The 288,358-nt window shown below is 32.3% G+C and overlaps 2 protein-coding genes and 2 long non-coding RNA genes across 7 annotated transcripts; 1 reads left to right on the forward strand and 3 right to left on the reverse strand.

Annotated features, from left to right (window-relative positions):
* Positions 1–19,699: 19,699 nt before the first annotated feature.
* LOC139490335 (uncharacterized) lies at positions 19,700–21,318 on the reverse strand. Its single transcript, XR_011656290.1, has 2 exons — positions 21,022–21,318; positions 19,700–20,048 (listed from the first exon to the last, which is right to left on the reverse strand). It is a non-coding gene; the product is annotated as an uncharacterized lncRNA (long non-coding RNA).
* Positions 21,319–95,858: 74,540 nt separating this feature from the next.
* On the reverse strand, positions 95,859–98,380 carry LOC139488485 (GTPase IMAP family member 4-like). Its single transcript, XM_071274160.1, has 2 exons — positions 98,246–98,380; positions 95,859–98,137 (listed from the first exon to the last, which is right to left on the reverse strand). The coding sequence occupies exons 1-2, from the start codon at positions 98,262–98,264 to the stop codon at positions 96,999–97,001; spliced, it is 1,158 nt and encodes a 385-aa protein (XP_071130261.1). The 5' UTR covers positions 98,265–98,380; the 3' UTR covers positions 95,859–96,998.
* Positions 98,381–121,491: 23,111 nt separating this feature from the next.
* Positions 121,492–124,395, forward strand: LOC139488486 (uncharacterized). Its single transcript, XR_011656013.1, has 3 exons — positions 121,492–121,722; positions 123,051–123,152; positions 123,864–124,395. It is a non-coding gene; the product is annotated as an uncharacterized lncRNA (long non-coding RNA).
* A 25,257-nt stretch (positions 124,396–149,652) lies between these two features.
* LOC139488487 (serine/threonine-protein kinase SBK1-like) lies at positions 149,653–226,195 on the reverse strand. 4 transcript variants are annotated; one of them, XM_071274163.1, is made up of 3 exons: positions 226,071–226,195; positions 166,103–166,230; positions 149,653–150,816 (listed from the first exon to the last, which is right to left on the reverse strand). In XM_071274163.1, exon 3 carries the CDS (start codon positions 150,786–150,788, stop codon positions 149,745–149,747), a length of 1,044 nt encoding a protein of 347 aa, XP_071130264.1. In that variant the 5' UTR covers positions 150,789–150,816; positions 166,103–166,230; positions 226,071–226,195; the 3' UTR covers positions 149,653–149,744. The 4 variants fall into 4 exon arrangements, with proteins under 4 accessions (XP_071130264.1, XP_071130263.1, XP_071130265.1 ...); XM_071274162.1 differs by lacking the exons at positions 166,103–166,230; positions 226,071–226,195 and adding an exon at positions 155,062–155,177; XM_071274164.1 differs by lacking the exons at positions 166,103–166,230; positions 226,071–226,195 and adding an exon at positions 154,901–155,171.
* Positions 226,196–288,358: the final 62,163 nt, after the last annotated feature.

Consider the following 288,358-nt stretch of genomic DNA (forward strand, 5'->3'; position numbering starts at 1 on the left):
CACTTGTAAACTCTATGTCATTTAAATGTTCCATTACGTAGAATCGAATGAAAAGTTTTCGGACAACTTTTCTAGCAGTAAGGGAACGACCATTTGACTCTGAATAGGGGGGATGGAAATATTCCAAACCCCAATTGGATAAAGAAAACAATTCTGGTTCTATAGATGATAAAAAAAATATTCTGAATCAAGAGTTTCCCCACACATTATAGTGTTAAATGTTGAAGAAAAAAACAATTTGATTACCAGCATCAAATTAAAAAAAAACAACAAACAAACAAACCCATAAAACGTTTGCGCGGAAATAATTCTGACTAAGATAAATAAAAAAATACCCCCCTTTTTTGAAGTTAAATGGTTGCTTCTTTATGAAAGCCATTTTGATGATTTGCAGTAGTTTAAGGATACTAAAGATGTCTCGATTAAGCATTAGAAAACGTAGGCTGCAACAGCGTGCTTACAGACGAAGAAGAAGGATTGATATATTAGGGATCACTATATTTCTATCTTTTCTGTTTGTTCAAATGGTACTCTTCTCCAAGAAGTATTTGGCAAAGGGGGTGGGGGGGGGGGGGTATGTTTTTTTTTTTTACTTTTTAAGTGTAATTTCACGGATCCGAGATACTGCACAAACAGTACATTTACCTCACACTTTTTAAGTAATGCATTTATGAGTGAATCGTTGTTTGAGTAAAGACCAGTGGCAAATATTTCTGTGTAAGTCAAGTTTATTCGGAAATACCTTAATTTTCAAATGAATTATGTGTTCGGCAATGATGCTGCTTTGAGTCTTGATAAGGGCTTAATAAAGCTACGTTAAGTTTTATTTCTAAACAAAACAAATAAATATATCAAGTTTAGACAAATATTTCTGTAAAGAACTTTTATTATAATAATTGCTATAAATATCAATTTTATTCAAAAGTCGTTTCTTCTTTAAATATGCACGGTGAAACTAATGTTTTAAATGCCTAGTTTTATGTACACTGAATCTACACAAGGCCTACATCGAGTATCGACTGCATGTAGATAAAACATGATTTACACTACATGTAAACATTGAGTTTTATCAATGGGAACGTAATTTTGTTTAGTTTACGTGTGAGTTACACTTACACAACACCGAGTTTAGGTCAATGGGAACACGGCCTAACAAAAGATACTTTTAAACCCGAAGTATCATGAAAACGTCAATCAACTTTACGTAAAAAAAAAACAGTACATGGAAAAGAAGTGTATAAAGGATTGGGATGGAAAGAAATATAGATAGGACCTGCTTTTTAAGGTCTTTGTGTCCATCACAGTTTAAGTGTGGTGACCTTTTGTTTATAAGTCTATACTACAAAATGTAAGTTAAACTTTACAAAGTTAAAGTAAACTTGTCTTACAACTTTAGGTCGACATCATTATATATAGAATTTTTATTGTCAAAAGGAAAGGGTGTTTTATATGTCAAATATTTTCCAAAATTCTGTGAATGTATCGCACAGTCTCTATTTCAATGCATCATTCTGTAGTTAAGAAGACATGTCGTCGTGAAGCACAACAATTTTACACTAACTGTTTCTGTAAAGTTCCTATGTGCAAAAATGACCAAAACTAGCCTTAGAGTTAAGTCCCTGCTAAACTGAAGTCTTCATGTTTCAGCTCTGGAGTTCCCAGTGAAGACATATTTTTTGGTTTCACACATTTTAGGTATACAGTTACTAAATGAAGAAAAAGTTGAAAATCTCTTGAGCATCTTGACATATACTCGACTGTTAACATATTTGAACTGCTTAGATATTTAAATGAAGTCAAAAGACACATTGGAAAAGTCGCATTTTTAACCTACGATTTTCTATTTCATTTGTTAAATGGACAGATTTGCCATCCATACAAATCTGACACTGTAATCCGTAATGACATCTGAAAAAAAAAATGTTTAAAACATGATGATTATCTTCCCTATAAAAAGATAGCATAACTAATCATTTTAAGCCATTGATGTCCCCCTAAAAGACACAGTAAACATAGTTTACATTCATAAAAATGACAGGAACTATATTTATAGACAATCGAAATACGAGCGACGAAACAGGTCATTTTTGTTTTTAATAATACCATTTCTTCTCTTTTCTATTAGGTCCTTTTATATTCTCTTTATCAATTATCAGATATGAAATAACACCTTAACTGCATGTTTGAAAATTTACAATGTCCATCAAAAACAAAGGTGGTGTAAACGCCAATGAGCCGCATTCTACCGACAAAAATAACCGAAAGACTTGTGCAAGTTTGACGTTAAAAGAGATGCGAGTTTCCTTCAATGAGACAGCATCCCAGCGACAAAATATATGTATGAAGGAACTATTCACTTGGCTCATGCTACCAATTATTTATTTTGTCTGGCGATTTTTTGGTATTTTCCGATAATAAAAACCACTGTTTGCATACTGATTAAAGTGGCATTAAACACTAAAAAACGATAAATCCGGTCCATCATTGTTCTATTTCAAACGTGTTCGTCACCGATCATTGGTTTGGTAAACAAGAATCTATCAACTGGAATTGTTATTTCACCGGAGCAATCTTTTACATCACAAACTTATTACTATATCTTTTGCATTATGACTGTAATATTTGCCGCTGGTCATGAAGCAGTTTCAGGGAAATTAATGGTTTCTTCAATACCTCTAAGGCCGTGTTCACACCAAACTCCATGTACAGTAAACTTGTTTACAATTAGTTTAACGTACTGGCCATTGGTTTCACATTAAATTTGTTCACATCTATACACCTTGTTTAATTACCTGTACATAAGATTCGTTCACACTTGTAAACTCTATGTCATTTAAATGTTCCATTACGTAGAATCGAATGAAAAGTTTTCGGACAACTTTTCTAGCAGTAAGGGAACGACCATTTGACTCTGAATAGGGGGGATGGAAATATTCCAAACCCCAATTGGATAAAGAAAACAATTCTGGTTCTATAGATGATAAAAAAAATATTCTGAATCAAGAGTTTCCCCACACATTATAGTGTTAAATGTTGAAGAAAAAAACAATTTGATTACCAGCATCAAATTAAAAAAAAACAACAAACAAACAAACCCATAAAACGTTTGCGCGGAAATAATTCTGACTAAGATAAATAAAAAAATACCCTCCTTTTTTGAAGTTAAATGGTTGCTTCTTTATGAAAGCCATTTTGATGATTTGCAGTAGTTTAAGGATACTAAAGATGTCTCGATTAAGCATTAGAAAACGTAGGCTGCAACAGCGTGCTTACAGACGAAGAAGAAGGATTGATATATTAGGGATCACTATATTTCTATCTTTTCTGTTTGTTCAAATGGTACTTTTCTCCAAGAAGTATTTGGCAAAGGGGGTGGGGGGGGGGGTATGTTTTTTTTTTTTACTTTTTAAGTGTAATTTCACGGATCCGAGATACTGCACAAACAGTACATTTACCTCACACTTTTTAAGTAATGCATTTATGAGTGAATCGTTGTTTGAGTAAAGACCAGTGGCAAATATTTCTGTGTAAGTCAAGTTTATTCGGAAATACCTTAATTTTCAAATGAATTATGTGTTCGGCAATGATGCTGCTTTGAGTCTTGATAAGGGCTTAATAAAGCTACGTTAAGTTTTATTTCTAAACAAAACAAATAAATATATCAAGTTTAGACAAATATTTCTGTAAAGAACTTTTATTATAATAATTGCTATAAATATCAATTTTATTCAAAAGTCGTTTCTTCTTTAAATATGCACGGTGAAACTAATGTTTTAAATGCCTAGTTTTATGTACACTGAATCTAAACAAGGCCTACATCGAGTATCGACTGCATGTAGATAAAACATGATTTACACTACATGTAAACATTGAGTTTTATCAATGGGAACGTAATTTTGTTTAGTTTACGTGTGAGTTACACTTACACAACACCGAGTTTAGGTCAATGGGAACACGGCCTAACAAAAGATACTTTTAAACCCGAAGTATCATGAAAACGTCAATCAACTTTACGTAAAAAAAAAACAGTACATGGAAAAGAAGTGTATAAAGGATTGGGATGGAAAGAAATATAGATAGGACCTGCTTTTTAAGGTCTTTGTGTCCATCACAGTTTAAGTGTGGTGACATTTGTTTATAAGTCTATACTACAAAATGTAAGTTAAACTTTACAAAGTTAAAGTAAACTTGTCTTACAACTTTAGGTCGACATCTTTATATATAGAATTTTTATTGTCAAAAGGAAAGGGTGTTTTATATGTCAAATATTTTCCAAAATTCTGTGAATGTATCGCACAGTCTCTATTTCAATGCATCATTCTGTAGTTAAGAAGACATGTCGTCGTGAAGCACAACAATTTTACACTAACTGTTTCTGTAAAGTTCCTATGTGCAAAAATGACCAAAACTAGCCTTAGAGTTAAGTCCCTGCTAAACTGAAGTCTTCATGTTTCAGCTCTGGAGTTCCCAGTGAAGACATATTTTTTGGTTTCACACATTTTAGGTATACAGTTACTAAATGAAGAAAAAGTTGAAAATCTCTTGAGCATCTTGACATATACTCGACTGTTAACATATTTGAACTGCTTAGATATTTAAATGAAGTCAAAAGACACATTGGAAAAGTCGCATTTTTAACCTACGATTTTCTATTTCATTTGTTAAATGGACAGATTTGCCATCCATACAAATCTGACACTGTAATCCGTAATGACATCTGAAAAAAAAAATGTTTAAAACATGATGATTATCTTCCCTATAAAAAGATAGCATAACTAATCATTTTAAGCCATTGATGTCCCCCTAAAAGACACAGTAAACATAGTTTACATTCATAAAAATGACAGGAACTATATTTATAGACAATCGAAATACGAGCGACGAAACAGGTCATTTTTGTTTTTAATAATACCATTTCTTCTCTTTTCTATTAGGTCCTTTTATATTCTCTTTATCAATTATCAGATATGAAATAACACCTTAACTGCATGTTTGAAAATTTACAATGTCCATCAAAAACAAAGGTGGTGTAAACGCCAATGAGCCGCATTCTACCGACAAAAATAACCGAAAGACTTGTGCAAGTTTGACGTTAAAAGAGATGCGAGTTTCCTTCAATGAGACAGCATCCCAGCGACAAAATATATGTATGAAGGAACTATTCACTTGGCTCATGCTACCAATTATTTATTTTGTCTGGCGATTTTTTGGTATTTTCCGATAATAAAAACCACTGTTTGCATACTGATTAAAGTGGCATTAAACACTAAAAAACGATAAATCCGGTCCATCATTGTTCTATTTCAAACGTGTTCGTCACCGATCATTGGTTTGGTAAACAAGAATCTATCAACTGGAATTGTTATTTCACCGGAGCAATCTTTTACATCACAAACTTATTACTATATCTTTTGCATTATGACTGTAATATTTGCCGCTGGTCATGAAGCAGTTTCAGGGAAATTAATGGTTTCTTCAATACCTCTAAGGCCGTGTTCACACCAAACTCCATGTACAGTAAACTTGTTTACAATTAGTTTAACGTACTGGCCATTGGTTTCACATTAAATTTGTTCACATCTATACACCTTGTTTAATTACCTGTACATAAGATTCGTTCACACTTGTAAACTCTATGTCATTTAAATGTTCCATTACGTAGAATCGAATGAAAAGTTTTCGGACAACTTTTCTAGCAGTAAGGGAACGACCATTTGACTCTGAATAGGGGGGATGGAAATATTCCAAACCCCAATTGGATAAAGAAAACAATTCTGGTTCTATAGATGATAAAAAAAATATTCTGAATCAAGAGTTTCCCCACACATTATAGTGTTAAATGTTGAAGAAAAAAACAATTTGATTACCAGCATCAAATTAAAAAAAAACAACAAACAAACAAACCCATAAAACGTTTGCGCGGAAATAATTCTGACTTAGATAAATAAAAAAATACCCTCCTTTTTTGAAGTTAAATGGTTGCTTCTTTATGAAAGCCATTTTGATGATTTGCAGTAGTTTAAGGATACTAAAGATGTCTCGATTAAGCATTAGAAAACGTAGGCTGCAACAGCGTGCTTACAGACGAAGAAGAAGGATTGATATATTAGGGATCACTATATTTCTATCTTTTCTGTTTGTTCAAATGGTACTCTTCTCCAAGAAGTATTTGGCAAAGGGGGTGGGGGGGGGGGGGTATGTTTTTTTTTTTTACTTTTTAAGTGTAATTTCACGGATCCGAGATACTGCACAAACAGTACATTTACCTCACACTTTTTAAGTAATGCATTTATGAGTGAATCGTTGTTTGAGTAAAGACCAGTGGCAAATATTTCTGTGTAAGTCAAGTTTATTCGGAAATACCTTAATTTTCAAATGAATTATGTGTTCGGCAATGATGCTGCTTTGAGTCTTGATAAGGGCTTAATAAAGCTACGTTAAGTTTTATTTCTAAACAAAACAAATAAATATATCAAGTTTAGACAAATATTTCTGTAAAGAACTTTTATTATAATAATTGCTATAAATATCAATTTTATTCAAAAGTCGTTTCTTCTTTAAATATGCACGGTGAAACTAATGTTTTAAATGCCTAGTTTTATGTACACTGAATCTACACAAGGCCTACATCGAGTATCGACTGCATGTAGATAAAACATGATTTACACTACATGTAAACATTGAGTTTTATCAATGGGAACGTAATTTTGTTTAGTTTACGTGTGAGTTACACTTACACAACACCGAGTTTAGGTCAATGGGAACACGGCCTAACAAAAGATACTTTTAAACCCGAAGTATCATGAAAACGTCAATCAACTTTACGTAAAAAAAAAACAGTACATGGAAAAGAAGTGTATAAAGGATTGGGATGGAAAGAAATATAGATAGGACCTGCTTTTTAAGGTCTTTGTGTCCATCACAGTTTAAGTGTGGTGACCTTTTGTTTATAAGTCTATACTACAAAATGTAAGTTAAACTTTACAAAGTTAAAGTAAACTTGTCTTACAACTTTAGGTCGACATCTACGGAAGCCGATAAGGGCCATTCAAAAAAAAATAATTATGTCGTAATTACGACATAGCATGTCGTAATTTCGACATAACATGTCGTTATTACGACATCGCTATGTCGTAATTTCGACATAACATGTCGTTATAACGACATCGCTATAATTTCGACATATCATGTCGTAATAACGACATCGCTATGTTGTAATTTCGACATAACATGTCGTTATAACGACATCGCTATGTCGTTAAAACGACATAGCTATGTCGTAATAACGACATCGCTATATATAAAAGAATATGTATTATGATTGCCAAGAGACTAAATGACACAGAAATTAACAACTATAGGTCATCATAATGCCCCCAATAATTAGAAAAGTCCCACATAGTCAGCTATAAAAGAGGGAGGAAAGATACCAGAGGGAGAGCACCCGAAATGCTGTGTGGCAGACAGTGTTATTAAATAATTATTAGCTCCCTTGGTAAAACTCCAAATTTCATATTTAATGTATTTCATTGTAAAATAATTTACATGAAGCTTAATAAGTATATATTTGTTAATTGCATAGCTTTTGCTATTTGAATTCATTGGTTAAAGATTTTTTATTTATATTGTAAAGTTTAATATTTGCATCGTCGCAAAATCTTTGGTTACCTTCTTTGAACCTTAAGTGAGAAACTTATATATTTTTTAAATCCCGTTTCAGTTCTTTGCCGTAAATGGGCTGTACAGCCAGACAAGTTTGAAATAAACAAATAAGACGTGGAAATATATGAGGACTGACATTGCATGCCAAGCATTGATTTTTCTTTACATAAGCCCAAACTACATGGCTTCTTGTAATAAGGGTGAATTGAAGTATTGATAGCTCTATTTCTACTTTCAAACGTTGGGCACGACATTCCTACAACACGACGTTACACTTTAACATGCGGCGTCGAAAAGGGTTTACATGAAGCTTAATAAGTACATATTTGTTAATTGCAAAGACTTTACTATTTGAATTCATTGGTTAAAGATATTTATTTATATTGTAAAGTTTAATATTTGCATCGTCGCAAAATCTTTGGTTACCTTCTTTGAATAGATTCAGTGAGAAACTTATATATTTTATAGATCCCCTGAAATTATACCGACTGTGTATGTTAGGTCTAACATTTATTTCTACCAAGGCAAGACAAGCTATCCATCTCCCTACAAATAAGTGCAAACTGCAAGGCTTTTTGTAATAAGGTTGGATTGAAGTATTGATTGCTCTATTTCTACTTTCAAACGTTGGGCACGATGTACAACGCCTAGGATTTAAAACAGAATCTTCGAAATTTCATCCGCAAAACAAAATAAAAATAAAAATGTTAGAAAACGCGAAACAATATTGTAACAAGTTCAGTATATGTTTTAAATTATGTTTTTACAGCTCTTGATCATATACTAAGTAATATGTAGTTTATTTGAGGATTAAAATAAGAAAGCTATGTGAAAAAAAACGGATGTCCAACGTTACATTTATGAAAAACTGTTTTAACTCTTATGTATAGTGATCCTATTTCTTATTCTCTGATCTTCTTGATTCTTGGAAGGTAAACGACATGTGTTGGTTCTCTGTGCCGTTAAAGCCGTTATTTTGCCAAATTTCATTTGACTCGGTGGCTGCATATTAAGCTGGAATAAGAAAAATGTCCAACGACGTTTTTCATAAACTCAACGACCGAAAGTGAATTTTATAAGTAGATATAGCAGAAAATGAATAAAAAGAGTAAGACAATAATAATATCTAACAAAAGTACAAATATTTGCCTCATGTGAGTTCAAATATTGCTGATTCAATAAAATCTTCTCTACACAGTCGTTTTTCAAACGGTAACCATTTTGCCCAAGTTGATATTTCATTTTTCAAAGCAGTTAACGCGTATTTTTTATAATTGATAAAAACAAAAGTTAGATACACGAAGAGTAAAAAATGCCAAGATTCTTTTCTTATTACCTACATATTTGGGTCTTAAAGGAATAAAATGGTTCCACACATTACAAAACGGTAGCCAGTTTGTCCAAACGTCTGAAAACGTCTAAAATCCTAAAGACGCTAATTTCCGACGTTACATGTGCTAAAGTTTCAATTAAATGTTCATGATAATTAAAACAAATCGTGTTATGAAATTTGGAAAAAGAGGTTGATGATTGCTGCCGAAAAAAAAGAATAGTGCATGTTGCTATAGACTCCGCCCGGGGACATAGGTTCGACACAGGTTAAATTTTGCAATTTTTATTAATCGTTTATAGCTTTTAACGATTTATTTAAAAGAATTGGGAAATGGGGAAAACATCCCATTACATGAACTTCGTCCAACTTTTGCAAAGACAAATTGGAGACACCAAGACAGTCCTCTAAATGTAAAATGCGAATTGAAATTTATGTTACGGAAGTACTCCGAAATAGATCATTTAAAGTCGTCACTTCAGTAAGGTGCAATCACCAATATTAAAAGACTTAATACCAGTTCACGGAATGTTTTACTTCGCGATTTGTCCTGCTATATAACGGTCGTGATGAAAATAATTCCTGTACTAGCGAAGCCGGAACTTTTCGTCAATATAAACTTGTGCATGAAATGAAGGTAATTAAAAGACGAATCCCAAACAGCAACGAAAACCGTTTCATCGAATTAATAAAAATCCGGGATTATATTTGCCGTTTTCGCGGACGATCCAGGAGTAGATTACTATATTTTAGAATGTATATCAGAAGTTAAACGTTTACGCTATAGATGACTTGGGAAATAATTCTCAAGCCAAGGTTCAAGTAATTGAAGGGGTGTATTTCGACAACTTATGTGCCAGGGAAAATACAATTCTATTCAAATTTAACCAAGGGTAAAAATGTTCGATTTACTTGCAGAGTGTCAGATATATTTGTATTGGTTGAATTAAGATATAGAAATTTTACAATGACAGATGATATGCACCTTGAAAGTTAAACATCCTATGATAAAACAAAAATATGGAAAACCGTATACATGTACTTCCGTCCCATCTTTCCTTCCTACATTACTTGCGACAGTACTGCATTTTTAGTTGAAATAACTTAAAGGGTAAACATTATTTAGCTTGAGGTAATTTTTGATAAAATGACATCACAAAACGAACAGAACCAGAATCAACCAACAATATAAAAAACCAAATAAAACTTGCAAAAATTATGAAGTCAAAAACCCTTTTCCACGCCGCATGTTAAAGTGTAACGTCGTGTTGTAGGAATGTCGTGCCCAACGTTTAAAAGTAGAAATAGAGCTATCAATTCTTCAATTCACCCTTATTACAAGAAGCCATGTAGTTTGCGCTTATATACAGAGAGATGGAATGCTTGACATGCAATGTCAGTCCTCATATATTTCCACGTCTTATTTGTTTATTTCAAGCTTGTCTGGCTGTACAGCCCATCTACGGCAGAGAACTTTAACGGGATTTAAAAAATATATAAGTTTCTCACTGAAGGTTCAAAGAAGGTAACCAAAGATTTTGCGACGATGCAAATATTAAACTTTACAATATAAATAAAAAATCTTTAACCAATGAATTCAAATAGCAAAAGCTATGTAATTAACAAATATATACTTATTAAGCTTCATGTAAATTATTTAACAATGAAATACATTAAATATGAAATTTGGAGTTTTACCAAGGGAGCTAATAATTAATTAATAACACTGTCTGCCACACAGCATTTCGGGGACTCTCCCTTTGGTATCTTTCCTCCCTCTTTTATAGCTGACTAATCGGGGGCTTTTCTAATTATTGGGGGCATTATGATGACCTATGGTTCTTAATTTCTGTGTCATTTAGTCTCTTGGCAATCATAATACATATTCTTTTATGTATAGCGATGTCGTTATTACGACATAGCTATGTCGTTTTAACGACATAGTGATGTCGTAATTACGACATGATATGTCGAAATTACGACATAGCGATGTCGTTATAACGACATGTTATGTCGAAATTACGATATAGCGATGTCGTAATAACGACATGTTATGTCGAAATTACGACATGCTATGTCGTAATTACGACATAATTTTTTTTTTTGAATGGCCCTTATCGGCTTCCGTAGACATCATTATATATAGAATTTTTATTGTCAAAAGGAAAGGGTGTTTTATATGTCAAATATTTTCCAAAATTCTGTGAATGTATCGCACAGTCTCTATTTCAATGCATCATTCTGTAGTTAAGAAGACATGTCGTCGTGAAGCACAACAGTTTTACACTAACTGTTTCTGTAAAGTTCCTATGTGCAAAAATGACCAAAACTAGCCTTAGAGTTAAGTCCCTGCTAAACTGAAGTCTTCATGTTTCAGCTCTGGAGTTCCCAGTGAAGACATATTTTTTGGTTTCACACATTTTAGGTATACAGTTACTAAATGAAGAAAAAGTTGAAAATCTCTTGAGCATCTTAACATATACTCGACTGTTAACATATTTGAACTGCTTAGATATTTAAATGAAGTCAAAAGACACATTGGAAAAGTCGCATTTTTAACCTACGATTTTCTATTTCATTTGTTAAATGGACAGATTTGCCATCCATACAAATCTGACACTGTAATCCGTAATGACATCTGAAAAAAAAAAAATGTTTAAAACATGATGATTATCTTCCCTATAAAAAGATAGCATAACTAATCATTTTAAGCCATTGATGTCCCCCTAAAAGACACAGTAAACATAGTTTACATTCATAAAAATGACAGGAACTATATTTATAGACAACCGAAATACGAGCGACGAAACAGGTCATTTTTGTTTTTAATAATACCATTTCTTCTCTTTTCTATTAGGTCCTTTTATATTCTCTTCATCAATTATCAGATATGAAATAACACCTTAACTGCATGTTTGAAAATTTACAATGTCCATCAAAAACAAATGTGGTGTAAACGCCAATGAGCCGCATCCTACCGACAAAAATAACCAAAAGACTTGTGCAAGTTTGACGTTAAAAGAGATGCGAGTTTCCTTCAATGAGACAGCATCCCAGCGACAAAATATATGTATGAAGGAACTATTCACTTGGCTCATGCTACCAATTATTTATTTTGTCTGTCGATTTTTTGGTATTTTCCGAAAATAAAAACCACTGTTTGCATACTGATTAATGTGGCATTAAACACTAAAAAACGATAAATCCGGTCCATCATTGTTCTATTTCAAACGTGTTCGTCACCGATCATTGGTTTGGTAAACAAGAATCTATCAACTGGAATTGTTATTTCACCGGAGCAATCTTTTACATCACAAACTTATTACTATATCTTTTGCATTATGACTGTAATATTTGCCGCTGGTCATGAAGCAGTTTCAGGGAAATTAATGATTTCTTCAATACCTCTAACAAAAGATACTTTTAAACCCGAAGTATCATGAAAACGTCAATCAACTTTACGTAAAAAAAAAACAGTACATGGAAAAGAAGTGTATAAAGGATTGGGATGGAAAGAAATATAGATAGGACCTGCTTTTTAAGGTCTTTGTGTCCATCACAGTTTAAGTGTGGTGACCTTTTGTTTATAAGTCTATACTACAAAATGTAAGTTAAACTTTACAAAGTTAAAGTAAACTTGTCTTACAACTTTAGGTCGACATCATTATATATAGAATTTTTATTGTCAAAAGGAAAGGGTGTTTTATATGTCAAATATTTTCCAAAATTCTGTGAATGTATCGCACAGTCTCTATTTCAATGCATCATTCTGTAGTTAAGAAGACATGTCGTCGTGAAGCACAACAGTTTTACACTAACTGTTTCTGTAAAGTTCCTATGTGCAAAAATGACCAAAACTAGCCTTAGAGTTAAGTCCCTGCTAAACTGAAGTCTTCATGTTTCAGCTCTGGAGTTCCCAGTGAAGACATATTTTTTGGTTTCACACATTTTAGGTATACAGTTACTAAATGAAGAAAAAGTTGAAAATCTCTTGAGCATCTTAACATATACTCGACTGTTAACATATTTGAACTGCTTAGATATTTAAATGAAGTCAAAAGACACATTGGAAAAGTCGCATTTTTAACCTACGATTTTCTATTTCATTTGTTAAATGGACAGATTTGCCATCCATACAAATCTGACACTGTAATCCGTAATGACATCTGAAAAAAAAAAATGTTTAAAACATGATGATTATCTTCCCTATAAAAAGATAGCATAACTAATCATTTTAAGCCATTGATGTCCCCCTAAAAGACACAGTAAACATAGTTTACATTCATAAAAATGACAGGAACTATATTTATAGACAACCGAAATACGAGCGACGAAACAGGTCATTTTTGTTTTTAATAATACCATTTCTTCTCTTTTCTATTAGGTCCTTTTATATTCTCTTCATCAATTATCAGATATGAAATAACACCTTAACTGCATGTTTGAAAATTTACAATGTCCATCAAAAACAAATGTGGTGTAAACGCCAATGAGCCGCATCCTACCGACAAAAATAACCAAAAGACTTGTGCAAGTTTGACGTTAAAAGAGATGCGAGTTTCCTTCAATGAGACAGCATCCCAGCGACAAAATATATGTATGAAGGAACTATTCACTTGGCTCATGCTACCAATTATTTATTTTGTCTGTCGATTTTTTGGTATTTTCCGAAAATAAAAACCACTGTTTGCATACTGATTAATGTGGCATTAAACACTAAAAAACGATAAATCCGGTCCATCATTGTTCTATTTCAAACGTGTTCGTCACCGATCATTGGTTTGGTAAACAAGAATCTATCAACTGGAATTGTTATTTCACCGGAGCAATCTTTTACATCACAAACTTATTACTATATCTTTTGCATTATGACTGTAATATTTGCCGCTGGTCATGAAGCAGTTTCAGGGAAATTAATGATTTCTTCAATACCTCTAACAAAAGATACTTTTAAACCCGAAGTATCATGAAAACGTCAATCAACTTTACGTAAAAAAAAAACAGTACATGGAAAAGAAGTGTATAAAGGATTGGGATGGAAAGAAATATAGATAGGACCTGCTTTTTAAGGTCTTTGTGTCCATCACAGTTTAAGTGTGGTGACCTTTTGTTTATAAGTCTATACTACAAAATGTAAGTTAAACTTTACAAAGTTAAAGTAAACTTGTCTTACAACTTTAGGTCGACATCATTATATATAGAATTTTTATTGTCAAAAGGAAAGGGTGTTTTATATGTCAAATATTTTCCAAAATTCTGTGAATGTATCGCACAGTCTCTATTTCAATGCATCATTCTGTAGTTAAGAAGACATGTCGTCGTGAAGCACAACAGTTTTACACTAACTGTTTCTGTAAAGTTCCTATGTGCAAAAATGACCAAAACTAGCCTTAGAGTTAAGTCCCTGCTAAACTGAAGTCTTCATGTTTCAGCTCTGGAGTTCCCAGTGAAGACATATTTTTTGGTTTCACACATTTTAGGTATACAGTTACTAAATGAAGAAAAAGTTGAAAATCTCTTGAGCATCTTAACATATACTCGACTGTTAACATATTTGAACTGCTTAGATATTTAAATGAAGTCAAAAGACACATTGGAAAAGTCGCATTTTTAACCTACGATTTTCTATTTCATTTGTTAAATGGACAGATTTGCCATCCATACAAATCTGACACTGTAATCCGTAATGACATCTGAAAAAAAAAAATGTTTAAAACATGATGATTATCTTCCCTATAAAAAGATAGCATAACTAATCATTTTAAGCCATTGATGTCCCCCTAAAAGACACAGTAAACATAGTTTACATTCATAAAAATGACAGGAACTATATTTATAGACAACCGAAATACGAGCGACGAAACAGGTCATTTTTGTTTTTAATAATACCATTTCTTCTCTTTTCTATTAGGTCCTTTTATATTCTCTTCATCAATTATCAGATATGAAATAACACCTTAACTGCATGTTTGAAAATTTACAATGTCCATCAAAAACAAATGTGGTGTAAACGCCAATGAGCCGCATCCTACCGACAAAAATAACCAAAAGACTTGTGCAAGTTTGACGTTAAAAGAGATGCGAGTTTCCTTCAATGAGACAGCATCCCAGCGACAAAATATATGTATGAAGGAACTATTCACTTGGCTCATGCTACCAATTATTTATTTTGTCTGTCGATTTTTTGGTATTTTCCGAAAATAAAAACCACTGTTTGCATACTGATTAATGTGGCATTAAACACTAAAAAACGATAAATCCGGTCCATCATTGTTCTATTTCAAACGTGTTCGTCACCGATCATTGGTTTGGTAAACAAGAATCTATCAACTGGAATTGTTATTTCACCGGAGCAATCTTTTACATCACAAACTTATTACTATATCTTTTGCATTATGACTGTAATATTTGCCGCTGGTCATGAAGCAGTTTCAGGGAAATTAATGATTTCTTCAATACCTCTAACAAAAGATACTTTTAAACCCGAAGTATCATGAAAACGTCAATAAACTTTATGTAAAAAAAAAACAGTACATGGAAAAGAAGTGTATAAAGGATTGGGAGGGAAAGAAATATAGATAGGACCTGCTTTTTAAGGTCTTTGTGTCCATCACAGTTTAAGTGTGGTGACCTTTTGTTTATAAGTCTATACTACAAAATGTAAGTTAAACTTTACAAAGTTAAAGTAAACTTGTCTTTCAACTTTAGGTCGACATCATTATATATAGAATTTTTATTTTCAAAAGGAAAGGGTGTTTTATATGTCAAAAATTTTCCAAAATTCTGTGAATGTATCGCGCAGTCTCTATTTCAATGCATCATTCTGTAGTTAAGAAGACATGTCGTCGTGAAGCACAACAGTTTTACACTAACTGTTTCTGTAAAGTTCCTATGTGCAAAAATGACCAAAACTAGCCTTAGAGTTAAGTCCCTGCTAAACTGAAGTCTTCATGTTTCAGCTCTGGAGTTCCCAGTGAAGACATATTTTTTTGGTTTCACACATTTTAGGTATACAGTTACTAAATGAAGAAAAAGTTGAAAATCTCTTGAGCATCTTGACATATACTCGACTGTTAACATATTTGAACTGCTTAGATATTTAAATGAAGTCAAAAGACACATTGGAAAAGTCGCATTTTTAACCTACGATTTTCTATTTCATTTGTTAAATGGACAGATTTGCCATCCATACAAATCTGACACTGTAATCCGTAATGACATCTGAAAAAAAAAATGTTTAAAACATGATGATTATCTTCCCTATAAAAAGATAGCATAACTAATCATTTTAAGCCATTGATGTCCCCCTAAAAGACACAGTAAACATAGTATACATTCATAAAAATGACAGGAACTATATTTATAGACAACAGAAATACGAGCGACGAAACAGGTCATTTTTGTTTTTAATAATACCATTTCTTCTCTTTTCTATTAGATCCTTTTATATTCTCTTCATCAATTATCAGATATGAAATAACACCTTAACTGCATGTTTGAAAATTTACAATGTCCATCAAAAACAAATGTGGTGTAAACGCCAATGAGCCGCATCCTACCGACAAAAATAACCAAAAGACTTGTGCAAGTTTGACGTTAAAAGAGATGCGAGTTTCCTTCAATGAGACAGCATCCCAGCGACAAAATATATGTATGAAGGAACTATTCACTTGGCTCATGCTACCAATTATTTATTTTGTCTGTCGATTTTTTGGTATTTTCCGATAATAAAAACCACTGTTTGCATACTGATTAAAGTGGCATTAAACACTAAAAAACGATAAATCCGGTCCATCATTGTTCTATTTCAAACGTGTTCGTCACCGATCATTGGTTTGGTAAACAAGAATCTATCAACTGGAATTGTTATTTCACCGGAGCAATCTTTTACATCACAAACTTATTACTATATCTTTTGCATTATGACTGTAATATTTGCCGCTGGTCATGAAGCAGTTTCAGGGAAATTAATGATTTCTTCAATACCTCTAACAAAAGATACTTTTAAACCCGAAGTATCATGAAAACGTCAATCAACTTTATGTAAAAAAAAAAACAGTACATGGAAAAGAAGTGTATAAAGGATTGGGAGGGAAAGAAATATAGATAGGAACTGCTTTTTAAGGTCTTTGTGTCCATCACAGTTTAAGAGTGGTGACCTTTTGTTTATAAGTCTATACTACAAAATGTAAGTTAAACTTTAGAAAGTTAAAGTAAACTTGTCTTACAACTTTAGGTCGACATCATTATATATAGAATTTTTATTTTCAAAAGGAAAGGGTGTTTTATATGTCAAAAATTTTCCAAAATTCTGTGAATGTATCGCGCAGTCTCTATTTCAATGCATCATTCTGTAGTTAAGAAGACATGTCGTCGTGAAGCACAACAGTTTTACACTAACTGTTTCTGTAAAGTTCCTATGTGCAAAAATGACCAAAACTAGCCTTAGAGTTAAGTCCCTGCTAAACTGAAGTCTTCATGTTTCAGCTCTGGAGTTCCCAGTGAAGACATATTTTTTGGTTTCACACATTTTAGGTATACAGTTACTAAATGAAGAAAAAGTTGAAAATCTCTTGAGCATCTTGACATATACTCGACTGTTAATATATTTGAACTGCTTAGATATTTAAATGAAGTCAATGGACACATTGGAAAAGTCGCATTTTTAACCTACGATTTTCTATTTCATTTGTTAAATAGACAGATTTGCCATCCATACAAATCTGACACTGTAATCCACATAGTCTCGATTACCCAGACGCATATTTAAATATAGCGTCTGGGGTGATTAACCGGACTGGTCAAAAATTTATAGGGGGCGTAACAAATAATTAAATATAGAACATATCTATAAATAGCACTTCCGTTATCCCCAATATAATTTAAAAAAAAAAACCAACAGTAAACAGTGTAGTAGTAAATGTACATGACATTCTTGTAGCGCACTCTATGTTGGCCAACTTGCTGATGGGAAATTTTAAAAAACAATTTCACACGTATTTCTGTTCTCAGAGTTCCGTTGTCTGAAACTGAGTGATGTATAAACTAGAGTCAAAAGTAAGCTTTAATTGGCCGTGTACTTTATATTCAGATTTCGGATATTTTTTTCGTTGATCAAAAGTACTTTATATAAGTTTTTCTCTTTTTTTTTGTCATGGTTTTTATCCAAGACTTGATCATTAACTACTTCTCTAGTTATCGGCCGGTTGTGTCACCCGTGATTCCCCCATTACCTGGGTACCGCAGACGGCGGTACCCAAACGCCTGCCTCGTTTTATTCTGAGGCCTAGTTACGGCCCTGTGTAAATATTATAGCACTCGTCATAGGCGGATCCACCATACACCCCATTTTTTTCGTAGGAAAAGTGTGGTTGATTATGTAGGGAAACTCTGTAGCATGAGTGACCGTAGTTCCCCTCCCTAATAACAGGTTCTGAACCAGCCACGTGTATAGAGGATACCACGCTCTCTGCACGCTTAAGTAGGTGTCCGTAGGTGGACCGTTATACGGCTTAAATCTATATTTCTGCTTCTATACAATATTTTTTAATGAGTCATAATTTCTCCAACCTGTATCCCAAACAGGCTATAAATTAGGACCTCCTTTTTATAATTATTGTTAATTTCTATTCGTCCTGAACATTACTATTATTTACCACAAGACGATGAAAAAGCAACCCAAGATCAAATTATTCTTATATTATTGCACACCTGTCCACTTTATTCTCTTATCTTCATACTATAAAATACCACTATTTCTATTCTTTGTATTGTATCACATCGTCCTAAACATGCATGAAATGTTTGTCACTGGACGTTAATCAACCAACCATCAGTATATTGTGTCACCGTTAGTCTCTATTCTTTAATTTTTTTATCCAATTTTCGTTGTTTTGTCTCATTATTCTCATTTCTATAAATTCCTGTAATAATTTATGCCGTCTTATTTTTTTTATATATCTGATGCACTTACCTTACAAAAAAGCACACATCAAATTACGTCTATGTAAAGAAAAACATCTCATACAAATACTAAGATTGCATATGTAGAAAAGTTCCTTAACAAGTATAACTGGCAGTTTAGCGAGATCACACAATGAGCCAACTCAATTTTCATTTACAAAATTAACTGATCTTAAAACTGCAAACGACAGAAGTCTGAATGTTTCTTAGCTGTTACACCAATAATCGCCTAATCCTTTTGGGAAGAAAATTTTTAGGAACCAACCTTTACACAAAACCACTTTGACAATGTAGCCCGTGTCCATGGAGAAAGATAGAAACTAACCGTCAGTCATGAAACTCATTACTCTTTGAATGCATGTTTGAATCATGCACTTGGAAAAGATGGAATGGGATTTATCCCATACTGCATAGTAACTTGTGAAAAACATAAAAACTCAAGAGTATTTTAATTCTCCAACTCTTATAAATTCCATCATGTATTAGCATGCAATAAAGGACAGCTTCGCAAGAACAATAACTTCTCCTGTGAACCTTTATTATGAAAGTAAGGAAATTGGTATGATTGCTACATGTTGTAACGAGGCAACAACACAGCAGAGTTCAAATGACATGGATATTATACGCAAATGTGATCACTGCATGGCCTTCAATATTAAGAAACTTCCTACCATATGCAATGTAGTCAACTATAAGATGGCCCGACATGAAAATGAGATGCAATTCAACAATAATAACTGACTGTTTAATTGTTCATACGTTTTTTAGTTTGTTAATACAAATCTAATTTCCCTAACATATCTGATAACAATGTGTTTCTTGATATTTGTTTCATTTAATCAATATACGTCTGTGTATTTTTTTCTCTCGCTTTGTGGCGGCTGTCAAAATAATCCCAACATTTTTGGTTCTGTGATCTATTTATACTGATTGATGCATCAGTAATTAAAAAAAAAATCTTTCAGTTTGAATCTTGTTCTAATAAAATTGAAGCATGTTTATGATACAATCAAAATCCTTAATATTACATTTTTGTTTTAATTCGTCACATTTTACACATAAAATCTGTGTCCATAAATCATTTTTGGTTTGTCTACAAAAGAAAGTAAATATTAAAATCATATCAATTTTTAGTCACCAGCATAGCATATATATGAAAAACAAATTGTTTAAAAAACCCATCATAGAAATATATTTTATAAATTATTGTCCTGGTGCAAGTTAAATCCCACTTCAGGGTGCAAGATTATCTTGCTTTGTTGAAGACCCGACCCATTGGTGGCATTGGGCTGTTTACTGTTGTTTGGTCGGGTTACCCAGTGTCTCTTTGACACATTCCCTGTATTCTCTATCCAAACCATGCATGGATGTTTCTCATTGTTGAAGGCCGCTCACATCCAATTCATTTGAACTTGGGTGGATAGTTCTCATTGGTATTCATACCACATCTCTTAATTTGTGAAATGTTGAGCTTTTGGCAATTTTATCTTCACTTTTTGTTTTAGTCTAGATGATAATCTCTTAATCATGATGATGTCTACATTTGGTAATTTATGTCATTCCGTTCACTGGTTGCTGTCGCAGTCATTGACACCTCTTTTCATTGATGCTGAAAATATTGTTCCACTGTCTTTTGTTTTGCAGAAAATCGAATGTATAAATCATTTTGACCTTTTAGTGTACTATGTAAAAAATGGCATCTTCTTTGAATGTGTACAACATTGTGTATCTCTCCACCTCCCCCCCCCCCTTTTTTTTACACATATCAAGATGCAGGCTCCCTTATTTAGATATATACAACAAACTTATCTTGGATGAAGGTGCTATGTCGGCGTAATAGAAGTTTTACATCAAGTATTTATAAAGTTAACGATACTACACATCAACCCAAAATGTATTTATAACGTATACGACTGTTCGAGTTGTCCCAGTCAACTTAATTGTATAATTATAAACTCGTTATCGTTGCACGGACATGCATGAAAGAATATAACTACTAGGTGTATCAGGTTGCATATGCAATTTATGTTACAGTGTGTGTTGTTATGACATCTTTATGATCTTACCAAGGTTGGATGTGCTGGTTTTTCCTTCGCGTCCATGCCCATGTAAGCCATGCTGTATGGTGTTTTCCATGAATTGTATGTCGTCACAAAAATATATAAATAGCTTTAAACAACAATCGGTTCACTCGGGCTTTTCAATAATATTATCGTAATGTCATTTCTTCCAAAGTCAATAACCAACTTCTTGGTTATTCGTCTTGGACATTATCTTTGACAACAGGCTAAAAAAGCCGATACTATTCCGAAGGTCATAAATTACCATTTTTATATCACTTGTCATCCAGACGCTCTACTTTGAAAAATAAAGCGGCTGGATGATCGAGACTATAATCCACAATGACATCTGAAAAAAAAAATAATGTTTAAAACATGATGATTATCTTCCCTATAAAAAGATAGCTAAAAGACACAGTAAACATAGTTTACATTCATAAAAATGACAGGAACTATATTTATAGACAACCGAAATACGAGCGACGAAACAGGTCATTTTTGTTTTTAATAATACCATTTCTTCTCTTTTCTATTAGGTCCTTTTATATTCTCTTCATCAATTATCAGATATGAAATAACACCTTAACTGCATGTTTGAAAATTTACAATGTCCATCAAAAACAAATGTGGTGTAAAAGCCAATGAGCCGCATCTTACCGACAAAAATAACCAAAAGACTTGTGTGCAAGTTTGACGTTAAAAGAGATGCGAGTTTCCTTCAATGAGACAGCATCCCAGCGACAAAATATATGTATGAAGGAACTATTCACTTGGCTCATGCTACCAATTATTTATTTTGTCTGTCGATTTTTTGGTATTTTCCGATAATAAAAACCACTGTTTGCATACTGATTAAAGTGGCATTAAACACTAAAAATCGATAAATCCGGTCCATCATTGTTCTATTTCAAACGTGTTGGTCACCGATCATTGGTTTGGTAAACAAGAATCTATCAACAGACATTCCTCTGTTTTTAGTATTTGAAAGAGATTGGACAGTAGAAGACTATTCAATAAAGCCAAAATCCATTGTATAGGATAATAAAAAGCACAACTAAGAAACTTTACCGGAACACAATTTGCTTGTTTTAGGATTATTCCAAAATATAACGTGTTGGGCCGAAACACTACCCTTTTGGTCGTTTTTCTCCACATATATTTGGTTCTTATACATTTTGGGAATGAGCTTTCCTGACGAAGGTAATCTATTAAAGCCCTCCGGGAAAAATAGATGTATCCTTTGTTTGATATTTGTGAGAATCTGAACGCTATGATAGAAAATTGGAACTGTCACGAACATGGTTTCTGCCATTGAACTATTTTTATGAAAATAGTTTTGCATAATGCTGCATTGAAGCAGTTTCTGGATTTAATAATTATATTGAATCTACTTTTTCTGCAGTAGCATTGTTTCCCCCCAAAGATGGTTTATCGTAACCTTCATTCATAATAGGCTTAAGAGCTGTCTTAAATATTGCAAAAGCTTATCCCATTCTGAATGCAATTTTGAAATAGAAAATGAACCCTTTATAAGTTAGGTACATCCAAAACACTTTTATTTGATTAACGTTCATCACAAAAGCCTAAACCTAAACTGAAAGAAGGTTCACACATATTCATCGACCAATATCCAGGCATGTCAAAACATTTGGCATATTCAAACATAAAAAAACGTATATTTGTTTTGCCACGTTTTGCTAGAAAAAATGTTGTAGATGGATCCAAATCAATTCTATTACATAATTTGGTAAGACCCACTGGTTCAATTGCAAGATAATGATAAATTTCCCATTTGTAATTTGGATGTTATTCTGCTATGACAGTTTTCAATCTTTCTATTGCATCTGTAAATTCGATGTTTTCAATGATATCAATTTCTCAAGAAGGGTAGGCTTTATAGTTATCAATTCAATGCATGTTTACTGTTTATTAACGTCTATTTTTTTCTTTTGTGCGGCATCATTGTATGAAATAAGAAAGTGTTCTGAAAATTCAGTGAATAGAAGATTTTTGAGTTTTGTCCAAGTTTCTCCTATAAATTCGAACAAATAAAAAAGTGTATCCTTATTGATTGAACCATTTTTAAAATTGCATATAACATCTACCTCTGCATGTGCTTGTTTTGTTTTGAAGACGATGTGTCACTTGCGAATCAACCAGAAATAGTTACTTCATATTTTACAAAATAACTGCGGCAAAAAAATCAAACAAATACATGTATCACAATGTATCGTATATCTTATATAGTGAGTCGTATACTATCCGACTATTTCAAAGAAATAAAAAACAACCTCTTCTGAGGTATTTTTTTTTTTATAAATATCACAAATATTAGTGCTCCTCGACATATGTGCTATCTGCAATTTGGAACGTGGACCCAGTTAGTTGTCCCATTGAAACGCATAGTAATAGTAGCATATGGGGTTTTGGACTTCTGTTTCATGTTGAAAATTGGATTCCCAGTTTCTAAGTACAATCGCAATGACTCATGACCGGCATTCCATTGAAAAATTATGTCTTGATTGACAACGGGGTCACCCAGTCTTCTTTCGGGGAAGAATAAAGGCTACAATTCAGGCAATTTACTCTCTGCACTGACGCCAGATTACATATAAATGAATCAAAATTTTTACAGAAAAACAAACCCTACCATTTCAAGTAAATCTACATTCAATTATATAAATTATGTAATAATAATACTACACTATTTTAGATAAAAGTTATATTTTTTTAAGAACTATATTCGTGATTACCGGACTGGTTGCCGGAACTGGGATCATATTTCATATAAAAAGATTCAATTTAGAACTATACATTCACTACTGCACTACTTGCACATTGATGAAGATTAAGTAGTTTTTCATCAAAGGTTAAACTCGAAGTAATGATCGTTTTTATTCACGTTATGTAATAAAATCTATTATAGCATCCTATATTAGTTACATGGATGTTAAATCAATTGAAAATAGTTATCGATAGAATGGCTGTTAGCTCAGGCAACCTTTAATATTTTTAAATTATGAACGCTTCAAAAAATGACATTTAATAAATCTCAATTAAAAAAAAAACAAATTATCATGTCTATGGAATATAGAGTTAAAGATTATGCAAGTTGCAGTAGAAAATAGAAAACTGAAGTTATTACATGTTTTATTTGTGATTGTAAATTCTTAGAATACTAACAAGTTATCTATCAAGATTAAAATAATTGTAAATGCTGGTTTTGAAACGAGTAAAACATCAAATATAGATCATATAAAAATAAAACAACGGAACAACAGACACAGAACAGGAGCTATGTACCGTATTGAACTTGCTGATGAATTAGCTTTTCCATGTATAACGCTTTTAGTGATTTAAAGGTGGTAATATCAATTAAGTACTTTTCCTTTGCTTAACGGCTTGTGTAAAAAATGGAGTGTTTCTGTATCCTGATTAACGTAATAAACTATATCATTTCTTTTCATTACAAAACAATACTCGTGGTAACGTTGCTCATTCTTGATCTATCAAAATAGTAAAAAAAAAAACGGGATTACAATTACATTTTGTAGTGTTGTGTTTTCTGGTTGTTTATCGTTTTTTCCAATGAACTTGTCTGTTCGATATCGATAAAAGAATTTGACTATCCCTTGGTATTTTCCGCCTTTCATTTAGTTACTCAGAGTCCCAAAATCTTACAGAGATTTGTCAATCACTTTGAATAATATTTTATGAAGCATGTGTTCGACTGCGCGAGACAACAGTTTATTCAGTTATGGTATCTAAAAGATTGTTTATTTTTCATTTCTCCCCACTCAAAAAATTATAACAAAAACCTACATTTTCCATAATTTTAATTGTTGAGTGTTTATTAGCTGCAAGTTGTTTGTTTTTCTAGTTATATGTTTGCATGTTCCTTCTGAGAGATTACCAATTACACCACGTTGAATATGATCATAAACATACACATTTTGATGAATTCTTTCATGGTTTTATAATCTGGAAATAGATTCGTATTCTTCTCTAAAAGGTGTAATGTCATTTATAATGAAGTGTAGGTTATTTAGACTATATTGGTTGAAAGACGTTTCAATACAGAACTAAGTTGATTTATTGATGTTGATGTTCAGTAAATCATTTTAGGGATTACGTCAGGAATGTCAATTTCCGTTGAGGAAAATTATTTACTTCTAATCATCCACGTTAAGGTTTACCTTCATACGTTATCATTTTAAAATATGTTGTTGTTTTTGCGGAAAAATCTTTTTTTCTTTAACAAATAATTTACGACCAACTTTTCCAATTGTTTACTTTAATTGTTTGGATGATGATGGTCATTTGGAATCTGTGACAAGTTCTTTTCATAATTGTCCTGCTTTCTTTGTCTGTAGTGACTTTTCTTTGCTTTCATTAAAAATAAACTCATCATAGATACCAGTATTAACATTTCATATTGACGCCAGACGCGCGTTTCGTCTTCAAAAGACTCGTCAGTGACGCTCGAATAAAAAAAATGTTAAAAGTGCCAAATTAAGTACGAAGTTAAAGAGCATTGAGGACCAAAAATTCCTAAGAGTTTTGCCAAATACAACTAAGGTAATCTATAAAAAATAAAGTAGTTTTAAAGAAGCTGACAAAGAAAAACTGTGTAAAAGAAAACAACACGTTTAATAATTCCTTGCGTCCGAAGCGCTTTTTTTGGATTTACCTTCATCAGGAACGCTCAAAGCCAAACATTTGAAATTCGAAGATGTATAAGTACCGAAAATCGTTGAAGAGCTATATGGATAAAATACCTAAAATAAATAGCCAAATTCATCTTAAGCCAACTTTGCCTGAGGGAGTTGGAACCTTAGTTTCATAATAATTTTCAAAATTTATAAACGGGAAATTTTAGTAAAGTTTGTTAAATCATGTCAGTACCGAAGCACTGACTATTGAGCTGATGATACCCTCAGGGACTGATATTCCACCAGCAGAGGTATCGACCCGGTGATGTAAAACATTGGAAACAACACGTTCAATAATTTCTTTGGTCCGAAGCGCTTTCCTGGATTTACCTTCATCAGGAACGCTCAAAGCCAAACATTTGAAATCCGAAGATGTATAAGTATGTAAAGTGCATAAACTACAAAAGGAGCGGGACCAGATTAGTCGCCAGGATAGCATATCTAAAATACCTGGATTTCAATTGTGTTTTGTAGTCTTCTGTCTGTTTTATGGTCGTTTTTCGTTTTTTGCAATGGAGTTGTCATTTTGGTTCCGACTTATGAGTTTGACTATTTCTTTAATATTTTCTCCCTTTCGTTAAGTTATTCAATGTCCCGATTTTGAATACTGACAGAAAGTTGTCACTAATTTTGGGTGTATTGTCTTAAAGCATTTGTTAGACTGAGCAATTGAACACAGATTTTTAGGGCATGATATATTAAAGATTGTATCTTCATTCCCCCTAAACATATATAACAGACCCTACATTATCCATAGTGTAATTGCTAAGTATGAATCGGCTGCAAATCGTTTTTTTTTTGTCATTTGTTTAATTGTTCTTACTGAGAGATGATCAATTATACCATGTTAAATATGAACATAAATATAAATATTCTGATTAATTCTATCATGGTTTTATATCATGCGCTTCATATCAAAATTTCAATTAGCATCTAAAATAACTATGCAACCCGGGATCGTTTACCTTAATCATGCAGTTTGTTTTCTTTCCTGCGTTGCAAAATATCTCCAAAAGAGGGGCGAAAGATACCAAAGGGACAGTAAAACTCATAGATTAGTTGAAAATAAACTGACAACGCCATTGCTAAAAAATTAAAAGTTGTTTTAATATTGTGTTTACCCTAGTAAATGTCATGACAATCGCTGTCACATAGTATATTTAGTAAGGTCTATATTCAACATTAAAAAAATGTTATCATTTAATACTTAGGTTTTAGTCGATATCATGATTTAGTCGTTTTTTATCAGGTGAGTGTTTCAATATTTTTGATATTGATTTTCATGTCAATCACTGTGCCAAGGCCTATTCAATAAGCTTTTTATTCAACAAAAATGTATTCATCAAACTTAGTTTCTCTTTCATCATCCATATTTTATCGATCGATACTTTATGCGTGTTTCATAAAAAGCAAGACATTTCCCTGAGTATATCACGCTCTTAAACTTATTCGAACTTAAATAAACGTTGAACACAAGGAAATACTACCAGCATCGCAATTTGCATCGACTATTATAACAGTTCAGACATGTTTTGATGATGTATAATACTAATCAAGTTAAGTATTTTCTGCACACATGTTTGATCTTGTTCGAATGTTCACCTGTCTTGTTTTCTTTAACACTTTTCATATGGCAATTTCATTCCAATGTTCAGATTTCTCGTAAACGCAGTTTGGTCTTCTTTTCATAATTAACTAAAGGGTAAACATAGATCCCTAAAACATTTCCCGAATTCCGCTAGAGTAGTACAGTTATGTATACTTCGCCTTCAAAATACCAGTTCACAAATAGTAGCCTGTCAATTCCAAACAAAAATCAATCTCAAACATAGAAAAGAAGTAAGGGATTTAAATCTTTGAAACAGTAATCAGTCACTAAGTGAGACATTACTCCTTATTACAGTCTCTGGATATGCTATCCATGCAGTAGTAAGTACTACGTTATTGGCAGGGTTTGAATAAAGAAAACTCTTTATAGTTTAATCTCATTGCTGTAATATTTCGGATCTTTACCTTGTGTGATGAGATAGCTCGATTAAGTAAGAACGTTTGATACGGGTTAACAACGGGGAATCAAGAATCAAATATTATGCCATAACTCGTCATTGAATCTTATTCATCATGTATTGATATTAGGATAGCATTGCGGTAATTGACCCAATGGAAAGTACAATGCTCTATTAACATATATATATTGTTTACTTGCTTTGTCGATTACGAGGTTTAATTAATGAACTATTTCGTCTGTAAAGACATCTGTCATTGTCTTAATTCTGACCGGTATTGCTATAATTTAGGGTTGTTTACAGGAATGTCAGTGTGATATCTAGATGTAGGACCTTGGCCTTTTTGTTATTATGGCTTCGACAGAACGAAATCATTTCTGTCTTGAGGCTACCACTAAGATATCGATAACAACTTATAAGTCCTTTTATAAATCTACCTGATCAGGACTTTATACACTTTGAAAGAATACATAGAATATCGTAATATACCAATTTATTCGTATCCAATATGTTATACCAAATGATTGTTTTTAAAAAGTCGATAATGTAAATTCAGAAATTATTGCGTGCATCAATTATTGCCAATTTGTCATTTAGAACTAAAATACGATTGTAATTTGTGCGACATTGAGAAAAATCCCTTTTAATTCGTATAAAAACTTTCAAAATGCGATAGTCCGGCGGCTACAAGCATATTTCAGATGAATTGTGCACATCCTGTTACAAGCATGAAATTTGGCATAGACCTTCCTCAACTATTGCTCTTTTATTTCAGATAGGGAGGCATATGAAAAAAATGTCTCACTTCCGGTAAAATCCAAAATGGCGGACGTCATACTTAAATCAGCCCAATTTTGAAGGCTAGCGTGTAAAAATGTGTTATTATCATGCTACTATCATAATATTTGGTACAGACCTTTGTTTTTTACTACTTTTGGATAAATTAAATAAATTAAATGTCTTCAGAAACCCAACTTCCGGTTAAAATCCAATATGGCTGACATTGTACTTAAATAAGCTTTTTTTTTAGGGAGGGTAGTTGAAATGTGTTTTAACGTATTGCTACTATCATTACATTGTGTATTAACCTTTCTTTGGTGTTTCTGGTGGATACAATGCATAAGACATATGTCTTATAAACCCTTACTTCCGGTTATATCAAAAATGGTAGACATAGAAATATCCACTTTTTATTCAAATTTTCATTTTTTTCAAAATGTAAAGAAAATGATTTTGTTTTGTGCTGGTCATTCAACTTGTGGCTTAAAGTTATCCTCAAAACCACTTATTCTAGCATGTTGTAAATATTTAGATATAAAGTTGACACTTCCGGTTAAAAATATGACGTAAATTTCAAAGATGAGCCCTCAATCTATTTCTTCGATGTAGAGTTTTGGATAGATTGATTAAAAAAAAATCACTATAGTACTAAAAATTATTTTAAATTATTACTATTTGGCCAAGAATACATGTTTATTCACAGTCACCATAACATGCACACTTCGCAGTGCACGGGATACCCGATTTTCCACATTAAAAATGACCGCGGTATCCTTTCTTCCATCCACAATGTATAAGCTTTTGACAAAATGATGAGGCCTCAAAAAAAGTTTTTCAAAAGTCATCCTCTTTGTCCCTGCCTGGAGTGGGTAGCATAAGAGCCAATCCCAAGCTCGTCTCCCTAAACACCTACCTAAGTATATTAAATGATTTACATGCTGGAAAAGACTAGACCAAGCTGAGGGAATAGCATCAAAAAGCCGTCCCTGTTGCCCAAATAGTTATTTTCTTGCTTCGTTAATCATGTTATACCCATTAGCCTGATTAATCATCATTCTTTTTGTTAAAGTCACATCTTCAAATGCAATCAATGTCTCCCACATAGTCTTTTCCCCCCTTTCAAGCAAAGAGAGAACCATATCACAACAGGTAAAGACATGGATAACAATAAGTGTTTCATAGCACTCATTGTCTAGTGCATTTGAAAGGCCAATGATAGATATTAATCCAAAGTCTTTTGCCCTCCGAAACACAATCCATAGTTCGTCTACCCCTATGTAACGGAATAGCGAAACAGTAGTGGCAGCATCATCATTAACGACTGTTCGAATCATGACTCGTTTACTTGCGTGTTTCACTGCATCAGACACATGCACCATGATTTTAGTGTCTGCCTCTAAATGTGAACTTGGTGCTGAATCTGAAATACATTACGTGGTGGATAAGACAGAATATCCTGACAATTTGTTGCTATAACTACCATACGCATCCAAGACTTCATCGACTAGTATTTCAGTTTCAAGGTATTTTATTTAGGTAAGGACATAATACCAAATCAGCAAACTCAGTGGGCCGCAATTCACAATCGGAGAGCTGATTTCCAACATTTACAAAGACTGTGGTATTGTTTCTCACATCCATAAATTCTGCAAAAACACATATTTTCTAGCCTTCTGCCCCCATGTCACGGAATAGCGAAACAGCAATGACATTAGTATCGACTGTTTGAGTCATGACTCAGTTAAGTCTATGTTTCACTGCATCAGGCACATCTATCTTGATTCTAGTGTCAGTCTCTTGGTGTAAACATGGTGCTAAACTTGAAACATCATCAAGTGGTGGATAACACTGAACATCCTGAGCATTTGTTGCTTCAACTACCTTGTACTCAAAATTGTATTGAGCAAGCTTCTGTGAATAAAAACTTAAAAGTTCTTTCTTACTGTCGTCATCTCTCAGAAAACTTTCCCAATTTTGAGGATGTTTTTAATCCTTGGTTCGTCTGTGTATTCCCTTTCCCCTAAATGTTGCCCTTGCTTCTTTTAGCAGCTTTCAAACTACCAGTATTGTCTATGTTCACATCCAACACTACATCCACTGTTGTTACAGTTTCAAGGTGTATCCTAACGAGTAAGATGATTGGGTATTATGTCATTACCTTAATAAAATACCTTGAGACTGTAACAAGAGTGGATGAAGTCTTTGATGAGTATGGTAGTTGTAGCAACAAATGCTCAGGATATTCTATCTTATTCACCACGTAATGTATTTTAAGTGTAGCACCATTTTTACATAAAGAGACTGACACTTAAATCATGGTGCATGTGTCTGATGCAGTGAAACACGCACTTAAACGAGTCATGATTAACAGTCACTGATGATGCTGTCAATATTTTTTCGCTATTCCGTGACATAGGGGCAGACGAACTATGGATTGTATTTGGGGAGGCAAAAATCTTTGGATTAATATCTATCAATGGCTTTTCAAATGCACTAAGCAATGAGTGATCACACACTTTTATTTCTGACCAATACATTATGACGGTTGTGATACTGTTCTCTCTTTGCTTGAAAAGGAAGAAAAGACTACCTGGGAGACATTGATGGTATTTGAAGATGTGACATTAACATAAAGAATGATGATTGATCAGCCTAAATCAACGGGGTTGTACTGTAAGATTGCACAAACTTATTAGATCTATTATGACCAGCACAAAACAAAATCATTTTCTTTACATTTTGAAAAAAGTTGAAAATTTGAATAAAAAATTGATATTTCGCTGTCCGCCATTTTGGATACTTCCAGAAGTAAGGTTTTTTTAAGACATATGTCTTATACATTGCCTTCATCAGAAGCACCAAAGAAAGGTTCCTGTTCAATGTAATGATAGTAGCAATATGGTAAAACACATTTCAATTACTCTCCCTTAATAATAAGCTTTTTTAAGTACAATGTCCGCCATATTGGATTTTAACCGGAAGTGGGGTTTCTGAAGACATATAATCTATTTAATTTATCCAAAAGTAGTAAAACACAAAGGTCTGTACCAAATATTATGATAGTAGCATGATAATAGGACATTTTTACACGCTAGCCTTCGATATTGGGCTGATTTAAGAATGACGTCTGCCATTTTAGATTTTACCGGAAGTGAGACATTTTTTTCAAATGCCTCCCTATCTGAAATAAGAGAGTAATAGTTGAGGAAGGTCTATGCCAAATTTCATGCTTGTAACAGGATGTGCACAATTTTTCACAAAGCCGCCGGACTACGAGTTTAAGTTATTGCGATGATATCCCTGTCGCATTTTTAAATGGTTTTGTCTATAAATTTATATTTTTAATTTCATTTTGGTCATATAATTCTTCAACTGTGTCGGTTCCTATGCATCCTTTTAAATATTCAGCTTTGAGTATTTCTGATGGAGATAAATCCAGAATAGCAAGACGGATGCATGACATTTATAACAAAGCGTTTCATTTTGTTTCATAATCTTGGCTGATAGCTCTGCTATTGGACAATAAACCTCGAGTGTAACAAAGCTCAGTATTCTGTACAATGGTACTGACATGATTTATATAAAAAAAAATAGATTTCTCCGTTTATTAATTTGTGTATTTAAATATATAAACTAAAGTTTAAACTCTTATCGGCAAGTTTGACCTAAGATGAATCAAGCTATGTTTTATGTCCGTTTTGGTCTTATATCTGTTCAACTGTTTCAAATATATGGCTTTGAGTGTTCCTGGTGAAGGTAAATACAGAAAACCTCTTCGGACGTAGAGATTTATAACGTGTTGTATTATTTATTTTAAAGAATTTCGGTCTAACCGTTTATTCATCAACGTCATATGAATTCTAGAAAAAAAATACACTTAAGTAGTCTCTAATAGTCTAAATAAAAATTTTGTAATAGTGTTTAAATTTTGGCCGACGATATATTTAATTCAAAAGAGTTCTAAAAAAAATCCTGCTTTAAAAAAAGGATTATCTTATCATATTTCTCACACCTCTCGATGTACAGCTTCATTTTAAAGAAGGCTCCTTCCAAAAAGACAAGCCATGTACTCTCCATAGAATTGCAGAAGAATTTCTGTAACTTTAAATAACAATCCTAGAAGTTAAACTCAAGTGGGAACTAAATTGCATCCTAATCTGTCAGTAATCCGCAGACTATTTTCACAAATTTCTTAACAGTGCATATTTCAACCAGTTATAACTATATTTGCTGTTTTAATATGTTTTGTCGGTTATTGCTCACTCTGTGTTGATAAATTTTCGATTATTATATATTTTAATATCCTGTCAGGAGTTTGATTAATGGCATTGTATTGAATTACTTTCTTTATGCCTTGATATTTAATAGGTATACAATAATTTTGATCAATTTTGGAATAATGTGTTATTGTCTATTTTTATTCCATTACTATATGTACTTCACCATTGTTTACATATCATCTAATCTTATCTTATCTATAGTATCATATGTTTTTCTATTGCTTTCGTCCTATCTCTTATGTGTCTAGGTTTTATAGCAGAAATAATTGGGGTTATGCTCTTTTTCCTGAAGGTGTTTGACAGTCCTCAATATTTTGATGTAATACGTTTTGTACATGAATATAAAAAAAGGAGATGTGGTATAATTGCCAATGAGACAACTCTCAATCAGAGACATATAAGCATAACATTTAACAGTTAAAGGGTCACCGTACTGTCTTCAATAATTAACAAAATCCATGACCCAAAGTGATGTATGTTTTATTATTTAAATGGATTGTATTTTTTTCGCTGCATCGCTTGCGGTGAGACTTTTTCCACTCGGGACTGTTGATTTTTCCAATTTTAACAGCTATGCTTTCTGAACATTCTCAGGATGTCAAATGTAATTGCCTACATTATAAAACACATCGAATCTCACGTGATACGGTTGGTGTCGGAATCTGATCCTCTTAAACCTTTTGAGACGATATGTACATTGTAGTCAAAATTATTTGAAGTAATTAGGCATAGTTGCTTTATATTATTGACGTCACAAGAGGTTTAAATAAAATTCGACGTGTTTAAGTTTTGACAGTTGATAGCACAATATCAATGAAGCCACATGATTACTATAGAAAGAAATTAACTCTTCAGGACTAGTTCAAATCTGCTAAACCTCTTTCACAAGACATCCGGAGAAAGCTAAAATGATAATGAGATATCATAAATCTTTCAACGTCAATAAAACTTTAAATCGAGGTAGACAAGTCTAAAAAAAAAAGTCACAATAACAATGTAAGTTCAAAACGGATAGTCCCTTACCAAATGTCAAAATTGACAGCTCAATTATATGAAACGAACTGTCATATTCTGTAAAAATGTAAAAAAAATAGGGACACAGCAGTCATCATTGTGTTATGTTACAATCTTAATCACCATAAAAACAAACAACTAAATCAACAAGGAAAACAAAATGGCTTGCAGGCACTCTACAGAGTGAAAATGAAAGACAAGAATAATAAAATATGACTATGGCACAATAACACAATGGCGGGTTGTATAAATAACGATCAAAGACAAAAGGATATTACCAAAAATATACCGAACAGCAAAGTATAAAAAAATATAAAGATGAAAAAAGGACACTGTAACACGTAATTAAGATCATAAATAACTAAAGTACCTAGATTCGATACTTCAAGACCATTATGTATTATTTGTGAAGATGATATAGAATATTGACCAATAAGGTCTTAGAATCTTCCAAATAAAAAAATTTTAGAAAAAAAGACGGGACGTTATTTGGCTTTACCGTGGTTCATCAATTTTCTGCTGAGATAATGGTTAAGTTTTCTAAAGCCAAAGTAGTTACTGCAGGCTCTTGTATATCGAATGATTTGGGAATGTATATCCCATATGCAGGTGAAGTTTGTATATTGTTGCTAAGGTGGGAGAATTCTTAAAAAATCGTCTCGTTTGTCATTGAGTATGGTACTGAGAGGACCGTTTATGTTAAATTCGAAGTGTAATCACGAAAAGACAGAGGTAGCGGTGTCTGTGTCCTGGAATTTGTATTTCTCAAATACAAATATTCTAATTTTGAAAAAGGGAACATTCATTAATTAAAAAAGTATTTGAACTGTTTTTAGTTTTGATTGGAAGTGTTTTGTTGCTTTTATTTTGTGCTTCGTGTCGATCATATAAATCAAAACCTATCCAATTCACCTTTGATATTTTGTTGGGCTGTTACTCTACTCTTCAAGTTTATGGTAAGTTTGTGCACTGAAATTCCTGCATATACCTGCCTTAGTTTTTATATGTGTATAAATAGAAACCAGGATTAAAAATTTGTGAACAGTTAATAGTATAAAATTAATTGCAATTTCGAAATAAAACGATTCTCTTACCTGCCATTGGTTTTTTACATATTCCTATCGCATTTTCTGGATTTAAACACGGGTTTACTATATATATATTGTTGCCGTTTATGATTTTGTAACTGGTTTTATTCTAAAAGTATTTTTGTTTTTGCTGCATATATACTGATATTGTGTAATGAACGGATACCCATATCTTTTTGTTTTATTATATTCTTATTCTCATTCCATACAGTAACATCCTGCTATGTATTTGACTCTTCAATATTTTACATTAGAGAACAGATTGGTATAAGCCGATTTGTCATGTGCAAAATAGGGAAGTATAAAATCTTGTAAAGATCTGAACGTTTGTGTTCAAGAAAAGCTTTTGGGAAGCATCACTTTCATTAGGTGTTTTCTTTTTTTACTTTCTATTAGTGTGTCGATTCTAATACTGATGGATTGTCCCTTCTGTTTATCATCAGTTCAGAAGTCAGTGCTTTGGTGGAAGGTTGGGCTTGCCATAAAACCAAGTTAAACCCACCAAATTTTCTAAGAACGTCCTGAAATAAGGCAGGAATATGGCAGTTGTTATCTAACAGTCCTTTTCTATGTTTGTTGGCGTTTGTTTTTGCTGCAGTTGAGTATTTTGTTCCGTTGTTTTACTCTTATTGTTGATGTTCTGTGTTTCCCTCAGTTTACGTTTCCAACCCGGATTTTTTTCCCTCCTAATCGATTGTTGAATTTAGGACGGCGGTATACTACGGTTGCCCTTATTTGGTCCTTACATACTTTATTATATATGATTCTGAAATTTTCGTTGATAAATAATTGATTTATTAGGGATCATGGTTTCAACTTACGCAAGCGACGTTTACAAATTGAATTTGCCGTTCACCTATGGTCCCGTTTGAGTGTGTTGATGTATTTGCTATATATATTCTATTTTCAGAATTTGGAGTTTGGTCGTTTCAAATGGAGATAAATCTAAAAAAAGTGCTTTGTAATCATCAATTGTATGTGTAATTTTCATTTTGTAAATATAAACATGTAGCTTTGTTTCTATCAAGTAAAGCACGTATATCTTATTTATAATACGTTTGTAAATAAAGAAATTTCAAATTTTGCTACGGGAGATAAACAATGATTCAGCTTAGACGAATATATGAACAAAAGCATTTTCCTAAAAACGATAAAGCTATATCTACAGATGAATACCACAGATACGTTATCTTCCGAACTGCAGACACAATGATTTATGATAAAGTGACATGTTACAATATTAGTGCACTGTAATTCAGAGACGTGTCTGCGTCCAAACAAAGTCATTTGTTTAAGTTTGCTTATAAATCTGATTTTAAAGGAAATACATACATATAATAATATTTCCTCAAAGACGCGGAGAACGAATATGAGTTATGTAATACCTTTAAATTAATGTTGTGTACCTAATGACGATATGAGATGCGTGTGCGCCATATTCATATTATCAAATCCAAAATACTAATATAGAATGGAAATGTTATTAATAGGTGTCGTAAACTAAGTTATTATCTAATTTATTTCTACAAAAAACATATGTAATGATTTGAATCAAAATGACAAATAAATTACAACCAAACTGCATTTTTTAAAATGAAAAACGAGGTCTTCGTTAATGTTCTGTATTTATCATGTAAGAAGATATTCTGACAAAACACAATTGCGCACTTTTGATTAATTATTGATCATATTAATTGTAATTTTCTGGAAATATGTTAATATTTGGTACATTTTCTTTTTAACATCTTAAATCTAATGTAATTGTTCAGAAGTAATTGTGTTTGTATCTACATTTAGTTAAGAAATATGGCCTTCAGAAAACATTGTATTAAATTTTATATATTTACTTGTTAAACCTGTGTGGCACAAATGTATATATATCATACACACGAGCACTGTTTCTGTTATCTACGGACGCTTCACATATGATTCATTATTTATCACTTATATTATGCGAAGGTGCAACGTAAAATTTAAGAAATGTTATTTTATATGAGTGAAAATGCATATGTTTTATTATTATTACTATATAAAAGTTCTTAAAAATCATAGTTTTGTGAGATGTTTCTAAATGTAGGAATGCCAAAAAGATACATAATAAAATATTGTTAAATTCAAAATTCCTCTATAAACTGCGTTACCATTCGGTTAGGCGACTTCCTGTTAGACAGCAAACCTTTCAAATAGTTTATACAGAAACAGATGATAAAAAAGTAATATGATTAGATAAATATACTAAGTAATATAAAATATGATATCTCTTCAAATGACCTCACCAATTGAAGTTGATGAATACACACGTACCATAACTATTAAGTCAGTAACAACGGTCATTTTGCCATATTGAAATTGGGGCAAACATACTTATATACTTTATATAGCTATATAGGGATTATTATTTTTTTTCTTGTTTTGCTTATACACGTAGCTTTTACCAGCTGATTTCCATCAGACAAAAACGAATCCCATTGCCGTCTTAAATATTTCCAATTAACTTACTATTTATTTGTATATGAGTATTTATGGGACAATATACTTTATTTATTGATACTTCTTCGTCATCATGGTGGTATTTTTTTTGGACACCAATTAGGAATATCGCCTCTTTGTAGAATATTTGTCATCTTGAAATATGTGTGTTGATAAAATAAACTAGAATTGGAAAACCACGAAACCCTATTTATGTACCAATATATACCCATGATACCAGATATGAAACGTATTCATTACTTGTTTTAAAAACAAAATGGCATCGATATTATTTGTATTATATTTGGTCCTTAAACAGTAACATGAGTAATATAAAAGTGTATACTAGACGAGGTACATTTATCCATTAATCCACGGACCGATTTTAAGAAACGGGTAGGTTGAGATCTAAAATAATATAGTTCTCACCATCACATATTTACGTTTGGGTTCAAGCTTAAAGTTGTTCTTTTCGGATAACTTCATTTGATTAGTATCACACTTCTTATAATCTCTGAAAGCTATATTCACATCTCTTTTTTTTTTAACAATGGGCAAGTTATAACTTGCCACATTGTATATGCACCCGTCTGTTTGTGAAAATAGTTTGATGTATTTTGCTTATTTCTGTGTTGTTTCGTATTTGTCTCATTACTACTCAAAGATAACTATAGTGAGAAAATGAATTTCTACGAAGATTTTGTGTTCTGAATTAATTCCCCTTTTAATATGAATTATGACTCTACTGCTATTTCCAACTCTCATTGATGTTATGCAATACACGACATTACTAACATCCTCGCCTTTTGGTCTCCTTTACATAATTGTCTCATTGGCAATATTCCTATATATCTCATAAATGTTACATTTTGAATTAAAAGTTAATACTAAAAACACATTATTTGCTCAAATAACGCAACTCAAAACTGTAATACAAGTCCACAAGAAGGTGTAATATATGCTGGATGTGTTTTAGAAAAAGATCACCATAACCTGGATGCATATCAAAAAGGCCTGAAGTAACCCGTTTCACATTATATAATAATTTCATCAAAATGATCATGCATAGTCGTTTAGCCTCCTGATATATCATACTGAATATGATTGTGGCTTAAGAATCAAAGAACTTTTTTTTAAGCTTTTGAAAAATGATATTTCGAGGTGGTCAGGATCACATCTTAAATAATTAATTCATATTAAAGTACAATGTGATTTTTCATGTTTATTTTATGATTCAGCAGTACTTATATGTACAAAAAGGAAAAAGTCTGAGCTTGTTTAGTATTTTCATCATAATTTAGATTAGGTTATTCAAATCTCAAACCAGGAAAAATAGCGAGGGAAATGTTTTTAGTCCCTCATAATTAAAAGCACGAATTTTTTCAAAATATTTATAACTTTTTCCTGATGTTCAAGATATCATTCCATCAGATCTCTATGACAATATATAAGAGGGGATATGTAATGGTTGTTTAATTCATACAAACATTGAGATATGTGTTTCGACTTAACATTAAGCATGAAAGGATAAAAAAAATAGGAAAAACTTCACTTCAACTCCATACACAAACAGTTCATATTGAGGAAAAGTAAAGAATACACATAGAACAAGAGAGGCAAACGATACCGAAATATTCTAACTTTCATTCTCATCTGTATAGCCACTTCTGTTTTAATTTTTTCCTGAAATATCCCGCTTTATTGTCATCCACGTCATTTGGTCTTCGACGCAAAGTTGTCGCATTGGCAATACTACCATATATCTCCTATCTTTTTGTATCATGAACTATAAGTTATTTTTCAAATATAATACCGAAAACTGATAACTCATCAAATAACGTCACTCAAAATGACAAAACGTGATAGACGTTCATACGAAAGTGCATAATATAATGGATGCGTATCAGAAAGAGACCTCAAATAATCTGGATGAGTATCCGAAAAGACAAGAATAACCCTGATGCATATCAGAAAGGTCCACAAATGAACCGTTCTTAATCATAAAATAACATATTAAAACAATTGTATACTGACGTTCAGCGTCCTAATATTTCACAACAGATTGGATTGCGCCTTTCAGATGAAATACCAACTCAGCTTCTGAAAATAACGATTCTATAGATTACGTTCAGAATAATAAACTCATACGACATATAGTGCGATTGTATTATGATGATATTATAGTAATTGCAGGTAGAAGAAACAGGTAATAGCATGTTCGATATTTCAATCCCTAGTTAAAAAAGGGTTTTACAAATCTTCACTTATTTCTACAAACGAGGGAAATGAAGCTAGTTTTTAGAAATAAGAAAATATTTCAAAACTGTTAAAAAAAGATGAACAGTAAAATCACAAAAATACGGAACTCCGAGAAATATTCAAACATGCTAAACATTCAAAACATTTTCCAAATGTTAAAGATAATTTTCAGCTAGATAAATTTTATAATATATTTCAATTTGTCTTATATATAAGCTTAAAAAATAGCTAGACAATAAAGCTGTACAACCAACTAAAATAGCCTTTTTCAGATCGTCTTACTTGTTACTAAATATGACATAATCATATATTTTCTCACAAGGTGTGTCTCACAAAGATGACGTTACTTGATATTCTTTTTTGGTATCATTGCTTCTCCCTTTATTGTTTAAAACAGCTATTTAGGTCAAATGTGTAAAGTATGACATGTCTTGTTAAAGTTAAAAAAAAACGTGTTCATGCGTCAGATGCGCCTTTTCTTTTATCCAAATGCATTAAAAACGCTCAAAACCGAATATTAAAAACCCAAAGTTGTATACGAACTTAAACATTTCCAGGGCTATATGACCAAACAGAACATAGGAAAATAGCATTAATTTGTAAACTTCGCCTAGATTAGTTGACACCTTGTCAGTGTCTAGATGAGTTGATACCTTAGTTTACTGAATATTTCAAAATTTACCTGCTGATTTAATTCCTAACATATAATCATATGTTTGTGTGTATATTATTTTTTATGCATTGCTTTAACATGTTTGTCTTCGTTGTCGTAGTTTTTGTTTACAGCAAATACAGAACAGTTTTTTTTTATCTACAGATAACCTTGAAAATGTGTTTGGAGAAACTGAAAAAAAAGTAACCAGAGTAAAACCATGAATCATTACAAATAAACAAGATAAATAATCTAAACGGTCAATTTCCTAATAACTCACTGATGCAACATCAATCCTTCATAACATGTTAAATGACAAATAGCACTGTAATCTGGAAGCCCAAGTTTGAAACTAGTAGAGTGAGGTGCTCATTTTCGCCACATCTTTTCATGTTTTCTACAGTTTCTGTTCAGGTGTGAATGTTTTTGAAGTATACTGATATTTCTATATGAAGATAACTTCAAATGCAAAATATTCTTAAGCTTGAAAACGTGTTTGTTTGAATATAATCATCAGAAAAGTTAGATTAAAGGGTGTTTGAAATTACCTGATTTTATGTCAATGGGGGACACATATTCGCCGTTTTTACACATCAATTTAAAATCAAATAACTGCAGCTTTTAATAACATTGATCAAATCGATTTCATAATAGATGAATAGCAGACATTTCAAAGGTGTTAAGAACTGAAATTTAGGGGCATTCAGTCAAAGAATTACTAAGAAATACTTCTTTGAATTCGTGTTTTTTCTTCAGGAAATTGGCCGGAAATGGTTGTCCGTTTTTCGGTCCTTTTCAGTAGGTTCCGCAGTTTTGTCTCAGTTACAAAAAATAATCATATTTGTTATATAATATCATTTACCGGTATATGTCTTCCATTTCAGCCATCCTTTGAAGTTTTTACACCTCAAAATCATAAAACGGCGAAATTGTGTCCCCGGCGAATATGGGCGCCCCACTCTAAATAGTATACGTTTTTTTGAAACGAAGGAGAATTGTTCACAACCATTATCAAATATGACAGACTTTAATAGTTGACTTATTTTTTAAATCATAACATTGTATATAATACATAATACAAAATATTAATCAAAAGGTATACCGATGGTAAAGACTTTCGGATAATTTTTATTTGGATAAAAATAACGATCTGTCCTCTACTGCTTGATAGATTATGTTCCAATAAATAATTGTTGCTGGCATTGTTAAACAACAGGGTTAAAAAAAATATATAAAGAATGCTAAAACTATTACTTTTAAATGTTTTACTGCATGACTAAAAAGTAAAGTGGATTAAACTTTTGATTCGAATCTACAGTGATTCTTAACAAGTCCAAGTGAGCAGTTACGACAATGCCATTCCATTCAAAGATATTGCTGAATAAAAGAAACCCACCTCACTACCTGTTTTAAAAACCAAATAGCATCGATATTATTTGTTTTAAATTTGGTCTTTAAACAGTAATACAAAAATGATAATTTATTTAGTATACTAGATGAGGTACATTTATTTGAGTGAAGATGGCATGATTTCGAATCATCGATATCAGTTCATTTTTTTTTCTTTGTTTAGTAACCCCGAGCTATACTTTATAATTGATTGTTATGTTCTAATTCGCCCAGCTTAACCGAACATAAATTATTTAGTCAATAAAACTCAACACATGGTATACTATAGGAATGAGCTCTCCTTGTGAGTAGCACACTTTAATACTTTATTTTTTCTTCAAACATCAAAACCATTTCATATATTCATATTTCAATATCTATTCAAACGTACATCTGCATCTAATAACTCATCCAAGAAAATCACACAAGTTTCCTCAATACAACAAAAGTGCGTATCGGGACTCCATCCCACTAAAAATCAAAATCAACAACAATCTACAAAACACAATAAATACATTATTATTACAATTTATCTTGTCACATCATTAACATGATTAAACTGTCTAACTCAAATCTATCAAATGGGTGGGGTGGGTGGGGATATGTGTATAACGAAACGGAAGGTATGCTACTCGGTAAAGGCAGAACGTCGAATAACTGGTTATAAAAATATCTTATATTTATAATAAGATTCTGCACGAGAATCACGATCCTACCCTCGTACAAACGGGTAGGATACCTGTATTGCGACATACAATAGCCAATCAAATCATACAATAACATTAAACCAGGTATGCAACCATGTGCTCATCAACACGTGTTGAACATAAACAAACACAGACATGTGCTTCCGATACTATTAATAAATATATGTATGCGCTTGTGATTCTGTTATCTATTATATTGTAAGAATAATAAATAGAAGTATATAGTTTTTTCTGTATTAATTTTATATTTCGTATGCCCTTTTGTACTTAACTGACCTAGTGATTTAAGAAGGTTATCTGCATTATCACTAGCATATCAACACTGAGGTTGTGAGTTCCAAACCAGCACATTTCAGGTGCGTACGACTCCAAACTTTGTTGACAGGGATTGATAGTTCTACTGATAGGAGTAAGTGGTTAAAACTGGTAACTCCAGCTTCCTCTACCAATACAAACTATCATCTTCAATATAGCCATGAATGATGACAGTAGCGTTATACACGTCTACAAAAAATCAAATTATGAATCCACGGATCGATTTTAAAGTCATATGAAACTTCAAATTAAAAAATAAATGCATATGTTTTTTATAACTAAATGGCTAGTTTTTATTACAAAACTAATGATCATATACGTTTTTCTCAAGAAAATTCTATATAAATTGTCAAAATTTAGAAGAAAATTACTGATTTTCTTGTCCTTGCTTCCAGTTAACAATTCGCCGATATGGTTTCCGTACGCAGTGAACTCAGCGTGACATATGTCGTTGAAATTCCGGTGATCACAACACGAATGGATCTGTCATTGAGATAAACTATTATCTTATTTTACATGCTAAAAACTTGCTCAATGTAGCTTCTTTGTTGATTGATAACTTTGAGTTGACAATCGGTAAACTACAGCTTTAAAACACAACAAAAATCAGCTGCCATATTTTCACATAATAAAAGACCAAGAGAAATTTGTTTTTGACGATTATACAATATGGATGCGAAATAAATCACAAAATCGTGCATAGGAGACTTTGTTTTTGATATATACATTTATCGGTAATTTGTACATTTTTCCTTTGATGTGTACTCGCTGATAATGTCAGTATCAGTGGACTGGCCGTGATATAAAAATTATTGGGTTAGTACGCAAATGACATGCGCGAATGCAACGCGTAAGGATCTATTTTCCCCTTTCATTCACAAAATTGCGCGTGATTTTTATCGCAGAAACGCACGAGATTTTTAGCGAATGAAACACTTGACATTGATTATAACTTTCACAAAGTTAGTTTAGCCTTTTTTGTTGTGAAAATGTGAACAGAAAATGCATGAAAAAGCCGACAGACTTAAAAAAAATGCGTTACTAGTATCTATAATTTATATATGAAGCACAACTAACACATGGTCCATGGTGTTCCAATCCGAGTTTATATTCATACAATACCAATATACATTCCCCTAGCCTGGTGCTGTTCCAAGTAGTTTTCTTTTTCTGTTTCTTGAGAAATATTTGTTTTACCTGTTCAGTCACTATAAAGTGTTACAATTCATATTTAAACGCAACACATAAATAGTGACCAAAAAGGTACCGCTATCGCATGAGTGAAGCTAGAAAAAAAATGAAATTTACGCATTTTCGACATTTTTGTGGGACCATCATATACAATTTAAAGACAGATATTCATAGAACAAAGAACAAAAAAAAGTGAACTTATTCTGCGGATCTAAAGTCGCCGTCACGTAAAATTGGCACCATGTTTTTTGTCAAATTTTTCTTAAATATCGACCGCGTTTACTAAAGATCATGTTTTTCAATTAGCGGAATCAAATATCATTCCAAAAATCAACTACTGTCCTACCTTTTATTGTGTTTGCACTGTATAATCCTGACCTTCACATAATCCAATATTATTTTGTATGGTGGAATCAGCCATTGTTATTACCGGAAGTGTTGCCGTGGAGTTTCACGTGCTGTCCATTTTCTTGTGTCTCTCGGAGCTTTTCATCATCTTTACGTAAAAAGCGCGGGAAATTGTATCATCAATGACAATGATATTACCGGAGAGTAACGAATGTTATGGAATAAGGGACCCTCATAGAAACCAAGATGGCGGTTATACAATGTAAATAATCTTGAAAAATGTGAAGGTCAGGATTATACAGTGCAAACACAATAAAAGGTAAGACAGTAGTGGATATTTGGACAGGATTTTACTTCCGCTAAATGAAAAACATCATCTCGAGTAAACGCGGCTGATATTTAATTTTTTTTTGACAAAAAACATGGTGCCAATTTTATGTGACGGCGACTATAGGATAAATTTTAAAAACGGGGTAACAGGGGCACCATCTATTAAAATGTTTGAAATAATTATGAAGTAGACAAGAAATGAGCTTGTTCAGATAATTTACAAATTACAGTCAGCTTTAAGTTAGCTGCGGAACCGTAGCTCTTACAGGTCCTTATGCTATTTTTTTTGACTATTTGCGGACCATAGAGGTTCCGCAGCTAGTCCAAATAATTATGACGTCTTGAAAGGCTATTATAATTTTTTTCTTTGACGCCTTACTTCAACTTTGACGTCTTGAAAGGCTATTATAATTTTTTTTCTTTGACGCCTTACTTCAACTAAGTAAGGCGTCAAAGAAAAAAATTATAATAGCCTTTCAAGACGTCATAATTATTTGGACTATTCCGCAGCTAGCTTTAAGTATAATTATATTACTTGACGTCGTTGAACTTAAAAAAGATGATCGGTGAAAATCTGCTGATTCATATCGCTACTCGTATCATTCTAATGTTCTGATTTACTATGCTCGAAAGGGGGGGGGGGGTAGCGGACCTTCATTGGGACTGCGGGATCGGGTGTCTTTAAGCTTTTTTTTTTATAGAAGAGTATGATTTCGTGTTTTTAAAACCCGGGATTTCGGGATCAGGACCCTCCTATCCCCCCTGTATGTTGATGCTTTGTGAAAAATAAAGAAATCTGACTTACCGGTATGCTACCATTATATTTGCCATGGTTAGAATCATGTCCAAAGCAGAATATTAATGAAACACATGCAATAATTCCTTTTCAATACTTTGTGCAAGAGAACGCCATGTTTACTGCACTGTGACAAAATTTCAAATGACGTAATGCAGCCTGTGACGTCAAGTGTGATTCGCCGTGATTCGACGCGAAAAAGAAGTTCGTTTGTTATTTTCTCTATTATTGTAGTAATTTTTATTTTTTTTAAATTACCGATAAACAGAATAAAGGACTTTTTGTTTTTGATACTGACTTTATCACAGAAAATATCAGGCTCGCCCTTCGGGCTCACCTGATATTTTACTGTGATAAAGTCAGTATCAAAAACAAAAAGTCCTTTATTCTATATGTACTGGTTCAAGAATTGGATAAGCATTATTGTGTACCAGTCACTCGTATCATATTACTATAAGATAAGGGTAGGTTGCGATTTACAAAATCTAATTCACACGATCACATGTTTACGGGCATGTTGTTAACTTATGTTCAAGCTTAATGTTTATTTTTGTTGTCTATAGTCTGTTTGTGAAAATCTCTTGGTGTCTTTTGCTTATTTCTGTGTCTATTTGATAGATGTCTCATCCAGATAACTGCAATGGGATAATTAATGCACAAGAAGATTTACGGTCTGATTTGATTCCCTTTTTATTATGAATCTTAAAATTGAGAATGGAAATGGGGAATGTGTCAAAGAGACAACAACCCGACCAAATAAAAAACAACAGCAGAGGGTCACCAACAGGTCTTCAATGTAGCGAGAAATTCCCGCACCCAGAGGCGTCCTTCAGCTGGCCCCTAAACAAATATATACTAGTCCAGTGATAATGAACGCCATACTAATTTCCAAATTGTACACAAGAAACTGAAACTAAAATAATACAAGACTAAAAAGACCAGAGGCTCCTGACTTGGGACAGGCGCAAAAATGCAGCGGGGTTAAACATGTTTATGAGATCTCAACCCTCCCCCTATACCTCTAACCAATGTAGAAAGGTAAACGCATAACAATACGCACATTAAAATTCAGTTCAAGAGAAGTCCGAGTCTGATGTCAGAAGATGTAACCAAAGAAAATAAACAAAATGACAATAATACATAAATAACAACAGACTACTAGCAGTTAACTGACATGCCAGCTCCAGACTTCAATTAAACTGACTGAAAGATTATGATTTCATCATATGAACATCAGGCACAATCCTTCCCGTTAGGGGTTTAGTATCTTGTCTATACTAACTACTATTTCGAACTCTCGTATGTATTAAGCAATTAACTACATAACTTACATCCTCGCCTTTTAGTCTCCCTTGCATTATTGTCTCATTTATAATACTCCCCTGTATCTCCTTCGTTTTATATTTTGAATTTTTAGTTCTGTGGACATATATGTTACTTAAAACCGATAATTTGAACAAATAACGTCATTCAAAAAGACAAACAGTCAGAGAGAATCATTAGACAGTGTAAAAGATACTGGATGTGCATAAAAAAACTCAAATAATCTGGGTGCATATCAGAAAGGTCTCAAGTAATCCGTATCAAGTTATATAATAATGTAACCTACATGATCAGGCATGGTCGTTTATTCTCCTGATTAATCAAACTAGATTGGATTGTGCCTTAACGATCAAAGACATGTTTAGCTTCTGAAAAATAACACTTCTTTATTAATTAGTTCGTGTTACATTACAGTGCGATTTTTTTCATTATTGTTTTGTGATTAAGAAGTACTGAAAAAAGTCTGAAATTGTTTTACTATTTTCATCATAGGTTAAAAAAGGTTAAACACATCTCAGGCTAGTAAAAATATTCTAACTTTGATCCTCATCTATATAACCACTTCAATTTTAAGTGTTTAAAACAGTAATAGAGATTCATAAGAAAGTGCATAATAAACTGGATGGATATCAGGAAAAGAACTCGAATAACCTGGATGAATATCACAAAAGACTCAAATAACACGGATGCGTATCAGAAAGGGTCTCAGACGACCCGGTCTTAATACTAATATAATAATGTAATATAACAGTCATTTGCTGTCATTTAGCGTGCAGATATTGCATAATAAATTGGATCGCCAAACAGATCAGAGACCAATTCGGCGTCTGAAAAATAAAGATTCTAAAGAGTACGTCTAGAATAATAAGATCAAACTACATATAGTGCGATTATATAATAGTACATTTTGTACCCGCATGTAGCACTTAAAGAATAGCATATCTTATTAGTCTTTCCTTCATAATTAAAAAAGTTCCTGCAAATCTTCATTCATTTTTTCATTCTAGGTAAATGGTATGAGGCTAGTTTTGGTCCCTAAAAACAACATTAAATATTACAAAATTATTTCAACATTCTCCAAATATTCAAGATAAATTTCTGCCAGATATCTTTAAAGATATATTTTAAGTGTGTCTTATCTATAAGCTTGATTAATTCTAGCATGAACATAAAGCTGTACAACCAACCAACATAGCCTCGTTTTCAGATCGTCTTATTTGTGACTATAGTTTCTCACAAAGATGATGCTACTTGATAATCATTTTGGCATTGTTGCTTCTCATTTTTTGTTCAACAAAAAGGCTTTAAAAAAAGCCATTTAGGTGAAATAGGTAAATTGTGACATGTCTTGTTAAACTAAAGAATATTGTTCATGCGTCAGAGGGATTTTTTAAGGCTAAATGCAGTAGAAACGCTCAAATCCATTTATTAAAAGAGAAAAACAAAATAGGTCAACATTACCTAGATGATTTTAATATTTTCAAAATTTTAATATTTTCAAAATTTTAAATCATCAATGTTAATAAGGTATGATATATCACGCCAGTCCCAAATTACAGACTACTGATAATACCCTTGGAGGATTTTCCTTCAATTTTGGCCTGTAAAATGCAAATCAACTTTCGTAGGATTGACTGTTTTTTTCTAACATTTGTATTTTCGGCTCAAATATAAAATGACAAAAGGTATAGAATAAAGGCAACAGTAGTATACCGCTGTCCAAAACTCGTAAATCTATGTGCAAAAAACAAAATCGGGGAAACCTCTAATTCAGGCTCGGTCACAAGGAACATACAAGAAAGTAGTACATATTTTTAACAAAATAGTTCCTACGCATAGCTGTATCTTTGTCAATAACTAGAATATGATTGTGAGTGATTTTAGTATCAAATGAATGCTTTAAGACTTGGAATCATTTTAGAACCCCTGTTGAAATTTTTTTTTTCAATAATAATAAAGAAGTATATGCAATTTTGATAAAAGGGCTCATTTAGCCTGTTGTTCAGATCAGACGTTCCTGTTTTTGTACTATTAAACTTCCGGGAACTAGTACGCTCTAATATGCAATTAAAGGTATGTTGATTTGTTCAGCACAAGTCAAGATAAGGTACAGTTTTGACATCAAATAACTGCCACCTTATTTGAACTTAAGACAAAGTAGCCCTTAATGCTTCAAATTGCAGAACTTAACTTAGAAAGCAATGGGGCTATGAATTAGTGATTTTATACCAAAACGGAGTTTAAATTAAGAAGATTGGAAGGTCAAAGTTCGATGTAATATAATTATATCAATTTACTTGTGTATAGGTAATGAGCATTTCTTTACCTATAGTCAAGTTACTTATGGTACTCATTCTGTCATGGTGAAATGTTAAGTGCAAATCTAGAAGATATATTGTATTATTATAACCGTATATGATTTGTGTTTACATTCCTTTGATAATTCTTAAATTTCAATTTCATTTTTTTTCTCTCTTTTAAAATATTTATATGATAAGTCTATACAAATATCGATTCTATATATTTGATATGGAGGGACAGGAAGATGGACATCAAATGTCAACTGGAATTCTAAATAAAAAAGATTATTCAGATGCTACTACATATTGTACATGTGCTTGTCCTGTGTTTATACATGAAAATATATTGTTAAACATAACAATTCATCAAGAAACACTGTTTAGTTTTGGCCAGGAATATCTTGTCAAACAGTAATGCGCACCTTTGGTATTCTATGCAGCAAACAAAGATGACCAATCACTAATAGTATCTGTAAAACTGACCTAAGCACTCAAAACTGACCTCATCACTCAAAACTGACCTCATCACTCAAAATTGACCTCATCACTCAAAATTGACCTCATCACTCAAAGTTGATCAAAATGCCATGGTAATGAGGTAATGGTCACAGACATTTTGCCAGACTAAAGTTTTGTTGTCTGGAATATTTCCCTTTTACATATTATCTATATGTATATAACAGTTTATTTTATTGTTATTACGTCGTCGTTGTTATGGTATTATGTTTTTATCAAATAAAGAAAATTTTCTTTTCTCTAAAAATTACATAACAAAAATGTTATCATGAAAAATATGTCTGGATAAAATGTAAAAGTAACCATTTTAAAACAATGCAACATTATTTATATACAAGAAAAATAATCTTAATAGTCAATTATACAATAAATCATTCATGCAGAAAAATCATTTATAACATGTTGTCGAAGGATTCAAAGCACTGTTACTAGTTAAATCCTTTACGCTATCTGTACAAACGAAAATTGTAATACCGTTGTTTTCAATATCTAAGTAATACTTTACTGAAAATAATGAATATGAGAAGGTATACAACTTGTTTAATCAAATAAAATTGAGAATGGAAATGGGGAATGTGTCAAAGAGACAACAACCCGACCATAGAAAAAACAACAGCAGAAGGTCACTAACAGGTCTTCAATGTAGCGAGACATTCAAGTTAACCTGGTAATAACAGATTACGATACAATTGCAAATATACTTCCATAGCCTTAAACTATACAAAATATATTTAAACTGATATTTATGTTTATATGAAGGGGAAAAGAAGAAATATGAGGTATATTATTATGACCCATCATCGTTTGAAGCGACATTTAACAAACTGGTAAAATAGTTTTTGTTTGTTGTTTTTTACCGCACAGTCAATGCTGAAATCCTCACACCAAGCATAACCTCACACCCTTACACCTTCCTGCATGACGATGACAGCAAAGAACACCAGTTGTTATAGCGCATAGTTATACGCACAAATAAGTTGCAATGATGAACAAGTAATCACAAGAACAAATGCACCACACATGTAAGTATTGGAGGTATTTATTTGCAAAACATTCAATTTATGTAGACAAATAATCATTAACGATATTTGCCCCAGTACAAAACCAATAAAGCTTCATTAAACAAAAGTATAACCAATTATCAACAAAAGTTGTTAAATAGTAAAATCAAAGAAAAAAGGTTCTTTTTATATGTATAGGTATTGTTGGCAATACAGGTTTTTTTTTGTAATAGTTGTAATAGTTGATTATTGAATGATCAAGTATTGATATACTCTGTACCTACTTCTTCTTAGTAACTTGTTTAAGTATTTATGGTTTCTTTGTGAATAAAATGCATTGGATCTGCTTGTCATCTAATCTTGGTCATTGACGTGACCATGGGCAGAGACGAAACACAATATATTCATTACTTGACATCGATATCTTTGCTTTATATTTGAACTATCAACAGTAAAACAGAAGTAAATCGTAAGCATACTTAAGTATATACATTTGTAAGAGTTAAGATGGCATTATTTCTAACATCAGGTTAAGTACTTTGATTCTTTGTTTATTAACTGCACAATTACTTGGTTAAACGTTCAAGTACATATATTGTTTGAAATCATGGTTTTGATATCTACTTCTAATTAATTACCATTATTGTACTTGAGAAGTAAAATGTCTTTTTATGGTCTGATTTTTCATGGAAAATATTTAAAATCAAAAGACTTCAAATGTGCATCAGAAAATACTTCAAAATACGTTTAAACTTATATAATAATGTATTTTGAAAGAAACAATATATGGTTGCTTAGCGTCCTGCTAAAAGTTATCATTGTGCTTCAAATATCAGAGACCTTTTCAGTTTGTACAATTACTGTTTTGATGTGAATTGAGTCTAAAATGCTAAATGCATACTATAGAGTGTACGATTATATTCTTCTTATATGATTTGAACGTACTTATAACAAAACAATTATCAATTTTAAACTGTTTCCATCCCAAGATAAATACGGTCGCTCACAATCTCATTTATTTATCCAATCCAATTGAAAGATTAGAATGAATTCAATACCTCAAATTGAAAACAAATGAATAGTCGTATGTCAAAATATGTCAGTTTTTATTTAGTCCTATTTTTTATTTTTTCCTCAGAGCTCTGTTAGTAGTATATTTTTAAAAGTTTTCTTTCTGTAGATATGTTATCAAGATATTATTCTAGAATGCAAGGAATGGCAGTAAAAGTAGACGAAACAAGCTTTTCCGATTTGAATCAGACATGACAGAAAAATATTTTCACAAAAATGATGCAAGTTAGGTATTTTCATCAGCAAAGTTATTTTTCGTTTTGTTTTTAACTGAAAAGCGTAATAAAACCAAACATCTAAATGCAGTATAATAGGTTAAGCAGGACATTTTCAATTATCTTATCAATATATTCTTTTTTTTTCCGGTTAACATTTGTGTTAGCTTTGATTTTGAAGCTGAAATAAAGACCATGGTGTAAAAGAGGGACGAAAGATACCAGAGGGACAATCAAACTCATAAATCGAAAATTATCTGACAACGCCATGGCTTAAAATGAAAAAGACAAACAGACAAACAAAAGTACACATGACACAACATAAAAAACTAAAAAATAAGCAACACGAACCCCACCAAAAACTAGGGGCGATCCCAGGTGCTCCGGAAGGATAAGAAGATCCCGCTCCATATGTGGCACCCGTCGTGTTGCTCATGTTATAACATGCGGTAAATAATCTAATTCGGTAGGTCACATTCATGAAAGGGGAGGGGATTGTAGTTATGAAAGGGGAGGGAATTGTAGTTGTAAACTTCTCCAAAATGTGTATGATGTAATGGTGTATGGTATAAAAGGTGTATTGTGATAAAGTGTATCGTGTAAGGGGAATGGTCTTATGGTGTAACGTGCGATCGAGAATGGTTTGAATAAATGGTGTACGTCATTTAAAACTATGCAGAACTGATTTTAAATTTTATACATGAATTTACAATTTTGTGATCAAAAGTAGTTTGTTTACACATTTTGCCCCAATTGTAAAGTTCATAGTTACGAGACAATAAATGCTTTAAGTTGCCTTAAAGACATGTGAGAAAGTTAAACAGAACTGTTTTTGTCAAAGTTTAATTATAACACTTTGATTTTAACATTCCAAGAAAGGTCAAGGTAAGGGATGTTGGTGAAATTTGACAAAATCAGCTGGATTTCAACTTAATTAAGGACCAGGAAACATAGAGCGCAGGCGTCGACAAACTTAATGTTCAAATAAGACATGTGAAATGTCTTCACAAACATTATTATAAACGATCTTTGTTGTCGACGTGTGCGCTCTATGTTTCCTGTCCAATAATGTACCCATTTACCCATTTTCATTGATTTTTCGTGAAAAAGCAATATGAGTACTACTTGTGACGTCATAATGAAACGCAGAACGTAAAGTTTTCAAAAAAATGGCTTATTTACTATCTAGTCACTGTATTAGCGTTAACTTATTGTGATATTGGTCAATAAATCCGAATTTGAAATTTACACTCAAAAGGGGGCCATTTTAGGACCTTACCGAACATACTCCTTTGTTTTCGCACGCTTTCTTTGAAATTAAATTGTATTATGGCATGTATTGTGTAATTTGTAAAGTTTATGGTGCAAAGGTGTAACGTGTATAGTGTTATGGCACAGGGTGCATGTTGTAAGAGTGTATGGTGAATGGTGAAATGGTGTATTGTGTTAGTGGGAAGTTAACACCATCCAAGGACTGTACTATTATCATGATTATAGAAACAAGTTGATTATATTTGTAGGACTCTAAAAACGCACGTTTCGTCTACAAAAAACTCATCAGTGACGCTCGAATCAAAAATTGTTAAAAAGGCAAAAAAAAATACGAAGTTGAAGAGCATTGAGGACCAAAATGTCATTAGGGTTTGCCAAATACAGCTAAGGTTATCTATAAAAAATAAAGTAGTTTGAAAAGAAGCTGACAAAGATAAACTGAGTACAGTGCATAAACTTCAATAGGAGGTGGGCCAGATGAGTCGCCAGGATAGCTTATCTAGCATATACCTGAATTACGGTTGTGTTTTGTAGTCTTCTGTCTGTTTTCGAGTCGTTTTTCGTTTTTTGCAATGTCATTTTGGTTCCGACTTAGGAGTTTGGCTATTCCTTTTAGTATTTTCTGCCTGTCGTTGAGTTATTCAATGACCCGATTTTCAATACTGACAGAAAGTTGTCACTTATTTTGAGTGAATTGTCTTAAAGCATTTGTTAGACATTTGTTAGCAATTCAACAAAGATTTTTAGGGCATGTTATCTTAAAGATTGTATCTTTATCCCCCTAAACATAAATAACAGACCGTATATTATTCATAGTTTAATTATTCAGTATGAATCGGCTGCATTTTTTTTTGGGTCATTAGTTTTCATGTTCCTACTGAGAGATGATCAATTATACCACGTTAAATATGAACATAAATATGAATATTGTGATTAATTATATCATGGTTTTATAATCCGAAATAGATTCGTTTTCTTCTCTAAAAGGTTTAATGTCATTTATAATGAAGTGTAGGCTATTTAGACTATATTGGTCGTAAGACGTTTCAATACCGAACTAAATTTGATGTATTGATGTTGATTATCAGTTAATTATTTCAGGGATTTCCGTTGAAGAAATTATTAATGTCTAATATTCTAAGTTAAACTTGTTAAAGTTTACACTTTAAGTTTACAGAAATGGAAAAATTCTAAATACCAAACTCGTTCAAATGGTATCTTCGCGTCTCAATCATCATCGTTTGTCTAAAAATACTACAATAGCTAACATGTATAGGAGGAGGGTTGAGATCTCGAAATATATGTTTTTATTATAGTTCATTGATATATTTCTGAGTTTTAAACTGACGTCCATTTTCACTGAACTTATACACATTTTTGTTTAGGAGTCAACTGTAGCACGTTTCTTGATCCTGGATTTTTTCATTGTAGTGAGAACCCATTGGCGGCCTTTGGTAGGTTTCTGCATTTTGGTTGAGTTGTTATCTCTTTGACACAATCCCTATTTCCAATCTTTTTTTTTCTTTTACATAAACCTGATTATTTTAGAATATGTTGTTGTTCTCACAAATAATTTAAGGAACGGTGTGTTGTTTTCTAAAATTGTTTGGCTCTGATGTGTCTGTAGGGATTTTATTTGAGTTGTTTTAATACAGAAGATTCAAATCAAGTTGATAAAGAAAAATTGTGGGAATTGTATGAACTACAAGCGGAGCGAGATCCGATGCCTCGATAGAAATGAGGATAGTTTCGTCCACTATGCATGCATCACCCTGTGTACTTTTTTGTAGCATCTAATATCACTCTGGTTCTAAGTTGGATTATTGTTGTCCGGTCTGGTTTCTATGTTGTGTATTGTTACTGTTGTTTGTAATGTGATGTCTTTTGATGTAGTTTTTTCTTCTTCATGGCATTGTCAGGTCGTGTTCGACTAATGAGTTTGAATGTCTTTGTAGTATCTTTTCCCTCTCATTCCGATTGTGTCTGTTTTGTTCACGCATCGTTGTAAAAATAACAGAATTTGATGCGACTGTCATAAAAGTGATAGGTTTAGCGCTATAAAACCAGGTTCAATCCACCATTTTCTGCATTTGAAAATGCCTGTACCAAGTCAGAAATATGACAGTTGTTGTCCATTCGTTTGATGTGTTTTATCCTTTGATTTTGCCATTTGATTATAGTTTTGAATTTTCCTCGGAGTTCAGTATTTTGTGATTTTACTTTTTGTTAGATTCTATAATTCATGTGGTCTTGTATGATCTACTTTTAATTTTTATTACTCCAGTTGTATTCTAAATTTCTGATGTCGTTTTAGTGGAAAAATAGAGGTACAGTTTGTAAGAGTCCTTTAGTAATATTATAATCGACATCTAAAAAACAATAACCACAAAAAAAAAGACAATTAAAAAAAGTATCTTTGCAAAATGTTGATTGCATCTCCGTTAATGGAAGAGGTAGCGACGCAAAAATATAATTATATAACTGTAGAGGAACATATTATGCAGATAATTAAAATATTCTTCAAATCTATCAAGCTATTAACTTAGTACGCGAATTTCGCGTTTTCTTAGTAAAAAAGAAAATGTGGTATGATTGCCAATGAGACAACTGTCCGTCCACAAGAGACCAAAATGATACAGAAATTAACAACTATAGGTCATCGTACGCCCTTCAATAATGAGCAAAGCCCATACCGCATAGTCAGCTATAAAAGAGCCCGAAATTACAATGTAAAACAATTCAAACGAGAAAACTAACAGCCTTATTTATATACAAAAATGAACGAAAAACAAATATGTAACACATAAACAAACGACAACCACTGAATTATAGGCTCCTGACTTGGGACAGGCACATACGTCCATAATGTGGATGGGTTAAACATGTTAGCGGGATCCCAACCCTCCCCTTACCTGGGTCAGTGGTATAACAGTACAATATAAGAACGAACTATAAAAATCAGTTAACAAGGGCTTAACTCATCAGATGGACAAAAATACAAGTGGACGTGGCCGGGTACTTGTACATCCTAACAACAAAAAGACACCAGGAACAGATCTGAGAGTACTCGCAGTTATCTGACAACTAGTCCAAAGCCACTAACAATTAATAAAAAGTGCATGCATCTAAGACTAAATTATCAATCCGTACACATCCAGCATCCAATGGATTTAGTTTAAAGACGTCATAAACAGTCAGAGAAAACATGACATTGTGCAATGCCAAGATACAGGTATCGACAGATTGTACATGTAGATCCGTGATTGTCACTGTGTATATGTATACTAGTAATATTTAGTTTGCTTTTAATTTCCTGATAACAAAATTAATATTTATACCAATAACAACAATATTCAATGATCTTATTACAGTGTTGAATTGGTAACCTTTTAGAATAAGTTTCTTTAAAGGAGCTATAAGTTTATAAGGATCATTTCTAAATTTCTAGGCACGGTTAACAACATTTCCGTAAAAATGAGGATGTGTTATTCCGTTTGAAATAAGTTTTCTACATGTACAACCAAACTTCAAAACCAAATCCTTATATCTAATTCAGTAAAGGTTTTAAGTTATTTAGGGTAACGACATCCTTGGTTTTAATCATTTTCCAGTTATGCATAGATTACGTTCGTTAAAATCAAAAACGTCACAACAGACACGGACATAGCGAACGAGCTGTAAACATAAACAACGACTCGTTAGTTCGTTGATCTTAGTCATTGATTTGGTGGAAAAATGACAAGTGACAGGGGACTGCAGAGGACGAATAAGGGAAACGAAATGGGGACATACAGAAAAGCTACTTTGATAGACTTTATGATTGGGTATACTCCTTGTGGCCGTTTTTGTCAAGCCTGCGACTTTTTTCACAGAAAGCTCGACATAGAGATAGTGATCCGGCGGTGGCGGCGGCGGCGGTGATGTTAGCTAACTTCTTAAAATTATTAATATTTTAGAAGGTGGAAGACCTGGATGCTTCATATTTTGTATAAAGATGCCTCATGTTACGAAAATGTCGAATGTCCTTGACCTCATTTGAATTGTTCAGTGACTATTTGGAAAAAGATTAAGACTTGTTTTAATGTTAGATTCTCTCTTATAATAAGTAATAGGACAACTATATTTGGTATGTGTGTACCTTGCAAGGTCCTCATGCCCGTCAGACAGTTTTCACTTTAGCTTGACCTCATTTCATGGATCAGTGAACAAGGTTAAGTTTTGGTGGTCAAGTCCATATCTGAGATACTATAAGCAATAGGTCTAGTATATTCGGTGTATGGAAGGACTGTAAGGTGTACATGTCCAACTGGCAAGTGTCATCTGACCTAGACCTAATTTTCATAATTCAGTGGTTATAGTTAAGTTTTTGTGTTTTGGGCTGTTTGTCTTATACTGTATGCAATATGTCTACTAATTTTGGTGTATGGAATGATTTTAAGATGAACATGTCTAGCTGGCAGGTGTCATCTGACCTTGACCTCATTTTTATGATTTCAGTGGTCAAAGTTAAAATTTTGAGTTTTGGTCTTTGTTTTCAAATAAAATATGCAATAGGTCAACTATATTCGGTGTTTAGAATCATGTATGATCTTTATGTCATTCGCGCAGGTTTTATTTGACATTGACCTCATTTTTACAGTTCATTGCTTAGTGTTAGGTTTTTGTGTTTTCGTCTATTTTTCTTATATATATAAGCAATAGGTCTACTATATTTGTTGTATGGAATACTGTTAGCTGTACATATCTGCCTGTCATTGTTCATCTGACCTTGACCTCATTTTCCTAGTTCATTCTCCAATAATAAGTTTTCTTGGCTACTGTGAAGTTTATGTGACAGTTGTAATAATGCTTTATATTTAAGACTATCAACATAATATCAATGATTAGTAAAAAAAAAAAAAGGCGAGACATTTCAGTGTGTGCACTCTCATGCCAAGAAATCCTAGCTAAAAATTCCGGTGGACCTCCTACGGCACCCATTAGTAGATACAGATTTAATTTCATTCAACAAATTAATTTACGACCTTTATGTACGTCTCGCTAAGAACACGACCATATACCAAATGGTCAATACTAATCATACATGTAATTTGCTCTATGGGATATTTGCGGAATCTCAACGGAGGCAATTGTTTTGGCATGGTTAAGTTTTATATTTAGTTAGGAAAGTTTTTCTTTTATTTGAGGTCCCGCGCGCGAGACAAAGTCGCGCTAGGTTGTGGCGTCACGTGACGAGGCTTTATAATAGCGAAAACTTAGTATATTTCTTTCTTTTAAGGTGGAGACGTTAGACAGACAACATGTTTATAACAAGGGAATACACACGATGTATATTTCTTTTGTCATTGTAGGAAATTGACGTTTCGATCACAGTTCACGAGCAGTGCATGCTTTGGATTTAATTTATCCTGCGTAACTTTAAAACACGATTATTGATTATTTTTTTACAATTTACATTTCTCAATAGCAGCTTGTAACACAGATTTTATCATAATATAGGAGCAGACATTTTTTGTAGGATTTCTTTGAGATTAACGGACCTAGAGAGCGATTTTTACGGCATTGCAATTTCTTTTCTCTACGTAAATTCTTGGGAGGTAGCTGTACCACATTGTTTTTTGAAGATTTAATACATGTATGCCCTGCTGACTGCATATTTTGAGGTCGATTGGACTTGTAGTTTCAGAGTATATCAGATAACAAGCATGTGGATTTTTTTTTTCATAAGAGATCTATGTCAATACAATATTAAAGAGAAAAAAAACCGGTGTTGTCGTTCTTCTCCGTTGAAAGGATAGATAGCACACAGCTTCATTCAACAGTTGTAAGTGGAGGGTAAAAACAAATAAAGGGGGGGGGGGGGGGGCAAACGGAGGTCACAGGGGGACATTTTTTTTTTAATAAAAACGGTACATACGAATGGTTAAAAACGCCGTTTTTACAATATGAATCAATTGCTTAAAAAAAAAGCAATTGTAAACGGTCTTCCCCCCTAAGAAACATGATTGATTGATTAATGTGTGTGTGTTTCTTTCTTTCTTTCTTTCTTTCTTTCTTTTTTTCTGCAAGGGGTTCATATAATTATGTTACGCATGCAAAGAAATTCTAGCCAAAAAATTTGGTTGACCTCCTACGGCACCCATTAGTAAATACAGATTTAATTGCATTCAACAAATTAATTTATGACCTTTATGTACGTCTCGCTAAGAACACGACCATATATATACCAAATGGTAAATACTAATCATAGATGTAATTTGCTCTATGGGATATTTGCAGAATTTCAACGGAGGTACATTCTTTAATTTCTTGGCATGGATTCGTGTTAAACAAAACTATAAGCTGTGTGGGAAACGTCTATGAAGATATAAAATGATTGATGTATTCATTGTTGGTCTTTAGCGCTACTTTTATCCTTTTTTGCTATTTCATGGCGCCAAGCTTATTTCATGTGTAGAAAACCAAGACGCTTATTTCTTTCTTTACGGGCGGGGACTCAAAGCAGACACCGTGCATGTAACGGCATTGTAGATTTTCTTATTAAATAAAGAAAGTCGCCGGTCCTGTACATGAATTTTATAGATCTGTTAGAAAGCAAGGTTTTAATTTTGATTAGATTCGGGTGAGCTTAATTTGAAGGTTGAGTATACACCAAGACGAGCATCAGATTTTCAACTTTTGTTTCATTTTGTAGATTGTCTACTCAAATGTTTTAACTGAAAAAAAATATGTCTTCACTGGGATCTCTCAAGCTGAAACATACACTGTTCAGTTTAGCAGGGACAATACTCTGTTTTGAATTTTTGTCATTTTTGCGCATGACATCGTTTAAGACACTGACAGTAAACTGTATTGCTTGTCAAAGACATGTCTACTAAGTTAGAGAATGCTGCATACAAATAGGGACTGCTCTATTAATTCTTAGAAATTTTGCAATCTTTTGACCTAGAAAACACCCTTTTCTATTTAAAATAGATATTCTACATTATAAGGTGTCGACGGTAAGTTTGTAATGGAACTTGAATAACTTTAAAAAGTTTAAAATGTTTTAATACTTAAACAAAAGGTTGCCACATATGTAATATGATGGACACACCAACCTTTAATGACAGGCCCCTTCTGTGTTGCCCTATCCTTGCAAATCTTAAATATTATCTCAATACCTTTTGCTTTCCGCTAAAATAGCAGTTTAAATATTGAATACAGTTCTGCTTTAAAATTCATCTATTCTTCTTGCTATTCAAATAAATTAAAAGTTAAGCTTTAGCATGTCCAGCGGCACATATATCACAGTCTTATCCAAATTCATCAGTATACGATGCGGGGAAAAGGCTATTGTAAAATTCAATTTCAAATAAATAGATTCATGTTTAACAAAACTATAAGCTGTGTGGGAAACGTCTATGAAGATATAAAATGATTGATGTATTCATTGTTGGTCTTTAGCGCTACTTTTATCCTTTTTTGCTATTTCATGGCGCCAAGCTTATTTCATGTGTAGAAAACCAAGACGCTTATTTCTTTCTTTACGGGCGGGGACTCAAAGCAGACACCGTGCATGTAACGGCATTGTAGATTTTCTTATTAAATAAAGAAAGTCGCCGGTCCTGTACATGAATTTTATAGATCTGTTAGAAAGCAAGGTTTTAATTTTGATTAGATTCGGGAGAGCTTAATTTGAAGGTTGAGTATACACCAAGACGAGCATCAGATTTTCAACTTTTGTTTCATTTTGTAGATTGTCTACTCAAATGTTTTAACTGAAAAAAAATATGTCTTCACTGGGATCTCTCAAGCTGAAACATACACTGTTCAGTTTAGCAGGGACAATACTCTGTTTTGAATTTTTGTCATTTTTGCCCATGACATCGTTTAAGACACTGACAGTAAACTGTATTGCTTGTCAAAGACATGTCTACTAAGTTAGAGAATGCTGCATACAAATAGGGACTGCTCTATTAATTCTTAGAAATTTTGCAATCTTTTGACCTAGAAAACACCCTTTTCTATTTAAAATAGATATTCTACATTATAAGGTGTCGACGGTAAGTTTGTAATGGAACTTGAATAACTTTAAAAAGTTTAATGTGTTTTAATACTTAAACAAAAGGTTGCCACATATGTAATATGATGGACACACCAACCTTTAATGACAGGCCCCTTCTGTGTTGCCCTATCCTTGCAAATCTTAAATATTATCTCAATACCTTTTGCTTTCCGCTAAAATAGCAGTTTAAATATTGAATACAGTTCTGCTTTAAAATTCATCTATTCTTCTTGCTATTCAAATAAATTAAAAGTTAAGCTTTAGCATGTCCAGCGGCACATATATCACAGTCTTATCCAAATTCATCAGTATACGATGCGGGGAAAAGGCTATTGTAAAATTCAATTTCAAATAAATAGATTCATGTTTAACAAAACTATAAGCTGTGTGGGAAACGTCTATGAAGATATAAAATGATTGATGTATTCATTGTTGGTCTTTAGCGCTACTTTTATCCTTTTTTGCTATTTCATGGCGCCAAGCTTATTTCATGTGTAGAAAACCAAGACGCTTATTTCTTTCTTTACGGGCGGGGACTCAAAGCAGACACCGTGCATGTAACGGCATTGTAGATTTTCTTATTAAATAAAGAAAGTCGCCGGTCCTGTACATGAATTTTATAGATCTGTTAGAAAGCAAGGTTTTAATTTTGATTAGATTCGGGTGAGCTTAATTTGAAGGTTGAGTATACACCAAGACGAGCATCAGATTTTCAACTTTTGTTTCATTTTGTAGATTGTCTACTCAAATGTTTTAACTGAAAAAAAATATGTCTTCACTGGGATCTCTCAAGCTGAAACATACACTGTTCAGTTTAGCAGGGACAATACTCTGTTTTGAATTTTTGTCATTTTTGCGCATGACATCGTTTAAGACACTGACAGTAAACTGTATTGCTTGTCAAAGACATGTCTACTAAGTTAGAGAATGCTGCATACAAATAGGGACTGCTCTATTAATTCTTAGAAATTTTGCAATCTTTTGACCTAGAAAACACCCTTTTCTATTTAAAATAGATATTCTACATTATAAGGTGTCGACGGTAAGTTTGTAATGGAACTTGAATAACTTTAAAAAGTTTAAAATGTTTTAATACTTAAACAAAAGGTTGCCACATATGTAATATGATGGACACACCAACCTTTAATGACAGGCCCCTTCTGTGTTGCCCTATCCTTGCAAATCTTAAATATTATCTCAATACCTTTTGCTTTCCGCTAAAATAGCAGTTTAAATATTGAATACAGTTCTGCTTTAAAATTCATCTATTCTTCTTGCTATTCAAATAAATTAAAAGTTAAGCTTTAGCATGTCCAGCGGCACATATATCACAGTCTTATCCAAATTCATCAGTATACGATGCGGGGAAAAGGCTATTGTAAAATTCAATTTCAAATAAATAGATTCATGTTTAACAAAACTATAAGCTGTGTGGGAAACGTCTATGAAGATATAAAATGATTGATGTATTCATTGTTGGTCTTTAGCGCTACTTTTATCCTTTTTTGCTATTTCATGGCGCCAAGCTTATTTCATGTGTAGAAAACCAAGACGCTTATTTCTTTCTTTACGGGCGGGGACTCAAAGCAGACACCGTGCATGTAACGGCATTGTAGATTTTCTTATTAAATAAAGAAAGTCGCCGGTCCTGTACATGAATTTTATAGATCTGTTAGAAAGCAAGGTTTTAATTTTGATTAGATTCGGGAGAGCTTAATTTGAAGGTTGAGTATACACCAAGACGAGCATCAGATTTTCAACTTTTGTTTCATTTTGTAGATTGTCTACTCAAATGTTTTAACTGAAAAAAAATATGTCTTCACTGGGATCTCTCAAGCTGAAACATACACTGTTCAGTTTAGCAGGGACAATACTCTGTTTTGAATTTTTGTCATTTTTGCCCATGACATCGTTTAAGACACTGACAGTAAACTGTATTGCTTGTCAAAGACATGTCTACTAAGTTAGAGAATGCTGCATACAAATAGGGACTGCTCTATTAATTCTTAGAAATTTTGCAATCTTTTGACCTAGAAAACACCCTTTTCTATTTAAAATAGATATTCTACATTATAAGGTGTCGACGGTAAGTTTGTAATGGAACTTGAATAACTTTAAAAAGTTTAATGTGTTTTAATACTTAAACAAAAGGTTGCCACATATGTAATATGATGGACACACCAACCTTTAATGACAGGCCCCTTCTGTGTTGCCCTATCCTTGCAAATCTTAAATATTATCTCAATACCTTTTGCTTTCCGCTAAAATAGCAGTTTAAATATTGAATACAGTTCTGCTTTAAAATTCATCTATTCTTCTTGCTATTCAAATAAATTAAAAGTTAAGCTTTAGCATGTCCAGCGGCACATATATCACAGTCTTATCCAAATTCATCAGTATACGATGCGGGGAAAAGGCTATTGTAAAATTCAATTTCAAATAAATAGATTCATGTTTAACAAAACTATAAGCTGTGTGGGAAACGTCTATGAAGATATAAAATGATTGATGTATTCATTGTTGGTCTTTAGCGCTACTTTTATCCTTTTTTGCTATTTCATGGCGCCAAGCTTATTTCATGTGTAGAAAACCAAGACGCTTATTTCTTTCTTTACGGGCGGGGACTCAAAGCAGACACCGTGCATGTAACGGCATTGTAGATTTTCTTATTAAATAAAGAAAGTCGCCGGTCTTGTACATGAATTTTATAGATCTGTTAGAAAGCAAGGTTTTAATTTTGATTAGATTCGGATGAGCTTAATTTGAAGGTTGAGTATACACCAAGACGAGCATCAGATTTTCAACTTTTGTTTCATTTTGTAGATTGTCTACTCAAATGTTTTAACTGAAAAAAATATGTCTTCACTGGGATCTCTCAAGCTGAAACATACACTGTTCAGTTTAGCAGGGACAATACTCTGTTTTGAATTTTTGTCATTTTTGCGCATGACATCGTTTAAGACACTGACAGTAAACTGTATTGCTTGTCAAAGACATGTCTACTAAGTTAGAGAATGCTGCATACAAATAGGGACTGCTCTATTAATTCTTAGAAATTTTGCAATCTTTTGACCTAGAAAACACCCTTTTCTATTTAAAATAGATATTCTACATTATAAGGTGTCGACGGTAAGTTTGTAATGGAACTTGAATAACTTTAAAAAGTTTAAAATGTTTTAATACTTAAACAAAAGGTTGCCACATATGTAATATGATGGACACACCAACCTTTAATGACAGGCCCCTTCTGTGTTGCCCTATCCTTGCAAATCTTAAATATTATCTCAATACCTTTTGCTTTCCGCTAAAATAGCAGTTTAAATATTGAATACAGTTCTGTTTTAAAATTCATCTATTCTTCTTGCTATTCAAATAAATTAAAAGTTAAGCTTTAGCATGTCCAGCGGCACATATATCACAGTCTTATCCAAATTCATCAGTATACGATGCGGGGAAAAGGCTATTGTAAAATTCAATTTCAAATAAATAGATTCATGTTTAACAAAACTATAAGCTGTGTGGGAAACGTCTATGAAGATATAAAATGATTGATGTATTCATTGTTGGTCTTTAGCGCTACTTTTATCCTTTTTTGCTATTTCATGGCGCCAAGCTTATTTCATGTGTAGAAAACCAAGACGCTTATTTCTTTCTTTACGGGCGGGGACTCAAAGCAGACACCGTGCATGTAACGGCATTGTAGATTTTCTTATTAAATAAAGAAAGTCGCCGGTCCTGTACATGAATTTTATAGATCTGTTAGAAAGCAAGGTTTTAATTTTGATTAGATTCGGGTGAGCTTAATTTGAAGGTTGAGTATACACCAAGACGAGCATCAGATTTTCAACTTTTGTTTCATTTTGTAGATTGTCTACTCAAATGTTTTAACTGAAAAAAAATATGTCTTCACTGGGATCTCTCAAGCTGAAACATACACTGTTCAGTTTAGCAGGGACAATACTCTGTTTTGAATTTTTGTCATTTTTGCGCATGACATCGTTTAAGACACTGACAGTAAACTGTATTGCTTGTCAAAGACATGTCTACTAAGTTAGAGAATGCTGCATACAAATAGGGACTGCTCTATTAATTCTTAGAAATTTTGCAATCTTTTGACCTAGAAAACACCCTTTTCTATTTAAAATAGATATTCTACATTATAAGGTGTCGACGGTAAGTTTGTAATGGAACTTGAATAACTTTAAAAAGTTTAAAATGTTTTAATACTTAAACAAAAGGTTGCCACATATGTAATATGATGGACACACCAACCTTTAATGACAGGCCCCTTCTGTGTTGCCCTATCCTTGCAAATCTTAAATATTATCTCAATACCTTTTGCTTTCCGCTAAAATAGCAGTTTAAATATTGAATACAGTTCTGCTTTAAAATTCATCTATTCTTCTTGCTATTCAAATAAATTAAAAGTTAAGCTTTAGCATGTCCAGCGGCACATATATCACAGTCTTATCCAAATTCATCAGTATACGATGCGGGGAAAAGGCTATTGTAAAATTCAATTTCAAATAAATAGATTCATGTTTAACAAAACTATAAGCTGTGTGGGAAACGTCTATGAAGATATAAAATGATTGATGTATTCATTGTTGGTCTTTAGCGCTACTTTTATCCTTTTTTGCTATTTCATGGCGCCAAGCTTATTTCATGTGTAGAAAACCAAGACGCTTATTTCTTTCTTTACGGGCGGGGACTCAAAGCAGACACCGTGCATGTAACGGCATTGTAGATTTTCTTATTAAATAAAGAAAGTCGCCGGTCCTGTACATAAATTTTATAGATCTGTTAGAAAGCAAGGTTTTAATTTTGATTAGATTCGGGAGAGCTTAATTTGAAGGTTGAGTATACACCAAGACGAGCATCAGATTTTCAACTTTTGTTTCATTTTGAAGATTGTCTACTCAAATGTTTTAACTGAAAAAAAATATGTCTTCACTGGGATCTCTCAAGCTGAAACATACACTGTTCAGTTTAGCAGGGACAATACTCTGTTTTGAATTTTTGTCATTTTTGCGCATGACATAGTTTAAGACACTGACAGTAAACTGTATTGCTTGTCAAAGACATGTCTACTAAGTTAGAGAATGCTGCATACAAATAGGGACTGCTCTATTAATTCTTAGAAATTTTGCAATCTTTTGACCTAGAAAACACCCTTTTCTATTTAAAATAGATATTCTACATTATAAGGTGTCGACGGTAAGTTTGTAATGGAACTTGAATAACTTTAAAAAGTTTAATATGTTTTAATACTTAAACAAAAGGTTGCCACATATGTAATATGATGGACACACCAACCTTTAATGACAGGCCCCTTCTGTGTTGCCCTATCCTTGCAAATCTTAAATATTATCTCAATACCTTTTGCTTTCCGCTAAAATAGCAGTTTAAATATTGAATACAGTTCTGCTTTAAAATTCATCTATTCTTCTTGCTATTCAAATAAATTAAAAGTTAAGCTTTAGCATGTCCAGCGGCACATATATCACAGTCTTATCCAAATTCATCAGTATACGATGCGGGGAAAAGGCTATTGTAAAATTCAATTTCAAATAAATAGATTCATGTTTAACAAAACTATAAGCTGTGTGGGAAACGTCTATGAAGATATAAAATGATTGATGTATTCATTGTTGGTCTTTAGCGCTACTTTTATCCTTTTTTGCTATTTCATGGCGCCAAGCTTATTTCATGTGTAGAAAACCAAGACGCTTATTTCTTTCTTTACGGGCGGGGACTCAAAGCAGACACCGTGCATGTAACGGCATTGTAGATTTTCTTATTAAATAAAGAAAGTCGCCGGTCCTGTACATGAATTTTATAGATCTGTTAGAAAGCAAGGTTTTAATTTTGATTAGATTCGGGAGAGCTTAATTTGAAGGTTGAGTATACACCAAGACGAGCATCAGATTTTCAACTTTTGTTTCATTTTGTAGATTGTCTACTCAAATGTTTTAACTGAAAAAAAATATGTCTTCACTGGGATCTCTCAAGCTGAAACATACACTGTTCAGTTTAGCAGGGACAATACTCTGTTTTGAATTTTTGTCATTTTTGCGCATGACATCGTTTAAGACACTGACAGTAAACTGTATTGCTTGTCAAAGACATGTCTACTAAGTTAGAGAATGCTGCATACAAATAGGGACTGCTCTATTAATTCTTAGAAATTTTGCAATCTTTTGACCTAGAAAACACCCTTTTCTATTTAAAATAGATATTCTACATTATAAGGTGTCGACGGTAAGTTTGTAATGGAACTTGAATAACTTTAAAAAGTTTAATATGTTTTAATACTTAAACAAAAGGTTGCCACATATGTAATATGATGGACACACCAACCTTTAATGACAGGCCCCTTCTGTGTTGCCCTATCCTTGCAAATCTTAAATATTATCTCAATACCTTTTGCTTTCCGCTAAAATAGCAGTTTAAATATTGAATACAGTTCTGCTTTAAAATTCATCTATTCTTCTTGCTATTCAAATAAATTAAAAGTTAAGCTTTAGCATGTCCAGCGGCACATATATCACAGTCTTATCCAAATTCATCAGTATACGATGCGGGGAAAAGGCTATTGTAAAATTCAATTTCAAATAAATAGATTCATGTTTAACAAAACTATAAGCTGTGTGGGAAACGTCTATGAAGATATAAAATGATTGATGTATTCATTGTTGGTCTTTAGCGCTACTTTTATCCTTTTTTGCTATTTCATGGCGCCAAGCTTATTTCATGTGTAGAAAACCAAGACGCTTATTTCTTTCTTTACGGGCGGGGACTCAAAGCAGACACCGTGCATGTAACGGCATTGTAGATTTTCTTATTAAATAAAGAAAGTCGCCGGTCCTGTACATGAATTTTATAGATCTGTTAGAAAGCAAGGTTTTAATTTTGATTAGATTCGGGAGAGCTTAATTTGAAGGTTGAGTATACACCAAGACGAGCATCAGATTTTCAACTTTTGTTTCATTTTGTAGATTGTCTACTCAAATGTTTTAACTGAAAAAAAATATGTCTTCACTGGGATCTCTCAAGCTGAAACATACACTGTTCAGTTTAGCAGGGACAATACTCTGTTTTGAATTTTTGTCATTTTTGCGCATGACATCGTTTAAGACACTGACAGTAAACTGTATTGCTTGTCAAAGACATGTCTACTAAGTTAGAGAATGCTGCATACAAATAGGGACTGCTCTATTAATTCTTAGAAATTTTGCAATCTTTTGACCTAGAAAACACCCTTTTCTATTTAAAATAGATATTCTACATTATAAGGTGTCGACGGTAAGTTTGTAATGGAACTTGAATAACTTTAAAAAGTTTAATATGTTTTAATACTTAAACAAAAGGTTGCCACATATGTAATATGATGGACACACCAACCTTTAATGACAGGCCCCTTCTGTGTTGCCCTATCCTTGCAAATCTTAAATATTATCTCAATACCTTTTGCTTTCCGCTAAAATAGCAGTTTAAATATTGAATACAGTTCTGCTTTAAAATTCATCTATTCTTCTTGCTATTCAAATAAATTAAAAGTTAAGCTTTAGCATGTCCAGCGGCACATATATCACAGTCTTATCCAAATTCATCAGTATACGATGCGGGGAAAAGGCTATTGTAAAATTCAATTTCAAATAAATAGATTCATGTTTAACAAAACTATAAGCTGTGTGGGAAACGTCTATGAAGATATAAAATGATTGATGTATTCATTGTTGGTCTTTAGCGCTACTTTTATCCTTTTTTGCTATTTCATGGCGCCAAGCTTATTTCATGTGTAGAAAACCAAGACGCTTATTTCTTTCTTTACGGGCGGGGACTCAAAGCAGACACCGTGCATGTAACGGCATTGTAGATTTTCTTATTAAATAAAGAAAGTCGCCGGTCCTGTACATGAATTTTATAGATCTGTTAGAAAGCAAGGTTTTAATTTTGATTAGATTCGGGAGAGCTTAATTTGAAGGTTGAGTATACACCAAGACGAGCATCAGATTTTCAACTTTTGTTTCATTTTGTAGATTGTCTACTCAAATGTTTTAACTGAAAAAAAATATGTCTTCACTGGGATCTCTCAAGCTGAAACATACACTGTTCAGTTTAGCAGGGACAATACTCTGTTTTGAATTTTTGTCATTTTTGCGCATGACATCGTTTAAGACACTGACAGTAAACTGTATTGCTTGTCAAAGACATGTCTACTAAGTTAGAGAATGCTGCATACAAATAGGGACTGCTCTATTAATTCTTAGAAATTTTGCAATCTTTTGACCTAGAAAACACCCTTTTCTATTTAAAATAGATATTCTACATTATAAGGTGTCGACGGTAAGTTTGTAATGGAACTTGAATAACTTTAAAAAGTTTAATATGTTTTAATACTTAAACAAAAGGTTGCCACATATGTAATATGATGGACACACCAACCTTTAATGACAGGCCCCTTCTGTGTTGCCCTATCCTTGCAAATCTTAAATATTATCTCAATACCTTTTGCTTTCCGCTAAAATAGCAGTTTAAATATTGAATACAGTTCTGCTTTAAAATTCATCTATTCTTCTTGCTATTCAAATAAATTAAAAGTTAAGCTTTAGCATGTCCAGCGGCACATATATCACAGTCTTATCCAAATTCATCAGTATACGATGCGGGGAAAAGGCTATTGTAAAATTCAATTTCAAATAAATAGATTCATGTTTAACAAAACTATAAGCTGTGTGGGAAACGTCTATGAAGATATAAAATGATTGATGTATTCATTGTTGGTCTTTAGCGCTACTTTTATCCTTTTTTGCTATTTCATGGCGCCAAGCTTATTTCATGTGTAGAAAACCAAGACGCTTATTTCTTTCTTTACGGGCGGGGACTCAAAGCAGACACCGTGCATGTAACGGCATTGTAGATTTTCTTATTAAATAAAGAAAGTCGCCGGTCCTGTACATGAATTTTATAGATCTGTTAGAAAGCAAGGTTTTAATTTTGATTAGATTCGGGAGAGCTTAATTTGAAGGTTGAGTATACACCAAGACGAGCATCAGATTTTCAACTTTTGTTTCATTTTGTAGATTGTCTACTCAAATGTTTTAACTGAAAAAAAATATGTCTTCACTGGGATCTCTCAAGCTGAAACATACACTGTTCAGTTTAGCAGGGACAATACTCTGTTTTGAATTTTTGTCATTTTTGCGCATGACATCGTTTAAGAGACTGACAGTAAACTGTATTGCTTGTCAAAGACATGTCTACTAAGTTAGAGAATGCTGCATACGAATAGGGACTGCTCTATTAATTCTTAGAAATTTTGCAATCTTTTGACCTAGAAAACACCCTTTTCTATTTAAAATAGATATTCTACATTATAAGGTGTCGACGGTAAGTTTGTAATGGAACTTGAATAACTTTAAAAAGTTTAATATGTTTTAATACTTAAACAAAAGGTTGCCACATATGTAATATGATGGACACACCAACCTTTAATGACAGGCCCCTTCTGTGTTGCCCTATCCTTGCAAATCTTAAATATTATCTCAATACCTTTTGCTTTCCGCTAAAATAGCAGTTTAAATATTGAATACAGTTCTGCTTTAAAATTCATCTATTCTTCTTGCTATTCAAATAAATTAAAAGTTAAGCTTTAGCATGTCCAGCGGCACATATATCACAGTCTTATCCAAATTCATCAGTATACGATGCGGGGAAAAGGCTATTGTAAAATTCAATTTCAAATAAATAGATTCATGTTTAACAAAACTATAAGCTGTGTGGGAAACGTCTATGAAGATATAAAATGATTGATGTATTCATTGTTGGTCTTTAGCGCTACTTTTATCCTTTTTTGCTATTTCATGGCGCCAAGCTTATTTCATGTGTAGAAAACCAAGACGCTTATTTCTTTCTTTACGGGCGGGGACTCAAAGCAGACACCGTGCATGTAACGGCATTGTAGATTTTCTTATTAAATAAAGAAAGTCGCCGGTCCTGTACATGAATTTTATAGATCTGTTAGAAAGCAAGGTTTTAATTTTGATTAGATTCGGGAGAGCTTAATTTGAAGGTTGAGTATACACCAAGACGAGCATCAGATTTTCAACTTTTGTTTCATTTTGTAGATTGTCTACTCAAATGTTTTAACTGAAAAAAAAATATGTCTTCACTGGGATCTCTCAAGCTGAAACATACACTGTTCAGTTTAGCAGGGACAATACTCTGTTTTGAATTTTTGTCATTTTTGCGCATGACATCGTTTAAGACACTGACAGTAAACTGTATTGCTTGTCAAAGACATGTCTACTAAGTTAGAGAATGCTGCATACGAATAGGGACTGCTCTATTAATTCTTAGAAATTTTGCAATCTTTTGACCTAGAAAACACCCTTTTCTATTTAAAATAGATATTCTACATTATAAGGTGTCGACGGTAAGTTTGTAATGGAACTTGAATAACTTTAAAAAGTTTAATATGTTTTAATACTTAAACAAAAGGTTGCCACATATGTAATATGATGGACACACCAACCTTTAATGACAGGCCCCTTCTGTGTTGCCCTATCCTTGCAAATCTTAAATATTATCTCAATACCTTTTGCTTTCCGCTAAAATAGCAGTTTAAATATTGAATACAGTTCTGCTTTAAAATTCATCTATTCTTCTTGCTATTCAAATAAATTAAAAGTTAAGCTTTAGCATGTCCAGCGGCACATATATCACAGTCTTATCCAAATTCATCAGTATACGATGCGGGGAAAAGGCTATTGTAAAATTCAATTTCAAATAAATAGATTCATGTTTAACAAAACTATAAGCTGTGTGGGAAACGTCTATGAAGATATAAAATGATTGATGTATTCATTGTTGGTCTTTAGCGCTACTTTTATCCTTTTTTGCTATTTCATGGCGCCAAGCTTATTTCATGTGTAGAAAACCAAGACGCTTATTTCTTTCTTTACGGGCGGGGACTCAAAGCAGACACCGTGCATGTAACGGCATTGTAGATTTTCTTATTAAATAAAGAAAGTCGCCGGTCCTGTACATGAATTTTATAGATCTGTTAGAAAGCAAGGTTTTAATTTTGATTAGATTCGGGAGAGCTTAATTTGAAGGTTGAGTATACACCAAGACGAGCATCAGATTTTCAACTTTTGTTTCATTTTGTAGATTGTCTACTCAAATGTTTTAACTGAAAAAAAATATGTCTTCACTGGGATCTCTCAAGCTGAAACATACACTGTTCAGTTTAGCAGGGACAATACTCTGTTTTGAATTTTTGTCATTTTTGCGCATGACATCGTTTAAGACACTGACAGTAAACTGTATTGCTTGTCAAAGACATGTCTACTAAGTTAGAGAATGCTGCATACGAATAGGGACTGCTCTATTAATTCTTAGAAATTTTGCAATCTTTTGACCTAGAAAACACTTTTTTCTATTTAAAATAGATATTCTACATTATAAGGTGTCGACGGTAAGTTTGTAATGGAACTTGAATAACTTTAAAAAGTTTAATATGTTTTAATACTTAAACAAAAGGTTGCCACATATGTAATATGATGGACACACCAACCTTTAATGACAGGCCCCTTCTGTGTTGCCCTATCCTTGCAAATCTTAAATATTATCTCAATACCTTTTGCTTTCCGCTAAAATAGCAGTTTAAATATTGAATACAGTTCTGCTTTAAAATTCATCTATTCTTCTTGCTATTCAAATAAATTAAAAGTTAAGCTTTAGCATGTCCAGCGGCACATATATCACAGTCTTATCCAAATTCATCAGTATACGATGCGGGGAAAAGGCTATTGTCAAATTCATTTTCAAATAAATAGATTCATGTTTAACAAAACTATAAGCTGTGTGGGAAACGTCTATGAAGATATAAAATGATTGATGTATTCATTGTTGGTCTTTAGCGCTACTTTTATCCTTTTTTGCTATTTCATGGCGCCAAGCTTATTTCATGTGTAGAAAACCAAGACGCTTATTTCTTTCTTTACGGGCGGGGACTCAAAGCAGACACCGTGCATGTAACGGCATTGTAGATTTTCTTATTAAATAAAGATCGTCGCCGGTCCTGTACATGAATTTTATAGATCTGTTAGAAAGCAAGGTTTTAATTTTGATTAGATTCGGGAGAGCTTAATTTGAAGGTTGAGTATACACCAAGACGAGCATCAGATTTTCAACTTTTGTTTCATTTTGTAGATTGTCTACTCAAATGTTTTAACTGAAAAAAAATATGTCTTCACTGGGATCTCTCAAGCTGAAACATACACTGTTCAGTTTAGCAGGGACAATACTCTGTTTTGAATTTTTGTCATTTTTGCGCATGACATCGTTTAAGACACTGACAGTAAACTGTATTGCTTGTCAAAGACATGTCTACTAAGTTAGAGAATGCTGCATACGAATAGGGACTGCTCTATTCATTCTTAGAAATTTTGCAATCTTTTGACCTAGAAAACACCCTTTTCTATTTAAAATAGATATTCTACATTATAAGGTGTCGACGGTAAGTTTGTAATGGAACTTGAATAACTTTAAAACGTTTAATATGTTTTAATACTTAAACAAAAGGTTGCCACATATGTAATATGATGGACACACCAACCTTTAATGACAGGCCCCTTCTGTGTTGCCCTATCCTTGCAAATCTTAAATATTATCTCAATACCTTTTGCTTTCCGCTAAAATAGCAGTTTAAATATTGAATACAGTTCTGCTTTAAAATTCATCTATTCTTCTTGCTATTCAAATAAATTAAAAGTTAAGCTTTAGCATGTCCAGCGGCACATATATCACAGTCTTATCCAAATTCATCAGTATACGATGCGGGGAAAAGGCTATTGTAAAATTCAATTTCAAATAAATAGATTCATGTTTAACAAAACTATAAGCTGTGTGGGAAACGTCTATGAAGATATAAAATGATTGATGTATTCATTGTTGGTCTTTAGCGCTACTTTTATCCTTTTTTGCTATTTCATGGCGCCAAGCTTATTTCATGTGTAGAAAACCAAGACGCTTATTTCTTTCTTTACGGGCGGGGACTCAAAGCAGACACCGTGCATGTAACGGCATTGTAGATTTTCTTATTAAATAAAGAAAGTCGCCGGTCCTGTACATGAATTTTATAGATCTGTTAGAAAGCAAGGTTTTAATTTTGATTAGATTCGGGAGAGCTTAATTTGAAGGTTGAGTATACACCAAGACGAGCATCAGATTTTCAACTTTTGTTTCATTTTGTAGATTGTCTACTCAAATGTTTTAACTGAAAAAAAATATGTCTTCACTGGGATCTCTCAAGCTGAAACATACACTGTTCAGTTTAGCAGGGACAATACTCTGTTTTGAATTTTTGTCATTTTTGCGCATGACATCGTTTAAGACACTGACAGTAAACTGTATTGCTTGTCAAAGACATGTCTACTAAGTTAGAGAATGCTGCATACGAATAGGGACTGCTCTATTAATTCTTAGAAATTTTGCAATCTTTTGACCTAGAAAACACCCTTTTCTATTTAAAATAGATATTCTACATTATAAGGTGTCGACGGTAAGTTTGTAATGGAACTTGAATAACTTTAAAAAGTTTAATATGTTTTAATACTTAAACAAAAGGTTGCCACATATGTAATATGATGGACACACCAACCTTTAATGACAGGCCCCTTCTGTGTTGCCCTACCCTTGCAAATCTTAAATATTATCTCAATACCTTTTGCTTTCCGCTAAAATAGCAGTTTAAATATTGAATACAGTTCTGCTTTAAAATTCATCTATTCTTCTTGCTATTCAAATAAATTAAAAGTTAAGCTTTAGCATGTCCAGCGGCACATATATCACAGTCTTATCCAAATTCATCAGTATACGATGCGGGGAAAAGGATATTGTAAAATTCAATTTCAAATAAATAGATTCATGTTTAACAAAACTATAAGCTGTGTGGGAAACGTCTATGGAGATATAAAATGATTGATGTATTCATTGTTGGTCTTTAGCGCTACTTTTATCCTTTTTTGCTATTTCATGGCGCCAAGCTTATTTCATGTGTAGAAAACCAAGACGCTTATTTCTTTCTTTACGGGCGGGGACTCAAAGCAGACACCGTGCATGTAACGGCATTGTAGATTTTCTTATTAAATAAAGAAAGTCGCCGGTCCTGTACATGAATTTTATAGATCTGTTAGAAAGCAAGGTTTTAATTTTGATTAGATTCGGGAGAGCTTAATTTGAAGGTTGAGTATACACCAAGACGAGCATCAGATTTTCAACTTTTGTTTCATTTTGTAGATTGTCTACTCAAATGTTTTAACTGAAAAAAAATATGTCTTCACTGGGATCTCTCAAGCTGAAACATACACTGTTCAGTTTAGCAGGGACAATACTCTGTTTTGAATTTTTGTCATTTTTGCCCATGACATCGTTTAAGACACTGACAGTAAACTGTATTGCTTGTCAAAGACATGTCTACTAAGTTAGAGAATGCTGCATACAAATAGGGACTGCTCTATTAATTCTTAGAAATTTTGCAATCTTTTGACCTAGAAAACACCCTTTTCTATTTAAAATAGATATTCTACATTATAAGGTGTCGACGGTAAGTTTGTAATGGAACTTGAATAATTTAAAAAGTTTAATATGTTTTAATACTTAAACAAAAGGTTGCCACATATGTAATATGATGGACACACCAACCTTTAATGACAGGCCCCTTCTGTGTTGCCCTATCCTTGCAAATCTTAAATATTATCTCAATACCTTTTGCTTTCCGCTAAAATAGCAGTTTAAATATTGAATACAGTTCTGCTTTAAAATTCATCTATTCTTCTTGCTATTCAAATAAATTAAAAGTTAAGCTTTAGCATGTCCAGCGGCACATATATCACAGTCTTATCCAAATTCATCAGTATACGATGCGGGGAAAAGGCTATTGTAAAATTCAATTTCAAATAAATAGATTCATGTTTAACAAAACTATAAGCTGTGTGGGAAACGTCTATGAAGATATAAAATGATTGATGTATTCATTGTTGGTCTTTAGCGCTACTTTTATCCTTTTTTGCTATTTCATGGCGCCAAGCTTATTTCATGTGTAGAAAACCAAGACGCTTATTTCTTTCTTTACGGGCGGGGACTCAAAGCAGACACCGTGCATGTAACGGCATTGTAGATTTTCTTATTAAATAAAGAAAGTCGCCGGTCCTGTACATGAATTTTATAGATCTGTTAGAAAGCAAGGTTTTAATTTTGATTAGATTCGGGAGAGCTTAATTTGAAGGTTGAGTATACACCAAGACGAGCATCAGATTTTCAACTTTTGTTTCATTTTGTAGATTGTCTACTCAAATGTTTTAACTGAAAAAAAATATGTCTTCACTGGGATCTCTCAAGCTGAAACATACACTGTTCAGTTTAGCAGGGACAATACTCTGTTTTGAATTTTTGTCATTTTTGCGCATGACATCGTTTAAGACACTGACAGTAAACTGTATTGCTTGTCAAAGACATGTCTACTAAGTTAGAGAATGCTGCATACAAATAGGGACTGCTCTATTAATTCTTAGAAATTTTGCAATCTTTTGACCTAGAAAACACCCTTTTCTATTTAAAATAGATATTCTACATTATAAGGTGTCGACGGTAAGTTTGTAATGGAACTTGAATAACTTTAAAAAGTTTAATATGTTTTAATACTTAAACAAAAGGTTGCCACATATGTAATATGATGGACACACCAACCTTTAATGACAGGCCCCTTCTGTGTTGCCCTATCCTTGCAAATCTTAAATATTATCTCAATACCTTTTGCTTTCCGCTAAAATAGCAGTTTAAATATTGAATACAGTTCTGCTTTAAAATTCATCTATTCTTCTTGCTATTCAAATAAATTAAAAGTTAAGCTTTGGCATGTCCAGCGGCACATATATCACAGTCTTATCCAAATTCATCAGTATACGATGCGGGGAAAAGGCTATTGTAAAATTCAATTTCAAATAAATAGATTCATGTTTAACAAAACTATAAGCTGTGTGGGAAACGTCTATGAAGATATAAAATGATTGATGTATTCATTGTTGGTCTTTAGCGCTACTTTTATCCTTTTTTGCTATTTCATGGCGCCAAGCTTATTTCATGTGTAGAAAACCAAGACGCTTATTTCTTTCTTTACGGGCGGGGACTCAAAGCAGACACCGTGCATGTAACGGCATTGTAGATTTTCTTATTAAATAAAGAAAGTCGCCGGTCCTGTACATGAATTTTATAGATCTGTTAGAAAGCAAGGTTTTAATTTTGATTAGATTCGGGAGAGCTTAATTTGAAGGTTGAGTATACACCAAGACGAGCATCAGATTTTCAACTTTTGTTTCATTTTGTAGATTGTCTACTCAAATGTTTTAACTGAAAAAAAATATGTCTTCACTGGGATCTCTCAAGCTGAAACATACACTGTTCAGTTTAGCAGGGACAATACTCTGTTTTGAATTTTTGTCATTTTTGCGCATGACATCGTTTAAGACACTGACAGTAAACTGTATTGCTTGTCAAAGACATGTCTACTAAGTTAGAGAATGCTGCATACGAATAGGGACTGCTCTATTAATTCTTAGAAATTTTGCAATCTTTTGACCTAGAAAACACCCTTTTCTATTTAAAATAGATATTCTACATTATAAGGTGTCGACGGTAAGTTTGTAATGGAACTTGAATAACTTTAAAAAGTTTAATATGTTTTAATACTTAAACAAAAGGTTGCCACATATGTAATATGATGGACACACCAACCTTTAATGACAGGCCCCTTCTGTATTGCCCTATCCTTGCAAATCTTAAATATTATCTCAATACCTTTTGCTTTCCGCTAAAATAGCAGTTTAAATATTGAATACAGTTCTGCTTTAAAATTCATCTATTCTTCTTGCTATTCAAATAAATTAAAAGTTAAGCTTTAGCATGTCCAGCGGCACATATATCACAGTCTTATCCAAATTCATCAGTATACGATGCGGGGAAAAGGCTATTGTAAAATTCAATTTCAAATAAATAGATTCATGTTTAACAAAACTATAAGCTGTGTGGGAAACGTCTATGAAGATATAAAATGATTGATGTATTCATTGTTGGTCTTTAGCGCTACTTTTATCCTTTTTTGCTATTTCATGGCGCCAAGCTTATTTCATGTGTAGAAAACCAAGACGCTTATTTCTTTTTTTACGGGCGGGGACTCAAAGCAGACACCGTGCATGTAACGGCATTGTAGATTTTCTTATTAAATAAAGAAAGTCGCCGGTCCTGTACATGAATTTTATAGATCTGTTAGAAAGCAAGGTTTTAATTTTGATTAGATTCGGGAGAGCTTAATTTGAAGGTTGAGTATACACCAAGACGAGCATCAGATTTTCAACTTTTGTTTCATTTTGTAGATTGTCTACTCAAATGTTTTAACTGAAAAAAAATATGTCTTCACTGGGATCTCTCAAGCTGAAACATACACTGTTCAGTTTAGCAGGGACAATACTCTGTTTTGAATTTTTGTCATTTTTGCGCATGACATCGTTTAAGACACTGACAGTAAACTGTATTGCTTGTCAAAGACATGTCTATTAAGTTAGAGAATGCTGCATACAAATAGGGACTGCTCTATTAATTCTTAGAAATTTTGCAATCTTTTGACCTAGAAAACACCCTTTTCTATTTAAAATAGATATTCTACATTATAAGGTGTCGACGGTAAGTTTGTAATGGAACTTGAATAACTTTAAAAAGTTTAATATGTTTTAATACTTAAACAAAAGGTTGCCACATATGTAATATGATGGACACACCAACCTTTAATGACAGGCCCCTTCTGTGTTGCCCTATCCTTGCAAATCTTAAATATTATCTCAATACCTTTTGCTTTCCGCTAAAATAGCAGTTTAGATATTGAATACAGTTCTGCTTTAAAATTCATCTATTCTTCTTGCTATTCAAATAAATTAAAAGTTAAGCTTTAGCATGTCCAGCGGCACATATATCACAGTCTTATCCAAATTCATCAGTATACGATGCGGGGAAAAGGCTATTGTAAAATTCAATTTCAAATAAATAGATTCATGTTTAACAAAACTATAAGCTGTGTGGGAAACGTCTATGAAGATATAAAATGATTGATGTATTCATTGTTGGTCTTTAGCGCTACTTTTATCCTTTTTTGCTATTTCATGGCGCCAAGCTTATTTCATGTGTAGAAAACCAAGACGCTTATTTCTTTCTTTACGGGCGGGGACTCAAAGCAGACACCGTGCATGTAACGGCATTGTAGATTTTCTTATTAAATAAAGAAAGTCGCCGGTCCTGTACATGAATTTTATAGATCTGTTAGAAAGCAAGGTTTTAATTTTGATTAGATTCGGGAGAGCTTAATTTGAAGGTTGAGTATACACCAAGACGAGCATCAGATTTTCAACTTTTGTTTCATTTTGTAGATTGTCTACTCAAATGTTTTAACTGAAAAAAAATATGTCTTCACTGGGATCTCTCAAGCTGAAACATACACTGTTCAGTTTAGCAGGGACAATACTCTGTTTTGAATTTTTGTCATTTTTGCGCATGACATCGTTTAAGACACTGACAGTAAACTGTATTGCTTGTCAAAGACATGTCTACTAAGTTAGAGAATGCTGCATACGAATAGGGACTGCTCTATTAATTCTTAGAAATTTTGCAATCTTTTGACCTAGAAAACACCCTTTTCTATTTAAAATAGATATTCTACATTATAAGGTGTCGACGGTAAGTTTGTAATGGAACTTGAATAACTTTAAAAAGTTTAATATGTTTTAATACTTAAACAAAAGGTTGCCACATATGTAATATGATGGACACACCAACCTTTAATGACAGGCCCCTTCTGTGTTGCCCTATCCTTGCAAATCTTAAATATTATCTCAATACCTTTTGCTTTCCGCTAAAATAGCAGTTTAAATATTGAATACAGTTCTGCTTTAAAATTCATCTATTCTTCTTGCTATTCAAATAAATTAAAAGTTAAGCTTTAGCATGTCCAGCGGCACATATATCACAGTCTTATCCAAATTCATCAGTATACGATGCGGGGAAAAGGCTATTGTAAAATTCAATTTCAAATAAATAGATTCATGTTTAACAAAACTATAAGCTGTGTGGGAAACGTCTATGAAGATATAAAATGATTGATGTATTCATTGTTGGTCTTTAGCGCTACTTTTATCCTTTTTTGCTATTTCATGGCGCCAAGCTTATTTCATGTGTAGAAAACCAAGACGCTTATTTCTTTCTTTACGGGCGGGGACTCAAAGCAGACACCGTGCATGTAACGGCATTGTAGATTTTCTTATTAAATAAAGAAAGTCGCCGGTCCTGTACATGAATTTTATAGATCTGTTAGAAAGCAAGGTTTTAATTTTGATTAGATTCGGGAGAGCTTAATTTGAAGGTTGAGTATACACCAAGACGAGCATCAGATTTTCAACTTTTGTTTCATTTTGTAGATTGTCTACTCAAATGTTTTAACTGAAAAAAAAATATGTCTTCACTGGGATCTCTCAAGCTGAAACATACACTGTTCAGTTTAGCAGGGACAATACTCTGTTTTGAATTTTTGTCATTTTTGCGCATGACATCGTTTAAGACACTGACAGTAAACTGTATTGCTTGTCAAAGACATGTCTACTAAGTTAGAGAATGCTGCATACGAATAGGGACTGCTCTATTAATTCTTAGAAATTTTGCAATCTTTTGACCTAGAAAACACCCTTTTCTATTTAAAATAGATATTCTACATTATAAGGTGTCGACGGTAAGTTTGTAATGGAACTTGAATAACTTTAAAAAGTTTAATATGTTTTAATACTTAAACAAAAGGTTGCCACATATGTAATATGATGGACACACCAACCTTTAATGACAGGCCCCTTCTGTGTTGCCCTATCCTTGCAAATCTTAAATATTATCTCAATACCTTTTGCTTTCCGCTAAAATAGCAGTTTAAATATTGAATACAGTTCTGCTTTAAAATTCATCTATTCTTCTTGCTATTCAAATAAATTAAAAGTTAAGCTTTAGCATGTCCAGCGGCACATATATCACAGTCTTATCCAAATTCATCAGTATACGATGCGGGGAAAAGGCTATTGTAAAATTCAATTTCAAATAAATAGATTCATGTTTAACAAAACTATAAGCTGTGTGGGAAACGTCTATGAAGATATAAAATGATTGATGTATTCATTGTTGGTCTTTAGCGCTACTTTTATCCTTTTTTGCTATTTCATGGCGCCAAGCTTATTTCATGTGTAGAAAACCAAGACGCTTATTTCTTTCTTTACGGGCGGGGACTCAAAGCAGACACCGTGCATGTAACGGCATTGTAGATTTTCTTATTAAATAAAGAAAGTCGCCGGTCCTGTACATGAATTTTATAGATCTGTTAGAAAGCAAGGTTTTAATTTTGATTAGATTCGGGAGAGCTTAATTTGAAGGTTGAGTATACACCAAGACGAGCATCAGATTTTCAACTTTTGTTTCATTTTGTAGATTGTCTACTCAAATGTTTTAACTGAAAAAAAATATGTCTTCACTGGGATCTCTCAAGCTGAAACATACACTGTTCAGTTTAGCAGGGACAATACTCTGTTTTGAATTTTTGTCATTTTTGCGCATGACATCGTTTAAGACACTGACAGTAAACTGTATTGCTTGTCAAAGACATGTCTACTAAGTTAGAGAATGCTGCATACGAATAGGGACTGCTCTATTAATTCTTAGAAATTTTGCAATCTTTTGACCTAGAAAACACTTTTTTCTATTTAAAATAGATATTCTACATTATAAGGTGTCGACGGTAAGTTTGTAATGGAACTTGAATAACTTTAAAAAGTTTAATATGTTTTAATACTTAAACAAAAGGTTGCCACATATGTAATATGATGGACACACCAACCTTTAATGACAGGCCCCTTCTGTGTTGCCCTATCCTTGCAAATCTTAAATATTATCTCAATACCTTTTGCTTTCCGCTAAAATAGCAGTTTAAATATTGAATACAGTTCTGCTTTAAAATTCATCTATTCTTCTTGCTATTCAAATAAATTAAAAGTTAAGCTTTAGCATGTCCAGCGGCACATATATCACAGTCTTATCCAAATTCATCAGTATACGATGCGGGGAAAAGGCTATTGTCAAATTCATTTTCAAATAAATAGATTCATGTTTAACAAAACTATAAGCTGTGTGGGAAACGTCTATGAAGATATAAAATGATTGATGTATTCATTGTTGGTCTTTAGCGCTACTTTTATCCTTTTTTGCTATTTCATGGCGCCAAGCTTATTTCATGTGTAGAAAACCAAGACGCTTATTTCTTTCTTTACGGGCGGGGACTCAAAGCAGACACCGTGCATGTAACGGCATTGTAGATTTTCTTATTAAATAAAGATCGTCGCCGGTCCTGTACATGAATTTTATAGATCTGTTAGAAAGCAAGGTTTTAATTTTGATTAGATTCGGGAGAGCTTAATTTGAAGGTTGAGTATACACCAAGACGAGCATCAGATTTTCAACTTTTGTTTCATTTTGTAGATTGTCTACTCAAATGTTTTAACTGAAAAAAAATATGTCTTCACTGGGATCTCTCAAGCTGAAACATACACTGTTCAGTTTAGCAGGGACAATACTCTGTTTTGAATTTTTGTCATTTTTGCGCATGACATCGTTTAAGACACTGACAGTAAACTGTATTGCTTGTCAAAGACATGTCTACTAAGTTAGAGAATGCTGCATACGAATAGGGACTGCTCTATTCATTCTTAGAAATTTTGCAATCTTTTGACCTAGAAAACACCCTTTTCTATTTAAAATAGATATTCTACATTATAAGGTGTCGACGGTAAGTTTGTAATGGAACTTGAATAACTTTAAAACGTTTAATATGTTTTAATACTTAAACAAAAGGTTGCCACATATGTAATATGATGGACACACCAACCTTTAATGACAGGCCCCTTCTGTGTTGCCCTATCCTTGCAAATCTTAAATATTATCTCAATACCTTTTGCTTTCCGCTAAAATAGCAGTTTAAATATTGAATACAGTTCTGCTTTAAAATTCATCTATTCTTCTTGCTATTCAAATAAATTAAAAGTTAAGCTTTAGCATGTCCAGCGGCACATATATCACAGTCTTATCCAAATTCATCAGTATACGATGCGGGGAAAAGGCTATTGTAAAATTCAATTTCAAATAAATAGATTCATGTTTAACAAAACTATAAGCTGTGTGGGAAACGTCTATGAAGATATAAAATGATTGATGTATTCATTGTTGGTCTTTAGCGCTACTTTTATCCTTTTTTGCTATTTCATGGCGCCAAGCTTATTTCATGTGTAGAAAACCAAGACGCTTATTTCTTTCTTTACGGGCGGGGACTCAAAGCAGACACCGTGCATGTAACGGCATTGTAGATTTTCTTATTAAATAAAGAAAGTCGCCGGTCCTGTACATGAATTTTATAGATCTGTTAGAAAGCAAGGTTTTAATTTTGATTAGATTCGGGAGAGCTTAATTTGAAGGTTGAGTATACACCAAGACGAGCATCAGATTTTCAACTTTTGTTTCATTTTGTAGATTGTATACTCAAATGTTTTAACTGAAAAAAAATATGTCTTCACTGGGATCTCTCAAGCTGAAACATACACTGTTCAGTTTAGCAGGGACAATACTCTGTTTTGAATTGTTGTCATTTTTGCGCATGACATCGTTTAAGACACTGACAGTAAACTGTATTGCTTGTCAAAGACATGTCTACTAAGTTAGAGAATGCTGCATACGAATAGGGACTGCTCTATTCATTCTTAGAAATTTTGCAATCTTTTGACCTAGAAAACACCCTTTTCTATTTAAAATAGATATTCTACATTATAAGGTGTCGACGGTAAGTTTGTAATGGAACTTGAATAACTTTAAAAAGTTAAATATGTTTTAATACTTAAACAAAAGGTTGCCACATATGTAATATGATGGACACACCAACCTTTAATGACAGGCCCCTTCTGTGTTGCCCTATCCTTGCAAATCTTAAATATTATCTCAATACCTTTTGCTTTCCGCTAAAATAGCAGTTTAAATATTGAATACAGTTCTGCTTTAAAATTCATCTATTCTTCTTGCTATTCAAATAAATTAAAAGTTAAGCTTTAGCATGTCCAGCGGCACATATATCACAGTCTTATCCAAATTCATCAGTATACGATGCGGGGAAAAGGCTATTGTAAAATTCAATTTCAAATAAATAGATTCATGTTTAACAAAACTATAAGCTGTGTGGGAAACGTCTATGAAGATATAAAATGATTGATGTATTCATTGTTGGTCTTTAGCGCTACTTTTATCCTTTTTTGCTATTTCATGGCGCCAAGCTTATTTCATGTGTAGAAAACCAAGACGCTTATTTCTTTCTTTACGGGCGGGGACTCAAAGCAGACACCGTACATGTAACGGCATTGTAGATTTTCTTATTAAATAAAGAAAGTCGCCGGTCCTGTACATGAATTTTATAGATCTGTTAGAAAGCAAGGTTTTAATTTTGATTAGATTCAGGAGAGCCTAATTTGAAGGTTGAGTATACACCAAGACGAGCATCAGATTTTCAACTTTTGTTTCATTTTGTAGATTGTCTACTCAAATGTTTTAACTGAAAAAAATATGTCTTCACTGGGATCTCTCAAGCTGAAACATACACTGTTCAGTTTAGCAGGGACAATACTCTGTTTTGAATTTTTGTCATTTTTGCGCATGACATCGTTTAAGACACTGACAGTAAACTGTATTGCTTGTCAAAGACATGTCTACTAAGTTAGAGAATGCTGCATACGAATAGGGACTGCTCTATTCATTCTTAGAAATTTTGCAATCTTTTGACCTAGAAAACACCCTTTTCTATTTAAAATAGATATTCTACATTATAAGGTGTCGACGGTAAGTTTGTAATGGAACTTGAATAACTTTAAAAAGTTTAATATGTTTTAATACTTAAACAAAAGGTTGCCACATATGTAATATGATGGACACACCAACCTTTAATGACAGGCCCCTTCTGTGTTGCCCTATCCTTGCAAATCTTAAATATTATCTCAATACCTTTTGCTTTCCGCTAAAATAGCAGTTTAAATATTGAATACAGTTCTGCTTTAAAATTCATCTATTCTTCTTGCTATTCAAATAAATTAAAAGTTAAGCTTTAGTATGTCCAGCGGCACATATATCACAGTCTTATCCAAATTCATCAGTATACGATGCGGGGAAAAGGCTATTGTAAAATTCAATTTCAAATAAATAGATTCATGTTTAACAAAACTATAAGCTGTGTGGGAAACGTCTATGAAGATATAAAATGATTGATGTATTCATTGTTGGTCTTTAGCGCTACTTTTATCCTTTTTTGCTATTTCATGGCGCCAAGCTTATTTCATGTGTAGAAAACCAAGACGCTTATTTCTTTCTTTACGGGCGGGGACTCAAAGCAGACACCGTGCATGTAACGGCATTGTAGATTTTCTTATTAAATAAAGAAAGTCGCCGGTCCTGTACATGAATTTTATAGATCTGTTAGAAAGCAAGGTTTTAATTTTGATTAGATTCGGGAGAGCTTAATTTGAAGGTTGAGTATACACCAAGACGAGCATCAGATTTTCAACTTTTGTTTCATTTTGTAGATTGTCTACTCAAATGTTTTAACTGAAAAAAAATATGTCTTCACTGGGATCTCTCAAGCTGAAACATACACTGTTCAGTTTAGCAGGGACAATACTCTGTTTTGAATTTTTGTCATTTTTGCGCATGACATCGTTTAAGACACTGACAGTAAACTGTATTGCTTGTCAAAGACATGTCTACTAAGTTAGAGAATGCTGCATACGAATAGGGACTGCTCTATTCATTCTTAGAAATTTTGCAATCTTTTGACCTAGAAAACACCCTTTTCTATTTAAAATAGATATTCTACATTATAAGGTGTCGACGGTAAGTTTGTAATGGAACTTGAATAACTTTAAAAAGTTTAATATGTTTTAATACTTAAACAAAAGGTTGCCACATATGTAATATGATGGACACACCAACCTTTAATGACAGGCCCCTTCTGTGTTGCCCTATCCTTGCAAATCTTAAATATTATCTCAATACCTTTTGCTTTCCGCTAAAATAGCAGTTTAAATATTGAATACAGTTCTGCTTTAAAATTCATCTATTCTTCTTGCTATTCAAATAAATTAAAAGTTAAGCTTTAGCATGTCCAGCGGCACATATATCACAGTCTTATCCAAATTCATCAGTATACGATGCGGGGAAAAGGCTATTGTAAAATTCAATTTCAAATAAATAGATTCATGTTTAACAAAACTATAAGCTGTGTGGGAAACGTCTATGAAGATATAAAATGATTGATGTATTCATTGTTGGTCTTTAGCGCTACTTTTATCCTTTTTTGCTATTTCATGGCGCCAAGCTTATTTCATGTGTAGAAAACCAAGACGCTTATTTCTTTCTTTACGGGCGGGGACTCAAAGCAGACACCGTGCATGTAACGGCATTGTAGATTTTCTTATTAAATAAAGAAAGTCGCCGGTCCTGTACATGAATTTTATAGATCTGTTAGAAAGCAAGGTTTTAATTTTGATTAGATTCGGGAGAGCTTAATTTGAAGGTTGAGTATACACCAAGACGAGCATCAGATTTTCAACTTTTGTTTCATTTTGTAGATTGTCTACTCAAATGTTTTAACTGAAAAAAAATATGTCTTTACTGGGATCTCTCAAGCTGAAACATACACTGTTCAGTTTAGCAGGGACAATACTCTGTTTTGAATTTTTGTCATTTTTGCGCATGACATCGTTTAAGACACTGACAGTAAACTGTATTGCTTGTCAAAGACATGTCTACTAAGTTAGAGAATGCTGCATACGAATAGGGACTACTCTATTCATTCTTAGAAATTTTTCAATCTTTTGACCTAGAAAACACCCTTTTCTATTTAAAATAGATATTTTACATTATAAGGTGTCGACGGTAAGTTTGTAATGGAACTTGTATAACTTTAAAAAGTTTAATATGTTTTAATATTTAAACAAAAGGTTGCCACATATGTAATATGATGGACACACCAACCTTTAATGACAGGCCCCTTCTGTGTTGCCCTATCCTTGCAAATCTTAAATATTATCTCAATACCTTTTGCTTTCCGCTAAAATAGCAGTTTAAATATTGAATACAGTTCTGCTTTAAAATTCATCTATTCTTCTTGCTATTCAAATAAATTAAAAGTTAAGCTTTAGCATGTCCAGCGGCACATATATCACAGTCTTATCCAAATTCATCAGTATACGATGCGGGGAAAAGGCTATTGTAAAATTCAATTTCAAATATTAAATAGATTCGTGTTTAACAAAACTATAAGCTGTGTGGGAAACGTCTATGAAGATATAAAATGATTGATGTATTCATTGTTGGTCTTTAGCGCTACTTTTATCCTTTTTTGCTATTTCATGGCGCCAAGCTTATTTCATGTGTAGAAAACCAAAACGCTTATTTCTTTCTTTACGGGCGGGGACTCAAAGCAGACACCGTGCATGTAACGGCATTGTAGATTTTCTTATTAAATAAAGAAAGTCGCCGGTCCTGTACATGAATTTTATAGATCTGTTAGAAAGCAAGGTTTTAATTTTGATTAGATTCGGGAGAGCTTAATTTGAGGGTTGAGTATACACCAAGACGAGCATCAGATTTACAACTTTTGTTTCATTTTGTAAATTGTCTACTCAAATTTTTTAACTAAAAAAAAATATGTCTTCACTGGGATCTCTCAAGCTAAAATCTACACTGTTCAGTTTAGCAGGGACAATACTCTGTTTTGAATTTTTGTCATTTTTGCGCATGACATAGTTTAAGACACTGACAATATTGCTTGTCAAAGACATGTTTACTACGTTAGAGAATGCTGCATACGAATAGGGACTGCTCTATTCATTCTCAGAAATTTTGCAATCTTTTGACCTAGAAAACACCCTTTTCTATTTAAAATAGATATTCTACATTATAAGGTGTCGACGGTAAGTTTGTAATGGAACTTGAATAAATTTAAAAAGTTTAATATGTTTTAAGACTTAAACAAAATGTTGCCACATATGTAGTATGATGGACACACCAACCTTTAATGACAGGCCCCTTCTGTGTTGCCCTATCCTTGCAAATCTTAAATATTACTTCAATACCTTTTGCTTTATGCTAAAATAGCTGTTTAAATTTTGAAAACAGTTCTGTTTTAAAATTTATCTATTCTTTTTGTTATTCAAATAGATTAGAAAGGTTAAGCTTGATCATGTCCAGCGGCACATATATCACAGTTTTGTCCGAGTTCATCAGTATACGATTCAGGAAAAAGCTATTGTCAAATTCAATTTCAAATAAATAAGTTGCTTCATCTGTCTTATTTATGCACTCATACTACACCTGTACCACTGTTTCAATAAAATAAAGCTGCCATGTGTCTGTCTTAATTCCAAGATAATTACGTCAAAGCTCAAGTTGACAAAGCCCTTAACAGAATAGTATTATGCAATAGCGCTTCCTATCTTAATGCTTTTATTACACAGTGTATGAAATGAGGTACTTAGGAATAATTTTCCACTTCCAAAATACATTGACTTTGATTATGATGACTTCCATTCCATTTTTTGGATATAAAAATAGCACACGTGTCCTTACAAATACTACTAGTTCTGAGAAGTAGTCCATTAAGTATTTTCAAAACCATTTTAGAATACTAGTTTTAGTAGTAGTATTACAGTTTAATGCATTTTCGAAGGAGTTTTGAACTACTGTGACAAAGTCTTGTATTCCACAGTTGTGTATGACATGGGTGACGCTTATATATCATAATTTCAAATAGCAATTGAAATAACTATGCAACCCGGGATAGTTTACCTTTCTCCAACAGTAAGTTTTCTTTCTTTCCTAATTTGCAAAATATCCTCAAAAGAGGGGCGAAAGATACCAGTGGAACAGTCCAACTAATAGATTGAAAATAAAATGACAACGTCATGGCTAAAAGAATAAAAGTTGTTTTAATATTTAGTTTACCCTTGTAATTTTCATGAAAATCGCTGTCACATAACATATTTAGTAAGGTCTATATGTAACATAAAAAATGTCATCATTACTTAGTTTTAGTCGATATCAGTATTTGGTCGTTTGTTATCAGGTGAGTGTTCCAATGTTTTTGATAGTGATTTTCATGTCAATCACTGTGTCAAGGGCTATTTAATAAGCTTTGTACTCAACAAAAATGTATTTCATCATGCTTAGTTTCTTTTTCATCATCAAGATTTTGTCGATCGTTACCATATGCGTGTTTCACAAAAAGGAGACATTTCCTTGAGTATTTCACGCTCTTTAACTTATTCGAACTTTAATAAACTTTGAACATAGGGAAATACCAACAGCATCGAATGTTGCTTCGGTTATTCTAACATTTCACACCTGTTTTGATAATGTATAATAATGTTAAAATTAAGTGTTCTCTGCACATGTGTTTGGTCTTGTTTGTATATTCACCTGTCACTTTTCATGTAGCAATGCTCATTACAATGTTCAAATTTCCCCCCTTAAACACAGCTTGGTCCATTTCATAATTATTTATGGGTAAACAAAGCACATTAGACCCAAAACATTTCCCGAATTCCGCTAGAGAAGTGCAATTACGTATACTTCGCCTTTAAAATACCAGTTCACAAATAGTAACCTGTCGTCCTAAACATAAAAGAATCTCAAATATGGAAATTAAATATGGTGTTTAATTCGTTGAGACAATAATCCCTCACATAGTAAGACATTAATCACTCACATAGTAAGACATTACTCTTTACTTCAGACTTCGGGTATGCTATCCATGCCATAGTACATGTAAGTACTGCATTATTGGTATGGTTCAAATAAAGAAAACACTTAATACACCTATCTCTGGACATTATGTTTTGAGACTTTTAGCTTGTGTGATAAGGTAGTTTAATTCAGTAGGATCATTTGACACGGGTTAACAAATGGGACGACTAATCAAGAATCAAACGTTATGCCATAACTCATCATTTAATCTGATGCATCATGTATTGATATTAGGTTATGCTTGCGGTAAGTGACCCTATAGAAAGTACAATGCCCTATTAACATATATATATATTGTTTACTTGCTTTGTCGATTACGAGGTTTAATTATTAGACAAGTTCGTCTGTAAAGACATCTGTCAGTGTCTTTATTCTGACCAGTATTGATATAATTAAGAGTTGTTTACAGGAATGTCAGTGTGATATCTAGATGTAGGACCTTGGCCTTTGCGTTATTGTTCTGTTTAGACATATGACACAGACAGAACACAGTCATTTCTGTCTTGAGGCTACCACTAAGATCTCAATAGAAAGTTCTTATTCCTATAAAATATACCCCACGATCAGGACCTTTGTACACTTTGAAAGTATTCATATATATCGTTATATACCAAATTATTCCGTTTCCAATATGTATTATCTAATGATTGTTTTAAACAGTTGAGACCGTATATTCAGATATTATTACGTGCATTAATTATTGCCATTTTGTCACTTTAGACGCGAATTTGAATTTTGTGATATTGAGAAAAATCCTATTAAATTCGTATCAAAACTTTCAAAATGCGAGTTTTAATTATTGCAATGCGATGATAACCCTGTCTTTTTCGCCAAAATAAAAACATCGTAATAATTTCTAAATGTATAGTACATTAAAGCCATTATATCATAGCATTTTAACCTGTGAAACAATGCATTGACAGGTTTGCCCACTGAAGTATTATTTTTGTCACAACATGAATTAAAATGTTTTAAAGAAAAAAATGGCTATTTTTCATAGTAATCACCATCTTAAAAAAAAAGTTGGGCCGTCGTCGTTGAGACAGGTACATTTGATTTTCATGCAACAAGAAGTTAATATGGTGGGAATGTTCTCGAAGGACATTCGTATTCTTATACATCAATTGGTTGATTACTTCATAGCACGTGCCATGTTTTTCATGTTGTAAATTGGATACCATGAAGAAAATAAGGCTTCCGCATCATTTGGTTTGTTGACCTTATATGGTTTTAGCTATATATGTATATTTACAATTTTATTTTGGTCATATAACTCTTCAACTGTGTCTGTTCTTTTACATCCTTGGCTTTTAAATATTGAGCTTTGATCATTCCCGATAGAGGTAAATCCAAAAGCGTTTCGGACGCACGAAATTAAAAACAAGTCGTTTAATATATTTTTACTAAACTTTGTTGATAGCTCTGCTGTTGGACTATCAAACCTTGAGGGTAACTAACTTCAGCATTCTGTACTTTGGTACTGACATGATTTATAAAAAAAATACTTTCCTGATTTGTCCTTTTATTAATTTTGGTATTTTAAAGAATCTAAGGTTCACACTCCCACCGGTAAATTCGACCTAAGATGAATCAAGCTAGATTTTATGTCCGTTTTCGGTTATATAGCAGCCCATCTGTTTCAAATATGTGGCTTTGAGTATTCTTGGTGAAGGTTAATCCAGAAAACCGCTTCGGACGTAGAAATTTAAAACGTGTTTTTTTAATATTTTTATAATTACGTTCTGACCGTTTATTCATCAACGTCATATGAATTCTAGAAAAAATACGCTTTAATAGTCTCTAGTTCTTGAACAAAATTCGGCAATAGTGTTTTAATTCTAGCCGATGATATATTTAAGTCAAACGAATTCTAAAAAAATCTGCTTCACAAAGAGAATTATCTTATCATATTTCGAAGACATCTCGATGTTCTGCTTCATTTCAAGGAAGACTCCTAAAAAAAAAGACAAGTCGTGGACTCTCCAAAGAATTGCAGAAGAATTTCTGTAACTTTAAATAACAATCTTGGATGTTAAACTCAAGTGGGAACTAAATTGCATCATAATCTGTCAGTAATCCGCAATCTATTTTCTCATGTTTCTGAAAAGTGCATATTAAAACCAGTTATAACTATATTTGCTGTTTTAATATGTTTTGTCGGTTATTGTGCACTCTGTGTTGATTAATTTTCGATTATTAGATATTTTAATATCCTGTCAGGAGTTTGATTAATGGCATCGTATTGAATTACTTTCTTTATGCCTTGATATTTAATAGGTATACAATCATATTGATCAATTTTGGAATAATGTGTTATTGTCTATTTTTATTCCATTACTACTAGTATATATACTTCACCATTGTTTACATATCATCTAATCTTATCTTATCTATAGTATCATATGTTAGTTTCTATTGCTTTCGTCCTATCTCTTATGCGTCTAGGTTTTATGGCAGAAATAATTGGGGTTATGCTCTTTTTTCTTATAGTTCTTGGACAGTGATCATCATTGTGGTGTAATACGTTTAGTATATGAATATACAATAAAGATGATGTATAATTGACATTGAGAAAATTCTCCACCAGAGACCTATACACATAGAAATTAACAATTAAAGGTGGCCGTGCGGTCTTCGGCAATTAACAAAACCCATGCCGCATAGTTGATGCATATCTTATTATATTATGTGGACAACAAAACAACCAGTAAGATATTTCTCCACTTTTGGACAGTTGGTATATGTAATTTAGAATTCTAGGCTTGCTGCGCATTCTATGGATATCAAATTGAAATGCCTACATTATAAAAAAAAAACACAGAATCTCACGAGATACAGTTGATGTCAATGTTTGAATCGGTTCCTCTAAAAGCTATTTGACGCTATCAGACAAATTGGCTTTATTTTGTTACCGTCACAAGAGACTTGAATAAAATTCGACCTGTTTAAGTTTTGACAATTGATAACACGATATCAATGAAGCCGCATGATTACTATAGAAAGATATTAACTCATCAGGACTAGTGTAAATCTGTTAAGATTAGAGCAATATATACCAGTACAAAGATCTTTATAAAGTATGTTGCGTAATTTTGCTGGTATGAAATCTAAACCAAATTTCCATTACACAGAGACTTGAAAACAGTATTCTGCACGGAGCTTTTACAGCTAAACAGTAAAACAATCAATGGCAGTAATTGATTTTTTTTAACTGAAATAATTATTAGTATTCATTCGAATTTATCATTAATTGAATATGAATAAGTATCGTTTATGTTATATTTGTGAAATATTTCCATAACCTCAATACAACTTTAATGTAAGAAGAAAAAAATACCATATTGTTTAATTGTCAACATAGAACAAAATTAGATTACACGTTTGTTCATTAATTAAAACTGAAAAAGACGAATTAAACAATAAACCCTTTGTAAAGAAAAACATTGTTACCTCAGTTTTAGTTTGTAACCCGGATTTGTTTTCTCTCAATCGAATGATGACTTTCGAACAGCAGTATACTACTATTGCCTTTATTTACCGTATGGAAGCGATATAGGAGTGTTTTGTTTGATTCTAAGAACAAAATGGTTTAACTACTTTGCAATTTTTAAGTACTAATATTCTCAACTATTTTTGAATATACAAACTAAGCGAATAAAACCTAAATGATTGCATAAACTCTCAACATAGATAATTTCGGTGTCTCGACGGTATAAACATCTCAAATACAATCATGCATGCGTGCCGTGCAAATCCAGAAATAGAGAAAACAAAAAGAACATACTTATTAAAACTTCAGATAATTTGGGACACAAACAAATGGTATCAGTAAACAAATTTGTAACGGTGACCGTAACAATGTGTAGTGTTGTTTAAATTCGTTCTTCCTCATATCGCTGCTGTCGGATTTCAAAGTAACACCAACTGGAATTAAGACGGTAGCTGATAGATTTTTCACCCATACTATTTCAAAAGTTAAGGCTTATCCTTACATTTCAATTTTGTGGTCAAAAGCTTGACCCGACAATGATTTCCAAATGCTAATTGATTACGAATAAACTATACTATCAAGAAAGATCTACAAACAATATTGATTTGGATTAATATAAAGAAAATAATTTAACAATTATTCTTTTGTTTCAATGTAATACCTTACTTGTTTTGATTTGTCCTTATAATGTTTTGCTCAAGTGCCCCTGCTCAGTTTTCTGTATACGAATTACAAGTATGCTGTTCATGGAATATAAGCCTGGTATCTTTCCTTCAATCAATCAAAGGCATTGTTAGCAACGGTAATAGTAACTTGTGTCAATCAAATTTACAGAAAAGCACTGTTTGACATCTGTATCATCTTTTATCCTATTGGAATAAAAGTTATGAAGAATGGTACACGTATCCTATAAATATTTGAATGTCAGTTGCCAATAAAGTTTAAATAATAAGTTTTTCTGGGGAACGTTTAGTTACCGAAAGTATTGTTCGTCCAGTTACGCATGTATCGGAATTAAGAATGACGTTAAACATAATTTTCAATGTCCCTCCTCCCTCAAACAAAAAAGCTCGGGGCAAAATTACAATCCTTGTATCTTTGATTATTTTATAACTGCTAGATCGATAACAGTGCTGGTAGAATGTGTTGTTTTTAAGGAAATAACCAACCCAGTAGTAAGCACCTTTACAGAGGTCTCAAACGTTCATTGGTCGCTGTTGTATGTCAATTTTTCACTTGGAAAATCAAAAGTCGCTTAATCGTGCACTCTAAATTATGATCTTTTCTGTTGTAGAATTAAGACCTACTTAATTGACTTGTACTAGCTTATACAGGTAAAGGCAAAAGTAGAATAACGCTGTGCAATAGCCATAAATCGAATTAGCGAAGAAACATCGGGGTTTCAAACCAAAACAGAGGGAAACACTTCAACTTTAAGAGGAAAACAACGGAACAGCAGAAACACTGAACTGCTACAAAAAACAAACACATACATAAATCGAAGCGGACTGCCATATTCCTGACTTGGTACAGAGGATTTTAAGAAAAAATGGTGAATTCAAGCTGCTTTTTTTACTAGCTAAACCTCCTGCTTATATGGCAATGTTAAAAGAACACCATTAAAATGTCAACATAATGTGACAGGACTACAGTACAAAAAACACAAGAACACTTAGGACAGAGAAATACATAAATATATAATATACATTTGTATATTAGTACATTACACCGTGTAAACCACATATAACATCGGACACCTTCCATTAAACTAGTTTACGACAGTACACGAGTATACCACAAAAGAATTATGAACTGTTCGTCACACGCATGTATCAACACAACATATGGTAACATGGTGTACGCAATTTACATACACACAAATAAACAATTACGGTTTATTATAAATTGCAGATAACAAATTAATCCTCGAAAATTTAAATAAAAAAAGAATGTGGTATGATTGTCAATGAGACAACTCTCCACAAGAGACCACAATGACAAAGAAATTAACAACTATAGGGTGTACGGCCTTCAACAATGAACAAAGTCAAATTTATAAAACAAAATACTAAAAACAATTGTAAGTCACATAGCCTTTTACTTGAAGTCATGCATATGTTTTATTTACTGTGTATGCACTGATTTTATCCCATATCCTGTGTTTTTTCTGGTATAAAGTGTCTAATTGTTCTTTTACTTTTCTTACTGAAGCATAACAAAAGAAGCAAAAAGTTATGCTGGACATCGAATTAAATTTTACTATAAACACTTTATTCCTTTATATAATAACAAAAAGAAAGCATCTGATATAAACAAGGTTTTATTTACGGACTAACCATAAGCACATGCAATACAATATACCTAATTGCAGTAAAAAATGAGCTTTATTGTTACAAAATCAATCATGTTTTAAGAAAGAGGTTGAAACATAAAAAAAAACTTGTTTGGTATGCTTCAGTTGTATCATTGACATTACTATATATAAACATACCTTTACATGCATATAATATCTCCATGGTATAGTATTTCATGGTATTACATAAATGCAAATCAATTTGCGTTTTAAATCGTGAGAATATATAAGATACCGAAGTACTTTCTGATGTAATGTATGTTGCAGTTTGTTTAAATGTTAACACTTTAAAAGGTTATTAGTCATGCCGAAATTTTGTCATTTCGGTATTATTTGATCTTTTTGGTGTACAGTTCTCATTTGTCAATATCGTTAATCATATCTGTATACTTAAATATGTCCCCAGTATGATCCGGATCGTCAATTCTAAGCTATCGATTTAATAATGTACCGTCTCTACCAAGTCATCACAATGGTAGATGTTTTTCACTTGTTCCGTTGATCATATTTATTGGTGGCGTTTGATTTTTTTTCAATTTTCTTGGACTTTACGCTTTTTTTAAATTTGCCTTGGAATTCAGTATTCATGTTATTCCTTTTACTATTTTCCCGCTTTTTAAACTCTAATTTAATTACGTAACTTTGAATTTCATTCATGAAAATCATCATGCCATCGCAATTTTTTTAATTCAATTCCAGAATGGCAATACTTTTCAGACTTTCAACATGTTAATCTACAACTATAAGTTATCTTGGCTATAGCTCGTATTGAAATTAACGTTTTACTTTAAACCAAAACAAAAATCTTGTATAATCATTTGACTTTGAAATGATTTAAATTCACATAACTAACCGGACCAACTAACTATTACCCCAATTTATCAATATTACGTGCAAATGTATTACTCTATCTTGAAATCTGACGTTACAAGGTAATCTTATAATTATCAAAAACTGTAAGAGAAAATAAAGTTTATTTGTTGCCAATTCAACACAATAGTATTTTGTTTTTCCTACATTTGTGCAACAGAACCCGGATAAATTCACTAGTTGTGTGTATAAATGATATCCGAATAATTACTAAATAATAATTATTTTGACCAAAACTTAATTGCTGGTGCTACAACTCCAGTTATAACACTTGACAGACCATACAAGAATTTTTCAGTCAAAGATTCATCTTCATCTTCTATTTTTTGTCTAATAGTAGTTCGAAGGTCGTATTGTTGTTGGCTGTCAACCATAAATTTCAGTTTCTCTTTTTCCATTTCAAGCTTTCTATGCTCTTCTTCTAACTTCTGTGTTATCTCGCTTTCTTTTGCATCAGCCATTTCCTGTCTAACTTTTTGTTCCTGTTTTATTGCGTTTTGTTCTAGCTGCCTTATTTTCTCTTCCATATCTTCATTTAATTTTGATCGTTCTTCTTCCAGTTTTAATTTGACTTCAATCTCTTTTTCGGTCGATATTTCCTGCCTAAGCTTCTGTTCTTCATCAATAGCATTCTGCTTTTGCTTTCGTATTTCTTCTTCTATTTCAATCTGAATTAACTTTTCAGCCTCTTCAAACATTTCACTTGTGTAGTAAAGACCGCCATTTTTTGTCACAGTTTCCCTTATAAGACGAAATAGTTCTTTAAACTGTTCTTTTCTTTTTTTTGAGGGTGCTGTATTGTCAAATGCAATAACTCTATTCTCACAACGCGTAAAGAGTGTCTCTAGTGCCTCAGGTATTTCTCCAAAGTATTCATCAAGCTTATCTTTAACCTTTCCTTTCTTTGAAATGGTATCTAGTTTCGTGAAAATAATAATAACATACTTATGCACATCCTTTCCGAATAATTTAAACACTGTTTCCACAGAGTCTTTATCTTCAGGGGAAAATCTTCCTATTGATAGGACAAGTAAAAAACAGTGTGGACCAGGAGATGTTAATCCAATGCACTTTGCCACTTCTTGCTTTGTGTCTGTTTGACTGGTTGAAGTGTCGAAAAGGCCAGGCGTATCAACAACAACGATTTTCCTATTTTCTCGAACGGCTTCTGCCAGTTTGCATTTTTTTGTAACGGACATCAACGCGTTTCCCGACCTAAACTTTGGCTTTCCAAGGATCGTATTTCCGGTGTCACTTTTGCCTACTCCTGTTTTTCCTATTAGAACTATTCTAACCTCATCTTCAAGTTTGTAGTAATGCTCGGTTGAAGAGAAAAGATTTTTAACAGCACCAGTTAAATCTGAAATAAAAGTTAATTCAATTAGCATACCGTTAAAGTAATTAAATAAAGTTGTAAAATACGAAACAGACACGACAAATTTTAAGCAAGACGTCAAAGAAAATATACCTGTAAAGACTCCTGCCATATTGAATACCAGTCACACATTTTACATAATTCTTATATAGATGTACATACACCTGCAGATTTAATTTAAATTTCTGCTTTATACTGGTTCGTTTCATTTAGCTTAACTACCGTAATGCGCTAGTGAACATATTCAACTGACATAAATGTAAAAAAAATATTATTCCGTCTTTTCTCAATAAATATTGCAAATGAATTACGTTCTTGATTTAAAAATCAAACCAAAGCACTGTCAATAAATACTAAATTGGAAATAATCAAATTTATTTAACATTTTGACGAATATAGTTTATCTCCCTTTTTAAATATTATAAAACTTAAATATCATCGATCACTGGCAGTGTTAAATTTTTTTTATTTCATAAGGACTGCATTGGATATACAACTATAGAAACATACTAATGATTTTTAAAATAAAGTTGGAAGAGATGTTTTAATATTTTTAGAAGGATTTCATCCAAGTTGTTAATTTGCTACATTGTAGAAGATGTCTTTTCACAATGCAATGCATATTTAATGATACTATAACGAGTTACTTCCCGTTTAAACCCCATTTTATTTTATAATATTTATGTTGATAATATTTTTACCACAAGGCATAGAATACTCTTGAAATTCCAAAACATTATGCAGATCGAATCGTTTTTTTTTTCTTTTCTGCATGTAATGAGAACTAAAAAGGTCTGTTTGATATTTAAAATCGACGCAAATCAAATGAAATGAGCCAAGGGCGTTTCCTGCTAATTTTTTCACCTTTAAGGAATACGGCATAATGTTAGGCAATTTAGAACTTTGGTAACTTTCTAAAACAAACATTTTTCACAAAAAAACAAACAAACAACGAAAGCAACAAAGAAAAACAAAATGGCATGCAGGCACTCTACAGAGCAAAAATGAAAGCCAGGAATACACAAAATGACTATGGCACAATAACACAATGGCGGGATGTATAAATAACGATCAACGACAAAAGGATATTACCAAAAATATACCGAACAGCAAAGTATACAAAAATTTAGAAAGATGAACAAAAGGACACTGTAATACGCAATTAAGATCATAAGTAACTCCAGTACCTAGATTCGATACTATGTAGTATTTCTAAAGATGATATAGAATATTGATCAAAGAGGTCTTAGAATCTTCAAAATGAACTTTTTTTTAGAAGTTAGTTATTTGACATATGCAAGTGAAGATCGTATATTGTTGCGAAGGTTTGGGAATTTTGATTTCATAAATAGAATAGTCTCGTTTGTCATTAATAATGGTACTGATAGGACCGTTTGTGATTTGAATTCGAAGTGAAGTTATAAAAAGACAGAGGAAGCAGTGTTTATTGTTTCTGGAATTTGTATTTCTTAAATACACATATTCTTATTTTGAAAAAGAGAACATTCTTTAAGTGAAATAGTCTTTAAATTAACTTTCGGAAACTGTTTGTAGTTTTCGATCGGAATTTGTGTTTTCATTTTGTGCTTCGTGTCGATCGGATAAATCAAGCCTATCCAATTCACCTTAACAGTTTGCTATTTTGTCGGGCTGTCACTCTACTCTTTAAGGTTATGGCAAGGTTGCCCACTGAAATGCCTGCATACACCTGCCTTTGTTTTCATATGTATATATATAGAAACCAGGATTACAATTTGGTGAACAGTTAAAATAGTGGACAACTAATTGCAATTTCGATTTTAAGCGGTTCTCTTAGCTTTTTTAACCTGCCATTGGTTTAAATATTCCTTACGAATTTTCTGGATTTAAACACTGGTTTACAATATAGCTATTGTTGCCTTTTACAATGTTTGAACTGGGCTTATTCTGACGGTATTTTTGTTTTTGCCGACTATACTGATTTTGTGTGACGGATGAATACCCATATCTTTTTGTTCTATTATATTCTTATTCTAGTTCCATACAGTAACATCCTGCTATGTATTTGACTCTTCAATATTTTACATCAGAAAACAAATTGGTTTAAGCCGATTTGTCATGAGCAAAAAATGGAAGTATAAATCATGTAAAGATCTGAATGTTCATATTCAAGAAAAGCTTGTAGGACGCAGCAATTTTATAAAAAGTTTTCTTTTTCATTTTCTAGTAGTGTGTCGATTATAATACGGATGGAATGTTACTTCTGTTTATCATCAGCTCAGTAGTCAGTACTTTGGTGGAAGGTTTGAATTACCATAAATTTCCTGTTATAGTTGATGAAGCATCAATTTTATCAAGTGTAATTTTCTTTTTACAAATAATGTAAATGGTGAACTTGCAGCATTGTTTATATCAAGTAAAATACGTATCTTATTTCATTGATAATACTTTTGTAAATAAAGACATTTCTTGTTTTTCTACGGGCGAAAAAAGAATGATTCAGCTCAGACGGAGATTTGAACAAATCCTTTTTTTTTTCTAAAAACGATAAAGTTATATCTAAAGATGATTGCAACGGATATGTTATCTTCCGAACTGCAGACACAATGATTCATGATAAGGTGATATGTTACATAATAAGTGCACTGTAATTAAGAGACATGTCTGCGTCCAAACAATGTCATTTGTTAAAGTTTACTTATAAATCTGATATTAAAGGAACGATGACTCAGTACTTACTTCTTAAAATATTAATTCTTGAAAGACGCGGAAACCGGATAAGAGTTATGTAATACGCTAATGCTGTGAACCTAATTCTGTGTACCTAATGATGACAATATGAGATTCATGAGCGCCATATTCATATTATCAAATCCAAAATAGCAATATAGGATCAACATGTTATTAATTTATGTCGTAAACTAAATTCCAAACCAAATTGCATTTTTTTAAATGAAAAACGAGGCCTTCGTTAAGCTTCTGTATGAATCATGTTATGAGATATTCTGACAAAACACAATTGGTCACTTTGGATTAAATTTTGATCATATTAAACGTAACAGTCAGGAAACATGTTAACATGTTGTACATTTTGTTTTTTAACATCTTATATCTAATGTAATTGTTCAGAAGTAATTGTGTTTTTTTCTAGTTAAAACATATGGCCTTCAGAAAAAAAGTGTACTTATATTCTCTTACTTGTTAACCCTGTGTTACACAAATGTTTAGATCTGACAGGTTTGTCGGCGATAACACACACACACACATATATATATATGTAACACGTATAAATCTTATATCCAAGATATTGTAACATTTGCACATTGTTGATTTTTTACTGATGTTACATCCATTACTGTATGGTCGTGACTGAACATGTGGAACATCTATCATATAACTTTTCTATCTCCATATGGACCATGCTACTTATACAAAAATATTTGATTGCAAATAGGAAACTTACTAAAAATTCCCAAGACTCATGACCAATGAACTGAACCGATATATACCAAAAAAAACTCGGACCATATAATGTCTAAAATTTCACAATTATCATACTAAAAACAAGACCTATTATGTTCTAAAAAAAAACACACATCTCAAATCTGTTTCAGAATACTTCACTTAAAAAGACAACACAATGGGGCTGAAATTATAAAGGAAAATAATCATGTCTCTTTCTTAAACATATAATAGCATTATAAAATACCTTGATTACATGTATACAGTGTTGATTAGTCTGCTCATTATTCAACAGATGGGACATCGCCTGGCAGGTCAAAGACCGATTTACAAAAGTATACCAATCTCCTTGTGATATCGATATTTAGCTTTTCTGTTATCTACGGACGCTTCACATATGAATAAATAATTATCACTAAAACTATGCGAAGGTGCAACGTTAAATTTATTTCATATGAGTGGACATGCATGTGTTTTGTCATTATTACTATAAAAGTTCTTTCAAAACCATAGTTTTTAGATGATACTTAATGTAGGAATGCTTAAAAGATACATAATAAAATATTGTTAAACTTTGAAATTCCTCTATAAACTTCGTTTCCATTCGGTTAGGCGACTTTCTGTTAGACAGCAAACCTTTTAAATTGTTTATATAGCAACAGAAGATAAAGAAAAGCAATATGATTTGATATATATATGTAATTTTAGATATGATATCTGTACAAGAGAGGGACGAAAGATACCAGAGGTACAGTCAAACTCATAAATCGAAAATAAACTGACAACGCCATGGCTAAAAATGAAAAAGACAAACAGACAAACAATAGTACATATGACACATCAAATGACATCATCAATTGAAGTTAATGGATAAACCCGTACCATAAAAATCAAGTCAGTAACAACGGTGATTTTGACAGCTTGAAATGGGGACAACCATACTTATATACTTGTATATAGGGGTTATTCAATTTTTTACCCGCTTGAATGTAAGGTTTTGCATATACATGTAGCTATAACAAGCTGATTTCCATGAGACAAACACGAATCACATTGTCGTCTTGAATATTCCCAGTTAACTTACTATTCATACGTATATGTGTGCTTATGAGACAATATACTTTATTGATACTACTTCGTCATCATGGTGGTATTTTGTTTTGACAGCAAATTAGGAATAAACGCCTCTCTATAGAATATTTGTCAACTTGAAATATGTGTCTTGATAAAATAAACTGGAATTGGAAAACCATGAAACACTATATTTATACAAAAAATTATCTTAAACGACCAATTACATAAGTAATTGAGATCAGTTTGAATATTTAATGAAAGTTTACTGCAAACAAGACGAGGTGAACATCCATTACAATGCATCACGACCTAAAAATAGAGCTATTAACGACACACAAATGCATCTGATTCAACAAATAGGTTTGCAAGGAAACCAATTGGCGATTTCTTAAATTATCCCTGTAGAAATCGATGTAGCTCTTAATATAGAAAAGTTATCATTTATGAACAGTAGTTGAAGGTTTTGACATAGATACGAAAGTGAATCTTGAATGCTAGCACTATTGTTGATAACACAACAGAAAATACTCATTATCTATTTTCGTTATAATTTGCTAACTATACTGACAGTGACAGACAGTGTTACTTTATATGAGAAGCATCTTTTCAAACCAATCTTTTCTGGAAGCAACTGTAAACACATTACTAATTACCTCTATTGTTAACTATATTCCTTATGTCTGGTTTTCGTCAAATCAATCTTGGTCATTGTTGTGATAACTTCTATGGCCAGAATTGAAACGTATTCATTCCTTGTTGTAAAAACAAAATGGCATTGATATTTTTTGTATTACTAGAACACACCCGTGATATCGCGGGTCCGTGACTGAATTAAAGTATATAACTATGCGAGAGCCTTATTTTAGTATTGATATTGTCATCAGATAAAGTCATGCCGATTATAAGATGCACAGTTTTATCTGCTTTCAAAATCTTTCTTTTTGAACCAGTCGACCTGGAACTTATCAATTATTGGTAATATTAATTATTTGGAAAACTAAAGGTCCTGGAATGGAGTAATTTTTAATCAACAGCATTGTCCTATATTAGTTATGAATAAAGTTGAATTCTTTGATTCGCTGTTTTACGTCATGCCCTCTAACAAATTGAAACTGTACCTATACGCATAATTTTAAGTCCAGATTTTTAGTATTCGTATGGTCATCTTAAAAAGTCTTACTGATTAAAATACTACAATAGGGATCAATTTGACAATGATTAAATTTAATAGTGTCAATCCTGTGATTATGACCCGTGTATATAGCAAAATCCTAATTACACGGGTTGGTGGTGCGCCTGTCAGATGCGGAACGTACAGATAAGGTAATAGGTAACAGGTGAATATACTATTGGTATCGGTATCGGATTCGACCCGAAACTTGTTAATTACTGGCAATATTAATATGTGGAAAACAAACGGGTCTGGAGTGGTGTAATTTTTAATCATCACCATTGTCCTATATTAGCTATATATAAAGTTGAATTCTTTGATTTGTCGTTTTTACCCCATGATGGCTGACAAATTAGACCTCGTTATTTTAGTATTATACAGAGCTCCAGATAAGAATTCACAAATTGGGTTTTTTACCCACCATTTTCTTATACAATTGGGTGATAAAGTTTTTTAATTGCATTATCAATTCCAATTCACCCCTCATGTTAATATCAAATTGGGTTTTTCACCACCAAGCTCCTTAATGTATTGGGTTTTTTCATCAATACAATATTGAATATTTAGGCAATATCAACCCCAGATTTTTTCCATCTTAAATATGTTTCTTTCTTTGTTTAGCTGTTTTATTTGGTTAGGGTTAGGGTTATTTGCTAGCTGTTTTATTTGGTTTATTCACCATGTTCACTGAGGAGCAATTGTAGGTTTAATTTGTGTTCTGTTTCAAACCTTCTGCAAGTTTTATATTTTCTCATATAAACTGTAAAAAACGGATATATGTATTCACAGGCACTCGTCTTATAACTTTACAATGCTTTATATAATAAATTCTGAGACCATGCAGTGCCTGCGTGTGTATTCATTAGTTAACCGTAAAATGAAAAAAATAGTATATAAACTCTAATTATACTTGAATGTTTTTGTTTTATTCCAATTTTCATAAATCTGGGTTTAGTTGTCTACATGTTGTATTATTAGAACTTTTGGTTTCTGATGCTTTTTCATGTCATAATTGATTTGGCCTTTCACTTTTCAACTGATTTCATTTTTAAATAATTACATTAGATGTATGTTTCATTATAATACTTTATTCTGATTGGCTAACTGCACATCATGTGTTATTCCGTAAGCAGTTGCATTGCTCAATACAACTGTTCATTCGTGATAACACGTGGTCCAACAATAAAGTGCACAGGTGAATTAAATTAAAAAATATATAAAATTCGTGTTTTCATGATCATAGCTAAAAAATGTAATTATAAGTATTGAATGCTTCTTTTTGTAACTTTATAGGGTTGTAAAAGCGTTGACCGAGCGCACATTTTTAGAATGAAGCGCTTCTGCGCTTCATACAAAATGTACTTCGGTCAACGCTTTTACACCCCAATAAATTTACAAAAAGAAGCATTCAATTCTTAAGGAAACCCTGTTTTTATTAGCAATGTTCTCGTTAAGGTACGCACACACGCCCGTGTGTTCGATGGACGCTTCCTAAAAACACTGGCTGAGTCTTGTTATCATCATAACTTTCCGTCAGCTTTTCTAAAGAAGCAGAAAACATGCTTCTTTTCAATATTTTACCGGACATTCACTTTCGTTTTAATTCAATGTATGTTTTGATAAATCCTGAGCAATGCGAAAAAAATATGACTTCATGACACACGCTAATTGGATAAACGCCGAGAAGATCGAAATGTTTTCAAAAAACATGTGTACCTATTGAGCAACGGAAAACTCTAACAGGGACCCATTTAAGCTACACGATGCAAGGATCTATTTTTAGAACGAAAGAAATTTCCAATTATAAATATTATAAAAATGATTTACGCGACGACTGTAAACAGATAAGGGTAAATAACGCAAATTGTAGCCAATAAAAGGGTTGAGAACTCATGGTTTTGGAATATAATTGGGTGTTCATTGGAATTAATTGGGTTATTGAACCCTGCAATGGGCAATTGCATTGGGTTTTTTATTAATTGTATTGCGTGATCACGCAAATACGCAGCTTATCTGGAGCTCTGATTATAGATATTTTGTCCTTAAACAGTAATATAAAAGTGCGTATATATATACTAGACGAGGTACATTTATCTATTAATCCACGGATCGATTTAAAGAAACAGGTAGGTCGAGATCTAAAAAATATAGTTCTCATCGTCACATGTTTACGTTTAGGTTGAAGCTTAAAGTTTGTTTTTTTCTGAATTCGGATATCATTATTTGATGAGTATCACACTTCTTAATATCTCTGATAATTTTATTCACACCTCTTTTCACAACGGGCAATTTATATCTTGACATATAGTATAGACACCCGTCTATTTGTGAAAATCGTTTGATGTATTTTGCTTATTTCTGAGTCGTTTCGTATTTGTCTCATAACTTTTCTCAGATAACTACAGTGAAATAATGAATGCCCAAGAATATTTGTGGTCTGAATTAATTCCCCTTTTAATATGAATCATGTCTATAATCACTGCTATTTTTTTCCAACTCTCATTGATATTATGCAATACACGACATTACTAACATCCTCGATTTTTGGTCTCCATGGCATAGTTGGCTCATTGGCAATAATCCAAAATATCTCACAAAGGTTACATCTTAAATTATAATTTGATACTAAAAACTCACTATTTGTGATTCACAAATAACGCCGCTCAAAATGACAAATAGTAATTATAATCCATAAGAAGGTGTAAGATATACTGGATGTGTTTTAGAAAAAGACCACCACAACCTGGATGCATATAAAAAAGACCTAGAATAAACCGTTTCAAAGTACATAATAGTTTCATCAAGATGATCTAGCATGGTCGTTTAGCCTCCTGATATTTCATAATGAATTGTGCCTTATAGATAAAAGACTTATTTAGCGTCCGAAAAATAACATTTCGATGTGGTTAGGATTACTTCTTAAAAATGTGTATCATAAGTAAAAGGAATTTCTATTTGTGTCCGTCTCAATCCAATCCATCATCGAATCCACGTCTCAGTCATTACAGCTGAACGGACGTGTTGGGCCAGCTCTCCTTTACCCGCTATCTTCGATGAGGGTTTACAGTTAGATATCAAGGACTTACTACTTAAGATGACAGAAACCAATCCATGCCGTACAGATAGACGTAGTAGTTGGCGTACCTGCGTAAACATGCACTCCAAAACCATTGTATCATGGGAAGTGTTATGCCGATTAACGTCCGAGGGCTGTATCCTAGGCTGTTGGGTGATAAGACCTACGTTTCACTGCCTCACGGCTTTGGTCCTGATAACGCTTCCTGTCATCTTTCGAACTACGTCCGAGATCATCTACCAGTACTCCATCATCGAGGCTAGCGAGCTGCCAAGCTGACCAAACTGGCCCTGAAAGCAGCCGTTAGTGAAGAATAAACAACAAAATAGTCAACAAACCAAAAACAACTCACCAAAACCAAGATGGCGGCCTACATATTGCGACCTCCACTACCTGTTCCTGACCCACGACATCAAAATATGTTAAAGCTCACCAAACGTCTTCGGGCACCGAGCCGACCGTGCGAGGGCTGTATAGCCAGTCAAGGTCGTTAAACACTTCCATATATATATGTATCCGTCTGATGAATAAAGGCTTTGTCAACTGATTTTTATAGTTTGTTATTATTTTGTACTGTTAAACCACTGTCCCAAGTTAAGGGAGGGTCGGGATTCCGCTTACAATGTTTAATCCCGTCACATTCTGTATGTATGTGCCTGTACCAATTTAGGATCCTGTAATTCAGTGGTTCTCGTTTGTTGATGTGCAAAATATCAGTTTTACGATCTCTTTTTGTACATAAATTAGGCCGTAAGTTTTTTCGTTTGAATTGTTTTACATTTGTCATTTCGGTGCTTTTTATAGCTGACTATAAGATATTGGTTTTGCTCATTGTTGAAGGCCATCCGGTGACCTATTGTTGTTAATTTCTGTGTCATTTGGTCTCTTGTGGAGAGTTGTCTCATTGGCAATCATACCACATTTTTATTTCTCTCTATATTATACAAATATCTAATCTTTTCAAATAAGAAACATAGCTTGAAAATAGTTGTTGGTGCCTGATGATTAAAAGCACATTTTTTTTCAAAACTATTATTACATTTTCTAGAAGTTTTAGATATGATTCTTCCAAATATCTATAATAAGATATTTTGGAATATTTACTGGTGGTAATGCTCCTACAGACATTAAGGTATGTGTTAGAATTTGACTGAGCATTAAATATAGAAGGGTAATATAATAGGAAAAACTGTACTTCGAATCCAGAAACAAACAGATTTAATTGAGGAAAAGTAAAGAAGTAAAAAGAGAAAAAGATGGGCAAACGATACCAAAATATCATAACTTCTGTATCCATCTGTATAACCACTTCACATTTGAATTTTTTTCCTGATTACGTAATAAACCTCTTTAGTTACATCCACGTCTTTATGTCTCCAATGAATAGTTGTCGCATTGGCAATGATGTCTATATATTCTTATTGTTGTATCATGAAATATTAGTTCTTTTACATACATAATACCGTAAACTGATTACTTATCAAATTACGTCACTCAAAATGACAAACCGTAATAGAGGTTCACAAGGAAGTGCATTCTCAACTGGGTGCGTATCAGAAAAAGACCTAGACTAACCTGGATGAATATCAGGAAAGACTCAAATAACCTCGATGCGTATCGGAAGGGGCCTCAGATGACCCGGTCTTTATCATATAATAACGCGATAAAACAATAATATATTGGATTGCGCCTTACAGATCAAAGACCAATTCAGCTTCTGGAAAATAACGAATATAAAGATTACGTCTAGAATAATAAGCTCATACGACATATAGTGCGATTGTATTATGTTTATATAATAATACTTGCAGGTAGAAGAAAAATATAATAGCATGTTTTAAGTGTTTCTTAATATCTAGTTGAAAAGGGTTTACAAATCTTCATTTATTTCTTCATTCTGGGGAAATAATGTGAGTCTAGTTTCTGGTCCCTAAAACTAGACTATTCAAACATTCTCCAAATGTTCAAGATATTTTTCTGCCAGATAACTGTTATGATATGTTTAAAGTGTGTCTTGTATATGAACTTATAGCATGAAAATAAAGCTGTACAACCAACAGAAATAGCCTCATTTTCAGATCGTCTAATTTGTGACTAGATGTGACATATAAATTCATCATAGATACATGGATTCAAATTTTGTATATACGCCAGACGCGCGTTTCGTCCACTTAAGACTCATCAGTGACGCTCGAATCATAATTGTTTCAAGGGTTATATAACCAAAAAGAACATAAGAAAATAGGTCAATTTTTCAAAGATGAGTTGAGACGTTAGTTTGCTGATAATTTCAATATTTACGAATAATTTTTTTTTAAATGTATGATATAATAATTTCGGACTAATATAATATCCTTCGAGATTTGAATTATTACATGTTGGCCTCTAAAACTCAAATCAATGTTATGAGTTAGATTTTTTTCAACATCTTGTATTGTTCGACCCAAAAATAAAACGACAACAGGGAGCTGAAATTATAAGGAAACATGTTTATTTTCATCATGTAAATCAAATGTATTATAGATTTCTTAATTATACGTATGCATTGTTGTTAAGTATACTATTTTCGACAGATGGCTCATCGAATGGTAGGTCAAAGACCGATTTACATATGTATATTAATTCTATTGTGGTATCTTTATATTGAACATTTCTTATCTACAGTCAGGTACACGCTACTAATGGTTCATTTCTTTCATGGTGAAAGTTTTTTTGCAAATCTGGATGGTATATTTTATTATCATAACCATTTATGGTTGTACATTTTTATAAACCTAGGAATTCTTGGAGCATTTATTTGTTCCATTGAATTGTTTAGATAATTGGGCTATCCAAATATCGATCATATATGTTTAACATGAAAAGAGGGAAAGAGGGCTGTCATAGGTGAGCAGGCACTCTACATCAATAAAGAGATATTATTTAGATGTTACTACATGTGCTTGTCTTGTGTTGATACATGGTTAAAATATAGTATACATTCAAGATTCATAAATAAACATTGTTAACTTTTGATCGGTAGAAAATTGTGAAACAGCCATGTTCACTTTTGTTATTTTATGCAGCAAACAAAGATGACCAATCACTTATAGTATCTGTATAATTGACCTCATCACTCAAAACTGACCTAATCACTCTTGGCTGATCAAAGTGCCAGACTGAAATTTGAACAAAAAGGCATGCAAACAATTACTAGTATATAATAATATATCTGTTCTTGCCAATTGAATGTAAAGCTTTGCACGTATGTAAAGTTTACGACTGACCGAGCTGACGACGGATTTCCGTGAAACAAAAAAGGCCCATTGTCTTGTCTAGAATATTTTCTTTAACATACTATTTATATATATATAAACTGTAGTTTATTCATTGATATTACATCGTCGTTTTTTTAATGGCAAATAAAGAAAATAATCTTCTGTATTAAATTATAGACTATATGTCATCTTGAAGTATGTGTCTGGATAAAATATATATGTAATCATAGGAAAACTAGAAAACACTTTTTGTATACAAGAAAAATAGTATTAACGGTCAATAATATAATACAAAAAATAGTTTACACCGCCACATGGTTACGTGCTCTTCGTTGTCTTTTTTCATTCGATTATTTTTATTTGATAAAGGACAAATCTTTGATACTCTCCTAAAAATATTCACATTGTGTATTCCAAATTTCATCTTAATCTATTTAACCAAACCCATTTCGAACTTTTTTTTTCGGATTACGTAATGAACTACATCACTAACAACCACGTCTGTTGGTGCATAGATGTCTCATTGGTCATAATGTCATATATATATCCTTATTTTTGTACATTTATAAAATATAAAACTGATAATGTCACTCAAAATGACAAACAGTAATAGAGATTCATTAGAAAGTACATAATAAACTGGATAATATCAAAAAAAGTCCTCGAAAAACCTGGATGAATATCAGAAAAGACTCAAATAACCAAGATGTGTATCAGAAAGGCCCCAGATAACCCGTTTAAAATCATATAATAACTTAATAAACAATAATGTACTGTCGTTTAGCGTCCATGAGTTGAATAATAAATTGAATTATGCTTCAAAGATCATAGACCGATTCAGCTTATGAAAAATAGTGTATCTATGAATTACGTCTGAAATAATTAGTTCATACAACATATTGCTTTATCATTATATAATTGGGAACCACTTACATGTAGAAGAAAACACAATTGAACATATTTTATTATTTTCCTCCAAAAAAATGTTCTAAACATCTTCATTTGATTCTTCAAACTAATGGAATGGTATGAAGCTAGTCTTTTTTTTTTTATTATTAAAACACGAAATATTCTACAACTGTTTAAACATTCCCAAGATAAACAAGATATTCTGTCGGATATCTTTAACTCTAAGCGTGTCTAATATATATTACCTCACACTTCTATTGATAAGGAAAAGAGTATTTCCAAGAAACTAGCCTCGTTTTCAGATCGTCTTATTTGAGACCAGATATGGAACAGCATAATCATATATTTTCAGAAGGTGATTCTCACAAAGATCATGTACGTTTAATATCTTTTTTGGCACTGAAAAAGTGACAAATTTGAAGTTTTACATTACCGCAAAAGACCTAAGAAAATAGGTCACCTTGCCTGAGGAAGTTGAAACGTAAGTATCTTGAAACTTATGAATGCACATTTTCCAACAGGTTGGTTAAATGTTATATACATGTCAGTATCGGTGTACGGACTACTGATAATACCATTGGGGACTTAGTATATCTCATTGTGGTCTGTTAAGGAGGCTCGAGAATACAAATAATGCAGCATTTTTTTAAATTTTTTTTAGTCATTTCAAATTTTATTTATCATACTATAAGTTGATAGTTGATATGGTACAACAATCAACCAAAAATCAATTCGTTTTGGCCCCAGATGACTTTTAAAATGTTTATATCATTGAAAAAGCTCAAAATTATCTTCCTTGTTTTGGTATTAAAATGGAAATATCTTTTTTAACTCATCGGTGACCTATATTTTTATTGTTTTTTTTCAAAAAAGCTGTTCTCAAACTAGACAATTGTAATTTTTAAGCGATTTCTGTAATTTATTTCTTCTTTTATTTCGATATCACCTCTATTTCTCCTATAAGTTAAACAGAAAAAAAACACCTTATCAAAATGCATGCGTCTTTCGAAGGCAGATTGTGAGCCTAAATGAACGGTAACCCCAATTTTTTGTTTATTGTCTATTGAGTATGATAAAGTTCATTTATGAAAAAAACGATATCCTATATTTGAATAAAAATTGAATTAATACCCTCGAGCCCCTTAAATTAATTTTACCTCATAATGATTGTTTTTTTTTTAATTTTTTTTTTTTTCGGCCCACAAATAAAACATCATTGAGATGAAATTATATCGAAATTTATTCATGTCACCTTGTTAAACACATAATATTATAATATACATCATGATTATATGTATGCAGTGTTGTTTAGTAAGTGACTTTATATACTATTTTCGACAGATGGCTCATCGATTGGAAGGTCAAAGCTCGATTAATGTATGTATTTCAATTTTCTTGTGAATAAGTAAGGAACATTTCTTTATCTACAGTCACGTTACTTATGGTTCTTTTTCTGTCATGGTGAAAAATTACGTTCGAATCTAGAATGTATATTTTATTATCATATAGATATAGGAAGATGTGGTATGAGTTCCAATGAAACAACTCTCCATCTAAGTCACAATTTATAAAGGGAAACCATTATAGGTCAAGGTACTTTCTCTCTATTGAATTGTATATATGATTTAGTCTTTACAAATATCGAGTTTGTATATTTTATATGGATGGACAGGTAGAGGGTCGTCAAAGGTCATCAAGAACTCTGCATAAAAATCTTAAAAAATTAAAAAATTAAAACAGATTATTTAGATGCTCCTACATTTTGTACATGTGCTTTCTCTGTGTTAATCCTTAAAAATATATTGTTAACATAAACATTCTTTAAGAAACACTGTTAAGTTTTTGTAAGGAATATATCTTGTCAAACAGCCATGTACACCTTTGTCATTCTATGCAGCAAACAAAGATGGCCAATCACTAATAGTATCTGTACAACTGACCTCAGCACTCAAAATTGACATCATCACTCAAAACTGACATCATCACTCAAAATTGACATCATCACTCAAAATTGACCTCATCACTCAAAGTTGATCAAAGTGCCATAGAAATGACGTAATGGACACAGACATTTTGCCGACGAAAATTTTGTTGTCTGGAATTTTCCCCTTTAAAATAATATCTATTTATATATAATAGTTTTTATTATTGTGAGACTGGACATCTAGTTACATCTTACTATTCCCTCTTTTTTATGAATCGTATATATTTACCTTTACCTATATGTATCTGATATTTGTATTTCTAACTCGTTTTTCGGATTACGTAATAAGCAAAATTAACAACATCACTCTGGTGGTCGGTGAAAAGTTATATCATTTGCAATAATCCCATATATCACCTCATGAATTATTAGCTATTTGGACATATCTAGTAGTACAAACAAATTGTTTGATCAACTAACGGCACTCAAAATGACAAACAGTAGAAAGTACATATTAAGCAGCATTCATATCATAAAAAAGACACCGAATAACCTGGACGAATATCAGAAAAGACTCAAATAACCCAGATGTGTGTCAGAAATGGCATCAAATAAACCGTTTTAAATCATATATAAATTTTACAAACCAATCATGTACTGTCGTTTTGCGACCATGTATTGCATAATAAATTGGATTGTGCATTATAGATCAAAGACCAAATCAACTGTTATCGTTTTTTATGGATAAAATCTGAAATAGTTAGTTTATACTACAAATGGTGCGATTGCTAAATTATTATATGATTGAGTGGTACTTACATGTAGGAGAAAATAAAATGCAACATGATTAATTTTTTTCCTTACAAGTTAAATAACGTTCTACAAATCTTTATTTATTCTTCCAAACTAGGGGAACAGTATGAGGTCTCTTAAAATTAAAAACACGAAATAACTGTTTAAATATTATCATATATTCTAAGTGTGTCTTATATATAAGCATGCAAGGAAAGCAGTATAAACAACAAAAATGTCCTCGTTTTCCGATCGTCGATATGATATAATAATATATTTTCTCAAAAGGACAAGCATGGCGTCTGCAATAATTTTGTATGTATCAAAATATGTAAATAATCATAATAAAAATCAAATGCCTTCGAACTTCCTTTTTTATTTACCTTAATCAGGAACGCTCAAAGCCAAAAATACGAAAGAATATATAAGAACTGAAGAATTTTAAGAGTAATAATACCAAAAAGGACCTAAACAAGATCATCTTTGTCCATGGGAGTTGAAAAATAAGTTTCTTAATTATCTTTAAATTTATAAATGGGCTATTTTCAAAAGGTTTGTAAAATGTCATGTCAATGCCAAAGGACAAACTTCTACTGATAATAAACTTGGGGACTTAATAATTCCATTTTGTCATGTAAAATTGAAATAGACTTCCTCATGTTCGATTTTATTCAAACTGCTGTATTTTTTGGTCAAAATATAAAATGACAACATGGAGATCAAATTATATTCATTTTTCCATTTACAAACCAAACTAAAATAGTGTTATAAACATCTTGATTATATGTATGAATTGTTGTTTAGTATACTATTTTCGACAGATGGCTCATCAAATGGAAGGTCAAAGTCCTATAAACATATGCATATGAATCTTCTTGTGATAAAGGGATTTTTTTTTCAATCTACAGTCCCGTTACTAATGTAATGATTCTCTTTCTGTCATGGTGAAGTGTTATGTACAAATGACGAGGGTATATTCTATTATCATTTAAAAACGTATTATAATTTCCTCAGAATTCTTTTTGCATTATTTTTTTTCTCTCTATTGAATTGTTTATATGATTAGCCTATATAAATATCGATTCTATATTTTTGATATGGAGGGACAGGTATAGGGTCATTAAAGGTCAACTCCTGTCAACTCTACAAAAAAAAAACTAGATTATTCAGATGCTACTACATTTTGTTCATGTGTTTTTCCTGTGTTGATACGTGAAAAGATATAGTTGAACATGAAGATTCATCAATAAACACTGTTTATTTTTGGTCTGGAGAATCTTGTCACACAGCCATGTACACCTTTGTTATTCTATGCAGCAAATAAAGATGAGCAATCACTTATAGTATATAACTGACCTCAGCACTCAGAATTGACCTCATCACTCGAAACTGACCTCATTACTCAATACTGATCTCATCATTTCAAGTTGATAAAAGTGCTATCGAAATAAGGCAATGGACAGAGACATTTTGTCAGACGAAAATTTGACCCAAAAATCCATGTATATAATTATATATATATATATATATTATCTATCTTGTTTTTGGATAACTGTTAGGCTTTACACGTACGTGCAGTTTACGAATGACGGATCTGACTTCAGATTACACTGATACAAAAATGGCCAAATCTGTTGTCTGGAATATTTTCCTTTTACATAATATCTATATATATGTATACCATAGTTTATTTCATTGTTATTATAACGTCGTCGTCGTTGTGGTACTCGTAAATTTTTTTTATCAAATAAAGAACATTTTCTTTTCTCAGAAAGTAACATTATAAAATTGTCATCATGACATAAGTGTCTGGATAAAATGAATAGGCATCCACGGTAAAACTATACAATACTATTTATATACAAGAAAACTAATCTTAATAGTCAATTTTACAATAAATCATTCATGCAGTAAACATCCTTTATAACATGTTGTCGAAGGATTAATAGCACTGATGCTAGTTAAATCGTTTACGCTTTTTATACGAACGAAAATTGTTAAACGTTACTGAAAATAATGAATATGAGAGGGTATGTAAACTTGTTTAACCTGGTATTTATTAATTGCGGTACAATTGATAATATACTTCCATAGCCTTTAACCATTAATATATATACAGATGGGTGCGGTCCTAACCTTGACAAAAGTTAACTTAGAGTTAACTTGTTGACTGCTTTTTAAGTTAACTTGAGAATTTTTAAGCAGACAAGCAAGTTAACTTCGTCTACGGTGGACCAGACCTACGGTCCGCTTTTTTATGACTGCTGCAGACCTATCGACGGGTCTGTTCCAAACCAGACCTGTGGACAAGTCTGCTTTTGACCAGTCCTGAGGACAGGTCTGCCCCAGACCAGACATTTGGACAGGTCTGCTCCTGACCAGACCTGTGGACAGGTCTGCTTCTGACCAGACCTGTGGACAGGTCTGCTTCTGACCAGACCTGTGGACAAGTCTGCTATTGACCAGACCTGGGGACATCTCTGCTTATGAAATGTTATCGTTTTTGCAACTTTTCATATCAGACTTGAGCTTTATTAAAATATGTATAAACAACATTCGCATTGTTCTTCCCAAGAAGGCCTTTGAAAACTATTAAAATTTTGTTACGTATCAATATTTTGAATATAAGGAGGACATGCTGGCATCCTAAATGTATGCGAAACAAAAATTTGTTGTTATCAGCTGGTTATTCAATGTATTGCAATATTGCAATCCATTGTATTAAACATTGAATCCTGACAACAAAAATATGGCTGAATTACTATGCGGGTATATATGGTATATAGATTTACAAATTTAAGTGCACATATGGTCAGTTTTGGTGGAAGCGCTCAAAATATTTAGTTGTACAAGTCAGCATGAGGTATCAAAACACTGTAATTTTGATACGTTTCAATATTTTGAATAAAAGGAGGACATTCTAGCACCCTAAATGTATGCGAACACAAATTTGTTGTTATTGTATTGCAATATTGCTGTCCATTGTATTGTACATTGAATCCTAACACAAAAAATATGGCTGATTTACTATACAGGTATATAACTTTACAAATTAAAGTGTACATATGGTCAGTTTTAGTTGATGCGGTTAAATAATTTTGTTGTACAAGTCTACATGGTCAGCATGAGGTATCAAAACTACTGAAATTTTGTTACGTATCAATATTTTGAATTAAAGGAGGACATGCTGGCACCCTAAATTTATGCGAACACAAATATGTTGTTATTGTACTGCAATATTGCTGTCAATTGTATTATACATTGAATCCTGACATAAAAAATATGGCTGATTTACTATGCGGGTATATAGATTTACAAATTAAAGTGCACATATGGTCAGTTTAAGTTGATGCGGTCAAATAATTTTGCCGGACAAGTCAGCATGGTCAGCATGAGGTATCAAAACTACTGTAATTTTGTTACGTATTAATATTTTGAATAATAGGATGACATGCTGTCACCCTTAATTTATGCGAACAAAAATTTGTTGTTATTGTATTACAATATTGCTGTCCATTGTATTATACATTGAATCCTGACATAAAAAAATATGGCTGAATAACTATGCTGGTATATAGATTTAGAAATCAAAGTGCACAAATTGTCAGTTTTAGTTGATGCAGTCAAATAATTTTGTTGTACAAGTCAGCATGAGGTATCAAAACTACTGAAATTTTGTTACGTATCAAAATTTCGAATAAAAGGAGGACATGAAGGCACCCTGAATTTATGCAAACAAAAATTTGAAAAAATTTGCTGATTTAGTATGCTGGTATATAAATTTATGAATAAAAGTGCTCACATGTTCAGTTTTGGTCAACACGGTCAAATAATTTTGTTGCACAAGTCAGCAAGAGGTATCAAAACTACTGAAATTTTGTTACGTACCAATATTTTGAATAAAAGGAAGACATATGCTGGCACCCTAAATTTATGCAAACAAAAAATTGTTGTTATTGTATAGCAATATTGTTGTCCATTGTAATATACAATGTACATTGAATCCTGACATAACAAATATGGGTAATTTACTATACTGGTATATAGATTTACAAATTAAAGTGCACATATGGTCAGTTTTAGTTGATGCAGTCAAATAATTTTGTTGTACAAGTCATTATGAGGTAACAAAACTACTGAAATTTTGTTACGTATCAAAATTTTGAATAAAAGGAGAACATGCTGGCACTCTAAATTTATGCGAACAAAAATTTGAAAAAGTATGGCTGATTTACTATGCAGGTATATAGATTTATAAAAAAAAGTGCACACATGGTCAGTTTTGGTCAACATGGTCAAATAATTTTGTTGCACAAGTCAGCAAGAGGTATCAAAACTACTGAAATTTTGTTACGTATCAATATTATGAATAAAAGGAGGACATATGCTGGCACCCTAAATTTATGCAAACAAAAAATTGTTGTTATTGTATAGCAATATTGTTGTCCATTGTAATATACAATGTGCATTGAATCCTGACATAACACATATGGCTGATTTACTATACTGGTATATAGATTTACAAATTAAAGTGCACATATGGTCAGTTTTAGTTAATGCAGTCAAATAATTTTGTTGTACAAGTCAATATGAGGTATCAAAACTACTGAAATTTTGTTACGTATCAAAATTTTGAATAAAAGGAGGACATGCTGGCACTCTAAATTTATGCGAAACAAAAAATTGAAAAAATATGGCTGATTTACTATGCGGGTATATAGATTTATAAAAAAAAGTGCACACATGGTCAGTTTTGGTCAACCCGGTCAAATAATTTTGTTGCACAAGTCAGGAAGAGGTATCAAAACTACTGAAATTTTGTTACGTATCAATATTATGAATAAAAGGAGGACATATGCTGGCACCCTAAATTTATGCAAACAAAAAATTGTTGGTATTGTATAGCAATATTGCTGTCCATTGTAATATACATTGAATCCTGACATAACAAATATGGCTGATTTACTATGCTGGTATATAGATTTACAAATTCAAGTGCACATATGGTCAGTTTTAGTTGATGCAGTCAAATAATTTTGTTGTACAAGTCAGTATGAGGTATCAAAACTACTGAAATTTTGTTACGTATCAAAATTTTGAATAAAAGGAGGACATGCTGTCACCCTAAATTTATGCGAACAAAAATTTGAAAAAATATGGCTGATTCACTATGCGGGTATATAGATTTATAAAAAAAGTGTACAGATGGTCAGTTTTGTTCAACACGGTCAAATAATTTTGTTGCACAAGTCAGCAAGAGGTATCAAAACTACTGAAATTTTGTTACGTATCAAAATTTTGAATAAAAGGAGCACATGCTGGCACCCTAAATTTATGCGAACAAAAAGAGGTAGGGCCAATTTGCCGATGATTTTTTTCACAGAAGGGCCAATTTCAAAAAGTGCCGAAAGAATAAAATTTACTATAAAAACAAAAAATAAAAATGCTTTTTGATCAATATCTCGATTTATATATATTATGATATGTGTGATCAAAAGTTAATTTAACCCTAAAAAAGGATGAAAGTCCAATATGCGGATTTTCAGGTGTTTTTATGTGAGAAAAACAGGGAATCCCCTCAGAAGGACATTTCAAACCAAAAAAAAGTTATGCTTTTTATGACTGTTGTTATTCATACTACTTGTTCCCTCAAAAATGAAATTGGTTTAGTGTGTCCTTATTACATAAAAAAAAAAACTTTTTAAAGAAAAAATTGTAAAATCGATAAATTGTACCGATATAGTTTCTTAATAAGAAACATATGTGTAAGCATCGCCGTAGCTCCATTAGTAGAGCACAAAACTTCTAATAAATGATAGTTTTAAAGAAAGGGTTCGAATCTCGCTCAGAATATTTGCATTTTTTGTGTTGTTATATTAAATTTTAATGTTTCTATCATATTTTTCGGATGTTTGCTTAATTCATAGAGTCATTCTAGTTCATTTTGACTATATAGTTTACTAGTATATCATTTTACATATATCAAAGAAAAAAATAATGTATCGCTTATTATGTGCATTTCTAGACTGTCCATACTCTTGACTTACTTTCCGGGAATAGGCTATTCATGTGTTTACATTTATTACATATATTCAAGGAACAACTGCCGTCAAACTGATGTAGGGGCCTGTACATAACCAATAACACGAGAATTAATTCTATAGCAATGAAACCTACATGTTACGGGTGTTATATACACATAACTTACAATAAGGCCATTGTATACAAGTTTCAAAACAACACAAACTATTTTTCGAAACCTTTTTTTAAACATGGTATTATATGTAACAAATGCAGTCAACAACAATTTTGTCGCCAATTCACAAACTGTTTAGATACTAGTACTGAAATTTTTACCACCGTCCCTACACCGGTACCTATGTCATCAGAAAATAAAACAACACAACAGAACAATAAATTAGACTACACATCGTGATTGTAGGTAAAATATCAAGAAGCTGTTGCATCTGTATCACAACGAAGGTCCGATTTGTTAAAATGACAGAAAAGGCAATATAACATGTGTAAGTAACACAGGGTGATATATGACCAACTGACGGTAAGATGTTCTCCGGTTAAAATATATACATGTAGTATCTTATCTTATCTTATAGACGATAAAACATTAAAAGACCAGGAAAAATACAGATATACATATATTTAGAATGAGAAAATCACGATTTGAATTTGTTCGGTGTTATTTGGCTCCTTGGCAAGTTACGTGGTATGGCACCTTGCATAAAGGATGTTAATAATAAAATAAAATCAATATTAAAAAATCAATAGCCTTGGCCTTGTTTTTGTAGGAATACCTGTTCAAGGTATGAAAATAGATGATGTGACGTATTTTCGTGTACTATAATTAACATCTATCGGGCTATTTAAAACATGATTTACCTATCTAATCGAATGAAACAAATCGCCGGCATATTGGCTCTACCTCTTTGAAAAAATATGGCTGATTTACTATGCAAGTATATAGATTTATAAATAAAAGTGCACACATGGTCAGTTTTGGTCAACACGGTCAAATAATTTTGTTGTACAAGTCAGCATGAGGTATCAAAACGTAACTAAATTTTTTTATGCATCAATATTTTGAATAAAAGGAGGACATGCTGGCACCCTAAATTTATGCGAACAAAAATTTGTAGTCATGTGTTAAAATGATGCTTTCCTCTAAAATACGTCCTTTCATAGATATACATATAAATAAAGTGCAAACCCAGTAAACACACGACGTACTCCCGACGTCGGTTAATGGTCGTCTGAACGTCATGTCGTGAGTTTACGTCGTACCAACGTTGTGGGAACGTAAAAATCCAACGTTGGATGCAGACGTACAGATGACGTTATAAAATTACGTCGGATTCACGTAAATTTAGTACCTTGTCAGGACGTAACATTTTATTACGTTGTGACAACGTGCTTATAACTGTCATAATCCGGTCGTATCGACATTATAAGAACGTAGTGAATACATTGTAAAAATCTGGTTTTATGGGACGAATTTTTGGGGTATGTCATAATGAGTATTCCTGGATATATCGATCATTCACCTTCACTAGAATATATTTACGATTTTTTCGATTTAAAAAAAAAACTCCCCCTTTTTTTCCCGCAGACATAATTTGCATCAAGATGTCAAAGAAAATATTACAAATCCAATTTTAATGTTCTAATATATATATTTTATATGAATATTTATTGTTTAATATATCATTAAAATTTTGTCATCATTTATCACTTGGATTTCATAATCGTTTTTCACGATTTGATTAGTGTAACGTTCAGCAGTACTCGGGTTTTACCGCTGCATACTATGAAAAGTCTGAGCATGCGCACTTTTGCCGCTTGATTTTTGAAAACAGTGAGGAATTTGCAGTGGAAATTTAGCTTAATCCAGATTCCAGAACAAAGAAAAAGGTAAAACAATGATTGCACATTACACCAAATAGGTTCTCCATGATAAAAACCAATTTTGATTGATGAAAATAAAACAGCTGTTACCGTGTTGCGCGCCTCTTTCAAGTCTGTTATACGTGACCGTGTTGAAATATGATACTTTTTCTTATACTGTCAATATATTGCACTGATACAAGATATTTAAGCCATAATGTGTGTTATTTGAATCCATTTATCAAATTGCTTGATTAACTTGTGTTGTTACTGAAGATATATGCAATTAAAAATAAGTAATAACTGTAGAAAGTAAAAAAAAGAGGGAGGGGTGCACAGCCACAAGTATTTGTTTTCTATCTGTGACAAGAGCTACTATCCCTATATATTAAGGCTACAAGTGTCTTTTGCTCTGTTATTTTTTGATAATCATTGAAGCATAAAAGTCTTATCCATGTTATCAATATCAGAAAATGTGAAGCTAAACATCTCAGCACTTTAGATATCTGGGTCCATTACAAACTCCGCACATTTCAAACTTGGCATATTACCAACTCGGCCTATTAATGATAATGCTGCATATATCACTGGGGGTCGTCGCTAACATGCATGAAATATTTGCCACTGGATGTTGAGCAACAAACGATCAATCATTGTATCACTGGGTCTGACATGGAAATAGACAATTGTGCCAATAAAGATGTTGTAAAATATAGGCGTCACAGAAAAAAATTAAGATAGCCATCACAGTTGTCGTAATAGGATTAGGTCGTTGTAGGAAGACGAAAAAATAAAAAAACAGCCTTCCAAGTCTTGAAAGTGTCATAATGATTTAGACTAGGATCTAGCCTTGAAAGTTAGGTAAAATTTTCTTGTTTTCAGGGTAAAACCTAGTTTACAGGTGTTAAAAACAGTACATAGGGACATCTTTTTTGCTGTACAATTTATAGTATGAAATCTACATGTTTATCAATGACGAGCTACATGTACAATCACTAAATATGTGATCAGAAACAATGTTGTAATCAATCATAAAACATATGAATTTTGGAATGCATTTAAATTTGTCACTTTGTTCTAAAGATTTGTTGGACTAACATTTTTTTTATATAAATAAGGCGGTGATTTTTCTCGTTTGAATTGTTTCAAATTGTCATTTCGGGCCTTTCATAGCTGGCTATGCGGTATGGGCTTTGCTCATTGTTAAAGGCCGTACGGTTACCTATAAATGTTAATTTCTGTGTCATTTTGGTCTCTTGTAAAGAGTTGTCTCATTGGCAATCATACCACATCTTCTTTTTTATATGAAACAGACAGAAGAATATAAAAGATAATTGAACATATTTTTTTTCCAGAGTCTTGTATCCAATGTGTCTGAGGTTGGGGAAATCATTGCAGTAACCATGTAACAGTTAAGCATGCACCAGATCAAAAATTTGGACCAAGATTTTAAAAAGGTAAACATCAGTTGATCAGCTCTTTTTCTGTCCTCCTTAACTGAGTGATATATATAACTCTTGTACTGTACGTACATACATGTACATTGAACTCAAAATTGGATTTTGTTATCTAACGTTTGCCTTAACCACATGTTATGCAACCAATACACAACGCTTATTATCATAAAACGCAGAGTTTGAATTTGAAGAGCATCTGGTTTACTGTTCTCTAGATATGTCCTTTAAATCAAGTTTGATAATCTTGATCATTTGTGGCTCATGGACACATTCTTTTTATATTAATTTTATTTATCAAATTATAATTTGTTGATTTTATAGATTGCGTTCATTGGCATATGCTATGAGGTCTTGTTGTATCGATGTACATGCTAAATTTATTAAGGTAGAATCCTTTGCATATCTTAAATTAATTGAAAAATGACAATATTGTGAAACCAAACTTCCTTTATTAATTATTTGTAGAATAACCACTGGTTGCTCCAGAAAATATTATGTCCCCTCTCCCCCAGGGAAAGCTCTTTTCTTAAATTTTATTTGGGGGTGGTTGTGTATGAAACACCAAAATGCAAAGGGAGTTTATTATAGGACCAGCAATAGAAAAAATATTGATTATGTTTAAACACAGGATAATTTTTAAGAACTGCTGTAATTCATAAGTTGGGATCAATTTATTTTTTTGTATTTTATAATTTATGATTTTTTTTTCAGAGATCTGAAACCAACACAAGACCAGCTGGGTCAATATTCCTAATGCGCCTCCAAATGAGGAACTAATGCGTCATCAAAAGTTGTGTGTAAACAAAAATTGTCTCTGAAGTGATATTGAACATGTTTCATTTTTAACAAGTGACTGAGCTTTACCATTTGTGTTGATCTGGAAAGTAGAGGATCATAGTATAAATATGTAAAAACTATGGAGTTTTTTTATGTATTCAAAGTTTTAAATTTTCAAAGAAATTGTTGTGTGAAAAAAAATTGCACTTCGTATTCCGAAAATTTAACCACATAAATGTGAAAATGTCTTAGCTTCGAAACAAGCCATCCTACATATCCAGTGTACTATATTGACTGAGCTAGAGTAGGATACATTACCAATACCAACTACATGTATGCAGAAACAATTGCGCAAATTGCCCAGCTGATTAGAGGGCAGAAAACCAACATTTGGAATGACATGTACAATGTATACAACCAACACAAGACTAAAATTTGGAATAAAAATTAAAAATTCAGAAACAAACTATTATTGTTTTTATTGGTTCATGTAGCTACATGTACATTGTAAGAAAAAAGAAGTCTAAACTGTTGGATAGGTCTATCATTTTGGTCTCTTGTGGACAGTTGTCTCATTGGCAATCATACCACATCTTCTTTTTTATACTATCTCTAGTTGGTCAATGGAAAAAAGCAATAGTTAGTTGAATTGAATTTCAGGTATTTTCTTCATTTGGGATATTTTTAGAAGTGTGTATGAATTGTGTAGAATATATATATTTATGAATTAGACAGTCAGATTTTGGGCCGATTTTCCTAGCTTGTAATCGTGTAGTGAATCCAGCTGAATGAATTTTCAGTAAATGTTAAGGTAAATGTGGTAGTTTGTTGTATTTCTGAATAATTCATTAAAAATGGTTTTCCGTCGTCAAAGTGAAACCTTCATTCTAGCATTTCCGCCATCATAGTGAAATCTGTATTCTAGGCCACTGAAACACTAAACATTCAGAATTTGAAGCATGTACCAAGATGTCATGTTGAAGGCTGTACATGTACCTATAATTGCTAACATCATCAATATTTGATTTTAGGATAGAGGGTTGTCTTATTGGCCATCATACAAAATTTCCTTTTTTCGAAAAGTATTATGTGTTAAAAGAAAGAAAAGGTGAATTTTTGTTAAATGGAAATGTGTAATTCTTGTACTTCAGTATTGCAAAAGTTAAAAACTTAAGACTTTATAAACTTTAAACAACTATTTTTGGGAAAACTAGATATTTATACATTTCACACTGAAACCTGAAACCTGCCAAAAAGATTAAAAAAAACCCAACTTTTTGACAATTTCATATACAGCTGGCAGTTTGGAAATAGAGTACATATCAACAATTGTCCGTCTTTCCCACATAGAAAAATTTACAACTTAAAACGGGTCAAAAGAAAAAATAAAAACCCTGTTTACATGCTTCTTCAATGGAATTGCATTGATTCTATCAATTAAATGAGGACAAGGGACATTTATAGTTGTGCTGTGACGTTGTTACAACGTTTTATGATGGTAATAAATTACGTCACAAATTACGTTGTGCCAACGTTGGATTGTTTACTGGGAATATGGTTGTATTTGATAGGTATTGGAATATATATTCAGTGACCGTTATCATTGTAACCAAGATCGTTTTTTAATTTATAGATTGGCAGATCACAGATAAATTTGTGTTTCAAGCAAGGTTTTATGCGAACTTTATTTTCAAATATTTGTATTAAATCTTGTTTATATAACGGAAGTAATTAGTTTTACTTTATTTTCGATGTTTATACTACGAAACAAAGATATTAAAAAATATTTTTAAAAAATCGATGTAGAGCGGTCCTGGTTACAAGTTAACTTAGTGTTGAGCAGACCAGTCAAAAGTTAACTTGGGAACAGGTCTGGTTTCGATCGGATATGTCAAAGCAAAAGTTAACTTTGTGGCAGGACTGGTCCCGAAGTTAACTTATGTTAACTTAATGGCAGGACTGGTTTCGAAGTTAACTTATGTTAACTTTACGGCAGGACTGGTTCGAAGTTAACTTATATCAATAGCGGACCTGTTTCGAAGTTAACTTTTTGGCAGACATAAAAACAGTCCTAGGACCAAGTCCGCTTTTCAAGTTAACTAGATTTTGGTCCTAGGACTGGTCAGAGCAGTCCTAAATTTGGTCACAGGTTAACTTTGACCAGTCCAAATGACTGGTTATCAAGTTAACTTACTGTACAGGTTAGAACTGCACCCATCTGTATATATAAACTTATATTTATGTTCCTTTGAGGGGGAAAGAAGAGATATGAGGTATTGTTATGACACATAATCCCTACAAGCGTCAGTTAACAAAACTTGTTACATCGTTTTCAACGTCATAGTTCTTGATCGCACATTCAATGCCGAAGTCTTCAACACCCAGCATTAGCTCATACTTACCTGCATGACGCCTGACGTCCAAGAACACCAGTTGTTATAGCACATGGTTATGCGCACACATTTGATGCACAGGTAGACAAGTAACATGTAAGTACTGGAGGCATTTATTTGCGAAATATTCAATTTATGTAAACAAAAGGTATTTAACGATATTTGTCCCTGTGCAAAACCGATATATCTTCTTTATATTGAAATATTTATCAACAAAACTTGTCAGTTTTGATTGTCAAATTAAAGACGAAGTTATAGTAATGTGTGCCAGTATTGTTGGCAATAAAGTTGTTTTTCTTGTAATAGTTGTAATAGTTGATTATTGTATAATCAAGTATTGATATACTCTTCTGCACCTTACTCTGCCAACTAACTACTTTAAGTATTCATTGACTTCTACATAAATAAGATGCATTGGGTCTACTTGTCATCTAATCCTGGTCGTTGACGTGACCATGATCAGATACGAAACACAATATATTCATTACTTATTGCATAACTAAATGACATCGATATCTTTGCTTAATATTTCAATAGTACAACACAAGTACATCATTAGCATACTAGATTATATACATTTGAAAAAGTTAAGATGGCATTATATCTAACATCAAGATAAGTACTTTGATTCTTTGTTTATTAACTGCACAATTACTTGGTTAAATGTTAGAGTACATATATTGTTTGTTAACTCGTGCTTTTGTTATCTACTTTTAAATTACCATTATTATACTTCAGAAGTAAAATGTATTTTAATGGTCTGATTTTTCATGGAAAATATTTAAAATCAAAAGACATCAAATGCGTATCAGAAAAGACTTCACTATACGTTTTTAATAATTATATAATAATGTATTTTGAAAGAAACAATATAATATTAGTTATATGGTGTGTTAGTGACCTAATACGATATATATGGGGTCATTAAATTCAATATAGGTCACTAGCACACCGTATAATGAATTTATCTTACCGACTATCTTCAAATGTGGCATTTTGACTAGCGGCCTATCACAGTGATCAAGTCTTCAATACTTAGCATTAAGATCCTACTTCCATTTGTCTGTACAAAAAAACAAATGCCAACAATAGCAACTTTTAGCTTTAAATTTGTTTTATGAATTAATTTCAATTGTTCATTATATGTATTTTAATTACTTCGTCTGTTGAATCGTTTCTGATTTCTTTTTTGTTTTAAAGGGAAGTAACCCCGTTATGCCAACAATAACAACTTGTTAGCTTTTATTATGTTTTATGAACTTATTTCACCCTTTCATCATCAATTTCTTCGTCTGTTGAATCCTTTCAGATTTTTCCTCAACTGCGTGTTTTTTTTTGTTTTTGTTTTTTTATAAAGGGTTATGGCATCATTTTTTATTTGAAAGGGAAGTAACTCCTTACTTACCCCATATTGTAACTAACCATGTATGGTTGCTAACACTATATTTTTTAGGACACCTCAAATATACATAGTCACCACGTGTAGGCCTTTAACCAATCATATCTCTTATTATAAATCTAAAGGAGGTAAGATAATGTTGCTTATCGTCCTGATAATAGTTATGATTGTGCTTAAAATATCAGAGACATATTCAGTTTCTTACAATTACTGTTTTTATGTGAATTGAGTCTAAAATGATAAATGCATACTGTAGAGTGTACGATTGCATTATTCTTATATGATTTGAACGTACTTTATATAACATACGATTAACAATTTTATAATTGTTTCCATCACAAAATAACTACAGTAGTATACAATCTCATTTATTTATCCAATCCAATTGAAAGATTAAAATGAATTCAATACCTCAAATTAAAAACAAATAAATAGTCTTATGTTTAAATATGTCAGTTTTTATTCAGTCCTCTCTTTTATTATTTTCCTCAGAGCTCTGTTAGTGTATTTTTACAATTTTGTTTTCTTTAGATATTTTATCAAGATATTATTCTAGAATGTAAGGAATAGCAGTAAAAGAAGTTGAAACTTGCTCTTCCGATTTGAATAAGATATAATAGAAAAATATTTTCACAAAAATGATGCAAGTTCGGTATCTCCATCAGCTAAGTTAATTTGCGTTTTGTTTTTAACCAAAAAGCCTAATAAAGTCAAACAGCTAAATGCAGTCGAATAGCTTAAGCAGGACATTTTCAATTATCTTATAAATCTAGCCTATTTTTTCGGTTTTTTGTGTGTGTGGGTTAGCTCTGATTTCGAAGCTGAAATAAAGACCATGAAGTGGAGATGATATTTCACAGGGAATAAAAAAAGTCTTGTCACTTTCTTAGACCTATACTACAGCCTTTATATGGTGTAAACGTCTCAAAAAACGTGTATGATGTTATGGGGTATGGCATATGGTGCAATGGTAAAAGGTGTATTGTGATATAGTGTATGGTGTAAGGGGAATGGTGTTATGGTGTAACGCGCGATCGAGAATGGTGTGAATGAATGATGTACGACATTTAAATCTATCCAACTATTCATAAGAACTGATTTTTAATTTTGTACATTAATTTACAAATTTGTGATCACACCTCGTTTTTTGAAATAAATAAAAAAAAATTGTAGTCGCACGCTTTCTTTGAAATTTAATTGTATTATGACATGTATGGTGTAATTTGTAAGGTGTATGGTGCAATGGTGTAACGTGCATGGTGTAATGGCACAAAGTGTATGGTGTTATAGTGTATGGTGAATGGTGTAATGGTGTAATGGTGTATGGTGTTAGTGGGAAGTTAACACCATCCAAGGACTGTACTATTATCATAATTATAGATATATATTGATTATATTTATATACGACTTTTCATTCTGCTCATTACTCAACAGATGAGAACTCCTTTGATAGGTCAAAGACCGGTCTACAAATGTATATCGATTTCCTTGTGACAAATGAGTTTAGATTTTCAATCATAAAGAATAACATCACAGATGTTATGTTCTTTTCAAATTTTTCATCAAGTTGTAACTTTCCATTTAAGATAGTGCAATTTATAGTTATGGTCATATCTGGACTGATATATTATTAAAAAGGTCAAACATGTCCTCGTTGATCATAAGCTTTATATGTTGCTTTCAATTTCCACTGAAATGTTTAGAAAATACAAGTTTCGATTATTTTATACAGTATGTTTATTATAGACGACAACAAGTTTAAATTTGATTAAGTTTCAGTACTTACTCTAAATAGAATTCTTAAAAATAAAGCAATAACTACATGTATAAATACTGTATTGAGCTTTAAAGCTTCATCTATAGACAGAGTTTTCTTTTGGTTAGAAGAATCCGGTCAGACAGCAATGTTTACATCAAAAGTATTTCTCCAGATGACCTCATCATTTAAAGCCAATCAATATACTGCAAGTATAAGGTCAAGGATAACTGACATTTTTCCAGTAGAAAATGTTTACAATAGTTAATACTTATATAAAATTATATGTGGATTATCTAGCTCTTATCATCGCTTAACTGTAGGGTTATGCACATACATGTACGTTTGATAGCCTCTATCGGATAACCTTGAGACAAAAATTATCCATAAATTTGTCTGGAATATTCCCCTTTTACTTATGTATATAGGTATGTTATGCTTTATTTATTGTTATAACGGCGACGTCGTGATGGTATCTAGTTTTGCAGCAAATTAAGCTTAACAATTTTCTCTCAAAATAACATAATATTTGACATCTTGAAATATGTGTCTGGATAAAATGAATAAGTAATAATGGAAAAACAGTGAACACTATTTATATATTCATGACAATTGACGGTAATTTAAAACTTATTCACTGATGCAAGGAAAATTGAGAACACATTATTTGACAAATATCACTACATCTATGCAAGATTTTGAGCTTATTGAAACATTATTCGTAGTAAGGCGCAGGTATTTTTAAAAATTATTGTTTAAGATAGTACTTAGAATGTTCATAAATAAAAAGAATGAGAGAAAGTAGGTGAACTCGATAAATCGAAAGCTAGCACATTCGATATGTATCTTTTCAAGTAGTTTTTTTTTAATAAAAATAGAAAATATGCTTTCGTTATCTTTCAAAGATATTTTTAAAGAATTAAAACTAAACTGAACACGGTTGTCGTCATGCGGTGGAAGAATGAGGAACAATACCATGATACCGAAATGAAATCTACGGCAATTGGTGTTTAAAGAAGAAAATGAATTCCCAGTAAGATGGGAAAGAGCTAAAATAAGTAAAAAAGAAAGCTAGAATTTATATTTACCATTTGGTCTTTTTTTCTTAATATTGGCAATTGACGTGACCATGGCCAGATACAAACATAAAAGTATCCAGTACTTTTTGTCAAAATTAAATGGCATTAATATCATTTGCACTCAATTTGAACTTTTAACATTAATACACGAGTACGTCAACAGTTTATTACATACATACACGAGTACGTCCACAGTCTATTACATACATATACTTATTATAGTGTAGAAGACATGATTTATAATCATCAAGGTATGTGCTTTGGTTCTTCGTTTATATACCCTGAGCTTTCTTTGATAATGTTTACTTTATTATTGATTGGTTTGCACTTAGGATTTTATTATCTAGTGTACTTTTATCATAGTCTTATCATAGCCGCGAGGTCTAATTAATGCATATAAAGAACCACTAGCATGTAAGAAGTTATAATGCGAGTTAGAACCACGCACGTGAATGGTGGGTTCGAGTTCAGATTTAATTGACGTGCATAGCCACGTTTCCTACTGACAATCGTTGATTCTCTATTGACAATCAGGCTTCTCTCAATTACAGAAACTAGTTTTTTTCTAAGCTGTACGTGTCGCAAGTGGTTTAAATATTAATGAAAAATCATTTCAAACATAACATATATTGAACTGAAAGCTTAACGCATTTTATACCACAACCATAATTATCCTATCTCATAACAAAAACGTATACGGCATAATACCGAAAATCTATCCGTTATTGTACAGAAAACGTAACCTAGGAAATACTATTAATCTGATTTTCTTATGAGAATAATGATAACATTTATTTCGTCTACAGTCACAGCGATGATGGTTCCCTTTCTGTTAAGATGAATGGCTACTTCAAAATCTAGAGGACATATCTTCTAGTAATGACCATATATGGGTTGTGCTATTGTTACCTAAATGTAATCTTGTTATTCATGAGCATTCTTGGGTGTATTTATGTTTTCCGTTCAAATTTTCATATAGTTAAGGTATATTTCTGTCAGAAAATTTAAACCCAATAGAAATGTTACTATCGCTACCATAGTCAGTTTCTTATTTGGTCCCGGAAAAACAACTTTATCATCTACAATTATGATACACCTTCTTATTTTAAATTTTATACTATGTTTTTTAGAGAGCAAAAGTAGATGTCCCAAAAACTTAATATTATTATTTGTACAACTAATCGGGGCCTTTTATAGCTGACTATGCGGTATGGGCTTTGCTCATTGTTGAAGGCCGTACAGTGACCTATAGTTGTTAATGTCTGTGTTATTTTGGTCTCTTGTGGACAGTTGTCTCATTGGAAATCATACCTCATCTTCTTTTTTATAGCTTATTTTCTAATGCAAAATATTTACTACGAAAGAAGTTCAAGGTTAGGCACCGGGCTTTTTGCAAGACTGAAATTGAGACTAAAACGAAAATCTACAATTAATTGATTACACCACTTTTTATCTGTGCATGCCTATTAAAAAAGTTTTGTACAAATAGTTTACGACAAACGTAGCTAACCTCGTTTTACCAATTATTTGTTTGCATTCTTTGGCATTTGGTTACAGAGGAAATACTGAACTACATTGTCTGGAATATTCCTATGTTTACTTACTTAATATAATATGTTATGAGAAGTGTACTTTGTTTATTGACATAAGGTCGTCGTCGTGATTGTATTTTGTTTATACAACAAGTTGAGAAAAATAATCTTCTTTCTTAAAATAACACATTAGTTGTCATCTTGTAATATCAGTCTGGATAAACTGGGTTAAACTATGAAACGTTATTGCTATAATATAAGAAAAATAATCTTAACGGTCAATTATATAATAACTAACTGATGTAACGAAAAAACCTATAAAACTGGTAAAATTATGTCTTTAAGATTTGAAACTAGTACAATATTTTATGCTGTCTAAGAAGAGAGAAAATCGAAAAAGATAAATCAAAGTTATTAGAAAATTAATAAGAGAAGGTAGGTGACCTTGTCTAACCAAAAGCAAGTAAATCTGATACTTTTTGGGTTATCAAAAAAGAATTATCGCTATTTTACAAAATTTTCGTTTGATCATAGTGAATGATAATTTCCTTTCTCATCACAATAGAATGGTATGGAAAATTATCGCTAAACTAAGGACGCGCACGCAGTTGTCAATGTCAGCTTCAACGTCGTCATAGGTAAAATAGCTATAAACAGATTATCTTTGGTCATATATGAAATGATACTTTGATTGTTAATTATTTAAAAGCAAGATTAACTATTTCCAATGAAACTATATTTTAAAAACAATGGAACTGGAGAAGATAATCGTACAACGTAACACCTACATGCACCAGTTCACAGAACAGTCATCGGAACATCGTTAATTGTTTCTGTTCTTTATCTCAAATTTAAGACGATTCTTACCAGCAGTTTACAAAGCTGAAATATTCCCTAATATATCCTGTAAATGATACTACCCCTGTGCATCAACGCATGCTACAAACGTATATGTACTTAAGGAATGACTGTAATATTTTTAAAGAAATAACATTAAAAAATGGGGTGTACACTGAATAACGCGAGTAGCGGGTTATTTAACAGTGTGCACCACATTGTTTGTGTTATTTCGAATAGACTGACAAAAATTTTTACAGTTATTTCTTATAATTTAATTCTAAATTCCATTTCAAACCGGCGTAAATCATGAAAAAACGTTGATGACGTCATGGTCACATGGCAAAACTGTGTCTATGATATGATAAACAAAACGACGTCAGCTAATCAGAAGACGCGTTACATCCAAAATTAAATTAAATATATATCAACACAAAATAAAATATAGTAGACCAAGAAATGTCACAAATACCGTAATAGTTGGCCTTCCACCAATACATGTACCTAGCTCTATAGTGACATCAACAGTGTTTTTTACATTGCTTTATAGAAGAACAAAAGTTACAAATGGGATTACAATACACAAACATATCGATTGAAGAAAATTAAAGTAGTAAATATCAGAAGATAACTGTAAAACAAAATCCATATAAGGAGTATATAAATTTGCAAGTATTCAATTTATGTACATGCAGACATATTATTCACAACAACAAAGAAATTATGTTTTGTTCAGGGTGGCATTAGAAAATAAGTATACGTCGTCACGGACCTCCAAATTTGAGGTTTGAGTAAATATGTCTGGATGATACTGAGGAAATGTAGAAAATGTAGACAATCAAACTTGGTTTTACAGCTACCTAAACATCTAACTTGTATTGCAGTCGCACCGATGTGTGACGAAAACAAACAGACATAATAGCAAAAAACATGTCAAATATTGGAGAACAGCAGTCAACACTGTGTTAAAATCTAAATTACTATGAAACTAGAATAATTGTGTCAACAAAGAAAAACAAAATGACATAAAGACAAAGCACATAATCCAGAATGAAAGACACAATTCAAATATTACCAATGCAAATAAACACAATGGCTATATGTTTAAATAACTATCCACGCAAAAAAGGTTATTAATAAAAATGGACTGAAAAGTAAAGGTTAAATATATAAAAAGACAAATAAAACACAACTGTAAAACATAATTAAGATGATTAAAAGCGTCTGAAATTCAAGACCCTCATGTTTTATTTGTGAATTTGATAGTGAAGAAGTATCAACAAGGTCTGCACTTTAGAGCAGATATACCAACTTCACCTGCATATGAGATAAATATTTGTCAATCCATTCGATATTCAAGAGCATACAGCTGCTACTCAGACTTATATATAAACGTCACATGTGTCTGATCAGAAAGTTGATGAACCAGGTTTATGTACAAGAGCATCTCCCCTTCCTTATCTAAATTAAAATCATCGGAAGATTGCAAGATCTTGTTAATAAATATTGCGTATCAACTTCACACATAATGTATAATGGTGTGAAGTATAGATGCTAGGTACTGACATTGTTTATCATCTTAAGTACGTATTATATTGTTTTTTAGTATTTGTCTTTGTATATTTATGTTTTTTTATTACTCTGGCAAGGTATAACTGAACATATTTTATAGATACTGATATACTGATGAAACCTTTTTGTTGGCTTGAGGTTACTTCTGTGTCGTTGATGTCTCCTTTTAATTCACAATTATCTCACACGACAATAGTAAAATGAATATGCTCACGAATGTTTTTCGGTCTGATTTAAATCCGCCTTTAGAATGAATCATGTCTATACTTACTTTCCTCCTAATGCATTCTTGTTTGTATTATGTAATAGTTACATTACTCTCTGGTGCATAGACATCGCATTGTCAATAAAACCAAATATCTTCTCATTTTTGTAGTATGAAATATTAGTTCTTTGATCATATTTACTGAAACTGATTACTTATTGAATAACGTAGCTCAAAATGACAAACAGTATTAGAGACTCAGACGAAAGGACGTAATATACTGAACGCATATCTAAACAGACTATAATAATCTGGATACATATCAGAAAAGACCTCATATAACCTGGATAAATATCAGAATAGACTTCAAATTACCGTTTCAACTTATAAAATAACTTATAAATAAGATCATAAATTGAAGTTAAACCTACTGATTTTTCATAACAAATAAGATTGTGCCTCATAGATCATAGACTAATTTCGCTTATGAAAAATAACATTTCTATATGGATTTTGTCTTAAATGCAAAGTGCATACTACTTAGAGTGCGACTGCATTATTCTTATATCATTGAAAATTACTAACAAGTACAAGTTAAAAAATATTGAACATTTATTCTCATTTAATACTAATTAAAAAAAATGTTCTAAAATATCTCATTTATATCTTCGAATTAGGAACGTTGAAATTGAGAAAGGGAATGGGGAATGTGTCAAAGCGACAACAACCCGACCATAGAGCAGACAACAGCCGAAGGCCACCAATGGGTCTTCAATGTAGCAAGAAACTCCCGCACCCGTAGGCGTCCTTCATCTGGCCCCTTAAAAAATATGTATACTAGTAAATGTTAGTCCCTTAGAATTTAAAAAGAAATCAAACTAGTTTAAAGCTGTTGAAAAATTTGTTTTGTGTTTGGTTTTGACTTTTTTTTCAAAGCGGGCGCTTCTCTGTCGGATATCTATATTAAAATATATCGAAGTATTCCACTTAACACATGAACAGGGAAATTTCAAGCATGTACAGAAAGGTAGTTCAACTAGATAAAAGCATACCCTTTTATTTTTAGTAGACATGGCATGAAAAGGTATTTTGTAATCACAAAGATATGGTTATTTAAAATCTTGCTTGGCGTTTCTCATGTTTATCTTCTAGCCATTTTAGTCAACTTTGTTAAGTATGACATTTTTATAATTAGTATATAACAATAACACGACTTTATCTCTTCCATTTTGCCGTATAAATTTAAATTTTCCTATATTTGTATTTTTCGTCAAAAATAAAAACAACGAAATGGAACCGAAATGAATAGAGAAAATATTCATGTCATAGAATAGAATAGTAGCAAAGACAAATCTTGATTCTATGTCAGCATTGTTGATTAATCTGGTCATTATTCAACAGATGGCTCGTCGCCCAGGGGGTCAAAGACCGATTTACAAATGTATATCAATTTCATTGTGATATAGGTATTGGACATTTCTTTTATCTACAGTCACGTCACTGGTTCTCTTTTTTTAACATTGCGATCTGTTACAAGTTACAAGTAAATGATGGGGTATATCTTCATTGTCGTATTCATTTACCGTTTGTACTTTCATTCAAACGTGTCAAATAAAGGCAGTAGTATACTGCTGTTCGAAATTCATTAATCGATTGAGAAAAAAACAAAACAAATCCAGGTAACAAATTAAAACTGAGGGAAACGTATCAAATATAAGAGGAGAACTACGACACAACACTAAATTGTAACACAACATTAAAATGATATACATTACAGTATATCGATGAAGTATTCCGATATTAAGTTGTAACTGAATATACTGGTTTTAATAATAACATTAAAATGTAACACACACGTTTTGAATGAAAGCACAAACGGAAAATTTCCCCTGTTTATCCTATGAATGTTTAGGGCAGTTTTTCTATTGAACTGTTATTAGTTTATAAAATATTGATTTACATAGTTTTATGGAGCAAAAGTTAAAGGTCAGCTAAAGGCACTTTCTATCTACATTAATATCTTCAGTAACCATAAACCAGTCTATTCAGTTGAAACTTAATGTCGGAATACTGCATTGATATATTGAAATTGTATAGTTAAACTTTAAAAAATGTCAAGAAACAGGGTTTTCTTTTGGCCAACAGAATCATGTCAGACAACAATGCAGCCCTTTGGTATTATGAAAATGCCTATACCAAGTCAGGAATATGACAGTTGTTGGCCATTCGTTTAATGTATTTGAGCTTTTGAATTTGCCGTTTTGAATTTTAGTTGTTAGTTTTTACCGACTCAAAAGTTTGAATGTCCTTTTTGATATCTTTCCCTTTATTTTCGCAATTTAATAATGCTTATGGACAACAGACCTAAACAGGAGGAAAAAGAATATTTAATAGTGAATAAATCAACTCATCATAGATACCAGGATAAAATTTTGTATGTACGCCAGTCGTGCGTTTCGTCTACAAATGCCTCTTCGGTGACATTTACGACAGACGCGCGTTTCGTCTACAAATGACTCATCAGTGACGCTCGAAACCTAAAAGGTTAAAAAGGTCAAATAAGTACGAAGTTGAAGAGCATTGAGGACCATAATTCCGAAATGTTTTGCAAATACAGCTAAGGTGATCTAAGGTAGAAAAACCTTAGTATTTAAAAAATTTAAAAGTTTTGTTAACAGTTAATTTATAATTATGACCATAACAATGATAATGCATATCAGCAATGAAGTGCTGTGCTAGGGGAATTAAAACTCTACCAGCAGTGACACCGATCGCGTTGTCTTAAATAAACTCATCATAGATACCAGAATAAACTTTTGTGTTTACGCCAGACGCGCGTTTATCCTCAGAGCAATTTCAACATAACTATAGAAATAAGTTATTTTTATTTTTACCACGACCATTTAGTCTGACTGGTTCCCAGATACAGCTGTATTGCGATATTTAAAAGCAGATTTATATATAGAAATTTTATCAACAAATATTGTAGGTTTTGACAATTAAACATGCTTAATGAAAGAGAAGTAAGTCTAGAAGTTATTGTTGTTGTTAATAGAATTTAAAAAGTCATTATTTCCTTTCCAAACATTTAAAAGTCATTGCAACTTCATCTGTTATGTATCTATTCGAAACATTTAGATTGTTGATTATGTATAAACATCTATGTAATACAATGCATTTGGTCTGTTTGTCATCCAGCTCTAGTCATTGACCTGACAATGGCTGGATACAAAAGACAATGTAATCATTAATTGCTGTGAAACAAAACAGCATCAATAATGTTTGATTATATTTGTACTATAAACAAGTAAAACAAAAGTACATTATTAGCATATTAGATTAGAAACATTAATTAGAGTGTAGATGGCATGATTTCTAATCACCAGTTTAAATACTTTGATGCTTTTCTCATTAACTGTTGCATTAGTTAATACAGTACTATTGTTTATTGTTCTTTGGTTTGCACTCGTGGTTTTTTTAATTGTTAAACCTTATGTATGGTATGTTGTGTCTTGTGTACTATTATTTGTCTGTTTGTCTTTTTCATCTAGAACATTGGCGTTGCAAGTTTACTATTCGATCTATGGCTTTGACTGTCCCTATTGTATCGTTTGTCCCTCTTCTATAGTCCAGGATTAATTCTTAAAAAAAATGTATTTTCTTTTAAGATTTCCATTGTCATACTTTTAATCCACGATATTTTACAAAAGGAAATGTATGTTCCAAGTCAGGGTTATGACATTTGATTTCCAATCGTTTGGTGTCTTTGATATCTTGCCGTTCGTTATCGAATTTCAGTTTTGAATTTCTTTGGAGTTAAGTATAATTGCTATTTTACTTTTTATATACCTTTTCTTACTCCATCGACCGAGGCAAAGTCGTTCAACTAGTATCACAAGAATGTCAACACTGCGATAGTGAATCTGAATCCCGCACGTGGTAGGTGTTTTCGACTTTAATCCAGTTTCCTGCTGAAGGTCGTTGGTTCTCTTTTACTTCTTCAGTCAATCAAACAATAAAGAAACATTAGTTGAAATCCCGAAAATCTAGTTTACTCCGTCACCTTTTGTTGTGTTTGTTGCTGTCTTTTGTAAAAAACTAAATGTCTTGTTTTTAAATTGAATGTTAAAAGTTGGACATCTCGGAAAAAATTATTTTTTAATTATTTGTATTATGAACCATTTATAGTTTGAAATTCAATAAAGATACTTGTCTTCTGATAAAACCTCTTGATGTCTTCTTGGTTAATTATGTGTCGTTGGGTTGATGTCTCTCTCTTTTTTTCACGGATAACCACAATGAACAGATAAAATCAAGAGATTTGTTTTCGGTCTGATTTAATTCCTCTCTTAAAATGAATGATGTCTATGCTAACGCTACCTAATTAGTCTATTCACCGGGTTTGTAATAACATGAGCAACACGAAGAGTGCCACATGTGGAGCAGGATCTGCTTACCCTGCAAGAGCACCTGAGTTCGCCCCGAGTTTTTAGTGGGGTTTGTATTACTTAGTCTTTAGTTTTCTATGTTGTGTCTTGTGCACTATTATTTGTCTGTCAGTCTTTTATGATTTAGTCATGGCGTTGTCAGTTCAAAATATCAAAAGATCAATGTCAGATAAAAAAAACTTAATTTAAATAGTTTGGGGAAGGGGGGATTGAACTGCTGCAAGATGTGGTTATCCAACATTGATTTTTACATATATCTATATGAGTCAATCAATTTTTCCCAAATTAAGTTAAGAGGGGTGGGGTTGGGGGGGGGGGGGGGTCAGTGAAAAAACTATATGAATTAAGTTTTTTATTCTTCACTGAACTTTTGATGTTGTCCCTAACGATCTATGAGATTGACTTTCCCTCTGGTATTCTTTCGCTTTCTTTTGATACATTAGTAATTTACCACACATATCCGTAGTGTCATATTATAAATTATTTTGATTTGGAAATATATGATACGGACACTTGATTTATCCATTGCAAATAACGCCACTTAAAGTAACATGGGGTAACATTTATGTATAAGAAAGGGTATTATTTTCTGGATTCGTATCAGTATCAGTAAAAATCTGAAATAATCTTCATGTTTATCAAAAAAGACCTCCTATAACCTGAATGCTATCAGAAAAAAACTTCAAAACCTTTTTCAACTTTTATTATAACTAAATCAAAAAGATTATATATTGATCATGTTGTTCTTAAGCGTCCAGACTTTCATAATAGATAAAATGGTGTTATATAGATCAAAGACCTTGTCGGCTGTTAGAAAAAAAACGTTTCTATGTGGATTACGCTCAACCAACATAAAAGTGCGATTAAATCATTTGTATATGATTAAATAGTTCATACAATGAATAAATTAAACATTTTTCTAATTACTTCGATCACAAGATAAAAAGGTTTTACACTATCTCATTTTTTTAAACTAGGGAGATAAGGTTAGTATTTGGTCCATGTGTATAAAAAAAACCGGACCTATTTCAACAATATCAAAACAATCTTTTGGTGTTACTCTGTCACTTTTAATGAATTATCTTGGAATTCTGTAGTTTTGTTATCTTGTCATGTTTATTTTTCAGATGTTCAAAATATCATCCTGTTATAACATATTTTCATTGTTTTTTTACTTATAAGCTCAAGAATTTTAAACTTTTTGCATGTAGATAATGGCAGCAAAACTAGCTAAAAACGAACTCTTCTTGGATCTTCTCCTCTTTGGTCTGATATCACCGTTGAACTCAAGAGATATTTTCTAATAAGGTGATTTTAACAAATGTGATGTATACTAGGTTATATTTCATTTTGTTCAATTAAATTCAAAATCAACTTCCTCAGATTCATTTTTTCTGGCCTTGTATTGTTATAATTTCGGCCCGAAAAAAAGATAAAGAAAAATGGATCTAAAATTATAAGGAACATTATTCATTTCACGGATGACAACAGATATGTTCTTAAGTTTTACTCTAGTTCAATCTTTAGTTTCCATGTTGTGTTTTGTACTCTGCTGTTTGTTTTATAGGTCTTTTTCTTATTTTTTTTATTGCAATGGCGTTATCCGCATATTTACGATTTAAGAATTTAAATGATCCTTTTGTGTCTTTCTCCTCTCATTCAAACCTATAAAGATCTATAAAGTATTATGGACAAATCATCTCGAATGTATGTATGCATTTTTGTGTAGTCTGCTCATTATTCGACAGCTGGGTCATCACCTGATAGGTCATAGACTGATATACAAATGATTATCAATTTCTTAGTGATAAAGGTATACATTATTTCTTATATCTACGGTAACATCAGTGCTGATTCTCTTTCTATAATGGTGAACTACCACGATGGTGAATCTTGTTATTATTATCAGTTATGATTTGTATTTTTTTAACAAGCGCGGTAAAACATTTGTTTTGTTAATCCTAAGCATTTTTATCGCTTTATTTTGATGTGCATAGTTATTTAACAAAGCTAAATGGATCTTTATAATGTGTTAAATTTAACTTAATATGTGACAGTCCTGTGATAATCTCTGGTAGTTAGTTTTTCGTACTATGAGCCATTCAATGCTTGACATGCTTACAGACACCAGTCAACTGATGAAAACTTCGTGATGTCGTGTATGTTATTTCTGAGTCGTTAGGTTCGTGGATAAATCGTGATTAATGTACACGAATTGTGTCTGGTGTCATTTGATTCCTCTTTAACATGAATCATGCCGATACTAACTTTCATACTAATCTATATGCCAATTTCTATTTCGAACTCTAATTCGGATTATGTTATAAACTACATTAGCTAAACCCACATCTAACCCGTATGGTCTCTAGTGCATAGGTGTCTTATTGCCAATACTACAACATATCTACTTATTTGTATATATTGAAATATTATTTCTTTGGACAAACATAATTCAGAAAGCTGATCACTTATCAAATAACGCAATTCAAAATTAGATAGGTTAATAGAGATTCATAAGTAAAGGCATAATGCACTCGATCTGTATCAGAAAAGACCTCGAATAACCCGGATGCATATAAAAAAAAGACTCAAATATCTCAATGAAAATCCGAAAAGACCTCAAATAACCCATTTGAAATCATATAATAACTTAATCATAAAAATCATGTATCATTTATTCATAATATATTGGATAGTGCTTTAAAGATCAAAGACCTATTCAGTTTCTGCAAAAGAAAACGAATGTTTCTATAGATAACGTCTCAAGTTATTAGTTCAGGTTTCATATAGCGCCATTGCATTATCCTTATGTAATTGAATAGTACTCACTTCTTACAAAAACACACAAATTGACATAAGATTTTATTATTTCTACAACAAGATGAATAGGGTTCGACAAATTCTGAAATATTTCCTCACACTAGGGAAATTGTATGATAAAACTAACTGGATGGTATTCGTCACTCAAATTTAAATATTCTAAACTTAAATAACTCGAAGTTTTTTAAAAACAAATTCAGATGTTAAGTATTACATATGAAATCTGAACTTGAAACTTTTAGCATCTAAACAAACAGTTAAACCAGCCACCTTGTCCTCATTTTCAGATTTTCTTTTATGTGATTTGACCAAGAAATATTATTTTCCCTCAATGTGTATTTTTTACTCAAAAAGATGATGCAATTTAAAAATCTTGCTTTGTACCTTATAAGTTCCTTACATCAAATATATACCAACGACAATCTGCCATTAACACAGGCGTGTCATCTTCCCTTTTTCACAAAAAAGTTAAACTGAAATGTGTTAGACTTACGAGTATTTTTACTCTTAAAATTGTTTGTGAAAAGTGCAACTGGCTTTTAAAATAAGTATTTAATGTGACTTTCAATCGTGTGACAGCTAAATTCCTCTGCTTATCCTGTCAACTCACCTGGTTGCATTGCATTTTCAGTTCGCTGTTTCATAAACTAAAGGACTATAGGTAGTTTAATTGTTCGAAACCCAACATACAGACAACTTCACGTCATAAATTCAATTTCCATGTTTGTGCTAATCCAACTAATGTATTTTCTTTTCCCGTTTAAGATATCTCTTATTCATCTCATTTACTCTCTCAAAATCTTATAAATGTCCTTGGTTTCTTCAGTCTTTGCAATATGCATTTAAAACACTTACACCTTCATTTTTAAAGGTTTAGCTAGCTATAAACCCAGATTTAAATCACTGTATTCTACATAATGAAATGCCTTTACAAAGCGAGGAATATGACAAACGCTTTCCATTCATAAACTGCGTATTCATGTGAACTTCAATTTATACCCCTAGCTAGAGATTGACAACGCATACATTGTACGTGTACCGCTTATTTAAAGGAAAAGAATGTCAATAATGAAAGTGAAACAAAGGTAAATCATTTGATAACCGATCCACATAAAATCATTCTTATACGGATAAAAGTGATGAGAAATACATAGTTTTAATCTATAAAATAGAATTAAACAGACCTATACAAATCCAATTGCACGTGTTGGTTAAATCTATTCATATCTTTATTTATGTTTACATCGCTTATATGGTCATCTGAGGTCAACTCGATATTTAATTAGATGGCGTCTGGACTAAAATACACATGAAACAAAGCTACGTTTTTTCATGCCTGTGCCCTGTTTATTGTTTATTTTAGACTTTTTATAATTTTTATTAATGTTTTACATTGTTATAAATAGAATATGAGAATTTGAGTGAATTCGGTGAATATGAATTTGACAGCTAGTGCCCTTTTAAAGCAAAATATGTTTTCATATATACCGTTAGATTGAATAAAATACAATTGAACTCGATATAGAAATGCATATATATCAGATCCATGACCCTCAGTTCTAAATTACCAAACTAAATTAGCTTTTCGATTGTACTGCGTATTTTTGATAGAATATGTTAATAATGAAAGTTGATCGTTGATGATTAATTTTTAGGAAAAATGTAAATCAATCCTTCCAATCTTTCTTCTTTGACGTTTTATTCAATACAGCAACTCCAAAATAAAGAACCGTTTTCCTTTTCTTTCAAAATTTGTTTCAAAGTATGAATTTATCGCATTTAGGGAGTGTAAATTAGGACATGGAACGGCAGAAGCTTTGGTTTATACAATTTTATTTATGTATTTGACATTTAGCCAACAATAGTTAAGAAGACAGTCTGATAATCGAATGTCTTTTGTATAGTATAACTTAAGTTTGTACTGAAATTGAGGAAACATTTAGCGTGCCTATAACTTTTATAATCTAACTCAGCTGCAAATATTTTGTTGAACGCTCATTTACTTATTACGAGCATGTTTTCCAAAAGCGTGATGAAAAACAATTTAAAGGTTGCCCCAGCTTCTATTTCCATAAAAAAAACTATAAACCTCAGACTTACATTACTGTTTTACAAATAAGGAATAATGGTAATAAGAGACGCAGTTTTTACTGTAACGTCTATATTTGACATCAGCTGAGTTTTTCCTAGTCAAGTGAAGTCTGTATTTAATTTACTTACATTTTATACATAGTTTTGGTGTAGTGAGCTTTGTATTTTTACATTGAAAGCAGCAGTAAAAATATAGAAATATGGAATCCACTATTCCGCTGAAGTCTTTTCGATATGTTTAGATACAAAGTGCTTTTCCAAAGCATCAAAGCATGGTTTTCATTTCTATCATTGATGTCAATAAAACAGGAATAGTTGTTTTAGGGGAATATAATAATCTTCAGCATTGTATTTAATCATATGGCAAAACTTTAAGAAAATGGTGGTCCTATGCTCTCCATCTGCGTACTTTATTTGGCTTTTTACACTTTTTTTTATTCGATTGTCGATGATGAGTCTTTTGTAGACGAAAAACGCATCTACCGCTTATACAGGTATCTATGATGAGTTTATTTGCACTTAATTTCCTTCGATATACATAAGATTTTTATCATTTCTCATATGATAACTCTAGATTTAAGATAATATGCAATGAAATCTCCATCTTAGACTGAAAACTAATCAGTATAAATTTTTATTGACGCAAGAATTTCGGTACAGAAATAAAAAGATAATCATAAAAAAGTAAATGAAATCATTAATGCATACAATAGATGGTTTTGACTGTATCAATGTTGTTCTGAAGCAAGAAAACGAGTACCTGTTCGAAACGAATCAATGTGTAAGTCCGTCCGCTTTGATTAACTCATTTATTTAACAAAATTAATGTTTATTAAATACTTAATGAATATATTCTTATAAATATACGTATTGGTAGTCCACTAGTATAATTTCTTTTTTAAAGTAGGAGGATTTCTAGTTTCCTGTATTGGTTGTTTATGTCATATTTTAGATTTGATACTTTATAATTAATATTTTGGAGAATTTGGTATTTATGGTTACCATTGTTAAAGCCCTGGGGCAATATAAGACGTGGAATGTTGTATAGACATTTGCCTTTTATTGGCTTAGTCTTCAGATATCTATATTGTATGTTCGTTAGGTGGCTTTGTCATGGACTTATAATCCTTGTAATTTGTAATTCATACACAAATTAAACTTTATGATTCCCTATGCTATTGCTGTTGACTTTCATTTTTTTATACTAATAGATCAATGGACGCCTTCGGGTGCGGGAATTTCTCGCTGCACTGGAGACCTATAATTGGTGACCTTCTGTTGTTGTCTGTTCTGTGGTCGGTTGTTGTCTCCTTGACACATTCCCCATTTCCATTCTCAATTTTAGGTATAAAGAACTTTTGATTTGCTGGCAAAATGACGAGCTGTTTGGTTATTTTACCAAACGGTCTTCTCTTCAAGGCATTTCATATTAACATTTGCTACATGGAACAGCAAAAGCTCTTGTTAATTTAATTTTTCTGTTGGAAATGGATATTGTAACGTCATCCTTAAATTTCAGCGCACATGAGCGCACCCCCAGTATTCGGTTGGGTTCGTATTGTTCCCTTTTTCAGGGTCTATCATTCTTATCAGGGGTTTTTAACACCAACATTGTATCATATAATTTTCAGAATGGAAATGTGGAATGTTTCAAAGAGACAACAATCAGTCCAAAGAGAAGACAGCAGCCGAATGACGCCAATGGGTCATCAACACAGCGAGAAAATCCCGCTCCTAGAGGCGGGCATCAGCTGGCCCCTAAGAAAAATGTGTAAATTCAGTGAAAATGAACGTCATACTAAACTCAGGAATATATAAATGAATTAAAATTAAAAATCATACAAGACTGACACAGATCAGAGGCTTCTGACTTTGGACAGGTGCTAAAATCCGGCGGGGTTAAACTATTTCTATGAGATTTCAACTCTCCCCCTATACGTGTACATCTACCCAATGTAGAAAACAAACATACAGCAATAAGCACAGCAAAACTTAGTTTGAAAGAAGTCCGAGTCCGATGTCAGAAAAGGTAACACAAATAACTATAAGGGCTACTAGCAGTTACTGACATGCCAGCCCTCAATTAAACTGGTTGAAAGATTAAGTCTTCATCATATAAATGTCAAGCACAGTCCCTCCAGTGAGGTGTTTAGTATCATACATCATAAAATATATGAGAAGATCATAACCCGTGTCTGGCCAACAACTTGTTTAAGTTTAAATGTGTTTATTTCTGATACAAAGACCTTATAAGTGTATCGTATACCTACATGCATGACCGCTTTGTTAAAAGCGAAATGAAATTATATGAAAAATCAATTGTTGCATCCGATTAAATTTGATTAATGTATCTACAAATGTATTATTTAGCATTAATACAGAAACTTAAAAGATAATTTTGTAAGCAAAGGTCATATAGAAAAAAAAGGGGATGTGGTATAGTTTAGAAATGATATTGAAGAAAGTTTAACGTTTAACGTGTTTTTAAGTCTTATAGCCTTACACAGAAGTTATTGAACGCTCATCTGCTTATTACGATGTTTTCCAATTGCATGATGAAAAACAATTTCATGGTTGCCACAGTTTCAAATGTCCATAAAATACTTTAAAACTCAGCCTTACATCAGCATCTTACAAATAGGGAAACTTAATATGGTAATGTAAGACGTAGTTTATAATGCAACGTCTATATTTGAGATCAGCTGATATTACAACTGTATTGCAACTGAAATTAAAACAACTTGGTACAAAACAACTTATAAATAGATATTATTTATAAAAAAAGAAGATGTGATCAAGATATTGTAATGCCATCCTACAATTTCGTTACACATGAGATCGATCACCCCCAGTATTCGGTTGGATTTGTGTTGTTTCGTTTGGTCAGGATCTATCATTCTTATCCAAAGTTTTTAGTATATGAATATCAAGCAAAATGCCTCACGTTAGGGTTTTATTATCAACCCATCTTATATTTATGAGTAGAACATAACCCGTGTCTGGCCAACCACTTGGTTTAGAATAAATGTGTTTATATCCGATGCAAAGACCCTATAAGTGAATCAACATGCATGACAGCTTTGTTAAAAAGTAAAATGGAATACATGTAAAATCAATAATTGTTACATCCGATTATATTTGATTAATGTATCTATTATTTAGCATTTATACAGAAACTTAAAAAATAATATGATAATCGAAGGTCATATAGAAAAAAAAATAAGGGGATGTGGTATACTAGTAGTTTAAAAATGAAATTTAAGAAAGTTTAGCGTGTTAAAAGTCTTATAGCCTTACTCAAACGTTGATGAATGTATGTGCTGTATGCGGAAGGTATTTGAAAAATTGCGCATTAATTTTATAAAGGAGATTTTGTATAAGTTGTATACTATTGCCGTTAACCGGTTTGGCGGTCAGTATAAAAGAAAATTGCACGGGTTTTTAGTTATCAAGGACTGAGTAGTGACCACATACGCGCACGTCATATATATATATATATACATGTATAGGTAGAAGTTTATTTTCATTTTTTTTTGTTTACAAAATATTTGTATTCAAGTTTTATATAGAACAGTATTTAAATGTGTTGTATTTATTTTGTAGATTATTTTGTTGCAGAAAATATTGTCCAAGATTCTGTCATCTTGTGTTTTTGACAGGACTTTTGTTATTTAGTTTGATGGACTAAACATGCAGATCAGATACATTTTGTATAAGAAATAAAATTTAAGAGGTGGTCACTGCGCCATTCAGTCGAGGTGGTCACTGCGCCATTCAGTATCCAACCTTGTGTTTGTTTTCTTGATTTTAGAAAATAAAGGCTAATTTTGAAGTGTAAATAATTGGATGTGCTCAATTATTTACACATATGTTCAAAATAGATGGAGCATTTTAGCACATAAATACTTTATGTTTGGTTAAACAACGTGCATTAAAACATAATAAGATTTTCTTATTCTTATAAAAAATCCATTGTTGCATCTAATGAAATTTGATTTATGTATTATTTAACATCCATACATAAACTACTTAGAAAACAATATGATAAACAAAGGTCCTATAATTCTGAAACAAATGTGAAGGAACATATAGCGTGTCTATGAGTTTTATAGCCTTACTCAGGAGTTATTGAACGCTCATCTGGTTATTACTATGTTTCCGATTGCGTGATGAAAAACAATTTAAAACTTAGATTTACATCAGTATCTCACAAATAGGAAAACTTTTAATATGGTTATATAAGACGTCGTTTATAATGCAAAGTCTAGATTTGAGATCATCTGACATTACGTTTTTATTGACACTAAAATTTATACTACTTGGTACATGTACAATGTTTTTTTTTATAAATTCATATGTATGTCCTATATCTTATGTATGTCTATATCTTATAACATTATGTGTCTTGATCACATTTTGCAACATCAATCCTTAGTCAAACCTTCATTGAACGTTACGAAGCCTGAACTGAATTCGAAGCTTCTACATCATTAGGATATAGAATCCTTAGCAAAGTTTTTTTTTCATTTTTTTCTCTCTGTTTTTTTTATACAAATAATGACGTAGTGTTTGGGTCGCGAAACATACACTTTTGCACTGACAACAGCGATGGACCATTAAGCTGGGGTCACACATTCACGATTTTTACTGCCGTCCTTGACAGGACCATTCCCGATTAAAATTTGTCAAAAGTCTGATCAAGATCCTGTGAATCGTGGATGGAAATTCGATTTGTATCTTTCGCCAGGTAAAATTCGACCGAGTATGTCACGACTGCGTCCCGATTCTACCGAATGTAATCCGACAGAGATCAGATAGTGACAAGACAGTGAACCGACGCTGACGGAAGTTATCCGATCGAAAACTGACGGCATAATCGGGATGATCAGGTACTGTCGGAACGTAATCCTATCACGGTCCGCTCTATCGCATTGCAAACGGCTTTGTCTGGTCTCAGTCGTATTGTATTCTGTTATTGTCGGAACTTCTCCAGATCATTCCCGTTCCACAGGACACCGTCCCGAATACACAGAACATTGTTAGGAATTCGATCCGATACAGCAGAATCTGTCACGACATAGGCACGATTGTAATCCGACTAGACAAAATCGGCTGAGTTTCCCCGAATGTTACGGGACGCACCTAACTGTCGGGGTGCTTTGCCGAACTATTCGGACCCTTCCCGACCAGTAGGAATCTGTTACGAACTAAAACGACTGCGTTCAGACAATAATAGGACATTCCAGATAATTGAGGATACTAATCCGACTTTTTCACTTTTCGTGTCGTATCGCTGTCTGATCTCAAACGGGAGCAATAATCGGCAATGTGTGAACCCCGCATTAACGATTTAGTGGTTGACATATTGTTGCCTCGTTATGAAACTTCAATCATTTCCAATGAATAGAAATGTATGATCTGAATATGCTAACAGTCTCAACAGAAAAGATTGGTGTCAGGTAATGGAAGCTTGTGTTAAATCTTCGTGAAATTTATGATGTTTTGTGTTGTTACTGTTGTAAGGTTGCTGTTTAATTGATTTATACCTCAAAATTTTTTTATTTTTTTTGTCAAAATGCAAAAAAAAGCCATTTAAAATATGACAAATATTTATTTATTTTGAAATAAATTTTATGAATATATACTTTAATGAAAGCTCTTTGGTGAGGGATGTATTGTTATATTATGATTGTAGCAACCATTCTGAAATTCTCCGCTCCCGCAGTCGTTTATCTACTTTTGTTTCAATACCGTGGTCTTGTAGAATATTTGTTAATTTGTCCATATGATCACTATCCGTGACGTCATCTTCAAAATCACTGTCATTTGATGTTTTGGTTTGGCGTAACCAATTGTCGTTAATGTATTTACTTATGTCCTTCACCTCACAACGTCTTTCTGGTTTACAGTCAAGTGCCTTCCGAAAGAACCTCATTAAACGAGGGGTGAATTTACGCCATTGGGATGGAATTTTGGTCGTTTTTCGTCGTTGCCATTGAATGAATTCGTTATAGTAAATGTCACTAATATCTGCGTTTTCCCACGGAAAATTCCCCGTCAACATACAGAAGAGCAATACTCCATATGCAAACATATCACCGGAAGAAGAAACACTGATGCTTTCGTTTCGGACGGCATCACAAACTTCTGGCGGTGTGTATGGAATGGATCCATTCACTTTTCGCACTATTGTACCTTCTTTTCTCGACATGCCGAAATCCATAAGCTTAACTTTACTGAAGTCTTTCTCAAACACAAGAATGTTTTCTGGTTTGATGTCTCGATGTACTAGTTGCTTGCTGTGCATGAAGTCGAGTGCAGACGAAATTTGTTTCATGACGGTTTTTGAGTCTTTTTCTGACATTCCTTCCTGTGGCGAAATGAGATCAAAAAGGTCACCGAAAGGCGCAAATTCCTGTACGAATACAAACGAAACTCTGGTTTCGAATGCAACATTGTAAGTGTCAACAATATTGGTATGAGGCGATAGAAAGTAGCTAAGGTTAAATTCCCTTTGAAATTCCTTCAGTTTAACATGTGTCTTTGGAAGGATTTTCAGGGCAATATTAGTTCCAGTTTCTCTACATTTAGCCAAAACAACTTTACCGTATGTTCCTCTTCCAAGTTCTCGCAAAATATCGTAATGATCTCGTAAACATAATTGAAGGAGATTATCTGGTGTGCTTAATCTCGGCGATCTTGGAATGTTCGAAGTGTTGTTACTCATCGTTATTATTTTTTTCTAAGCTTCACATCTGAAATAAAATAAAAAAACATGTCATAATGTTTTATTCATTTTTTATTTTACATGTTCATGTTTGCGTTGGTGTATATATATAATTATGTATATATGTGCAGCAGCTGTAGCTTTCAATCTCAATTCAATGTATTACAATCAAAATCAATGATTACAACCTATTGATGAAACATTTTCACGTCATGGTGAAAGAATTGAAAATATATGTTACACAGTCAGTTGTTTCCTCGGAGCAAATCGAAAATCAGATAAAAGAAAAAGATAGGAAAACAATAAAAATGTCTATAAATACTTTTTTCGTAGCTTTAATCTAAAGACGGTAAACTGCTGTGACGTCAGTTATCAATTAGATCCAGGTAACTATTTCTAGAGATGAATGCTTTGTAAACTATGATCAGTGATTAATCCATCAAGATTATTGTGGCGAAGTGCATGTTCGATGCAATTAATATATATATCAGTTTGTTTCAGAAGGTTAAGAGCCTATTCATTGGAATATAATAGTTTGATATAAGGCATCTATAATACTAAAATTACGAGGTCCAATTTGTCAGCCGTCATCACGTAAAAACGACGAATCAAAGAATTCAACTTTATATATAACTAATATAGTACAAAGGTGTAGATTAAAAATTACACCATTCCAGGCCCTTTTGTTTTCCACGTAATTAATATTGCCAATAATTAAGAAGTTCCGGGTCGAGTCCGATACCGATACCAATAGTATATTCACCTGTTACCGATTACCTTATCTGTACGTTCCGCATCTGACAGGCGCACCACCAAACGGTGTATTCAGGATAAATATGCTATATAGTATTACACGGGTCATAATCACAGGGTTGACACTACTTAATTGCAGTCAAATTGTTACCTATTGTTGTATTTTAATCAGTTAGACTTTCTAAGATAACAATACGAATACTAAAAATCTGGACTAAAATAAGGCGTATAGGTACAGTTTTCAATTTGTTAGCGGGTATGACGTAAAACAGCGAATCAAAGAATTCAATATTTATAACTAATATAGGACAATGCTGTTGATTAAAAAATACTCCATTCCAGGACCTTTTGTTTTCCAAAAAATATTATTATCAATAATTGATAAGTTCCAGTTCGACGGGTTCAAACAGAAAGATTTGAAAGCAGAGAAAACTGTGTATCTTATAATCAGCATGACTTTATCAGATGACAATACTAATACTAAAATAAGGCTTGCACATAGTTATATACTTTAATTCAGTCACGGACCCTCGATATACGGGTGTGTTCTAGTTGCATTTATAAATACTATCTACGTGTAATATAATTTATTAAAATCTTCGGGTGGAAATCGTATGAATTTTTCAAAATAAGAATTCTTGCAGATTGTTTTCAGATTTAATTTTTGTCTTTGTCCCTGGACCTGTCTTTTAGAATAGAAAATGGAAATAAGGAATGTGTCAAAGAGACAACAACCCGACCAAAGAGTAAAAAACAGCCGAAGTACACAAATGGATCTTCAGCACAACTAGAAAACCCCGCACCCAGAGGCAGACTTCAGCTGGTCCCTATACAAAATGTGCACTAGTACAATTAAAATGGACAATTATACTAAACTCCTAAATGAACTAAAATTTAAGAATTATACAAGACTGACTAAGGACAGGGTCAAAAATTCGGCCGGGTTAAACATGTTTAGTGAGATCTCAACCCTCTCCCTATACCTCTAGCAAATGTATATATTCAACAAACACACAGCACTATGCACAGTAAAACACAGTTTAAAAGAAGTTATGGTATGCATGTTATCTAAAAAGATGTAGAAGTTTTATACAAGAAATTTCGGAATCAATTTATTCGAAATTTAAGTGGTTTAAAATCTTTTTCTATTCAAAATTACAGTATGATCTATTGTTATACATATATAATAGACCCTTTTTGTCTAGGCTATAATCATTAAGAATGAAGAAAAAAAACGTTGCCTAATTTGCATTATCCCTCATTCCCATTCATCGGCAAATTCCAGTATTCTGCCAAGGAACAAAATTTAAAAACAAAAACACCCGACATACAATCAAAGATTGAACAATACGAATCTTCTAAATGTAACAGCAACAGTACCGTGTGTTTTATGTGTTTTATGTATTTTTACATCACCTACAATTACAAATCTAGCAACTACCAATTAGTTATGCAACGGAATAAAACGTTTAACCATCTGTTGCTTAGTGTTTGTACTTATACTTATTTTTATACTTGTGTTAATGGCCTTGGTATATATATATATTTCTCAATACTAATATTGCAAAATTTTCAAAGTAAATAAAATTAGCATACAAGTATAACATATTTTCAGCTTCTTACTAATTTTTAGAAGTTTTCTTTTACGTTGAGTATTTTTTAATGACTTTTGCTACAGTTTTCTCTCATGTATACGAATATGTTTCTGTGTAAGTTTTTATTGAAAGTAATTAAGTTTTATTTAACTTTAAAGCTTTGCTTTGTATCAGAAAAAAATAAATAAGGATAAAGTTATTTTATTTCTTATCTAAATTATACTAAATAACTTAAGTAATAACTCCAACTTGTTGCATCAGCCATGTGCATTTCGTTGCATAAACATGTCTTACATCTTTGCCTAACTTCATTGAACTATCTGTAACCTTATATGGTTATAAAACATAACCATGCTTTCTTTAAAAGCATTCGAAACCAAATGTTTAAAAAAAATATATATATTGGCTAACATATATTTTTTTCCAAAATTCAAAAAGCATTAACTACATTTTTACATATGCAGTACATATACTGTAGGACAAGTATCAACATTGGCGGTTGTTGAAGTTTATAATAAAACAAATTAAAGTACACGTTGCATTAATGCATTTCATAATTAACAAATATTTGCTTACCTTATGTTAAATAACAATTTTTCAATGATATATATATTATTCCAATACTGAACTAGTGATGTTTAAGCTTAGTTCCAAATGATAATAATTTACTTCCTAATTCCGTAACTACCTTCCTGATTTGAAGCGAGATTTGATATGACAGTTACTATCCCTTCGCTGACTATATATGCTTAGGCAACCTACTTATCCTCGATGACATAGTATTAACGAAACGTCATCATTTTCACAACTACGTGACGTGACGAAGGACATATGGCTTCCGAAGTGATAAAATCGATTTCAGTTTTGATGATCCATATTTAGAAAAAAAATAGTTTCTACGTTTTTGATTTACGTTATTTTTGTAAATTACTTTAATAGATATAAATAATTATGGATAAACGAAGTCATCATAAGTTACTTAACTATTATTGTTGTGTATTGATTATGTCCATTTAAATGCAGCTATTGATAGTATGTATAACAAAGCTACAGCACCATAAGCGGAAATAATCACTTTGGAGTCATGGTCAAAGAGATGTTGCTTTACAAAGTTCACGTAGCTAAACTTTGTTGATCTTTTCCATAAAATAGAGAATAGAAATGGGGTATGTGTCAAAGAGTTAAAAACAAATGACCATTGAGCAAATAACAGCCGAAAGCCACCAATGAATCATCAATCCCGCATCCGGAGGTGGGCTTCAGATGGCCCCTTAATAAAAATGTATATTAGTTCAGTGAAAATGGAATTCCAACTAAACTCCAAAACATAAATGAACTAAAATTAAAAAAAAACATACAAGACTAACAAAGGCCAAAGGCTCCTAACTTGAGACAGGCGCAAACATGCAAGGGAGTTAAACATGTTTTGTGCGATCTCAACCCTCCCACTAAACCTCTAGCCAATGTAGAAAAAATCGACACATCTCTATACCTTTATTCATTTGCAATATTTTACCATGAAGTTGACCTTCAAATTTAAAAGTTGATATTTTGGAAATTTCCCTACTTTTTTCACTTACTTTTGATATATGAATACTGAAGCGATCGTTTTTTTTTTTTTTTTTTTTTTCATAAATGTATCATATTAACATTAAGCCGATTGAAGAAAAAAATCCTAAGATACACCAAAAGAAAAAAGATAAAATCACGATTTATTAAATTATTCTTAAATCAATTTGTCAAAAATAGAAAATAGTGACTTACGTTATTCAAATAGTTGGCAATTAACTAATATTCCAAATAATGCAGTCACTGTGTTCATAATAAGTTCCAGAATTGTATTCCAACCAAGGAGTGTTCGCAATACCTTAGAGATTGTTCCCGTCAACAGGAAAGATACATATAAATCAAACAAAAGTCCTTACCTGGAAAAGTGATTTGACTTGTAAATTACACCGTATTACATTTAATGATGATGAATAACTATCCAGCAGAAATAAAACCTAAGCCATAACTTCCCAGGACTTCACACGAACTGCAATACCGAAAACAACTTTATCATATTGATGGAATAGAAAGTCGATTTCTTATTGTTAATCTCTGTACAGGCTAATAGTTTTATTAGAAAAATAGTTTATCTCTGAGCCTGATGTTACACTACGACAGCTTGAATTACTATGTAGAAAATCTATTGGAAAAGGGATGAAAGATTTTTTTGAAATGTCAAACAGCCAATCTTGGTTAGATTGACATAATGTGTTATAATTACCACGTTATTTAACTTGAGAAAATCATTATTTTTGTATTAGACAGAAAAACTGAACATAAGATTCGTGTTCAATGCATTTTTTTTCAAGGTTGAAGAATACCACTGAAAAATCGGTTTTTACTTAATAATTTTTCACGAGCATTGAACTTTTTCAAAGTAATATTTGATATGCATGTACAGGATATTGGTTGCATTATTAGGAAAATGTCGTGAACTTTTTTAATAAGTGGTATACGCAAGAAAACATACTGTGTTTTGGCTAATTGAATAATATCGAGGTTGATTGATAATTGTTTAATGTGTCTGGTTAAAAGTACTTCAAGCTGCATTCAGGACATAAACAGATTCAAATATATTATGTAACTCGGCAAACATGTGGATATGAATTGAAAAATGATTGACAATTATCTAAAAGAGGGACGAAAGATACCAGAGGGACAGTCAAACTAATTCTAACTTACATTTAAAGTAATGGAGCTTTTATTAAGGTTAATCAGTTAAGTCGTTTGAAGCACCGAAACCTATAAAAAAAGAAGATGTGGTATGATTGCCAATGAGACAACTATCCACAAAAGACCAAAATGACACAGACATTAACAACTATAGGTCACCGTACGGCCTCCAACAATGAGCAAAGCCCATACCGCATAGTCAGCTATAAAAGGCCCCGATAAGACGATAAGATAGTTTTATATCTTTGCTCATTTCAAGATGGTAATTTGACTTTCCTATTTTGACCACTGGCTGTTAACAAATCATGAAACATATATGACCCGCAGTGATATTTCCCCTTTTTCCCTTCAACTCGGTCCCACGCATTTCTATAATCTACGCTAAGGCGGACACGATCGAGCTGATTTACTTTCCACTTTTAGAAATAAGGAAATCATGGATTTTATCCTTTTTTAAACAGAAAGTAAAAGTCCTAATTGTCAACCCTTTAACTGATAACATAATTTTTACTGGCCCTTCCGATGCCCCATAGTCCTTTCCGGTTTTTTGGTATTTTTATCAGGGGAAAAGGTGGGGGTAGCATTCGGTCGCACATCTTGAATGTTACATATATATATATTTATATATATGTTGTATTATGAAGCGTTGAATATTCTTCTCAAACTTTATTGCATGTATTTTAACAAAGCTTTTGTCCGTCTTTTTTTTCGACTGATGGTTTTTACTTGTCTCGTTCTTACTTTCTATTGTAACAAAATTATTCGACTATTGAGTAGCAAAACATACATTTCTACTTAAAATCATATAACACATTATGTATACAAGGTGTAACATGTGTTTTACACGAATTCAGTTCATGACAAGAACTTCAAGATTAGATATGATCCTCAACAGTATTATGAAATACAATATTAAATCATTTCTCTCAGTTCCAAAGTAATTCTTTTCAGATGCCTCCACTTTTCATTTGAGGAACAATGATCACATCTGGCTCAAGCTCTTCATCAAATATTTCAAACTTTCAAGTTTTCTATTTTAGGTTATCATTTCATTATTTAAACTTTTTTTACCAAGTTTTAAATAACATTTGTATGCTTCATAATCTGATAATATTCGCAATACGTACAAAGATTGAAAATATGCTTATATGCTTTTGAATTTCCATAGTTGTTTATTTTTAAAAAGCATTATGTGTATCTATATATTGAATATGCCGGAAAAATAAAGCGTATTTTCCGGATTCATTTTTTTTTATATTTTCATATTTTGCGATAATTAGCAGCTGTTTATTCTTCTGATGTAGACGAAGATGCTAAAATATCTTGCAGAAGTTCATTAAGAGATTTGTCTTTTCAAACTTGCCGTTTCAAATTTTCCAATATAAATTAACAATGTCTGCAAATTTTTTTAAAACACGCAGTTCCCAAATCCATACTATATCATACTTATATAAAACACATTTCTTAACACATGACTTTGGGAAGGATTATTCTTTTCTAAGTTTGTATGTACTATGCATGCTACGTTTAAACATCCTTTTATTGGGAGCACCACTGTGATTAATAGTGTAAATGAGAACAATTATTATTTAGCATGGCCTTAGGTATAAGAAGATCTGGTATGAGTGCCAATGAGACAACTCTCCATCCAAGTCACAATATTTAAAAGTAAATATTAAAGGTCAAAGTAAGGTATGTATACTAAGATGCAAGATAAATCAATTAGATATCTGATAAAGTCATAAAAATGTTAAAGTTAATCATTATTAAATTATTGGCTACGCATAACAAACGTCTCAGAATGAAAATCCCTGCGTAGACTTTATTTTATTTTAATAAAAAAATACTAGAATATCAATAGTAATAAAATAGAAGTCAACAAATGGATTTCAAATGAATGAGAGTGTCTTTATGGACCATGTCAAGGTCAAAATAATCCCCAGTTAATGATACAGAGTTTTAAAACAGACCACTGAAAGTCTCCCGTAGACACAACATTCCTTAAAGTGCAACATGGTGACAGATAGGCATAAAAGACTTTTACAATATTTTTATATCGATATATGTTATATCCGAATTGTAGAACTTTCATACAAGTACAAATCTGTTCGGAAAAAAAATCAATAATATTAGTGCAAGTCAAAGCATGAAAAAATATCTATTTCAAGCAGGCCATACCTCACGAACGAATGGGGAACTCGCAGCCAATTTATGAATCCCTCTTATACACAAACACCGTTCACAAAAGTTGTCCTTTCCTTTGATATAATAATTAACTTTTAAATTGTGGAGCAGGATCTGCTTACCCTTCCGGAGCACCTGAGACCACCCCTAGTTTTTTGGTGGGGTTCGTGTTGTTTATTCTTTAGTTTTCTATGTTGTGTCGTGTGTGCTGTTGTTTGTTTGTCTTTTTCATTTTTAGCCATGGCGTTGTCAGTTTGTTTTAGATTTATGAGTTTGACTGTCCCTTTGGTATCTTTCGTCCCTCTTTTGTACATGTATTTTATGTTAGATACCAATGTTCCACAAAATCCGTATTAAGAACGATAGCAGATACATATCTCCATTCTATAGACTACAGTAAAATACAATAAACAACATATTTTCGCGTTTAGCATAAAATTTTACTTGCTCTTTTCGCAGAAATTTAATTTCGCGATTCTGAAACTTTTATGTACTAGTTAAATAAGGAAAGATGCATGTTTTACGTGTATTCACAAAGATTTATATTCGCATTATTTTTCTTTTCTTGAAAATCGCAGAAATTAATTGGAGTACATTTTTTTTTTTTTAATTTCACGTGGTATACTAAACCGATGTTATAAGATGTAAAATATAACAAATTCTGAAGATCTAAAAAATTAAATACAATTGAAATACAATTTTGCAATGCACATGATCATTTTTAATTTATCGCAAAACACACATTTTGATGGATCATGTTATCGTTTCGACAGCGTCGATAATAGAGAATCATAGGAAGTGCTCTATATCAAAAACAAATGTTTACTAAAATCATTATAATTATGATCACCTTGACATGTTTTTCAACTGAGTTATTTACAAAATAATAATAAAGACGATTATAGAATATAAGCCAAGTAACCTTGACATATTTCTTCAAAAGAGTTATTTTCAATCCATATATTTAATTATATTTACACAAAAATAGTTTTGAATTTTGTCTATCCAATAACATCACACCAATTAATTTACAAGGTGTTATTCTAACTTATTGTTCGAAATCTAACATTTAAAATCTATTTCCCTTGAAAACCTATTTATAACTTTAACTCCTACTACAAGAGTCCTTTGATACAATAGCCATCATAGATAAGTGTCGTAAATAAATTTCAATAGAAACATAAAAACCAATTTAATTGGCCCCTTTTGTTCAAACGATATTAAAAATAAAGGAAGCTATTAAATATATAAGGAAAGTCTCCAGTTACCAGGAGGAATATAAAGCTCTGATTCAAAGTCGAGCAAATAAGCAACCAGTGATATAATCCATAATTGTCTCTATTAATACCATGATGAAAATAGTTCGTTCTTTGTGAAGGTATAATAGATAAATTGTGTTATGCAACCATTACTAGTTCCAGACAGTTCATTCTGTAATTGTTTACGGTATGCTGCTGTCGTTCTCATAGTTTATCGTTAGATACAATTGGTTCGTTTTAGTTAAAGTTGACCAACCATCCTTAATCTTTTTTTACCTCATACGAGATATTTTGAAAAACATCCTATAGAAGCAGGATCAAAAATTTTCATTTTACTTCCCTGATTGCAGTATTTTTTTCTACTGACCTGAGGAAGGATTGTTGGAAATGTACGATGAGGTCTTAAATTGGGTAAGTTTCCAAACAAAGACAGGAATTGAAATGTAAAAAAATACTGTATGTGTCAAATCTAAAAACGTATTTTAAAGAGTCTTATGTAGACGAAACGCGCGTCTGGCGTACTAAATTATAATCCTGGTACCTTTGATAACTATTAAAGGCCCCTTTTAACTGCTCACGCATTCGTTTATTCTAAGAAAATAAAGATAAGCGTTTCAGAAGAACACAATTTATCAAGTGTTATTTCAATTTACTTCGGTAAAGCTCTAAACCATATATCGCAATGTCTTTTAACTAACTGAAACATTTTTACAATTTTTGTTTTAAAACTGACAACTTTAAGCCACACTATCAAAGTTATTAGGCAGACATCAGTGTGAGTCTCCAAGTCGTGAAGCTTAATTCATAATTGCAATACAAGCTGCAAAGTGTCCAGCCTTCTAATTTATGAAAAATGTCAGGCCAATATACTGTATTTGGCATCATTAGTCTCGAGGCTGGAAGCCTAACGTGTTATATTGTTATTGTGTTTTCAGACAGTATAAATCATTTAATGTAGAAATCTTGTTACATAGGTTTAAGATTTGCGGGAGCTCGACTATAAATTTGTAAGCTTGTAAATCCAATTCTTACACTGAGGAGTGTAGGTGGTTTATAGCAGTATATCAAAGGTTAACCAGATTTAAAATGATTCGATGTAGAAATATTAGAAAAGAGGGGAGAAAAATACCAGAGGAACATTCAAACTTATAGATTAAAAATGAACAGTTGTGGTATGACTGCCAATGAGACATCTCTTCTTAAGAGACCAAAATGACACAGAAAATAACTATAGGTCACAGTACGGCATTTAACAAACAGTAAAGCCCTTACCGCATAGTAAGCTAGTCAAGGCCCGAAATGACAAATGTAACACAATTCAAGCTAATGACCTAATGTATCTCACTAGCAAAAAAAAACATAACTGTAAAAATATAAGGACATACAATAGAGACACGTGGACACATTCTACTGTAACCACATTTACGCAAAATTAACAAACCCTGCAGTAAATATAAAAAAGAAGATGTTATTTTCTTCGATAACTAATGTAATATCTTGCCCACACTTCTCATCAGGTTTGACATATCTTACGATTTCTGAGATAAAAGTGTTTAAATGAAGGTCAGCATCGTCGACTCTTCATATTATTTATATTGCTTATCTTTAACCAAATTCTAAAAACAAGAAATCCGAAGGGAGAAATCTAAATTTTTCAGTGATATGATGTTGTTATCATTTTAAAACGAAAGAAGCTGATTTTAAAAATATGACTTATGTGCCTATTTGTTAAGAGTATACGAAATTTTGATATTTTTAAAACCAAATGCTGTAGAAGTTACTACTATATTTCACCGTATGTCCTTAAAAAATGAGAGAAAAGTATTGCGCATAGTAAGTAGGCTATAAAAGACTCCGAAATGACAAATATAAACAATTCAAACGAGAAAAATAACGGTCTAATTTACTTTCAACTCAATAAACGACAAACCAATATGCTATACAGCAACAAACGGCAGCCACTGAATTTCAGGCTATTTAATCACTTTAAAAACGCATTTTTGACACAAATCTTATAATTTGGAATGCCAGACGCGGTTTTCCAACATAGACTATAAAGTGGCGATACAATCAAAACAGTTGGTTGAATACGAAGTTGAAGAGCATTAAGAACCAAAAATTCCGAAAGGTTGTACCAAAAACGATTAGCACAATCTATGCCCTGTGGATAGAAAACCCATAGCGTTTCCAATAATTTTACAATTTAAAGACAGTAAATTTAAAAAAAAAAATATCAAAACAATTATACTATTTCATTCCAAAACAAAGTAGAACTTTTATTATGATTTATCTCTATAGAAACTTCAACTTGTCAGCATTAAAACCGACATAACTAGTCTACACTGTATCATCGCCATATTTGCATAAAAAAGATCTCTGAATTGTCAACTCCAGTTATTACTAAGACAGCTTCCTTGTAATCTGAGTGACATTACGACCCACATTGTAAGAAAGACAGAATGAATTATCCAATCTTTCTATGTTATGGTTTAGCGTTGTTCAAAAATTGATTTTTCTTCAGATCTTGCCCTTTTCAAACTTGACACAATTTTTCTCTGTAAGGAATTTTGGTTTCAATAAGATTTCAGATAAAGACACCTCCGCATTTTGGTGAACCAATTTGAAGAATGATTTATTGATGTGGGCGCAAGTTTGCATTTCCTTCAATAATATTTCTTGTTTAAATATGAACAAGAATATTGTCTTGAAATTATTGTGCATATTTGTTTTTGATTACATTTTTCTAGTTTGTATGCATTTAAATCTTGTTTCGCGTTTTTCCAATAAATTTTTATAAAAGATAACACGAAAACACTAAAATACCAACAATGCATAGTGCAAAAATGTTTCAAGTATATGAAAAAATTGCTCACGCCGAAGTCCTTTATTATTTTAAATGATAGTGTCTGTTAACAGTTTAACTATAATTGTATCCAACAAATATTTGTCTACATTTTCGTGTCTAACTTCTTCCGAATTTTTACATTCAACAATAAATATATATACTTCTACAAATCAACCTAAAGATAAAATGCCAAAGTTAAGTAGTAAAACATTTTTCAGACCTCTTACACGGACACACTTTGGCTGATGTGATTAATAAAATCTGATCATGACTCATGTAGACTAAATTTATTTGACACCGGTCTTGATATATTAATCGGACATTTCTCAAAATATCACTTTCCGTATGTAAAAAATAAGATCGATTTTTGGGCAAAAGCAAAAATCTGTAGTTATTGAATAAAAAATCAAGTTTGAAACAGGCATTAACTTAGGGAAAATGACCTATATATGCCATGTAGTTTTGAAGCCTGTTAGAATCTATATTGAATTTCTGAAAAATAAATTCGGTGATGGACATTAGTTTCTAGAAACGGTACTTGGATTCAATTGGTTATTGAAATTGAACCTATATTTAAATTGCCCTTTTCAGAATATAAAGGACTATGGAAAATCTCAATGTACGTACCACAAAATGAAAAGAAATTGATGTCATTGACTGTTGGGCACAGCCGGAAGGATACCAGACGAAAGACGAGTTCAGCTATATTATTTATGCAGTAACTGTTATATCGATACTGGCATGTGTAAATGCTACAAAGTGCCCTATGGCATAATCATCTATTTTAGGGGGTCGAAGTTAGCCTGATGCAAACCAAATGTTCTGTCCCTGTTCAACATTTCTTCCTTTTCAAGTGGTTTTATAAATATCAAGTAATTTTTCGAGTTGACGCACTTTATAGAAACTACCTATTTCATATACAGTTAACTAGTTTTCAAAATGTATCTGCATGAAATACTTGCCACGGACCATTAAGAAAATACTTAATCAAATAATCAATCATGTATTTGGTGTTGACATTTGTAACTACATGCTTCTTCGGAGGATGGTACTGATGCTCATTTTGATACTTGTATTCTTAATGTTTCCAGACTTAATTTCTATTTGTTTTAGTGGCCTCGGTGGTCAAGTGCTCCAAGTAGTTCTACTACTGTAATCACTAGCCAGTCAACACTGAGGTTGTGAATTCAAACTCCCTCGTGTAGGTGCAATCCACTCCAATCTTAGTTGACAAGGAGTGTCAGTTTTCCTATCGAAGGTCGGTGGTTTTCTCCGGGCACTGCGGCTTCCTCCACCCATAAAACAGACGGCCACGAAATAGCCCGAAATTGGCGCTTTAAAGTGGCGTTAAAACACCAACAATTAACCAATCGATCTATTTGTTTCATAGGCATAGGTGGACGTAAGATAGTTTAGCTTAATATATACTTCTTTTATATTATAAACCCAGTGGATTATTATAGACAAATGCAATATTAAAAAGACGAAAAAATCTTGATAGTGGTTTTGATAAAATAGATATATAACTACAGTTTTGAGAATCATAGTATTCCAGACACATTTCATGGCACCAACTGAATTCTATTAACTTTATCTCGAGATTTTATGTATTGATAAATTCTAAAAGTTGCATTTATATCTAGTTGGAATCCATTGCAAATTTTCTTTATATTTATTTGAGGTGAAGGACGAATTTCTGCGAATGTCTACTGTACTGTGTGTGGTTTATACAGTAAATAAACAAATACAAGAAAAATCAACATAATCGTATTAACGGTTACATGTTTTTTTTCAAAAGACATTAGTAACATGCCTGATTTCTTAACATAAAATTTTGTTATGATCACAGAGCCTATAAGCATATTGTATTACAACATCAAATATGGCAGCAACCTAACAGTTTTATTACGTAAACAAAATAGCCAGAAAGATCTCTAAAAAAACCATCAAATCAAAACAATCATCATACTAATCAGGTGTCGATAACTCAAAAATATATTAATTCAAATCAAATATCGACATAATCAGGTGCCTATCACGATTTTAGCCACAAAGGTAATTAGATTTACGTCATATCAATAAGACTGGTGGGAAGTTCGAGGTAACCAGTATGCATACGTGAAGTCTCTTTCCTTTTATACTTTACAATCATCACTTTTATATTTTTGTCATTTTTGTTATTAAAAAAAAACTAATAGATTTAACTTCACTTAATCATATGACGGTAATTTGCAATTGACGCATGCAGGAGCCTTCTACAACACCTACATTTGTAACCAGTTTTTATTTTTTAGTGGACAATTGACGAATCGTTGTCAAATTTGACGTATTTGTTTTATACCATACCTTTCCATTTTCTTTTACTATCTCTGACTTCTTTTATTTTTTGGCAATTGCATCTAATTTCAATATCACTATAATATTTATCAAAAAATAATTAATGCGTCTGCAGTAATTTTCCTAATGTTCTTTATCGTGAACTTTGAAATTAGTTTAAAACACCATTAATGTGAAACATAAAAGCTCCAGTTAATTGTATCTGTAACACATGTAATTAGTTATCATATTAATCATCTTTTTTTTATATATATTACTTGTTATAAAAGCAGCAAATAATAACTTATGACATACAAAAAAGTTATGATTAACAGAAACTCCAACGAGACAGCATATTTACACCATGAACAAACATATTTCATCTAGCTGCAAACCAGAACTGTCTACTGGTGTGAATTTTGGTATGGATATTCATAGTACATTTGACCTGTTAATATGTCATATATTTTTTTATTTGGGAAATGATATGTTTTGCTTGAAAGTTGCATCATTAACATTGGAAAAAGTAAAATCACAAAAATACTGAACTTAATAGAGGAAAATCAATTCGGGAAGTCCATAATCACATGGCAAAATCAAATAACAAAGTTCATATTAGAAGATCCGAAGTCATCTCTATTTCGTGAAGTTAAGTTTCCACTTACCACAAATGTAAATTATTAGGTGAATTCTTAGTGTAAAGCAGATCAAACTATATACTTCTGATTTGCTTTATCTTACTAGTTATCCTAAATGAAGTAAACACCATTGATCTATTAACCAACATTTAATAATTCGGTGAAAATGCATCATTTGCACAGAGTAATGCATAAAATCAATGAAATATTAGACTCTTTCATGTTTCTTGATAACCCCCTGTACACCTCTTACCAACAAAGAAACAAGTTGACATTAGCTTATTTTGTTCCAATTAGAATGCCGACTTGCTGGCACAAACACGTTTATCAACACATATACAATGTACAACAGGTTGTTAATCAAATAATTTGCAGCATCTTTATATTATTTTTAGATGTCGATTTGTTTCAATCGAATATAAAAAAAAAAAGAAGATGAGGTATGATTGCCAATGAGACAACTGTCCACAAGAGACCAAAATGACACAGACATTAACAACTATAGGTCACCGTACGGCCTTCAACAATGAGCAAAGCCCATACCGCATAGTCAGCTATAAGAGGCCCCGGTATGAAAATGTAAAACAATTCAAACGAGAAAACTAATTTATATAAAAAAAAATGAACGAAAAACAAATATGTAGCACATAAACAAACGACAACCACTGAATTAAAGGATCCTGACTTTGGACAGGCACATACATAAATAATGTGGCGGGGTTAAACATGAAGTATGAATTTTCCTTCCCTAAAATTTGTTATTAGTATTCAAAAATATGCAATTTATTTTATGTTACATATTCATTTTTGTTTTCAGCTTGTCTATTTGAAAGAGAAATACTTGGGGAAACCTAGAATGTGTTGAATTTATTGCATCAGAAGAAGTGTTTTGATTTTATCCCCCTTTAAGATTTAATCTCGAGCGTACGTTTTCAGTATTGTTATTTAATGGTACACGTTTGTTTACTCGGTAGTTAATAACATGTTTATAAATTCAACTTACCATAGATTACTAGTTGACGGTTATACCGTGGCTGTATAAATTCTTTCGAATGTTTTAAAGTTCTTTTATAGTCTCTATCTTAAAAAAACAGCATAGTTTGATCAAATCTTCACTGACATTACGTACATCTGAAAATAAAGAAAGACATGATTAAAAAAGAAAAAAAAACAATAAATTATTTGGATGTTAACCATGTTCACAAAAAGTCATGCATATAACCTAATGTTTCATATAAGACCTCATTTCTGTTTAACAAGACCCGTGTTTCCCTTGAAAGGATTGACCATATGCTTTGTTGCATCATCTGCTAAACAATGTTTTATTTCTTAAAAAAAAAAAAAAATATGATAGACAAAAAAACAACATTTGAATGATTTGTTTAATAGTAAGAGAATGTCATGTCTGTTTACCCTTTCGGACATCTGAGGATATCCCAGTTGTTGGTGAGGATCGTGTTGCTCGGTCTTCATTTTTTATGATGTGTTTAGTGTACTGTTGTTTATTTGTCGGTCCTTTCTTTTGTTTAGCCATGGCGATGTTAGTTTATTTTCGACTTTCAAGTTTGAATGTCCCATTGGTATCATGCTCTTTTCTGTCATAAAAAAATGTAAAGATAATGCGAAAGGTGATATCAAACTTTGAGACCAATTAAAACGATAAGTGTAATACTGACTAACATTACCATGTCCAAAAGACGACAAACAAATAATAGTTCCAAAACTACATAGAAAACTACCGATTAGGAAATTCGAACGCAACCAAAGCAGTAGAATGAACCGTCCCTGTTCCGATAATATTACCCAGAACAGATGTAAATTTGAAGACAAAACATCCTAACCAAAATTATCAAATGAATAGCAATTAACCTCAAATATCGCAGTTCAAATGAAAAAGTGTCATCAATTATTAGCAGTTTTTTTTGCAATATTCAAACAATATGAGTTTTTAAAATATATTCTTCCTTTAAGATGTTAATTAACATACTTTTTTATAAAACGTATTTCACTCAGAATCTCATTATGTAATGGAATGCATGCAGTTGCTATACTTATTACAACACATTCATGAAACATGTCTCTTGAGTATTCCTACTTCAGAATAATGAGTTATATAATTCATTCATAATGCTGCTAATTTGAAATAATTAGATGCCTACGTATTTTCTGTCATTATCTATTCAAGAAATACATAAAATAATCACGAACATTGTTTTGTCGGTTCTATTTAGAAGGGTAGAAATTGTGCGTTGGAATAAATCATTACGGTATTTTGAATTGATTTATTAAAGCGGAAAATAGCTCGAGGCATTAAATTTACATGAAATTATATGAACTTTATGGTTCGCCCACGGGTTTTAGAGGGTATCGGGTTGCTTTATTAAGTTTTCTCCATTTCTGTTATTCACTTGTTCTTTTTCCGTTTTTTTTTATTCCATGATGGTATCCGTCCTATCCCGTATTGTTATTTAGAATAGTGATTTGCGTACTTTTTTGGGGGGACTTAAGCTCGATCATGATATATTGTTCTTGAATATTCATATAATATTGTAGAATATTTGAAAACTCAAATAAGAAATATTGTATTTGTCGTTTAAAATTTCACCAAAACTTTTGCCAGTCGTCTAACAAGACAAAGACACACTGTAAATTGTAAGTTTAGTTCCCAGAGAAACCACATGTATAAGAAAAAAACAACGTGTTTCGTAAATTCCATACGATTGAGATTTTGCTTGGTCAAATTAATGGAGGAAACCACTTTTTATCGTCGTTAAAACATATATATATCATTAAAAAGGTGGCCTGAATTACAATTATCACGTATAAAATGTATGTACAATGCAAATTATGCAAACCTATATAGATTTAAGGAAAGGCTGATTTTTTTTAACTTATAAAAAGATATGAAATAAATTGGAACAATACGATCTTAGAAGATTCTATCATGTTTAGTTGATCAAGAACATAATGTTACTCAATCAACATGTTTACGTTTTTATCAAATTAACCGAATTCGTGCAAATCATATGAAAATACTGACAGCAATTGCTATCATACACCACAATATATCTTTTGAAGCATTAAGCTTAGAGTACAAGTATATATAAATCATACGAACGGTAAATGGTTAATGAAATATTTCAATCTTTTAAAAAACTTAAAGACTTAAAATAATGCTCATAAAGTTAAAACAAACTTTTGAACATTTGAAAGAGGTTAGTTTGAAGCAGGGCTCGAAGTGCCTCATTAACTCTATCATCGATCAGGGTTATTTAATTGATTGTTGATTAACGCCACTGTTAGCACTATTGGCTATAACATGGCGGTCAGAATTTGTTTTTGGTAGAGAAAGCCATGGTGGCCGTAGAGAATCCTATAGACAATTGAGGCGGAATAGAACGCACCTGGCACGTTCGGGATTCGAAATCACAACATAAGCGATGGATAGAGACCAGGTTGTGTAACGCAATGTTTTGAAATTAAAAAAAAAAAGATCTTTAATAGAAATTGTGACCTTAATCTTGTACCAAACTTCTATAAAAAAAAAGAAACGAGATTGGACAGCTTTATAGTCTAACAAGACAAATGTACACTTCAAATTGTATGTTTTGTTTCAATGGGAGGTATATGTATCAGACAAACAACTTGTTACATAAATTTATAAGATTGGGATTTTACTGACTTGGGCTAATTAATGAAATAAAAAAAAACTCCTCTATCGTCGTTATGACATATATATCGATGAGATATTTGCCTGATTTACAATTATATCGTACAAAATGTACAAAATGAAAATTTATGCTAATCTATACGGATTTCAGGAAACGCTGGTTTAACTTATCTTTAAAGATGTGAAAAAAATGGAACAATACCCTCTTAGAGGGTTCCTTCATGTTTCGATGATCAAGAACATATGTTACTCAATAAACTTGTTTACGTTTTTTATCTATCAAACTAACCTAGTTATACTTCGTGCCAATTATATAAAAATACTGACAGCAATTGCTATTATACACCACACTATATATCTTGAAACATTAAGCTTGAAGTTCAAGTATATATAAATCATACGAACGTTACTTTGCTAATGCAATAAAGCATTTCAAACTTTAAAACAATTTAAAAACTTTTGAATTTAGAATTAATTGCAGAACAGTGTGGTCGACAGTAAAACGTTTGTAGGTTGTAACTTGTTTGTCAACGGCTATGATTTTATGCTCACCCAGTCTGTCAGAGGCCTTCCAGTGGGGATTGAAATATTCACTTGTTACACATTCCGATACATAAAATGAAACTTTCTTTTTACAAAGCTTGAAAGGAATTTGTTTTAAATATTTATCATAATCATCACATACAACCGTGTCATTTATAAGAATAATAATGTTCAGAGATGATATTATTTAATAATAATAAAAAAATAGGTTTATCCATTGTAAAAAAAACTATTAAGTTGATGGGGTTAATTCACAAAATATCTCATTGATTAAGAGCACAACTACTTCTACGGTGTGATCATTTAAGAATGGCCTACTATTTATTCAATGCGTATACATGTGGGTTTTGTTTGTGAAGAGTTCTGGATAATTAAAAAATCATTTGATTTCTTTGTTTAATACCATAAAACGATTCATGCTTTCAGATATTTGTCACTTTGCCTTATCTTCAAGTCCAACACAAATTCTCACGTTTCTTACAAAACTTATATTCTTGTGATGTATTCTTTTGTTGAAAAAAAAATGTATAGATATAGATAGATATAGGAAGATGTGGTATGAGTGCCAATGAGACAACTCTCCTCCCAAGTAATAATTCATAAAAGTAAACCATTATAGGTCAAGGTACGACCTGCAACACGGAGCCTTTGCTCACACCGAACAGCAAGTTATAGAGGGCCCCAAAACTACTAGACTTAGTGTAAAACCATTCAAACGGGAAAACCAACGAGAAACGAAAAACACATACGAACAACATAAACAGACGACATCATGCATTGTAACTTTTAAAGCCAATTAAGTAAAAAAAATAATCTGAAAGAACGTGCGATATCATATTAGGAAAATTGATGGTCAAACCATAACAAAAAATCAAGTAAAGAATTTTAAGTATTCAACCTTTATAGCTTGCTGTTCGGTGTGAGCCAAGACTCCGTGTTGAAGGCCATTTTTATTTATTTTCAAATTACAAAGGTTATTCCTGATTAGTATTTTTAATTATTTTATTTAGGCGTTTAAAACCTTTGGTGACCTCACAGTTTAAATTTCTATGATAAGTACGTCGTGAGCAGTGGGCATTACAGACATACGTTCACATAATTTTCCCCAGTCAATGAATGGCCATAGCTACACTGTTATGAATTTTATTCTAAGAATGCTCATCAAATTAAAAACAAAATTTTGTACCTTTAAAAGTGCTTAGTTAAAAGCAGGACCAGACGCGCCTCAATAACTCTTTCTCCGATCTGGGTTTCTTGATTGGTTGTTGTTTATTATTGGCTAAACCGGTCGGTCATGTTGTTTTGTGCAAAAGAAGTAGCGGGAGGCGCCGTAGAGAATCACCGATCTTCGACAGAAAAAAACAACACTCTAGTCGATTATGTTTGGAGTAGACTGCACCTGCCACGTGCGGGTTTCGACATAACATTAGTGGTGACAATATACCAACTTGTGTTACAAGAAAAATTATACTACATTATAATTAGACTACTTGGCCACAGAACCTTTGTAACAATCAGGAAAAGAAGTGGAAATTGAACACATACTGATGGGAGGTATTGTAGCCACCGTTCAAATTGTGAAGTGATGTATTCCGTCTTCGTCCTCATAAACTTGCGAAAGAGTTTACTAGCATCACTCAAATGACAATAAAGTATCACGATATATCATTTGACATTAATTGTGTGAACAGCATAAATCTTAGTTCGTATCATCGTACTTTTGTCGAATGATAAAAACAACGACTTTATCAAACAGATATTAATAAAGTTTTGACTGTCTACTAACATGCACAGGCGCTTAGGGACAGGATTTTGTTAATTTGTTCTTTAATAGTTGTGAACTGAATATTGAATTATCTGGTTTTATACCACATACTGAACAATACTTAACAGGCTAATGATGTGCAGTATGTTGCATAAAAACAGAAAATTGAATATTAGGTGCACACCAATTAGGAAAAATACCAAATCCTGTACCCGAGGTTCTGTAATGTCAATTGGAAATTCTAACGAAAACTTCTTGATGACTGTGAAGTAATGTTTTATATGTTAATATCTATAAAAAAAAAAAGATTTAATATGAAATGTATCCGGAAACATGAATAGGTAATCAATCTACAAGCAAATTAAGAAATGTTTTGTAAAATAAAGGCAACAGTATTATACCAGTGATATAAGTCACAAATCGATTGATAGAAAAGTTGGACCCAACTAGTATGTAAGATAATCTTTTAAGTTACATAACATTACATGTAGCTATAGACGGACAACTAAATATAGCTTCTGAAATCAACTCTGAGTGATCTAATGAACGAGATGTAACAGTAGATTATTTATGTACAAATCTCGTAAATCCATTTAGAATATACAAGACAAGATTAAATACAGAAAATCCCATATGCGTCATTTCATACCCTTTCCTATATATCAACCGCCCTCGTTCTGAGATGAAAATGTCAAGTTGGTATAAATATCAATAGAAATTCCAGTTCTGCTTGCCGAAAACATGCTCAGTAAATGACTCGTAAAATTAATTTCTAACACGTTCTGACATTAGATGTTTGGCCCAATATAAAGAAACAATCTCCTAACAAATGCCAATAAGCAACAAACTATGATATTGTATGGGGAAAACATTTCTAGTTAATTGGCTTGAAATGTCTCTTGAGTCTCTGTTATTCGATTCAATGCTAATGTTGTACTTTTTGCTATATTTAACCATAATGGATTAGTAAACAACAAAAATATATGTTAGTGGAACGCTTCATAACAGTTATCTGTTGTCCTGAGTATTTAAATCTTATTTTTCTCTTTTTCCTTTGTTACTGCAATGACTTGAAAAAAAATTGTAAACACTTTTGGACCTTTGTTTTGGTATTTGTCCTAATTGATACACCTCTCAATTTTAAGTAACGTTTGGAGTACTTCCCTATATCCGTATATTCTTCTCCTCATCAGTTGTAGAATTCCTTCTTTGTTTGCAGCTATAGTTGCGTAGTAAACTTTCGTAAAGCTAACACTAGAAATGTCCTCCTACTTAACCATGAATTTCAGTCTTTTGATCCTAATCGTTCTTTAACTACTTTATACTGATTGCTATCTTCTGATCTTATATTGCTTTTATCACGAAATGATATGTTTGTGTCAGTTCGAGTCAGGTGCAGACTGACAAAATCTACAGAAGACTTATTTCTGTAGATATTTTGTGCGGAGGATCGATGTACTTTATTTGTAAACTTTATTTTCATGAAATTTATTGATATTTTTGTTCTTTGCTCAATTATAATACAACATAGATTTCCTCTTCAACTATTCAATGTCGTAAAAATATTTCATTAAAAACGCACATTATTTAATGATTGGAGATCTGATCTAAAATGTTCTTTTCGTTTTTTATTATCATTTTTGTAAAGTATTTATAACAGCTCACAAGGAAGCGTAAGAGTTCCAAGTGACGAAGGTGAAATCATCCCTCCGTTATGGAATAACCCGTTTCACAGATGAGATCGGATATGTTCCATATGTCGTTACTACAACCGAATTCCCTTTTCATGAAAGAGACCTACCGAACTATTTAATTACCGGATTTGTAATAACATAAGCAACACGACGGGTGTCACATATGGAGATCAGCCCGAGTTTTTTTATGGGGTTCGTGTTGCTTAGTCTTTAGTTTTCTATGTTGGGTCTTGTGTATTATAATTATTTGTCTGTTTGTCGTTTACTTTTTTAGCCATGGCGTAGTCAATTTATTTTCGATCTATGAGTTTGACTGTCTCTTTGGTATCCTGCGCCCCTCCTTTCTGTAACACTAAAATTACCCTAAGCGGTTTACAGCATATATTCATTGACATACGTATATAAGTATCAACAATAGAATATGAAAGCCCATATTATTAAATCCGTTACGCATTCCTATGGTCAGTAGTAAATGAACCAAAGATCTATGATGCTACGCGAGTCATTTCTTGTATGTATTCCAGGCAGAAGGTCATCTTTCTATCAAATGAAGTTATTAGTTGGAATGAGTTTGGTGTTTTATGTGGTCTTTGATAAAATGAAAAACTTTTAACGGTGTTCCTAAAACTGTTTGTAACGTTTCTATATAATCGAATTATCTTAATTTAAAAGAATTGAGAAACTAATCAACGTAATCAATACGCTTCGACAAAAATATATTTGTTATCTACCGTTGATAAATAACGAATATCAATGCGTGTCTATCATATCAATAGGGCATTTCGGGCTATATTAACGAAGTCTCTAGGGACTTTCTTCATTTGTTGACCGAATAAGTTTGTCTAGCAATCGAAAGTTCATTAAACAGAGCCTACCATATAAAAATATCAATATATATATAAAAAACAGTAATATTTGTTATGTGATTTTGACATTCACAAATATTTGAATGTGATTGATCCGTTACAATTGTATCCTTATTTTACACGTTATAGACCACGTTCTTTTTATTCAGTTTGTGAGATAATTGGCTTAGTTAACACTTCATGAAAAAAATGTGCTTAATCCCATACAAACAAATACAAATTCTGTATATAGTTGAGAGAGAGAAAAAGAGAGTATCTATTCTGAAACAACAACAACTTCACCAGTTGTAAACACTGTACCAGTACGTAAGTAATGGTTATCATAACATTTGCTATAAAAAGCGTTAGTCATGTCCTAATCTGCATGTTTTAGTAAAATGAAAGTTATTATTTGAGAGAGAGAGAGAGAGAGAGAGAGAGAGAGAGAGAGAGAGAGAGAGAGAGAGAGAGAGAGAGAGAGAGAGAGAGAGAGAGAGAGAGAGAGAGAGAGAGAGAGATAGAGAGAGAGAGAGAGAGAGAGAGAGAGAGAAAGAGTGGAAAAACAAAATATACACGGTAATGAGAAAACCACCGTTACATCAACAACCCAAAATTCGTATAAAAGTCAACGCTGGTTTCAGCAACGTCTATATACAATTCGTCAACCTCTAACTTGTCCATTATCATTGACTTCTAAAATGAAGAAAAACAGGCAAGTATAACTAATTTAATAGACACTCATTGATAAGGTTCACAAATTGAGAAATGCATATCAACCTAATGCAGGGTTACACTTTAGACGTTTTATAAATCTATTACATCCCGTTTTTCTTCTCTATTGGTGGAATAACATAGTTACCATAACATATAATAACACATAACAAACATTTGTACAGAAAAGGGCACTTAACCCTGTTATTATAAACAATAACATAAGTGCAGTATTAAAGAAAAATGGCACCAACTGAAAGAGTTGAAAAAAGCACAGTAATGTCTGTAACTTGAAAAAAATTTAAAGTATACCGGGGGAAAACCTGATTGATAAGTAATCAATTTACAAGCTAAGTAAATACTTTTTAAGTTAGATACAACTGTTGGCACAACTTTTTGGAATTTTGGATCCTCAATGCTCTTCAACTTTGTACTTGTTTGGCTTTATAACTATTTTGATATGAGCATCACTGATTAGTCTTTATAATGTAGACGAAACGCGCGTCTGGCGTACCAAATTATAATCCTGGTACCTTTGATAACTGATTATATAATAAAGTCGTCAGAGTTATATAGTTCTAGACAGACAATACCACTATAGATTCTAAATGAAACACTGACTAGTCTTATGGATGAGATGTAACAGTATATAAAAACGTCCTATTCTCATCAATCCTTCTAGAATATATAAATAAAAAAATACAAATAACCTGAGAAATGTAAATTCATAGTCTTTCATATAAATCAACCGCCCTAGTTCTGTTATGTAAATGTCAAATTGGTAGAACAGTCAAAAGAAATACCGGTTTCACTTGTTCAATAAATGACTCGTGACATTAATTTTCCACATATTCTGGCTTAAGATAATTGGCCCACTATAAAGAACCCATCTTCTCACAAATGTCAATAATGCAACACACTGTGACATTCTAGGGTAAAACATTTCTAGCTAATTTATTTGAAATTTCTCATGAGGTTATGTTATTCGCTTCAGTGCTAAGGTTGTACTTTTTGCTAAAATTAGCCATAAGTATTTGTAAACAACATAAAACTATGTTAGTAGACGATTTCCAACGTCTATTAATTGTCATATGTATTGCACATCTTACTTTTTTCCCTATCTTGTATGATAGATTTGAACAAAATTATTCTTTTTTGTGTAAAACATGTTTTCGAAATACTAGTAGTCCTGAGTATCGCAGATCCTTTTTGTTTTCTCTTTTATTATAGATCAAAACAACATTATTTTTCTGTTTGTGTAAAACGTTTTCTTCTGGCTTTCATAAGGTGGCTTTTGTATTTGTCTTAATCTAATTAAGTCTTAATTATTCAAGGTTACGTTTGAAGGAATTCCCTACATTCGTTAGTTTTTTGTTAATCAGTTTTGGTTTATCCTACTTTCTTTGCAATTATCATAGAGTTCGACAAACTAGCTGGGTAAAAATCTCTTCAAATCAATCGTGGATTTTAATCATTTGACCTAAATCGGTCTTTAACCATTTCACACTAAATACTTATGATTTTTGAATAAATGACCTTTTTTCGTCAGTTTAGTTTTTATATCATATAGCAAATCAAGCTCAGACTCTGGTATGTGTATACAACGTATGTTTATGGTATCTAGCTGTCTGTCTTAAATACTATCTCCTGATCATTTTATTGTTCTTATCACTGATTACAAAGTGGTTGTTGGATGCCAGTTGTTATCAAATACAAACTGGCACAGTTTTTAGAAGATTCCTTTGCCGTAGCTCTATTGCACGCCCGATTGTTACCCTTAATTTTGATTTCTTCTTTTATGATTTATTTTTGTGATATCTATTTTCACTTACTTTTGTGACCTTGACATATAATAAAATACAACAAAAAGATATATACTCTGTAGTATTTATTTAATTTTGCTTAATTAAAGAACAGAAGAAAGAAATTCGCGCAGGAGCAGATTTGTTTTCTGTGGTCGTTAATAATATAGAGAAAATGCACCTGAACTGTTTTCGACATCTAACATTTTTACAAATCAAATCATTTTAATGTAAAAGAATGGACAAATGAATCCTAATGGCCAGAACGCTTGGTCAAGAAATATAGTTGTAATTAAGCGTTGATGTAAAAGGAATTTTTATGCTCTTATGTCATATTAAAAAGACCTTTAAGGCTATTTTCTTGAATTATCTAGGGAGTTTTCTTCATTTGTTGTCCGACTTAGGTTGGCTGGCTCTATACATTTCTGTTAACATAGTCTGCCAAATAAAATATCAATAATGACAAAAAATTGTTTGAATTCTTATGTGATTTTCATAGCGATAAATACTTTGATCAGATTGGTCCGTAAGACTTTCTATCCTTCATTCCTACATGTATACTTTATTAACACTTATTTAAACCAAGTAAATACATCAATTATCTCTAGAAAAAAAAACGGGTTTAATCCGATACTTACAACTGCACATGCTATTCAAATGCATAAATAATGTTAAATTCTTTTTCCTCTAACGGTGATGTGAATAAAAAAATTATCACGAAAATTATGATCTGATGTAAAGTATAATCCAATCTGTGTATACCATATTCCAATTCAGAAAAGATGTTTAAAGAATATAAATCTAAACCAAGTTGTAAAAATTTAATGAACGTACTGAAATGACTCTGCAGGTCTATAAGGCATACATTCCGAAATAGATTGCCTGTTGTTTATCTAATATTTGCATGACAATATCTTTAACAAGAACGACAATCAAATAAAGGTCTTTTGAAAAGATCCTATATACGTATTCGTCAAGTTTGTATTTGCCACAGTCCAAATATAAGGTTAAACTGTTCTAAGATCTACCTTAAACATTGTCTGCTCAAATGACAAAAAACGTACTTGTATAATTAAACTACTTGCGAATATTTATATCTTTTTTGTAAATCTCAGTTATAGTCCGGCCGATCGGTGAAAAAAATGCTCAAAGAATGAGGAAAGCACCAAATTTTGGTTGATAGTACATTTTTGTGTACTGAACAATTTTAGCTATGGACCCACCCTCAAAATTCAAAATGGCGGCTTATTTCAAGATGGCTGCCGTACGTTCTAAAATATTTTCCAATATTGCATAAACCACAGTGGATTTGATGCTAGAAGCACAAACATCAATATATTTGTATGACTTGGTGTACTTAGCAAGATTTTGTTTTGATCTATCTTTGAAATACAAAATGGCGGCTATTTTCAAAATGGCCGCCTTGAAAAATAAGCAAATATTCATTATTGAGTCAGAATTGACCTGAATATAAGCATTTTATTGATGTAAAGTGTCATTTATAGTATCCGTCCCAGTTCTGTTCTTTTTGATTTTGCCTTCCTTGTCATTTCATACACAAAGTAGTTGCTTTCATAAAAAGCTGCAGTAGTAGCTTTCATTAAAAACTGCAGTAGTAGCTTTCATTAAAAGCTGCACTGTTTGTTGTCTTGGGTCATACATAAAAGCTGTGGTTTGGGATTTATCTGCCTTAAAATATTATTCAGTGCCTATCTTATTACTTGGGTCGCAATATTTTGCTATTTGAGATATTAAACAGTAAATTGAGAATCATTTAAACACATATCAGTGAAATGGCAGGAATTGAGGACAACACGGACAAGAACATTAAAATGGCAGAAGCTGAATCACTTGGGGATATTGAGAAACCCAAAGCTGAAGACGTTTTAACAGAGGACAGCTCAGAAATTACTATTAAACTATTGTACGAGGAATGTTTAGTAGATAGAAAATCTAATGCTTAAAGAACAGTTGAGATTTATCGCAATATAAAACAGAGCAAAGCGCGAATTGATAAAATATGTGTTGGTCTCATTACGTTTTAATTTGAACAGAAAGAGGCACTGAATATTAATAACGAACAGATGAAATCAATATCTCGGCAACTTCAACAGTCTGAAGACATGATAGACCACAAGGCTAGTAATAATTGCTTGGCGGAATTGATGGTAAGACCAATACGATATTCAATGTTGTGGTGAGATGAATGGACAAGCTGACAACAACTGAGGAAGGAGACACAGTTCAATTTATAAGTGCATTTGAACAGCAGGGTACCTTCCAACAACTGGCATCTGTTGTAAATGAATTATTGGACAATCGAAATAATGAAGTTAAGATTCCTGCAATGGACACATCATCTAAGCCAAAATGTGACCTTAGCCAGTACAACGCAAGTTTACAAAAAGTACACAACAAAATCCATGCCTTGGGTTTTTCCCCTATTGTAGTTCGCATGAACCATCAACCGCACCAACTCTGTTGAAGGTGTCTTCACCATAAGTCAAAAGTCCTATGTCAGGGCCCTTGGCCCTGCATAAGACAGTTCAAATTATTCAACAACAATCTCTATTTAAGAAAATACTATAAACCTCTAGTACTCATCAAGGATACCAGCAAAAAGGCTTATGTGTCTTCTTACGCACACTTACCATCTACTATGAGTCAATAATATTTAGTTAAGAGCAGCACACCATTACAAAAACAATTGGCTGCAAGTGGATTCTATCAAGCTTCTCCAATGCTGAATGCAGTGCCTATACTTACGGTATCATCCCCGTCGAGTCAAACGGCAAATCCCACATTTATCACTCCAATTATGACAACTTCGTCAGCTCCTGGAGCTCTAATAGGCTTCCCATAAAAGCAAGCTGACTCCACTGACCGATCCAGGAAAGGGCAGAGGAAATCAAAAGAGTGTGGCAACGCCTCTTCTTCAGACTCCTCATTGGAGAGAGAATATACCCGATGGCAAGAAAATCATGGTGCAAGGGACCGGAGCCGAAGCCCACCTCCCAAAAATGCAAAAACTCAATTGAAGAGGATCCATGACTTGGGCGGCGTTCATTTACCAATTTGAACGAACTGTCGGTAGATGACAATGGTAAAACAGGAAAAATGTGTGTAGGCCCCAGATTGCCAGGCTGATGTTGGCTTTGAGTACGCTCGCAAGGTAAACACAGATGATGATTCCAAGGCCTTAAAAAAAGCATTCATTTGAAGCAGCGCTTCAGCAAGAAAGATCAGACCAGATTGGAACTATAGCAATCCGTCGAGGATGTAAAGACAAAGATTCTATAACACATGTTATAGAGAGGAACCCAGAAACATTAAACAAGGCGTTAAAACAACTGAAAACCTTAATAGCAAACCAGATGGCGATATTTGGATCAAAAAGTGACCAATTATGACCATCGACAAGTCTACTTTGCTGATGGCGCAGTATCACCGATCGACAAAAGAAATATGAGCAGTCCTTTGGATAATGAGGTGCATAACTTCACACAAATTGTCACAAAACTAGCTGATGTTATGCTTTCAACTAATCAGCATAACCGTGGATTGGCCGATTAATATAACCTCGGTTCTTCTGATCCAGTAATCATGGAAGATCACCAGTTAAGTGAAAGATCAACTGATCAATATACACGTGGAAGATCTCCTGAGCAATACAATCGCGGTAGATCGCAAGATAGAAATACACCCAACCTTAATGCCTATCGATCAGCAACACCCCCACTAAGCTAGAGAACATATGGCCCCTAAAGACAACTGTTAGCATCTCCACGGACAAACTCCAGAAATCACGTTTATTTCAGACAACGGTCACCTTCAACAGGATACGGAGCAAATCAAAGTGCAACCCCAACAATAGAGTTTTAAAACAGCAAAGGGTCGAGCCAGTAGACCAACGCACGATTCCAAAGTCTATTGGCCATGAAACAACACCTCACCACAAAATCGATCAGATTTCAACGTCCTCGTCAGATATTGTCATCAGACGAACCATGTGAAAGAGTTTAGCAGTAAGAGGTACTATACATGACCAGAATGTGAGCATGATTGTTGACACTGCTGCAATGATAACATTAGTAAATGAGAAATTAATTCCGGCAAAAAATTTGAGATTTGGAGAACGTAGCGCTACGTGGTTTTGGTTAACAGCTTGTTATTGGGAAGATTATAAAGAACGACTCTCGACATTAATAGAGTACACATACAATGGGATCAGTGCAAAGAGCCATTAACAGACGATGTTATACTTAGGGTAGATATTTTGGACACACTGAGCGCAGTGATAAACCTGAGTACTCCCACAATTACCATCAACAATAAAGTGATAAATGCGGAATTTGTTAACAATGAAAACGAGATTTCAACTCAGCAAGTTTGCATAAAACGAACCATCACAGTTCCGCTAAACTAAAAAAAATGACTGTTACCATTAAAACTAATAAAAGTGCTGACCAGGAGTGCATTCTAGGACCATGCTCGCTGAATAGATGCGAATTTGTTTCGCACGTAGTTGGAAAAGGAAATAGTTGCCCCTTAACCGTTTTAAGTGAAGGCAATCGTCTAATCCCCCTGGAGAAAGGTACACCTATTGATTACATAGAATAATTTGACAATGCAGTGGGTACGGCAGATGAAAACTCGATAAATGACTCAAGACGTGGCATTGAAGAGACACGAGACAGGTGCACTCGGCACTGCCTCAAAGTTCAGATGAGTTACCTACTATTCCACCACATTTAACCGACATATACTAACTTTCAATCGACTCGTTTAAACCTATTTCATTCCAACCATTCAAACTGAAAGCGTTTAAAGAACAATTACAATAACATGTAACATATTGATTAACATTTTGAATTTCTCTTTTTGTTTTTGTATATGCAGCCATATTTGCAAATGTTTGTGTTATAGAAATAACCAAATATTTTTTTTTATATTTTAAAATTAATTGATAACAAATTTAAAAACATGAAGTCCATTTTTAAAGAATCATTACTTTAATTTCCGAAATTACATAGAATACCTATAGGACAATCTTGATGTTTATACCGTTTTTCCGCCATCTTGAAAATGGCAGCCATATTGGATTTTTCAGAGTGGGTCCATAGCTGAAATCAAAGGGTATATAATCAAGAACTACTATGCAAAGTTTCATGCTTTCCTCATCAAGTGAGCAATTCTGCTCTATATCTGCACCAATCGGCCGGACTATTAACTCTCTAGCTCAGAGTACGTTGATTTTGTTGAACGAGGAATACTGCTTTCTCAAATGTTGCTAAGACAGGGCTATGAATTAATCAAATTAAGGTCATCACTCAATAAATTTTACGGTCGCCTTCATGGGCTGATTGGCCATTATGACAAAAGTGTGTCAGAAATCATATCTGATATACTTCCTCAGTCATAATTACCTTCAATCATAACCGAACTGAACAAAGAAATAACACGACGGGTGTCGTATACGGTGCAGGAAATGCTTAACCTTCCAAAGCGCCTGATTTCACTCCCGGTTTTAGTGGAGTTCGTGTTGTTTCTTATTTATTATTTATAACTGTTGATGTAAATGTCATTTGGTTTTTTTGAGACTTTGTTTACTCCATGGTTTTGATTGTTATTGTCTATATTTATTCAAAAAATGTATAACTAAGAATCTGGAATACACTTAAATTAAAGACTTATTCCCTGAATTTATTTCACACCATGCTAGGTCTATTTAATTAAGTTCCATCTTTAGTTTTCTATCTTGTGTCTTGTATACCGCTACTTGTCATTGATATTCTTATTTTATTTTTGGCCATGGCGTTGTCAGTTTTTTTCCCAACTTTTTATAAATGTCCTTTTAGTTTCGATGTGCGTAATTTGAGATTTTAATCATATTTTTCCCCAGATATGACGAGATGATATACGCCTGAAGAAAGCTAAAACATCGAGTTTTTGAAAGATTTTGTCAATGTCTAAAAAATTAAATGAATTTTCTTCATCAACACCACAATTCTGATGAAGGTATTTGTGGTTTTTTGGCTAGCAATCAATTCATTTGGTTAGTTCTTCATGGATAATTTGACAAAAACCTGTTACCATGAAATTTTGAATCAAATTGCCTTCAGAGGCAAATTAGCCGCTCCGAACAAGAAATATATGGAGATTTACAAATTATAGGGAAATGTTCTAAGCAAACTTTTAGATTTTAACCATATGCGAGTGAAAAAATCCAGCAGAAATTGATCAAAATAAATACAGGATTGGTGTCTGCGTGATAAATTATTGATACATTAAACAGGGAATTATTACGTATTACTGGTCAACGAAGACAAATCGAATAAATTGACTGATAACTGACGCCTACATAAAGGTGAAATAATTATGCAAAATGGACCAAGTTATACAACCTAAGCAATTTGTTACGTGATTTGTAAAAAGGAAAAGGAATAAAAGTGAATAACATATATCAATAATGAGAGAAAGACATACACCATATTATCAAAGACAACAAAAACAACAACAGTCCACGAAAAGCTACGTCTCAAACGTTATGTTCCTCTTGACAAGTCTAAATATGGTGACAAAATTCGCTTTTGATTGGTCATCAACGAAGAAAGAAGGACTCGGTTTTCAGCGCTTAAAATAAAATATATCTGTGTCACAGATTTTCACCATTCAAAATGGTGTCATAAAAAACCTTAAAAAAAGAATGCACTTCAACAGTCACGTATGCCTTCATAAGATTGCAAACTTATTGCATGTTTTTCCCGAAGATTTGACACGGAAAATGAAAATTAAGAACACAAGTACAAGATCTGATTTCTAATATGAATGTTATTGTTGTTCACTGTTTTCTCTTCAAAACATCAACTTTACTTGACATTTCGTGTTTCAATCCATTTCTATGTATAATCAAACCACCAATAGCGTTATTAAACAATAAAGCGATCCAAATCAAGTTTCAATTGTTAGATAATCAGATAAAATACCAGTCTCAAGGATTAAGTCTTAATTATGATAGTTTTAAATGGTTGATTAAGTATCTATTGACGCATTTCGCGTTAGGATCAACGCTTCTTAAATTAATTTATTTCTTCATTAAAAGGAAAGATGCCATATGTGTGTTATTTTAATATTTTAAACAGATAATATGACAAATTTGATTATAATTGTCAAATCGACGACGTATTGGCGTAAACACGATTAATGTTTGTAGAAAGGAGATAAAAGTCAACAAAAACAAACGTACACCAAACATAGACAAATTGTCCATATCAAAGAGGTAACGCCATAACTTACCATTAATATACTTTCTTGCATTAAGTCCTTCAACCCTGGGAGTTGACTCGTCGTGAATAAACAAGTATAGACGAAAAAATGGACAACACAAAATACACTTACTTTTTTAATGAAAATATGTTTTTCTAAGGAACAAAAATCAAGCTACTGTGGATTCATTTATTTTCGTTGGTATCAATTTTCGTGGATTGCTGAAAACTTGTATATTTGTGATTATTTGATTTCGTGGTTCTGACAGTCACCGTATAAAAAACCTATTGAAAAAATGTTATTCGTTGAATATTTGAATTCGTGGTTCATCTGTACTCACAAAACCCACGAAAATTGATATCCAACGAATAATAATGAATCCACAGTAATATGAAAAATGGTTGGTATACATTTCTAATCTATTTTCCAACTAATCTCTAAGTCAATCTTTAACGTTAACATTATATGCTAGTTTAAATTATTTGTATCATGTAAATGATGGATGCCATTGGTATATATATTTTATTCATTCATTCATTTGTTTATCTTTTGTTTTCATTTTAGAAATCTATCCGATCACATATTTTTAATCTATCTTGACAACACATTACTGACATTTAACGTCCAAGAAGACACTCAAATAAGTTATAATTTTATGCAGCATCATGTTCATGCAGTTTTGTCACATCAGATTTTTGACATTAACGTACATCAAAACGTGCCAATTTTACTGCAATGATACGCTTTTCCCCAAAGGATTGTCGAGGTAAATCAAAATCTAATTTAAAAGCTGAAGAACTGGTATATCCGGGGAAAAAACTAAAAGGAGTGCTAATGCCGCATAACGTGTGCAATTATGCATGATTTAACTGTTAAAAGACAGTATGTAGGTAGCAGTGATAAAACTCCGGAAATTATTTTAAACTAAAGGAGTGTATCTCTTTTGGTGAATTGCTCTGAATCCTGATTTACGTGCAATATCCGGCATTAAAACAGTAATTTAAATAAGCATTGTTCAAAATTCTATAAAAACAAGTAGAAAAACATTGTATTTCTGAAGTATGAGTTTATGTTTAATTTCGTAAGCATGACAATGAGACAGTAACACCACGAAAAAAAGACATCAAAAACATCTTAAGATCAGCAAAGTGTCTTAAACAATAGAAAGATTACTAAGAATGCAGTATGTGAAGCTGTAAAGCGTCCTTAGTTAATATACGATATGGAATAATTTAACGATAACAATCAAAGTTCTGCCATAAATCTCAATATTTTTGTTTTTAAATATGATATACGGCAACTTCTGTCAAGGTTCCTGTTTACAGACAATTTTATAGGCAATGAAACGTCATCATTAACAAGACATAAAAAAGGAACATATAATAGAATCAGGGCTAAAAAGCGCTGATATGAAAATACCAAATAATTAGGTATAAATAACAAAATAATACCGTATAAAGAATTATCGAATTTCTGAAATCAAGGTAAAAGGTAATATACTATTTTGATCATTTATTATACTGTCCAACACACAATTGCGGTTACTGAAATTTATGTAAGGTTTTATATTTATATATCAACTCCATAAACAATAAGGGAAAACGTACCAATAGAAATAATCGGTTTGTGTCATAAAGTCAAGAATTTAACAGAAAACCAAAGAGTAGTATCACTGGATTTGAAAAACAAATTAGATCTTAATTTTAATTCAATCCAAACATAAACTGCAATCTTTATAATTTGTGAGTATGCATCATATTATAATATATTCAGTTTAAACTGAAGCAGGGGATTTTATTACGTCATTATAGCAAATAAATCATTTTATTCTGCATATTCCGAAGGTAATTTTAAAGCGGTTATAATGACACCAATGCATTCACAAGCGCTATACAAAAAATGGTTACGAATATGCTGCACCATTATCTGTTTATTAGACATTTTAGTCGCCCACAGGCAAATACATAACTTGTATTGCTTAAAAATAGACAATGGTATTCAGAACTTTCACTATTTATGACTAAAAATAGAGGTATAGAGGATATTTTGATGTAGGAAAAAGTTATTTGTAGTAGACTTTCAAACCCTTAAAATGCGGTGACTGCTTAGACAATTTATCGCCGTCATCCTTATAAAAAAGAAGATGTGGTATGATTGCCAACGAGACAACTCTCCACAAGAGACCGACTGACACAGAAGTTAGCAACGACAGGTCACCGTACGGCCCATACCACATAATCAGCTATAGACGGCTCCGAAATGACGATGTAAAAATTCAAAAAATGAACGAAAAACAATTATGTAACGCATAAACAAACAATAACCACTGAATATACTTGTATGGTTTGATAGTCAATATATTTCAATGATTGCGTTAAATTCCGAGATTGTACTGATATGTTCATTGCACTTTATTCTATAGAACAACGAACTTGCTCTTTGCCTGTTAATTGTACCAGGAAAACAATTTATCGCTTTGATGATTAGATACTAAAGATTTAATAACCATGCTTTTGACTGAGTGCATCATTTGTATTATCAGACGTATAATTTTATGGTATTGCTGATGGTGCAAATGCTACCATTCAACGGCAACGTTATCTGGAATTATATCTCTAAATAGACTGACTTTTCTCTACGATTTATTTCAATTATCAGAGCTATTTTGTGCAGCAGTTAACCAACTGAAATTGACAGCACTATAGAGAACCTTTTGACTTTGCGACATGCCGCCTTCGTTCATTATACTGAAGTCATGCAATATTGCCCTTTTAATCAAACTAACAAAAACAAGTTAGTTCACGATTATCTAAAAAATGTATAAATACAAAACGATTTATTTTTTGCTTCCAACAGTTGAAAATAAATGGAAGCTGTATTCAGTTTTAGTAACATGCATTTTTCAAAACCCATCCTAAATACTAGGCTGACGAAAAAATCGAAAATATAGAGTAAATCATAAAAATAGCATCACAAATAATAATCTGACTGACTTTTTAACTGTTTACAAAACTTCGTTTTTATGGAAATACTAAGGATTTACATAAATAATAATAATAATAATAGTAAAAATTTCTATAGCGCCCTATATAACAATAAAATCACTCTAAGGCGCTTTACATATATATATATACATGATAAAATATATTAAGTTAACCACAAAACAAAATGAAATAAAAAAATGTGGATATATCTTCATGAGGAATAGATAACCTAAGCTTGATTTGAAAAAAGCCTCTCAAAATTTAGGGTTCTCACTGATCGTCAACTTCGTATTTCATTTGGAAACTTTGATTTTTTTCTGAGTGTCTTCAATGAGTCGTTTGTAGACGAAATCGACGTCTGGCCTACCAAATATGTATCCTACAGTTGGTTTCACAAAATAACATACGACTAACATTGATAGTTAGTACATTGAATTGTTCATGGCTAACCATAAATCTGGGAAAATGACTGTTTCTATGATGAGTTAAGTTGAGTAGGAGTTTTACCAAAAGAAGCACTTACCTGCATAACTAGAATTTGTCGTTTCTCTACTTCAATCAGTTTATATAGTAAAGTGCATTAATAGAATATTTCAGCAGATTTATAAACTTATTGATGACGCAGATTGTCTCTCAAGTATCAGATTTGTTTATTACTGGTGTATAATTTAGAACCACGTTATTGTTCTTAATAAAAATAATATCCGAAAATTTACTTATTGATTTTATCCATTAGTGAAATGAATTAGGCATGAAGTTAGGTTAGTATTTACATTCATTTGTAATCACCAAACGCTTTTAAATATATCATTTCCTTTTTCGCTTTTTTTTAAGTGCCTTTATTCATATACGATGAATGTACGCATGCTTTAATCTTTTCAGTATTTTTATCAATATGGGGTTTGTCTTAATGGTATTGTTAAGAACAAATATATGCATGTTCAGTTGTGCGTTTTCAATAGATTTTTTTTTTAAATACTTCGCCTTTTTTACACTTCAAAATGCCACAAATCATCAATATATCGAGGAATATCATGTATGATCAATTTAAACGAGTACATTAGCTCAATATATTTGACTCCTTCCTTGATATGATTCTCTCACTTTTTTCCTATTAAGCTCAAATTGAGAATAAACTCATCATAGTTACAAGGCTTAAATTTGGTTTTTGACGAGTGTTTTATGTACAAAGTGACCGAGTATGCTCGAATCAAAAAATGTAAAAGTTCAAATAGACGAAATATGCATTTCAAGGTTAAGAATAAATAAGAATTACATCGGTTACACTATGACCATTATCTATTCGTATGACCAAGACAATTGAATAATGATTATTTATCTTAATTATATATCTTTCTCATTCCGGAAAACATTTATTCATACAACCAAAGACAATAAATCTGTACGAACCAGTATAATACCTGTAAACCTGACTGAAATGCATACTTTGGTAAGTGCCCGACAGACTACTTTCTGCTGGTAGATATAAATTGCATTTTGTCTGAACTTATAATATCCCTAAAGGTAATTACTATTGCAGATAAGACAGCGGCATCTATAATTGATCATCTTGTGCAACTCTGTAAATTTTGTAATGTATACTAATGGTTAAAAGCGAATGTATATAATAATTCATATGACATTTATAGATGATAACACCATAGAAAGGATATTATTAAGTTCGATTAATATAAGCAACACTAATTTATATAGTGGAATCATAAAAGTTCATTCTTTTATAATTTAGTTTCTTAAAACTCCGGCGCTTTAAGCAAAAGTATGTGAAACATATGACACAATAGTTCGCATTACCATTTAACCCTAATTTAGCATATATTTGTAGTGCGTCGTTATTTTTTGGTACTCCTTTGAAAAAAATCTTCAACAAAGTTGTTATTCGCGTACTTACGAAAAATCTTGAAGAATTTCCCATAAGTATGATTTTTCGGTTTTTTTTATAAATTAAATCGGTGAAATATCTGAATTGATGAACATATGATAATCATACTGTGCTTTATGATTGAAACAAGTTCTTTTGTTAGTTTCACAAGCAAACCAGAAGATAATTTGCAAAGTTTGAGTCAATCTTTTATCAACTGTTATTAAAACATTGTCGACGTCGCCGCGTTTGTTTGAATTATCACAACTATACATGCGTTAAAACTGAAGAATATCGATGTTTACGCGTAATTCTAAAATATTGATATTGGGATAACTTGATTTCACAGAAGTTCTAGTAAATTTTTTATGTAAACAAAAAAATGTCTGACGTCTCAAAAGAAAACGGATTACTGTGTGACGTAAATAGTTCAAGTGGTGTAATTGAGTTTATTAATACAGATATGATTCTTATTTCTTTAAATTTAAAATTTTTATCACCGGTCCTTGTTGAAGTGTGGGAGAGAGGAATTATTGTTGTCAGTAGTACAACTAAAATTGATAAAATTAATGAACAATTGTATTTTACGATTATAGAGTTTGAACGTACTCTATTTTAAGAAAGAGATGTCGATAAAACTGCCAAAATAAAACATAAACAATCAACAGAACGAACGAAAAACAACAGTCATTTTCTTGATTGCTGTTTCCTGAAAACAAAAATGAATGTTTAAACCTGGTTTTAAATTTAGCTTAACCCCATACTTCTATGACGGTAATTAAAATTTCAGTTATATTGACACATTTGTTCAACTACTTAGTAGAGTTGCTTTATCTTATTGAATAGCGTTTAAGAATTTACATTATTTAATAGAAGTTGAAAAATTTGAAAGGCAGAGCATATTTATGATATCCTTGTCTTTGATTGCAGTGCTCATGGTTGTAAGACTACTTGCCATTATTTCTTATAATATAAAAATGTAATCGTGTTTGTTCAAGTGTGACAGAAATTTAAAAATTTGAAATAATTTTGAAGTATAACGACATTAGCCAAAACAAAATACATTACAGAACAGCAACCCCACCAATCCGCAAGGAAATGACAAATATGAACATAAGGACGAGATCTGATTTTATATATAAATATTATTGTTTGTCACGGTTTTCTCTTCCAAACATTATTATTATGAGATATTTTGTGTTTGAAACTATATCTAATTTAAATCAAACCACCAATAACTTTACCAAACAGTAAATAAATTGACATTAATTTTAATTTCTTAGTATAATCGGATGAAATGCCGGATGAAATGCCAGTAAAATAGATGAAGTCATAAAAAATCTATGTTTCTGACGCATTTTAGTATCAGGATCAACACAATCTAAAAATAAATTTACATATTTCTCCTTTTTAATAAAAGATGCCGAACGTTAGTTGTGAATATAAAACCGAAGATATGACATGTTTGATTATAGTTGTCAAATCTACAATGTAAATATGTATAAAGTCAGTAAAAACAAACGAACACCAAAAAAAGACATGTTTGTCATTTAATAAAGGCCACCCTATAGTCACTTACTATTTACATGTGTCCCTGCATTCAGGCAATTAATTTAACCATTATATTAAACTAACTATGAATGAATTTAGCAGAGAACTTAAAAAATTCACAAATGGTAAATGTCAAATCATTTTTTCGACAAAATTAAACGATGGCAATGTCAAGGCACCAGATACGTTTTTCGACAAATTATATCTGCTTATTGCTGTTTGACGTAAAACTATTTGAAAATTCAAAAGTTGAAGAACTGATATAACTCAAAAAGACCTAGCGTAGAGCCAAAACCGGAGACATAATCAATTTTAGCGTGAATTAACTGTTAAATTACAGCATTTAATTTGCAGTAGTAAAACCTCGGAAACAATTTGAAATTAAGGAGTGTATCTCCTCTACGCATTGCTTTAATTCCTAATTTATTGCAATATCCGGATTTGAACCAGTAATATACAATGAGCACATGTTCACACAAAGACTGTCAATATGGAATAGCTAAGAAACGATATTTCTGACGTCTGTTTTCTGTGTTTCATTTCATATTTCAATTCATATGAAAAACGGAGATGAAGGATTAACGTTACTGAAACAGCAACCCAAATGAACACAAAATCTTTAGAATCTTCAATAATTACGGATGTCTATACACTATTTAAAGTTTTAAATCATGGAACATACAATAGAATCAGTGGAAGGAAGCATTTAAATTTTAAATCATGTTAAAAATGGGTGAAAATAATGAAATAACAAATTTTACCGTATTAAAGCATGATCGCGTAGTTTCTGAAAGCAAAATCAAAGTTATACCATTTTTATAATTAACTATGCCGTCCTACACTTAATGTCAGTTACTTAACTTTATGTGAGATCAAAAATATTAATTTCATAAACAATAAAGATTTGACGTGTGCAATATTTAAAACAAACAATACACAAAAAAAAAACTGAGAATCATTTGATTACCAATAAGACTTTAGTGTAACCGTTAATTCACGAACAGACTTTCATCTCAAAACCATCTTGTCATTTTTTTTTTTTTTATAATAATTTCAATGGATCTAAAAATCATCAAATTCTAATTAAAACCAAGAGAGACTCATATGAATAATTGGTATTTGTCAGAAAGTCAGAAATACAACCGAAAACAAGAAAGTCTAAACGTCAAAACAAGTGGAAACTACACCAAAGATCACTAGTGAAGAGGATACACGGCAGAAATATGAATTATATGCGTTTACTTTTCTACATTGGCTAGAGGTATAGGGGAGGGTTGAGATCTCACAAACATGTTTAACCCCGCCGCATCCCAAGTCAGGAGCCTCTGGCCTTTGTTAGTCTTGTATTATTTTAATTTTAGTTTCTTGTGAACAATTTGGAAATTAGTATGGCGTTCATTATCACTGAACTAGTATTAATTTGTTTGGGGGCCAGCTGAAGGACGCCTCCGGGTGCGGGAATTTCTCGCTACATTGAAGACCTGTTTGTGACCTTCTGCTGTTGTTTCCTTTTCTTTGGTCGGGTTGTTGTCATTTGGCACATTCCCCATTTCCATTCTCAATTTTATTACTCAAAATATTAGCACAACAATGTTAAATCTTCAAATTTGCGAAAAAAACATATGATAAAAGAAAACAACTTTACGAATAATATAAATGAAATCATATTTTTAACAGATATTTCTGCACAAGAATTGATTGAGGCAATAAGTGACAGTACCTTTTAAAAATGATATGAAAACAACGGGTTCTCTGTGATTTAAAAGAGCTCATTCAATCATACAGTTAGAGGTCCGTTTCTATGATGAGTTTATTTTGTTTTATAACATTTTACTTTATCCAGTAGAAAAGACAATTTAAGTACGCGTAAATAGACGATCCGATATTTATTAAATTTGCTGGTTGCTTGTTTTGCAATCACGAGCTTAAAAAAACTACACCCGGACACTAACCGGCTTCCGTAGGTATGCCTACACATTTGGAGACGACAAATATTTGCAAAAGGATTTTGTATTATACCAGGGATTCGTTCACTTACTATGAAAGGAAATATTTTATAGGCCATTGATTTCATCTCATTGGAATTGAACATAGAATTAAATCTAAATTTTCACTCAACCCAAAGCTATGGATGTTAGTTTGTATTGTATTATATCATATTGAGATTAAAATAGTATCCATCGAGGGACGATCTAAAATAGTTTCCCATTATAGCAACAAAAGTAACGTCTTTTTCATATCCCGATGGTTATTTCATAGAAGTTATAATGATTTCAACTCATTTACACGTACTTCAAGAAAATTGTTGCAAATATCAGTTTTACTTATGATGCATAATTAAACTGTTACAGTAAGTTGCGACCTTTTAGTCTCAAACAGACAATGGAAGTTCATCAAATACATAACTTTTATTGCTTAAATGGCCGAGGATATGCAAAGCTTTCACTATTTTTGAGTGAAAATTATAGTTTAGAAATAATTTGAATTTTCGAAAAATCATGTAAAATAATAATTTATATCTAGTTGACATCCATGCCCTTTAAAAGTGGTGCACACTTTCCTCTCGGGTTGATATTGTGTACATTGCACTTTGTTCCAGATATAAAAAAAATACTTACTCATTAGCTGATAATTTTCCCATGAAAACTATTTATCGCTGAGATTATTAGGTACTAAAGCTTGAACAACCATACAATTGACTTGGGGCATCATCTGTATTATCAAATGTATCAATTGTGTAATATTGCTGATCATGCATATTCTCATTCAACGGCAAAATTAGCTGGATTTATATCTCTAAGTAGAATTACTTTTCACTATGATTTATTTCAATAATCAGAGCTTATTTCTATACCAGCTATTCAACTGAAATTGACAGCACTAACGTGAAACTTTTGACAATGTGACATGCCGCCTTCTTTCTTGTCATCGAAGTCATGATTACGAAATTGCTCTTTTACTAAAAAATAACTATGATGATGGTAAGACCTAACAAAAAACATAGTCACGATCATATACGTAAATAGCGATCATTGTTTTTTTGTTGTTTTTGTTTTTGATTTTGCAAAACTTATTGATGAATTGATAAAGTAAACATGCATGTTTCAAACATGACCTCAAACCTGAGCTAATAAAATCAACGAAATTTGCAGAGTCCATTAAAATAATTCCAGAACAAATTACAAATAGTAATCTGACTCGAGTTTGAGTATGAGCTTTACCATAGGAAGCACTTACCTTCGGGTTAACACTGTTACGTGATGTGACTATATTACAATAAGTATGTATATTCAAGTATCATCATGGAATATTTCAGGAGATTTATAAACTAATTAATGACAGATTGTCTTATGATGGTGTCTTATTTAGAATCGCGTAGTAATTACTTAACTTATCCGGAAATTTACTTTTATCTTACATCCATTTGTAAAAGGAAGTATGCAAACATTTAGTATTGTGGTATCATTTTCAAGGCGCGCGTTTCGTCTACATAAGACTTACCAGTGACGCTCAGTTCAAAATAGTTACAAAGCCAAACAAGTACAAATTTGAAGAGCATTGAGGACTCAAACTCCCAAAATGTTATGTCAATTACGGCTTCGGTAATCTATTCCTGGGATGAGAACATCATTAGTTTTTCGAAAAATTCAAAGTTTTGTAAACAGGAAACTTATAAATATTATTTAATTAATGATAGGGACAATCGGAATTTAATTCATACGGACACCAAGAATAAAGTATGGTGGTTTGTTTTACTTAAATACAATAGTAAAAGCATAAATATAATACAATCTGCGCATCTATTATTAGATATTTATATACACAAACATTTTTTATCGAAAATAAAATAATTATCACTTTGCAAAGTATACTCAAGAGTTACACGTAACTATCCTATGGATGATAGAGTAGACATCAGTCATTTATCCCGTTCGGATGTTAAAACAATGACGAAAAACACTTTATTAGTTATATGATGGTTTCTCACAAAACTAAGACGTGTAAAATGCATCAGATATTCATCATGAAAAAACATGTAACTTCCATTCGGATTCCATTGATAGGTAACACTAAATCATCTAAACTATTCACTAAACAATATAAAAAATCCTGAACAAATGCAGTCGTATAGATGTTCAATATCTTTTTTCAAACATATGTGGAATCTAAGTATAATTTAATCTTTTCCTCATTTATCGAGTTCTTCAATGTCTGTCTTACTGAAGAGACATATTTTGTCGAAATGCGCATCTGGTGCAACAATATTGGTACCGTTGATTTTATTACTACCACTGGGTCGATGCCTCTGCTGGTGGACTATTAGTCCCCGAGGGTATCACCAGCCCAGTAGCCAGTACTTCGGTACTGGCATGAAAATACGGATTTTTTGTGTTATTTAAATTTGCTGTTACAAAATATTAGAAATTATTATAAATTAAGGAATGTATCTCCCTCATGCAAAGCTCTGATTCCTTTCACGAATTTGACTATACTTTTTGGACCTTTTGGATTATAGCTCTTCATCTTTTATATAAGCTTTGGATTTCAAATATTTTGGCCACGAGCATCACTGAAGAGACATATTTTGTCGAAATGCGCATCTGGTGCAACAATATTGGTACCGTTGATTTTATTACTACCACTGGGTCGATGCCTCTGCTGGTGGACTATTAGTCCCCGAGGGTATCACCAGCCCAGTAGCCAGTACTTCGGTACTGGCATGAAAATACGGATTTTTTGTGTTATTTAAATTTGCTGTTACAAAATATTAGAAATTATTATAAATTAAGGAATGTATCTCCCTCATGCAAAGCTCTGATTCCTTTCACGAATTTGACTATACTTTTTGGACCTTTTGGATTATAGCTCTTCATCTTTTATATAAGCTTTGGATTTCAAATATTTTGGCCACGAGCATCACTGAAGAGACATATTTTGTCGAAATGCGCATCTGGTGCAACAATATTGGTACCGTTGATTTTATTACTACCACTGGGTCGATGCCTCTGCTGGTGGACTATTAGTCCCCGAGGGTATCACCAGCCCAGTAGCCAGTACTTCGGTACTGGCATGAAAAAACGGATTTTTTGTGTTATTTAAATTTGCTGTTACAAAATATTAGAAATTATTATAAATTAAGGAATGTATCTCCCTCATGCAAAGCTCTGATTCCTTTCACGAATTTGACTATACTTTTTGGACCTTTTGGATTATAGCTCTTCATCTTTTATATAAGCTTTGGATTTCAAATATTTTGACCACGAGCATCACTGAAGAGACATATTTTGTCGAAATGCGCATCTGGTGCAACAATATTGGTACCGTTGATTTTATTACTACCACTGGGTCGATGCCTCTGCTGGTGGACTATTAGTCCCCGAGGGTATCACCAGCCCAGTAGCCAGTACTTCGGTACTGGCATGAAAATACGGATTTTTTGTGTTATTTAAATTTGCTGTTACAAAATATTAGAAATTATTATAAATTAAGGAATGTATCTCCCTCATGCAAAGGTCTGATTCCTTTCACGAATTTGACTTTACTTTTTGGACCTTTTGGATTATAGCTCTTCATCTTTTATATAAGCTTTGGATTTCAAATATTTTGGCCACGAGCATCACTGAAGAGACATATTTTGTCGAAATGCGCATCTGGTGCAACAATATTGGTACCGTTGATTTTATTAATATTTTGTGTTAAACACATATATGCATTTTTGATTTTTATGCATTTCTCAAGTTACTCAGCTCTTTTATCCTTTACAATGCCAAAATTTTGACAAAGATTGTCATGTATGGTCGATTAAAAAGACGACATAATCAACATATATTTGGCTCAATTTTTAGTATGATTTTTCATTTCATATTAAGCTAAAAAATAGTTTTAGCGACTTATTAAAAGTTACAAGGCTAAAAAGTTGGTTGTTGACGTGCGTTTTGTATACAAACGACTCATCAGTGACGGTCGAATAAAACAAGTTAAATAAAAAGGTCAAATGAATGAAATATGCTGCTTTTATTCTTCAATTCGTCGATTAATCTGATTATTCCCTATATATTACCATAATGACCATTTTTCTTATTTCTTATGACTTTGACAATCAGATAAATGGTTTATCTAAATAACCTATCATTCCAATTCCAGAAAACATAGATGTATGCAGCAGCACACAGTAAATCGCGAAGTACCAGTAGAATGCTTGTACGTTTTTTGGGATGCATTTTACAGATTTAGCAAACTACTTTATTCTGATAGGTGTAAATTGCATTTAGACTCAACTTATATGATCTCCAAAGGTAATTACTATCACAGAAAAAACAGCGGCAACTATTATTGCATGTATTGATTATCTTGTGCAATTTTTTAGACTCTGTAATTTATACTAATGGTTGAAAGCCAATGTACAAAATATTTGATAGATGATTAAACCATAGATAGAATATTATTAAGTTCTGTTAATATATGAAAATTAATGTATGTAGTTGACTCAAGCGAGTTACATTTTTTATAAGTTATTTTGTCAAAACTCTCTTCAACAACATTTGTGAAAAATATGACACAATAGCTCGCACTATCAAAAATGATTTAACAACGTTACTTTTCACGCACTTACGAAAAGGTTTTGTTTAAATTGATACTGTAAAATATCAGATATGACGAACATTGATAATCGGATTGTGTCTGTGTGTGTTTAATAATATAAACAAGTTGTTTTGGTTTTTTACAAGTAAACCAGAAGATCAATTGAAAAGTTCGAGTTTAAACATTGCGACGTCATCACACCTGTACATGCGTCAAAACCTAAGAATATCGATGTGTTGCATGCTTCTAAAATATGTCTCCATCCTCAATATTTAATATTCCGCCATAACTCGACTTTGAAGAAGTTCCCGTAAATTTTTTATGTCAACAAATAAAATGTCTGACGTCTCAAAGATAAACGAATTGTTGTGTAATGTAAATAGTTCAAGTGTTGTAATTGAGTTTATTAATACAGATATGATTATTACATTGGTTGCAATGAATTATCTTGATTTCGATGTGAAATAAAACCCGATGATTTGACATGTAAAATTAAGTCGGTTCTTTACTCCTCTGACGCCATACAACAATACATGTAGGTGACGTCGCTTTAAAACCAATTGTAAATTCGCAGAAAAACATAAAGTTTATTACATTTTCGACTTCAATTCCATCAAAAATCCGCATGTCAATGTAATAAAAAGAATAACTCATTAAAGAATTCAAAAATCGAAAAATTATCAACTCGTGACCGAACAACACTGATTATTGACTTACTTGTAAATTAATGTTCGAACAGTGGTATACTACTGTTGCCCTTATTATGTTCGGTCACTTATTGATTATTATGCTATATCTTAATTCTTCGACTAGCTATTATGAAATTTATTTTAGACCTTAATTACAAGATCATAGTGTGTGAGAGAGCAAGTATATATGAGTACTAAAACTGAAATTAGTAATATTAATAAACAGATGTATCATTTGGATTAAAGAGTTTGCACGTAAATTATTTCAAATTTTATTTTTTTTTCAATATTTTCCTTATTTAGTAAATATACACTGCAAATGAAATACTTTTAAATGGTGTTAATTAGAATCTCCAACTTTAAATTAAAAAAACAACAATTTACAGTAACTATCATCTATATTTTTCAGGCATGATATTATGGTTATAATTAATGCGAAATATATAATTGGAAACAATTGGAAAACTTTGTAATAATTTTGAAATATGACGACACTAGCCCAAAAAAAACAAATGCTTTACAGAACAGCAACTCCACCAATCCGCAAGGAATTGAAAGTTATGAACATAAGGACGGGATCTGATTTTTATATATAAATATTATTGTTTGTCACTGTTTCGCTTCCAAACATTAATATTATGTGATATTTTGTGTTTGAAACTATTTGTTATTTAAATCAAACCACTAATAACTTTATGAAACAGTAACAAAATTGAATTAAATTAATTTTAAATTTCTTTTGTATCATAGGATGAAATGCCGGATGAAAAGCAGTCATATAGATGAAGTCTTAAATAATTTATGTTTCTGACGCATTTGGTATCAGGATCAACACAATCTAAAATGAATTTACATATTTCTCCTTTTTAATAAAAGATGACGAATTAAACCGAAGATATGACAAATTTTATCATAATCGTCAAATCTACGATGTAAATATGTATAAAGTCAGCAAAAACAAACGAACAACAAAAAAAGACATGTTTGTCATATAAAAAAGGCCACCCTAAAGTAACTTACTATTAACATGTGTCCCTGCATTCAGGTAATTCATTTCACAATTATATTAGACTAATTATGAATGAAGTTAGCAGACAACTTTAAAATACACAAATGGTAAAGAACCAATAAAAATGTATAATAAACTTCAATTACTTCTTGTCTTATACTCTTTGTTCACAAATTGTAAATTTTGTCAAATCCTAAAATTAAACAAACCAATGTTAGGGCACCATGTACGTTTCGACAAATTATGTCTGCACATCGCTGATTGACGTAAACCAATTTGAAAATTCAAAAGTTGAAGAACTGATATAACAGAAAAAGATCAAGAATAGAGCCACAACCGGAGGTAGAATCAATTTAAGCATGAATTAACTATTAAATGACAGCATTTAATTTGCTGTAATGAAATCTTGGAAACAATTTGAAATTAAGGAGCGTATCTCCGTTACGAATTGCTTTTATTCCTTATTTATTGCAATATCCGGATTTGAATCAGTAATTTACAATAAGCACTTGTTCACATTAGGACTGCATATGGAATAGCTAAAAACTATATTTCTTACGTTTGCTTTCTATTTTTCGTTTCATATGAAAAACGGAGATGAGGGATTTACGTAACTGAAACAGCAACCCAATTCACACAAAATCTTCAGAAACTTCAATAAATATGGATGTCTATATACAATTTAAAGTTTAAAAAAATTATGGAACATACAATAGAATCAGTGCAAGAAAGCGTTTAAATTTCAAATAATGGTAAAATTGGGGAAAAATAATGAAATAACAAATGTTACCGTATTGAAGCATGATCGCGTAGTTTCTGAAAGCAAACTCAAATGTTATGTCATTTTTGTTAGTTGGTTATGCCGTCCAACACTTAATGTCGGCTACTGAACTTTATGTAAGATTTAAGATAGTAATTTCATAAACAATACCATTGGCAATATTCTAAACAAACAATACAAAAAAAACCTAATGAATCAAGACTTTAGTCTAAAAGAGGGACGACAGATACCAAAGGGACAGTCAAACTCATAAATCTAAAACAAACTGACAACGCCATGGCTAAAAATAAAAAAGACAAACAGAAAAACAATAGTACACACGACACAACATAGAAAACTAAAGAATAAACAACACGAACCCCACCAAAAACTAGGGGTGATCTCAGGTGCTCCGGAAGGGTAAGCAGATCCTGCTCCACATGTGGCACCCGTCGTGTTGCTTAAGTGATTACAAATCCGGTAAATAGTCTAATTCGGTAGGTCATATTCATGAAAGGGAAGGGGATTGTAGTTACGACGTAAGGAACATATCCGATATCATTTGTGAAACGGTTATTCCATAACGGTCAACCAACTCGTGATGGCGTCCGTAAAATTTACGAAGGGATGATTTCAACTTCACCATTTGGAACTCTTGGTTTAATAGCTTCCTTGTGAGCAGCAAACCTCTATCAAGAAAATCATGATAGGAAATGCAAGCACGGGAATATCGTATCAATTGGGAGATATATACCCCGTATGCAGGTGCTGCTGGAATGTTGCTACTTAGAAATGGAAAGTTCACAATTGGAAAGCTGAAATCATCTCTTTTGTCGTAAAGTTTTGTTTTCAACCGACCCTCATTGTCAATTTCTAGATGTAAGTCAAGATATGAAGCCGACTTAACTGTATCTGTAGTATCCTTTATCTCTAGTTCGATTGGATAGATGCGTTCCACATAGTCACCAAATTTTGAATTGTTTAGTGAAAGAACATCATCTATATAGCGGAAAGTAGAGTTAAAGGATATTGCTAACTTCTTATCTTTCTTCCTAAGAAGTTCCTGCATGAAGTCAGCCTCATAATAATAAAGAAACAAGTCGGCGAGTAGAGGGGCACAGTTTGTTCCCATTGGAATGCCGACAGTCTGTTGAAAAACACGTCCTCCGAACGTAACAAATATGTTGTCAATCAAGAAATCAAGCATCTTGATAATATCAGTTTCAGAGAATTTTTTGTCTAACCGTTGATTCACGAGCTGACTTTCATCTCAGAACTATCTTTTCATTTTTATTTTGTTTTATAATATCAATGGAACTAAAGAACATCAAATTCGTAATAAAAACCATGAGACTCATATGAATAATTGGTATGCGTCATAAAGTCAGGAATACAACCGACAACAAGAAAGTCTAAACGTCTAAACAAGTGGAAACTATACCAAAGATCACAAGTGAAGAGGATACACGGCTGAAAATAAATTGTATTCATACTTACTCAAAATATTAGCACAATAATGTTAAATCTGCAAATTTGCGACAAAAACATATGATAAAAAAAAATACGCATAAAATAAATGAAATCATATTTTAATAGATATTTCTGCACACGAATTGATTGAGGCAAATCAGTTTCAATTCCTTTTTAAAAGGATATGAAACAACTGGTTCTCTGTGTTTTCAAAGAACTCATTCAATCATACAGGTAGATGTCCTTTTTTATGATGAGTTTATTTTGTTTTATAACATTTTACTTTATCCAGTGGAAAAAGCAATTTAAGTTCGCGTAAATAGACGATCCTATATTTACTAAATTTGCTGGTTGCTTGTTTTGCAAACGAGCTTGTCAATTCGTTATAAAAATGCACCCTGACAATTACCGACTTCTGTAGGTATGCCTACACATTTGGAGATGGCAAATGTTTGCATATAGGATTGTGGATTATACCATTGATTCGATCACTTACTATGAAAGGAAATAGTTTATTGGCCATTGATTTCATCTCATTGTATTTGAAAATAAAATTAAATCTAAGTTTCCACTCAACCCAAATCTATGGATGTTAGTATTTATTGTATTATATTATATTGAGATTAAAATAGCATGCATCGAGGGACGATCTAAAATAGTTTCCCATTATAGTATAGCAACAAAAGTAACTTCTTTATTCATATCCCGATGGAAGTTTCATAGAAGTTATAATGATTGCAATGCTTAACGAAAATTGTTGAAAATGCTTTACTTTTGTTGCACCATTAAACTGTAACAGTAACTGCAGTAACTGCAGTAACTGCGACCTTTATGTCTCAAAAATAGTAGTAAAGAAGTAACTGGGATTTTCGTTAAATCATGTAAAATAATAAGTTATTTCTAGTTGTCATCCCTACCCGTAAAATGTATTGAACAATTTCCTCTCGGGTTGTATTGGTGTACATTGCACTTTGTTCCAGATATAAAAAAACGACTTGCTCATTAGCTGTTAATTTCCCGAAGAACATCAATTTACCGCTAAGATTATTAGGTGCTAAATATTTAACAACCATAAAATTGACTAGGTGAATCATTTGTATTATTAGATATTATTCATTGTGTAATATTGCTGATCATGCATACTCCCATTCAACGGCAAATTTATCCGGATTTATATCTCTAAATAGACTTACTTTTCTCCACGATTTATTTCAATAATCAGAGCTAATTTCTACAGCAGTTAATCAACTGAAATTGACAGCACTAAAGTGAACCTTTTGATATGCAACATGCCGTTTTCTTTCTTTACATTGAAGTCGTGATATCAAATTGCTTTTTTAGTAAAAAATAACTGATGAGGACAAACCTTCTAAAAACTTAGTCACGATCACGCACGTAAATTACTATCATTTTTACTTTGTGGGTTTGTTTTTTTTTGTGCAAAACTTATCGATGAATGGTTAGAGGTACTAGTTTTATAAATCTCCAGATATAAAGTTACATGCATGTTTAAAACATGTCTTCAAACCTGAGCTAATGAAATCAACGAAATTTACAGAGACCATTGAAATAAATCAAGAACAAAATACAAATAGCAATCTGATTAGAGTTTGGCTATGACCTTTACTATTGAAAGCACTTATTTTTTGGATTTACTACTGGTATTTTTTGGTCCTATCCTTAAATGGAATATTTTAGCAGATTAATAAACTTGTTTATGACGTAGAGTGTCTGTCAAGTGCCACATTTTTCTACTGGTATATAATTTAGAACCGCGTAGTTATAAATAGAAAATATCCGGATATTAACTTATTTCTTACATCCATTTGTAAAATGAAGTAGGCATGCAGTAGGTGTTTTGATTCTATTTAAAATCGCATAACTCGTTTAAATGTTTCAATTTCCCGGGTTTTGTAATAGTCCGATTGACTTTTTCCGTATGCTTTTGGACAAAAAAAAGATATATATCATTTGATTTATCTACTCATATCGACATTCGTCATCGAAATAGTGTACATAAGGACACAAACAATAAAGCATATTGGTTTATTTCGTTTAATAGACTAGACACATATCAATTCAGGATTTTTTTTTTTTTAATTTGCCAAGTAAAGCTAAGAAAGAGTATTATCATAAGGGATTATTGTTCGAAAATTAATATGCATAGTGAAAACCATCCTGTACACTGATTTTCAAATAAGTTTCATAAAACAACCAGTATGTTGTTTTATGTTACAACGTAGATGTGTGCCTAATAAAGTTATGTTGAAGAAAAAAAAATGTTTACGGTTTTCTATAAATTGATACTAAAAATATATATTTTCAGTATCAATATAATTAAAATATGCATCAATTTATCAGATAGTATTTGTTTGTTCTTCATGATATATTTTTTTCTGTTTTACATTTGCAAAGTGGAGTGAAACTTACGAACATTCAACTTGGTTTACAATTTGTGAAGTCATTGATAAATCTGTGTCAGAATTTGTAAAGCCGGGTCGACATTTTTTACGTCTCAAAGCCGTGAAAGGCAATAAATTACTGTTACAGAAAAATGAAACGAGACTGATAAAATAAAAAACCTAAACGTTATAACAGAAATTTTGGCAAACAAATCGAAGCTCTGGATACCTTAAAACTTATCAATATTAATTGTTATGCATGATGTCCGTACCAACAAAACACCTGGTTGAAATTCGTCAACTACTACTTAACTTCATAGAAGTTCCAGATACATATTGACGTCACTAAAGAAAAATATATGACGCCTCAATGGAAATGCGATTGGTGTAAGATATTTATAATAAAGGTGTCGAAAACTATGTTTACTTAGAAAGATATGATTCTCTTCCTTCATGAACATTAACCCTTATCACATGGTTTAAGTAAAACTGTATTGACTCTGGGTGTCAGTACTACAACTGAAATTGCTCGAAAAAAATATGTCTGATTTCGAGTAAAGAGGTTGAACGTAAATCATTTCAAATTTTTTTTTTTTTCAATTTCTTTTTATCAAGTCAATATACATTGCAAAGGAAATAAATTGAAACAAATAACTAGAAACTCATAAGTAAACAATTTACAACAAAATCTAATAATTTTTAGACGTGTTACAGAGATTCACAATAAATAAGAAACGACGGTTTAGCCAAAATTTAATTATCAGAGTATAAGTACTTTAATAGACATAACATTGATATGTTATCCTTGTATGTTCATGTATTGCTCATGGTTCTTAGCCGACTAGACAAGACTTATCATGATATTGAAGTGCGTCCGTATTCTTGCAATTGGAAACTAGTTCAAAACTAAGAGATTATAGAAAAATTTAGACATTTAGAAGTATGACGAAAATGACTAAATATAAATATAGATACGCAAAGCCAACAGCCTTTAAAAAAATCATCGCATAAATAAGTTATGGAGACTTTAACGTGACATTGACTATTTATATAATAGTTCTTGAAAAACTATCCGCTCAGTCATTATCACTATCTTAGTCAATACCACTGTCCTGTGGGCAGTCCATATATCACGATAATGACCAGTTTTTCAAGAACTATTATGTTTATTTCATTGAGGAACCATGTTTTTGAAAATTCTCATAGATTCAAAATGTCCAAAGCAAACACGAGTAGTTGTACGATGTCTATGGCAAAGAGTGAAGACCAGTCGTAGTAATACTGCCATTCATTTTTGTGTAATTTTTATAAGTATATGAATACTAAATCCAGTTTTCTATAATTTTATAATTTTCCAAAACATATGGTAAACAATTCAACAACTTAAATATAATATTGAAAGAGGAAAATGTTTTATTAAAGGGACATCTCTCTATACAGAGAAACCATGCCCCATCGGTCACTAACAGAGAAACCACGCCCCAACGGTGATTAACAGACGGAAACCACGCCCGCCGGTCATTATCATGTAAAAAACCGTTAAAGACCGGTTTTCTGGTCCGTTTTATTCTGTTAATGACCGATGGAATTTATTACTGAAGAATAAAGAATGTCATGTGACCCCTTTTTATCCAATAAGAGAAGCTTATTTTCAACTGATATGAAATAATTGGCAATACTTCTGGTCCTTTTTTGATGTATATAGCTCTTTATATTTTAACAGGCTTTTGATTTTTAAATATATTGTTCTAGAGCATCACTGAAAAAAGTAAAATCACAAAAATACCGAACTCAGAGGAAAATCAATTCGGAAAGTCCACAATCACATGGCAAAATCAAATAACAAAACGCATCAAAAACGAATGGACAAGAACTGTCATATTCCTGACTTGGTACAGGCATTTTCAAATGAAGAGACATTAATTGGCGAAATTCGCATCTGATGCAGTTATTATTTATCTTATATAACTTAACGAAATTATCGTGATCGACAATCAAATACAGACGTCTCTATATAGCTAAGTAAATAAAAAAAAAAAAATTCACTCGTCCTTGACTGAATTTTTGCAACAGACAATGTTAATTGATGATGTTGGTTCTTATTTCATAATTGTTAATGCATGATGAAAACAAAGTTTAGAGAGTGTTATATCTACAATTAGCAACACAGTGGCTCTCACATATAGAGTAGGAACTGGTAACCCTTCGGAGTACCAAAGTTCACCTTTGTGTATTGGTAGAGACCGTGTTGCTAGGCCTTTGTTTACTGTGTGGTGTTTTGTTTTTGTTGTTCGTCTTTTTTAGGTTTTGTTATATGTCCTGTTATGTTGTCTATTTTTACAGAAATTTTAAATTTCGATTGCTTCAGCGTTATCTCCTTCAACTAGCTTATAGGTCAATATATGTAAAATGTAAATGTATTTAAAATTAGTTGTTCAGGTATGCCTACACATTTGGATGTGTAAAATGCTTGAAAAGTACGATTTTATTGTACCTATAATAAGGAAGAGGAAGCACACGTTTATGTCATGGAATCTTAAAAAATATCTTAATGTCACTGCATTCTCTGTACATGTTTGTATTTATTATATCATACTAGAACACACCCGTGATATCACGGGTCCGTGACTGAATTAAAGTATACAACTATGCGCAAGCCTTATTTCAGTATTAGTATTGTCATCTGATAAAGTCATGCCGATTATAAGATACACAGTTTTTCTCTGCTTTCAAGTCTTTCTGTTTGAACCCGTCGAACTGAAACAATAATATTAATTATTTGGAAAACAAAAGGTCCTGGAATGGAGTATTTTTTAATCAACAGCATTGTCCTATATAAGTTATAAATAAAGTTGAACTCTTTGCTTCGCTGTTTTACGTCATGCCCACTAACAAATTTGAAAACTGTACCTATACGCCTTATTTTTAGTCCAGATTTTTAGTATTCGTATTGTTATCTTAGAAAGTCTTACTGATTAAAATACTACAATAGGTAACAATTTGACAATTTAGTAGTGTCAACCCTGTGGTTATGACCCGTGTATATAGCATATTAATCCTGAATACAACGTTTGATGGTGCGCCTGTCAGATGCGGTACGTACAGATAAGGTAATAGGTAACAGGTGAATATACTATTGGTATCGGTAGCGGACTCGACCCGGAACTTCTTAAATATTGGCAATATTAAGAAAAATTATTATAAAGTTGAATTCTGTGATTCGTCGTTTTTACGTGATGACGGCTGACAAATTGGACCTCGTAATTTTAGTATTATAGATTCAGACTAATAATACCGTCAGAGATTAGCAATCTGTCAAAATTCATATTATTCTAAATTTTCCAATGGTTATTTAAATAATACTAACGCATTAAAATGTACTCGACAAACACTTTTTTAACTATTTTTCTGTTGCGGTGCAAGCAAACTGTACTTGAGACTTTTCATCCCCAACAGACACATTGTGTGATGGCAGCTCATACAAAAACATAACTTTTATTGCTTAAATTGACGAAAGTATAATAAACTTTCATTCGTCCTTCATTAAATAAAGTATAGAAGTGAAAGTCGTTTCAAGGGAAGTTGTAAAAAATCATAATCTGCAACGACATCTAGACGATTGTCTTTACGCCAACATCACAACATTTAAAAGGCTACTGCTTAGACAATATACCTACGCCGTCAAAGTATAGTTGAATAATCTCAGGGTGTACTGGTGTTCATTAAAATATATTGCATCCATTGTTCCAGAAAAGAAACTTGATCTTTAGACGTTATTGTTCAGTTATAACAATTTATCGCTTAGATTATTATGTACTTACGCTTTAACTATCATAAAATTACTAGTATATAAATGTATGATTTGGCTGATAATGCATCCTTCCATTGATCGGGAAAATTATCTAGTATTATATGTCTAAGTAGACTTTCTTTTCCCAATGATTTATTTTAATAATCAGAGCAAATATCTACAGCAGTATATCAACTGAAATTGACAGCACTGAAATGAACCCTGTTGACTTTGCGACTTGCTGCCTGTGTTCACAACTGCGAAGTCACGACTGCAAAAAATGCCCTTAAAGTCATGGTCACATACAAAAACAAATTAACAATTACTTAGTTTATTATAAATGTTGATAATATTATACCTCTCCAGATACAGTAAAATGCATGTTTTAAACCTGTTCTGAATATGGAGCTTATGAAATCATCACAACTTAACGAGTCCATTATTCCAATTAAAAGTAATAATCTTTCCCGTCCTTCTTATGAGCTTACAAAAGGAAGTACTTCCTTTTACAACACGAATGTGTCGTTTCTATACTTCAATCAGCATCTATATTCAAGTGCATTAATGGAATATTTCAGCAGATTTATAAAATTCTTAATGACGTAAATTGTCTGTTAAGTGTCAGATTTGTCTAATACTGGTGTCTAATTTAGAACCGCGTAGCTATTAACAAAAAATATCTGGAAATTTACTTATTTTTTACATCCGTTTGTCAAATGAAGTAGACATGTAGAAGCTATATTGGTTCTTATTTTTTTTAGCAACTCTTGTATCTGTATCATTTAACCTTTTACTTTCTTCTTACTTGAAAATTACATTTTGTGTATATTTTTATAATAAAGCCTTGGACAGCCATAATCTGAAAAAAATACATAGATCTGACAAAATTTAGATGTCGAAAGTGCATAATTTATATCAAAATAAGGATATAGATTTTGAAACTCAGTATTTATATTTATCGTACTTTACAAAAACGGAAAACAATTTTGTTGAGCTTTTCGTTTCTTTTAATGTTATTGTGACACACAGTAAACAGATGTGATTGTTCAGTTGTGCTGTTTGAATTATGTTTGTTCAAATAATTCCGCTCACATATCCTTTAAAAAGCCACAATACATGACATTTTGACAAAGAATGTTATAAAAGATCGATGAACCAAAAACAAATCATTATCAACATATATTTGCCTCCCTTTTTAATATATATGATTTTCGAATTTTCAATTTCTATATTAAACTTAACGAAATTTGAACAAATTATATGCCGAAATACAAATGTCATACTTTACTTCATCGATTAACATGGTAATTCCCTAGGCAACCTTAATGACCGTTTTCTTATCTTCATGACCTAGACTATTATATAATGATTTATCTTTTAAATGATATATATGTCCTGTTCACGAAAACAATAATCCATGCAGACGACAGCAATATATCTTTAAGTACCAGTAGAAATCTTGTAAACCGGCTGAAATGATCTGTAAGGCGATGGCGTATTGTTACAAGGGTATTTTATGTATTGTATTGTAGATGTCTTTGTTTATAAAGACGCAAACCATGCTGGATTTCTGATACTTTAATCAAGGTAGATAACTGTGTTAAACATTGTACATAGTAACATACGGAATGAAATGACGGACATATATTCCGGATCAATATTAAAGTTAGGATATTACATCCCTCCTCAACTTAGATAAAGAAATAATTTTCATTTAAAGTAATTGAAATATTAAACATTAAACATTTTCGTTGTCGTTGAAATTATCTATCAAAAGAATGAAATGAAGTCTATGATTGTCATAAAAATGGATTTCAAATTTTCTATCGTATAAAGTTCAAATGTTCTGACTAGAGTTTCTTGACTAGAATCCACAGATTGATTGCTAACAAACTAATGTCTAGTTCACTACTATACTATTCTAAATGATACTAAATATAATCAACAAAACATATTTTATGAAACTTTGAGCCTTTTTTACTCTTTCACTAATCTAGGGGATTATTATGCCCCATTCACTGACTTCACTGATATAATTATAGGGGATTATTATGCCCCATGCACACGCAATAAATTTCAATGGTTTGATTAGAATTAACGCACATAGTCTTCCAAATATTTAGGAACATGTTTTTGTCGCACTGGTCTTTCACTTTGTTGCGGAATAGTTGACTGTTGTTCCGTTCCTGAGGAAGGTGGTTGATCTTGAATATTTGACGGTATTATATTTTCAAATTGTTCTTCAATTTCATCATCATTGTGGATCGGTGGACGGTTCACTTTCTTGAATTTTGATGAGTTTCGAGTAACTACTTTCTCGCCATTTGTAGCGGTGATCATACTTCCTTTCTTGTTCATAACATTATACGGATTTGGTTCGTATGCTGGTGTAAGTTTGTTTTCTTTACGATCGGTCTTCCTCAACACGTAATTTCCTATTTCAATATTACTTGGCTTTGCATGATTTCTCTCATCAAATTGTTTTTTCATTTTGCATTTTTCACTTTCATCATTCTGTCTTGCATTTTCATCCATTTGTTTGTTGGTACTGTTTGGTTTGTTCACTTGTGGAAGTTTAGTAACTGGTTCCCGGTTGAATAATAACTGAAACGGCGGGTAACCTGTGCTTGTGTGTGGCGTTGCTCTAAATTGTCGGAGAAATTTAAATAGTTCTTGTTTCCAGCTTTTTCTCTCTACATGAGCTGCTTTAATTGTCTTCATCATAGGTTTGTTGAATGCTTCGGCCTGAGCATTGGCACGCGGCCATAATGGTGTTACACGTCGGTGTTCAAATCCAGTATTCTCAGCATATTGTCTGAATGCATGAGAGTTAAACGGAGGACCATTACCTGTTTTGATTACTTTAGGAATTCCAAAAGTAGATATAACTTTGTCCAAAACAGGAATAACAGTTGAAGCAGAGTCTGATTTTATTACTTCAACTACTGGATAACGTGAATATTCATCTGTAATAACGAATAAGAGGTCTCCGCTAGGTAATGGACCACAAAAATCAGCACTCAAATTTGCCCATGGCTTTTCTGGCAATTCAGACATTCTTAACGGTTCAATTCTTTTGGTGTGTGTAACAGATTGACATGCTGAACAGTCTTTAATTGCATTATCAACTCTGTCGTTAAGTCCTGGAAACCATATCTTGGAACGTAAGAATGCTTTAGTTTTTGTGATACCCTGATGACCTTCATGCGCAATGTTAACAGCTCGCACACGGAGTTCAGATGGGAGTACAATACGATTGTCTCTGAGTAAAATAGTGTCACCATAGGTTACGAGTTCACCACTGATGCTCCTTAATGCTTGTAATTCCTCAATGTCAATTTCCAGATCTGTTATGTTTTTGATTTTAAACCATTGTCCAGTTCTTACGAATTCTATTGCCTTTTGAATAGTTTTATCCTTTGAAGAAGCCATTTTAACTTCATCAAGTGTCATTGCACGAGGGACTGCTTCAGACATAACAAATCTCACATACTGTTCTGCTATAGATTGTTCCCGGGATTTGACAGGGTTGTCTGATGGATGTCTTGACATAAAATCTGCCGGATTTTCACTTCCGGGTTGATATGTTATCTTAAGTTTGTAAGGTTGTAATCTCAAACCCCAACGTTCAATTCTCAGTGGTGGCTTTGGTTTCTGCCAAATACGCTCTAGTGGCTAGTGATCGGTTATAATGTTCACGTTTGGTGCACCTCTTATATACATATCAAAGTGTTCACATGCCCAAACAATAGCCAGAGCTTCTCGTTCAGTTTGGCTGTACCTTGTTTCCGTGTCAGTAAGACTCCTGCTTGCATAAGCTACAGTTTTTCCTTCTTGTGACATTATTGCCCCAAGCCCAACAGGACTGGCATCTACTAAAATATCAATCTCATGTTTTGGATTATAATATGTTATGACAGTGTCACTAGATAGTTCACATTTCAATTTTTCGAAAGCTGCTTCTTGTTCAGAGTCCCAGTTCCAGTTTGTATCTTGGCGTGTTAGTCTTCTTAACGGCTCACATAATGTTGCATAATTCTGTATGAATCTAGATGAGTATGTAGTCATACCTAGAAAGCTACGTAGTTCTGGTACATTTTTCGGTGGAGACATGTCTTTGATTGCGCTAACCTTCTTTGGATCTGGCGAAATGCCTTCTTTCGAAAATGTGACTCCAAAGAACACTACTTGATCTTTATTGAACTCACACTTTTCAAGATTTAAAGTTAGTCCGTTTTCAAGTAATCTCTTGAATGTGGCATCTAACGCTTTATCATGTTCTGCTTGTGATCTGCCATATATGATTATGTCGTCTGAAATGTTTTTAACTCCAGGTATACCACTTATAACGTTGCGTGTTACTTCTTGGAAAATTTCGGACGCTGACGATATGCCAAAATTGAGACGTTTGTAGCGAAATAAACCTGCATGTGTACTAAATGTTGTTATGTAACGAGACGAAGGATGGAGTTCCAGCTGGTGATATCCTGACCGTAGGTCCAGCTTTGTGAAGAGTTTCGCTCCAGTTAAGTCATGTATAAGTTCATCTATAGTTGGTAAAAGATGACGTTCACGAGATATGGCCTTATTTGGCTGACGCATATCAACACACAGTCTAATTTCATCTGGGTTTTTCTTGGGTGGGGTCACTATCGGTGATACCCAAGGTGTAGGTGTATCTTCTATTTTCTCAATGATATCTTGCTCTTGTAATTTTTTCAGTTCTTTTTCAACCTTATCACGAAGGTGAAATGGTGTCCTGCGGTGTCTCTGCGCTACTGGTTTCACATCTTCATTGATGTGCAATTTGATTGGTTTTCCCTTGTATTTGCCTATGCCTTGAAATAATTTTGGATATTTTTCTTTAGGATCTGTAATTTGGTTTATTATCTTTACAAGCCCTAGCTTGCTTGCAAATGGATATCCTAATAAAGCTCCATGATTTCCTTCAACTACGAAGAAAGTGTCACAGTCAATTGTACTTTTTGTCTCGACACTCAGCTGACATTGACCCATGACCTTTAATGGATCACTTCCTCCATACGGTAATAAATTTGGATTATTGCCCTTTTTCATCTTAGGTGCTCCTATCTTGTGATATGTTTTCTGGTCAAGAAGGTTAACTGTTGCACCAGTGTCTAGAAGAAAGTTACAATGTTTGTCATTTATGCGAATGTTTACTCTTGGTGTTTTTGAACCAACTACACTTACATGTTCTTGTGATGGGGTAATCATGCTGATATGATATGCATATTCTTCATCACTACTTGATTCATAGTTATTATTGTTCGTGTTATCTTGAATCTCTCTAACTTTTTCTTGTCTTGGATTGTGCCTCTGTCTACATACTTTGCTGAAATGATTAAGTTTACTGCAATGGTTGCATTTTTTCCCTTTAGCTGGGCATTCATTTGTATGCGGGTACTGTCCACCACAGTTACGACATGTTTGTTTGTGTTGTTTAGAATAATCATTACGGTATTGTGGCTTTGTGTTATTTCTTTGGTTGTTTTGCTTTTGTGGTTGTCTTTGGGCGGTACGGTGTGTAGATTGTACTTTATTTATGGTTTCGCGTTCCATAGTTAGAGCTTGTGAATCTGCCATCTCAAGCGCCCTTCCAGTTGCCAATATGTCATCAAGTGTCTTGTCAGGTTCCCTCAGAGCTCTTCGTCTGAGCCTGTTTGATTTACAGTTTTGAATGACTTGTGTGAGAATTTCACTGTCTATGTTGGCAAATTTGCAATTTTTGGATAACTTCCGTAATTCGGTAACAAACTCGTCTAATGATTGACCATCTAATTGTTTATAGCAACGGAATTTATATATTTCCATTTGTATGTTCTTCTTGGGGTCAAAATAGTCTTTCAGTACTTTCTTTGTTGCATCATACGTGGCTAATGTTTGCTTTTTCTCGGCATCGTATATATCATAGACCCTTTCCCCAGCATAATGCAATAATAAGGCACGTTTTCTATCTTCATCGTCGATATCCAGACCAATGAAGAGGTTTTCCAGGCGTTCAACCCATTTTTCCCAACGAGGACCTGCGCTTGATTTGTCTGTTTCAATATCAAAGGAAGGAAATGCGGGTAAATTAAAAGCTGCCATTTTCTCGTCGCCAATGAAATGATCTGTAAGGCGATGGCGTATTGTTACAAGGGTATTTTATGTATTGTATTGTAGATGTCTTTGTTTATAAAGACGCAAACCATGCTGGATTTCTGATACTTTAATCAAGGTAGATAACTGTGTTAAACATTGTACATAGTAACATACGGAATGAAATGACGGACATATATTCCGGATCAATATTATAATGTGATCTGTAAGGCGATGGCGTATTGTTACAAGGGTATTTTATGTATTGTATTGTAGATGTCTTTGTTTATAAAGACGCAAACCATGCTGGATTTCTGATACTTTAATCAAGGTAGATAACTGTGTTAAACATTGTACATAGTAACATACGGAATGAAATGACGGACATATATTCCGGATCAATATTAAAGTTAGGATATTACACCGGCCTCAAATGCATACTTGGTATGTGTTTTACAGATTTTACAGACCACTTTCTTCTGGTAGGTGTTTATTGCATTCCGTCTGAGTTTATATGATCTCTTAAGATGATTGTAGAAATGACAGTTGCCATCTATTATCGATCATCTAATACATTTTTGTAGACTAAGTAATGGTTGAAGGCTAATGCGTAACATAATTCTCATTATATCTATTTTATTTAAACTGATATACCTAGATAATCAGGGCTCCGCAGAAACTATATCATCAAAGGGAGTTAATATACACCAAATTAGTGTTTATAAGAAAATCTTGCATATGTCTTGTAATATCACAATACCGAATTTTTTAGGTAAAGCTCCATCTTTTGGTCTACTTTTAGTATCTCTTATATTTCTAATGTTTCTTTACAGAAATTCATCAACAGTATAAATGTTTGACAATAACAAACCGTCTTGTAACAAATCCTTAATTTATCATTTTAACTTTGTTTACGCCTTTCAACATTTTGGGTCCTCAGTTGCTCTCAGATTAAGACTTTGTTTGGACTTTTTTCATTTTGTAGTTTCGCTGGAGGGTCGTAGGCAAGATGCACGTCTGGTAAGTAAAGTTTTAGGCTTGGTATCTATGATGTGTTTATTGATACTGCAATATTATATTTTACCGAAACAATATGTTAAATTATCCTAATGCAATTGAGTTTTTTCATTATAGAAATAATGTATTCTTTGTTTCACCACCAAGCCGGAAGAGTACTTAATAAGTTCGTGTAAAACTAAACAACGTTAGGTCAAAACTATATGACAAGATGACTAGTCCAGGTCAGAATTATTAAAACCGGATCAACATATTTGACGTCATAAAGCCGTGATAGGAACATTTGATGCATGCAAGGGGATAGAACTACAAAATGAATGCTATAATTTTACAACAGACCAATATACCAGCACATTCAAAATCTGCATCAGTTTAAACAAAAGAATGTCATTTTCGATGCGTGATTAAAAAATGTTTCTGTATCCTCAATATACATTATTGTTATTTGTCCGCCATAACTTCACATCACAGATGTTTCCGTTAAATTTTGATATCACTACGGCTAAAGAAAATGTCTCAAAGAAAACGCGCTAGATTGTTGACTAACGTCAATAGTTCAAGTGTTGCAAATTGAGTTTACTAAGTGAGATATTGTTTTCATTCCTTAAGAATTATAAACCTTAACAAAGAGTGCTAGCTATTTATATATAGTTCAACCGAAGGAAAGAGACAGTGATGTCAGTACTACAACTAAAATGAATAGGATTGCTGATAAATGAGTTCGATTGTACGTAAATCATTTCAAAATGTACTTATTTTTTTCTTCAATTTTATCTCTATCAGTCAATATTTACCGGAAAGGAAATAAAATGTGACATATAATTAAAACTCAGACTTAGATAGCAAAACAATTTACAGCAAAATCTAATATTTTTAGACATGTTTCGGTAATTCACAATAAATGCGAAACGACGACTGGAAAAAAATTAATTCACTAAATGAGTATGAGTTCTTTAATAGAAAGGACTTCTTATATGTAATCCCAGTTGGTTCATGCATTGCTCAGGGTTTTCATCCGACTGGAAATGACTTATTATAATATTGAAATGGTTCTGTTGTTTTGTGACCTGGACACAAATTCAACGCTTTGTATAAGATATCTATAAAATACTTGTGAGGCCACACATAAAATATAAATATTTTATGCAACCACATCAATAAGAAATGGAGACTTAACATCATGATCATGACCGACGACCAAAAAAAGCCATCTTTAATCAAAAAGGGATTTCGAGAATTTTAATTGATTTTATTTCAATATATATATATTTCGATTACTAGTATGTCAATCTTTATAACAATCAACTTAAATATTTTTTGTCACATCTGTGTAACAACAAAAGATTTCAAAATGTTCGCATATATGATGAATTCAATACTTTGCAAATAACAGTTCATATTCAACTTTTTCTTGCAATGAATATACAATTTTGTTCTCTTGTAACCAAATTCTCGTCAGCAGCCGAGGAAAGACGAAGGAACCAATGCAATCAATCTGCTTCATTTTGTAGTTGTCTTCTCTCAGAAAGTGTTTAAAATAAACACACTAGTTTTTAATTTATGTCTCATTTGGTCTCTCGTGGGAAGTTGTCTCATAGGCAATCATACCACATCTTCTTATTTTTATATAGACGTTATATCGTGTATTTTTCTTTGCATATATGTGCTATCGTTTATTTCTCGGAAAGGGTTCTGTTTCACTCATAATTCTATCGGCATCATAACTGAAATCAAATTTCAAAAATCAAAAAAGTCTTTTTTTAAGAATCACTACTCATTTTAATCATATGTTTAGCCTGGTTTTGATTATACTTTCGGTATAGTTTGTTGTTGATGAATTTATGAACAGTTGCGAGTCTCATTTGGTATAATCGTCCGATTAGTTCTCGCAACATGTTCTTCATTGAATGACGTAAAAATAGAAATAATGAATAAGTAAAAAATAACGAAATAAGAAGTTGTTAAGCTCATATGACATATTACATCAAAACATATGGGAGTGGGAAGGCCAAATAATACAAGTAAAGAATGACGATGGATTTGTAATTGTTACTTTTAATTCTGAGAGGCATATTATATTATATAATATTGAGATTATAATAGCTTTGTTGGATTTAAATTTGTCATTATAGCAACTAAACCCACTTCTTTCTTCAAATTCAAATGGCCATTTCATAGAAGCTATAATTATATCAATGCATTCACACGTACTTCACAAAAATATCTGTTGTACTTTTGCTGCACCATTAAACTATTACAGTAACTCAAGCCAATAAGTCCCAAACATACTTGTTTTGCTTAAATGGACAAGGATATGCAAAGTATGATTTTATTGTTGCTTTTAATAATAAAAAAAAAGACGAATTAAAAGAAAATCTGAATCTTGTCCACTCTTTCCATTGGCGTTACTGCATTCTCTGGACTTTTTTGAATCCATTATAATTTATACTGACTAAAATACTATCAGAGAATTGTAACTTGCCATTTAAGCAACAAAATTCATATTATTCTGAATTATCTGATGGTTAAGAGATTAAAAAGGGGCGAGACAAACCAGAAGGACAGTCAAACATATAGATCGAAAACAAACTGACAACGCCATGGCTAAAAACGAAAAAGACAATCAGACAAATATATGTAATAGTACAAATGACACAACATAGAAAACTGACGACTAAGTAACACGAACCCAACAAAAAAGTTACTGTTGCAGTGCCAGTAAACTCTATTTGAGAATGTGAAATCACCAAAAGGTACCTTATGATATGCAGCTCATAAAAACATAACTTTTATTGAACTAAGGACGAAAGAATAATAACATTTGACTTGACTTTCACGAAAATGTATAGAAGTGAAATTCGTGTCTAGGGAAGTCATGAAAAATCATAATCTGTAACGACATCTAGTCGGTTGTCTTCTAGTCGACATCGTAACCTTTTTAAAAAGGTTGTCGCCACTTATACAATTCATCGTGGCTGTCATCGTATCCTTGAATTATATCAAAGTGTACCGATGTTCATTTCACCTTGTTCAAGAAAAGTACTTTCTCTTAAGCTGTCACCTGTATTGTACCTGGGAAAACAGTTTACCACTAAGATTATTTTAACAACCATTAAGAAAATGACTGAGTGCATCCTTGCTATTAATGATATATAAATGTATATATATATCGCTGATAATGCATCCTTCAATTCAACGGCAAAACTATTTGGATTTATATCTCTAAGTAGACTAACGTTTGTCTATGAATTATTTCAATAATCAGAGCAAATATCTACAGCAGTCAATCAACTGAAATGGACAGTACTGAAGTGAACCTTGTTGACTTTGCGACATGATGCCTGTGTCCATTACTTCGAAGTCACGACTGCAAAAATGCTCTTTCAGTCAATTTTTTCAATAGACCATACAAAAAAAAAAAAAATACCTTAATTATGGTCATCATAAAAACAAATTAACGATTCATTAGTTTATTATAAATGTTGATGATATTCTATCTCTCCAGATAAAGTAACATGCATGTTTTAAACCTGTTCTGAATATGGAGCTTATAAAATCATCACAACTTAAGAGTCCATTATCCCAATTAAAATTAATAATCTTTCGTGTCCTTCGTATGAGCTTACAAAAGGAAGTACTTCCTTTTACAACATGAATGTGTCGTTCTATACTTCAATCAGCATATATATTCAAGCGCATTAATGGAATATTTCAGCAGATTCATAAAATTCTTAATGACGTAAATTGTCTGTATGTCAGATTTGTCTAATATTTGTGTCTAATTTAGAACCGCGTAGCTATTAATAAAAAATATCTTGAAATTTACTTATTTTTTTACATCCGTTTGTCAAATGAAGTAGACATGTAAAAGCTATATTGGTTTGTCGAGGTTTTCTTTTCTTTTGATATTATTGTTACACTGTAAACATGTATGCTTGCTCAGTTGTGCCTTTTGAATTATGCTAGTTCAACAATTCCCAAAAAGACCCATTTAAATACATCAAAACCTCCAATTACCACAAAAAATGCCATGGATGATCGTTTCAAAAATAGAATTAGCACTCGTACTATATACTTGAATTTTTAATATATATAAGGTTCAATTATTTTTTATTTCTCTATTGAGCTGGAAAAGGTTTTAGCTACTTTTGAAACATGTTATACGTTTACCACTTAGACAATATACCTACACCGTCAAAGTATAGTTGAATAATCTCTGAGTGTACTGGTGTTCATTGCACCCATTGGTCCAGAAAAGAAAATTGCTCTTTAGCTGTTATTGTACAATTATAACAATTTATCGCTTAGATTATTATCTACTAAAGCTTTAACTACCATAAAATGACTGAGTACATCGTTTATATTATTAGTTACTAGTATATAAATGTATGCTGATAATGCATCCTTCCATTCATCGAAAAAATTATCTAGAATTATATGTCTAAGTAGACTTACTTTTCCCTATGATTTATTTTAATAATCAGAGAAAATATCTACAGCAGTATATCAACTGAAATTGACAGTACTGAAATGAACCCTGTTGACTTTGCGACTTGCTGCCTGTGTTCACTACTTCGAAGTCATGATGCAAAAAAAATTAATAGACCATACAAAAAAAAACAAACACCTAAGTCATGGGTCATTTACAAAAACAGATAAACAGATTCCATAGTTTATTATAAATGTTGATAATATTATACCTCTCCAGATAAAGTAAAATGCATGTTTTAAACTGTTCTGAATATGGAGCTTATGAAATCATCACAACTTAAGAGTCCATTATTCCAATTAAAGGTAATAATCTTTCGCGTCCTTCGTATGAGCTTACAAATAAAGTACTTCCTTTTACAACACGAATTTGTCGTTTCTATACTTCAATCAGCATCTATCTTCAAGTGCATTAATGGAATATTTCAGCAGATTTATAAAATTCTTAATGACTTAAATTGTCTATTTAGTGTCAGATTTGTCTAATACTGGTGTCTAATTTAGAACCGCGTAGCTATTAATAAAAAATATCTTGAAATTTACTTATTTTTTACATCCGTTTGTCAAATGAAGTAGACATGTACAAGTTATATTGGTTCCTACTTTTTTTAATCAACAATTTTATCTGTATCATTTAGCTTTTCACTTTCTTCTTGCTTGAAAGTTACATTTTGTGTATATTTTTATTATATAGCCTTGGACAGCCATAATCTGAATAAAATACATAGATCTGACAAAATTTAGATGTCGAAAGTGCATAACATATATCAAAATAAGGATATAGATTTTGAATCTCAGTATTTATATTTATCGTACTTTACAAAAGCGGAAAACACAATTTTGTTGAGCTTTTCGTTTCTTTTAATGTTATTGTGACACACAGTAAACAGATGTGACTGTTCAGTTGTGCTGTTTTAATTATGTTTGTTCAAATAATTCCGCTCACATATCTTTTATAAAGACACAAACATGACATTTTGACAAAGAATGTTATAAAAGATCGATGAACCAAAAACAAATCATTATCAACATATATTTGCCTTCTTAATATATATGATTTTCGAATTTTCAATGTCTATATTAAGCTTAACGAAATTTGAACAAGTTATATGCCGAACTACAAATGTCATACTTTACTTCATCGATTAACATGGTAATTCCCTAGGCAACCTCAATGACCGTTTTCTTATCTTCATGACTTAGACTATTATATAATGATTTATCTATTAGATTATATATCTGTCCTGTTCCAGAAAACAATAATCCATGCAGACGACAGCAATATATTTTTAAGTACCAGTAGAATTCTTGTAAACTTGACTCAAATGCATACTTGGTATGTGTTTTACAGATTTTACAGACTACTATCTTCTGGTAGGTGTAAATTTCATTCAGTCTGAGTTTTCGTGATCTCTTAAGATGATTGCCATTGTATAAATGACAGTGGCCATCTATTGTCGAATATCTGATAAAATTGAGAATGGAAATGGGGAATGTGTCAAAGAGACAACAACCCGACCAAATAAAAAACAACAGCAGAGGGTCACCAACAGGTCTTCAATGTAGCGAGAAATTCCCGCACCCGGAGGCGTCTTCAGCTGGCCCCTAAACAAATATATACTAGTCCAGTGATAATGAACGCCATACTAATTTCCAAATTGTACACAAGAAACTAAAATTAAAATAATACAAGACTAACAAAGGCCAGAGGCTCCTGACTTGGGACAGGCGCAAAAATGCGGCGGGGTGAGATCTCAACCCTCCCCCTATACCTCTAACCAATGTAGTAAAGTAAACGCATAACAATACGCACATTAAAATTCAGTTCAAGAGAAATCCGAGTCTGATGTCAGAAGATGTAACCAAAGAAAATAAACAAAATGACAATAATACATAAATAACAACAGACTACTAGCAGTTAACTGACATGCCAGCTCCAGACTTCAATTAAACTGACTGAAAGATTATGATTTCATCATATGAACATTTTGTAAACCAAGTAATGGTTGAAGGCTAATGCGTAAAAAAAATCTCATTATATCTATTTTATTTAAACTGATATACCTAGATAATCGGAGCTTCGCAGAAATTATATCATCAAAGGGAGTTAATATACTTCAAATTAGTGTTTATAAGAAAATCTTTAATATGTCTAGTAATATCACAATACTGTATTCTTAAGATCGCTAAATCTAGGGAAAACTCTAACTTTTGGTGTACTTTTAGTATCTCTTATATTTTTAATGTTTCTTTACAGAAATTCCTCAACAGTATAAATGTTTGACAATTACAAACCGTTTTGTAACAAATCCTTAATTTAGGATTTTAACTGTGTGTATACGCCTTTCAACATTTTGGCTCTTCAGTTGCTCTCAGATTATGACTTTTTTTGTTTGGACTTTTTTATTTTGTACTTACGGGCGTCGCTGAGGGAAAGGGGGGGGGGGGGGGGGCTTTTGTAGGCAAGATGTTTGTTTGGTGATAACAAAAATTAGGCTTGGTATCTATGATGTGTTTATTGATACTGTAATATTATATTTTACCGAATCAATATGTTGAATTATTCGAATGCATTTGAGTTTTTTCATTATAGAAATAATGTATTTATTTTTCACCACCATGCCGGTAGAGGACTTAATAAGTTCGTGTACAACAACGTTGGTTTCAAACTGTTATGACAATAATGGAGAGCCAAAGTCAGAATTATCAAAACGGGATCATCATAGTTGACGACATAACGCCGTGATAGATAAATTTATATTGATGCATGCAAAGGGGAAAAAAACTATAAACTGAATGGTTTTAAATTACAACAAACCATTTAACTAGACCATCCAAACTCTGCATGCGTTTAAACAAAATAATTCCATTTTCGATCGTTTCAGTCACCTTAATTGTTACTTGTCCGCCATTACTTCACATCCCAAGAGTTTCTGTAAAATGTTGATGTCACTACGGTAAGAGAAAATGTCTGACAACTCAACGAAAACGAGATTGTTGTGTGACGTCAAGATTTCAAGTGTTGCAAATTATTTTACTAAGAGAGATATTGTTTTCATTCCTTAAGAATTATAAACCTTAACAAAGGTTTCTAGCTATTCATTTATAGTTCAACCGAGGAATAGAGACGGTTGGTATCAGTACTACAACTAAAATGAATAAAATTGCTGATGTGTGAGTTCGATTGAACGTAAATCATTTCAAAATATATTTATGTTTTCAATTTCTTCTCTATCAAGTCAATAATTACCGGAAAGGATATGAATTGTGACATATGATTAGAAACTGAGATTTTAGATAAGAAAACAATTTACAGCAAAATCTGATATTCTCAGACATGTTACTTAGATTCACAATAAATGCGAAACAACGACTTGAAAATAACTAAATCATTTATGAGTGCTTTAATAGACAGACTGAGTGCACTTACATGTTATCTTTGTCGGTTCATGCATTGCTCGGGGTTTTAGGCCGACTGAAATGACTTATTATAATATTGACGTGTGTCTGTTGTGAATAACACTTAGTCTAGTTGTTAATGTATGTGTCATTTAGTTTCTTGTTGAGAGTTGTCTCATTGGCAATCATACCACATCTTCTTATTTTTATATAAATTGTATATGCCATTCTCTCTATGTGCTATCGTCTATTTGTGGGAAGGTAATCTGTTACACTTTAATTTTATCGGCATCGCAACTGAAATCAAATTCACACATTTGTTTGTATGTAAGAATCACTACCCATATTAATCATGTGTTTAGACTGGTTTCGATTAAACTTTTGGCACACGTTGCCGATATATAGAATTAATCTCAATGTGAATATAAGAAGATAAATAACTGGGAATACAAAATATATCCAAGAATTTTCAAACGAGTGAACAATGTCGCATTATGTTTCCAAGTGATGTCTGTGTTTCGTAATCAATAACGCATCACCGGTACTAATAAAACATCACTGTACAAAACACAATCAGTTCACTGATGGATTTATGAACAGTTGCGAGTCTAATTTGGTATAATCTTCCGAATAGTTCTCGCATCGTGTTCTTCATTCAATGACGTAAAAATAGAAATAATGAATTAGTAGAAAATGAGGAGTTGTTAAGCTCATTATATGACATAATACATCAAAACATATAGGAGTGGGAAGGCTAAATAATGCAAATATAGAAAAACGATGGATTTGCTTTTGGTTACTTTTAATTCTGAGTGGCATTTGAATAAAATTCTGTCATCATTAATCAAGTGCGTATTAAGTTGGCTTATTTTTTGTACTACTATATGCATGTTTGCTCTTTTAATCACGTTATTCTGACTACTTTCTACTTCACAAAAGAATATTTGGCAACAAGATCCTCGGTTTTTTGTGACCTCTTTGCAGTTTTATATATTTGACTTGCATACATTAGTATAATTTTTTATATATATATCAACTGATTTGGAAGTGACATAATCCGTTGTTCATTGTCAAAGGTGTGGTAAGCTCAAAGCACCAAAAAGACCCATCCAGTATCATTCGTTGTGCGTAAGGGGATCGTGGGCATGTGCTGAAGCTAGATATTAACCTTAAGGTGTCATACCACCAATTAAAAGACCCTATCTGTTCAACCAAATTTTACAATTGTCACAGCTTTCTAAATATTTTACCTTAAGTTTAACTTCAAATAAACCAGGTATATCCTGAATCGTACATGTATCAGCTTTCTACATGTCAATTTTCAACAGATGTTTAAAATCATATAGAAAAGAAAAGGTCTTAGGAATAGAAGTACCACTAAAAATAACCCCTGGTTTTCTGGAAATCTTAAATTAGTATACTATGGAGTGCATTAATCCTCAATTTTGAATACAACTTACTCATAAACTAAATTTTAGCTCAAAATGGTCTTAATATATTTCTCATATTTATATTAATATTCCTCGTCAATGAGAATATTTCAAATACTCCAGCAATAAACTAAATAGAAGTGGCAGTATCTATTGTCAACTACACATGATGAGTGACAGTTCTATTGAGTGTGAAATCTTTCGGGCCAACAAGTCCCAGCAGAGTTGCGTTTACATGCATGATGCCATTATGTTACAATAGTAACAGAAACCGCCAAAAATTACGTTACGTTTCCCGCCAAAACAATTATAATCGACGTATTGTCTGACATTACAGATACAGGTGAAATAAATGACTCATTATAAAGTTATGCAGTATCATTAAGGCAGCAACACCTGATTAAGACAGACGAAGAGATACTAAAGTAATTACAGAGGCGGAACAGTACATCATTTACTAGGATTGTTATCTGAGTTTCTGTGAACGTAAACAAAACATAATTTTTTGTCTTATTCTTTGCCAAGTCTTTAATTTTTTATGACCTTTTAATCTAATAACAGTAAAAAATCTCAGTACAAGAAGCTTTATTGTAAGAACATGTTGCGTGTTTCCATTATTGCCAATGTGTTTATGTTTAATTTCGATGTTGCATTTTGATTTATACCCAAGGTATGTAGCGTTGAAGTATTAAGCTGTTATGTCATCGGATTTGCATCTAGTGTAACAAAAGATAGTTTAAAAATCAATGAAAAGTTACATAATATTAAGCAAACAATAAATATTATGTTAAACAGAATTTTTCAATTTAGATAAAATATCTATAAATCATTCGCATTTAAAAGAAGAGATGTTTCCATGCAAACGAAAAAACACCATCACGTACGCTTATATGTTATGATTGCTTGAGTGTTGTCGACCTTTGTCCAGCGGCAAATATTTCATAAAGGCAAAAACAGGAGATGAAAAAATGAAACGATGTATTCAAAAAGTGTGTTCTGCAGAATACAGAGAAAAAAAGGGGGGTTTGTTTTTAAAGAGTTGTGCTGAGAAAACGACATGAGACTCTTGCAACATGGAGAATAAAAATATTAGCGTCTTCTTGAAATTTTTTTTTTTTTAAACATTTATTATTATTCAATATAATTCTGTCATTATCAGTGGTACTGTGTTTTGAACAGCTTTGTCAGTTTTCTATTTCTGAAATTGACATGTATATAAAATGTCCACTTGTGTTTTTTACCTTTTAAATATAATAATAGAATAACATCCATTTACGGAACCGGCAACGAATTTGAAGAAAATAAATAAATTTCAAGGTGAAAAGACAAAACATGAAGGTAAAAATAAGATTAATAAAATATAAAGACGGACAAGAAGACATTGAGAAATTATTTAATTATCTGCAAAACTCATGATTATTACGGATAATTGTAAACTCTAACGGGATACACATTTCAGAATCGATTTACTGTAGAATAAGTACATACATTTATCCTTAACCTTACAAATGTAGATCCAATTGCCTGATATCTTTCTATGAAGAATTTAATCTTTTGAAAATCTTATGTAAGCACGCTTGTCAGTACTCTGGAGAATTGGAATGCATTGCAAAGATTTTCTTCCTTTTAGCTCTTTGATTGATCTCTTGATTGATTTATTAATTGTTTTCTGTTTTGCCAAAAATTCTTAAGATGTAGTTTCTAATATCCGACGATGGTCAGAACTATTAACACAAAGTAACTCCTAAATTAAAATTAGATTAACAGTTTCAAGATGGCATATATATAAAGTGAGGGAATGGGTCGGTAGGGAAACAAAAACGTCAACGATTTCAGTAATTCTTCCTATTTTGTGTATTTGCTCGAGTTACATTCCCTTCTGGTTACAAAACAATGTGCATGTCATGGCGGATCCGGGTTCGGGGAGTGCAACCGAGGTTGGAACGCCCTCTTTTTTTTTTATTTTTAAAAGAATTATAATGTTAACGTTTTATGGTGTATTGCAGGATGGATATCTCCCTTTTGTAAATGGCAGGATCCGCGACGTTCTGCATATTGGTGTTTATTGACAATTATAAATACAAACAATTCTCAGTATAAATAAGTCTCGGAGGCAACACTTTAAAGAACCTTATACGTTCGCTTACAAAAAGTACCGTGGCTTTAAACGGAGACAACTGTTTGATGTACGTAGTACACACCCAATGATTAACGGGTATCTGGACATCTAGAATTGCGAGATAAGGTTATAGTGCATAAAGGACGGTCATATGTCTCCTTACATGTAACATTTTACTCTCAAACATGTGCACGATCTGTTGAACAATTCAAAGCTTTTTTCCTTCTTCTTCTGAAGTTTAAATGTTGATATAAATGTACTTGTGTCATTTTTTAACTCAAGAAATTGCAAGCTATATCTACAAACCATTACACAAATCATAATGTTTGATTGGATTGTAAGTATTTTATTTGGACTTGTGTTTTATCCCTTGCACTTTAAACGTTCCCTGAACTATTTCTCAAAAGAACTTTTGTATGGTTCCTTCAGTGGCGGATGCATGTTGGAAAAGAGGGGGAATCCAGGTGTTGGAACCCCCCTTTGACAATTAATGCATTTGAATAGGGGAATATAGTTGGAACCCCCCTTTTTATCCTCGGTTAGGAAAACCCTATTAAAAATGGCTGGGTCTGCTCCTGTTAATTTAAAATTTAAGATGCTACTTTTTGATTATGGTTGAGCTGTAGTGAAAAATCGAATAGCATTGATATAGCCGGAGCATCTCTTTTTTGCGCTTCAAACATTATTTTCATTAGAATTCCAATCAAATGAAATGTTCCATACATTTCGATTGGTTGGTTACTGCTTCCGAAAAATCCATGTCTATTAAGAGCGCCCTATTCATTTATATATACTTATCTATTAGCCTATGTCACGTAGTGACAACTACAAATTATACATTGTTCATCGGATTTCCAATGATTAGAAATATCTATATCTATATACATATATGTCTAGTAATGCTAATAGTATCAATTAATTTGATACATTCATTCATCAGGGATGAAAATCAATCAGATCTTTTATTCACAAGCTAATTATTACACAAGTATTAAAAATAGTCTTACCTATGATCGTTATGATGTATCCACGTGAAGCAACAAAGAGATAACAGCAACAAAACTTCAACTTCTCACTGATGCACACTGATAGTTTTTATTTATTTCTGCATTGTAGATTTTCGATACGAAAGATACGTACACATACCCACGAGCAAAGCAAGGCAGCTTAGAATAAGACTTCCATTTCTTCAGATTTCCCCCTTACTGGATAAATGTTATCGTAATTATCCGTCTGTGCAACAAGAGGTTGCAAAAATCGATATCTTTCTTAACTTAAATTATATTTTATTGAAGAATTCTTAGCATCAACTAGTTTAGACTGCAATCTTCTTCTATCAGTTTCTACATTTAGATCGCTGTTGTTTTTGTATCGAAAATCTCTACATGAAAAGGTGTAGTTTCCGGATAACCGATGCCGTTTTAAGATCTTAGAATTAATTGCTGACAACACAGGAAGAAGAAACATGGAGTGTTATATAACAAGCAAGAAGTACGAAAATATCGACAGGACTTAATTATGATTATGGTATTATTGAATATTCTAGAGAATAAGAATAGAGACAAAAATAGCCAAGTAAACTACCTCTTTATGAGAATAGGAAGTCTCTATCGATATAAAATTAACTTTGCTATCAAGAAATTCTCTGTATGGGGTAAATGTCATTCCTTTTAATTCTTATCATTTTCTTACGACGAAAATAAAAAATTGCCAATTAAGGAAATTGAGACAGATTGCTTCACCACAGAAACGGTTAGTTTCTCCATTATTAGTATCTGTTACTGCAAATACATGAAAGCTAAAATAAGAGGCAGAAGTGCAAATGTATTTTTGTTACTACAGCGCAACATTGCAGTGACACTGAAAAGATGAACGTACATGGAAAATAGAAAAAATAACAAATAATTATCTTCTATTTTCTATTTCTATGAGGAAAGATAACACCAGGTTCTCAAGAAAAAATGACAAATTATAAGGCAATATTTAGCATACTATTTACACAGTGATCTATATATCATCATCTATGCAAATGAAAATTAAATTGATGACAGTTTTCCTTTTTCAAGAGGGAACTGCATACAAGTACATATCACACACTCATTCTTGCATGTAACATGATTGTTACGTTTTGACGATGACTACTATCTATGATTGCAGATACAATACACCCGTACACGCGGTGTTAAAAGTAAAATCACAAAAATACTGAACTCAGAGGAAAATCAAATCGGAAAGTCCATAACCACATGTCAAAATCAAATGACAAAACACATCAAAAACGAAAGGACAAGAACTGACTTGGTACAGGCATTATCAAATGTAGAAAATGGTGGATTAAACCTAGTTTTATAGCGCTAAAGCTCTCGCTGTGTTGACAGTCTCATCAATTTCCGTTATATTTACAATGATTCGTGAACTAGACAGACATAATAAGATTCCTAGTACAATGTATGCCATGATGAAGTCCGATAAGTTCCGTTGTTTCTTGCATTTATTTATTTATTTAATGTTTGTGGCTAAAAATAACTGGGCAAACATGTCTGGCTTATTCTTCGTCATTATTTCATAAATAACCTAAAATGGTTTACTTTTACTAATTGTGACTTGGATTGAGAGTTGTCTCATTGGCACTCATACCACACCTTCTTATATCTATTGTATTTGGAGTCATACAGCATGTGGGTCTGACACCAACTTCTGAAGTCAGTAATGGATATAGCAAAATTAAACAAAGAAAGCAGTTAACATTTGAAATTTCTGGAAGGCTGAGTGATTCGTATCCCTGGATAGATGATTCATTTTCGTAAACAGTGATTTATTAGCCTGTTACATGGACTACTTGTTAAATTGTATTCAAGTACTACCTAGAAATAAAACGTCTATTTGCGTTATAAAATACCCTGCAAAATACAGTAAAATTACTATATATATAAACATTTGATGAAAGATGTTAAAATAGACAATCCGTTAAGGAAGAACGGTAACTGTTTTGTTGCGCAATTACATAAAAATAGACTGACATCACTAATTAAACAAAGTAAGTATAGAAACAGAACTAAGAGTGTCTATCAGTACATTCTATGTTGTAATTGATTAAACAGTACAAAATTGATTAATATGTATTAATAATTAAAACACCTTTACTTAATAGAATGAAAATTGTTTTAATAAAGCAACAGGCAATTATTTTCATTAGATGTTTACTATTTAGCAACACAAAAATATGGCGGAAGATACCATATGAACAACCACAAGACATATATCAAAGAGAAACAGATAAAAACAATGTAAAAAAAATGACAAAAAGACCTGTCTTCAAAAACTACATAGAAATCTAACGACTCAGGAATACGAAGCCCAACAAAACCAGGGAAAATGTCAGGTGTTCCAGGAGGGTAAGCTTCTGAGACGTAAAATAATATTTAGGATTTGAATACAGTGATTGAGTTGTGATTGTTTTACTTTTTATAAATTTCATGTTTACAAAACTTTAAATTTGTCGAAAAACATCAGGATTTTCGTATCCCAGGCATAGATTACATTAGCCGTATTTGGCACAACGTTTTGGAATTATGGGTCCTCAAGGGTTTTCAGCTTTGTACTTGTTTGGCTTTATAACAATTTTGATCTGACATTTGGTCATTTGTAGACGAAACGCGCGTCTGGCGTATTTAATTATAATCCTGGTACTTTTGATAACTATTTACGCCGCATCAGAACTAAAAGGCTATATGGCAGCAAGAGCTATTTCAAATGTTATCAAAGTTTAGCAATAGCAAAAAGACATTTATAAAAGGAGGCATTTAAAAATTGTTACTAGAATACGATATTTATATACGTGTATGAGTTATGGGGTAAACCATTATCTTGTTTCAAGAGGGCACTTACCGTATATTCTTTCTGATGCCAAACAAGTGCAGAGAAAGATTATTCTTCTGGTGATATTTTTTATGTCTTTAGAAATCTCATCATCTTTTGAAAAGCCAAAGATTTAAATACATTTAGATCTTGTCGTCAAAAGCAAGGGAACGAAACCCTTTACAGTTAAGCAACAGAAAAGACAAGAAAGTCTTCATATTACATATTTGTTGCTCGTTAATTTGTGTAAATTTGTACTGACAGAAATTTACTCCATCCTATATTTAGATTGTATATAACAGAATGCATGATATATGAAATGTTTTGTATCTACTAAATAGTGCGCATCCTCCCGCATTCTTGTAATACATCGTGATACATGTAGTTGCTAATTATAATGGCAGATGTAGAATCAAAACCGTTTTTTATATACTATACATCATACATGTAACATGAAATAAACTTTTGACAGTATAGCAACAGAAAGGACAACATATTCTTCATGCAATTTTCGTCTCATTTATTATTAATAGAAAAAACAGAAATACTTTGCATCTAGTAAACAGTGCACATCCTCCCTCATTCTTGTAATATACCGTGATACATGTATTTGTTAATTAATATGAAACCACTTTTTTATATGTGATTCTTCAACTTCGAATAACGGTGCTTCTTCAACTTCACTTCACCTTATATATTTAACATGGAAGATACTTTTAACAGTATAGCATGCGCAGCAGAACGAACATGACATTCTTCCTACTATCTTTTTTTCTCAATTATTTTAGTATAAATGTATACTGACAGAAATATAGACCCTCCTGTATCAGATCGTACATTTTAGAATGTATGATACATGAAATGTTTTGTATCTAGTAAATCGTGCGCATCCTCCCGTATTCTTGTAATACATCTTGAAACATGTAGTTGCTAATTATAATGACAGATGTAAAAACAAAACCACTTTTTTATATGACTGTGTTTCTTCAACTTCACATCATACATGTAACATACAAGAACTTTAAACAGGAAGGGCAAGCTATTCTATAAACATTTTTTTCTCTCAATTACTAGTGAAAATTTATACTGACAGAAAAGTAGACACTCGTGTATAAGTTCGTACATATATACTGGAATGTATGATATATGAAATGTTTTGTAAATCTAGTAAATCGTGCATATCCTCCCTCATTCTTGTAATACACAGTGATACATATAGTTGTTAATTAATAGGACAGATGTAGGAACGAAAGCGCATTTTTATATGACAGTGATTCTTCAACTTCGAGTAACGGTGCTTCTTCAACTTTACTTCACATCATACGTGTTACATTGAATAATCTTTTAACAGTATATAGTAGAATTAATTGCATAACAGTGTGGTCGACAGTAAAACGTTTGTAGGTTGTAACTTGTTTGTCAACGGCTATGATTTTATGCTCACCCAGTCTGTCAGAGGCCTTCCAGTGGGGATTGAAATATTCACTTGTTACGCATTCCGAGGAATTTGTTTTAAATATTTATTATAATCATCACGTACAACCGTGTCATTTATAAGAATAATAATGTTCAGAGATGATATCATCTAATAATAATAAAAAAATAGGTTTATCCATTGTAAAAAAAACTATTAAGTTGTTGGGTTTATATCACAAAATATCTCATTGATTAAGAGCACAACTACTTCTACGGTGTGATCATTTAAGAATGGCCTACTATTTATTCACTGTATAGATGTGGGTTTTGTTTGTGAAGAGTTCTGGATAATTAAAAAATCATTTGATTTCTTTGTTTAATACCATAAAACGATTCATTCTTTCAGATATTTGTCACTTTGCCTTATCTTCAAGTCCAACACAATTTCTCACGTTTCTAACAAAACTTATATTCTTGTGATGTATTCTTTTGTTGAAAAAAAATGTATAGATATAGATAGATATAGGAAGATGTGGTATGAGTGTCAATGAGACAACTCTCCTTCCAAGTAATAATTCATAAAAGTAAACCATTATAGGTCAAGGTACGACCTGCAACACGGAGCCTTGGCTCACACCGAACAGCAAGCTATAGAGGGCCCCAAAACTACTAGTGTAAAACCATTCAAACGGGAAAACCAACGAGAAACGAAAAACACATATGAACTACATAAACAGACGACAACATGCATTGTAACTTTTAAAGCCAATTAAGTAAAAAAAATAAATCTGGAAGAACGTGCGATATCATATTAGGAAAATTGATGGACAAACCATAACAAAAAATCAAGTAAAGAATTTTAAGTATTCAACCTTTATAGCTTGCTGTTCGGTGTGAGCCAAATCGCTGTGTTGAAGGCCATTTTTTTTTATTTTCAAATCACAAAGGTTATTCCTGATTAGTATTTTTTATTATTTTATTTAGGCGTTTAGAACCTTTGGTGACCTCACAGTTTACATTTCTATGATAAGTACGTCGTGAGCAGTGGGCATTACAGACGAACGTTCACCTAATTTTCCCCAGTCAATGAATGGCCATACCTACACTGTTATGAATTTCATTCTATATAGCGAAAGGACAAGAGATTTCATAAAATTTACTTCTCATTTATAATAATCAATTTAAAACAGCAGAAATGTACACCTTCTTTTATAATATACATGATATAGTACATGTTAGAATGTATGATATATGAAATATTTTGCATCTATTAAATAGTGCACATCCTCCCGCCTTCTTGTAATACACCGTGATACAAGTAGTTGCTAATTTAAAGACAGATGTAGATGCAAAACCACGTTTTTTATATGACTGTGCTTCTTCAACTTCTCATCATGCATGTAACATGTATTTTTTTTAAAACAATAACGCAACAGGAAGGATAAACTATTCTTCATACGCTTTTTTTCTGAATTACTAGTGTAAGTTTATACTGACAGAAAATTAGACCTTCTGTATAAGATCGTACATACTGGAATGTATCCCCCAAAGAACAAAGAAAAAAATCAACAAAAAAAACCAACACTGAAATAAAAGGGACTATATTTATTGACAACGAACAATGAAGGCAGATACCTGTGTCATAAGACTATTTACATTTGTAGTCCGACAATACCTCCAACAAATAACAAGTCTCGATGATATACTTCACTTTAAAAGAAAAAAATGTAAGTATTATAATTTAAATGAATGTTAACTTTACGAAAAGACATAAAAATGATAAATCAAGATAAAAACGATAGAAACTACATGCATTTTGAAAGACAACTGGTAACTCAAGGCCGTAACTAGGCATCTTATTTTAGTGAGGCAAAATAATTGAGCCGAGCGAAGCGAGGCGAAATTTTTTTTTTGAGAGTATGAAATGAATGGTGCAAAATCCTGCATTCTAGGCATTTTTAGAGAGTTTGATACTGTTTTGAATTTGGACACTTTTTATATAAATTTTTCATATTTTAAGACTTTTACTAACACCAAATTTTTAACAGATTTATTTAAATTTATATGTAAGATAATCATCCAAATATCACTGATTTGAGTCTGCTGCCAAAACATAGAACATACATCGATTCAGTAGAGTTTTCAAAATTTGTCTATGGACGGTTCAATCAAATCGTTTCAGAATCATAATTTGGTCTGCTGATATCCTTATCGCGATGAACATGGAGCATGACAAGACCGCACAATCTATCGCCACTCATGCATGCTCTTTTCCAAGTTTTCAGTTGATCCAGGGCAGTCTGTGTTTCTAAAGGTAGCACATCATCATCAACACAATGATCAATGTCTTCTTCCAATTCCTTCTCCATCAGCAATTCGGTAGCAGCATTGGTAGTAACAGTTTTGTTTGCAAAAGGGAATTAAGCTTTCCTGTAAGCACCATCATACGTGGTATTTTAGTTCCAGAATCTATAAATTTAGGGGTTAGGGTTTGGGGGTGTCCGATTCCGAAACCCCGAATATAAAGAAATGAAATTCCGTAGTCCCGAATAAGTAAAGACAAAATCCTGTGTTAAAGGTTCTTCGATTCCTCAATAATATCAAATTGGAATATGGGATATTCTTTCAACTTTTAAAGTTAAAGAAACATGGATAAAAACTAATCCATGCATTCATGTTTCATATTATTTATATTTCATTTATCTATAAAGAGAAAGTTTAAAGTTCGTGAAATGAATACGCAGACAGGATTTGCCCCCTTGCGATGCCCAGTACTTGATTTGTCAAAAGTTGGTGAAACGGAGAAATGAATACGCAGACAGAACTGCCCCCTTCCGAGGACTAGTATTTGTCAGTCTACTTATCGTTTTTTTATTGTTCTAATGAAGTTATATGCAATACTCAGACTAGTTTTGCAAAACTAGTTTACTAGAATTATTCCTTCTTTACCTTCCTTTTTCTGCAAGAGCCTGTTTTTAACTAAAGATCCATGATGATTATCGTTACTAGGTTAATGTAATCGAGAAACATCACCCGTTGAGATGCTGAATTATATACAGGAAGAATAGTTTAAAAGGAATGATGACAAGTTATAGAAATTAAGGTTGAGACAGAACAACAAATGACTATTATATTTATATATATATATGTATTAAAAAAAATAATCATTGTCGAAATTTTAGTGAGGCAATTGCCTCACTTGCCTCAAGGGTAGTTACGGCCTTGGGTAACATATGTAACCAAACAAGCATTACATAAAATTAAAATAGTTAATTACTAGTAAAACTGTATTTTCCACTTTTTTTATACATGTAATAAAACCTCTACTACATTTGGAAATACGTGTGTGTACATCTAAAAGCAAATGTGAGATATACGTCAATGGGACAGCAACATAGCAACTAAAATTACCTAATCAAATTCATTTGCACGTTTAATTTTCGTGCGGGGGGGGGGGGGGGGGGGGGGGGGGGGTGGGGGGGATTTAATGCGAGTTTGACGTTGTCTTTTTTATGCAATGCGAGGTTGTCTTTTACAATTATACAAAAATTGATAAATGTTTTATGATAACAAGCTTATTCGGTAAATGTTTTATTAGCTGTCTTAAAATAAAGTCAAGGAAATTCTGTAAGCATACATGCAAAGGGATGTAACTCGAATCCTACGTTTTATGCAATATAATCACCTGATGCATATCGCATAACAATGTACTCAGTGTGGGTGTGTGTGTATGTGGAGAGGGGTGGGGTATAAATTTAGTGATATTTATAAATTGATGAAGGATATACAAGGTGTACCACCCTGCTCTAACCTGTAAAATGAGTCATTGATTCTTTAAGATAATAATTGAATCAAATCATTCAATACGAAAGAACCTGTGTGTGATTTCATCAATCAGACGGGGGGAGGGGGGGGTCAAATAGAAGTCTTTTGTTTCAAAATTTAGGACAAAATATGAAGATCAGATGTCATACTAGTAGTTCTCACCGGTTAGTGAAAGTGTACATTACGAATTTTAAAGTGGAAGGCGTTGTCAAATGCATGTTAAAGGGTCAATGATTGTATACCACACTAATCTAAACAACCAATGAATGTGACTGCTCAAACAGAACGAGTGCGGTTTTTTTAAGAAATGACACACACATAAACATACTTAACATAATGTGGGTTTTTTTTTTCAAAACACAGTCAGTGCCTATTTTAGACTAATGGTCCATGACATTATGTCTAACTGTTAACTTTGGACTCTATGTCGCTTGGTCGACTCTGGTGATGAGTTGTCTCAATGACAATCTTACCACATCTTCTTATTTTCATATATGAAAATGTTCTAAACAACAGAAACGAATGATATCATTAGAAAACGATGGATTATGCGTATTGGTTTCTTTTGGTCCTTTATTTATTACAGACGTTTTTTTGACAGAATAGTTCATGACACAACGATCGAATAAAACTGTGCAACGAGTACCAATTCAGGTGCTATGACAAATAAGTCATTTATTAGATTTCATATTTATATAGGATTCTAAGATATTTGTTCTGCCTTGAATAAGACAAAATTGCGCATTAAACAGGACCGAACCTACTTGGTTTCAAACTTGATTGACTTTCTCAAAATAAACCTTAAAAGTATAAAGTGCTGCTGTGTTTTGTCATCTCATTGCATCAAATGTCACTTAATGTAAACAAATTAGAGATAAAAACCGTATAAATGTGCTATTTCCAGTACTTTACCAGTTCATTGTATTACTTGACAATTTCATTTTGGATCACACAGCTAGAAATAAAATAAATGATATGGCTATTTCTGTATTTCTGTACAGTAAGAATCCCTACCTGACGGTAACTGTGATATAAATCAAATAAAACGCCAATTTATTACTTCAAGATGCAGACATGACGTCATTTCCGCCAATTTTTTCCAGAGAAAATAACAGTAAGAAAGAAGCTTTTCTTAGCTGTTGCAATCTTTGATGGTTTTTTTTTTTATATTCTAACTTGATTAAAGACCTTATAGTGCAATAAATGTCATTTTGATTTCTTTGTTGTAATAATTAAGTCACTGCTATAATAAAAAAAAAGGCATAAATAAAAAACATATAGTCATATTACAATTTTGATTTTTTTTTTTACACAAATAAAAAAAATAAAAAAAATATCATTAGTAACGCAATTAGTCAGACAATTGCTCTACAGGAGTGTGAAACGACAATGTGAAAACAAACTCTTCTTTCTTTTTTTTTACAAAAGTGCACATATTTTACCTTCGAAATTTTTTCTGAATATGAACCATTTTTTTGCATGAATTAGTTTGATTGATTGATTGCTGCTAGCTTAACAAATTGGGGACACATATGTTAATCCCGTAGCTAAATAACATCATGGTATTGAAATATAACAAGAAAAGTCTTCACCAACATATCTTTATACTATAAAAAAAAAAATGACTGAGGTAGGAAATTTCAGTCCTGTAAAAAATATATGCATACGTGTACTCCAATGAGAATATCTTAATCTGTTACCTTTCAGATCAAATGTTATGTAGCTTATTTAGTAAATAAGATGATTTCTGGTCAACGTCATTGGTGTCATGTCTGCTCTTCTACGTGAAAGCGGCAATACCCCAAGGAAATTCGATCGTCGTAAAATGCAATAGTCTAAAGATAAACTTCCAACTGTCGTCTGCCGTAAAGTGCATGTAAATACATTTATTTTTAATTGATGAAACCAATACTTTGCGTAGCAGATCCAACGCTATCACTAAAAATCATCGAAAATTTATTAAGTATACATCAAATTGTTTTCATTCAATTCTGATAAAAATGCATGCATTCTTCGATAACTGAAATCAATACACAATTAAACGTAGTTATAAATAAGTTTCATTAAGTTTTCATTTCTGAATTTTAAGTTTAGACAAAGATCGATTTTTTACATTTGAAGTGAAAGATAGTTTTCCAATTATAATCTTGCTACTGTTTCAAAACTACTTGATTATACAGTGGACAATATAAGTGTATGAAAAGCCAATATTTACATGTACGAATATTGAGTACTTTGAGCTAACTTTTACAGTGTCGTGATTTTAATACATCTTTGCGTTCAAATTTTGGCTTCGATCGACTATCAAGGACCATCTAGAATAGTACTTTGGACGTAACTAAACTATAAAGAGTTTTTTTTCATATGTTAGAAATGATCAACGTTATTTAAGGATATGTCAAATAGTTGTTGATATACATGTACAATGTATGTGTAAAATTGTATGAAGGGCAACTCTGCCTATTCAAGCAGCGACGATTCGCAGGTGTCTTGTGACTTCATTTCATGTTTAAGCAGTTCCGAATAAGTAAATATTCTTGAGTTTACGCCAAGAGGAGCATCATCTATTCAACTTTTGATTCCTTTTGTAGACTATGTACCTCAAATGTTTTATCTGAAAAATATGTCTTCACTGGGAACCCCAGAGCTGAAACGTGCACACATCAGTTTAGCAGGGACAATACTCTGTACCCCTATTTTTGTTATTTTTGCACATGGAATCTTTACAGACGCTGTCAGTGGTTAAGAGTATTGCTTGACATCGACATGTCTATGCAGCATTCGAATAGGGACTGTTCGATTCATACTCAGAAATTTTGCAATTGTCAAAAATAGAAAAGACCCTTTTTTATTCAATATAGATATTCTACATTATAAGGTGTCGACGTGAAGTTAGTAATGGAACTTGAAAAACTTTTAAAAAGTTGAATTTTATACAAGACTTTAACAAAAAGGTTGCCACATATGTAATATGATGGACACATCAATCTTTAAAAAATAAGACCCTACCGGGATGTTTTCTTCTTTCAATCCTAACAAATCTTCTAAATTTTAAGCTTTCCTCTTAACTTGTTTACAAATGATGAAAATAAAATTTCCCTTAAATTCTGCCATTCTTATAGGTATTACAATGTTGCAAAGATGAAGAGTTTCTCCAGCGGCACATATCACAGTCATGTCCAGCGGCACATATTACAGTCATGTCCAGATTCATCATTATACCATGCTGGAAAAACTTCATCGATAAATTCAATTTCAAATGAATATCGTCTTGTTAAACAAAAATATGATATGTGTAATAAACGTCTGAAATATACAATGATTGATTTATTCATTGTTGGTCTTTAACGCCACTTTAATTATTTGTTTGCTATTTCAGGGCGGCCAGCTTTTTGTTGATGGTGAAGAAAACTGGAGCGCCCGGACAGAGCTACTGACCTTCGACTGGGAAACTGTCAAACAAGCAACACGTGTAAGGCATGTAGGATTTGAACCCTGAAATAAGCAATGAAGAAATAAATTGTACCAATGACACAAGCTTTTTTTTTATCACTTTATACAGTTTTCGTTTGATCGATAGTTTTTGTGTTTTTGGAATATAAATTGAATATAGCAAGACGTGTTAAAACGAATTGAAGAAAACAAAACGGTAGCTGAAGGCATAGTTTAAAAGGAAAAAAAATGTCATTAAGATGCTGTCTAGTTGAGGGAAATTCGTGTAGTCTGGCTTACAGTCAAACTAACACATGCCCATTGATGTTGCTAGGTTACTGTCTAATTGTCTTTTACTTCATATTATCACTTTGATGTACAATACATAAGTATACATGTTAAAACATAAAGTTAGGATGTTATGTCTTGCACAATTGAGTGCTGAAAAAAGTAAAAGAGAGACTCAAAGAAATAAATATAAAAAGACAAAATGATCTGATTTTCAAAAGTGACCTGTTTGGTCGCTCGTAATCGGTTGTCTATAAATATAGTTCCTGACATTTTTTATGAATGTAAACGTTTAGTACTGTGTTTTTTAACATATAAAAAACTATGACTAAAAGTATCAGTAATGTAATTTCTTTTATAGTGAACTTTATGATATTTTTGTATTATGGTTTATATCATCATTGGGGCATTGTGGGACTACAAAAATGTATGTACTCTTGTCGCTTGTTACACTGAACTAATTTTTATCATTGTTTTTTTTTCATGGCCAGCTATCAACCCGTGATTTATTTGGGAGATATTTGTTAAACATCGAGTTTATTTGATAAACATTTTCGGACTAATAGACCCACTGATGCAGATTTCTATGAATCTTTCCCAAACTTAAATGCAATAGAACAGATGGCTAGATTCTATCAGTATCGTTCTTGGGAAATAGAACATAACCAGCTTTGTTGTCAATCTGATGATAAAAGTAATGATTCTGTGTACAGCACACTTTTAGATTTGTACAGATTCAACTTTATTCTGTTTCACTTGTAACAGATTTAAAGAAACCTCTTTTCGGCCAATTAGTTTATAATCATTAATTTATGTTTATACATGTAGGTTGAAGCATATATGTTTTTTGGATAACCCAAACTTTTAAGCCAACCAACCTTAATAACAGTTTGAGATGGATATATTGATCCAGAATGATGTCTTGTAAAGTTTAAATCCATCTGTTTGAGAGAGACTACTAAATATTTGTTTCAGACAAGTCAATGTGTGGATGATAATTGCAGTTCTCGCGGGAATCTTACCTTGAGAAATGTTTCTTTCGAGACTTTTACCAATCGAAGAAAGCAGGTGCTATAATTGAAGACATGAGCATGGCCATTATTGGCAGGAAATATATACATCTGCTCAATGAGAATAGCTATCAGTCCCTTATTAGCGATAAATTCCAGTGATAGAGGAAATGAAAATAACACAATTAATTTAGCACGTCCGAAGCACCTTTATGACCTTCTTTTAATTTGAACGATAAAACCCAAAAACTTAAAATCCAAAGAAGGAGACATCAATTTTGTCATTCGTATTTTCTTAATTGAATGCCAATTTTTGGCCGACTATAATTTTGCATATATCGCTCATTGTGAAGATTTGATTAGCCGTGGCTTCAGGTGATGCAACATTCAACCAGTTGATTGTTTTACGTTGTGTGAATGAATAACATGCTAATTATATCCAATTTACCTTTCGTTAAGAGGCAAATATTAATTTATATGTTAGACATCATACTTAGGATAAAACTAAAATTCGATATTATGGTTATACAACATTTGGATATTAGAAAAACGAAAGTGATTAGGTTATACATGTGTTAGGTTACCTAAATCCCATAAAATAATCGATACATTTGTACACGAAATAACAAAAATACGGCATGTAAATGAATGTTGATTTCAAAGTGTCGATAAGACTTATCAAGATGTCGAGAGTCTTCTCTTTATTTCCGTCTACTAATTGGGGCAAACCTATCAAATCCATACAACTAGTTCGTGTTGCTTTATCTTTGGTTTTCTATGTTGTGTCACGTGTGCTGTTTGTTTGTCTTTTTCATTTTTAGCCATGGCGTTGTCAGTTTGTTTAAGACGGCCATATAAAAACTTTACATTCAATAAATTGAACAGGGGCGGATGCAGGAATTTTCGAAAGGGGGGGGGGTGCTAACCCAGGGCAAAAGGGGGGGGGGGGATGCAGGGGGTGCAAAACATATGTCCCGATACAAATGCATTGATCGGCAAAAATAAAGGGGGGTGCGCACCCCCGGAACCCCCCCCCCTGGATCCGCCACTGTTGAACAAGTAGAAAGAATAGTGTCAAGTTAAAAATGTCATTGTGTATTACTCCTCAGCTTACGTGTTATGTAACTTAATGACAGAATTAAATATGACGTCATTGGTGACATACTTATTTTGGTGTCTGAAAAGAAATGGTAGATTGGCGATAAACAGCTCACTGCCATTTCAATCAAAGCTGTGGATATAAAAGCTTACAATAACATTGGTCGTAAACAACTAGCTCGACGGACAATCGTTCAATTTTCTTATAAATATATTGTCTATTTAAGTGCATTTATTCATTGAATCATCAATAATATCATCTTGACATATATGTTGAGTGTGTAGTTATTATTCGAATAAATGAGGTGAAGTCCAGCCCCCTTAGTGACATACAATAAATGATCGAGGCTGTCAGCTATTGTAAGTTACTCATTGGAGGTTTCTAGACACATGAGACATGCGGCAAAGATAATGTTGCAGACTGTTAGTTAAACTAAAATATTAATGTTAAATCATATATTTGTTTAAATACAAAAAACACTGATGACTTGACGAATTGAGATGTTGAACGCGGGTTTTCCATTACAATTAAACCGTTAGACTACTAAAGAGAAAAATGAATTCTATGTGTTCTTATTGATTCTTGGTTGTACACGTCCATTTGCAAATATAACTTAACTTTTGCAGGATTGACCGGGAAGTTATTAAAAACTTTTAAGGATAAGAGAGAAAAAAAATTGAATGTATGAACAAGGTATTAAACAAAGGTTTTATTGATTTGTACAATAGGAAATGTTAGTGTCAGAAAAGTTTAAAAATAAACATTTCTCAGATGTTTTTTTTTTAAAGTTATAAATATATAATTATGCTATTGTAAAGTGTACGATGTCTTAATCAACATATTGCTGGTAATTTATGTAAACCACATATTTAAATGGGAGTTTCATTGCGTATCCAAGATGTCAAAAGTGCTTACCTTTAAATAGACTTATCAAGAAAGGATATAGTTACGATACTGTTGTCAGGTCATTAAAGATTGCATATTTTGGCGTTAATATTGATTCACTTTATAGGGTCTTTGTATCGGAACTAAACACATTTATTCAAAAACCAGTTGCTGGCATGTCACGGGTTATGTTCTTCTCATATATGTTATGATGGTATGATACCAAATCCCTAACGGGAAGGATTGTGCCTGATATTCATATTATGATGAAATCATAATCTTCCAATCAGTTTAATTGAAGTCTGGAGCTGGCATGTCAGTTAACTACTAGTAGTCTGTTGTTATTTATGTATTATTGTCATTTTGTTTATTTTCTTTGGTTACATCTTCTGACATCAGACTCGGACTTCTCTTAAATTGTATTTTAAATGTGCGTATTGTTATGCATTTACTTTTATACATTGGCTAGAGGTATAGGGGGAGGTTGAGATCTCATAAACATGTTTAACCCGGCGCACTTTTGCGCCTGTCCCAAGTCAGGAGCATTTGGCCTTTGTTAGTCTTGTATTATTTTAATTTTAGTTTCTTGTGTACAATTTGAAAATTAGTATGGCGTTCATTATCACTTAACTAGTATATATTTGTTTAAGGGCCAGCTGAGGGACGCCTCCGGGTGCGGGAATTTCTCGCTACATTGAAGACCTGTTGGTGACCTTCTGCTGTAGTTTTTTTTCTGTGGTCGGGTTGTTGTCTCTTTGACACATTCCCCATTTCCATTTTCCGTTTTAGTTTCATAACCTATATATATATTTTTTTATGCTTGTGAGAGAGCAGACTTTACGGTATTTGTTTTCTCACTATTTGCTTAATTCACCTCATTTTAACTTTGATTAATAGTTGTCTCATTGTTTATCATACCACATCTCCTTATTTTTAAACTGAAATATTACCAATGTTATTTCAACTGATCGGGCGGAGCTTACGTTTTATTTTGCATAAGGACAGTCTATTTGAAGATGTGTGTCATAAGGATGATTGCCGTTATAATACTAATTGAATTCTCATCACTAATCAGTGTCATCAAACGCATATACACATGAACTGAGTGTATGATATGGGACGAATAACTGAACTCTTCATTGATGAGCTTATCCCAAAACTCCTGTCTTTAGATGGACTGGTCTTAAATGCGCGAATCTCTTATACTCCGCCCAGTCAAGTGATACGAATCTAGAAATACGAAGATATGGTTTATAAGAAAAGCAAGAAACGCATATTTGGTTGTTTTGACAGGTTAAGCTCTTATTTTTGTTTGATTATAGCTGCTTGATTTTGAATTTTGGTACCCAATCTAAAAATTTATTGATTGATAATTGCAATGGGTAATGATAAGATAAGTCGAAATTAACCGAAAAAATTCGTGACTTTTTAGTTGCAGTTATAAACAAAGACACTTCCCTCCCAACTGACAACCATGAGACTATTTCTCCTCGCATCAAAATCAATGGCTGTTGGATTAAGCAGACCATCTTCCATAGATAGAATTTGATTACATTCCACGTTATCAATGGTGGATATGGACACGACATTGTTTGTAGTGTGGCCAATAAGGTAAATAATACCATGGTTATCTGACGTCACACCTCGTGGATCACGCAGAAAGTGTTTGTAATTAAATGTCCAGCAGACTCTCGAAGAAGAGTCAAGTAGCTTAATTATATCGATTTCGTGATTGACAAAGCAAATTTTGTCATCCACAGTTGTAATGTACGTTCCCCATGGCAGGACTTCTATGTAAAATTCTGAAATAGTATTATCAGACAGCGTAATCGTCTCTATACCTTTTCCCTCAACACAATAGAAGAGTACACCACTTTTGAATGTGATACCGTAACATGGACCATTTGTTTTCGTTGTTTTCACCACTTCCTGGCTTTCAATGTTATATAAATAAACAACAGCTTCAGAGCCTGCCGTCACAGCAACATATGTGTTATCGATTGCAGCGACATCAAATACGCGTCCATGACCTTCAATGCTATATTGGAAGGAACCATCGTTATCATGTATAATTAACGCCTGGCTGTTACGGTCAGTGAAAACAAATTTTCCATTCGGCAAAAAACGTGCAACCTCTTATACTACGATTTCGGGATCCCTCTTCAATGTCAAATTTTTGAGCCAAACCTAGATGTGACTCTTTGCTACTTATAGGTGTTTGCATCTGTCTTTTGTCTTTCCTGAAAATTCTCACTTTTGTGGGAATAGTCTGCAAGAAAATGTCACAGACTTGTGTAATGTCTGTTAAGTAAGATTGAAACTGTTTATTGACTTTAAACTTGATACATATCTCATCAAGTTGATTATTATCAAATAAAGATTTTAACTGGTATTCCTCTTTGTGAACGTACTTTTCAACCTCTTTAATTCCCACAAATGTTTGAAAATCGGACCCATACGATTTCATCGAATCAATATCGCGAAGCTTTTGTTCCATGTCTGCGATTTGTTCGTCTATTTTCATTAGAAAAGTTTTGATTTCTTTTGTTTGTTCTCTTACTTGGTAATCTATATCTCCGATTAGTTATTTTCCGCTTCATTTAATGTTTTAATGACTTCTTCACGGAATGTCGCAAACTCTGTTAATATGTCTTTCTTTCGTTGGCTGAACATTTTAATATTGTTATCCCGATCACGTTTTATATTATGTAAATTTGTTATAAAGTCATTTAAACATTGATTAACAGTCTCAATTGCTACGGAATGTTTTGAATTCTTTATTACTTCCGGGAATGGCTTGATATCGTCACATGTTTTGTGTGCGTCTTGTATGCACGCATTACACAGGAGAAGTTCGTGGTTGACACAAAAACATGTTTGTCTTTCATAATGATCTGTACATGTCAATTTTAATTGCTGTATATATTGTGGTAACTTCATAAAATTTTCTGTTGGAATGACTGTGTGGTTCTTGCTTGTCTCTAACTCACCGTGTTTCTTCTCGCACATGACACAAAGTGCTTGTGCGCATTCTGGACACCATGCGACAGGAAGAGAGCGCTTTCTATCTTCACAGTGTCCACAGGTAATATTGGTAGATGACATAGTTGAACCTTTCGCATGGATTGTTTTATTCTGTAAAGTAATGAGAAAATGCAGCTTACAAAATCTGTAGATTTTTTTTAATCTTTTTCGAGAAATCTATAATACTAAAATAACGAGGTTCAATTTGTCAGCCGTCATGAGGTAAAAACGACAAATCAAAGAATTCAACTTTATATATAGATTATATAGGACAATGGTGTAGATTAAAAATTACACCACTCCAGACCCTTTAATTTTGTTTTCCACATAATTAATTTTGCAAAAAATTAACAAGTTCCGGGTCGATTCCAATAACGATACCAACAGTATATTCACCTAATACCTATTACCTTAACTGTACGTTCCGCATCTGACAGGCGCACCACCAAACGATGTATTTAGGATTTTGCTATATACACGGGTCATAATCACAGGGTTGACACTACTAAATTGTCATATTGTTCCCTATTGTAGTTATTTAATCAGTATGACTTTCTAATATGACAATACGAATACTAAAAATCTGGACTTAAAATAAGGCGTATAGGTACAGTTTTCAATTTGCATGACGTAAAACAGCGAATCAAATAATTCAACTTTATTTAGAACTAATATAGGACAATGCTGTTGATTAACAAATACTCCATTCCAGGCCGTTTTGTTTTCCAAATAATTAATATTACCAATAATTGATAAGTTCCAGGTCAACGGGTTCAAACAGAAAGATTTTGAAAGCAGAGAAAACTGTGCATCTTATAATCGGCATGACTTTATCAGATGACAATACCAATACTAAAATAAGGCTTACGTAGTTATATACTTAAATTCAGTCACGAACCCGCGATATCACGGGTGTGTTCTAGTTTAATATAATTATGCAACTTAATCACATTTGTGATACTATTGTTTGAAATTTCATACGAAATATTTTGTCAAAAATTGATTTACAAACATACAATTGAAGGAACATGATTTCCACAAGTATGCAATGTTGATTTTTACGAATTATTCATTTACAGAAAACATCACTCTAACAAATATTTAAACCAAGTTGAATTTCCAGCTCGTCTGAGATACTGAAGATGTAAATTATTGCCTAAATCTTAGTAATCTCCGATGATGAGAAATGTGGGCGTGATATCAAGACCTTACAGAACAAGTAGTTTCTAGTAAAAACACAGAAAAAAAAACAGAACATCGGATTATTATGTCTATTAATACTTGATAAACTGCGGAAAAGGACGTATCTCGTTAGAAAAAAATGTATTGCCAGACGGGGATATTCTACTTGACTACAGCCGTTAACGTGGGGTCGAGACGGGAGTAAAACATGGTGTGTCGCAAGAAGCAAGTGTGTACAAAAATATAATATTTTTCATATTACAAGTATTGTCTGAAGAAAAAAGAAACTAAAAAGTGTATACTTTACCATTTTAATTTATCTATTTGTCAAACGTTGAATGTATATAGTTACTATCCACCATTCACATTTTACCAATTTTACCAATACACTTTGCATTTAAATTTTTATGTTTTATAACGTCTAACTTCCGTAATTTTATATTTGGAATGTTACCAAAGTTAGTTTAAAAAACACATTTTCCCATATTGAATATCTTTGTTGTGAATAACTAGTTACTGAACAATTCATTTATGATAATAGACTTTGCATAATTTGTTAACCGATTAAATCAATTTTATGCAACATAATGTGTAAACCAGTTTATATTAGTTGGTATACTTTTGTAATTTGAAACAATTTTTTTCTTTATCTATGGACGGCTTAGATTGTCACGTTTCAGCTACAAAATGACAAAATTTTAGGACGAAGGGCACAGGGCAATGGTGAGAGCCCCTAATCTCTAAATCTTTCTGACATTATGCAGACTTTTAGTTAATAGGTAGCTACAAACGTGAGTAAAAGGAATTTGGGTACACTTCCTGTTTTCTATGTTAATGGAGGGCCCAAAGTGCAAGTGACTGCTAGCAGCCGGTTGGATATTGAATATCGAAAATCGAATATTGAACCGGCTGCTAACTTCTCATACATATTTTCTTTTTATAAATCTTTTGCATGTATAATTATAAGCCATTTGTAAAAGCCTTATAAAATGTTATTTATTTTTAATAGTTTTTGAGAACTTTAACTTGTCAATGATAAAGCTATGACAAATCTAGAGACAACATTACCCGCCAAAACTTCAATGGCTTATATCTCGAAAACAAGCACATTGACCTCTATATATATTTTTTTTCTTTTTGATTCCTTAATGAATCCCCTATTTATGTATACTAGTTTTATGAAAAAGTTATTTATTTTGAAAATGAGTAGCGAACTTCCTTAAATAGGTTCCAAAATTTATACCGTAAAGTCAACTATAAAATTCCTAACAAAAAAATGTGAAATTATTTAAAAAGGAAACCAACGGCTTGATTAATGGCAAGCCAATAAACAAACGAAAAAGACATTTCTGATAAAAGCCAAAAATAACCACCGACTTACATGCTTATGTGACTTGGGGCAGACACATACAAAGATGGCGGATGTAATCAAGTATGTTAGAAGTCAAACATTCGTTAGCCTTGGTAAGGTCGTTGATGAAGGCTACATCAAATAGCCTAAGTCAGTAGGTCACATTCGCGAAAAGGGAACTGAATTGTAGTTACGATATAAGGAACTTTTCTGATATCATCGGTGTAATCTAGTAATTTCATCTATGATCGAATTGATATATCGTCTCAGTTTGTTATACTTGATGTGTGATGCTTCGTGTTTTCTATAATTAAAGGTTTGATTCTTACGTTTGATAAATAAACTCATCATAGATACCAGGATTGAAATTTTATATTTACGCCAGACGCGCGTTTTGTCTACAAAAGACTCATCAGTGACGCTCGAATCAAAAAATGTTAAAAAAGCCAAATAAAGTACGAAGTTGAAGAGCATTGAGGACCACAAATTCCTAAAAGTTTTGCCAAAAACAGCTAACTTTTACGAATTTGTTCCTGAGGTTGAAAAAGCCTTAGTATTTCAAAAATTCAAAGTTGTGTTAACAGTTAATTTATAATTATGAACATATCAATGATAACTCAAGTCAACACAGAAGTGTTGACTACTGAGCTGGTGATACCATCGCGGAATTAAAACTCCACCAGCAGTGGCATCGACCCATATTACTGTTTACTTTTTATGTCTTTTAAGAGTAGCTATACCTTGTATGTAAGGAGTTTAGTCCAACATAATATACTTTTGTTGTGCATACAGTCAACTGATACGCTTGAAGCGTTGGAAGGCAATTTGAGACATTTCTTACCTTCACAATTACATCAAACAATTCGTTGAAAACGATTAAATTCAGTTATGAAACTAATATGTGTACGACAATTTTGTCATCTCCAAGTTCAGTCGGGATGAAAGGTGAGTATATTTTATTTCAATGTATAGAATTCAATTATCTGTTGGTGATAACCTATTATGATATTCTATAAGTATGATATTCTATTAGTAGTCTAAATTGTACAACAAAGACCGTCTAACGTCAACTTTGCCTAGAGGAAGTTTCAACCTCAGGTTTAATATAATCACAATACTTTATTAGCTGAATATAAGTCATACAAATGTTCACTAGAGCAGCGGTACTGATTTAATTACTGTTCAAAAAATAATATTGCTTGGAAATCAAGTGGTGCGAGCGTTTATGATAAAAATGAATACCTTCAGCTATTTATAGTGTTAAGAAAATTTGATTGTTTGTGATTCGGCAATATTACCCTTTATCTTGATCTTATTTCGTTTTAATTGGTTATCAAAAATACCAAAATTATAACTTAGTACGCCAGATACGTGTTTCGTCTACATACGACTCATCAGTGACGCTCAAATCTAAAATTCCAAAAAGTTGTGCCAAATACGGCTAAGTAAATCTTTGCATGAGATAAGATAATTCTTAGTTTTTCGACAAATTCAAAGTTTTGTAAACAGGAAATTTATAAAAATGACCACATTACTGAAATTCATGTCAACACGAAGTGTTAACTACTAGGCTGGTTATACCCTCGGGGACGAAACGTCTACCAGCAGAAACATACATCAATATGTGCCTACTCATAGCCATACCTTAGATAATAATACCGCAGATAACAGTTGAAGATCTTTCCTGTATTTTCTTTAAGCTTGAAAGATTACAAATAACAAAATAAAGATTCCACTCAAAACATAAGGAGACGAGAAGCTCTATAAATAAAATGTAATATAACTAAAACTATTGTGTAGCGAATTTTTCCACATTATTAACGGGAAAAGAAAATAATTATTAGCGGGTACATTAACCATTATTGTTTCCCCCCTTTTCCTTCCGATGTAATTCTCAGCGTATGTACTACATTATGACTGTATTCGGAAGCAATTTTACATAAGGGAAACATAATTTCGGTACGATAGTCGTTGTGAACAAGTAGACAACAGTAACCGTAATTATAGAAAATTCTAAAATAATTGGGCATTAATAAAAATTTCATAATGCATTATTATATAGGTATACATATCATGTATTGATTTTGGGATGCTAGTTTGTCAGAACTACAACTAAAGTAAATTTATTCCGTTTCTCTTATGTTAAACTTAAAGTTTTATTCGATATTTATTTTTTCAATTTTAAAACAAAATATCTGACATGAGAAAGCAGTTCTTTGCTATTGACTCCTATCATTCCTCTTAAAATAGGTCTCAATTGGTCCACTTTGAAACCATAAATTCCCTTCCCATATACAACTTGTACATTTGTACGTACTCAACGTGGTAATTTTCAATGCAATATGACTTAATTCATATAATTTGAAATCAGTTTCAGATTTTAAATATCTCACATTTACAGTAGAACAAAAATTGCTCTCATCTTGTATGAAAAACATCTAATGCCTAATAAAAGCAACTATGAGTGCCACTATTACCAATTTCTTAAGTTTGCTTATACAAATGTATGCATGCCACCGAAACAGCAATGATCTTTGGTTTTTTGATACATGTAATTGAAGTTGTACTTATTTCAATGTTTGCATACATGTAGAAGAAAATCATAAAACAGTGTAATACATATAAGTATATTTATAAATGTCGGTGTGTTTACCTCGGATATAATAGTTTGTAACCTGGATTTGATGTCACTCACAATCGATTTATTTCTTTCGAACACCGATATACTATTGTCGCCTTTATCAAGTGACCTAACATAATCATGATTACATGTATGTACATCTCACAATATATTTAAGAAAACAATCGTCTAAACAGAAAAATCTTGACGATATGAAAGTCAAGGTAATGAACCACAAAATTAAAAAAGAGTCTGCTAAACACAAATTATGTTAATCAATCAGTATATTGTTCATTTTAAACCATTGCAAAAATAATGTTCATGAGACTAGGAAAACTAGGACAAGAACCTTAAATCAAGTTATCATCTTATTTTAATAGAAGTGTTGGTAATATTTGCTGTTGATTGGTAAACATCAAAAGCTCTATTACTTTATCACCAGCACAGTAGTCAACACTTCTGTGCGGACTTGAACTATCATTGATATGGACATATTCATATTTAAATGTTTACAAAAATTTTGAATTTTGAAATGCTAAGGCTTTACTTCCTCAGGAATAGATTATCTTAGCTGCATTTTGACAAAACTTTCAGAAATTTTGGTCTACAATGCTCTTCAAGTTCGTTCTTTATTTGGCCTTTGTTTTATATATATATATATATATATATATATAACTTTTTTTTTATTCGAGCGTCACTGATTAGTCTTTTGTAGACGAAACGCACGTCTGGCGTAAATACAAAACTTAATCCTGGTATCTATGATGAGTTAATTTACAACCGCAGAGAACCGTCATGCAGTATTTGCAAAAAAGACTAGTGGTTATCTTTCTTCATACATATAAACAAAAATACAAAATATCTTCTGTTTACTCACAAATAACTAGCAAATTTTATATAAAAGTTATTTTTCAGCTATTGTCAGATCATGAATATGGAATAAGTCTCTGTATGTAAAATGAACAACATTCAAAGCAATACTTCCTGCTATGGATACTCTAACTTAATGCGTTGCTCGGCTTTTTTTCCTGATAGCAAAATAATGACATGTAATATGAACGCTAATACTCAAGAAAGATGCTTGGCTTACTACATGGTACGTCATACGCGCATAATGTTATATGGGGTACAATGTATAAAAGAAACCTAGTGTTAATATTTGTATTGTATTGATTATATGCATTCAACGCCTTAGGTTATAAAGGTGCATTTCACTTATAAAAAAGTTAACGAGACAACTTTGATTGTTTACCAACGAATAAGATGAACAATACATGTTTGTAATGTAATCTTCAATTTACATACTATATTTTGAAAAGTAGGATGTATAAATAAATTCATTGAATATTCAATATTTTTGTATAGATTAGACCGTTGGTTTACTGTTTGAATGGTTTTACACTAGTAATTTTGAGGACCCTTTATAGCTTGCTGTTTGGTGTGAGCCAAAGCTCCGTGTTGAAGGCCGTACATAGATCTATAATCGTTTACTTTTATAAATTGTTACGCATACCCCATCTTCCTATATCTATAAATCATCATTTTTTATACTGGAAATGTTGGTAATATTTTCTGATGATTGTTTAACATACAAACCTCTATCATTTTATCACCAGCCCAGTAGTCATCACTTCTGTACTGACATGAATTACCATTGATATGGTCATATTTATAAATTAAATGCTTCGAAAATTTGGAATTTTTGAAATGCTGCGGCTTTACATCATCAGGAATAGCTGTATGTTGTCAAAACTTTTAAAAATGATGGTCCTCAATGCTCGTCAGCTTCGTACTTTATTTGGCCTTTTTTTGTACCTTTTTTGGATTCGAGTGTCACTGATGAGTCTTTTGTAGACGAAACGCACGTCTGGCGTAAATACAAAATTTAATCCTATTTATGATGAGTTTATTTACAACCATAGAGAACCGTCATGCAGTATTTGCAAAAAAGACTAGTGGTTATCTTTCTTTCTACATATAAACAAATGTACCAAATGTTAGATTATATTTATTTATATTACAGAACTTTCTTGGTATTTCTAAAAGGTATACTTAACGACAAACGGTATTTTTATTTACCTGTGTAGAATTTGAAAAAAAAAAATTCTTCAAAAGCTAGGATTTTGTATAAATTGTTAAATTTTTCACAGTTATATCTTAAATATTTATCCCTAATAACTTTATTAACTATGTTTATGCATTCAGGTATCGCATCTTAAATTTATTCGTTCATAGTGTGTGTTAAGCCTTTCAACTGATATTTTATGTTTTTCCATGTTGTGATGTAACACTATTTTTTCATTAAAAGGGAGAATGTTTGGTACCATTAAAACGTTGCAGATGTTTGCACCTGTCCTATGTCAGGTTTCCGATGTACAGTAGTTGTTGTTTGTTTATGTAGTTTATATATGTTTCTCGTTTCTCGTTTTTTTTTTATATAGATTAGACCGTTGGTTTTCCCGTTTGAATGGTTTTACACTTTTTGTAATTTTGGGGCCCTTTATAGCTTGTTGTTCGGTGTAAACCAAGGCTCCGTGTTGAATGCCGTACCTTGACCTATAATGGTTTACTTTTATAATTGTTATTTGAATGGAGAGTTGTCTCATTGGCACTCATACCACAAAGTCCTTTACCTAAAAATACAAAATATCTTCTGTTTCTTTAAATATTACAAGTAACAAAAAATAATATTACAGTTATTGCTCTTCTATGGTCGTATCATGAATATGCAAGAAGTCACTGGACATAAAATAAGCAACAATCAAATCAATACTTTCTGCTGTGAATACTTAAACTTAATGCGTTTTTCGATTTTTGCCTGATATCAAAACAAGGAAATGTGATATGAATGTTAATACTCCTGAAAGATACAAGACTTAAAACATGGTACGCCATACGTGCATTATGATAATTGGGGTATACAAGCATAGTAGTGTTAATATTTGTATTGTGTTGCTTATATGCTTTAAACCCCTCGAGGTGTAAAGGTGAATTTTATTGATAACTAAAAGCTAAAAGATTAACTTAAATTGAGGACCAACGAATGAGATGATCAATACATTTTGTAATGTAGGACTCATACCGACCAGTAAACTATAACGGGCCTTTAAATTTACAATTGTAAAGCCTTTCAAACGGGAAAACCAACAATCGAATCTACTAGTATATAAAAAACAAGAAACACTCATGAACCACATCAACAAACAAAAACTAATGAACATGAGGTTCCTGTGTTACCCAGCCTTACGATTATCAAAACCCAATTTAGTGTTATTTACAGTTTCTTTTTTGTTGAAATGTACTTCATTGCAATAATTTGACTGGAGTTTAAATCATTGATTAAAATTAGAATACAATTTGAAGCAGGGCGTTTTGTTTCCTGATTATAGTTAATGTTATCTTATAGCTTGAGTGCAAATATGTGTATCTAAATCGGAAGTAGAATTTGAAGCCGGAAAACTACATTGAATATACAAATTGAGGTTATAAAAAGGAACAAAGAACTTTAAAGGCAATAATGGTTAGTAAATATTATCTTTAAAGGTTTCACCTATTTAAACTGACAATTTTTGAAAATGTTAAGGCGATATATAGATAACGTATATGCTTATTTTTTATTTTGATTAATTCATGTCGGTTTTCCCACAGGTGCCGATTATTATAAATGGGAATGCGCATGATGTTACTGTGTTGATAAGATACATGTATGTATATATCCTGCTTTGGACTTTAAGTTAGACATGGCCTTTTTTTAGATGATCTATTGTATACCATGTATACATGTCTGAAACCATATTTGACATTACATTTATACCAACGATGCACGATCTAAAAGATGATTTTTGTTCTTGCCTTAGGTAAATTTAAAACCCTGCTACTGTTACATCCCATTAAAACACTTAGACTATATCAAGCATCCATGATCACTTGACCAACTTGACTTTAGAAAATATACTTTTTGTAACTCGATTGACTCTTTTACTAGTCGGCTTTATAAGGGTAGTAACACAGAACAAGGCAAGTAAATGGTATACCTTGCAGATAGAATGTTTTTGTCTTTCGTGAGAGATGAAAATTTTACTGACATGCCCTAACATCAATATCAATTTACAAATAAAATAATTGTTATCTTTTGAACTATAATTTCTCAGATAATATAACAACAAAGCTGTAAATCCAAATGTTTTTTTTTTTTTATTTTAGAATATTCCGAACCAGACAAACCAGGAGATAAGGGCAATGCTTTTAGGTCCGTCGTACAGGAAATAATCTTCTCGGTGATAAAACAGCATTCAGTGGCGGTAATGGTGTCGGTAACTGAGGTCGGCCTATTTCCATTAAATGAAAATCCCAAACAGGCGACAGATTTGGCAAATGACTTTCCATCATGACACACCTGGCGTTTGGGTAAAAGAAAAGGGAAAAAAGAAACTATTAGATGAAATTAAGAACGGTCTTCAAATGTCAAATGAAGGTTCACATGTATTCCTTTTGGTCACATACGTTGGTCGTGCCGTCGATTTCAACAAAATATATCTTCAATATCAGAATTTGTTTGGAGAAAAAATGTTCAAGTTTGCAATTGTCGTCTTTACAAATTTTGATGTTTTGAAAGACAGGTTTAAAAACGATGACGACCAGGAACCAGATGTTGACCAATACCTTAAAAGCTTACTAGAGGAGGCAATGAATGTCCTAAAAAAATGTAAAGACAGATATGTTGTCTTTGACAACAAATGCGAAGAGGATGACATGGAAGGACAGTTAAGAAATCTAATGGAAAAAATGAAGAACTTGATTACATTTAATAAAGACGAAGTCTACACTGAAGCGATACAAGAGGAGGATCAACATAGCAACATTCCTCGCCAGTAAGGAAGTTATTTGAAGTTACAAGCCGGGGTTATGGCCGGAGCCGGAATACTAGTTGGATTCATCGTATCAGAACATTTCAATGACATGAATCCCTTTGATTTTATACGTTACTACCGGAAATACATTATCAAAATGTGTGTTTGAACCTGTATTTTATAAGTGTGTATCACGAGATTTTAATGAAAAGTATATAAATAGATATATTAAAGCAAAATGGGATTTATATATGTTATTTTTGTACTTCCCATGTAAATTATTAATAGATAATAAATAGCGGTGTCACTAGTGTTTCGACAAAATGTTGATATAAATATTTTTGTTTTAATCATTTTGATTCCTCGAACAAATGTATCTGTAAAGTAAACATTATGTGAGATCTATGCTGTATTGTTAAATGTGAAATACAGGGTCTTAAATTATTTCAAAAACATTAATGATGTATTCAATTGACCATTTTTTTAATCAGTTTGAGATACTAAAGTTTGAAAAAAACGTCACCTTAAAAATTAATATTGCCATAAAAGCACGAGGTTTTGGCTAGCCACAAAATCAGGTTCAAACCCAACTTTTTTTCTTATGTCCTGTAACAGTGATCAAACTGTTTTATGAGGAAGAATAACTGAAGTGGTGCGAAATTTCAACTGAGTGTGAATTCGCATGGGGGATGTTGCATGCATAGCGTTCGTTTATCTTATCTGGTGAGGTAAAATTGGTACATTAATAACGTTTATATTTTACCATGTCGACGATTTCTGTCCAGCTCCCTTTCTAGTTAATAGTATATAATAATACAATTCCCTTAGGTTTTTCAAATAAAAGGCAAAATGAAAACAAAAATCGAAAACAAAAACAAAAAGAAAATTGATCTAAAAGGGTAGTTATTCCAATAAGAAACCATCTAACACTTTCATGTTATCGGACATAATGTATATCCAAACTTCGAAACATATGTGGCCTGGTCTGATTTGATTTTAAAGATAATAGACTAAACTTGTACCATACCCTTATTGCCATTTTTTTTTTTCATGCCATGCTGCTTGAAAAGCGGGTTCGTTGAATTCAATTTTAAGATAAGACACTAATACAGCTATGATGGTTTTGTCAATCTTGGTTCCAATTTGCCTAGTAATTTGTGAGAAAACTTATATATAAGTAAAAGGTTGAAAATGGACCTCTCCTGACCCATTTCTCCAGTTGAACTTTATATCTGAAATCGCATACAAAAAACTAAATATCATGACAATATGAGAGTCCAGTTCAATAGCAACCACAAACCTTAAACATGTTAAATCATGATAATCAATAACAAAATCATATAACATTTTTGAGATAAACAAAACTAGGACCACCACCTACAGCATCTATATCGTTTTGTTTCTTATTGCTAACTATAAAAATTGGTAAACAATGTGATTTTCACACTATAAAATGATAGGTATTCAAATGCTATTAGTTGAGATGCATATTGAAATCATCCCTTCGTAAATTTTACGGACGCCATCACGAGTTGGTTGACGTTATGGAATAACCGTTTCACAAATGATATCGGATATGTTCCTTACGTCGTAACTAAAATCCCCTTCCCTTTCATGAATGTGACCTACCAAATTAGACTACGTACCGGATTTGTTATCATATAAGCAACACGACGGATGCCACATGTTGAGCAGGATCTGCTTACCCTTCCGGAGCACCTAAGATCACCCCTAGTTTTTGTTGGGTTCGTGTTGCTCATTCTTTAGTTTTTTATATTGTGTCATGTGTACTATTGGTTGTCTGTTTGTCTTTTTCATTTTTAGCCGTGGCGTTGTCAGTTTATTTTCGATTTATAAGTTTGACTGTCCCTCTGGTATCTTTCGTCCCTCTTTTGAAAAAGAGAGGCAAAATATAGAAACATGAGAAATGTTTAATTCAAAAAAGTAAAAAAAATCACCATAAAAAAAAACAAAAAAAAAACACTACTACAAAAAACATAACATAGAAAACTAAAGACTGAGCAACACGAACCCCACGTAAAAGCAGGTTTGATTTGAGGTGTTAAAAAGAGTAAGCAGATACTGCTATTATGTGATACCCGTCGTGTTGCTCTTGTTAGTACAAAACCTGTGATAGGTAGAATTTGGTGGGTCACATTCAATAAGAATGAAATAACTAAATGAAATAAAGCTCTATTAATGTGTGAGTCAAACCAGCTTAGCACAGTAGTATTTATTGCTATAAATGCTACTATGACCGCGGTATATAAAAAAAAAAATGAATAACGTGTCTATTCGGAGAAAATGAGTTTGAGAGGGGAATAACCATTACTCCGGTTGACAATATTGGATATTTACCGACTCATTGGGTTGTAACTGTTTTATTATATCGAAGAAATAATTAAAAGTAAAATAGTTCATTTTTAAGCAGTAAGATCACGTATATAAACTCATCATAGATACAGTGGAGATCACTTCTAACCTCTCAATAGAACTGTCAGAATATTCTGCCATAGAACTGTTCTAACCTGTCCTAGAACAGTTCTACCTAGAACAGTTCTACCCTAGAACTGTTCTAAGTAGAACTGTCAGAATCAGTTCTAGGTAGAACTGACTAAATCAGTTCTAGGTAGAACTGTCAGGATCAGTTCTAGGGTAGAACTGTCTAAATCAGTTCTAGGTAAAACTGTCCAAATCACTTCTAACCGTAGAACTGTCAGCAGAACCGACTAAATCAGTCAGGACTGTAGAACAGTTCTAAAGGACGTCACTCCAGTAATGGGCACTTTAGAATTTAAAAGAAATAAATCACTCCCAATTACTTTGCTATATATTAAATAGCAGATTTTCTATATTTTTTGCTGATCAACCGACTTTTATTACGTTACCTGTACAAATATCGAAGTGAATAGAAGGTTACCCAACTCATCGGAGAAATATTTTTATAAGATTGCATACGGAAACATCATTGGTTACGTTTCTTCGTTCCCCGTACCTAAATAAAACTGCATTTAATTCATGGAATTTTAATCGTAATTTACCTTGTTTGCCTTGGATTTACATTCATTTAAGATTCTGTTCAAACGAAAATTGTACAGTGGATGAATTATGGGATATTAATGAAAAAAGTGTTGTACAACGTAAAAAACTATATATACATTTGCACTATCTCGTCAATTTAGCCAGACTTATCAATAACGATTATAAATGATATCTGGGAGTCTGCAACTCAGAAAAATATACTGGATCTGAACATGAATGAAACATTTGCCCCTGGACGTTCGGCTACAAACAAAATCATGCATTTTTCTTTGCCTTCTTCAAATTATATTAACAGTATACTATTCCAAGAAGAGAACTTCCCATACATGTACTTTTTATTTTATTTTTAAAATAAAGTATATGAATCAGTCATGTGAGTGTTAGGTGATGCCATTAAATAGTTTTGTTTAAAAAAAAACCATCACAAACTACTGACTTAAACATGTTAAAAAGTCACTTTAGCATGTTTAATGACGGTTCATTATTATGGATACAGAGAGGAAATAACGGCCATTGACTGCCATTACTGGATATCACACAGGTTCCCGTAAAATTTTGACGTCATAAAACAAAATATCTGACGCCACAATGGAAAAGTCATTGTTGTATGGTTCAAAAGTTCAAGAGGCCGGGTCAGCCAGGATTAGCGATAAGGTGTATTGTGTTTCAAAGTTGGTGTAATTTTTATCAAACGATCCGTCCTCACATTGAAATAATATTGGTTTACTATGTTTACAATGAGGCCATATACATGTATATTTACATGATAAAGTGTAAATAAGTTCAGTTTTGGTTGATGCGGTAAAATAATTTTGTTAAAACAACTCTCACTCAGTCTGATATATCAAAACCACTGAAATTTGTTTACAATTCAATATTTTGAATAAAAAGAGGACTTACTGATATTCTAAATTGATGTGGAAATTTTTTTGTAGCCAATGTGTTCCAATATTCATTGATATTGCTGTCATTTGAATTATACAATCCATCGTAATATGTATTACTATAAGTGATTTAGTATGCGGCTATATATATATTAAGATTTACATTACAAAGTGTAATTATGGTCAGTTTTGGTTGATGCTGTCACATATTGTCAGTTTTGGTTGATGCGGACAAATAATTTTGTTATATTCATGAGTCAGTCTGAGATATCAAAACTACTGAAATTAGTTTACGATTCACAATTTTGATGAAAAAGAGGACATGCTGGCACTATAAACTGATGTGAGCATAATTTTATTTTCCAATATTGTTTTCATTTATATTAAACAATCCATCCTGATATAAAAATATATGTGATTTACTTTGCGGCTATTAAGATTGACATCATGTACATAATAAAGTGCAAATATGGTCAGTTTTGGTTGATGCGGACAAATTATTTTGTTATACCAGTCAGTCTGAGGTATGAAAACTACTGATATTTGTTTATGATGCAATATTTTGAATGAAAAGAGGACATGCTGGCATTCTTAATTGATGCAAATGAAATTAGGTAGCATTGTGTTCCAATATTTCTATCATTTGTATTTTCATGATTTTACAATCCATCCTTACATAAAAATATTACAGATTTACTATGCGACTATAAGAGTTACATAAAAAAGAGCAAATATGGTCAGTTTTGGTTGATGCGGTCAAATATGGTCAGTTTTGGTTGATGTGGTCAAATATGATCAGTTTTGGTTGATGCTGTCAAATTTATGGTCAGTTTTGATTGATGCAGACAAATATTTTTGTTACATGATTACATGTTACTGTCAGTCTGAGGTATGAAAACTATTGATATTTGTTTCTGATGCGATATTTTGAATAGAAATAGGAAATGCTGGCACTCTAAATTGAAGCGAGAAAAAAAAATATGTGGTCATTGATTTCCAATATTGTAGTTATTTATATACTACAGTCCCTCTTGACCTAAAATTATAACTGAACTACTATGCAGCTATTTAGATTTACATAAAAAAAAGCAAATATGGTAAGTTTTGGTTGATGCGGTCAAAAGATTTTATTATACGACTCAGTCTGAAGTATGAAAACTACTGATATTTGTTTATGATTCAATATTTTGAATAAAAAGAGGACATGCTCATTAGCAGATCAAGGAGGGGGGGGGGGGGTTCAGGAGTTGGAACCTACTTTTTTTACGATCAATGCATTTGAATGGGAACATATAGTTGGACCCCCCCTTTTTTTAAAGGCTTGATCTGCCCCTGCATGCTGGCACTATAAATTGATGCGAACAAAATTGTTTTCCAATATTGCTGTAACTTGTATAGTACAGTCCCTCTTGACCTAAAACTAAAACTGAAGTACTGTGCAGCTATATAGATTTGCAGAAAGAAAGAGCAAACGATGTCAGTTTAGATTGATGTGGTCAAAAGATTTTTGTTAAACAGGTCCGTCCAAGGTATGAAAACTACTCGTAAACAGATTTTACATTTGGTTAATGAGGTCAGATAATTTTGTTATGTGATAACGAGCCATCCTGACTCCCAGAATAACAAATGTAAAACAATTCAAATAATCCCCCCCCCCCCCCATAATACTAATTAACGGCGTAATTTATGTACAAAAAATGAAAGAAAAACAAATATTTTATGTTACACATCAACAAAAGAAAATCACTGAATTACGGGCACCTGACTTGGAACAGGCACATACATGCAGAATATGGCGGGGTTAAACATGTTCTCTTGCCGATTATAAATCTGAAATAAAACCGGCAAAAAAGCAAAACTCTATATAATATTAATCGCTATTTTGCCGAAGCCTTTATATTAAGACAAATATTTCTTAAAACTTAGAAATCAATTCTAGCCGTAGAATTTATAAATCACTTTTAGCCGTAGAATTTATAAATTAATTCTGGCCGTAGAATGTATAAATCAATTCTAGCCGTAGAATTTGAAATCAATTCTAAATGTAGAACTGTTCTAGAAGTAGAACTGACCAAAGATTTGGTCAGTTCTAGCTAGAACTGTCTAAAACTGTTCTAGGGTAGAACTGTCAGGATCAGTTCTAGCTAGAACTGTCCAAATCAGTTCTAGGTAGAACTGACCAAATCAGTTCTAGCTAGAACAGTTCTAACCTAGAACTGACTAAAAGGTGTCAGGCTGACAGTTCTACATTCTGTTCTAGAACAGTTCTCCTGACAGATTCTGACTGAATTTATGAGAGGTTAGAACTGATCTCCACTGTACATGTATCAGGCCTTTGTATAAACGCCAGACGCGCGTTTCGTCTACAAAAGACTCATCAGTGACGCTCGATTCCGAAAAAGTTAAAAAAAAAAAAAAAAAAAAAAAAAAAAGCCAAAGAAAGTACGAAGTTGAAGAGCATTGAGGACCAAAATTCCCAAAATTTTTGCTATATCCAGCTAAGGTAATCTATGCTGTAGAAAAGCCTTAGTATTTCAAAAATTCTAAATTTTGTAAACGTATAATTTATAAATATAAACATTACAGTACATTCATATTAAGGGAGATCACAGGTATATATTACGATGCTTTTTTCAAAAATATAATAGAAAGTATGGGTCGTCGTGCTAATTTCAAGCTATGAGTCCTTTAAATTTGCCTAAAATTGGCTAAATTTTTCATGAAAAAACACATTTGTGTGCATAAAAAGAAATCTATGAGATAGAATTTTGAAATAAATTGTGAGAAAATAGGTTTTGTAATATGTTTGGATAAAATAAAAAGAAAAAAATGGTGTCACCGAACTTGTCGTCTGCTACAAGTAAAAATTAAACATTTCCCTATCAGTCCGGTATATTTTTTTACTATAAGAGTTATTTCCCCTTAAAAGGCGTTAAAAAATGTTCTTAATATAGATAATCAAAAGAGGGACGAAAGATACCAGAGGGACAGTCAAACTCATAAATCGAAAATAAACTGACGACGCCATGGCTAAAAATGAAAACGTTAACAGACAAACAACAGTACACATGACACAACATAGAATCTACCCACAAAATGGCAAATCTGTCTCCAAATTTGCAGAGTTGGGCATATAGCTAGACCGATGATATATGCGATTTCACAATCCAAGATGGCGGTATACCAAGAATCTACCTTAAGTGAAATCTAATATCATTATAGTACCTTTTCTGCTTATTATAAAAATAATTATAGTCTAACACCTTAAATACAAATTAGTATCTGAATACATTCTTAATATCTTAAGATATCCAGATATGTACCAGGAGGATCATGAGTAGTAGAAAACTTCGATTAGGATCATTGATGTTGATTTAATGTTAAAATTGTAATTATAGATTCCTCTTGATAAGATGGACATCAAAATCACAGTAAAATCACAGATATACAATAACAGAACTCCGAAAAAAATTCGCCACGTAAAGTCGTATTCAAATGACAAACTTAGAACACATCAAATGAATGGATCTTAACTGTTATATTCCTGATTAAGTACAGACATTTTCTAATGTAGAAAATGGGGGCTGAACCTTGTTTTAAAGCTAGCTGAATGTCTCAATCACATGCATTTTTATGATTAAACTTTAGTGCAAACCAACTTGAAGTCGGAATTCAATTTAATTTACTGTAATTGAATTTGTTTAAAACGGAAACAGTATTCTTATCGTTATGTTAACGCTATTTTACTTTCCTTTTTTTTTTTTAATAAACACAATCTACAAAGGGAGCCATGTGAAGTTAAAGACAGAAAACACCCATCAATTATTTTTAACAATATCAAAATCCTGTTATATTAACAAAAACTGTATTTATCACAGGTAGAGATATTATCTATCTACGTTTTCAAACCTCAGGGGGAAATATATAGGTAAGAAAATTACTTGCCGGCCTTGTGGTTATCAAAATGCGATTCGTTTAATTTTCTGTCTCTTATTTGCTGATTTTTTTCTTCTTCAAATAATGGTCCTTGATTATTTGTCGATAAAGAAATATATTCAATTTGAAGAAAGGCGCTTTGTTTTCTATTGGTCAATGATGTTATCTGTAATCTCGAGTCATAACATATCGAAAGTAGAATCAAGAAAAGGAAACGATGTAAATACATAAATCCAAGGTAGAAAAAAGGAAACAAAAAACTTAAAGAGATAAAGTGAAACCACAATAATGGTAAGTACAAATTGCTAAGAATAAATTTCGTAGAATTATCATCGACGTTTTTCACTTTACTTGATTTTATCTGTCAATATTTTAAGACAATGACGAAAATGTTGATTCTTCAAATTTGCGTTATCGAAATTTGCAGCGAAATTGGAACCCCTGCTTCTGTGATATCATAACGTCCGGCGTCCACGATCTATTAGCCAACTAGGCTATGTAAAGTATAGTTTTCTTTAGTCGAGTGGTGTCTTTCCTTGTCTGCTTTATCTAAGGTTGTATCACAAAACATGGTATGCATATGGTAAACATAAGAGATCAACGGATTTGTTGTCTTTCGTAAAAGATGATTATTTTGATTACCAAGCAGTCACATTACATATATTAATTCATTTTTGAATATGATTGTTTATTTTACTTTTAAACTAACATTTCTTAGCTGATGTTATACACATTTTTTTTTTATCTCAAAAGGTGAAAAACATATACATGTATTTGTATTGTAGAATATTCCGACAAAACAAGAGATAACGATAATGCTTTTAGGCCCATCTGGTGCAGGTAAAAGTCGTACAGCAAATAATTTACTCGGTAATAAAGTATTCAGTGTTGGTAGCGGAGGTACACCAGTTACTGATGAATGCAGATCTCAAACAGGCGAACGGTTTGGCAATCGGCTACACGTAATACACACCCCAGGAATTTGGGGAGAAAACACGAAAATAAAAAATTATTAGATAAAATAAAGAAGAGGCTGGAAATAGCAAATGAAGGTGTACATGTTTTCCTTCTGGTTATAAAAATGGAGCGCGCCGTCGATGTCCATAAAATATCTCTTCGATACAAGTGTTTATTCGGAGATGAAATGTTCAAGTATGCTATCATCCTCTTCACTAATTTAGATGTTTGGAAGGATAGGTTTGAAGATGATCACGACGGTCAAGTCCCAGATGAACACCAGTACATTAAAAGCTTACCACAGGATGCTAGGAATTTACTTGAAAAATGTGGGAGCAAATATGTTTTATTTGACAACAAATGCACGGGGAATGAAATAGAAAAACAGTTAAGAAATCTGATGAATAGAATAACAGAACTGATTGCATTAAACACAGATGAAGGCTATACAGAAGACATGTGTGAGAGAATTGATCAGACAAATGAAGAGCCTCGCAGACAAGGTTGGAAAATACATGTAGGGATTGTTGCAGGAGTTAGCGCTACTGCAGGATTCATTATAAAGAAATGTCTATAATGATATTCCCCATATATATTACATTTCAAATATTGTCTCTGAACATAGAAACTAATGAAGAAAATAGTCTTTAATCAAAAAGATTGTGTATGATATAATTTTTCCCAGTGGGATCACGAGATTTTGATGTAATGCATAACTAGATATCGGATCAAAAAATTATTTTTCAAACGTTATTTTTGTATTTCCCAGGTAAATCATTATGGTATAATCATATATTTTACATAAGAAAAAAGCGGTGTCGGTAATCAATGAACAGGTTTATTATATTTAACAAAAAGTTTACACTTTGTTTCGATTATAATTAGAAATATATCTTCTTATATTTATATAAGTGCCTATAAATAGCAGCACATGACATACAAATATATGGGAGTGTGGATTAATCAGTACAGAGATTTAATTTAATTCAATTACACAAATAAAGTTATAGATTGCATTACAATGCAATTTTAACACACTATTTAGTATGTAAATATAAGAATGTTTAAAATATTTACAAAATGATGAAAATAAACGCAATATTTCGCTAGACAAACTAGCTTTATCAAGCGTGCATCTATCCAGATGAAATCGGATATAGATGATAAGAAACTTTTGCAGCTCAATGTGTATGTTGCACTTGAATTTAGCTGCCTTGAAAATAATACATAATTTGGATGAAGTTCAAGATTTTTACAAAATTGGTAATTGAAGTTAGTAACGTCCATTGGCCAATATTACAGGAAAAAAGGACGATGCTGTGTATTAAATTATGCTTTATTTTTCCTGTATCTTTTCTTGTCTTTTTCGTTAAGACCATCAGGTTCTAAAGTGTGGATAGGTGGATCCAAAAGTTTTCTGTTCTCCTACTCGCCGTGGGGTCCCACTCGGTGTTGACTTCTATGATTTGGAAAGTAACATTTTCAAAAAGATGTTTCGTTGAATGAAGATGGCTTGTGAGAGGGCAGTTTTTGTTGGTTTTGTACGATGAACGATGGTTATTGAGCCGAATATTAAATTTGTCCATTGTTTCTCTTACATATTGAATGCCACAAGTGTCACATGTTAATATATAAATTGAGTTCTCCGTTTTACAGTTGGAATATGAATAGATGGTATAATTTTGTTTAGTAACGGAGTTGATGAAAGAACTGCTTGTATTGGCAGCTTTACAACACAAGCAATTCCTTCGACCACATTGTTTGAAGCAACCGGAAGATGGAGTAGGCTGCTTTACAGATGTCACTAATTTGTCACGGATGTTTTTAGGTCTTCGGAAGGCCATGACTGGTGGTGAGGAAAATACATTTTTTTTTATATTTGAATCATTTCTATAATTTTCCAATGCTTCTGAACAATGGAGGACACATTTTTGAAATCAGGATGGTAAGTGAGTACAAGGGGTATTCTGTTAGCTGCTTTATTCTTATCTTTGTACTTCTTATATCTATATACATGTATATAGTAAACATGGTCTTATATTTTTTTTTTAACTAAAACACATTCACCTCGAATGTAGACGATAATTCATATCCTATTGTATTGGTGATGCAGGTCTTTAAATAAAAAAAAAAATTGAAGCACGAATTAAAATCATCAATTTGCAAATATTTTTTAGATATTTATAACGAAAATGTTAATATTAAGTAAAACATGATTCAGCAGTACAGCATCACGAATGCTTACAAGACCATCTGCAATATTTTTTCTGATTTTTATCAAATAGTAAGGTACACTCATACCGAATATTGAAACGCTATGCATTTCTGTACTTCAATAGAATATAGTACAAAAAATGGAGTCATTATAATATTTGACACTATGTCCCATAATAACGCTTTATCTTTCAATTATCACATATTATATACAAAAACAATAAAGATTTATTTGATATGAATAAGGCTATAAAGTTCTAAGTCACCTTGATGTCAAACGTGGTCGCACCAAATTCTAAGTTACCAGCTGTCTTGAGTGGACATCAAAACAATCTAAGTTTAAGGATTAAAATTTTTATGATAAAGACAAGTTCTCACCATGATACAAAAAAAAATCGAGATTGGCCTTATAGTCAAGGATTTTAAGAGAAAAATTTATCAAGAACGTTGAAAGGCACAGTGCGTGTACTGGTAGTGTAGTCGCATACAAAATTATTGAGTCATTTTCATGATAGAAACAGTTATTAAATTTCATAGATAATCAAAAATTGATCTTTAGGATAGTCATGGATCAAGATGAAAACAGCACCAAATGGTACATGATACATCGTCTTAAAGCACCCGAAAGTTAAATATAAAATACAAAAAAGTAATATTACAAAAATACTGAACTCCGAGGATAAATTCAAAACGGAAAATCCCTAATCAAATTGCAAAAATCAAAGGATAAAACACATCAAACTAATGGACCCCAACTGTCATATTCCTGACTTGGTACAGACATTTTCAAATGTAGAAAATGGTGGATTAAACCTGGTTTTATAGCGCTAAACCTCTCACTTTCATGACAGTCGCATCAAATTCCGTTATTTTTTCAACGATGTTTGAACAAAACAGACATATCAGAGGAGAACAACGACACAACATTAAAATGTAACACACACAAAAACGGACTAATTATAAGCATTAGACAAAATCCTATGAGAATAACAAATATAACATCAAAACCAAATACATGAATTTGGGATAGATAAGTACCGTGACACGTCATTGCCATAAAACCGCGAGTTTTTCTTAAATTATTCTTTACCAAGTCAGGAAAATGGCAGTTGTTAGCTTACGACGAGTGCCGCATGTGGAGCAGGATCTGCTTACCCTTCCTGAGCACCTGAGATCACCCCTAGTTTTTTGGTGGGGTTCGTGTTGTTTATTCTTTAGTTTTCTATGTTGTGTCGTGTGTGCTGTTGTTTGTTTGTCTTTTTTTATTTTTAGCCATGGCGTTGTCAGTTTGTTTTAGATTATGAGTTTGACTGTGCCTTTGTTATCTTTCGTCCCTCTTTTACAGTTCGTTCCTGTGTGTGTTGCATTGTCGATTGTTTTTTGTTGCACCTCTGTTTTTCTGTTGTTCCGTTGTTTTCTTTTTATAGTTTCTGTGTTTCCCTCGGTTTTAGTTTGGAACCCGGATTTGTTTTTTCTCCCATCTATTTATAACTTTTAAACAGCGGTATACTACTGACGAATTAGGAATAAATGTTGCATGCATATGAGGGACCTTTACCGCCTCTGGTTAGGTAAAATTGTTATCGTTAATATTATGAGCATGTCGAAGCATTCTATAGATATAGATCTTACAAAAGTCCAGTTTATTTGGCTCTTTTTCAAGTATATTCGATTCCCTCAGCTATGTGTTCCCTTGATTTTTCTATTGGTAACAGTTGTAGTTATTTAAGCAACATCTGGTACACATTTGAACTCATTATATGATTTGGAATGCTTTACATCTAGTTCTTAAATTATTCTTCCATTTATTTTGAATAAGTATCATTTAAATGAAAAATTTCCCTCACGCTATTATAATAGTTATCAAAGGTACCAGGATTATAATTTAGTACGCTAGACGCGCGTTTCGTCTACATAAGACTCATCAGTGACGCTCATATCTCATATCAAAATATTTATTAAGCCAAACAAGTAAAAAGTTGAAGAGCATTGAGGATCCAAAATTCCAAAAAGTTGTGCCAAATACGGCTAAGGTAATCTATGCCTGGGATAAGAAAATCCTTAGTTTTTTGAAAAATTCAAAATTTTGTTAACAGGAAATTTGTAAAAATGACCACATTATTGATATTCATGTCAACACCGAAGTGTTGACTACTGGGCTGGTGATACACTCGGGGACTTAACGTCCACCAGCAGGGCATCGACCCAGTGGTGTAAATAGTTATCAAAGATACCAGGATTATAATTTAGTACGCAAGCGCGCGTTTCGTCTACATAAGACTCATTAGTGACGCTCATATCAAAATATTAATTAAGCCAAACAAGTAAAAAGTTGAAGAGCATTAAGGATCCAAAATTCCAAAAAGTTGTGCCAAATACGGCTAAGGTAATCTATGCCTGGGATAAGAAAATCCTTAGTTTTTCGAAAAATTCAAAGTTTTGTTAACAGGAAATTTATAAAAATGACCACATAAGTGATATAAGCCTGACACTATTCATATTTAAGTTGCTTACCGTCTGTCTTGAATTGTAGTTGAACTTTGAATCATAATATCTGAAAGATAACGTAATTGTTTTCTATATTTTTAATTTCTGGATCAACACAATAAAACATTGAGATTCAACATAATGTGATTTGTCTATATGCTTTTTGTTTTTCCTTGCTGGCATATTTGGTTTTTTTTTTGTCATAGGGATAGAGATTACGACACAATGCCGACTTCTGTTCCTCTATTTTTGACATGTTTACCTATTATCTACGTTTGGTTTGCTAAAACATTGTTTTCAATATAATGGAATTGTATGCGACTGCCATATGTCATATAAGTTTGGGGTCAAGATAGCCATTAAACATGTTTAATCCCCTATTTTGTACATAGGAAAATTCCTGTAGCAAGTCAGAGAGATGACAGTTGTTATCCATTCGATTGATATGTTTGAGTTTTTGATTTTGTCATGTACGTAGTGACTTTCCGATTAGAATTACCGGTCAAATCAGAAAACCCGACAGGAAATACATCAATTTCAGTGCAAAAAGTACTAAATATATAATGGAAACACGATCACGGTAGGTAATTATTATTTAGAATGAATTTCTTAACATTCTCGTAATTATTTTTCTCATAATTAACTAGTCAATGTTTGAAGAAAACATGATTATTACTCTTAAGTTTGAATAGATAATTGACAATAAACAAGATTTAAATTATTTTCCTTCTTGCCACTGTGTAACCATTGTCGCAACGTCATTAAAAATTGGAGTTGTATGTAAAAAGTATGTTAAGTGTCAATATAGGGATTTTTCAATACATTTGGACATTTAAGAGAGCGAGAGGACTCTGTTTAATAAAAAAACTGAACTTCCAAAAAATCTGCTGTGTTATCATTCAGTTTAAGACGAATTTCCATTAGACACGTTTGACACAATTCATATAAAAACTGCTATGTATTTTCGATCAAGACTGGTTAACAATGACAATGAGTGACCTATATTGAAACGCCATTTACCATAATGATTCTAATTGTATGTACAAAGTCTGGCAATTGTGAACATATTGTTGTTTCAGTACATTTGGACATTTAAGAGAGCAAGATAAGCTTGTTCAATCGAAACCCTGGAAGCCCAACACGGTTATTGTTTTATCCAGATGGAACCAAATGTTTGTTAAATAAGATCTGAACTGTAATGTAATTTAAAAGAGGTACAAGTTGTTGGAAACATGATTTCGATGCGAACTTCATCCACTACTTCTCTATTTTGACATTAAAAAAATCAAAATAATTTGTAGTTGGTTTTTAAGGTGGTACCTAACACTACAGGGAGATAACTCTGTAAAGTCAGCTAAACGTTTTAATTACGTTGTGTTGTGAAGGGAACATAAAGTTTCTCAATGATCAAAATTTGCATTTGTCAAACTGCTATATAACCAGTGTATTTTTTCTGATAAAATGGTTGGTTCAAAATTTTTGATATTTTGATATTTTTGTTAAATGGTAAAAGTAAATACTTTGTCAAAATTTTATGAAAATTAAACGAGCCAAATTAATTTTAGTGAAAGTGTTAGGTACCAACCTTAACCCAATAATTTCATATAGTTTTAAATTAATTTTAGGTATAATTACAGAGGAGAATATGTATCATTTATTTAATGTTTTCTTATCAGAACAAAAGACTATCATCAAGCTTTCTGTTTGACTGCTACCAAATTAAATCATTTGTATGAAACTAAACATACCTTATTTCTGCAAAGTTTGATATAATCTAATTACTTATAAAAGACAAATGTTTTAGTAAGATTTTAAGAACTGTTTGCTTCCATTACTGATATGTAAGCCAATTATTTGAATTGAAACTCAGTCGAAAGGGGGTCGAAATGAACCAGATTTCTCCCAATCATCTTAAACTTTTTCAAACCCATAAGTATGTGATATTATCAGATTACAGATTATTATATAACATTTTTCATTCCAGATGATTTATTCGCCCAAGATTCAATATCAGCCGTTTAAGTTGTTCTCAAGTTGATTTTTAAGAGATAAAAGTTTATGTCGGACGCCAAATGATATGCATCCGATATGAAATCTTTCTATTAAATGCATTAGTCGAGGGGCAAAAAAAATCAGTTTTATATAATTTTTTTTTATATTGACGATGAAAAGGATATTAAACAACATGTAAACAACACTAATTAGAACTGTCAACATTTGTAAAGTATTTACTAAATTATGCTGAAAACTTTGAAAAACGCATTTATAGTTTTTTTTTTATTTTTATTTTTTTTTTTATTTTGCCAGAATGCCTTGAGATAACTTTACAGAAAGGCATGTGGTATATTATTATTATATTAATGGAAGCCTGTGCTAATTTTTCTGATGAGCCCACTAAACACCATTTCAGAAAATATATTGAATTCATTCAAATTCAATTGTATTATCATACTGTAAAAAACATAAATTATTTACTATAAGTATATGATAATGTATTACATATATATATTTCATTGTAGTAAAATGCCGTATGTCATAATCATGCGTTGGTTTACTTGGATTAAAGAAAAGATATACAAAACCTTTAAACAGACTTATTAGGAAGGGATATAGTTACGATACTGTTGTCAGGTCATTAAAGATTGCATATTTTGGCTTTAATATTGGTTCACTTATAGGGTCTTTGCTTCGGAACTAAACACATTTATTTGAAAAACAGTTGTTGGCATGACACGGGTTATGTTCTTCTCATATATTTTATGATAATATGATACTAAACCCCTAACGGGAGGGATTTTATTTATTCATATGATGAAGACATATTCTTTCAATCAGTTTATTTGAGGTCTGGAGCTGGCATGTCAGTTAACTGCTAGTAGTCCGTTGTTAATTATGTATTATTATCATTTTATTTATTTTCTTTTGTTACATCTTCTGACATCGGACTCGGACTTATCTTGAACTGAATTTTAATGTGCGTATTGTTATACGTTTACTTTTCTACATCGGCTAGATGTATAGGGGGAGGTTTGATATCTCATAAACATGTTTAACCCCGCCGCAATTTTGCTCCTGTCCCAAGTCAGGAGCCTCTGGCCTTTGTTAGTCTTGTATGATTTTTAGTTTTAGTTTCTTGTGTATAATTCGGAGTTTAGTATGACGTCCATTATTACCGTACTAGTATACATAATTTTAAGGGGCCAACTGAAGGACACCTACGGGTGCGTGAGTTTCTCGCTACATTGAAGACCCATTTGTGGCCTTCGGCTCTATGGTCAGGTTGTTGTCCTTTGGCACCTTCCCCATTTCCTTTCTCAATTTTATTGGTCTATAAGAGTTATAATAAAGAACAAGTGGACAAGTGTTTTGATGATTATTTGTGTGTTGGAAACTGCATTGTTGATGTACTGCGTATCAAAGGCATTGAATCAACCAAAGTCTTTAATTTCTTTATTTAATTTTAAATTTGGCATGTGGCATTGGAATTATTGTTGGGATTAACGACATATGAATATGAATAATTTGCAACTGGAAGGAATTGCTATCAGTGGTTATTGGTGAAAATTAAACAATGAACATGTGATTAAATACAGAATATATTCCATGAAACAGGTGTATGTATTTATAATTGTATTTCATACTTTGCTTAATTATGGTGAACATCTGATATTTTGATTAAAAAGAAAAACTCGAAATGTTTTTCAGTCTGTAGTTTTCAAATGTACCAGGATTAAAATTTAATACACCAGACGCGCGTTTAGTTTACGTAAGACTCATCAGTGACGCTCATATCAAAACAGTTAAAAAGCAAAACAAGTACAAAGTTGAAGAGCATTGAGGACCCAAAATTCCTAAAGTTGTGCCAAATACGGCTAAGGTAATCTACTCCTGGCATAAGAAAATCCTTAGTTTTTCGAAAAATTCAAAGTTTTGTAAACAGGAAATTTATAAAAATTACCAAATAATTGATATTCATGTCGACACCATAGTGCTGACTACCGGGTTGGTGATACATTCGGGGATAAAACGACCACCAGCAGTGGCATCGACCCAGCGGTGTAAAAGTTTTCAATGTATCAGGATTATAATCATTCCTATTATATTATAAATATGTTTGCCTTTAGATTCGTCAAAAGATCTTTGATATTTTGGGAAACCAGAAAATTATAAAAGATCGTCTACATAAGACTCATTAGTGACGCTCATATCAAAATATTAATTAAGCCAAACAAGTAAAAAGTTGAAGAGCATTGAGGATCCAAAATTCCAAAAAGTTTTGTTAACAGGAAATTTATAAAAATGACCACATAAGTGATATAAGCCTGACACTATTCATATTTAAGTTGCTTACCGTCTGTCTTGAATTGTAGTTGAACTTTGAATCAAAATATCTGAAAGATAACGTAATTGTTTTCTATATTTTTAATTTCTGGATCAACACAATAAAACATTGAGATTCAACATAATGTGATTTGTCTATATGCTTTTTGTTTTTCCTTGCTGGCATATTTGGTTTTTTTTTTGTCATAGGGATAGAGATTACGACACAATGCCGACTTCTGTTCCTCTATTTTTGACATGTTTACCTATTATCTACGTTTGGTTTGCTAAAACATTGTTTTCAATATAATGGAATTGTATGCGACTGCCATATGTCATATAAGTTTGGGGTCAAGATAGCCATTAAACATGTTTAATCCCCTATTTTGTACATAGGAAAATTCCTGTAGCAAGTCAGAGAGATGACAGTTGTTATCCATTCGATTGATATGTTTGAGTTTTTGATTTTGTCATGTACGTAGTGACTTTCCGATTAGAATTACCGGTCAAATCAGAAAACCCGACAGGAAATACATCAATTTCAGTGCAAAAAGTACTAAATATATAATGGAAACACGATCACGGTAGGTAATTATTATTTAGAATGAATTTCTTAACATTCTCGTAATTATTTTTCTCATAATTAACTAGTCAATGTTTGAAGAAAACATGATTATTACTCTTAAGTTTGAATAGATAATTGACAATAAACAAGATTTAAATGATTTTCCTTCTTGCCACTGTGTAACCATTGTCGCAACGTCATTAAAAATTGGAGTTGTATGTAAAAAGTATGTTAAGTGTCAATATAGGGATTTTTCAATACATTTGGACATTTAAGAGAGCGAGAGGACTCTGTTTAATAAAAAAACTGAACTTCCAAAAAATCTGCTGTGTTATCATTCAGTTTAAGACGAATTTCCATTAGACACGTTTGACACAATTCATATAAAAACTGCTATGTATTTTCGATCAAGACTGGTTAACAATGACAATGAGTGACCTATATTGAAACGCCATTTACCATAATGATTCTAATTGTATGTACAAAGTCTGGCAATTGTGAACATATTGTTGTTTCAGTACATTTGGACATTTAAGAGAGCAAGATAAGCTTGTTCAATCGAAACCCTGGAAGCCCAACACGGTTATTGTTTTATCCAGATGGAACCAAATGTTTGTTAAATAAGATCTGAACTGTAATGTAATTTAAAAGAGGTACAAGTTGTTGGAAACATGATTTCGATGCGAACTTCATCCACTACTTCTCTATTTTGACATTAAAAAAATCAAAATAATTTGTAGTTGGTTTTTAAGGTGGTACCTAACACTACAGGGAGATAACTCTGTAAAGTCAGCTAAACGTTTTAATTACGTTGTGTTGTGAAGGGAACATAAAGTTTCTCAATGATCAAAATTTGCATTTGTCAAACTGCTATATAACCAGTGTATTTTTTCTGATAAAATGGTTGGTTCAAAATTTTTGATATTTTGATATTTTTGTTAAATGGTAAAAGTAAATACTTTGTCAAAATTTTATGAAAATTAAACGAGCCAAATTAATTTTAGTGAAAGTGTTAGGTACCAACCTTAACCCAATAATTTCATATAGTTTTAAATTAATTTTAGGTATAATTACAGAGGAGAATATGTATCATTTATTTAATGTTTTCTTATCAGAACAAAAGACTATCATCAAGCTTTCTGTTTGACTGCTACCAAATTAAATCATTTGTATGAAACTAAACATACCTTATTTCTGCAAAGTTTGATATAATCTAATTACTTATAAAAGACAAATGTTTTAGTAAGATTTTAAGAACTGTTTGCTTCCATTACTGATATGTAAGCCAATTATTTGAATTGAAACTCAGTCGAAAGGGGGTCGAAATGAACCAGATTTCTCCCAATCATCTTAAACTTTTTCAAACCCATAAGTATGTGATATTATCAGATTACAGATTATTATATAACATTTTTCATTCCAGATGATTTATTCGCCCAAGATTCAATATCAGCCGTTTAAGTTGTTCTCAAGTTGATTTTTAAGAGATAAAAGTTTATGTCGGACGCCAAATGATATGCATCCGATATGAAATCTTTCTATTAAATGCATTAGTCGAGGGGCAAAAAAAATCAGTTTTATATAATTTTTTTTTATATTGACGATGAAAAGGATATTAAACAACATGTAAACAACACTAATTAGAACTGTCAACATTTGTAAAGTATTTACTAAATTATGCTGAAAACTTTGAAAAACGCATTTATAGTTTTTTTTTTATTTTTATTTTTTTTTTTTATTTTGCCAGAATGCCTTGAGATAACTTTACAGAAAGGCATGTGGTATATTATTATTATATTAATGGAAGCCTGTGCTAATTTTTCTGATGAGCCCACTAAACACCATTTCAGAAAATATATTGAATTCATTCAAATTCAATTGTATTATCATACTGTAAAAAACATAAATTATTTACTATAAGTATATGATAATGTATTACATATATATATTTCATTGTAGTAAAATGCCGTATGTCATAATCATGCGTTGGTTTACTTGGATTAAAGAAAAGATATACAAAACCTTTAAACAGACTTATTAGGAAGGGATATAGTTACGATACTGTTGTCAGGTCATTAAAGATTGCATATTTTGGCTTTAATATTGGTTCACTTATAGGGTCTTTGCTTCGGAACTAAACACATTTATTTGAAAAACAGTTGTTGGCATGACACGGGTTATGTTCTTCTCATATATTTTATGATAGTATGATACTAAACCCCTAACGGGAGGGATTTTATTTATTCATATGATGAAGACATATTCTTTCAATCAGTTTATTTGAGGTCTGGAGCTGGCATGTCAGTTAACTGCTAGTAGTCCGTTGTTAATTATGTATTATTATCATTTTATTTATTTTCTTTTGTTACATCTTCTGACATCGGACTCGGACTTATCTTGAACTGAATTTTAATGTGCGTATTGTTATACGTTTACTTTTCTACATCGGCTAGATGTATAGGGGGAGGTTTGATATCTCATAAACATGTTTAACCCCGCCGCAATTTTGCTCCTGTCCCAAGTCAGGAGCCTCTGGCCTTTGTTAGTCTTGTATGATTTTTAGTTTTAGTTTCTTGTGTATAATTCGGAGTTTAGTATGACGTCCATTATTACCGTACTAGTATACATAATTTTAAGGGGCCAACTGAAGGACACCTACGGGTGCGTGAGTTTCTCGCTACATTGAAGACCCATTTGTGGCCTTCGGCTCTATGGTCAGGTTGTTGTCCTTTGGCACCTTCCCCATTTCCTTTCTCAATTTTATTGGTCTATAAGAGTTATAATAAAGAACAAGTGGACAAGTGTTTTGATGATTATTTGTGTGTTGGAAACTGCATTGTTGATGTACTGCGTATCAAAGGCATTGAATCAACCAAAGTCTTTAATTTCTTTATTTAATTTTAAATTTGGCATGTGGCATTGGAATTATTGTTGGGATTAACGACATATGAATATGAATAATTTGCAACTGGAAGGAATTGCTATCAGTGGTTATTGGTGAAAATTAAACAATGAACATGTGATTAAATACAGAATATATTCCATGAAACAGGTGTATGTATTTATAATTGTATTTCATACTTTGCTTAATTATGGTGAACATCTGATATTTTGATTAAAAAGAAAAACTCGAAATGTTTTTCAGTCTGTAGTTTTCAAATGTACCAGGATTAAAATTTAATACACCAGACGCGCGTTTAGTTTACGTAAGACTCATCAGTGACGCTCATATCAAAACAGTTAAAAAGCAAAACAAGTACAAAGTTGAAGAGCATTGAGGACCCAAAATTCCTAAAGTTGTGCCAAATACGGCTAAGGTAATCTACTCCTGGCATAAGAAAATCCTTAGTTTTTCGAAAAATTCAAAGTTTTGTAAACAGGAAATTTATAAAAATTACCAAATAATTGATATTCATGTCGACACCATAGTGCTGACTACCGGGTTGGTGATACATTCGGGGATAAAACGTCCACCAGCAGTGGCATCGACCCAGCGGTGTAAAAGTTTTCAATGTATCAGGATTATAATCATTCCTATTATATTATAAATATGTTTGCCTTTAGATTCGTCAAAAGATCTTTGATATTTTGGGAAACCAGAAAATTATTAAAGATTATTATGAAAGACAATTAGTGAAATATGTTATTAAACTTAGGGTTATTTTCACTTTTTATGCACTGTTTTTCACTGGTATTAGTGTAACACGTTAATATTCGTAATTTATACGATGTGAAAAATCAATATGTCATGTTCCGTTAGTTTTCAACGGCATAGTTTTTCCTTGTCTTCTGTAAGTTCTATACTTGTGACAATTAATCAAAATCTTTCTTACTATTTTCTCTCAGACTGGTTCTTATAAGTTAAAATCTAATGCTTTGTTCAAAAAAGTTTGTATATAACATTGTAATTCTTCGAACTTTTTCATCAATCTCAATAAATCTATTAGCGATTTTTTATTTTCTGTTATTCAATAAGTGCATTTAACTAAAGTTTACAAATACTTATGTTTCAATTTCTGTCTATATACTATTTTGTTGTGTAGATGTTCAACAACTGGGCGACTTTTATGTGAATTAAAACAAAATCTCAAATTGTGTAGACCTGCTTATCGAGAACTTACATCTGCATTATTATCATGCAAACAACTAATGATTTCCCTTAACTCATTTTCATATCCATAAATATTGAGGGCATTGTATGTTTAAGCAGCATTTTGTATAGAAGTACGATAAGGTTCAACAATACTCTATACTGTTTTAACGGGCACGATCGCTTTATGGTACATGTATATATCTCGGACTATCGTTAAGCTAGACGAAGAAAAAAATCGTCACCAAGGATAAAATGCACCTCCCCTTCGCTTGGAATAACCTCGAGGTTGCGTTCAAGTCATTTGGACTAGATCACAACGCGTATATTCAATATACACGTTATTTTAAAAAATAAACATTTCGCTTAGTGGACTATATAATATTAGTATCCCTTGATTACATGTCCGTTAGTTTGTATGTCCTTCTGTCAAATGATGTATAAAGAGTTCTATCTTACAAATGATTCATCATTAGTCGTATTGGTGGCAAATTTGATGTTTTTTCAACTATGTTTTTCTTTCAGTTTGATGAGAAGCTACTCTAATATTTTAAAGATAGGGCCTTCTCAAATATGGGTTGATGTAAAACTTTTTTACTCTCTTTTGAATTTTCAAGATGTTGAAATGGTGGTCATTTTATCTTTGTCACCTTTAGACTAGCTTGAATAGGAATTGAGATATAGCTAAGTTAGTTATGAGAGGGCCAACCCGAAATTCCGAAACACTTTTCTTTAACACTCCCTGGGACAGAACCCTTATATTCCGATATCCCTTTGTTCCGACAACAAAATTGTCCTATTTCTCATCTGTCCGACACCCCACTTTTTCGATACCCCATTAGTCCTACGTGGGAAATTACAAAAAAATATTGATTTCTAAACTAGAAAACCAAATAAAATGTTCCTTTAATATACTAAAAAGATAGGATGAGGGCTTTATCCTTCGTATAATCATGTAATGCAAGTTACTAGGATAGGTTTTAGTGTTATGTAGCAGAATTTTGTCAACACCGAAACTATAAGCACAAAATAATTTGTCCAATTATCCATAGGCTATACGAGTTTACAAATTATAATTTGGTTAGTATAAAGATAGAGGAAAACTAAAACAATAAGATTATCATATACATAACTTCATATAATATAGTTTTCATCAACATGACAAATGGTGAGATCCTAATGCTATTGAGAATTGACCATGAAATAGGTAATATGTCAAAAAGACTACAACCCGACCAAAGAACTGACGGCCACTAATAAGATTATTCAAATTTTATAAACAATCAGTACACAGCTACATAAGTACAAGTACTCTTGATGTACAGTTCTAAAGATGCATATAAACTGTACATCTATAAAGCTCTATATAAACTATACATCTGTTTAGCTGTACATAAACTGTACAAATGTAAAACTGTACATAAACTGTCAGTACGTTTTAAAACTGTATTTAAACAGCAACTCTGTAAAAATATATATTAACTGCCTATTTTTAAAGCTTAACATATAGATTCTACCACTTCATCTTGTGTGATACGATATCTATCCACAGTTTACATAAATTTTTACAGATGTACAGTTCATATACAGCTTTGCAGATGTACAGTTTATATACAGCTTAACAGAAATACAGTTTATATAAAGCTTTACAGATGTACAGTTTATAAATAGCTTTACAGATGTATATTTGGTATTCATCTATAGAACTGTACATCAAGATTACTTGTACTAAAGTAGCAGTGTATGGTTACTTGCTTAACAAAATCATATCCTTACAGGCCAATCACTATTTGTTTTCTTTTATATCTCGTTGGTGCCCAGCGTCACAACAAAAAAGTACTGAGTGTCCGTCTCACGCCTGTTTGTCTGGTCTTTTTAGCGCTCTCATGTGCACAATTCTTGCTCGATTTTTATGAATTTGATATAAAAGGTTTGTATCAACAAAGTCTTGGATAAGTTTGAAATGAGCTAAGTATGCCAATCAATTATTTCAAAAGAGTTAAGCTCCTTGAAAATGTTAATCAGGGTTAGATTCAGTTTATATAAATGGAAATTAACATCCTTGCAAAAAATATGTTTTTTTTCATTGCAAATTGAATCTTTTCAATTTTGACGACTTTAGGGAGTATATTGCTGTAAGCGACCTGGACGAGAGACTATTCTATTTCAAATTATAACCCTTGACAAAGTCGAGCGGTTTTTTTACTGAAATGACACGTCCGATCAGAATTCTGCCCAATATATCCTCATTTCACAGTGGCAGTCAAAATTTTCAAACTTTAAATCCAGGCAATATCCTATTTCATGACCTTCTTATTGTATAAATTGCTAATTTATTTCTCGTCCTAAACATGCATGAAATATTTGCCACTGGACGTAAAGCAAACAACAATCAATCAATCAAATTAATTTTTTTAGCGGATTGTTGTATTTATGAAATATCTAGGTCACACTTTGTACTAGTTCACCAAATTTTGCTAGCTATATAGATTGCAGATTGCCTTCTAAGATAATGGTAGTTTTTTACAAACCAGACGGTATATTCATTACGTTTTTATACTTAAAAGGTGGAATACCACCATTGATTTTCCCTTAATAGTCTTTGTTAAATTTGCACTTTTCAAAATAATTTGCAGAATTTATCTTTGTTTCAAATAAAGAAATACTTGGCATGTGTTAAGTTTTATCCTGTCTAGTACTATAGAAAACATTTCACATAACATTTTATTGCATATAAGAAAATAACCATCATTGGAAATAAACCAATCAAATTTATCCCCTTATTTTATCTGTTTACAAGGTTTAGTCACCATGTAACCTCAAGATTACAAAATATTCAATAGAAATCCCAAATAAAAATAATGGTGTTTTGAAATACCCAAGACATATGTTTATGACACAGAAATGTTTTACTGCAATACAATGTAGGATTAATTACTTACAACTACAACGAAAGTAGGTCTAAAAAAATATTCCCTTGAATTTGACAGCTGTGAAATTCAAGGGAATATTTTTTTAGACCTACTTTCGTATACAACCGGATGTGACGTACCATGATTTGGTGGTATTACACCTAAAAGGGATAGAATACACTAATTCAAATATCATTTCTACCGATCCAATTACGAACTGCACATGTGTCGAACTAACGGGATGTCTGACCAAAAGGATGTCGGTATAGCGGGACGATTCTGTATTGACATAGCTAGCGACCATTAAGAGAATTGTGCACATTTAATATTTCTTCTCAAATTCCATAGATGATATAATGTCGGCCATTTTTTAGACTTTTCAATTATAAGCTACAAACTCTGGTTTAAAAGAGTTTTTTTTTGCAGATCTCTCATGGTTTTAGAGAGACTAATGATAATACAGAGATGATTGTTGTCAATGGTATTTTTAAACAATATGGCGGTATTGTGGTCATGTTTCATAGCATCAGATTTTTTCTACCTGTACATTTGTACGTCAAAGATGGTTGAAGATGTGTATCGTAAAACATTATAATAATCGCTTTTGTTTTGTCAGAACTCAGAACAGAATGGAAAATTATTAAAGTTTAGCATGATTATATCTCAAATATAGCTTGAATGTACAATTTATTCAATATTTACGAAAAAAATGAGATTTCAAATCTATAAAATGTTCAGAATAAGCCATTGGTGGTTTGCCCGATAAAATTTCAAGTGGAGGTTCTAGACGTGTTCCCAATTCAAGTTTTCATCAAATCGCATAAATATTCTCCTAGATGTTGCACATTTACAATATTAAATAGCAGTGAATTTATGTGAAGTGTTTCTATGTATGTACAGATGAATTTCAAAATAGATTATATAATTACCGATTTCTTATTTGGTAAAGTTTATAATAAAAGGAGACGTTCATATTTGTTTTAATAAACGGACTACTGGCGCTGAAAAACAGACGATACAAATTGTAGAAAGAATATAGAATATTTATTACTTATAATACAACAAGTATATGTACAAAGTATGTATGTGTGGATATTTGATAGGCCGCAGATAAAATGTTTAACCAGTTCCTGGGAGACAAACAAACCGATAGCCAAAGGATTGAAAAGACCTTATCGGTGACCCTATGATAACATAAGTGTCAAAACATCCCTCCTACGTGCAAGAGTGGACTGGACGGAGAACCCCCTCTGTTTACACAGACCTCTGAAAACAACAGTCTCTTCGATTTTTTAAATGCAAACAACCTGAATTACGTGTACTGCGGAGATGACACCTCCCTTCTGATACCAGAGGTGGAGGGGATTCCTCTTGATGACAAGAGTGAACCCTAGGAAATTATTTGATACCCTCCACTAAAGAGCCGGTAGGGTAGAGATATGTGCCATAGGGGGACAGTTCCAAGTCCGTTATTGTGTCCCTGAACCGCCCCCTAAAGGATCAGCGACATCCCAGATTTTGTATAACCAAAATATAATCTTTAAATTTATAGTTAGATTCATAAAAAGTCTCTAAAGCAATAAGTCAATTATAAACTGATAATGTCTAATCAACGCAGACAAATTAAATGTCAATCATACACTGCTAATGTCTTATCAGCATTCAAAGGAATAACAATGTGTTTTTATCAATTAATCTACACTTTTCTCCATATCTTCTCAGTAAACAAAGTCCATCGATACATCAACATTTGTCACACAGCGTGAAGCTGAAAAAAGAGGGACGAAAGATACCAAAGGGACAGTCAAACTCATAAATCTAAAACAAACTGACAACCATGGCTAAAAATGAAAAAGACAAACAGAAAAACAATTGTACACATGACACAACATAGAAAACTAAAGAATAAACAACACGAACCCCACCAAAAACTAGGGGTGATCTCAGGTACTCCGGAAGGTTAAGCAGATCCTACTCCACATGTGGCACCCGTCGTGTTGCTTATGTGATTACAAATCCGGTAAATAGTCTAATTCGGTAGGTCACATTCATTAAAGGGAAGGGGATTGTAGTTACGACGTAAGGAACATATCCGATATCATTTGTGAAACGGTTATTCCATAACGGTCAACCAACTCGTGATGGCGTCCGTAAAATTTACGAAGGGATGATTTCAACTTCACCATTTGGAACTCTAGGTTTAATAGCTTCCTTGTGAGCAGTAACCCTCTTTCAAGAAAACCATGATATGAAATGCAAGCACGGGAATATCGTATCAATTGGGAGATATATACCCCGTATGCAGGTGCTGCTGGAATGTTGCTACTTAAAAATGGAAAGTTCACAATTGGAAAGCTGAAATCATCTCTTTTGTCGTAAAGTTTTGATTTCAACCGACCCTCATTGTCAATTTCTAGATGTAAGTCAAGATATGAAGCCGACTTAACTGTATCTGTAGTATCCTTTATCTCTAGCTCGATTGGATAGATGCGTTCCACATAGTCACCAAATTTTGAATTGTTTAGTGAAAGAAAGTCATCTATATAGCGGAAAGTAGAGTTAAAGGATATTGCTAACTTCTTATATTTCTTCCTAAGAAGTTCCTGCATGAAGTCAGCCTCATAATAATAAAGAAACAAGTCGGCAAGTAGAGGGGCACAGTTTGTTCCCATTGGGATGCCGACAGTCTGTTGAAAAACACGTACTCCGAACGTTACAAATATGTTGTCAATCAAGAAATCAAGCATCTTGATAATATCGGTTTCAGATAATTTTTTGTTTGAATCAGAGTGATTCTTTACAAAGTATGATTTATCCCTCCCTAAGACAAGATACTTGAATCTACGTTGGCCATTCTTTTTTATGAAGCAAAGTAATACCAACTCTTTTAATTTGTCTTTTAGTTTGGAATGTGGAATACTTGTGTAAAGAGTAGAAAAGTCAAATGTTTTAATACTGTTACAAGATGAAAGAGAGTTAGATTGTATGTACTTTAAAAGATCTTTGGAATTTTTAAGTATCCACATCTGATTCACGCCACCTCTAGAATAGGCAGTTTCACAATAACTTTGAAGCCCGTCTTTGATTGCTGATAAAATAGATGTTAATAATTTAGAAAGAGGTTTCGTGGAGCACTTGGAAGACCCAGCAATATACCGTTGTGTGTAAGGACACTTATGTAGTTTAGGTATCCAAGACAGTGATGGAAGATCCAGTTCTTCATCTTTGGTTGAAATACCAAAGGAACAAAGAACAGACCTATGATTATCCAGGATTTCCTCTTTGGTAAGTGTCGTGAGGGTATATGTTGAGTTTCCAAGTGAATTGTCTATACCTAATTCGTTTATCAAACAATTAATGTAGTGACTTTTACAGACAAAAACGATGTTATTTGGGGCTCTGTCTGCGGGGACAACAACATATTTATCATGGAGGTCGTATAAGTGTTTAGCAACATTTGGGTCTTTAAAGATTGACGTAGCATGGGCATTGATGGACCCATTCAGTTTCTTGATTCCGATTTGTATTAACGACCTCACTGCCTTAATCCATTCGGATAGAGTGTCTACGTCTTCCTTTTCACGTTTAGCCCATTGCCTGGCATAATCCTCGACCGAGTCCATCAAAATTTTAAAGTTGTATTTCCAATTGATGGATTTAGGCTCACGATATTTCGGACCTTTCGATAACACATTTCGTAGAGAAGTGCTATTAACAATGTTAAGGTCACCGGTAATAACGTGACCAGCAGGATTATATATGAATTGGGAACTAGCACAAGTGCAATCAGGAGGTTTAGACTTGAAGTCGTCAATATCGAGATTCTGCAAAATAAAGGCAACAGTAGTATACCGCTGTTCAAACTCATAAATCCATGGACAAAAAACAAAATCGGGGTAACAAACTAAAACTGACGGAAACGCATAAATATAAGAGGAGAACAACGACACAACACTACAATGTAGCTAACACACACAGAAACGGACCAAGCATCAGACAAAATCCCACGAGAATAACAAATATAACATCAAAACCAAATACATGAATTTGGGATAGACAAGTACCGTGACACGTCTTATCGCAATGTCAATTTACACTAAAAAATAAGAGAAAACAAACGACGCAACGTTAAATTGTAACACACACAGAAACGAACTATAATATAACAATAGCCATATTCCTGACTTGGTACAGGACATTTTTAAAGGAAAAAATGGTGGGTTGAACCTGGCAAACCTCGCACTTTAATGGCAATGTTAAATATAACATAGAAATGACAACATGATATTACAGGACTACAATACAAATAAATAGGAAAACGTATTAGACAAAGAAACACATGATTAATGAATAACAAAAAGCATCAGGTTTAAAATTTAATACGCCAAAAACGCGCCTCGTCCACACAAGACTCACCAGTGACGCCCAGATATAAAAGATCGAAAGCGAAAAAAAGTACAAAGTTGTACAGCATTGAAGATCAAAAGTTGAAAAAGGTTGTGTCAAATACGGCCAAGTTTGTATGCTTGGGATAAGAACATCCTTATTATTTAGAACAATTAATGCTATTGCAAACAGTAAATTTTATCAAATGAATATAACAGATATACATAATGAAACTGAAGTATTAACTCATTACATAAAACAAACACGAATGCATAATGAATGACCAACACAGAATAGACACACCCGACTCAGGCATCAACGCAGTAAATTACGCGTTTGTAATTGAAAATTTTAGTTGCAATAGGTTTGGTATAGGTCTAAGAAATTATTGGTACAGACTGGTCTTTGAAATAAGGAGGTATTTTCGATTGAACTAATTTATGAAAAATACAACAAACTGGCACAGCAGTATCGTTTAATAAATGCATTCACTACAATAAGATATAGCAGATAAATAGTAATTAAAATATTTAAAAATAGATTTATTGGGAGACGTGGGTGGGATTTTTTGTTATAACAAAATGTTTGTAGGAAGCTAAACATATGCTATGTGAGAAAGTCAGACCGTGCTTTACACACTTAATAACAAAATGCACGTGATAGTAATCATTCTTTACAGAAAGAGGCGTTCCAAAATGCAAGACAGTGTAAGCGGACGCTTTTGATTTATAATACAAACACATAATCCAAAAACAATATACGCCAGTACCCTCAATAAATTCAATTATCTGATAAACAATAATTGCTATTAATAAACGGACTACTGGCGCTGAAAAACAGACAATACAAATTGTAGAAAGAATATAGAATATTTATTACTAATAATACAACAAGTATATGTACAAAATATGTATGTGTGGATATTTGATAGGTCGCAGATAAAATGTTTAACCAGTTCCAGGGAGACAAACAAACCGATAGCCAAAGGATTGAAAAGAGCATATCGGTGACCCTATGATAACATAAGTGTCAAAACATCCCTCCTGCGTGCAAGAGTGGACTGGACGGAGAACCCCCCTCTGTTTACACAGACCTCTGAAAACAACAGTCTCTCCGATTTTTTAAATGCAAACAACCTGAATTACGTGAACTGCGGAGATGACACTTCCCTTCTGATACCAGAGGTGGAGGGGATTCCTCTTGAGGACAAGAGTGAACCCTAGGAAATTTATTGATACCCTCCACTAAAGAGCCGGTAGGGTAGAGATATGTGCCAGAGGGGGACAGTTCCAAGTCCGTTTATTGTCTCTCTGAACCGCCAAATGAAGTGGGGTCTTATACATCCCCATTCACCGCCAAACATTCTCTGCGCTCATTTATCTGGTGGGAAAACCTTAGCAACACCAAGTACAAAAGTTTCAACGGCAGCCTGAATGTTATTTAGGAAAATGCAAATACCGACTTGTGACAGGTGGCAGTCGCCATGTCTAAATAAATTGTGTTCAGATGTTTCATAGCTGGATACCTCGAAATATATTGGCCTTCGGTCTTTATAAATGATCTTACGGCACAATTGACTCTTTTTCTAGCTATTTCCACTAACTTTGGGCTTGATGTTCCATGCCAATAGGGCCTTGGTAAAATGTCTGACCATATTATTCTGATGTCAAGTTCAAAAACCTTTATTCTCAAAATTGAACATTTTATGTTCTCTATTAGCTCTTTTGATTTTATTTTGATATAACCCTCCCTTTTGGAGCCTCAATTAGCTGTGCTTTATTTGACAAGTTTGCGTCATTTCTACACTGGGCGGTTTCTGTAAGACAATCTGAGGGCGCCATTGTACACTATCTTGACGACTTTCTATTTTTGGAAGGGGCAGAACTTGTAAATGTGCTGACCTGCTTCATACTTTCAAGGCTATTTGCAATGATGATCCGTTAGCGGATGAGAAAACAATCTCTTCCACGACTCGCCTTACATTCTTGGGTGTAGAAATTGAAACTTCCGACATGACCCTCCGCTTACCTTCAGATAAGCTTGATGAATTGCTTCAAAAAATTTGCTTTGTTTTAAAATGCAAGAAGGTCACGCTAAGAGAAATGCAATCCCTTTTGGGTTCATTAAACTTTGCATGTCGTGTTGTCGCACCGGGGAGAGCTTTCTGCAGAAGATTGATTGATTCAACGATTGGTTTGAATAAACCACATTACAGAATAAGAATAACTTCGAACATAAAAGCTGATCTTTTGATGTGGAAATCATTTTTGAACAATTTTAACGGTCTTACTCTTATGCCAGATAAATTATGGACCTCTAACGAGGCGTTCGAATTTTACACAGACAGTTCTGGGGGGTCCACACTTGGTTTCGGCATATATTTTAATGGTAGATGGGCTCACGGATTATGGCCGATAACATGGCATAAGCGCGGTTTATTGTCTAACATTACATTTTTAGAACTATTTCCAGTCATGGTAGCGATCATTCTGTGGGGGTCTGAACTTAGAAATAAAAAGGTGTTGTTTCATATTGACAACGAAGGAGCAGTGCACATTATTAATAAGAAATCATCAAAATCATCAGATGTCATGATTTTAGTTAGACGTTTAGTTCTAGAAACATTACAGCATAACATATTAATTAAAGCAGATCACATCCCAGGTAAAGTCAATACTATAGCTGATGCTATTTCTCGTTGCCAGTTGTCCCGTTTCACGAACCTAGCACCAAATGCATCTCTGACACCAACTCCAATTCCGAACCACGTATGGATTCTAGAACAGAGAAAATCAGCTAGACTTTTTTCCGACTCGTTAGCCGGAAATACATGGAAAGGCTATTCAAGAGCGAGATCTGTTCTTGATTCATTCCAACTTCTACGAGCATCACTGAAGAGACATGTATTGTCGAAATGCGCATCTGGTGCAAGAAAATTGATACCGTTAATTCTATTACTATTTACACTGGATACAGTATGGCCAGTTCCTGTTGAACAGTTAGTACAATTCATCGCTTATTTATCATTGAAGCGTTTTTCTCCAGCTACAGTTCGATTATATATAAGTGGCATTTCTTTTTCTCACAAGGAACGTAATTTAGAGGATACTTCTAAGAATTTTGTGGTATCTAAAATGCTTGAAGGTTTACACAAAAAAACACCCACAGAGAGACAATAGGGCCCCTATAACATTACCATTATTACGACAGATTACAGACGCTCTCCCTAGTATTTGTTCATCTACTTATGAATCTTTATTATTCAAATCTTCATTTATTTTGGCATTTTTCGCTATGTTACGTGTAAGTGAATTTACGACAAAAAATAAATCTGATTCTAGTACCGAGACACTGCAATTGTCGGATGTGGTCGTGTCAGATTGTCAATTAAAAATTAACATTAAAAAAAGTAAAACGGATCAGAGAGGTTATTCAACGTTCATTGTGATAAACAAATACAGAGAAACAATAATTGCTATTGTGATAAACGAAATAAACTCGATATTTTGCGTTGTGTTACTTTTATGCTCAAAATCTAATATTGAAGGCGCCCATACAAAGGTACCATGTAACGTCATAAACATAAGACGTAAATACGGAAAACATAACGTTAACATTTGCAATATATTCTCAACATACAGGAGGGCCGCAAAAGTATATATTTGCATAAAATCAAAATATTTCTTTAAATGTCCATATATAAAACGATATGATTTAAATATGATGGACAATTACTGTGTTTAGAAATCACTATGATAAAATTAAAAAAAAATAACAGTCTCTAGAACGATTTTAAAATCGGATACAAAATAATGGCCTTTTTGATGTTTTGATGTTTTCCTTTGCACGCATAGCTGCTTTTCGCATAGGCACTGATCTTCTAGTATCAACTTCATTCGTCTGACGATGTGGGCATGTCGTACGATCACTGTTAATTCTGATTAATCCATAATTTCCAACAACGAATTCTTCGACAATTTCTATTTTCCACCGTGTTCGTGGTTTTTTGTCATAAACTTGTACGAGATGTCCGACGCGGATGTTGATTTTGTTGTCCTTTCTCTTTTAATGAAACTCTGTAACGTTATCAGTTCTCTGTTTAGTATTAACATTTATTGGTAAGGTCTCGTGATCATGTTTGCAAGGCAACTTCGGTACGTATCTTTATTCATGAAATTCTGCTGATGTTTTTTGATACATATTTACATTCTCATGTTCTGTGTCGGCTTCTCCTAGTGACTCTACTTTAAACTCTTCCTGCTTATCACTTGTCAAAATGTTGAACATTTCTGCGGTTTCCGAATTTTTGGTAATGTCTAGGTTGGTCCCCTCCATAAAATATCCAGTATGCCTTCGGATTATACAAGTATTAATTAAAAATTGGTATTAAATAAAATATATGCATCACTTTTTGTATTACCTTATCATTACAGATTTACCAGTGCAATTTTATCCAAACGAAGAAGCTGAAAATAACTGTCTCAAATATCTAGTAGTAAAGGAGATTCAAAAAGCCAGAAAAATATCAAAAGTATAAATATAAAATATCTCCTATAGATTAACTAAGATTGCAATAACAGATTTTCGTGGATATAGAATAGTATTTTAAAATTGTTCATTATTTTTGTCTTTTGTCTTCGGTATATCTGTTTTGCATAGAGA

Source organism: Mytilus edulis, chromosome 9 (genome assembly GCF_963676685.1).
Source record: "Mytilus edulis chromosome 9, xbMytEdul2.2, whole genome shotgun sequence".
Taxonomy (NCBI): domain Eukaryota; kingdom Metazoa; phylum Mollusca; class Bivalvia; order Mytilida; family Mytilidae; genus Mytilus; species Mytilus edulis.

Bases quoted from the DNA above. Each gene is read 5' to 3' on its own strand.
- LOC139488487 (XM_071274163.1), bottom strand. From the start codon at position 150,788: ATGAGTAACAACACTTCGAACATTCCAAGATCGCCGAGATTAAGCACA.